Source organism: Dryobates pubescens, chromosome 31 (assembly GCF_014839835.1).
Source record: "Dryobates pubescens isolate bDryPub1 chromosome 31, bDryPub1.pri, whole genome shotgun sequence".
In the NCBI taxonomy this organism is placed as follows: Eukaryota; Metazoa; Chordata; class Aves; order Piciformes; family Picidae; genus Dryobates; species Dryobates pubescens.
Window position 1 is genome coordinate 1,110,626 of NC_071642.1, and position 263,182 is coordinate 1,373,807.

Below are 263,182 nucleotides of genomic sequence, written 5' to 3' on the forward strand. Positions count from 1 at the left end.
GAGAAAGGTCACCTGGGGGATGCTTTCCAGGGCTCCTGAGGCAGGTGCCTGTAAGGAAGCTCTGCCTGAGGTGAGGACACACTGCTCAAAGCAGGCAGGAAGCTCTCCTTGCCAATCTCACCTCCTGAGCTGCCAGCTGTGGGCAGGAAGTGTTTGTGAAGAGCTCAAATCCTCCTTCTGCAGTTTTATTTCCCCCTCCTGAGGAGGGTGAGGAGAGCTCCCCCCAGAGCAGCAGGGTGTGGAGATACTTACTGATGCTTTACATACAGAGTCAGCATGGAACCTGCTGAAGTTGCTTTTGTTGTACACAGGCAATCCTTTCAAGAAATCAGCCTGAAGGGAGACAGAATCCAGACACAACAAAACAGAACAGGAGGTGAGCAGAGAAGAAATGGAGCTTCTGGCTGCTGCTTGCTTCCTGATCCTCCCAAGGACTTGCCCAAGCCAGTGAAAGCTGCAGGAACTGAAGGATGCTGCCCAGGCCCCACCAGTGAGACTGAAACCTGCTCTGGAATGCCTTTGGCCCCAGCTTCTGCCTCTGGCTCCTGACACCCCTGGAGTCCAGGAAATCGTTTCTGAGGGCACCTGGGTGGTTAAAGAGTGGCTGAGTGTCCAGCTGGGGGAGTGCTGCCAGGAGGAAGATCTGCACCACACAAACACTGCTCCAAGCAGAGCAGAGCTCAGCACAAACCACAGCAGCACACCAGGAACTGCCCCCAGCTCCACTCAAGTCCTTGACTGTGACACAGATCAAAGCAGCTAACAGCCCAAGGCTAGCTGCAGCCAGTGATAAAAGCCCCAGCTGGCCTGGGGATGCTCAGTGCTTATCACTGCCTTATCAGCCTGCCCCAACTTCCCTCTGGTTCTGAAGGACCTGCAGGCATCAAGGCCACAGCAGCAAACAAGCCCAGGCTCTGCTGGGGGGGTTCAGTCACCACCCACAACAACACTCTTGCTCAGACACTCACAGGAAGGCAATTCCCAGCTCTCCAGCCGGGAATTTGGTCTGGCAGAGCAGCCTACATATCCCTGGAAAGAGGCTGGAGGAGCCCCTCAGATGGAGCTGCTGATGTGCCAGTCTGTGCCAGCCACTGGGCACCACTGGCAAGAGCCTGGTCCCAGCCTCCTGACACCCACCCTGGAAGTGTTATCAGCACTGCTGAGATCCACCCCCAGGCAGCTCTTTTCCACACTAAGCAGCCCAAATTCTCTCAGCCTTTCCCCATCAGAGATGTTCCAGTCCCCTCTCCAGCAAGTCCCTGTCCTTGGACTGGGGAGCCCACAACAGGACTCCAGATGTGCCCTCACCAGGGCAGATCAGCTCAGGCCCCACCAGCCATGCCCACTGCCCAGCTAGAGCACAACAGCAACACTAAACCAACAAGAAACAGAGACTCCTCCAGCCCAGGCTCCAGCCAGCACCTTAAGGACCCATCCCCAGTTCAGCCAGTGGCACACAGCATCCCTGCTGCCACAGGCACATTCCAGCTTCCACCTGGTCAGCAAGCACCCAGAAGGCCTCCTCAGGGGAACTGCCTGGAGTCCCAGTGCTGGCTACTGAAAATGAGACCCCACTCCCAGTGCAAGGATCCTGACCTGCCCCAAGGGCAGCAGGCAAATCAGCCCCAGCAGGGCCCTGCTGTGTTTGCACACCAAGTCACACCTCCTGGCCACTGGCACACGAAATGTCCTCTCTGGAGCCTCCTGCCACTCTTTAACCAAGGAAAGGCTCTCCCAGCCAAGCTGCAGTGGCCTGGGGGGCAGTGAGAAAGCAGCTCCTGAAGCCAGCAGCTGCCTCATGTCCTCTGTTGGGTGTTCTGCCTGGGGGGAAAGGCAAACTGGGGAAAGCCCAACAGCTCCAATGCAGTGATGCAAGCAGAGGAAACAGCCCTGGTTCCCTGGAAGGTTTAGGAAGTGAGGGGGAGAAGAGGCAGCCACTGTGTCAACAAGGGTGCTGAGCTCCCCAGGAAAGTGCCAGCCCTCACCTAAAGGCAGCAGGATGGGAGGGGAAGGAGGGGGTGGAAATCCACATCTTTAAGCACCCTGTTGTCAGCTTTTGGAAGGAAGAGCAGGAAGGAGGCTCAGGAAGACAAGGGCCAGCACACGGCTGGCTGAAGGCAGGGCTGTGCCCCAGCAGGAGGCACACACACGTGGACGTGGGTTAGAGGGAAACCACTAACACAGACTTGGGAACGGCCACCGAAAGCCTCAGCCCCGGCGGGGCTGCACCCGGAGACCGCAGGGCCACCGCTGCTCTTCCCGGGGGGGCAGAAGGAAACCCTCTCCCCTCAGGACTCGCGTCACTGCCGCGGGAGGGAGACTGCCTGGAAGCCTCTCGGCCATGGCAACCGCTGCCGAGCGCCCAGGCAGCAGCCCGAGCGCCTGTTGCTGCCTCTGGGGCACAGAAAGGATCCAACAAGCTCCAGCCCCTCAGCGCACGGCATCCCCGGGGACCCCCGCGCCTCGGTGCCCAGCTGCCCCCTCCTGCTCCCCAGCCTTGGCCCTGGGAATGGCTCTGCCGCTCCGGGCCCCGAGGGCGCGGGAGACCTCCCTGCCGAGGGAGAGCTTCACCCTTCGGCCGCGGCGAGGACCAGCCCCGACCCGGACGCAGCCTCTCCAAAGCACCGCCCAGGGGACCCCTGCCGCTGCCCCGATCCCCCCGCCCCAAGAGCAGGGCAGCAGCCCCAGCCCGGGGCGTCCCCACCCTCCTGCCCCCCCCCCGCCATCTTGGGGTGCTACAGCCCTCAGGGGCGGGGGCGCCCCCGGCTCTGCGCGCAGCGGCCCCCGCCACAGCCCCTGTCCCGGAGGGCAGGGTACCCCGCGCCTCGGCGTGCCCAGCCCCAGGCCCTCCCCGGCCCACCACCCTCCCGCCTCCGCCGAGGCCCTCCCTGGGTGTGAACGCCGGAGGGTGCGGGCCCCGGAGGGCCGCGGGCCCCCGTTCCCCGGGCTGGGTGGGGCAGCGGGCCGCCACCAGCTGCGGCAGCCGGGAAGGAGCACAGGCCGCGTTCCCGCCGCGGCGGCGGGCCCGGGGGTGCCGCCATTTCGGGTGGGGGGCACCTACCATCTTCACCGCCGCCAGCCGTGAGGAGCCGCGCCTCAGCCCGCCCACTGCCTCCGCTGCCCGCCCCGCCCCGCGCCCATTGGCCCGCACGGAGCCGCTCTCGTGTCTTATTGGGCGCCGCGTCCGTCACTCACAGCGGCGCTGGGAAGCGTAGGGTTAGGTTGACGCAGGAACTAGACAGGAAGGGGGGAGGGCGGGTGCAGCGCGGGGGGACCCGGATGTGGCGGCGGCCGCGGGGCATGCTGGGAGATGCGGTCCCAGCTCCCTGATGAAGGGGCTGATGACGGACGCTGTTAATTAGCAGCCCTGGCAGGACAGCAGCCAGGAGGAGGTGGTTCCTCCCCATTACCGCCTCTCCATCCTATCATCAGGCCAGGGCTGCAGCCGAGAGCCAGGCCCCAGGTACTGAAGCATCTTAGGAGGATGGGAGAGCAGGGAGAGACACTGCCAGCACGGTGGGTGCGAACTAAACCCAACCTTCTCTCCACCCCCGGGGCTCATCCCATGCTCCTTCCATCCTTCCAAAGTCCCCCTAGCAGCCACGACCCCACCTTCAGCTTTCCTTCCCTTCCTTGACTTTGACATTAACAACCACAGGAAGTTCAGGGCTTTAATTCCAGCTTGTGTTTTCACAAGTTCATCTTCACACCACGCCCAGCAAACAGCAATAGCTTTACAATGTGAAGAGCAGCCATTAAACAAAGCCCTCACAGGCCACCCTCAAGCCTCACGCTCTCCCAGCACAAGAGGAGCACTCTTCAGTCACAGCCTCCTCACGGCACAGCCACTCAGGCCAGGTCACTCCAAAGCCACCACAGCTGGAGGGCTCAGTCTGGGGCTTCTCAGCACAGCCCCAGGGGCAGGGCTGTCAGTGGGTCAGAGACTTCCTGCCCTTCAGCATGCGCCGCAGGATGACCTCGACGCCGCCCGGGGTGCTGATGCGCTTGAGCCAGCCGTGGGTGCGCTTCCGCTTCCGGTTGTTGGGCTGATACTCGTTGCCTCGAGCCTTGCCACGGACCTGCTGCAGGCTCCAGGGAGACGCCGGCGCGGGGCAGCCACCGGCGGGCTCCAAGGAAAGCCGGCTCCTGAAAGGCAGGTGCAGGGAAGAGGAGAGAATGGAGGCTGCTCGGAGCTGGAGAGGGCAGGAGGAGGCAGGCTGCAGCAGGAAAAGCCTTGGGGGAAAGGGTGAAGAGAAAAGAAGAAACAAAACAGAAAGTGAGAAGAGAGCCTGCAGGTGCTGCTGCTGGGGGGAAAAATCCAGGTGGGGGTTCCACAGTTATAGAGTCATGGAATCGTTTTGGTTGGAAAAGACCTTTACAATCGTCGAGTCCAACACTGCCAGGTCACCACTAACCCATGTCTCTCAGCACCACATCTCCATGGCTCTGAAACCCCTCCAGGGATGGGGACTCCACCACTGCAGTGCACAGTCTGGGCCAGGGCTTGGCAACCCTGGGGAAGAAACTGTTCCTCATGTCCAACCTAAACCTCCCCTGATGCAACGTGCCTCGGTCCCTTTTACTCCAGACTGTAAACAACCCCAGGTCCTTCATCTGCTCCTCACCAGCCTTCTTCTCCAGACCTGTCAATAGCTTCTTTGCCCTTTTCTGACCGCGCTCCTGCCCCTCAACGTCCTTATTAGAGTTAGGGGCCCAAAACTGAACCCAGGATTCAAGACGTGGCCTCCTCAGGGCCCGGTACAGGGGCAGTCATTTCCCTGCTCCGGCTGGACACACTATTCCTGATCCAGGCCAGGATGCTGTTGGCCTTCTTGGCCACCTGGGCACACTCTGGCTCATTTTCAGCTGCTGTCAACCAGCACCCCCAGGTCTTTTCCCACCGGGCACTTTCCAGCCACTCTCCGCCGGGTCGGTGCGCTGCGTGAGGGATAGGACCCTGCCGCGCCCCTCCCCGGGAAGGGACATGACACCGGCCCTCGCCACCCTCATCCCTCCCCGGGACAGCCAGCAGCCGCCCTTACCTGCCGCCGAGAGCCCTCGACCCGACGCGGCCTAGCGCCGCCATTGCCCTCCGCGCGTCCTGACCTCCCAACAACGCAGCCTCCTATTGGCTCTGGCGGCCAGCTCGGGGGGGGCGCATGCGCATGGCGGCGCAGACAGCGTGGCGCAAGGCACGATGGGATTTATGGTCCTGAAGCAGCGCCGCGCTGTTGCCATGGCAACGGCCGCGGGGCCGTCCCCGATGGGGTCTGCGGGCGCCGGGGAGGCTCAGCCCTGCCACAGCCAGCAGGGCTCCCGCTCGGGGGGACAACGGTGCTCCCAGTCTGGGGGCTGCCACTGCACCCAATGCTCCCGGTCCTGGGGGTCGCCACTGCTCCCGGCAGGGGGCTTGCTAGCGCACCCCAATGCTCTTGGCATGAGGTCCAACAGCACTCCCAGTATGGGCGTCGCTAGTGTGCCCAACGCACCCAGTATGGGGCTCAGCAGTGCTCCCGGCACAAGAGTTGTTGGTGTACCCCAATGCTCCCAGAACAGGGGGAGCTAATGCACCCAGTTGTCCCACCCTGGAGGTCACCAGTGGTCCCAGTATGGGAGTCACCAGCACACCCGTGCTCCCAGTCTAGGGGGGGGCACTGGACCTTCGCTCTCTGACCTATGTAGGTAGAGAGAGCAGCAGGTAGGATGTGCCAAGGGACTACAGCAGAGCAGCCTCTGCCTGCTCCTGAGCAGGAAAATGAGGTGCAAGAGGAAGAGGAGGAAAAGGATTAAGAGGAGGAGGAGGATGGAGAGGAGGAGGAGAAAGAAGAGGAGGAGCAGGAAGAAGAGGAGGAGGAGGAGGGCTGGCTGGGGGCTCAGAGGATCGGAGGAATCGCAGCCATCCTCTCTGCCTGCTGGGATCAAGGAGCAGATCCCTCAAGCTTGCGTTGCTGGAGGCAAGCCTGGCTGTGCTGCTGGGAGGCAGCACCAGCTGCGGGGGGGTTCTGCCCCAGTTTGCCCTGTTCTCACCAGAACCCAGCCAGGAAGTGGGGGGAGGGGGGGGGCGGGGAGGGAAGGTGGCTTCAGCTCTCCCAACCCCACAGCTGCGAAGAAAATCCCAGAGAGATAGTTGGAATTTTATGTTTGTCCTCCTGTCCCAGTCCCTGGGGGCCACAAGTTGACGTTTTGGGGTCACATCACCCACGCCGAGCTCACAGCACTGTCCTGTTTATGACCTTTGGGGAGCCACAAACACCAAAATGGGCAGGAAAGGGCTGAAAGGAAATAAAGGAATTTGGTCACTGATTCTCTGCTGGGAGAGGGGGAAAATCCCCCGGGCGAATCCTGCAGCCCCCCGTGGGCGGGCGCGGGGCTGCGCTGGGCTTGGCTTTGAGTGGCAAAGCTGCTTGTCCGTCACTGCCAGAGCCCTCCTCTTTAGGAGGGATTTCAGGGGCTTTCTATGGCTCGATACTACAAGGACAAATAGCCCCCCCCCCAACCCCCCTCCTCCCCTCCACCTTCCCCCCACCTTCCCCCAAACCCCAGAGCTTCAGTTATGAAGCTGCTGATGGGGAGAAGATGGCAGGAGGAGGCTGCGGGCTGAAGATGCGCTGAGCTGAAGGCATCATCCTCATCCTCCCCCCCCAGCCAGGCAGCAGCAACAAAAAAAATGTAATCGGAGGAGCTGGAAAAGCTGAGCCGCTTCCAGCGCTGGCATCCCGCATCCCACCCCGGCTCCCACCGCCTCGGCCATCGCTTCCTCTCCTCCTCCTGCACGATCGAAGCTTTTCCATCGCCACCTTGGAGCCCTGAGAAGCTCGGTCAATAAATGAGGTGAGCATCTTCTCCTGGCCCCCTCTCTTTGTCCTCCCCTGAGGTAGGACATGCGCCGAAGAGGGGGGGCTGGGGGGTGGGGGGAAGGTTCTGTGCGAAAGCGGGGAGCAAAATGGCCAAAAAACGTAAAACCACCGGGGGGAAAGGGAGGTTTGGAAGCTGCCAGCGGTGATTTGAGAGGTGTTAGGCAGGATTGCAGGGAGAGAAGGGGAGATGGCAGCCGGGCAGCTCGGCAGGGCATCGTTAACGCTTGATTGATTCACCCTGGGGGGGTAGGGGGGGGTTCAACCAACCTGCCTGGAGATGAAACTTCAAGGCTGGTGGCTTCTGCCGTGATGCAATTGCAGGAACCGATTGCTGGGCTGCCGCTCGGAGCCCTGCTGTTGCTATGTGCAGGGCTCAAATCTGCTTCGTTTTTTTTCCTTTGGGGGGGAAGGAGGGGGTTGGAGAGCCGTGGGGGGCACCTGCACGCATCGCTGCCCAGCGACGGGGGCAGGGTTTTCGCTGCTTCTCCTGCCTCCTTCCAATGGTTTCTTCCAGCTGGCTGCTGGAGGAATCCGACCGAGCTTTGCTTCGCTTCGCTTGCCGGCTGCTCTGCGGTGGGAGCCGGGGAGGTGATCCCCGAGCGGCTGCGAGGAGGTTTGGGGAGAAGGGGTTTGAAGTAGGATTTCGGTGCTGGAGGTCAGGCACAGGTTACTCCGCTGGGCATTGCATAATCTTTTGTTTCTCAAGGTCTTCTTCCTTCCTCAAGAGAGACAGACGTGTGGCAGGCAGCCAGCCAGGGGCTGCTGGGTGGCTTGCAGACGCTCTGCTTGCCCTGCCGTCCCCTTTCTTGACTCAACACAGTTTGGCAGCATCCCTCGGGGCCCTTGGTGAAGTCCTGGGGACCAGTTCTCCCCATCCTGGGAGGCTGCATCCCCAGGCTGAGGATTTCAGGGCTGCCTCTGCTGGTTTTCATTTGTGTGACTGCTAAAAGCTTTCCTGGCTGCTTCCTCCTGAGTGTCCTGGTAAAGCTGCTGGAATGGTGTCAGGATGGGGGAGCCAGGAGGGACAGAAGGGATCCAGGAGGGAGAGATGAAATCCAGATGTAACCACAAATGCAGGGTGGAAGAGAATAAATCAAGGTGGAACAGAAGAGATTGAGGTATGGCAGAATAAATCGAGGTGGAACAGAGTAAATCCAGGGGGGACAGGCTGAATTTAGGGGAAACAGAACAAAGTGAGGTTGAACAGAAGAAATCCAGGTGCAGCAGAAGGAATCCCTGGTACAGAACAGAACAAATGGAAGGATGATGGAGTAAGGCAAGGTTTGACAAGGTCAGGGGTAGCAGAAGAAGTCCAGGGGTAAGAGAGGAAGTCCAGGGGCAACAGAGTAAATCCAGGGGTAACAGAATAAATGGAGGTAAAGCAGAGTAAATCAAGGGTCAAGAGAATAAATCCAGGGGTGACTGAGGGAATGCAGCTGAAGTGGCTGCTCCCAGCCCCCTCCCCCCAGAGGGAAGTTCACTTTGCAGGGCTGAGCCTCCGCGGCAGAACCATTTCCTTGCCTGTAGCGGGATCGGTGCTTAACCAGCTGCTTTCCCTCCCCTGTTTTGCTCTGCTGAGAGGCAGCGGCTGGGGGAGGCTGGGAAGAGCATAACAACATTTGCCCGTTCCTCAGGAGGGTCGTGTGTCATCATTAATACTCCCCAGCCCCGCGGGGAAGGGATTAGAGCTGAACAAATGCTGATGGCAGGTTGGCTCCTGGCTGCGGCGCGGCTCAGGCCTCTCTCTGCCTCCTCTCCTTCAAGGATTTGCAAGGAATTAGCAGGCAGCAAGTCCCAGCTACTCCCTGCAAGGCTCCAGGGCTGTGTGCAGGGAGAGGGATGGGTGCTGAGTGCTGGTAGGACTGGCTGGGTGCTGAGGAGGTTTGTGGTTGGCAGCTCTGGAGCTGATCTCTGCTCCTGCTGCAGCCAGCGATGCTCTCTGCTTGTGTGTTGCAGCCAAATCTTTGCCAGGGACTTCTCTTGGCAGGGATCAGAGAATGGTTTGGGTTGGAGAAGCTCTCTAAGATCACCCAGTCCAACCCTCAACCCAGCCCCACCATGGCCACCAAACCATGGCCCCAAGTGCCATGGCCGCAGGTTTCTTGGACACCTCCAGGGCTGGGGACTCCACCACCTCCCTGGGCAGCCTGTGCCAGTCCCTGACCACTCTGGCAGTGCAGAATGAGCTGGGGGCTGCCACAGAGAAACATCCCAGCCCCTATGTCGAGGTCTTGCCAGCAGGAAAGGGACATGAGGAGGAGACTTTTGTCATTCCCTGGCTGTTGAGGACATCAGGGACAGGAGCAAGAGGCTGTGTAGGGACATCTCAGCTGGGCCATCCTGCTGTGGCTGTCAGTGTGCCCACACCCTGCTGGCACATCCTTGGGGTGGGTGTGGGGTGAGAGGTGCCCTGATACATCGCCCCAGGGGCTGTGCCTCAGCCCCACGGGCTCAGTGCCAGCCCTGCCTGGCTGCCTGGCACGTTCTCCCCCTGGACTCTGCAGCCTGCCCATCTCACCCCATTTTCCTCCAGCTGTGACACAGAGCTGTGGAGCTGCATCAAACCCGAGCTGCTGCAGCCCCAAGTAGGTCAGGAAGTTGTTATTTTGTCCCCAGCTGGGTTGTTCAGCACAGCACTGGGGAGGTGAAGCTGGAATATTCCTCATGGGCAGCTCCACATCTTCCTCCTGGATTCTCTGAGCCTCCTGCTCTCTGCTGGGAGCTGCTCTCTGGGGGCAGCTGTGATTTGGGGGGGCATCAACTCAGGGCTGCTGTGTGCCAGGCATTGTGAGGCTTTGCAGCTCCCTGACTTCACCTCTGCTGGATCAGCTCTGTCTGGGCCACATCCCTGCCACCAGCCTGGGGACATGGCCAGGGCCAGACACAGCTGGGAGCAGCGGGGCCAGGGGGCTGAGGAGGGCTGTGCCTTTGGGGAGCCCCACATTCACCCCCTGAGGCACCCCCAGAGGCACTTGCTGCCCTTGCTTGTGCTTTGCCCTGGGGCTGGCAGCAAAGCAGGAGGGCATGAGGCTGTCCCTGGCTCCCTGTGTGACAGCCAGGAGCCCCCACTGGGTGCTTGAGGTGTCCTCAGCCTCCTGGCACACAGGGATGCTGCTGGTGGGCTCCTGCTGGTGGCTCTCACCGCTCCTGACTCATTGTTGGGCCTGGCCTTATGTAAGCTGTGCTGAAATCTTGCTCTCTGCTGGGGTGGGGATGGAAGGGAGCTGGGATGGAAGTGGGGGGGGGAGGGGAGATGCAGCTCATTGCCATGGTTACCAGCATCCTTGCAAAGTTCTTTGCATCCATCTGGTTTCATCTTCAGTCCTTTTCATCTCCTGTGGAGGGAACATCCCTCGGCGTTCCTGGCTGCCGTGGCAGGCTGGAGGAGGGCTGTGGGAGGTGGCAGACAGAAGTGTTTTGGTACCCAGCCCCCCAGGCATCGACTTGCTTCACCTCCTGTCCTTCCATTCCCCACCAAACAGCTTGCCTGGAAGGTGCTCACTGCTGGGGGATTCACAGAATCCCAGCATGGGAGGGGCTGGGGGGGACCTCTGGAGATCATCCAGGCCAACCCCCCCTGCTCAGGCAGGGATGTCTGCAGCAGGTCACACAGGAACACAGCCAGGTGGGGTTTGAAAGACTCCAGAGCAGGAGACTCCACAGCCTCTCTGGGCAGCCTGCTCCAGGCCTCCAGCAGCCTCACACCAAGGAAGTTTCTCCTCCTGCTCAGCTGGAACCTCCTGGCTTCCAGACTGTGTCCACTGCATCCCAGTTTGGGGAGCCCAGCCCTGCCCTCTCTTGCAGCAGGATCTGGGCTCATCTCCAGAGCCCATGAGGCTGGAGGGTGGCTCCATGGCCTGAGCCTGGGCTCCTGGAGCTGCCTGCAGAGCTGCTCCCTGCCAGAGCCTTCCAGCAGATCAATTCTGGAAATGACCAGGAGGGGCTGATTGAGTTAATCCCCAGAAGCTAATCAATGCCGAGGTGGTTTGGCCACAAGTCCTGTTTCTAATCCACATGGAGATGATTAGTAGCTGCTGAAATGGAGGCTTGATGGACATCAGGGGCAGAACCACAGCCAGGTCCCACAGGCTGAGCCCTGGGGGAACCAAACCAAATGCAGGTGCAGGATGGGGCTGCCAGAGCTGCTGGAGAGCTGTGGTGCTGAGGGACCAGCACCAGAGCTGGATACTGGTTGGATCTGAAAGGGCTTTCCCAACCCATCCCATCCTGTGAGTCTCTGAGGGGTTGCTCTTGGAGCTCAGGGAGCTGCTCCTGGCAGCAGCTCTGGGATTTCCAGGTCAGTTCCCACCCTGGGGATGTTCTTTTCCTCCTCATCCCCTCCATGGAGCTCGTGGTGGGTACCCACAGTGCCATCCCCTTGGGCAGGGACAGCTCCTCAGCACGGTGCCCACTGCAGCTCCCTTTGCCTGTTGGCATCAATAATTCACCAGGTTTCACTTCATCAATAATAAATGGGCACCAGGCTGCCAGCCTGGGTGGGCAGGGACCTCCTCACCCACTACAGCATCACCAGGGTGGCATTAGGCTCCCCCCTGGGCACAGTGCCACCAGTCCTCCCTACCTGCATTGTCCTTGCTCAGGTCTGGCTTTGCTTTTGCCTGGGTTTGGTGGTGCCAGTGCCCACAGCCCTCCCCTGCAGCCACCCAGGAACATCTGGAAGAGCAAACATCAGGAACTGAGCCTTGGGGACAACACATCCCCCTCTGCCTCTGTGGTGCTGGGTGGGGAGGGGGTTTCCCACCCCTCAAAGTGGATATTGGGTCACTGCCTTCCCCCCTTCCCAGTTCTCTTGGGCTATTCTCAGCCTTTCTTTGTGGACTTCAATTCAAACCTCCACCTCCCAGCCCTGGAATTCCCACCTCTGGAATTCCCACCTCTGGCTGCTGCTGGTGCTTTGGAGCAGCCACATGGATCCATGTTTAATTGGGGTCAATAAAGCATTTCCATGGCTGAATCTTTCCCTTAGCTCCAGATTTGGGGGCAGAAAGAGGTTTTTTTCATCCCAAGCAGCCTTCTCTTTGCCTGCTCCTTCCCTCAGCCACAGCAGATCCCTCCTTGGAGGCCCACGGGTGCGTGCCAGGGACTGCAGAGCTCTGCAGCCACTCAGCTTCACCTCTGCTGGATCAGCTCTGTCTGGGCCACATCCCTGCCATCAGCCTGGGGACACGGCCAGGGCCAGACACAGCTGGGAGCACCGGGGCCAGGGGGCTGAGGAGGGCTGTGCCTTCGGGGAGCCCCACATTCACCCCCTGAGGCACCCCCAGAGGCACTTGCTGCCCTTGTTTGTGCTTTGCCCTGGGGCTGGCAGCAAAGCAGGAGGGCATGAGGCTGTCCCTGGCTCCCTGTGTGACAGCCAGGAGCCCCCACTGGGTGCTTGAGGTGTCCTCAGCCTCCTGGCACACAGGGATGCTGCTGGTGGGCTCCTGCTGGTGGCTCTCACCACTCCTGACTCGTTGTGCCTGGCCAGCATGGGGATGGAGCTGTCCCTAGTCCCCTGTGTCACAACCAGGACACTCTGCTGGGTGCTGGAGCTGCTCATTAACCCCTTCCTTTCTCCTGCCCCTCCTCCTCCTCCTCTCCTGCCTTGCTCCCAGGGACCATAATGCTGAACAGCATCACCGATGGGTTCCTGTGCTGCCTGATGGGCAAAGCGACCAACGCCGTGGGGCCGCTGGACAGCGTTGAGTCCACCAACGGCTACAGCTTCATGGAGGTGAAACCGGGGAGGATCCTGCGGATCAGGCACAGCGCACCCAGCCGCCCAGCCTGCGAGGGAGCCGAGGAGAGCCAGCCCGGGGGCCCGGGGCGGGGCACGGTGCACTGCAAGCGGAAGATCACCGTTTACCGCAACGGGCAGCTGGTGATCGAGAACCTGGGCGACGCCGTCCGCTCCGAGATCCTGCACTGCCACAGCGGCTCGGGGGAGCCCAACAGCACCGTGGAGCTGGAGCTGTCCGACGTGGCCGGGCAAAGCCCTGCCCAGGGCGCTGCCGGCACTCCGGGGTGCGGCGCCCGGGAAGCGGCGGCGGCGGCGGCCGGCGGCAGCGGCAAGCGCCGCAAGCGCAAGCCCAAGAAGGTCGTCAACATCGACTGCAAGAAGCAGATCACCAGCTGCAAAGGGACGCACAGCGACGTGGTCCTCTTCTTCATCCACGGCGTGGGGGGCTCGCTGGACATCTGGAAGGAGCAGTTGGACTTCTTCACCAAGCTGGGCTACGAGGTGGTGGCTCCCGACCTGGCCGGGCACGGCTGCAGCTCTGCTCCCCAGATCGCTGCTGCCTACACCTTCTACGCCCTGGCAGAGGACATGAGAGCTGTCTTCAAACGCTATGCCAAGAGGAGGAACATCCTGATAGGACACTCCTATGGGTGAGGAACACTCCCGGGGGGAAGGGACGCTCCTCGGGGGGGAGGGGCACTCCTGTGGGTAAGGGACACCCGTGTGGGTGAGGGATGCTCCTGTGGGTGAGGGATGCTCCTACAAGTGAGGCACCAGGAGGTCCCAGGAGCCAAGGGATGGATTCATCCCCTCCCTGTTCTCTCCCTGGTAGCAAATTCCCAACAAACCTTTCCCTTCAGGGCCTGAGGAGCAAGGGAGCTGCGTGGGGGTTTGGGTTTATCCCTCAGCTCTGATCTCCTACATCCTCTTGGTGTCCATTCCTGGGCCCAGCTAATCCCAGAGCCTGTCCTGCAGAGGGAAGCTGGCAGAGCACAGCCTATAAATAGAGTAAGCCCAAGAAAGTCAATTAGATGGAGACTAAGCAGGGCTGGGAGCAGAGGGAGCTGGAGACAGGCTCTGAGCTGGCCAGGATTAGATCTGAAGGACCAGGCTGGTCCAGGCTGGCAGCACCCACATGGGTCCCAGCACTCACAGGGGTCCCAGCCCCCTGCTTTGCTCTGTGCAGCAGTGGAACCCCAAGCTCAGCCTCTCTGCCTGGGGGCTGCCTGGTTTGGTATCCCTTGGAAAGGGCTTGGACAGGTCAGTGGAGAGGGTGGAGCACGGGCTGCAGCCACAGGCCTTTGGGATTTACCTTGGGAAGCAGCATCCTCCAGTGCCACGGGGTCAGAGCAGGGCCCCCACGTCTGTCTTCCCCTGCAGGGTGTCCTTCTGCACCTTCCTTGCCCACGAGTACCCAGACCTGGTGCACAAGGTGATCATGATCAACGGCGGGGGGCCGACGGCGCTGGAGCCCAGCCTCTGCTCCATCTTCAACATGCCCACCTGCGTGCTGCACTGCCTCTCCCCCTGCCTGGCATGGAGCTTCCTCAAGTGAGTGCCCAGCACGGCACCGTGGTGCTGGCAAGGGCTGCCCCTGGCCACCACAGCCAGCCACCACTGCAGGGACAGGTTCTGTGCTGTGAGGGTGCTGAGACCCCGGCGCAGGCTGCCCAGGGAGGCTGTGGCTGCCTCCTCCCTGGAGGTGTTCAGGGCCAGGCTGGATGAGGCCTGGAGCAAGTGGGCTGGGGGGAGGTGTCCCTGCCAACTGGATGATCTTGAAGGTCCCTTCCAAACCATTCTGTGCTTCTATGAATCTGTAATTTGGGTTGGAAGGGACCTCTCAAGGTCATCCAGCCCACCCCCCCTGCTAAGGGGGCAGAAGGCTGGATGAGGCCTGGAGCAGCCTGGGCTGGTGGGAGGTGTCCCTGCCCATGGAGGGGGTTGCAGGGGCTGATCTTGAAGGTCCCTTCGGAGCCAGCCCACTCTGTGACCCCACAGGGCTGGCTTTGCTCGCCAAGGTGCCAAAGAGAAGCAGCTGCTGAAGGAAGGCAATGCCTTCAACGTGTCCTCCTTCGTGCTCCGTGCCATGATGAGTGGCCAGTACTGGCCAGAGGGCGATGAGGTCTACCACGCCGAGCTGGCCGTGCCCGTGCTGCTGGTGCATGGCATGCATGACAAGTTTGTCCCAGTGGAGGAGGACCAGAGAATGGCTGAGGTATGGGACTGAGTGGGGCTGGATGAGGGCTGGGGGCTCCAGTACCTGAAGGGGCTTCAGGAGAGCTGGGGAGGGACCAGGGCTGGGAGGGACAGGACCAGGGACAATGGCTTTGAGCTGGGAGAAGGGAGACTGAGACTGGAGAGGAGGAAGAAATTCTTGAGAGTGAGGGTGGGGAGAGCCTGGCACAGGCTGCCCAGGGAGGCTGTGGATGTTCCCTCCCTGGAGGTGTTCCAGGCCAGGCTGGATGAGGCCCTGAGCAGCCTGGGCTGGTGGGAGGGGTCCCTGCCCAGGGCAGGGGGTTGGAGCTGGATGATCTTGGAAGGTCCCTTCCAACCCAACCCCTTCTGTGAGTCCATGACCCTGGCTCATCCTGACATTGTCTGCTGCCACCATCTCCCTCCAGATCCTGCTGATTGCCTTCCTGAAGGTGATTGATGAGGGCAGCCACATGGTGATGATGGAGTGCCCCGAGACGGTCAACACCCTGCTCCACGAGTTCGTCCTGTGGGAGCCCGAGACGCCAGCTGGGGACGGGCAGGAGGAGAAGAAATAAAGCAGCAGCAGGAGGTGGTGACTGGGCTGCTCTGATGGGAGAGATGTTCAGGAGCTCAGAAGGGTTTGTGAGGGCGGAGGGGGCACGCTGGAGGCTGCCCTCACCGGGAGCTCAGCTCAGTTTCTTTCCCGGCCGGATCGGAGGCCGGCGGAGGAGCGCGGAGGCTCCCCCCGGGCAGGGGTGCACGGGGCCAGCAGTGGGGACATGGCAGCCCTTGTCCCTGCCCCCTCGGGGAGGGCCTGGCAGCCGCTGGAGTGTCTTCATCCTGTCTCTTTGTAGTTTTCTTTTCCTCACGCAGCCGCCTGGAGGGGCCGGAGAGCAGGGGGCTGGGGGGAGTCTGGTGCCCCCCGCAGCAGAACGGAAGAACTGAGAGAGATTCCTCCAGGGAGAGGCCATCGGCCCCGGAGCCTTCCCGGCCAGCGAGGAGCTGAGCTGGGATTGCTTTCAGGGGAAGCCAAAGGCTCCTTGGCCTCAGCAGTGGATTTGCCTCGCTGGAGCTGTCTCTGTGGACAGGGCCACCGAGCGTGGCCAGCAGCCACCGAGCGTGGCCAGCAGCCGCCTCCAGCGGCCCCAGCCTGGCGCCGGTGAGGATCTGCTTTGCGCCGCTCGGCCCTGCCTGGCCAGGAGATGAGGCTGAGGAGGTGACCTGCCCCCCACGGGCACGGCCAGAAGGACCACGGTGGGACTGGCTGTGGTGGGGAGGATGAAGCCAGCCCCCAGCTGTCCCCGGCGCCACCGTCTGTGCAGTCCTGTCCCCAGCCACCCTCGCTTTAGGTGCCTCAGTGCCAGCTTCTGCCCCCCCTGCGCTTGCCCCCCGCTGCTCGGAGCCATCAGCACCACTCAGCACCTCCCACAGCTCCTCCTCCACTCACCCTTCCCAGCCTCCAGCTCCTCCAAGACTCCAGGACCTACCACTCGCTGCTGGACCCCATCCCTGCCGAGATGCCCCCCAGCCCTCCTGCACTGGGAGACCGCCAATGCATCTTCCCCTTCCCGGTGGTGATGGCTGTGTGGAGCTGTGAGCTCCTGGAGCGGCACAGGAGTGACCGAGCAAAGCCACAAGGGTCACAGCTCGTCGCCTGCTGACACCCTTCTGTGCAGAGCCCTCTGGTCACATCGTCTCCTGCCCTCTGGGCTTCACCCCCCACTGCCTGGAGCTGGGCAGGACCAAGAGGGTACCCGGGAAGTGTGGAGCAGGGTCCTGGGTGCTGGTGTGGGGTCCGTGGGCTCCCAGCTGCACCAGGAGGGGTGGGAGCCTGAGAGAGCTTGGAGGAGATGGCCCCAGCCTCCCCCTACCCCAACGAGTGAAGCCTCCCCCAACCTCTCCTCTCCCCTCCTCTTCTCTCCTCCCATCTAAACCAAAGAATCAGCCCCACGCCCACCCTGGGCCCACGACCCAGCCAGCCCTGCTGAGCCCCAAGGGGGCTGGCACTGTCCCTCTGGGACAAGCCAGGTTGGCTCCAGGGGCTCCTGGCTCAGTAGAGCTGCTCTGACCGGAGCTGGCACCCACCTGCAATGAGCCTTCCTCCAGGCTGAGCTCATCTTCCTCCCAAACTGAGTGATGAAGAGGGAGGATCCTTCAGAGGTGGCCCCAGCGTGATGGGGACCCCCACGTGAGGAGAGTCCCCAAGCAGCCTCCCCCTGCCCCTGCCCCCTGGAACCTGTCTCATAATGAGAATTTTAATGCCCCTGGATTCAGAAGGTCCCCAAGAGCCCCATCCCACCCCCCCTGCCCAGGGGGCAGCCCCATCCCACCCCCCCCCCCGCCCAGGGGACACCCCACAGTGCAGCCAGGATCTGCAGTGAGGGTCCCCCAAACACCACCCCCCCCCCAGCACATGGCTCTGCCCCTGCTGTGTCACCCTCCCCCCATCCTTAACCAGCTGCAGGCCACCCTGGGTGCCCAGCTGGTGACCACAGCTCTTCAACCTCTGTTTTGCCACCGAGTCTGTGCTGCTTGTGCCCATGCCGAGGCCACCCCCATGCCGTGCCCTGTGCCGTGCTAGTGCCACTTCAGCCAGTAAAGCCCTGGACCATTCTCAGCTGTGTCCTGACTTGATGCTGGGGAGAGACCACTGGGGACTGGGAGCATGGCAGAGTGGGGAGGGGAGGCCAGAAACCACCCACAGGCAGCACCCACAGCCCCGTGGTGGGGGGCTCAGCACCCACAGCCTGGAGGGACAGGGTCAAGACTCACAAGGCCACAGCCCCAGCTCCCCAGAAGCACCCACAGCTCCACGGGGACAGGCTCAGCACCCACAGCCCCCACTCCCAGCACCCACAGGTTGGATTTTGTAGCCAGGAAAGGGGAAAAAAGGAAAGCAATGAAGGATTTATTTCATCCCCCTGAGGGAGCTACAGAAACAGAGGAATCCTCACCAGTGTTCACGACATAAAACCTGCCCCCTGCAGCCACCTCCTGGCTGGGGCGCAGGCAGGGGTGGGGGTGCACCCCCTCATCATCCCCAGCACCCCAGGGCGCTCAGCACCCCCCCTGGATGTCCGCGGGTCGCAGCTGCCGCTCGCCCTCGGCCAGGAAGATCCTCATGGCCCTGTGCAGGAGGTGGACCCCCAGGCGCCGGCGCCGCTCCGCCGGCCAGCGAGCCGCAGCCCCATAGCTGTTCCCCTGCCGCTGGTTGGTGATGGTCTGCAGCCCTGTGGGGATGGGGTCAGCACCCACGGCCCCGTGGGGATGGGGTCAGCACCTTGCCCCCCAGCAGCACCCACTCCCAGGCAGCTTTTCCCGCAGGAGATGGTGCTGGGAGGGTGGCATCCAGACCCTGCACCGTGGACCCCGAGGTCCCCCGGGGCGGCCACTTGGTGTCCCCTCAGCTCCCTCAGAGAGGTGCAGGGAGCCCAAGCGGCAGCGGAGCCGATGGCAGGGGAGGGCTGGGCAGTACCCTGTGCCCACTCACCCAGAGCCTCCACGAGGCAGCTCTCCCGCGTGTAAGCCTCTGCCGGGATGCTGCTCTGGAAGCAGTGCAGGGAGACCACCCCCTGCCCGCTCGCCCAGATCTCCAGGATGCGCCGCACCTTGAGGCTGCCCTGGGGGACAGTGGGCACGGGCACCATGGCCTCAGGCCCCCAGCGCGGCCCCCCGTGCCCACCACCATGGCCCCCCAGCCCCTCATCTCGACCGTGACTGCCCAGCGCCCATCACTGTAGCCCCCAGCCCCTTTTGCTCATCACCACCACCTCAAGTCCCCCAGTGCAGCCCCCCCGTGCCCATCGCCATGGCTCCAAGCCCCTAGGTGCCACCCCCCTAGTGCCACCCCCCATGCCCATCACCATGGCTCCAAGCCCCTAGAGCAGCCCCCCGTGCCCATCACCATGCCCCCAGCCCCCCCCACCCTCTGCGTGCCGGCGCGGTGCTGGCTCAGTGCCTCGGTGAGGTGGCAGTAGGGCCTGGCACGAGTGCCCTTGCCCACGTAGAAGATGGCTTGGATGAAGGTCCTGAAGCACTCAGCTGGGCTCAGGCAGTGGGAGCGGAGTGGCAGGTTCTGGGTGGTCCTAGGGGTGCAGACCCCCGGCTTTAGGCCCCCCCCGCATTGGGACCCCCTGCAGCACAGGGGACACACAGGGAGGCGGCAGGGCCCTACCTGGGGTCCAGCAGGAGGTAGTTGAAGCTGGTCTTGGCCAGCCCTTCCCGCCAGTGCCAGCCGCGGCCGGGGTGGTCGAACTGCTGTGCCAGCACCAGCTCGTCCGGGGTGCAGTCGGGGACCTGCCCGGAGCTCAGCGCAGCCAGCAGCTCGGGGCTGTGCCCTGCCTGCGGTGTCCGTGCTGGCACCGGGGAGCACCATCAGCCCCACGCTGGCGCCCGCAGGCTGGCTAGGTGGGGTGGGGGATCCCCAGGACTCACCTGCGCGATGGCCCCGGGGTGCCCTCGCCAGCTCCTGCAGGCGCCGCAGGTACAGCCCCCGGGTGAGCTCCGTGATGGGACCTGGGCTGTCCCCCAGCGCCCGCAGCCGCCGCCGCAGGGCTGCGTCCGACAGACGCCCCCCGGGTGGCACCGGGCACGCCTGTCCGACCCGGGCTGGGGCATCCTTGGGGCTGGCGGCGGCCTCGGTGCCAGGGCGGTGCTGCTCGGCGGGTGCCTGTCCCTGCTCCTCATCCTTCAGGGGTTCCTCATCCTCCGGGGGCTCCTCGGAGCTGCCGCAGCTGGGGGGTGACAGCAGCCTGGCCGAACTCCCCGGCCCCACCGCGGGGCCGCCCAGCAGATGTGGGACCAAGAGGTGGCTGAACCTCGCACGGGGACACGGGGACGGCTGTGCCCCCAAGGGTGAGGGGTCCTGCCACCCAGAGCCACCGTCCAGCAGCCTGAGGCTGGCACTGCCAGCAGCATGGGAGGAGCCTGGAGCTTCTGACTGGGAGTCCTGGTCCCCAGGCAGCAGCAGGACTGTGGGGCTGGAGCTGTGGGAGCCCTGAGCATCTGATGTGGAGGTCTGGGGGTGCTGGTGGTCCCCAGGCAGCAGCAGCACTGTGGGGCTGGAGCTGTGGGAGCCCTGAGCATCTGATGTGGAGGTCTGGGGGTGCTGGTGGTCCCCAGGCAGCAGCAGCACTGTGGGGGTGGCAGAGCTGCTGGCCCCCGGGGGTGAGCTGGGCTGGCTGGGGGCTCTGGGGAGGATCTCGGTGTCATCCAATGCTGTCCCCTCTCCGTCCTCACCCTGCAGGGTGACACAGTGCCCCGAGGGGGTGGCAGGGCCCCTGGGGACACCCTGGGGTGCTCTGATCCTGGGGGGCCTCCGGGGCATCTCCAAGGTCTCATCAAAGAGGGAGGAAGAGGAGGAGCTGAAGCGCTGGGCGCAGGCCTGCAGGCGGCTCTTGGTGCGGGGGGTGACGTGGCGGTGCCCGGGGGACCCCTGGCCCTGGGGGGTGACATCCCCAGAGGCAAGGCTGAAGGAGCTGAGGGGTTCTGGGGTGCACGGGGAGCTGTCCTGGATGCTGCACCCCTGGAGCTGGGCAAGCAGCTTCCCTGTCTCACCTCCCCCTGAGCCCTGCCCACCGTGAGGGACCACCCTTGAGACCCTCCCCAAATCCTCACCCTGCCCCTGCTCCGAGTCTAGGGGGATGGCAGGGGGCAGCTCTCGGGGGGCAGCTCCCTTTGGGGAGGGGGTCCCCCCTGGCTGCAGCTCCCTGGATGCCCAGGGCTGGGGGGACCGCTGGTGCTGAGCCCCCTGGCACCCCCCAGCCTTGCTGGGCTCCAGGGTCTCCGTGGCGCTGACAAAGACCTCACTGTCCCCACTGCTGTCCCCAGAGCTGCTGTGGTCCCTGCCCCTGGCCCCCACCTCCAGCACGGGGGTCCCCAGGCCAGGGGCAGCCAGGGTGGCACTGCCCAGCCCTGCCCAGCCCATTGGTGGTCCCTGGGGGACACCAGGATGGTGCTGAGCCGCAGCACCCAGGCTGTCCCCATCCCTGGGGTGCTGGCATGGCACAGAGCAGCTGCTGAGGGCAGCTCGGCGGAGATGGGGAGCTCGGGGGGGCGTCCCCCCGTGCGCCCCCAGGACCCTGCCCCCATGCTGGGGATGTGCAGAGCCCAGGGACCCACCGGCACCAAACTCCTGCTGGGAGGAGGGGACAGGGCTGTCCCCAGCACAGGGCTCAGGGAAGGGCCAGGGGGGACCCCTCGTCCTTCCCCCCACCCTGCAGCTCTGGGGGGATTCCTCCCCAGGCCCAAGCAGCGTGCTGGAGGCGAGGGGCTGCGGGGGGCCCTCGGGGTCAGTGGGGGGCCATGGGGTGAAGGAAGGGATGGAGAGGGGTTGGGGATACCCCTGCCAGCGTGGAGGGTCCCCCAAACAGCAGCCACCCTCCAGCTCCTCCAGCAGGGACCTGCGGGTGCTGCTCAGGAGCCCATCCGTGGGGAAGATGCTGCCTCCGGAGCCATCCTCGGTCAGGAAGGACAGGGAGCACCTGGCCCCCCCCGGGTCTGGGGGCAGAGGTGGGTGTCAGTGTCACACCCAGACTGGGGGTCCTGCTCAGCCCCCTCGACACCCATCCTGGCCAAGGGAGCACCCTGGGGACCTCACCCTGCGTGAGAAGCCCATCCTGGGCACCATGTGAGTGCCACCTGTGGGTGCCCTGCTCCAGTGCCAGGTCCGCAGCTGGTTTCCCCTCCTGTGGGGAGATGTTGCTGCCACCATTGCTGAGGCCGTGGAGTGACGCAGCCCTGCCCGGTCCCCACGGTGGGGTCACACCGGGCCCCTGCCAGGGCCACCCCCCCAGTGACGAAGGTCCCAGTACAGCTCCACGGTGGAGTCTCTGTCCACACTGACCTGGTCCGGGAGCTCCGGGCGCCGCTGCTCCCTCAGCAGGAGCCGGAGGCACCTGAGGCACCCCCGGGATGCGGCGACGTGCAGCGGGGGCAGCTCCGCGGAGGACCTGGGGCGGGCAGCTGAGCTTCACCCCCAGCCACGCTCCAGCCAGGGGGCAGGGCCGGGGGCAGCAGCTGCCCCGGGGGTCACAGCAGTGCCACCTAGCACCGGGCTGTGCCCCAGCCTCTCGCCCCCGGGCGTCACCGCCCTGGCTCAGAGCCACGCAGCCGAGGCTCCCAAGCCGGGACCTCCCCGGTGCCCCGACGCCCCTGTGCCACCTGCAGTGCGCCCACCCCTGCCAGTGCCCACCCCGCGTGCCCGCCCTGCTCCGCCAGCGCTCCGCCTCCCCGGTGCGGTGTCCCCTCGGTGCAATGTCCCTTTCCCCGTTCCCCCTCCCCCCGGTGCCGGCGCCCCACTTCCCGGTGCAATGTCCCTGTGCAGCGTCCCCGCTGCCTCCCACCGCGGGACAAGTCCGCACCCCGGTGCAACGTCCCGGTTTGTCCCCTCGGTGCAATGTCCCTTTCCCCGTTCCCCTCCCCGTGCCCCCGGTGCCGGTGTCCCTCCCCGCGCTGGTAACCCCCTGCTGGGCGCAGCGCCCCCGTCCTCCCGCACCGGTGCAAGCCTACCCACCCCCGCTGCGATCTCCCTCTCCCGCGTCCCCAGCCCCGGACTCCCGGTGCCCGCTCCCCCTCCCGGTGCCCGCCCCTCGCCCGCCCCCCCGCCCGGTGCCCGCTCCCCCTCCCGGTCCCCGCCCGGTGCCCTTACGGCTCGCGCCGCCGCGCGCCGCTCATCGCGCGCCGCCCCTCTCGCCCCGCCCCGCCCGTTCGAATTCCCCCGCGCGCCGCCCGGCGCCACCTCATTGGCTGACGGAGCGACCAATAGGAAGCTGCGGAGTGGGGAAAGCAGCACCGCCGACCCCGCAGCGCCCCCCAGCGGCTTGCGCCTGAATCGCCCCAGTGCCGCCAGCAGCCGCCGCGGCGCTCCCCGGGCCCTACAGCAGCACCACCCAGCGCCTGCGGCTGCTCTGCAGCAGCTGCCCAGCGCCCCCCGCTGCCCTGCCCTGGCATTGCCCCCCAGGAGCCTGCACTGCTGAACAGCAACAGCAGCAGCCGTGCCCAGCGCCTCGCAGGAGCTGCCCACTGCCCTCATCCTCCCTCTGGGTGCCAGCAGCTGCAGGCTGAGCTTGGTGCCAGGGGCAAAGCTGCTGGGAGGGCCTCCCCCTCCCCCCACCCCCCAGGCCCTGGAGGAGGCTCCCTGAAGGACTGCTACTGAAACCAGGCTTTTTGACCTTTGTTTTGAAAGTTTATTGGATCATCTTGACACAAAATCATTACAGCAGCCTGTGGGAGGTTGTTGGTTTTTCTTTTCTCCTTTTTCTTTGTTGTGTGGGTTTTTTTTTTGTCTTTTTTTTTGTCTGTTTGTTTTTTTGTCTTTCAGGGAATGTTGATAGCAAATAAATCTGTGACTGGAACACAGCAGACAGCTTCCAGAGTCTGGACTCACTGCCCAGGCAGAGAGGCCTCTCCCTGCTGAAGGGACAGTTTTCATCCATGGATTTAAACAACAAAAATTAATAATAATTAACCAAAAAAAACCCCAAACCACTAACTGAGGAGCAGCAACCTCTGAGGCCAGGGAGTAGCTTCAGCTGTCCAACACACAGAGAGGCTAACCAAGGGAGGTCGACCACTACCAAACCCTACTCCCTCTGCCTCTGCCAGCCAACCCCTGCAGCACAGCAGTGGCCTCAGAGCACGAAGCTGAGCCCCCATGGAGAGCCTCTCAGGTGGGGAGGGAGTGAAGAGCTTAGAGGACAGGAGCCCCAGCTGAAGGGGAAGATGAAGGCTTCACTCTGCTCCCTGTCCAGGTGCTGACAGCTGGAGTGGTTGGTGGCAGTGCTGTGAGAGGTACAGATCAACCCAACCCCTCCCTGGGGACCCTTCCTGGAACAGCAACCTGCAGCTCCTGCCCTGTGCCTCGAGGCAAACCTGTCCAGGTGAGTGCTTAAGAGCAAGGAAGAGAAGTGTGCGTGGGGAGGAATAAATAAAACACTTGAAAGCAAGAGACTGTGGAGAGAACACCAAGGAAGCCTCTCTGAGAAGGACTTGGTGACATCCCACGCCAGCCAGGGACTCCACAAGGCTTCAAGAGTGCAGGGTGGACCTTCTCCCTCTCCCCTCTGAAGGAACCTGCTGCAGACAGCAGTCCACAGCTCCTCATCCTGCCAGCCAGGGGGGGAGAGCCCTGCTGCAGGGACCTGGCTACACCTCTGCTGCTGCACCTGCACCACTGCTGCCAGGGCAGGGCCAGGGGGCACGATGGGGACAACGGAGACAGCACAACACCTCTGACTTCACAGCACAGAAGGAGGGCTCAGGGCTGAACCTGCAACTGCTGGGAGCACAGGGGGGTGACACAGGTGGGGGCTTCACTAACCTGGGAGTGGTGAACCACCTCTGGTGAGCAAAGTGATCAAAGAGCAGGAGCAGACCCCCTTGGGATTTCCAGTTTCTAACCTCTCAGGAATGTGAAATTGAAGTGGACTCAGAAAACTTCTCAGCAGGGACTGCTGGAAGGGGGGAGGCCTGCAGCCTCCTTTTGCAGGGGGGGGTCAACAGGGGCAGAGAACCAACCAGCACCACACTTCCAGCCTGTCCCATGCACTCCCTCTCGACTCTTGCAGCTGTCACTAGGAGGTTAAGGCTCAAGGCAACTACTACAGACAGAAACTCACAACACCCCAGGGCTCACTGGGGCTAGCTCAAGGACAGGGAGGATGTTTATATGCTGATCACAATAGATCTTGAGATAATAACAATAATAACAATAAATCATATATATAAAAACCAAAACCAAATAATCCAAGAGGCCTTTAGGTCCAGCACCAGCCTCTGCTAGAAATATACATCACCTACAGCAGCCCTGAAGACACAATTCCATGGCTATGGATCACACATCAGCCTTCCCTGGCAGCAAGCACAAGCAGCAGGCTCTGTGCCACTGGTGCTGAGAGCCTGCTTCATCCACCAGCCCCCCACAGATGGGGAGGAGATGGCATCCCCAGGAGCTGCTGGACAGAGAGCTCCCACCCCTCCCTCCCCCCTCCCCCCCCTCCAGTCATGTCACCAGGATCTCTTTGGGCTTGGAAGGGTTAACACCACTGTTTGTAAAAAGGGCTGAACTCAACAAAAGAAACCAAAAGGGCAACATCCAGCCTTAGAATGTCTACAGGGCCAGGAATGGTGGAGGGAACTGCAAAGCAGCAGGTGCCCCAGGGGAGAACATGCGGACCAGGGAGAAACTTAACACTTGGGTCTGCTCATCTTTACATCTCAGGTGTGGGTCTTGGAGTATTGGAGAAGGAATATTCAGCACTTGGACAATGTCTCTTTCATCTCATCCAACAAGTTGCTAAGCAGGGTGGAATCATTGCATTTCCCATCTATGGATATGGAGCTCTCTCCCTTGGGAAGGAAAAGAGAAGGAGGAATCCATCAGCTCCACTGTCAAGCAGAGAATTTCACTCCCAGCTAAGCTGGGACCAAGGCCAGGCCTGAGGAAGCCATGGGTGCTGCTGCCACCTTCCAGGGATGGGATGAGTGACAGAAAGCCCCAGGGAGGTACAGGCTTGGCAGCAGCACAGTCACTAGTCCCAGCCCCCCCTGCCATGGACACCTCCCCCCAGCCCAGGCTGCTCAGGACCTCATCCAGCCTGGCCTTGAGCACCTCCAGGGAGGGAGCAGCCACAGCCCCCCTGGGCAGCCTGTGCCAGTGCCTCCCTACCCTCACTGTCAAGAACTTCTTCCTCATCTCCAGTCCAAATCCTCCCTCCTCAAGCTTCAATCCATTCCCTCTTGTCCTGTCACTAGGACTCAGCCCTGGTGTCCCTGGATGACTCAGACAGAAGATTTGCCTTGCTGAGCAGATCAAAAGGCTGCAGATCTGCCTTCTGGAAATGTAAGCTGGAAAAGGGGAGACTTAGACTGGGGATTAGGAAGAAGTTCTCTCCAGGGAGGGTGGGGAGGCCCTGGAACAGGTTGCCCACCTGGCTTGTGGCTGCCTCCTCCCTGGAGGTGTTCAGGGCCAGGTCAGATGAGGCCCTTGGCAAATGGTCTAACAGAAGGTGTCCCTGCCCATGATCCAGGAACTGGATCATCATGAAGCTCCCTTTCCACCCAAGGCATTCTGTGGTGCTGAGCCTCTGAGGGGTGCTGCAGGGGCAGGGCTCTCACCTTTTTGACCAGCAGGCAGACGTGGTGGCCCTGGATGGAGCGGCTGTACATGGAGGCGCAGGAGTCGACGCGCTCCACCACTGCAAGGCAAGCACAGCCCTCGGTCAGGGGGGCTCTGGGGGCACCTTTCAGCACAGCCTTTGCTCCCCAGGCAGAGGAGCAGCTGCTTGGCCTGGCCTGAAGGCTCAGAAGCTTCCACAGAGCGAGGGCAGGAGGAGGTCAGGGCTAAGATGATGCCTGGCTCCTCTCTGGGCTGTTTCACGACACTGAGGTCGATCATTTGTCTTCTGAGTGAGCTGCAAATGTTTTGTGGCCACAAAGCACCAAATGCAGATCTCTTGCCCAGAAATCCTTCCAGCCAGGCAATGCCTCATGCAGATAAGAGAGTCATGTGTTTGGCTTCAGCCAGTGCTTGTGTTTTAATGAAGGAATCCAAACTTGCTGAAGGAGAGCACCAGGGAGGGAGCCAGGCTGGAGGAACAAACACCCTCCCAGACTGCACCTGCAGCACCAGCTCCAAGCAAGCTGCCCCTGTGGTATCTGCCACATGCCCTGCTGGGCTGGAGGGAAGCCACAGGGACAGCAGAGTCCATTGTAAGGTAGTACAGAGCAGGGAGAGCCTCTCCCAGGCTGATTCAGTCTGGCCCTCAGCTGCTCCTGTTGCTGCTGAGGCCCTGGAGCATTGAGCTCGGCAAGCAGAGCAGGAGTGCCAGAGCAGAGCCTGCTGCAGAAGGCTCTGCCTCAGGGAAGACTCACCTGAAAAATGATGATGAAAACAGATCTTTGCCAGTAGATGCTGGAAGGAAATGCTAATTCCATCTACTTTAATGGAGCTCATGTGCAGATCTCCAGACTCGAGGAGCTTGGCAAAAGCATCGCTGCAGAGGAGGAAGGGATGAAAACAACATCCAAGTCAACATCTGTGCTGGGAAACTCCACTGAAACCTGCCCCATCAGCCCCATGCAGACCTTGAGAGACACCTCAGGATGCACTCAGGTGCTGCCAAGCTCCAGGAGGCTCCCTGGAGTACCTCCACCAGAGCTCCTTTCACAGCAGCCTGCAGAGCAGCCAGCTCCTCCCAGTCAGTCACTGGACGCTTTTCAGCAGCCAAACGCTCCCTGAGACAGCTCAGCTGTGACCAGCAGGGGCAGCCCACGTCAGAAGCATGCAGAGATGGCCTGCAGCCCAAGCTCAGCCTCCCACGGGCAGCAGAAGCCCCCAGAGCTGTGCTGCCCCCTGAGGCCACTTACCTATAGCAAGGCGTGGTGATCAAGTACGAGGCGCAGCTGAAGTGCAGTTTGAAGTCAAGTTTGTCATGGGTTGAACCTTCATCATTCTGCAACAGGTCAAAGGAAAGGAGATGAATGGCAGCCCTGAGGCAGCAAGAGAGGCACCACCCCCACCGACCAAACTTCAGGCTTCAGCTCCCTCTGACAGGCCCTGGCTGGGCCTGAGGGAGCCACTGAGGGGAGAGACCTGGGGCAGGCAGGTGGAGAGCTGCACCCAGAGCAGGGAAAGGACACAGCTGCAGGGGCTGGGCTGCATTTCTGACCACCCTCTGCTGAAAACTGAGCAGACTGGATTGGAACTCAGCTGGAAATGTGCTTCTGCACTCCCCTGTTTCCCAAGTGGAACAAGAAGAACCTGGGAGAGAATTCATTTAGGTACTGAAAGCAGCCCCAGGCTGCTGGGGGCTAGTACAAACCAGCCCCAGGCTGCTCTTTTCCTGGTACAAGCCAGCACCAGGGTAGTATTTTCAGTACAAAACTACACTGGGATGCTCTTTTTCAGTACAAACCAGCACCAGAACACTATTTTTAAGCTAATGGCTGACTCAGAAGTAGCCAAAGTGTCTCCATTCACTTGCCTCAAGCTGTTCCTGCAGCTCCTTCATGAATAACTTTCCCTTAAATGAGCTCAGGAAGCCACAGCCTTACACAGGTAGGTACCAAACACACACTCCCTCCAGCTAACCTCCCTCTCCTCCTGGCCTTCCAGCCTTATCTCCAATTCCTCTGTTTTCCCAGCCCTGCCCCATGCAGCAGTGTGCAGCTGGTGCCTGGAGGACCCAGCCCAGGAACAGCAGACCCTGGGTGGCCTCTCTCCTTCTCTCCAGCTGCACCTCTGCAGCAGATGCAGCCCTGCAGAGACTTTCTAGCTGAGTTTGCTCACACACTGCCAGTCTGGGACATGCTTAGGGACACTCTTTGCAGGAGATGTGATGTCAAAAAGGACAGAATGGGCTGGTGCAGCAGGTCCCCATCCCCAAAGCTCTGAAGCAGTGCTTCCCACCCCCTGGCAAGCTCCCTTGGGCAGCTGCAAAGGAAGCAGAGCAGAGTCTGAAGCTGCACTTACTTTGACTATAAAGGACAGGGTTCCTTTTAACTTCTGAGCCATAACAATACTCTGAAGTGTAAACACAAACTGGGCTTCATTAGAGATTCCTAGCATGAAGAGAGGAGAGGGAGAAGTCAGGTCAGGGAAATGGTTTCTGTAGCTAAGGAGCAGAAGGAAGCAGCCAGCAGCAGCTCAGCTTTGGGCAGTGACCATTTGGAGCCCAACTGGACATTTCCTGTGTGGTTGGAAGAGCTACAAACAAGTCCTCTTGTGGATGAAGAGTGGTGCAGCACTTGGGTCACTGCAAAGCAGCTTTTGGTGGAGGTTGTGGAGCAGGCCAGGGATATCCCAGTGCACTGCACTGAAGCAGAGAACATCCAGCTTGCCAAGGAGCTTCCCAAGCCAAGCTGATTTCTCATGCTTTGAGGTTTCCCTGTTAACAGACAGCTCTGTGCCAAGAACTGCCTCAAGATGTGTGCCCAAAACACTCCACCCCACTACTTTTCCTGGGGGGGGGGGATCAGGACCTTGAGCAACCTGCTCTAGTGAGAACAGGCTGCCCAGGGAGGCTGTGGATGCCCCTTCTCTGGAGGTGATCAAGGCCAGGCTGGATGAGGCCTTGAGCAAGCTGGGCTGGTGGGAGGTGTCCCTGCCCATGGCTGGGGGTTGGAGCTGGATGATCTTGAAAGCCCCTTCCAACCCAACCCATTCTGTGGATCTCCAAGCAGTTCAAGCAGCTCCTCCCACAGGAGGGCAGGGCAGGGCCAGCCATGCTCCCAGAGCCCTGCCGGGCAAAGTTCGTACCAGGGGGTAGCTGGAAGGGCACAGGTATCCCATCGTGGACTGATGATCCTTCAGGTCTGAGCATTTTAGTGTTGAGAGAGTCCAGGACATTGAGCTCCATGCTCTTGAGGAAGCTGGAGCTTTTGTTCTCAAAGATAACCGAGACAGTCACTTGGCTGTCCTGCTGCAGGTTCCCCTGGATGTCGTAGGTCTGCGACAGGGAGGGGAAAGAAAATCAGCCCAGGAACCCTCAAACAGCAAAGCACCACAGCAGAGCAGCAGCAGGCTGAAGCCAGCTCCAAGAAGAGGGCAGCTTGGTAATGAAAAGCAGGATGGGGATCAGCTCCACACTGCTGCTGAGTGCTGGGAGAAGAGCAGCTTCCAAACTTGCTGAAAGGGACACCCAAAGGGAGTCCCACTCAAAAGCTTTGGTGGATTTCTGCCTCCTGGGACTGAAGCAGTTGCTCAGCTAAAGGCTGTCCACATGAAGTCCCTACTCTACCCCCAAGGGAGCCCCTCTGCCCCCCCAGCACCCCAGAACTCACCATTTTGATGTATGGGTTCTCAGCCAGCAGGCGGTAGCTGGACATGGGCTGCAGCAGAGCAGAGAAACCCCAGTCAGGACACACACAACTGCCCTGAGAGCAGCTGCCAGCTCCACTCCTCGCTCCCACCCCAGCTCCTGCCTCTCCCCCCAGGCCAGGGCTGGCAGTGCACAGCTACTCACTGGCAGGGGCTCATCCTCCAGCGTCCCGTTCTGCACCGACCCCGCAGCCTCCTCCTCGCTCGGGGCACTTTTCTTCTTGGATTTCTTTTTATCCTTTGATTTCTCTTCCTTCTCCTTCTTGTGCTTTTTCTTCTTATGCTTGGAGGATTTCTGCCAAGAAGAACAAGCAACTGCAGCAAACCCTCCAGGAAGCCCTGGACTTCTGCAGTCATTACATGGCGAGTCCTCTACCAACCCTTCTGCTGCAGCCTCCCGGACGGAACAAAAGCTTCCTGCTGCTGCAGGAACCCAAACCAGAGCCTGAAACCCCAAGCCTCAGCCTGTGCTGAGCCCCAGTGAAGCCTTGCTCCCTGCTCAGCTGACAACAGCTGAACTCAAAGCACCCTGGGATCAGCAGGAGGCCAAACTTCTCCAGCTGTTTGGAAGCTCAGCTTGAACTGTTCCCTGAGCTCTGGGAACAGCCAAACCTCCCTGAGGCGCTCAGAGCCCCTCAAGGACCCCACATCCCACTGCTGCCTGGCTGCAGCAGGGCACTGCACTGAGCAGGGTGCTGCTGGGAATCCCTCTGTGCTGCTTTTGCAGGAATGCAGGACCAAGGGTGGCAGCAGCTTACAGCCCTTACCTTTCCTTCATCCTCCTCCTCCTCGTCTTGCTCTTCCCTTTCCTCCTTTCTCACCTCCTGAGGCTCAGCCACCACTGCAGCACTTGTTTCAGGCTCTCCCTGAGTGGATCAGCAGAAGGATTATGGTAAGGAATGCAGCTGAAACAACTGGATCCCACACCAAAAGGAATCTTAGGAGGGCCACTGCCCCCCTCCCACCCCAGCTGTGATTCCAAACAGGACAGCAGGCTGCCATGGCATCAAACCCAGCAAACATCAGCAGCACAAAAGAGATTTCCTCCAAGGAATCCAGGCCCCTGGGTCCCCTGTTTCTTCCTCTCAAACCTCTCATCAAAACTCAGGAGGCTTTTTCTCTCAGCCTGTGTCTCTCCCATCTATCAGCACTGCCAGTGTTGAGCTCACACCAGGAAATAAAGGCACACAAGAATTTTATTGCTGGGCTTTGCTGTATTAAAATCCACCCAGCCTGTAGCTGCAGCAGCTCTATCCCCATCCACTGATCACAGCAGAATGAGCCTGAGACCTCCTGTTATAGTGGCTGTGTCCTGGGGAGATAAGATGCCATTGCTCCAAGGCAGTAAGATGAGCTGAAGCCTCTCCTGCAGCATGCCAAAGCACCCTGAGCCCAGCACAGATGCATTCAGAAAGTCTCCTGGGCTGTGGTAAGGTCTTTACCTGTGGCTGGGTGCTGGAAGCAGGTGGTGGAGCAGTGGAGAGCCAGAAATCCAAATCTTCTCCCTGAATTGCAAGAGAAAACAGAACCACTGTGGCTGTGCTGCTGGCATCCTTTCAGTCAGTGCAAATGAGCTCCCTGGGAATGCACAGCTCCAGAACAGAGGCTGTCCCAAATGCAGGAGCTCAAGCAGCTCAACTGCAGCCTCTGAGTCCATTCCTACAGCTGGGCAGAGCTGACAGCAAGTGCAGGTTCCCCCTCGTGTCACAGGCAAAGGGAAACCACCACAGAACGGCTCAGGTGGGAAGGGACCTCAGAGACCATCCAGCTCCAACCTCCCCACCATGGGCAGGGACACCTCCCACCAGCCCAGGCTGCTCAAGGCCTAAGCCAGCCTGGCCTTGACCATCCACAGCCTCCCTGGGCAGCCTGCTCCCAGGTGCTGTGAGCATCACCTTTTTCTCCTCTTCTTCCTCCACCACCTTTTTCTCTTTCTCTTTCTTCTTTCCTTTGTCTTTTTCTCTCTCTTTTTCTTTGTGCTTCTTCTCCTTCTTTTTGGGTTTCTTGCTCTTCTTCTCTACCAGAGGAGCTTCTGAGTCTGGTGACTTCAGGGCCTCAACATTTCTGTGCCTCTGCACTGGCAGCTTCTCACTGTCTGCTAAGGGTCTTAAGAGAGAAGAGAGACCATGAGCCTCCTGCAAAGAGCCTGAAATCAACCAACCTGACAAAGGAGGTCAAGCACTCAGTGAGCAGCTCTTACCTGGAAGGCTTCCCTGAAACCAGACTGCATGTGAGCATGACACAGAGAGCAGTGCAAGCAGAGAGAGAGAGAGGACAGAGAGATGAGAAAATGTGAGAGAGAGCAGAGCCCCTCCTGTGAAATGGGGAGAGAATGGATGGCAACAACACCAAAGTCCAAAGATGCCTCCTGGAGCTCAGCAGCCAGAGCCTGCTCTGCAGGTCTGGAGTCAGAAACTGCCTTTTAAACCTTTGTGCCCTGCAGGCTGGGAGGAAGGTGAGCAGCCTGTGACAGGAGGAACCTTTCCAGCAGCTTCTTCCAATGCTGCACTGATAGGGAGAGGAAATGACCTCAAATTGCACCAGGGGAGGCTTAGGTTGGACATGAGAAGAAACTTCTTCACTGGAAGGGCTGTCAAGGCCTGCTCCAGGCTGCCCAGGGCAGGGGTGGAGTCCCCATCCTTGGAGGGATGGAGATGTGGTTTGGTGGTGCCCTGACAGCTGGCCTCAGACCTCAAAGGTCTCTTCTGCCCAAATGATTCTATCACTTCTTTTGCAGGGTACTGAGGGGCCAAAGCCCTGCAGATTTCAGAGCTGCAGAGACTTTACAGTGAAGTACCAGAAAGAGATCTTAAACACACAGAGGGGTGTCTGCAGAGCCTTCAGAACCTGACAGGAGGCACCCATGGATCAGTCACTGTCTGTAGCATGGTGATTTAAAACAATTAAAACAGCTCTTGATGTGCAGCACTTCACAGCCCACTGCCAATTATCACACAGCAGCAGGCAGGGTCTGCTGTGCTAAGCACTGGAAGCAGCTCCAGCAGCTGAACAGGGTCAGAGCTATGATCTGCAGGTCCCTTGCTGGTAGCAGAGACTTCAGCAGTGGAAGCACACAGTGCCCCCAGGCCAGTGGGGATGCTAGGAAGTGGCTGTCACTGCTCTCCTTGCAGAGCACACCTTGGCTCCAGCAGCTCTGGGATGGCCACAGCTGAGTGCAGGTCAGAGAGCCAACACAGGCTGGGGCAGAGAGCTGCTGGTGCACCACAACATCTGCCCCCAGCTGTGCTGCCTGCACTCTCAGGCTCCTTTCAGCCACACAAAACTATTCCCCTGCCCCCACCAACACCCCAGCAGCTTTGCTTTTATCAGTGCAAGGGGAGCCCAAGCCTGGATCATCAGCTAAGGTTACATCCAAGACGTGGGGAGAGCCTTCAATCTCTTCACCTCATCCACTGCAGGCAGAGCTTTTCCCTCTTCAGCCCCAGCCCTGCCCCTCTGCATGCTGGCAGCACTTCACTCAGTCCCCATCCCCAGGTGTCACTTACTTGTCCAGGTCTATGTCCAGTGCCTTGTAGGGATCATTGGGGTCTTTGTCATCCTCATCACTGGGCAGAGCATTCTGCAGGAGAGAGAAAAGAGAACATCCCCTGAAGCAGCAAACCAAAGGCAAACTCAAGCTTCACATCACCCAAAGCAAGCAGTTCTGGGGCCTGGTCAGCCCAGCCTGCAGGCAGAGGAAGTCACAGGGCCAGGATAAATCAAGACCAGCAAAATCCATTCTCCACAGACAGCAGCCTCTGAACTGCTGCAGCTGGGCTTTGATCAAAGGAACTGCTGGGAACCAACACAGGCTCCAGCATCAGCATGAACAACTAATTACAATCAGCTGCAAACCTGCTGACCAGGCAGCAAGTTCCTGGCAAAGGGAAGCAGCAGAGCTACTTGGGGCAGTGCTACTCAGACAGCAGGGATGGGTGGGGTTAGTCCTCTTGGTTTGGGTTTGGTTTTCTACAGCTTCAAGGCCATTTTTTGCCTTTTTAGGCACAAAAAGGACAACCATTTCCCTCCCTGCAAGGGACAGCCTAGGACCATCTCATCAAATCAGCTCTGCAGGAAATCAGAGCTCTTGAAGTGCACAACACAGACTGGCTGGGAAAGCCTGGGGGGATACTGAGAGGTTGAGGGGCTGGAGTGTGTCCAGAGAAGGGCAACCAAGCTAGGGAAGGGTCTGGAGCACAGCAGGCTGAGGGGAGAGCTCTCTGCTACCTACAGCTCCCTGAAAGGAGGTAGCAGTGAGGTGGAGGTTGGTCTCTCCTCCCTAGCCTCAGGTGACAGGAGAGGAAACGTCCTGAAGTTGTGCCAGGGGAGGGTTAGGCTGCAGATGAGGAACAGTTTCTTTGCTGCCAGAGTGGTCAGGGATTGGCAGAGGCTGCCCAGGGAGGTGGTGGAGTGCCCAGGCCTGGAGGTGTGCAAGCAGTGTGCAGCCATGGGAGCTGGGGCCACGGTTTGGCGGCCTTAGGTCAGCAGTTGGACTGGGTGAGCTTAGGGCTGCTCCCACCCAAAGCATGCTGTGATTCTTGAAGAGCCACAGCCCCGGGCTGCACCCAGGGCCCCAGCCCCAGGCCATGCCCAGGGCCCCCAGGCCCCAGCCCCACCTCCGGCATCTCCTCGGTGATGATGTCGACGCGGTGCGCGGGGGCGATGTCCTCCTCGCTCTCGGTCTGCAGGGAGTTGTGCCGATGCTGTTTGCCTCTCTTCTCCTTCTTCTGCTTTTTCTTCTTCTTGTCCTTCTCCAGCTTCTGCTTGTGCCTCCGCTCCTCCTCCAGCTTCACGTACTGGTCGGACATGGGCATGCCTGCGGGGAGGCCTGGCTGCCGTCAGGCTGCCGCGGTCAGGCTGCGGCCCGCGGCGGCACTGACCGCCCAAGGCTGACGGGAGGGGAGGACCCCGCAGGGAGCATCGGAAGCATCGACACCTCCCTGCTCCCACATCACCTCACACGCAGCTCCCCTCTCTCCAGGAGCAAGACAGAGCTCTGTCCTGCTCCCCTGTCCTTGTCCACATCACAAAGGTGTCCTGGGTTTGCTGGGACGGAGTCCCAGGCCTGCAGGCCGTGAGCAGTGTGGAGTCTGCCAGGGCAGGGGACCCAGGCTGGCTCCAGCTGTATCCTGGCTCAGACACATCCTGCTCAGTACACCAAGGGGGAAGGTGGCTGAGGAGAGAGGAACCTCCTGATTGGGCTTCCCCCTGGGGTCTCCTCCTGACCCTGCTCCTCTTCCTCCTCCTTCCTGCTCAGTGTGGCTGCTGCACCCTTGGCTGGGCTGAGGAAAACTTCACACCCCTGACCTTGGCATTGCCTCTGCTCTGCTGTTTCACCAAATCCATTTTCACTGCAGCCCTTAGGCCTCCTTCTCCCAAGCCCCTCCTCTGATGGGGAGGGGTCAGTGGGTGAGAGAGCAACTTCCCGAGTTCAGCCTGAGAGTCACTTAAAGATCAGCAGCACTTACCTGGGACTTTTAAGGGGACAGAGAGGTCGATCTGGACCACAGGGATGTGCTCCACGCCTGGAGTGTCTTGGTACCGCTGGGGGAATGAGAACTGGTTACATTCTGAGCACTGCCAGACACACATCTCAGGGAAAGCTCAAATCCAAGCAGTTTAAGCCTTTAAGTGAGGACAGTGCAGGGATGGAATAGCTCAGCATTAAATGCTGGCTGGTAGCAGAGTGGATTTTCAAGCCAGCTCATAACTATTATGAAGGGAGGTTGGAGCCAGGTTGGGGTTGGTCTCTTCTCACTAGGATCAAGGGAGAGGAGGAGAGGAAATGGCCTGAAATTGTGCCAGGGCAGGGTTAGGTTGGACATGAAGAACCAGAGTGGTCAGGGACTGGAACAGGCTGCCCAGGGAGGTGGTGGAGTCCCCATCCCTGGAGGTGCTCAGGAAACCTGCAGCCATGGAGGTGCTGGGTTGAGGGTGGGACTGGAGGATCCCTGAGAGCTTTTCTAACCCAAACAACTCTGATTCTATGGAAGACAAACACTGTGCTTTCCATGACAAGTTAACCCATGGTGTTCCAAAGCCCTCTGTGGTGGCAGCTGGCCAATCACCCCTTCCTTCAGCCAGCTGCCTGCTCCTGTGCCATCAGGTCACTTCCCAAGGCTCCCAAAAACCACCTGTAGCAACCCACTGCAGTCAGCACATAAACCAATCAGAACTGCAGTGGAAAGGATCAGAATGTCCCCAAGGGAGCTGCAGCAAAGCCTTCACCCCACGATGTGAGAGTCCCCAAGATGCTTTAGCTGGGAGTCACTCACCTTCTGTGGGGAGGGAGAGCTTTTGATGTAGAAGGGGTTGTTGGCCTGCTCCTGCTTCCGGGCTTCGCGGCGCTGTTGGGAGAAGGTTGGTTTGTGAGCAAAGGGAGACCGGAGGCACCAGCGTGTGGGGTGCAGCCTCCCCCACTTCTCACAGCAATACAGAGCTCCTTGCAAAACACCTACAGAAGAGTAGCTGGTGGATGAAGCAGCAGCTCTGAGTGACAGGATGAGGCCAGAGCTAGCAGCAGTGGTGCTGCTGTCACTGGTGCTCCCTAGAGCATCCTCCTGGCTTTCTAAGTGCAGCCTAGAGACAGCTTCCCAAAGCCCAGATTTTGATGGCAGCTCAAGTCACAGACACACAGAGTGGCTCCCTGGTTACACAGAGCACCCCCAACAGCTCCAGCTGCTTCAGGGGCTCCCACAGCACCCCTCCTCCATTACAAAGGCAGAAGTGTTTCAGCATTCACTCACTCTGGCCAGTTCCTCCTCATCTATCTCTGGCTGTCTGTGCCTGGAATGCCTCTGCTCCTCATCATGGAAGATTGTTTTGGGCTTTTCATCTTCAGACTCGCTGTCTGAAGGAGGTTCATTGATCCAGGCATCGAGGTCCAAGCTGGGAAGAAAGAATTGGAGCAAACAAAGAGCCTGGCTCAGTACCTCTGAGTATTGCAGCTTTAATATTCACAGAGCTGAGAAGTTTAAACAAGGCTTTGGGAGGGAGGAGGAACCTTACCCCTCTGGAACTGGGACTTTCTTCTGTGCTTTAGGAGCCACAGGGTTGAGCTCACCAGCAAACAGAGCTATGACTTCCTCAGCTACAGGGACTTCTTTGAGTTGTAGCTTCTGAATGTATTTGATTAGTTGCAAGATGCAAGAAGCCTAAAAAGCAATCCAGAAGTGACTTCAGAACTGAGACTAACAAATGGCACCAAAGGAGAAGAAGCAAAACCCAACAGCAGAGAAAGTCTGCAGAAGAAAGCTGCTCTGCAGGGTTAGAGCAAGAGTTAACACCTTAAACCCCTTCCAGGCTCTGTCCCTTTTGTGTCCTTATTCACAGAGTGGGCTGGAAGGGACCTCCAAGATCAGCCAGTTCCAACCCTCTGCCATGGGCAGGGACACCTCCCACCAGCCCAGCTTGCTCAAGGCCTCACCCAGCCTGGCCTTGAACACCTGCAGGGAGCAGGCATCCACAGCCTCCCTGGGCAGCCTGGTGCAGTCTCAGCAGCCTCCCTGAGGTGGGAGACTTTTGAAGTGAAGCTGTTTGGAGTGAAATTCCTGCAGGGGCTGCCTGGAACTGCAGTGAGATCAGGGCTCTGGCATTAAATGTCCCCACTCTTCCCACCCTGCTTCTAGAGCTCCTCTTCCCCTGAGTCACAGCAAGCAGAGAGCACACCAGAAATCCCATGCAAGCTCCAAAGCAAGAGAGAGACTGGGGATGGTCAGTTCCCAAGGAAATGTTCTCTTACCCTCTCCTGAACTTCCAGATCTGCACTCTGCACAAACTGAGGCAAGCGCTCGATCATCAGCTGGGTGATTTCCTGAGCGGCTTCCTTCTCCCCTGCCTGCTCCTTCTGCTGCAGGATGGAGGCATAGAGCTTCACCATGTTCTGGACATAAACTGCCTGGATGTGGCCTGGCAGAGTTGTCACTTTAGGCCTCAACATTGCTTCTAAGGTTTGGTTTGCTTCCTCGAGGTGCCTGTAAAGACAGCAATTGAGGACAGAGGAATGGCAGCAGCTGGGAAAGTTCAGCAGTCAGAGATCCACAGAATGGGCTGGGAGGGACCTTCAAAACCATCCAGTTCCAGCCCCCTGCCATGGGCAGGGACACCTCCCAGCAGCCCAGGCTGCTCAAAGCCTCATCCAGCCTGGCCTTCAACACTTCCATGGAGAGGGCATCCACAGCCTGCCCGGGCAGCTGTGCCAGAGTCTCCCCAGCCTCACTGTACGAACTCCTTCCTCATCTCCAGTCTCAATCTGCCCTCTCCCAGCTCAGAGCCCTCATCAAAAGCCTATTCCCAGCTCTCCTGTAGCACCCTTCAGGCTGCTCTAAGGTCTCCCTGGGGCCTTCCCTTCCCCAGGCTGAACAGCCCCAGCTCTCTCAGCCTGTCCCCAGAGGGGAGGCTCTCCAGCCCTGAACCCTCTTCCTGCTGCCCGGCAGCGAGCAAAGCCCCGGCGCAGACGCGGGCACCGGGGGGGGGGGGGGCCGGGAGCCGGGAGCGCGGCGGCGGGGGGGGAGCCGGGAGCCGGGAGCGCGGCGGCGGGGGGGGGGCCGGGAGCCGGGAGCGCGGCGGCGGGGGGGGGGCCGGGAGCCGGGAGCGCGGCGGCGGGGGGGGGCCGGGAGCCGGGAGCGCGGCGGCGGGGGGGGGCCGGGAGCCGGGAGCGCGGCGGCGGGGGGGGGCCGGGAGCCGGGAGCGCGGCGGCGGGGGGGGGGCCGGGAGCCGGGAGCGCGGCGGCGGGGGGGGGGCCGGGAGCGCCGGGGGCTCTGCCGGCACTTACTCGGAGAACTCGCCGCAGATCCAGGCGGCAGCGTAGAGCACCTCACAGATGCCGTTCCGCTGGGCGTTGCTGGCCAGCAGGTGGGCGTTGTCCAGCAGCGCGGCCATCTGCGAGACGGCGAACTTGCGGATGGCCTTGACGCGGATGGCCACGTCCAGCATCTGGGCGGCGATGAGGTGCCCGTGCCGCGTGCCCTCCAGCCGCGTCAGCTCCACCAGGATGCTGATGTACCTGCGGGGGGCACAGGGGGGCGCCCTCAGCACGGCGGCGGCGCCGGCGGCGGCGCGGGGGCTGGCGGGGGGGCAGCACTGACCACTCGAAGTTGGTGATGTATTGGTAGTTGGACTGGCTGCAGATGTCGATGATCTTGGTGAGCAGCTCGTCGCGGTACGTCGTGCCCTCCGCCTTGTCCACGTGGATCATCAGCTTCTTCACTATCTCCATCAGGTTCTTCTTGGAGACCTGGGAACAGGGTTGGCACAGGGCTGAGCCGCCCTGCAGCCACCTCCCACACTGCTGATTCACAGAGTGGGCTGGCTCGGAAGGGACCTGCAAAATCACCCAGTGCCGACCCCCTGCCACGGGCTGGGACAGCTCCCACCAGCCCAGGCTGCTCCAGGCCTCATCCAGCCTGGCCTGGAACCCCTCCAGGGCGGGGGCAGCCACAGCCTCCCTGGGCAGCCTGTGCCAGAGCCTCACCAAGCCAAGCCCTCCTGACTCCATTAAAGCAGCTGCCAGCTCTGTGTGTTAACAACAAACCAGAGAGACCTCTCCAGGCCCCAGCCTTGGCCACGACCACAACAGGAATCTGTTTGCTTCTTGTCACTGCTGCTGCTGAAGCAGAGCCAGCACCAGGCTGCTAACCACTCTGCATGGGGAAGGGGGTGGCACAGACTGGGGTGAAGGGCACTCTATAAATCACAGCCACAGCCCTTTTAGGGCCCCAATGTTTGCCCCTGTTGCACACTGGGCAGCTGCTGAATGTGTGCCCAAGACTGGCAGCTGAGGGAGAGCAGACACAGGGAGGCTCTGCAAACGTCACCAGGAGCCACAACAGATGTGCAGTGAGAGGCAACCTGGATGACAGAGCAGCTCCAAGCTGCCTTCTGCTGCTGTTTCCCAGGCTGCACAACTAACATCAGCCTGAGCTGTGGTGTGCTGCAGCATGGGCTGGGACTGGGAGCAGCACAGACCCCAGCAGCATGCCTGTGGCTGCTCCACTTTAAGCCTAGATGAAGGCTGGGGGGAACAGCCAAAGGCATTTAATCAGCAGCCTCCTGGGTGACTTCCACAGTGCCTGAACTCAGACACTCCTTGCACAGCCTGGATCCAAGCTTTTAGAGCTCTCTCATGCTGGGCCAGATCTCTCCCTTGCCACGTGTGCCAGAAAAGGCATCAGAGTTACCATCAGAAGGCTGCTGGGGAGAGGGGGCAGAGGGAGTTGAATGTTGCTGTTAAACATCAGCCTCCCAAAGGGTCAGGGGGAGGGAGAGGAGGGGGAAGAGCTGCAGACACACCATGCCATAGAGGAGATCCAGAGCTCTGAGCCGGATGGACTCATCTTTGTCATCCAGGCACTGCAGGATGAGGTCCTTGTGAGACTGCACTGACTTGGGATGTGTCTTCAGGATCTTGGACATAGCCAGCAGCCCCAGGTACTTCACTGTGAGAGACAAAACACAGCTTCTTGCCACATGGGAGCACTGCTTTGGGCTGAGCATGACAGCCTCATGCCAAGCACTCAGCACTTGAATAAAAACCAAAATCTGTCAGGAGGGAAAAGTTTGGAGCACATCACAGGTTTGGGCTGTGACCCCCCCCAGAGGCATGCACCCACACAGGGCACCTTCACCACCTTCTGCTGGCACTTCAAGATGTGTTATTGGTGGAAAAAATCTCTGTTTAAGGGATAGAAGCTATGGGTATTGAGTAGAGGCAGCCCAGGATGCAGGCAGCTTGCAAAGCTCTGAGCTTGGTGCCTTAAGCAGGAGCCCTGTTTGCAGGGTGAGACTCTCAGATGGCAAGAAAAAGGCTTGCACAAAGCAAGGATTTCCCAGAGCTCTTCCCAGGCACTAAAATAAGGAATTCCTGCATGCTGGTATCACACTTAGCCTGCCCAGCACCCTTCACTGCTGCCTGAGCAGCCAGCCTGGGGAAAGGCAAAGCCCAGCGTGTGGCAAGGGAACCGCTTCGGGTTTGCAACCGGCAGCAGCGAGCCAGAGGGCATGGGGCTGGAAGGGACCCCCCAGGGGCTGTGGGGTTGGAAGGGACCCTCAAAAGTCATCTTGTCCAACCCCCCTGCAGTCAGCAGGGACACCTCCAAGTAGATCAAGCAGGGCCACATCAAGTCTGACCTTGAATGCCTCCAGAGATGGGGTCTCAACCACAGCCCAGGACAGCCTGCAGCAGGATTTTACCACCCTCCTGCCCTCCTTTGCTTTCACCAAGCTTCTCATCAGGCAGCTCCCACTATCAAACCCTTTTCCACCTGAAAAAGCCCAGCAGGCACTACAGCACTGAAGCAGCTGCCTGCAGAACCAGCTGGCTGCTCTCAGGCTGCTGCAGCTTCTCCCCACTGGCTGCCTGCTAAAAGCTTCCATGAGGACAAGCACCACACTTACAGTTCTGGTCTGAGTCTTCTATCAGGATCCTTAACTTCTGGACACAAAGCTGGAACAAAGAGCAGGCCATGCTTATTCCAAGCCCTCATTAGAGTAACTCTTCATGAAGGTTGCCCAGGGCAGCAGTCTGACCCACACCTGGGGGCCAGGGGGGCTGCTTGCACTGATAGATTTCAAAGCAAAGGACAGGATTGGATTGGCAGCAGCTGAATGAGAGAGCAAGAAAAACTCTACAGGAGAGGAAGCTGCATCCTCATAGTCACAGAATGGTTTGGGAGGGGCCTTGAAGATCATCCAGCTCCAACCCCCTGCCATGGGCAGGGACCCCTCCCACCAGCCCAGCTTGCTTAAGGCCTCAGGGAGGGGACAGCCACAGCCTCCCTGGGCAAATGTTAGAGCAAAGGGAGTGGGAGAACTGCTCCAGGAAATGCTTCAGTCTGTAGCAGCACTTCAGGGGAGCTTTAACCCTTGGCAGAAGAGCACAACCCAGTTTCCCCAGGTGGTCTCAGCCAGCAGAGCAGCACAAATCCCCCCAGGCCCAGCACAGTACCTGGATGCTGGCGCTGTGGTTCGGCATCCCAGAGGACAGGGAGATCAACACTGCAACACAAGACAGAGTCAGCCACTGCTGTGCTCTGGAGGGCAACAGCACAGCCCCCAGGGGTCACCAGCTGGCTCAGCTCATGAGGGAAGCTCACTTTGGTTTGGTGTTTGCCTACTTGCACCTCTGAGGGTTCTGTGAGGAGGACTCACAGAATGGGTTGGGTTGGAAGGGACCTTCAAGATCATCCAGCTCCAACCCCCTGCCATGGGCAGGGACCCCTCCCACCAGCCCAGCTTGCTCAAGGCCTCATCCAGCCTGGCCTTGAGCACCCCCCCAGGCAGGAGGCAGCCACAGCCTCCCTGGGCAGCCTGTGCCAGACTCTCAGCAGCCTCACACTGAAGAACTTCCTCAGCTCCAGTCTAACCCAGCTCTACTTCAGCTTCAAACCCTTCCCCCTTGGCCTGGCTCTAGACCCCTCAGCAAAAGTCTCTCTGCAGCCTTCCTGCAGGATCCCTTCAGATAGGGGAAGGCAGCTCTGAGGTCCTCCTGGAGCCTTCTCCAGGCTGCACAGCCCCAGCTCCCTCAGCCTGTGCTCAGGGCAGAGCTGCTCCAGCCCTTGGAGCATCCTTGTGGCCTCCTCTGGCCTCACTCCAGCAGCTCTGTGTCCCTCTCACGCTGGGGACACCAGAATTGGAGTCATTATCACTCAGTGTAACAACAACTCACTGGAATAATCATCCCTCCCTGCCCACACTCCCTTAGGCCCTCACTGCCCATTCTTCTCTCATCCTCTACCAGCCCAACACAGCTGTAGCAACTCAGCCTCCCCCCTGCCAACCAAAGGCTTCCAGTTACAGCTACAGTAACACAGACCCAAGCTTGCCAGCAGCCTTATTGCAGTGAGAAAAGAGGAAGCTGAACAAAGGTTTGCAGCTGGTGTGAACTGCTGCCAAAGTTCATCAAGTGCTGGCTGTTCTCACCTGCTATGACTGTGTTCACACATTCATACAAGAGAGACATGGCTGAGGTGCTGAAACAGAAAGCAGAGATTTAAAATGAGGAATGAAAAGCAGCAGGCTTTGAAGAGCTGTCAGGGATATTCTGGAGCCAGTTAACACCTCCAGTCACACACAACCCCCCAGCTCCTCTGCTCCATCTTACTTTCAAATCAAATCAAGTGATTCTCACTTGAAAACTGGCTGAGGGGAAGGGCTGCAGACTCATTAAGGAAAAAAAGCCAACCTCTTGTTGGGGAAGCAGCAAAGCAGCAGCTCTGCAAGGCAGGGAACGAGGAAGGAAGAGGTTACTCAAACCCTCAGCACCAGTGCCAGAGCACTGAGGCAATCTTGTCCGAGGAGCAAAGGAATTCCTCTGGCCAAGGCCAAGACATTCCTGGGGAGCCCTGCAGGGGGGAGCCTGGAGTGTCCCCAGAGCTGAGCATTCTGAAGGCAGAGCTTTCACACACTCTCCATGGGCACCTCTGGCTTGGAGGGAGGGGAAGGCAAATTGCTTCTCTTTCAGGAATGCTTTGGAGAATTCCTGCTGAGTCAGACACCTGCAGAGGTGTTTTGCCTCACTCAGGCTTTTCAGCAGCAGTCCTGATGTGCCCATCTCCTGACCCCTGAAGCCACTCCATCTGCAGGCCCAGCTCCTGGCCTGCCCAGCAGACCCTCACCAGTGCTGGCTGAACCCCTGTGTTGTACTCACCTATGGATGAGGTTGGTCAGAGGCTCTATCAGTTTCTTCCCCAGTCTAGGTTCCAGTGGAGTGAGAGCACCAAACTAGTGAGGAAAGCAGTGCAGAGAAGAAACATTTCCCCCTTGGACCCTGCCCACAACCACCTGCAGGCAAGGCCAGCTCTCTAACCCTTGGCCTTCAAGAGCAGCTCTGGCTCCCAGCCAATCTGCTTTTGCTCCCAAGGCCCTGACCCTGCCCCAGCCCTCTGAAGGCAGTGCAGGATACTCACCAGCTTGATAATTTTGATGAGGACCCAGTTGTTGGTGGATGATGTCATCAGCTTGAAGAAGAGGGGCGCCAGGGACAGGTAGTTCTTGGGGTTGCGCCGCGCCAGCTCGCAGATGACGTTGACGGCGGCGGACTGCACGCCTGGGGTTGGGAAGGGGAAGCAGGGGGCTCAGCAGGGCCTGCTCAGCAGGGCCTCCTCTGCACCTCACCACCCCTGCCACAAAAAGCAGCTGAAGAGTCTGAGGGTGTGTGCAAGAGGAGCGGCTCAGCCTCCCTGCCCACCGTCAGGAGGCTTCGAACCCTTCCTGTCCTCAGGGAGAGTCCTGCCTGGAGGATGCCCTCAGCCACCGGCCCCCTGGAGCCTGCTCTGCTCCAGCTCAACAGCCCCAGCTCCCTCAGCCTGCCCTCAGGGCAGAGCTGCTCCAGCCCTTGGCACCCAGCTCCTGATGCCCCTCCACACCTGGAGCAGAGGTTGGGAGCAGAAGTTAAAACCTCCTCACCAGGATCTGGATCTTCAAGCTTCTCCTTCAGGCGAGGGAAGGCAGGGCGCAGGGACTCGGGGTACTTGAGGAACACCTTGTACATGATGAGCACTGCCTTCTTCCTGATGTAGGGCTTGGTGTGGGACATCTGGGGGCAACAACTGCACTCAGCCTCTTACAGTCACACTCCTGGGCTGGGCTCACAAGGGTGCTTTAAAGCTCATCCAGGCCAGCTCCCAGCCGGCAGGGACAGCCCCAGCCAGAGCAGGCTGCTCACAGCCCCCAAGGCATGGGGCAGCTGCCACCTCTCTGGCAGCCTGGGCCAGGCTCTCCCCACCCTCAGGGTCAGACATTTCTCCCTTCCCTCCAGGCTGAATCTCTTGGAGTTTCAACCCATCTGCCCCTGTCCTGTCACATCAGGCCCTGCTCAGAAGTCCGTCCCCAGATTTCTTTCAAGTCCTTGACGGGCACCAGGAGCTCTCCCTGGAGCCTTCTCCTCTCCAGGCTGCCCAAAGCCCAGCTCCCAGCCTGGCTTCCAGCCCTGCTGTGGCCTCCTCTGGCCCTCTGCTCCAGCAGGTCCCTGCCTGTGCTGAGGACTTCCAGAGCTGCCCCAGCCCTGCAGGGGAGGCCTGAGCAGAGCCCAGCAGAGGGGCAGAATCCCCTCCCTGCCCCTGCTGCCCACCCTGCTGGGGATCAGCCCAGGGCAGGGCTGGCTCTGGGCAATTTACCTAATCTGTGTTTCCAGAGCTCCTCCCAAGGACTTTTTGCCCATGTCTGCCTTGAAGTCTCTTTCTGGGAGACCAAATTGCTTTACACAACCTCAGCTGTGAGGGGAGAGCAAAAGCCTCCAGTTCATCACCAAGGCCAAGAGAAATCTTCAAGTTAATCCTCTTGAGCCCACCAAGGTGTAAGGACTCCCCCCAGGGCAGAGCACCAGCCAGCAGCTCTGAGTGTAACAGATATGTACTGGGTTGGAAGCATCTCATCCTTTATCCACTGCAGGGAACAAAAACCCCAAAGAGCTCTGGAGGGGCTCTCCACTCACCAGTGTCATGATGTCATTTGCCAAGTCCCTGGCAAGATCTGGAGTAACAAAACAGGACAAGCCAGTCAGTGCAACTCCAGTATCATACTGGTTAGGGCTACTCAGATCCTAGAAAAGGAAAAACAGGCTCAAAAATTTAAGATCACAGAAGGATGGTGAGAAACAATTTCTTCTCAGCCCAGCTTCCTTCACTCCCACAGAGAGGAAGCAGAACTGCTGCTCCAGGGGAGCACAGCAGCTACCCCCAGGAGAGGCCTCCAGCCCCTGTTGAAGAGCAGCCTGGGGCTTGCATGGGGGATCAGAGTGAAGTCACAGAGGAGTGAGTGGGGCACAAAGGCAGTGAGGAGCTGTGGTGGTGTTTCAGGCCTGGCCACTAAGTGCTGGCAGCTCAAGACAGGAGCACAAACCTTCCTAGGGGCCTGCAAAAGCTGCTGTGAAACATTAACCCTGCCCAGGCAGCCCCAGCTGGCAGCAGCCACCCTGCCTCAGCTCACCCTCCCCCAGAGCCTTCCTCCCAAGCTGCTGCCAGCACCACAGCTCTCCATCCACAAATCCTGGCAGGGGCCTCAGAGGTCATCCTCTCCAACCTCCCCACCTCTCAGCTAGAGATGCAGGACTCTGCCCTGGCTTCCACTGCCTTCCTCCCCAGGCCTGGCTGGTTGGCAGCACAGCCTCCAGCCCTTCCTCAGGAGCAGGAACCCTCTGCATTCAGTCTGGCTTCAATGCACCTAGAGAACTGACAGCCTCTTAAACCTGCTAGATGAGTGAAGGAGGAAAGCCCCACCTTGAGCTGTGCCTTGAGTGAAGGCCCAGGCAGGAAAGGCAAGGAGCAGCCCAGAGACTGCAGCTCAGGGGAGCAAAAGCTCCTGAGTAAAGCAGCTGGGTGGACATGATGCCAATGCTTCACTTGGCAGAGCAGCACAGCTTAAAAGATAAAGGGAAGAGCCCCAGCTCCTCAGGCTGGCTGCTGCCTAGCACCCCACTGAGCTTTTTTAAGCAAGTAAAAGACATTTTTACTCAGAGGGTAAAAATATAGGCACAGCTTGTACTGCAGCAGTCAGGTCTTAAAGCAGGGGGACTTCAAAATAGGAATTCAAGTGCAGAGCTTTAAAAATATCTCTGGGATCTGAAGAGTGGGAAAATAATCCTGCAAGGCAGCAGCTCTGGAAAAACCCTCAAGTGCTGAAGCTCCCTGGGAAGGAAGATGAGAGCCTTGGGTGCACCACCACTGAGCACAGCCTCACAGCACTCCTCACCACCTTTACACCATGAATAGGCCACACAAGCCCAGAGCCTGCTCTGCCATCAGCACAGCAGCTCCCTCAGCCCCTGCTCAGGGCAGAGCTGCTCCAGCCCCTGCAGCATCTCTGTGGCCTCCTCTGGGCTCTCTCCAGCAGCTCTGTGTCCTCCTTCTGCTGGGGACCCCAGAGCTGCAGGCAGGGCTGGAGGTGAGGTCTGAGCAGAGCAGAGCCCAGGGGCAGAATCCCCTCTGCTGCCCTGCTCTGGCTGCAGCCAGCACACAGCTGCCTGAGGGCTGCAGGAGGCACTGCTGGCTCCTGGGGAGCTGCTCCTCAACCAACATCTTCAGAGCTACTCTCAACCCACTCTGCACCCAGCCCTGATTTGTGCCTGGGCTTGGCCTGACCCAGAGGCAGGACCTTGCCCTTAAAGGTTACTGTGGTCACCATGCACTGAGAGGAAACCACACCAGGAGCTGCTGCAAGGCAGCACAAGGGAGCCTGAAGACAGCTCCTGGCCGTTTCACAATGCATCCTGCACCTGGAGTTGAGAGGAGCCCAGGCAAATGGAGCTCCAGACACCTCACACTGCCAGCAGAGCAACACTGAGCTCAGCTCTGAGAGACAAACAGGGAATGGGAATGCAGAAGTGCAAAGGCTTACCTTTCTGATCTGGTTGGTAGTCAGCATGATGACATCAGTGCCCTCATGGAAGCACTGAGAGGCAGCCAGGTACCCGATCCGCTGCGGGGGCAAGCAGGACAAAACCACCTGAGGGTTACACAGACCCTGCAAGGCTGAGGAGCCAGGGGCAGCAGCTGGGCAGCAGCTGGGCAGCAGCTCTGCTCAGAGCATGGCAGCAGGACAGAAACACCTGAGGGTTACACAGACCCTGCAAGGCTGAGGAGCCAGGGGCAGCAGCTGGGCAGCAGCTGGGCAGCAGCTCTGCTCAGAGCATGGCAGCAGGACAGAAACACCTGAGGGTTACACAGACCCTGCAAGGCTGAGGAGCCAGGGGCAGCAGCTGGGCAGCAGCTCTGCTCAGAGCATGGCAGCAGCACAGAAACACCTGAGGGTTACACAGACCCTGCAAGGCTGAGGAGCCAGGGGCAGCAGCTCTGCTCAGAGCATGGCAGCAGGACAAAACCACCTGAGGCAAGGAACATGCTGGGCATAAAAGATGTCTGTCCTCATCAGAGTAGCTTCACAGCAGCCCAGCAGGGAGGGGCTGGAAGGGACCTCTGGAGCTCCCCCAGCCCAAGGCCCTGCTCCAGCAGGGCAGCCACAGCAGCTTGCCCAGCAGCACAGTGCCCAGGGGGGGTTGGGAGCTCTGCACACCAGGAGACTCCACAGCCTCTCTGGGCAGCCTGCCCCAGGCCTCCAGCAGCCTCACACCAAACAACTTTCTGCTCCTGCTCAGGTGGAACCTCCTGGGCTCCACTTTGTGCCCCCTGCCCCTTGGCCTGTCCCTGGGCACCAGTGAGCAGAGTCTGGTCCCAGCCTCTTGCCCCCCCCAGCTCTCCTCCTGATCCAGCCCAGGGGTAGGCAGAGGGAGAACTCACCTTGAAGGTGAACTTGGAGGCACTCATGACTTCAATGATGTTGAAGGCAGCCCAGCTGATGTCATAGCCCAGCATCTGCAACTGTGAGCAGAGAAGCCAAGATAAACTTCTGAAATGAGAGACTCAGGTGAGCAGGTCACAGCTGAGCAGGGAGCAAGAGCTCAGCAGCAGTGCTCTGGAAGCTGGTGAGTAATGTTCCATTGAAAGCCACTTGGAGCAAGTCATGTCTTGAGCTGCAGCAGCAGGCCCAGAGCAGCACTCTGGAGGGCTTCCTCCTGGCTCTCCTTGCAAACCAGGCCCAGAGCAGAGCCACAGAGCTGACTCCTGCCCAGCACTTCCCCCTCTCCTCAGGGGCAGAACCAAAGCCCAGCTGCAAGTGTAACTGTGTGCTAAGACACAGCCCCATCAAGAGCTGGAGCTGCTCTGCATCACAGCATGCAGGGGCTGGAAGGGAGCTCTGGAGATCCCCTCTGGAGCCCAACCCCCTGCCAGGGCAGGTCCCACAGGGAGGTGAACTTCCTCACCCGCCCCAGGAGAGCAGAGCAGCAGCAGGCTGGGAACACAGCCTCTGGGGGCAGCAACAGGAGAGCACTGCCACCTCTCCTAGAGCAGGGGAAGAGCAGAGGCTGCTGAGAGCACAGCCCAGCCCTGGGCAGCAGGCAGGGCAGGCTGGGGGGCAGCAGGGGGGCACTCACGTAGGTGAGCTTGCAGACGGCGTTGGCCTTCACCGCGATGTTGTCCTGCTTCAGCTCCTGCTTGATCTCATCGATGCACTGCGAGATGTACTTGGCCTGGGGGACACAGGGGGCTGCCCTCAGGCTGGGGGAGGCACAGCAGCACCCCCAGCCCTGCCCCCCCCAGCACTGCACCGACACCAAGCTGCTCAGCACAGCCCTGCTGCGCCGAGAGCGGAGCGGCCAGCAGGGCCCAGCTGCTCCAGCCCCGGCCCGGGGCAGGGGGCAGCTCTCAGCCAGGCTCAGGGGCTCAGGGCCTGGCCTTCAGCACCCCCAGGCAGGAGGCAGCCACAGCCTCCCTGGGCAGCCTGGGCCAGAGCCTCCCCACCCTGGCACTGAAGAACTTCCTCAGCTCCAGCCCAACCCTGCTCTGCCTCAGCTCCAAACCACTGCCCCTGGCCTGCCTCAGACACCCCTGGGAGAAGCCTCTCTGCAGCCCTCCTGCAGGATCCCTCAGGCCCTGGGGATATTCCTGCAGTGTTTTCCCCTCCTCCCCCCTCTCAATCCTTCCTTTGATGAGAGTGCTTCAGATGCAGACCAGTCCCAGGGGAGGGCAGCCAGGGACCAGCCCAAAGCCCTCTGCCAGGAGCACAGAAAGGCTGCTCAGGGGTGCTGAAAGAACATCCTGCAGCAGCACCCAGCTGATCTCCAGACACATTGTGCCTGCCCCTGAATATTTCATGCACACAGCAGAGCAGGCAGCAACAGTGTCACAGAATCCTTGCCCCCTGTATCTCCTTGCCACCTCTTGGCCAGGCAGCTCAGCACTGCTCCTCAGGGCACAGCCCCAGGGGGTGCTCAGGCTCTGGGGCCAGAGCCTAGCTCCTGGCACCTACCCCAGCACTGCCAGGGCACCACCAGCCCTCAGCACCACATCTCCAGGGCTCTGAAACCCCTCTGGGGATGGAGACTCCACCACTGCCCTGGGCCAGGCCTGGACAACCCTTTGGGGGAAGAAATTGTTCCTCGTGGCCAACCCAAACCTCCCCTGGGGCAACCTGGGGCTGTTGCATCTTGTCCTGTCCCTTGGGAGCAGAGCCCAACCCCCCCTGGCTGCAGCCTCCTCTCAGGGAGCTGCAGAGGGCAGTGAGGTCTCCCTCAGCCTCCTCTTCTCCAGGCTGAGCAGCCCCAGCTCCCTCAGCTGCTCCTCCCCAGCCCTCTTCTCCAGCCCCTTTCCCCCAGCCCTATTGCCCTTTCCATGGTCTCCTTAAATGGTTTTGGTATCTCCTGGAGGAAGGAGCAGCAAAGGAGACCCCTTCCAAGTGCCTTTCTGCTGGCAGCCTGCATTTTACTCCCCCCTAAGCCCCCACTGACTCTGTGACACCGTCCCAGGGGCTCAGACACTTTGGCCACTGTGCCTTTAAGGAAGGGGCACACTGCCTAAACGAGTTTCATTGGCCAAGGATTGTGGGAGGTGAGGTTGGGCCCGGCACAGCTGGAACTTTCTCTCTGTCTTCCTTCCTTCGCTGTCCCTTTCGGCTGGATCTGCCTCTGGGCTTCTGGCCAAGAGGTAAGAACTACCTGAGTCCCTGTGCCAGGCCTGTCCGCTTCCCCCCCGTCCTGCTAACCATCCTCGTCTCTTTCTACCTCTCTGGGGGAGAAGGGAGGTAGGGGGTGAAGGGGGCACAGGGGGAAGCCCCCTCTGTGGGGGGTGTGGTTTCTGGTTGAGTTCATCTGCTGTACATTCCTGTACACACTGTCAAGTCCCTGTGTTTGCTGTCACACACAACCTGTTTCCTTGCAAAGTGCACTCTCCTTTCCCCGACCGGGGTTAGCTCTGCTCTCTTTCTCGGTGGGGCAGGGAAAGCAGAGCCTTTCCTCTCAAACCACCACAGCCACTCAGCCAAGCAGCACTTCCAAGTCACTCACAGCCCTTATGGAGCCCTGGACACTGCCAGCCAGCAGGAAGGCAACCAAGGGGCAGTGCTGTGCAGGAGAGCAGGCAGAGCCTGGAGCAGAGCCCGGGGCCAGGGCAGAGCCTGGAGCTGGGGCAGAGCCTGGAGCCGAGCCTGGAGCCGGGGCAGAGCCTGGAGCCGGGGCAGAGCCTGGAGCAGAGCCCAGGGCCAGGGCAGAGCCTGGAGCAGAGCCTGGGGCAGAGCCCGGGGCCAGGGCAGAGCCTGGAGCCGGGGCAGAGCCCGGGGCAGAGCCTGGAGCAGAGCCCAGGGCCAGGGCAGAGCCTGGAGCAGAGCCTGGAGCAGAGCCCGGAGCCAGGGCAGAGCCTGAAGCCAGGGCAGAGCCTGGAGCAGAGCCCGGGGCCAGGGCAGAGCCTGGAGCCAGGGCAGAGCCTGGAGCAGAGCCTGGGGCCAGGGCAGAGCCTGGAGCAGAGCCTGGAGCAGAGCCCGGGGCCAGGGCAGAGCCTGGAGCCAGGGCAGAGCCTGGAGCAGAGCCTGGAGCAGAGCCCGGGGCCAGGGCAGAGCCTGGAGCAGAGCCCGGGGCCAGGGCAGAGCCTGGAGCAGAGCCCGGGGCCAGGGCAGAGCCTGGAGCAGAGCCCGGGGCCAGGGCAGAGCCTGGAGCAGAGCCCGGGGCCAGGGCAGAGCCTGGAGCAGAGCCTGGAGCAGAGCCTGGAGCAGAGCCTGGAGCAGAGCCTGGAGCAGAGCCTGGAGCCAGGGCAGAGCCTGGAGCAGAGCCTGGGGCAGGCAGGGGCCGCAGGGCCATGCTGGGAGGCTGCAGCCCCTTCCAACCCAGCCCAGTCTGTGGATCCAGGGCCTGCAGCAGGGTTCTCCCTGCCAGACCCAGCTTTGACCCACTGGATCTGCTGCAGCAGGCTTGGGATCCACAGCTGCCCCCTCAGGCAGGAGCCCAGTGCCAGGGGCTGCTGCCCAAGGGCAGGCTGAGGCAGGGCAGCAGGCTCTGGCACCCAGAGCCAGCCTGCAGCGCACACAGCGCAGAGAGCTCCACCTCTGCCCCAGCACTGGAGGACTGCTCAGCTCCTGAGCACAGCACAGGCCTGGCTCACGTGGGAGCAGGCTGCCCCCTGCCCCAGCCCCCCAGCTGGGGGCTTCCCTGCCCCCTTTGCCTCTCCCTGCATCACCTGAAGGACAGCAGCTGCGGGGCCCCAGCCGCGGGACACTGCAGCCTGCCTCACCCCAAGGGAGGTCAGAGCAGGGCCACCCCGGGGAGGGGAAGCAGCTCTCCCATCTGCCTGTGCCTCAGGCAGCTCCTGCTGCAAGCACAGGGCAGGTCAGCTGCCACCTCCTGACTCTGCAGCGTGCCCAGGCAGGAGATGCCCCCAGCAGCTCCTGTGGGCACAGCAGCCCTGGGAACGGGGCCCGGGGCCACAGCTGGGATGTTGTGCCCGGCTCTGGGCCCCCAGCTCAAGAAGGGCCTCAGAGAGCTGCTTGGGACAGCACAGCACAGAGGCACAGAGCTGCTGCAGGCAGGGCAACAGCTCCTGGGAGCAGCTGAGGGCAGAGAGCTGGAAGCCAAGGAGCCTGTGGGGTGAAGCATGGAACAGGATCAACCAGGTTGGAAAAGGCCTTGGAGGTCATCCAGCCCAACCTCCCCCCAGCACCACCTCAGCCATGGCACCAAGGGCCTCATCCAGCCCAACCTCCCCCCAGCACCACCTCAGCCATGGCACCAAGGGCCTCATCCAGCCCAACCTCCCCCCAGCACCACTTCAGCCATGGCACCAAGGGCCTCATCCAGCCCAACCTCCCCCCAGCACCACTTCAGCCATGGCACCAAGGGCCTCATCCAGGCTCTTCCTGAACACCTCCAGGGATGGGGACTCCAGCACCTCCCTGGGCAGCACATCCCAGTGGCCAATCTCTCTTGCTCACCTCCAGCCTACACCTCCCCTGGCACAGCTTGAGGCTGTGCCCTCTTGTTCTGGTGCTGGCTGCCTGGGAGAAGAGCCCAACCCCCAGCTGGCTACAACCTCCCTGCAGGGAGCTGTAGCTGTGCAGGGCTGGAGCCAGGCTCTGCCCAGGGATGGCCTAGCACAGCACAAGGGGCACTGGGGGCAAGCTGGAGCAGAGGAGGTGCCAGGGGAACAGGAGGCTGCTGGAGGCCTGGGGCAGGCTGCCCAGAGAGGCTGTGGAGCTCCCAACCCCCCCTGGGCACTGTGCCCCTGGGCAGGCTGCTGTGGGAGCCCTGCTGGGGCAGGGGCTTGGGCTGGGGGAGCTCCAGAGCTCCCTTCCAGCCCCTCCATTCCATGTCAGTTAAGATTCTCCCCTGAGCCTGCCCCACAGCTGCTCAAAGAGCCAGCCCCAAGGCACAGGCTGCTGCTCTCTGAAGCCACACAGCAGGGCAGGGCCCAGGAGCAGCAGCAGCCCCCAGGGCATGGGGCAGAGCCAGCACAGAGCTCAGCCTTGGTACAACTGGCAGGGCACTGAGCAGCCAGGCTTGGCCCTGCCTCAGCTGCTGCCTACCAGAGCTGCTGGGCCAGTCCTAACCTGTCCTGGCCACCAAGCTTTCCAGGGATTTACTCCCTCAGCCTGTAGGTAGCCTGGAGAGCCAAGAGCAAGGTAATCATTCTGCTGGGCAGTGAGCAGCACAGGAGGGAGCCCTGGGGCTGAGAGCCTGGACAAGAGCAGCCCAGAGGGGAGCTGGGGCTCTCTAGCAAGAGCTAAAGGAGCTGTGGGGGCAAGAGGCTGCTCAGTGGGGCCCAGGCACAGGGGGCACAAAGTGGAGCCCAGGAGGTTCCCCCTGAGCAGGAGCTTTGCTGTGAGGCTGCTGGAGGCCTGCAGCAGGCTGCCCAGAGAGGCTGTGCAGAGCTCCCAACCCCCCCTGGGCACTGTGCCCCTGGGGGTGCCCAGAGGCTCCCTCCAAGCCCTGCCACGCTGTGACAGCAACCCCCAGAGCAGCCCAACACAAACCAACCCCCAGCAAAGCCCCAGAGCAGCCTGCCCAGCAGCAGCCTCCCCTCTGACCCCCCAGGGGCCTGTGCTGCCCCCACCAGCCCCAGGCAGGCAGCTCTGGAGAGCAGGGAGCTGCCTGAGGGGGAAGTGCTCCTCCCTGCCAGCCCAAGGCCTGCTGCCTTTTGCCTTCTTGGGCTCCTTTCACATTACCATGCAACAAAAACCCCTCTGCAAACTCTCCCAGCAGAGCTGACCTGCCCCAGCCCTGCTGGGTGGTGGAGGAGCTGAGGGGAGCTGGCCCAGCAGCCTGCCCAGCAGAGGGGACCCCAGGGGGGAGGTTCCAGGGCCCACCCAGGGGGAAACCTTCCCTTCTGCACTCCCAGCAGCATCTTGTCCCCCCCAGCCCCTGGCTGTGCCAGGGGGCTCCTTGTCCCCATGCTGTGCTGCTGTGTGGGGCCCAGCTGGGTGGAAGCAGTTCAGAGGCAAACTTCACAACAGCAGATGAAGGAAGAGGCTCAAGCCCCACACAAATGATGGGCAGAAAGGCAAACAGGAGGCTGAGGAGAGACCTTCCTGCTCCTGAGGAGCCCCTGACAGGCTTGGAGGGAGGGAGGGGCTGGGCTCTTCCCCCAGGTGACAGGAGAGGAGTTGGCCTGAAACTGGGCCAGGGGAGGGGGAGCCTGGAGAGGAGGAACAATTTCCTTGCTGCCAGAGTGGTCAGGGACTGGCACAGGCTGCCCAGGGAGGTGGTGGAGTCCCCATGCCTGGAGGGGTTGGGCTGCTGGCTGCCCTGGGTGGTCTCAGAGGGCTTCCCCCAGCCCTGTGACTCAGCAGCACTCCCCTGCTGCCTCCAGCCCTGCTCTGCACCCCCTGCCTCCCTCCAACACCTTCCCTCTCCCTTCCACCTGGGCTCAAGCAAAGTCCCCTGCAGGGCCTGAAGCACTCCTGGCTTCCAGCAGGAGGGCTCAGGAGGCTTCCCCTAAGCTAAGGAGCACAGCTGGCTCTGGGGCTGCCCCCAGGGCTTGGCCTTCCTGCTGCATGGCACCCAGGGCTCCACTGCTGCTCCTCACAGCACACCAGCAGCAGGACTCAGCACCAGAGGAAGCTCCCAGGGGAGCAAGCTGGAGGTGCTCTTTGTACCCAGTTCTATTCCCTAACCCAGGGGGCAGAGGAGGAGGTTTTCCAGAGCCTTCCTGTGGGCACAGGAGAGGAAATCACCAAAGGTTCACTCAGCAGCAGGGCAGAGAGAGCTGCAGCCAAGCAGCAGCCCTCTGAGGATGGCCACACAACAAAGCTGTGGCCAATACCTTCATTCTCCTTTGCCTTTCCTGGCTCCTCACAGGGGGGCAGTGGATGAACCTCTCCAGCTCTCAGGATGAGGCAGCAGAGCTCTTCCTCCCCCCTGGGCCTGCCTGGGCAGAGTTGTTGCTCAGCCCCTCACAGCTTGCATGGGGTTGGAAGGGACCCTCAGAGCTGACCTTGTCCAGCCCCCTGCAGCCAGCAGGGACACCTCCAACTGGATCAAGCTGCCCAGGACCACACTGAGGCTGACCTTGCATGTCCCCTCTCAGAAAGCCACTTGGCTGCACCCTTTCAACCCCCAGCAGAGGAGGCAGGAAAGGATCTGGCCTGGCACACAGCTTTAGCCCCACTAATGCCACAGTCAATTAAGGAATGTTTAGCAGAGGGGAAAGCAAGAAGCTAATGCAAGGCAGCACTAATGCAAAGCCTCAGCTGCTCTGGCTGTGACCAGCCACATCTTGGCTCCTGCCCCACAGGCCCTTCATCTTCTGTGACACAGCAGGCAGGGACACTGTGGCACTGCCACCTGAGAGGCCACTCCTGCTCTCTTTCACCTCCCTGGGTGAGGTCCTCATCCAAGCCTCTGCTGAGCAGGGCTCCTGCTGCCGGCTTCCTCATTCACAGCCTCCAAGAATGAACAATGGCAGCTCCAGAGCCACTTGACAGGGGGTGGAATAATGAGGTCCCCTCAGATATGAACACATCTGACAAGCAGGAACTGATCAGCAGGGACTGAAGGAGCTGCTTCCCATCAGTGAGGGATCCTCCACCCCCGAGGGGGTCTGGAGCCAGGCCAAGGGGGAACGGTTGGGAGCTGAGGCACAGCAGGGCTGGACTGGGGCTGAGGAAGAAGTTCTTCAGTGTGAGGGTGGTGAGAGCCTGGCCCAGGCTGCCAGGGAGGCTCAAGGCCAGGCTGGAAGAGACCTCCCTTGCCCTGCTGGCCACCCTGCCCTCAGTCCCCATTACTGCCCAGCTCCATCTGACAGCTCAGCGTGGCAGGGCTCCCACAGCACCTTCCTGAGCACCAATTACTGCACCCACACTCATTTCCTCACCACATGCCTCTAGTAAAAGGGAGGTCACCAGGCCAAGACAGCCAACTGCTCCCTGCCTGCAGCGGCTCTGAGGATGCATTTCAGCCGGGGGTGCCACAGGAGCACCGGGAAAGCCGACCGAGGCCTGAGCTCAGCTTTCCTGGGCGCCTTTATGGTGAGGAACACGCAGAGGGGACTGCAGCAGCGCAAGCAGGGAGGAATGCCTCCGTTTTCCACACCTATGCACACCACCTAAGCGAGAAGAGGCAGCAGCCGCCCTGAGCCCTCCCGGTCCTCCTTTTCCGCCCCTTGCTCCCCTAACCCTTCCCTGGCCTCCCGCAGCCCTTCCCTCCCGGCCCACACCCCAGCGACATCTTCCTCCTCGGGATTCCCGCTTCCCCCTTCCCCGGGCCGGCCGGGAGGAGGCTGCGGCGGGGCCCGGCGCAGCGGGCAGGCACATCCCCCCCCGCCGCCGGAGCGGGCGGCCCCGGGGGGCGGCAGCCCGGCCCCGAGCCACGGGGCAGGCCGAGGGCAGCCCCCGCGCTCACCTCATCCTCCTTGTGGTTGCGGATTCCGCGCACCAGGTCCTGCAGGTTCTTGTCGAACATTCGGTCGATGCTGCCCTTCACCATCTTCAGCGCCATGGCGGCGGCGGGGCCGGGCCGCGGGGCCTGCGCTCGGGGCCGGGCCCAGCCGGGGGGGACACCGCCGCGGCCGCTGCTACCGTTAGAGCCGGGGCAGAGCGAGCGGGACCGGGCCGCTCACATGCCGGGCGGGGCCGGGCGGGGCGGGGCGGGGGGAGTGCCGGCGGCGCTGGCCCCCGGGGCGGCGGGGGGCAGGCGGGGGCAGCCCAGCGGCCGCCAGCTCCTGCCTGCGCTCGGGCTCCCAGCGCCTGACAAAATGGCGGCCGGTCAGCTGAGGGCCCGGCCCCGCCCCGCCCCGGCCGGCCCCGCCCCGCCCCGGCCGGCTCCGCCCGCGGGCCGCCCCCTGCGCGCACGCCGCGCCGCGGCCGCGCCCACTCACCCCTCCGGACCACGCCCACTCGTGCTCTAGTCACGCCTCCCACGAGTCAGACCCCGCCCAGTCCCCGCCTAATCCCCGCCCGCGTCACTGCTGTCTTTGACTCCGCCCCCTGAAGTCCCGCCCCCGCGGCGCGTGGCCCCGCCCCAGCCGGGCGCTCCCGCAGCTCCCACGTGGCGGGGGGAGCGCGGGCACGGGCGGCGGGGACGCGGGTGGGGCCGAGGTCTGTCCTCACAGGGAGCCGGGGTCCCTCCGCGGGGCCGGCAGCTCCCGTGGGCAGCTTTAATGTCTGGCGATCGATGAAGCCCAGCTGTGGACGTGTCCGCCGTGGGCGCGGGGCTCCAGGCACCCACCCTGCCCAGGAGATCCTTTTTGACAGGCTCGCAGAATGGTTTGGGCCGGAGAAGCCCTCAGAGGTCACCCAGCACCACCATGGCCACCAAACCCCGGCCCCAGGTGCCACGGCCCCAGGTTTCCTGAGCACCTCCAGGGCTGGGGACTCCACCACCTCCCCGGGCGGCCTGTGCCAGTCCCTGACCGCCCTGGCAGCGAAGAAATACTTCCTAAATCCAACCTAACCCTCCCCTGGCACAATGCGAGGCCTCTCCTGAAATCCTCTCCTTCTGTCACCTGATCCTGGGCAGAGAGACCAACCCCCACCTCAGCTGACCTTAAACACCCACAGGTATCGCCCCCAGCCCTGCCAGTTCCCCCCTCGCTGTCTCCTCTGGCCCCAGCAGCTCCCAAGCGACCAAACCGAAGGGCGCCACCTGCTGGTGCTCCCGCGGCCGTGCCACAGGTGGCTTTCCCTATCCCTACGGAATGCCGCACCACGGGAGAGCTCCGGAAGCGGCCCGCGTTTGGATGCCCGTGCTGGGGCGCCCCACACTTGGGTAGGACACTTTAGGGTGCCCATGTCGGGGTCCGCCGCCTCCCCAACTCCCGCGATCCCGGTCCCGCTCCTCCTCCTGCCGCTCGGTCCCCGCCAGATGGCGCCCGCGGCCCGGGAGAGGCGGAGAGGGGGGACAGGCGTGGGACACGGACACAGGCGTGGGACACGGACACAGGCGTGGGACACGGACACAGGCGTGGGACACGGACACGGAGGAACCCGCCGGGAAGAGGGACAGGGACCTATGTATGGTGCTCCGAGTCGGGGGGGGGGAGCAGACAGTGCCCCACCTTTGGGTGATGGGCACCCAAAGGTCACACATTTGGTGTGGGAGTGAGGGGTGCCCTGTGCTCTGGTAATGGGTGCCCTGTGATTAGGTGGAGCTGATGGGTGCTCTGTGTTTGGGGGTGGGTGAGCCTTGTCTGGGTGAGGGCAATGGGTGCCCCATGTTTGGGTGGATGTGGAGGGTGCTCACGTTTGGGTAACGAGTGCCCCATGGTTGGGCAACGAGTGCCCCATGGTTGGGCAATGGGTGCCTCACATTTGGGATGCCCGTGCTAGGGTGTGGGTGATGGGTGCCCCGTGTTTGGGTGCAGGGGCAGCTGGTGTCCCCATGGGCCAGACACAGAGCAGGGCACTGGGCCAGCTGGTACTGTGGGTACAAGGGACTCATTCAGGCCTGTGCCATGGCTGCCTTTGGCTGGTCCAGGCCCTGTGGTGGGTGACTTGGGTCTGGTACCACACTGCATGTGCAGCTGGCACAACCCCCCTGCCCCTCAACCTCCCAGCCCCCATGATCCCCTCTGAAATTGGGGTACAGAGCTGGATGCTGCAGGGATGGTGCCACCCTGGGGCAGGGATGGTGCCACCCTGGGGCGGGGATGGAGCCAGAGGATGAAACACCACAGCACAAAAATGCCACCTCTGAGTCCTCACTGGAAACTGCTTGCAGATGATGCCAGGCTGGCGTGGGCACAGCCTGGTGAGCTAGAGGCTGGAGAGAGCCTGACAGAGCCTGTGGAACGCTCAGTGCTGGGTGCCCCCAGCCAGCCTTCCCTGGAGCAGGGAGGGAGGGCAGGGGGTGCTGGCCCTGGCCAAGGGATGTGTGGATGGTTGGACTTGGTGATCTTGGAGGTCTTTTCTGGTGGGGACAGAAGGTGCCCAGCTTGGGCCAGCTCCAAGCTTGCAGACCCCAAGAGCTGGGGGCAAAAAAGGGTGACTGAGGTGGGAGCCAACTGCAGAGCCCCCAAACGTGGGTGGGCTGCACGTGCTGGAGCATCCTGGGCTGGAGGGGCGGGGGGGGGGTGTGAGAGCCACCGCTTGTGCCTGCACATTTCCCTTCGGAGCCAGGGAAACCCCTCGGGGGTTTCAGCTCCAGCTCAGCTGGGTTTGGGCTTTCCCAGGCCAGGACCCTGCTGCTGCTGGGGTAATCCTCCACCCACACAGGGCAGCAGCCACTGGAGCCACTCTTGCCCCCACGTCCCACCACGGCCTGGCTCCTGGCCAGGTCTGGGTGCTGCCAAGCGGTGAGTCATGGCACACAGGCAAGCTCACATGGCTGGCAGCAGCCCACGGCACAGAGCCAGGGCAGTTCCGAGGCACCTTCCTTTGGGCTGCCTCATCCAGCCCGGCCTTGAACACCTCCAGGTAGGGGGCATCCACAGTCTCCCTGGGCAGCCTGTGCCAGTGTCCCACTGCCCTCGCTGGCAAGAGTTTCTTCCTCCAGTCTCCATCTGCCCTCTCCCAGCCCCTCCCCCCACCCCCCATCACTCCAAGCCCTTGTAAAAAGTCCCGGTGAAAAGGGACTTTAACAGCCCTTGTGGAAAGTGCCCCTCGTGCAGGAGGTCCCAGCAGAGGCAGCCACCCCTCGGTGTGGGGCAAGGCCCCCAGGTTTGTCTCAGACAAAGCAGTTTCCAGGACCAGACAGGGAACATTCGTGACCAAAAATGGCTTTATCCCACCCAGACCTCCGCCAGCAGCAGCGCGGCCGTGGTGCCTCCTGCTCACCACAGTCCCTGGCGTTACCACCTCTGCATCCTGAGAGGGAACCGTTGCATCATTTGGTTGTTGTGGCAACTGCAGCTGGAGCATCCCTGGAGAGGTTTGGCCCAGGGAGCCGCTGGCACGGATGGAAAGGACAGATGCTGCTGCTGCTCCATCATGTGGAAGGGAACTCCCCAGCACGAAGGGGCAGGATTGACCCCAGGGAATTAAAACGGGGCTTGGAGCCACCTTGTGAGGAGGGGAAGGGAGGCTCCGAGCCGCCAGGGCTGTCAAAGGTCCGTCGCGGGGCCGCTGGAAGGCAAAGGAGGAGCTGAGCCCCGCGGTTCCAGCCGGGGTTGAGCAGCTCAGCTGCTCCGGGACAGGAGCTCTGCAGAGGAGCTGAGCCCAAGCTTTGTTGGTCCTGAGGCAGACAGTGAACAGAGCTTGGCTGTGCCCCAAACCTCAGGGGGAGAGAAGGAAAACCCACCAAGGGCACCAGCACCACCCCCAGAGGACCCCAACTGGTGAACAGCAAGATCTGAGCACCCAGAGTGAGGGGAGGCTTTGACAGGGCTGGGGTGTCAAAGTGGGGTGCTGGTGGTAGAGTAGGGTGCTGCTCCCTCCCAGTCCCATGGAGCTGAGGACCAGCAGCGTCCTGCCCCATCATTATGTGGTCAATGCCCAGAGCTCTGCCTGGAATGTTTCATCAGAGGGCAGATCGAGACTGGAGAGGAGGAAGAAATCCTTGACAGTGAGGGTGGGGAGGCACTGGCACAGGCTGCCCAGCGAGGCTGTGGCTGCCTCCTCCCTGGAGGTGCTTAAGGCCAGGCTGGATGAGGCCTTGAGCAAGCTGGGCTGGTGGGAGGTGTCCCTGCCCATGGCTGGGGGGTGGCACTGGCTGATCTTGAAGGTCCCTTGCAGCCCAAACCATCCCACGAGTCTCCGATGGGAGCAGGCTTGCCTGCGCTCCCCTGCCTCGTGACCTGACTTGTTATTGTCGACTAAACTGGGTCAGTACCCGAGATGAGACTTGGCTTTAAAAGGCAGGGTCCTGGAGAAGCCAACACTTGTGCAGGGTGCGCTCAGGGCATCGCTTGGGCAAGACATCCTCGGTGCATCAACGCCCACCCTGTGCCCCCCACGCCCTCGGGAGCCAGGACGCCTGCTCCACTCGCTGCCTGCCCCCTGAAGGGTCCCTGCCCGGGGATCCAGGCTGCTGTGTGTGTGGGACGCAGGAGCCGTGGCGCAGGAGGAGCTGCTGGCCAGCTGCCCACGTGCCTCCGCAGGGCTGGGCATCACTCGTATGGCGTAGCTGGCACCTGCCAGGGAAACCTCCCTTCTCCAGTGCCCCAGAACCGCAGCCACGTGCAGGCAGCCGCACAGCGCTTCCCATTCCTCCCCCAGTCCGCCTCCAGGGACGGGGACTCCGCCACCTCCCTGGACAGCCTGTTCCAACCCCTGACCACTTCTCACAGGCGAGAAATTGTTCCTCGTGCCAAGGAGTGCCCAAGAGCCGTGTGGCCGTGGCACCTGGGGCCACGCTCTGGTGGCCAGGGTGGTGTTGGCTTGCCGGTTGGACTGGGTGATCTCAGAGGGCTTTTCCAACCCAAACCATTCTCTGTGAGGAGAGGTCTCCCGGCCAGGGCGTGCGCTTCAGACACGACCTGCCCGCAGCCACCAGCGCCGGTACCGGAGCGCTGCCCAGCGGCAGCCAGCCGGGCCCGGGCCGGAGCCGCCCCGGCAAAGCCTGGGAGCCTCTCTATCAGCAGCCCGCTTGGCCCACACAAGGACTTGGCTGCCAAAGTGATTAAAGGGCAACCTAAGGAACTCAAAGAGAATTCTTGACACGGAGCCTGCTGCGCCTGGGAGGGCTCCTGCCATGTCTGTTGATTTAAATTTAATGGAATTTCGGTGGTGAGCTAATTAAAGAGGAATTGATTAGTTAAGAGGCAGTCAGAGCAGTTTAACCGCCGCAGACTTGATGACTTTCGGTGTTCTCTTTAGCAAAACCTTTCCCAGTTCTGGAGCTTTCTGCACGTAGAGACGGCGAAGGGGAGGGGGGGAACGAACCAGGAGAGCAGCCAAGCAGGACCCGGCCGCGGAGGCGTTGCTGGAGGAGGGGACAGGAGGGGGACACCTCCCAGGCCGAGGGCTCCGCCGGGCTCAGCTGAAGGCAGAGACCTGCCCCGAAGCCAAGGTGTGAACTGCAGCGAGCCAGCTGCGCCGGGGAGGGCCCGGAGAGGGGCAGCAAAGCTGGGGAAGGGTCTGGAGAACAGGGCTGGGGAGGAGCGGCTGGGGCCCCGTGTTACAGCCAAGGGCTGATGGGGACAAGATACTGCTGGGAGCTTCCGGGGGGACTCCAGAAGGGAAGGCTTCCCCTTGAGGACAGGTGGGCACTGGAACCACCTCCCAAGGGCAGCAGTGGAGTCCCCTCCGCTGGGCAGGATGAAGGGTGCTGGGCCAGCTCCCCCCAGCCCCTCCATCACCCAGCAGGGATGGCCCAGATGGTCCTTGGGGTGCCTCACAACCTGGCACTGAGTGAACTGGGCACAGGCTGTGTCACACAGTGGGTACCGACCATGCAGAGACACCTGAGTGCTGTGTGCCAGCCTTGTGCCATCACACAGGGGGCAGCCACCATGCAGAGACACCTGAGTGCTGTGTGCCAGCCCTGTGCCATCACACAGGGGGCAGCCACCATGCAGAGACACCTGAGTGCTGTGTGCCAGCCTTGTGCCATCACACAGGGGGCAGCCACCATGCACAGACACCTGAGTGCTGTGTGCCAGCCCTGTGCCATCACACAGGGGGCAGCCACCATGCACAGACACCTGAGTGCTGTGTGCCAGCCTTGTGCCATCACACAGGGGGCAGCCACCATGCACAGGCACCTGAGTGCTGTGTGCCAGCCTTGTGCCATCACACAGGGGGCAGCCACCATGCAGAGACACCTGAGTGCTGTGTGCCAGCCTTGTGCCATCACACAGTGGGCAGCCACCATGCAGAGACACCTGAGTGCTGTGTGCCAGCCTTGCTCTGTCACACAGAGGGCTCCAGTCTTCAGCCATCACATGAGGTGCTGCAGCTGCTGTCACTGGGGTGCCCCAGCCCCTGTCACTGCCACACTGGGTGCCAGTGCCCCTGGGTGCCCTATCCCCTGTCACTGCCACACTGGGTGCCGGTGCCCCTGGGTGCCCTATCCCCTGTCACTGCCACACTGGGTGCCGGTGCCCCTGGGTGCCCTATCCCCTGTCACTGCCACACTGGGTGCCGGTGCCCCTGGGTGCCCTATCCCCTGTCACTGCCACACTGGGTGCCCTATCCCCTGTCACTGCCACACTGGGTGCCCTATCCCCTGTCACTGCCACACTGGGTGCCAGTGCCCCTGGGTGCCCTATCCCCTGTCACTGCCACACTGGGTGCCCTATCCCCTGTCACTGCCACACTGGGTGCCGGTGCCCCTGGGTGCCCTATCCCCTGTCACTGCCACACTGGGTGCCGGTGCCCCTGGGTGCCCTATCCCCTGTCACTGCCACACTGGGTGCCGGTGCCCCTGGGTGCCCTATCCCCTGTCACTGCCACACTGGGTGCCGGTGCCCCTGGGTGCCCTATCCCCTGTCACTGCCACACTGGGTGCCGGTGCCCCTGGGTGCCCTATCCCCTGTCACTGCCACACTGGGTGCCGGTGCCCCTGGGTGCCCTATCCCCTGTCACTGCCACACTGGGTGCCGGTGCCCCTGGGTGCCCTATCCCCTGTCACTGCCACACTGGGTGCCGGTGCCCCTGGGTGCCCCAGCCCCTGTCACTGCCACACTGGGTGCCGGTGCCCCTGGGTGCCCTATCCCCTGTCACTGCCACACTGGGTGCCGGTGCCCCTGGGTGCCCTATCCCCTGTCACTGCCACACTGGGTGCCGATGCCCCTGGGTGCCCCAGCCCCTGTCACTGCCACACTGGGTGCCGGTGTCCCTGCCGCTGCCATTGGCTGCTCGGTGCCCTCGCACGCGCGTGTCACCGCCGCCTCGTGCCGCGGCCCGCGTGACCTCCGGCCTGCCTCGCGCTGCACCCCCCCCCCCGCGGCCCCCCCCACATCCCCCCCCCCGCCTCACGCCCCCCTCCGGTGCGCAGCGCGAGCGCGCGCGGGGGCGGCGGCGCGCAGAGCCGGGGGCGCGCACGGGGAGGGCAGCTGAGGACAGGGGGGAGGGAGCGCGAGGCCGCGCCCGCCTCCGCCCCCCCGCGTCTGGCGCGTCGGTCGGGCCCGGCCCGGCCCGGCCCCGGCGCCTCATTGTGCTTCGCCTCACGCCGGCCCAAGATGGCGGCGGCGCCGGAGAGCCCCGCGAGCCGCTAACGACAATAGAGGGAGGCTGAGGGGAGCGGGCGCCCCCGCCGGCACCGGCCTGCCCTCCCCGCCTCTCCCGCCGCTCCCCCCCCCCCCTCCCCTCCCGCCGCCGCCGCCGCACCTCGCACACGCCCCCGGCCGGGCCTGGCCGCCACACCCCACCCCGGCCGGCCCCTCTAGCATGGTGCGGGGCCGCCGCCGCCTCCTTCTCCGGCTGCCGACATGGGCGAGAGGCTGGAGCTCCGGCTGAAGTCGCCCGTGGGAGCCGAGCCCGCCGTCTACCCCTGGCCGCTGCCCGTCTACGTGAGTATGGCCCCGGCCCGGCACCTGCCCCGCTCCCTGTCAGCGCCGCCCGCTCCCCGGGCCCGGCCGCCCCGCTCAGCCCCGCCGGCCGCGGCTGGCCTCCCTCGGCTGCTGCCCCCCGCCCCGGCCGCTCTCTGTCACTTGTTAGTCGCCGCGTTCGTGGGAGCCGGGGGCGCTCCGGAGCCGGCAGCGCTGCCCCGGCGGGGCCGGGGGGTGAAGGGGCCGGCGGCTCCCCCAGCCCCGGGTGCCGCTGCTCTCGCCGGGAAGTCAGATCCCCAATTTCTTATGGTAATTGGTTGACTAAACTGAAGGGCGGGGAGGAGGAGGACTGCTTAATGAAAAGTTTCGGTGTTTTCCCCGGCTCGGGCTCGTGGAACCGGCTCAGCACCGCAGCCGTCCCCGGCGCCCTGACGCCGGGAGGAGGTTGTTCCCCCCCCGCCTCGCCGGCGTTACCGATGGCTTCGGGTGGTCCCCGCAAACCGGTGGCAGGAATGGAAATAAAGAGGGGAGAAGCCTTGCTCGTGGGGCAGGGGAGCCGGGGGGGGGGGGGTTGTTCGCCGTGGGTAGGTGCCGGTGGGCTCGGCGGGGCCGGTGGGCTCGGCGGGGCCGTCGGCTGCGCTCCCCTGGAGCCGGGGGTGCCCTTGGAGCCGAGCAGCAGCCGAGCCAGGTCTGGCAGTTGATGGCAGCCGTAGTCCGCATGCTTTCAAATGAAATGTCACTTGTCCCTGCTCGGCTCCGTCAGCGGCAGGGCTGGGTCTCCTTTCCATTCCTTTCCCCTCCCCAACTTGCCTGACTTTTCCCAGCCTCTCCTGAGCCCCGAGTGAGATCTGTGACCTTGATAGCAGTGTCCCTGCTCAGATTGGTGACAGCCTCAACAGAGGCGAACGGCTGGAGGGGTGGTGGTGGGGAGGGGGGGGGTTGGTGTGTGTGTGTGTGCAGGGTTCCTGCCAATCCCTGAAGGGATTTTCACCCTTTTGAGAGCAGCTTCTAAAAGGAAGAATCTCCCCCCCGCCCCCTTCCCTATTTTACTCGGCTGAGCGTTCCTTGTGTTCCAGGCTTTGCTCTGGTTAGGTGTGCAGGGAGAACATGCTGGGACACAAGCTGGGGCAGCTGATCTCGCTGGCATGGCCACGGTGACGTGTTTGTGTGTGCGAATGATTGGAAATGCCTCGCTTGTGGCAGGGCAGATGACTCTGCCCTCCCTATCTGCGTCCTGCCTGCGGGGGCTGCCGGGGCAGATGACTCTGCCCTCCCTATCTGCGTCCTGCCTGCCTGCGGGGGCTGCCGGGGCAGATGACTCTGCCCTCCCTATCTGCGTCCTGCCTGCCTGCGGGGGCTGCCGGGGCAGATGACTCTGCCCTCCCTATCTGCAGCCTGCCTTTGGGGCTGCCGGGGCAGATGACTCTGCCCTCCCTCTCTGCAGGCTGCCCGCCTGCGGGGGCTGCCGGGGCCGTGTCTGTGGTTCGCAGGCAGCCCTCCTGCGCGGTGCCGCCGGCAGCGCGGAGCCGCCGGCGGGGCCGGGGGGCTGCGGCGTGCGGGGGCAGCGCGGCCGCTCCTGCCCGGGCAGCTCTCTCCCTCGGTTGTGTTTTTGTTCGTTCGTTCCCGGGCGCGCGCTCTCGCTTAAATTTTTTTGCAGAAACTGAAAGTAGAGCGATGACCAATTCCAGTTCCCTTCCTGTCACCCAGCGCTTCTAGCTCCTGCCTCCGAGCAGGTTGGGCGTGAAGCCGGAGGTTAAAGGGGACGCGGCTTTAGGGGGTTCGCCTGCCGCCGTTCCTAAGGGTTTTATGCAGAGGCACAAAACTTCCTCCCGTCCTACAACCCCCCCAAATCGCAACCTTTAGCCTTCCCCCACCCCTTTATGTACAGTCATAAAGACTCCTGCAGGCTTAAATCCGCCCCAAGTCACAACCTTCCCCCCTCCCACCCCCCAAATCACCACCTCCAACCCACACCCCCCTTTTAGAGGTATTCCTGCGGGCTTAAAAACACCCAAACAAATCACACCCTCTAACCTCCTACCCCTGTATGTACTGCCACAAAACTCCCTACAGGCTTCAACCCCCCCAGATCCCAACCTCCCCCCAGATCCCAACCTCCCCTCCCCCTTGGAGATATTGACCAAAATTCCTACAGAGCTTCAAAGCAACCCAAACAAATCACAACCTCCAACCCTCCCTCCTCCTCCCCTTCCCGAGTGTTTGTTTTCATGCTGTTTGCGGCATGGGAAGGAAGGATTTGGGTTAATTTTAGGCAAACTCCAGCAGCTGGTTCTGAAAATGGCAGAGAAAACAACATTTATTTTTTTCCCCCCTTCTTTCCCTGCCTGCTCACAAGTGCAGAGGAGCTGCCCCCCTGCCTCGCCCCCCGCAAGCCCCAACCGCGCTGCCGTCCCACCAGCTCCTTGCTTTAGGGCTGCAGGTCGTTTCCAGGGGGCTGCGTGGGACACACACACACGCACACAGAAGCGGCTCTGTGGTTCCTCCGGAGCCTATCAGTGTGCCAGGCTGCAGCTCCGGGGAGGGCAGGATCACGCCGCATGTTCCCGGGGCGTGCGCTTGCGTCCGTGGGCTCCCCTGCGGGCACGCAGGCACCGTGGGTTCCCCTGCAGGCACGCGTGCTTCGTGGGCTGTCCTGCGGGCACGCAGGCGCCGTGGGCTCACACACAGGCGCCGTGGGCTGTCCTGCGGGCACACAGGCGCCGTGAACTCACACACAGGCGCCGTGGGCTCTCCTGCAAGCTCCCACACGCACCCCGTGGGCTCCCAGCGGCGCCGCTGGCCGCTCTGCCCTCTGCGGCGGCGCCTGGGCTCCGGAGCCGTGCGGAGGGACCTCGCTGCTGGCTCCTCCGGGGCCCTGCCGCCGCCGTGCTCCGCTGAGCCGCAGGCTGCCGTCGGCGGCCGGCAGAGCCCTGCGCTGGCGGCAGAGCCCTGCGCTGGCAGCAGGGTCCCTGTGCCGCGGTGCTTTGAGCTCAGCTTTGTCTGACGTAAGCAGAACATTTCTTAGTTTCACCTCTCTCTGCTGCTCGCTTCCCTGGCAGCGAGCTGGGGCACCTGGGCCGATCGATGCCCTCCCCGCAGGTTTATTTAGCGCTGTTCTCGCTGCTCCCCGCTGTGTCCTCCGAGGATCTCTTTTTCCCGAGGGAGCTGGGGGGGGAAGGGGAGTGGAGACTCTCAGCCCTTGCCGATGGTGCTCGGTGAGGATGGCAGCGATGGCAGCGGCTCGGCAGCAGCGATGGCAGCGATGGCAGCGGCTCGGCAGCAGCTCTGCCAGCGGCAGAGGCTCAGCGGCACTGCAGCCCTGCTGCTCGCCGTGATGCAACCTCCCCTTGAGTAACTTGGCTATTTTTGTGCTCTTACTACACCTTAAATTAGCAGCACGGCTGAGGCTGAGGGCTAATCCCTGCCCTTAATGGGTGCCTGCATCGATAACCTCTCCGTTTATTGCAGGCCTGCTGCTTGCGGAGCAGCCGGGGGGGGGGGTCTGGGGGTGTCCTCTTCGCCTCTTCAGCCGCATCGCAGCTCAGCTGGCAGTGCCGCTCGCTGGGCAGGCCGGAGGAGCCGGGGAGGGTGATGTGAAACATCAATTTCCCTGGCGGGTGTCATGAGGGCCGTGGGAGGGGAGAGCCGAGCGGCGGCGGTGCAGCTCCAGCCTCCCCCTGGCTGAGACGCAAACCCCGGAGCCTGGCTCCGGCTCCCGGCAGAGGCCGCGGGGTCGCCGGCGGAGCCCAGGGGTGAGCGGTCGTGTCCGGAGCAGGCTGTGATGAGTAAGTGGAGTGAGTGCAGGGTGAGTAATCTCTCCTCATGACTCACCCAAAGATTCTTTTTCTGATGTTGACCTCTGGGGGTTTTCTGCTGCGTGCTCGGCTGCGGCAGAGCCGGAGGGAGTTGATTGCTTTTGTGTGCCGCTCAACTTCCTGGCTCCCACCTACCTGCCCTGTTTTTAGCCGGCTCGAGGTTGTCACAGACCAGCAGTGCTGCCTTAGGACTTCTAATTTTGGTGCTGGGTGAGCTTCAGGCGTGGATACAGGAAGGCTGTTGTGTGCTCACGCTGGGGCGGGAGCAGCGTGGATGGATTTAGGTTCATGATTCACGGAGCCATCGAATGGCTCAGGTTGAGAGGGAACTTCAAGATCCTCCGGCTCCAACCCCCCTGCCACGGGCAGGGACACCTCCCACCAGCCCAGGTTGCTCAAGGCCTCCTCCAGCCTGGCCTTGAACACCTCCAGGGAGGAGGAGGAATCCACAGCCCCCCTGGGCAGCCTGTGCCAGAGCCTCCCCACCCTCCCAGCAAAGAATTTCTTCCTAGATCTCCAGTCTCAGTGTCCCCTCCCCAAGCTTCAGTCCATCCGCTCTTGTCCTGTCACTCCCAGCCCTTGTCAGAAGCTCCTCCCCAGCTTTCCTGTAGCCCCTTCGGCTCCTGGAAGGCAGCTCCGAGGTCTCCCCGGAGCCGCTGGTGGTCTGCAATAGGCCAGCGCCCGCGGGGGATGGCATTTGTAGGCAGATTTGACCATTGACATGCACAGCTTGGTGCTTAGAGGCAGATCAGGGGGACACAAAGGGTGAGGTCCCCCTGGCAGCTCCAGGCCTGGCAGGTATTTAGGTTTGTTGCGGAGAGCTGTCCTTAGCTTGGTTCATTCTCTTGTCTCTGCCTTTGGCTGTGAATATTTATTAGCTCTGCACAGGGGAGAGGTTGTTTTTCATACCCTGACAAGTTCTGCCTAATCTGTGAGGTGTCTGAGGTTGTACTTTGAACTCCTCTTGACAGCAGTTCCTGCTGAAGCTGTCCCAGCCCCCCCTGCCTGTGTGGGGAGAGGTGTGGGGGGGAGTGGGGTGGGGTGGGGGTTTTTGTGTGTGTGTTTTCAGTCTGGATCTGTTCCACGATCGGGTCTGGCACAGTTCTGCTGGCACAGCTCTGGCACCAGGGAGGGATTGCTTGCATACAGATCAGAGCAACAGGAGGCTTCAGAGCTGCTGGAGCCCGATTGTCACCAAACTCTGCACTGTGTGGAAGTCTGTTCCTGCCAGCACCTGCCTCAGCTCCAGGACACTGCTGCAGTTATCTCCTCTCCTCCAGGCTTGCACCCAGAGGGCTCTTGCAGCCTGATCAAAGTCAGTGTGGGTGCTGCCAGAGAGGGGCACAGCCCGGGGGCTGGCACTGGTGCTGCCTTTGGGTGGCTCAGGCTGGCACTGTGGCTGCAGGTGGCTGGCTGAGCTGCTGAGGGCTGTGCAAGGCCTTGCAAGTTTCAGAGCCCAGCCTCTGCCTGCCTTGCTCTTGTCTCCTGGCAGACCCTCCCTGGGGTGCTCAGTGGCAGAAGGTAACTGCAGCCCTCCCTGCCTGCCAGGTTTCTGTGTGGTGTGTTGCCCCCCAGCCAGTTTGACCCCTGAGGGCTGGGCACCGGTGTGGCAGTGCCTGGGAGCTGCTCCTGCGGCCCAGGCTGCTGCAGGCAACTGGAGCCCAGCAGGGTTCTGCTCTGGGTGTCACAGGGTTGGAAAAGATCATCGAATCCAACCAGCAACCCGACACCACCACGGCCCCAAGGGCCATGGCTACACCTCCAGGGCTGGGGCTGCACCTCCTCCCTGGGCAGCCTGTGCCAAGCCCTGGCCACTCTGGCAGCAAAGGAATTGTTCCTCGTGTCCACCCTAAGCCTCCCCTGGCACAGCTTCAGGCCATTTCCTTCTCACCCCTGATCCTAGGGGGCAGAGACCAACCCCCACCTCACTCCAACCTCCTTTCAGGTTCTTCTACCACTTCAGTTCCTGTTGTCCAGCCTGGGAATGTCAGCCCCTTGCCTCTGCCCCAAGTGCTGGTTGTGCCCATCCTGCCGGGCTGAGGCATCCCTGCCCCGAGCTGCAGCCTCCAAATTAGCAACTGGGATGTTAAGTCTGGCTTGAATAATTCATGGCTGTCCCCCTGCTCCTCCTCCTTGCTGCTTTGCCACCCAGCTCTCACGGTAAACATCTCTCCCTGCCTGGCTGAGCGGTGTGGAGCCAGCACCCCGCAGCTGCTGGGCAGCACCTGGGGTAGGAGCTGCCGGCAGTGGACTTTGTGCAGGTGGAAAGGTGCAGAGTGTGGGCTGGGGCTCTTCTCTTTCCTCCCCCATGATGTGTGAGAAGGCTGAGAGCCCTTTGTCTTCCTCCCCACCCCGGACCTTAACCCCTTCCCGAAGCTGTGCACCCCAGGGGCAGGCAGCGACCAGGAGAACCCCAGGGAGAGTCGGTTGGGAGCTGCAGGGCAGAGCTGAGCCCCAAAGCCTGTCCTGCACTTCAGTGCTTTCCGTGCGTGTCGCTCAGCTTCGCCTCCCTTCGGCTGCCCCGGCAGGGGGGTCGGGGTGGGAGCTGCTGCCGAGGTGCCCCAGCGGGGCAGGAGCAGCGCAGGAGGGTCCTGAGCTGGCCCTGGAGCTGCCCTGCCGGGGCTGCTGCCGGGGGTGGTCCTGAGCCTCTGGCTGGCCCCCGGCCAGCAGCCCTCGCAGCCTCCCCGCACAGCCTCAGCCCTTCCTCTCCCGGGGCCCTGCCGGGAGCCAGCCTCACGTCCTTCACGTGCTGCTGGGCTGCCTCTGGGGGGGCTGTGCCGGAGGGGGCAGGGGGGCAGCCGGGACAGGGCTGCCTGAGCCGCGGTGCGGAGCCCGCCGGCAGGGGCTGTGCCGGTGCTGCCGGGGGCTGCGTGTGGGGCAGGCAGCTCTCACCTCGGACGGCTCCAAATAGCTGAGCTGGGGAACAACAACTGTCCCGGCGTGCTCGGAGCCTCCCCCCCGCCCCGGGCCGCGGTCTGACTCACGCCGCTTCCCAGGGCAGCCCTGCCGCACGCAGGAGGGGGTGGCGGAGCAGAGGAAGCTGCTGAGCTGACTCTGCCAGGCCCCCACCGCCCCCAAAAACCCCCAAGCCTCCTCGGCCCCTGAGTAATCGTCCTGCGAGCCGGCTGGGCTCGGCGGGGTTCGGCAGCGCTCGGCGGGGTTCGGCGGGGCTCGGCAGCAGTCGGCTGGGCTCGGCAGGGCTCGGCGGGGCTGGCAGGGCTCGGCAGGGCTGGCAGGGCTGGCAGGGCTCGGCGGGGCTGGCAGGGCTCGGCAGGGCTGGCAGGGCTGGCAGGGCTCGGCGGGGCTGGCAGGGCTGGCAGGGCTGGCAGGGCTCGGCAGGGCTCGGCAGGGCTGGCAGGGCTGGCAGGGCTCGGCGGGGCTGGCAGGGCTGGCAGGGCTGGCAGGGCTCGGCAGGGCTCGGCAGGGCTGGCAGGGCTGGCAGGGCTCGGCGGGGCTGGCAGGGCTGGCTGGGCTCGGCTAGGCTCGGCGGGGCTCGGCGGGGTTCGGCAGCGCTCGGCGGGGTTCGGCAGCGCTCGGCGGGGCTCGGCAGCAGTCGGCAGGGCTGGCAGCGCTCGGACGGGCTCGGCAGGGCTCGGCAGGGCTGGCAGGGCTCGGCAGGGCTCGGCAGGGCTCGGCAGGGCTGCGCTGGCGCCGCGCTCGCTGCCGCCCGGGCTGCCTGTGGGGAGAGCTTTGCGGAGGTGACTCAGGGCTGAGAGGAACTTCCCTGCCCAAGAGAAAGGCAACTTCAGCAGGCTTCCGATTCCTCACCACCCCCTGCCCTCCCCGGGTCTGCAGCGCAGGGGGGGGGCGTGGGGGGGGTGGGGAGGACCGGGAGCGGTGTAAGGCTGGGGCGCGACTGAGTCACTTCCAGGGCGCTCGGGCTGGCAGCAGGCAGCAGCGAAGGGCAGGGCTGGCACGGTGCCATCGCGGGCCGAGGGCAGCGCTGGCACGGTGCCATCGCGGGCCGAGGGCAGCCCGGCACGGTGACATCGCGGGCCGAGGGCAGGGCTGGCACGGTGACATCGCGGGCCGAGGGCAGAGCTGGCACGGTGCCATCGCGGGCCGAGGGCAGCCCGGCACGGTGACATCGCGGGCCGAGGGCAGCGCTGGCACGGTGACATCGCGGGCCGAGGGCAGAGCCGGCACGGTGACACCGCGGGCACAGGGCAGAGCTGGCACGGTGACATTGCGGGCACAGGGCAGAGCTGGCACGGTGACATCGCGGGCCGAGGGCAGAGCTGGCACGGTGACATCGCGGGCCGAGGGCAGAGCTGGCACGGTGACATCGCGGGCACAGGGCAGCCCGGCACGGTGACATCGCGGGCCGAGGGCAGGGCTGGCACGGTGACACCGCGGGCACAGGGCAGAGCTGGCACGGTGACATCGCGGGCCGAGGGCAGCCCGGCACGGTGACATCGCGGGCGCAGGGCAGCCCGGCACGGTGACATCGCGGGCACAGGGCAGCCCGGCACGGTGACATCGCGGGCACAGGGCAGCCCGGCACGGTGACACCGCGGGCACACGGCAGCCCGGCACGGTGCCGCGGGGGGCGGGCAGGCAGCCTGGGCTTGTGCAGCACGTGGGCTTGGCGGTGGCCGAGCAGCGGCAGCCTTCTCCTGGCCTTCAGCCTGCGAGTGGAGCTGGCCACCAGTGACAATCGCTGCTTGTTCAGCTCTCAGGCTGCCTTTTGTTCCAGGCTCTGCCCCCTTGGTACAACAAAAATCATCAGTTGGGTTCATTGATGCCTCCCTCCCCCCTCCCCTCCCCTCCCCTTGGTATTTCTGGATGAAAAGCAGAAGTTGTTCCCTGGTGTTGTGCCTTGAGAGCACAGCAGCCCTGATTTGATTCATATGAACCAAGTGATCTGAAGGGTAACTCGGAAGAGAAGAGGAGCTGCTCCAGATTGCTGCCTTGTACCCCCCTGGAATGGCTCAGGGGGGAAGGGAGCTCAGAGCTCCTCTCCTCCAACCTCCCCTGCCATGGGCAGGGACAGCTCTCAGCTACTCAGCTGCTCAGGGCCTCATCCAGCCTGGCCTTGAGCACCCCCAGGCAGGAGGCAGCCACAGCCTCCCTGGGCAGCTTGTGCCAGGCTCTCAGCAGCCTCACACTGAAGAACTTCTGCCTCAGCTCCACTCTAACCCTGCTCTGCCTCAGCTCCAAACCCTTCCCCCTGGGCCTGGCTCCAGACCCCCTCTGCAGCCTCCCTGCAGGATCCCTTCAGGCCCTGGCAGGCAGCTCTGAGGAGCCCCTGGAGCCTTCTCCTGCCCAGGCTGCACAACCCCAGCTCCCTCAGCCTGTGCTCAGAGCTGCTCCAGCCCTGGCAGCATCTCTGTGGCCTCCTCTGGCCTCACTCCTCAGCTCTGTGTCCTTCTCCTGCTGGGGACAGCAGAGCTGAAGGCAGGGTTGGAGGTGAGGGCTCAGCAGAGCAGAGCCCAGGGGCAGAATCCCCTCTCTTGATGAATGTTCTTGTCCTGGCCAGAGTTCCAGCTCAGGCAGCTCCAATTTGTCAGCCTCAGCCTCAGCCAGCACAGGGAGCTGAAAGCTTGCAGTGTGCCAGGGGCAGGCCCTGCCACCACAGCAGCCCCAGCCCTTGTCCTCCATGGCAGCTGCAATATCTATGGAGCTGATTCTCCTTTCAGGTCTCACAGACAGCTCTGAGTTGTGCTCCCCCTGGGAGTTTCAGCAGCATCTCTTACCTCTTGGTGTGCAGGATTTATGGCAGGTTTAATCTCCCTGCTCCCCAGACAGCCATATGTCTGTTCTGGGCTCTTCCTCCTTGCTCTCTGCCTTCCCTCTCTGCCTTGCTGCTTTCCTTCCTGCTTTGAGTTAACCTCTGGCTGCCTGCTTAAAGCTTTGGCACAAGGGCCAGAGGTGAGCTGTTGGCTTCCCTTCCCCCCTCACCATGAGGAGAGAGTTGCTTGGTGTGAGGGTGCTGGGGCCTGGGGCAGGCTGCCCAGAGAGGTTGTGGAGTCTCCTGGGCTGCCTCCAGAGCAGGGTGACCAGCAGCACAGGGAGGGGATTCTGCCCTGCTGGGGCCCCACCTGCAGCACTGCCTCCAGCCCTGGTGCCCCCAGCACAAGAAGGACCTGGAGCTGCTGGGGAGGGTCCAGAGGAGGCCACCAAGGTGATCAGGGGGTTACAGGAGAGCTGGGGAGGGAGTGTGGCACAGGCTTGGAGTGTCAGGGCAAGGGACAGATTGAGGGCAGGGAGAGGGCAGATTGAGACTGGAGATGAGGAAGGAATTGTTGAGAGTGAGGATGCTGAGGCTCTGGCACAGGCTGCCCAGGGAGGCTGTGGCTGCCCCCTCCCTGGAGGGGTTCAGGGCCAGGCTGGATGAGGCCTGGAGCAGCCTGGGCTGCTGGGGGTGTCCCTGCCCAGGGCTGGAGCTGGATGAGCTGGGAGGTCCCTTCCAGCCTGAGCCCTTCTCTGGCTCTAGGAATCTCCTCTGGAGGCTTGCAGCCCCCCCTGGCTGTGCTGCTGGGTGAGCTGCCCTGAGTGGTGCTGCTCTGGCAGCCTGGGCTGGAGCTGTGGATGGTGTCCAGAGAGCCCTCCCAGCCCCTGCCTCGCTGGGATGCTTCTCCCACACCACCACAGAGTGTCTCAGGGGGTTCCCAGCAGCTCACACTCCTTCTCTGCTGCCTGCCAGCAGGCTCCACAGCAGCAGCAGCTGATGCTGGGCCTCAGGAAGATCACATTTGCTGCCTGGGAATGATTAAAGCTGAGCCAAAACTGCCTGTGAGGAGGCAGGAGGGATCCAAGTGAGTGCCTGCTGCTGCCCACGTGCTGCTGCAGCTCTGGAGCACAGCAGCCTCTATTTTTAGAGCAGAGGAAGAGAGGGAGGATGTTTTACAGCAGGAAGTGATGGCTTCAGAGATAGCACAGCTCTGAGTAACAGCACAGCTCCTGCTCAGAGCCTGCTTGCAGGGCAGGAGTGAATGAGAGTTCCCTGAGCAGCTCCAGTGAAAGAGCTCTCCAGTGGCAGATGACAGCAAGCCAGGAGGTGCTGAGTGCAGGGAAAGGAAGCTCTGGGAGCTTCAGGAGGAGCTCAAACCAAGGCTGCCAAGCCCAGCACTGAGCCATGTCCCTCAGTGGCACTCAGCATCAGAGCACTTGGGGAGGCTGCAGGGGGTTTGGTGCTGCCTCTGTGACGGAGAAGCAGAGAGCCCTGGAGTGGCTCAGGCTGGGAGGGACCTCAGGGAGCATCTGCTCCAAGCCCCCTGCCAGGGGCAGGGGCAGCTCCAGGTGTCTGCAGGGGTGCTGAGCAAACAGGATGGGCAGGGTTGGGCTGGAAGGGACCTGCAAGCTCATCCAGTCCCAGCCCCTGCCTCGGGCAGGGACTCCCCCAGCAGCTCCAGGCCTCCCCCAGCCTGGCCCTGAGCACCTCCAGGGAGGGCACAGCCACAGCTCCCTGGGCAGCCTGTGCCAGGGGCTCCCCAGCCTCATCCTGCAGAGCTTCTTCCTGACCTGCAGTCAGCTGCAGCAGCTCACAGGAGCTCTCCTGGTGCTGGAGAGATGCTTCTCACCCTCCACAGCTGGGGGGATCCTGGGGGCCAGTGAAGAGCTGCTTGTCCCCCAGCCTGCTGCAGGGCTGATTGGCTTCTCCTGAGCCTGCCTCTTGGTCTGTGCTGAGCAGCCAGGCTCCAGCTGGAGCATCCTCTGCTTTGGCTCTGGGGGGCAGTGCCTGGGCTGGGGGCTGCCCCTGCAGGCACCAAGGTGTTCTCCAAGCCAGGGGCTAGGGGAGAGACCTCCTTTGTTCTGTGCCTTCAACAGACAATGTGTGGAGCAGATCCAAATGGGTTCTGTTCCTGCAGCAGTGGAGCCAGGGTGGAAGCTTTGGGAGGGGGCTGGGGCCTGGAGGCAGTCATGGAAAGGTCCCTGGGGGTGGGCTCTGATTTCTTTGCAATGAGCTCTGAAGGGGCTGGGTTCAGCAGGGGGACACTGAAAGAGGAGAGCTCCCTTTTTGTTCTGAGTGTTTGGAATGGGCTGGAAGGGACCTCTGGAGATCAGCCAGGCCAGGCCCTGCCAGGGCAGCATCACCCAGGTCAGGTTGCACAGGAAAGTGCCCAGGGGGGGTTGGGAGCTCTGCACACAAGGAGACTCCACAGCCTCTCTGGGCAGCCTGCTGCAGGCCTCCAGCAGCCTCACACCAAAGCTTTGTCCTGCTCAGGTGGAACCTCCTGGGGTTCAGTTTGTGCCTCTTGTGCTGTCCCTGGGCACCCCTGAGCAGAGCCTGGCCCCAGCCTCCTGCCCCCCAGCCTTCAGCTCTCACTGAGCTCTGCTCAGCTGCCCTCTGGGGCTGCTCCTCTCCAGGCTCTCAGCCCCAGGGCTCTCAGCCTCTGCTCACAGCAGAGAGCTTCCAGGCCCTCCATCAGCCTCCCAGCCTGGCCTGGACTCCCTCCAGCAGTTCCCTCTCTCTCTCGAGCTGGGGAGCCCAGAATGGGGCCCAGAACTCCAGGTGTGGTCTCACCTGGGCAGGGCAGAGGGGGCAGAGACTCTGCCTCCACCTCCTGTTCACACTTCTGCTGCAGCTCTGCTGTGCTCTCTGCCCACAGCTTGCAGCTCTGCAGGGCTGCCCTGGGCACTGCCCTGGGCACTGCCCTGGTGTGGGGGCAGGCTCTGAGGGGGCTCTGCAGAAGAGCTGAGGCTGGGGCAGTCCAAGCTGCCCCCAGCCATGGTCCTGTCTGGGGACCTCACTGAAGGCTCTCAGAGCTCTGTGTGGTGCTTGGAGAGCTGCTGGCTGGGGCTGGGGCTGGGGGGGAGCTGCAGCTCTGTGCTCTCAGCGTTGCAGGGTTGGGTTTCTTGCTCCCTTCACTCTGCTGCAGTGTGTGGCCAGCTCAGGCCTCAGCAGGACCCCACTCTGCAGGGGGAGGTGAGGCTGAGCAGAGCAGGATGTGCCTCTCCAAGCCCCAGGCACGCTCCTGGCTCGAGTGGCTGTGCCCAGCACCCCGAGGGAGCTTCTCCTCCCTCCCCAGGCCCCCCCTGCAGGGCTGGGTGCAGGGCTGGGCTCCTCTCAATCCCTTGCTGCAGAGGCCATGGAGCTGCTGGGGGGCCTGGAGCACCTCTGGGGGCAGGAGAGGCTGAGAGCCCAGGGGCTGCTGAGCCTGGGGAGCTGTTCCCTGCTGCCTTCCCCAGAGCCCTGCCTGCTCCTGCAGGCCCTCTGCAGAGCTCTGCTTGCTCTCCAGGTGTTGTTGCAGGGCAGTGTTTTGGCAGGAGGCTGGCTCTGGGCTTTGCCCCTCTGCAGCTCACCTTTCAAGCTGAGACTGAACATGCAGGTGGCAAACAGAACTCTCTCTTCTGAGGCTCAGCTGGAGGAGAAGCAGCTCCCAATGTCTGCCTGGGGGGGTTGTGAGGTGGTTGTGAGCAGCTCTGGGCACTGGCAGGGGTTTCATAGCAGCTGGCTCTGCCTCTTCTGCCTTCAAGCACCCAGTGCAGAGAGCACAGCAGGCAGCCAGGGCCCTGTCTCCTGGAGCAGCTTCGTTTGCTGGGGCTGGGAGGGTTCCAGGGGCCTCTCAGCCCTCATAACTCTGAGGAGGCTGCAGCAGAACAGCAGCAGCACGTAGCCTGCTGGGGAGCAGGCAGGGAGCAGAGCCTGGGGCAGGGCTGGGGGCTGGCTGGAGCTGCTCTGCGTGACACACTGCACAGCAGGGCACAGCAGAGCTGCTGCCTGAGCCCCAGCCAGGAGGCTCCTGCAGAGGGGGTGCAGGAGTGAGGCCAGGCTGCTGCAGCAGGCTCCCCAGCCTGTGCTGCTGGCAGCACTCTCAGAGCAGCTCCAGATGCAGCTGAGCTGCTCCAGGCCAGGGAATCAGAGCAGCAGGGCTGGGAAGGGAGCTCTGGAGGTGCAGTCCAGGATCACCCAAGGGCAGCTCACACAGGAATGAGCCAGAAGGCTCTTGAAACTACCCAGAGAAGGAAACCTCCTTCCTCCAGCCCCTGAGCACCCTTGCAGCAGGGAGGCTGCTCCTGACCCCCAGCCCCTGGGGTGCTGCTGCAGTCCCTGAGCACCCTTGCAGCAGGGAGGCTGCTCCTGACCCCCAGCCCCTGGGGTGCTGCTCCAGCCCCTGAGCACCCTTGCAGCAGGGAGGCTGCTCCTGACCCCCAGCCCCTGGGCTGCTGCTCCAGCCCCTGAGCACCCTTGCAGCAGGGAGGCTGCTCCTGACCCCCAGCCCCTGGGGTGCTGCTCCAGCCCCTGAGCACCCTTGCAGCAGGGAGGCTGCTCCTGACCCCCAGCCCCTGGGGTGCTGCTGCAGTCCCTGAGCACCCTTGCAGCAGGGAGGCTGCTCCTGACCCCCAGCCCCTGGGCTGCTGCTGCAGCTCCTGAGCACCCTTGCAGCAGGGAGGCTGCTCCTGACCCCCAGCCCCTGGGCTGCTGCTCCAGCTCCTGAGCACCCTTGCAGCAGGGAGGCTGCTCCTGACCCCCAGCCCCTGGGCTGCTGCTGCAGCCCCTGAGCACCCTTGCAGCAGGGAGGCTGCTCCTGACCCCCAGCCTCCCCCTCCCCTGGCACAGCTTCAGCCCCTTCCCAGCTGGCAGTGTGGCGCTGGCCCCCGGCCCCTTGGCAGATGCATTCCTGGTGCCCTGGCCTGCTGAGGGCTGCCCTGGGGGTGTGCTGGGGGCAGCCAGCCCTGCTGCTGGCTCTGTGCAAGCCTCTCTCTGCTCTCCCTGCAGGACAAGCACCACGATGCTGCCCACGAGATCATCGAGACCATCCGGTGAGTGCTGCGAGGGCGCCGAGGCCAGCCCTGAGCCCAGGGCAGGCTCAGGAGCCTCTGCTCCAGAGGGGAGAGGCAGAGCTGTCTGCCCTGGCAGAGGCCTTCCAGACCCTCAGCCCAGCTCTGCCAGGGCACCTCATGGCCCTCAGCACCACATCTCCGTGGCCCTGGACCCCCTTCAGCCATGGGGACTCCACCACTGCCCTGGGCAGCCTGGGCCAGGCCTGGCTGCAGGGGGGGCAGAGCTTGGTGGCCTTGCTTGGGGTACTGCAGGAAGAGTCTTCTCCACATTCAGCTCTGTCAGAGCTCCTCTCAGAATGCTTTGCAGCCTTGCCCTGTGCCTTGCATTTCATGCAAGACAGCTTCAGGCAGGGCTCTGAGTGCAGTCTTCACCTTGGCTTGGAGCTGTGCCACTGCCAGGCTCTGGGGGCACCTTGCTGTGTGCTCAGCACCACTGCAGCCTGCTGCAGCTTTCCACTGAGCTGCTGCCTGCCTTGCCCTGACCTGTGCCAGGACCTGAGGAGGGCCTTCCAGGGAGCCAGGAGGGGACTTTTGACAAGGGCATGGAGTGCCAGGAGGAGAGGGAATGGACTGGAGCTGGAGGAGGGCAGGTGGAGACTGGGGATGAGGAAGAAGTTCTTGCCAGGGAGGCTGGGGAGGCTCTGGCCCAGGCTGCCCAGGGGGGCTGTGGCTGCCCCCTGCCTGGGCAGTGCCAGCCTGGGCTGGGCCTCCCCCAGCTGCTCTGGAGCTGCTTTTCCTGATGACTGCCTCTCTCCTAGGTGGGTCTGTGAAGAAATCCCAGATCTCAAGCTTGCCATGGAAAACTATGTTTTAATTGACTATGACACCAAAAGGTGAGAGGAGCACTTCTGGTCCCCCTGCAGGCAGCCCAGGCCAGCCCCACCGAGTCACTGTGGCTATTCTTAGCCACTGCAGGCTGCAGCTCCCCCAGAGCTGGCTCCAGGCTGTGCAGCTACTCTGGTGGGAAGTGTGGAACAGCAACATTGGCAAAGGCTCTGGGACTGAGGACAGGATTGGAAACTCCACTCAGCAGAGAGCTGAGCTCTGGGATTGCTCAGCCCCAAACAATGCTCAGTATCTGCCTGCCTGGAGCCAGGCCAGCCCCAGGCAGCTGGATGGCACAGGCAGCTCTCTGCTGCAGCAGTGCCTGCTTGGAGTGTGCCCCCCCAGCCCTCCCCCAGCCCTGCTCAGTGCAGCTGGGGCTGGGGGGCTCAGAGGGTCCCCAGCACTGCTCTGGGCCCTGGGGAGGCACTGGGGGGGCCTGGGGAGGGGCAGGCCACAGGCAGCTGCAAGTGGCTGTGCAGGCTGGGGGAGGCAGGGCCTGCCCCTGGGCTGGCTGTGGAGCTTGTGCTGCAGCCTGAGGCCACCTCTCCTGTCAGCTGCTCCCTGGGAGCAGAGCCCAACCCCACCTGGCTGCAGCCTCCCTTCCTGGGGCTGCAGAGAGCAGTGGGGGCTGCCAGCCTCCTTTTCTGCAGGCTGAGCACCCCCAGCTCCCTCAGCCCTGCTCTCCAGACCCTTCCCCAGCTCTGTTGCCCTTCCCTGGGCCTGCTCCAGCCCCTCAGTGTCCTCCTTGGAGCGAGGGCCCTGAAGCCAGGCCCAGTGTTGGAGGTGCAGGCTGCCCAGGGGCCCTGCCCTGCTGGCCACACCACTGCTGAGCCAGGCCAGGCTGCTGGGGGCCTCCCTGGGCACGGGGAGGGGGTGGCCTGGCCTGGGTGCCCTTGCTGCTGTGACTCCCTGGGCTGCTTTCTGGCTGCTGCTGGGGGCCTGCTTGTGTAACAGATGATGCTCCTGGCTGGAGCTTTCCTTCCCTGGCCTGGCATGAGTTTATTTAATCCTCTCAGCTTCTGTCCCTGAGGCTTCTGCCCTGCCTGGCTGCCAGTAATCCCCAGCAGCCCTGCAGCACTCCCTGGGCCTGCCTGAGGAGGTGAAGCTTTGGGCTGTGCCCTGGCTCTGCAGCAGTGGCAGCCCCAGAGCTAATGGTTTCTAGGAGGATCTACTCTGAGGCTCTGAGAGGGGCTGGGGGGGAGCTGGGGGGAGCTGGGGGGGAGCTTACAGCTCTCCTGCACTGCTGGGAGCATGGCAGGGCAGCAGGGAGCTCGGGGAGGCAGAGCCTCCTGCTGAGCCATCCTGGGGGTGGAAGGGGCCTCTGGGGATCAGCCAGTCCAAGCCTGCTGCACCAGCAGGGTCACCTGGCAGCAGGTGGGGACAGCAGAGGCACGAGGCTGGAGCTTGCTGACCCTGTGCAGCTCTGTGCCTGCCCTGTGCAGCTCTGTGCCTGCCCTGTGCAGCTCTGTGCCTGCCCTGTGCAGCTCTGTGACCCTGTGCTCTGCTTCCCCCCAGCTTTGAGAGCATGCAGAGGCTCTGTGACAAGTACAACCGTGCCATCGACAGCATCCACCAGCTGGTATGTACCCAGCGGGGCCCCTGGGGCTGCCTGGAACCCCCCTCCAGCTGCCTGAACCCCCTGGGGCTGCCTGGATCCCCCTGGGGCTGCCTGAACCCCCTGGGGCTGCCTGGACCCCCCTGGGGCTGCCTGGATCCCCCTGGGGCTGCCTGGATCCCCCTGGGGCTGCCTGAACCCCCTGGGGCTGCCTGGAACCCCTGGGGCTGCCTGGAACCCCTGGGGCTGCCTGAACCCCCTGGGGCTGCCTGGAACCCCCTGGGGCTGCCTGGAACCCCCTGGGGCTGCCTGGATCCCCCTGGGGCTGCCTGGAACCCCTGGGGCTGCCTGAACCCCCTGGGGCTGCCTGGAACCCCTGGGGCTGCCTGAACCCCCTGGGGCTGCCTGAACCCCCTGGGGCTGCCTGGATCCCCTGGGGCTGCCTGGACCCCCCTGGGGCTGCCTGAACCCCCTGGGGCTGCCTGGATCCCCCTCCAGCTGCCTGGAACCCCCTGGGGCTGCCTGAACCCCCTGGGGCTGCCTGGACCCCCTGGGGCTGCCTGAACCCCCTGGGGCTGCCTGGATCCCCCTGGGGCTGCCTGGATCCCCCTCCAGCTGCCTGGATCCCCCTCCAGCTGCCTGGATCCCCCTCCAGCTGCCTGGATCCCCCTGGGGCTGCCTGGGCCTCACAGAATGGGTTGGGTTGGGAGGGACCTGCAGGAAGGTGCAGAGGGGATGCTGGAGCCTCAGAGGTGCTCAGGGGACAGCAGTGTGGTGCTGTGGTGCTCCCAGCATCCCAGGAAGGGAGCTTGAGGATGCCCCAGCTGCAGCCCCCCTGCTCTGTGCTGCTGGGGCTGGGCTGAGGCCTGGCTCTGCTCTTGGCCCTGCAGTGGAAGGGAACCACCCAGCCCCTGAAGCTCAACACCAGGCCCTCCACCGGGCTGCTGCGCCACATCCTGCAGCAGGTCTACAACCACTCCGTCACCGACCCCGAGAAGCTCAACAACTATGAACCCTTCTCCCCAGAGGTCTATGGGGAGACCTCCTTCGACCTGGTGGCCCAGATGATAGATGAGATTAAGATGACAGAGGATGATTTGTTTGTTGACCTGGGCAGTGGTAAGTGGCTGCTCCCTTCGGGGCAGCTGGCCTGGGGGTTCCTCCCCCCCCTCCCCTCTGGGCCTTCCTTTAAAGCAAACAAAGCAACAACCCACAGCAGAGCAGAAGGGAAGCTGCTGCTTGGGAAGTGAGGCAGGGCTGGGGGCTGTGCTACAGCCCAGGCACCTTCCCTGGGTGACCCCCAGTGCATCCCCTGCTCTGCTCACAAGGTCAGCCAGAGCAGGCAGAGCTCCCAGCCCTCCCCTGGCACTGCTGGGCAGATGTCAGCCTGCTGCAGCAGCTCTGCCCTCAGCACAGGCTGAGGCAGCTGGGGCTGTGCAGCCTGGGCAGGAGAAGGCTCCAGGGGCACCTCAGAGCTGCCCTCCAGGGCCTGAAGGGATCCTGCAGGAAGGCTGCAGAGGGAGTTGTGCTGAGGGGGTCTGAGCCAGGCCAAGGGGCAATGGTTTGGAGCTGAGGCAGAGCAGGGTTAGAGTGGAGCTGAGGAAGAAGTTCCTCAGTGTGAGGGTGCTGAGAGCCTGGCACAGGCTGCCCAGGGAGGCTGTGGCTGCCCTCTCCTTGGAGGTGTTCAGGGCCAGGCTGGATGAGGCCCTGAGCAGCTGAGCCCAGCTGAGAGCTGCCCCTGCCCACGGCAGGAGGCTTGCAGGAGATGAGCTCTGAGCTCCCTCCCAGCCTGAGCCCTCCCAAGGGCTCTCTGCCCCAGGGCAGCATCTCCCTGACCACCACTTCAGCTTTTGTCCTCCCTGCTCCTCAGAAGTGAGGAGCAGAGGGCAGCTCTGCTCAGGCCTTTGGCTGTCCCTGCTCCTGCAGTGCTTGCCCTGCTGCAGCCTGTCCTCAGCTTTGTGTTCTGCCCTCCCTGCAGGTGTGGGCCAGGTGGTGCTTCAAGTGGCTGCAGCCACCAACTGCAAACATCACTATGGGGTGGAGAAAGCTGACATCCCAGCCAAGTATGCTGAGGTGAGGGGGAGGCTGTGCAGGGGGCAGGCTGTGGCTGCTCTCTGGGAAGGCTCCCCTGGGGGCTGCCTTACTGCTGAGTGCTGTGCAGCCAGGAAGCAGTTTCAGTGCCACTGCCTTGGCCCCTTGGGTCAGGGGGAGGGGATGAAGGGTCTGAAACTGGAGCAGGGCAGACTGGGGTTGGACATCAGGAGGAAGTTCTGCACAGTGAGGCTGGGAAACTCTGGCCCAGGCTGCCCAGGGAGGCTGTGGCTGCCTCCAGCCAGGCTGGGTGAGGCCCTGAGCAGCAGAGGCCAGCTGAGAGCTGGCCCTGCCCACAGCAGGGCTTGGAGCAGCTGAGCTCTGAGCTCCTTCCCACCTGAGCCACTCCAGGGCTCAGCTGCAGAGGCTCAGCTCCTGGGACTGCTGCCTGGCTGCTCTGCTGCATTCTGGTGGCAGTGAGCACTGCCAGAGCTGCAGCTCCTGCCCTGCCATGGCCCTTGGAGCACAGATGCTCTAACAGCTGCTTTTGTCTCTCCTCCCTCCTGCAGACCATGGACAGAGAGTTCAGGAAGTGGATGAAATGGTATGGGAAAAAACATGCAGAATACACAGTGAGTGCCTTCAGCTCAGACCTTTGTCATCCCCTGGGTGTGCAGAGCTTGCCCAGCCCTCTGCAGCAGCCTGAGCCCCACAGCTGCTGCCTGGCTTCTCCCTTCCTCCTGAGGGTGCTCCTGCCCAAGACCCCCTCCCAGGCTCCTCTCCTGGTCTTGCTCCCCCTGTGCTGTGCTGTTACTGGCAGCACTTCCAGGGCTTCAGGAGCTCTGAAAGCTTCACCCCTCTGCAGTGCTGGCTGGGGCTGCCATGTGCCTTCTGCTTGCATTCAGCCTCCTGTTACCCCTTCCCCCCTCCTCTGTCTCTGGGCTGTGGGGGTGCTGCTGGGCAGCAGGGGGGCAGCAGGGGGGCAGCAGGGGGGGAGCAGGGGGCAGCAGGGGGGCAGCAGGGGGCAGCAGGGGGGCAGCAGGGGGCAGCAGGGGGCAGCAGGGGGGCAGCAGGGGGCAGCAGGGGGCAGCAGGGGGCAGCAGGGAGCAGCAGGGGGGAGCAGGGGGCAGCAGGGGGGCAGCAGGGGGGCAGCAGGGGGGCAGCAGGGGGCACTTGGCTCTCTGCTGGCATCCTTCAGAGGCCTTCACCTGGTGAGGGGCAGGCTCCAGCTGGGCCCCTGGGGGGCAGGCTGCAGGAGGTGGCTGTGCCAGCCCTGGGCCAGCTGCCTTTGCTGCTGGGAGCTTGCTGCCCAGGGCTGGGGGCCCAGGGGCTGGGGGCCCAGGGGCTGGGGGCCCAGGGGCTGGGGGCACAGGGGCTGGGCCTGGCCTGCAGCAGGCCTGACAGGAGGCTGCTAACTCTCTCCTGCTGTGGCAGCCCTCTGAATGCTTCACTTCCCCAGTGGCCATGTGGCAGCTCTCCATTGTGTCACCCAGCTGGCACTGCATGAGAGGAGCTGCTGCTGAGGGTGCTCTGAGCTCTGCCATCTAAAGAGCAGGGAGAGGAGCCTGGGGTGCAGGATTGGAAGCAGATTGCTGGCTGCAGGCAGAGAGCTCTTCCAGCCCCTGCATTCCAGGGGCCTGGGGCTGCTCCCCCAGTGGAGCAGGGCTGGGGATCTACCACCCCACTTCTGCTGCTGCCTCCTCTGCTTCCTGCTGAGTGTGGGGAGGGCAATGGCCCTTGGGGCCTGCAGCCTGCCCTGCTGGGGGGAGCTGAGCCCTTGCAGCCCTCTGCTCTGGGGGGGGTTGGCTTCCTCCCCCCTGGCTGTGAGGCCTGCAGATTCATTGCCTCTCCCTGGTGCTTGGCATGCCTGGGGAGGGCCTGGGGTGGCAGCAGGAGAGGGAGCTGGGGCTGCCTCCTGCCTGGGGGTGCTGAAGGCCAGGCTGGGCTGGGGGCAGGTGTCCCTGGCAGGGGGGTGCCCCTGGGTGCCCCTGAGGGTCCCCTCCAACCCACTCTGTGCTCCTCCTTCCCTTCCTGAGGAGCAGCTGAGGGGAGGGCAGGCAGCTGCTGGCCCTGCAGCCCCCCAGGGCCCTCCTGCAGCAGCGAGCTGCAGGCTGTGGGCTTTGGAAGGGCCTCCCCAGCTCCCTGGGGCCTGGACACGGTGCCAGGCTCTGGAGGCTTGGATTCCTGCCCCCAGTTATTTTGTGCAGGGAACAGGAGCCTAAAAATAACCCAAAGTGTACTTTGGGAGGCAGGAGGGAGGGGGGGCTGGGAGCCAGGAGCCTGCTGGAGGCTGCTGCAGGGAGCCCCAGCCTGGGAACTGCTCTGTGGGGCTGGGCAGGCAGAGCCTCACCACAGACACCCCAGCCCTGCTCTGGGGGGGAGCTCTGGGGGGGCAGGGAAGCTCTGGGGGGGCAGGGAAGCTCTGGGGGCGGAGGGGAGCTCTCTGGGGGCAGAGGGAAGCTCTCTGGGGGGGCAGAGGGAAGCTCTCTGGGGGCAGAGGGAAGCTCTCTGGGGGGGCAGAGGGAAGCTCTCTGGGGGGGCAGAGGGAAGCTCTCTGGGGGCAGAGGGAAGCTCTCTGGGGGGGCAGAGGGAAGCTCTCTGGGGGCAGAGGGAAGCTCTCTGGGGGGAGAGGGAAGCTCTCTGGGGGGGCAGAGGGAAGCTCTGCTGCACCACCCTGGGCCTTGACCTCCCTCAGCTGTTGCTCTGCAGCCTGCTGGAGGTTAGCTCAGGTTGCTTCCCCCAGGCTGTGAGCTGCCCTGTGCCAGGGCTCAGGTGCCAGGGCTCAGGTGCCAGGGCTCAGGTGCCAGGGCTCAGGTGCCAGGGAGCTGCTTTTCCCCTGCAGCCTCTGTGGGGCAAGTGTCTCTGTTAAGAGCACAGCAGGCCCAGCCCAGACACACCACCAAGCAGCCCAACCTCCCCCCAGAGCCTGGCTCTGGGCCCCTGGCTGGGCTCAGCAGCAGGGCAAGCTGGCAGCTCCCAGCCCCAGCTGATTCTCCTGCTGGCCACAGCAGAGCTGCCCAGAGGGAAATGGCTGCACTGCAGGTGGGCTCTGAGCACTGAGGAGGTGGCACAGGGAGAGCAGAGAGGAGGCAGGAGGGGGTGGGGGACACCGATGGGGAGAGACTGAGTGCACAGAGTCCCAGCATGGGCTGGGGTGGAAGGGACCTCCAAAGGTCACCCAGCCCCTGCAGGCAGCAGGGACATCCCCCCTGGAGCAGCTTGCTCAGAGCCCTCTGCAGCTTCCCCTGGAGCACCTCCAGCCCCCACAGCACCTCTGCTCCTGCCACACCACGCTGGGACAGGGGCCTGCTGCTGGCTGAGTGCTGCAGCCCATGGCAGCAGCTCCCCTGGGGGGTGCAGGGCAGGCCTGGGTGGGTGCTGGGGTGATGGCTGGCTGGCTGCAGTGCAGGGGCAGGGGCAGGTTCAGGGGGCAGGGGCAGGGGGCAGGGGGCAGGGGACAGGGGCAGGGGGCAGTGGTAACCTCGGTGCCTCTCTGCTCTCCCCCAGCTGGAGCGAGGAGACTTCCTCTCCGAGGAGTGGAGGGAGAGGATTGCAAACACCAGGTAGGGTCCAGCAGCTCTCTGCTCTCTGGGCTGCATGCTGGGGAGGCCTGAGCCTGGGAGCCCCTGGCAGCAGTCTGGGAGCCCCTGGCAGCAGCCTGAGAGCCCCCAGCAGGAGCCTGGGAGCCCCTGGCAGGAGCCTGGGAGCCCCCAGCAGGAGCCTGGGAGCCCCCAGCAGGAGCCTGGGAGCCCCTGGCAGCAGCCTGGGAGCCCCTGGCAGCAGCCTGGGAGCCCCTGGCAGCAGCCTGGGAGCCCCTGGCAGCAGCCTGGCCAGCTTGCTGGGGAGAGTTTCCACTGCAAACAGCCAGAGCCAGCTGCCAGCCTCTCTCCTTGGCCTCTCTGCCTGCTGCTCTCCGGCTGCAGGCCGGTGGCAGAGCGCAGCCCCTGGCGCTGCAGCCGGGGCTGGGGCCGAGGGACAGACCCTGGGGGTGTGCAGGGCCAGGAGGAGGCTGTGCCTGTGCTGCATGGCCTGCAGCTGGTGGCTGGGAGCCTGCCAGGCCCCTGCTTGCCTTGGCTGGCAGTGCAGGCAGCCAGCAGCTTCCCTCCCAGCGCAGAGGAGAGGGCAGCAGACCCAAGTGAGTCCCTGCCAGGGGCAGCTGCCTGCAGCTGCCTGCCCTGGGGCCTCCTTGCTGTGGAGGTCTCTGCAGAGGCTCTCAGTTCTCTCAGATCCTGCAGAGGGCTTTGACTTCTGTTCTATTAAGACCCCAGGGCAGGGCAGGTGTCCCAGGGGGGGTCCCAGGCTCAGGGGGGGTGTCCCAGGCTCAGGGGGTGTCCCTGGCTCAGGGGGGGGTCCCAGGCTCAGGGGGGGTGTCCCAGGGGTGGTGTTCCAGGCTCGGGGGGTGTCCCTGGTTCAGGGGGGGTGTCCCTGGTTCAGGGGGGGTGTCCCTGGTTCAGGGGGGGTGTCCCTGGTTCAGGGGGGGTGTCCCAGGCTCAGGGGGGGTGTCCCAGGCTAAGGGGGGGTGTCCCTGGTTCAGGGGGGGTGTCCCTGGTTCAGGGGGGGTGTCCCTGGTTCAGGGGGGGTGTCCCAGGCTCGGGGGGGGGTGTCCCAGGCTCGGGGGGGGTGTCCCAGGCTCGGGGGGGGTCCCAGGCCTGGGGGGGTTCAGGGCAGGGCTGGATGAGCAGCTGAGTCCAGCTGGGAGCTGCCCCTGCCCCGAGCTCCCTGCCAGCCTGAGCCATGCCAGGGCTGCTGGGGAGGGCCCTGCCTGCAAGGCTTCCTCAGCCTGTCTGCAGGCTCCTCAGGGCAGCCTGGGCTGGGGCAGGGGTCCCTGCCCACAGCAGGGGCTTGCAGCCAGCTGAGCTGGAGGGTCCCTCCCAGCCCCAGCCCTGCCCCCTGCCCCCCCTCACTCCCTGCCCTTCCCTTGCAGTGTGATTTTTGTCAACAACTTTGCCTTTGGGCCCGAGGTGGATCACCAGCTGAAGGAGAGATTTGCAAACATGAAGGAAGGTAACAAACTCAGCTCCAGGCCTTGCCCCAGGGCTCTGTGCTGCTGGCAGGGAGCTTGGTTCAGCCCAGAGCAGGCAGAGCAGATTCTCTCTGGGGGCTTCTGCTTCCCTGCCTGAGGTCTGCCCTGGGCAGCCCCAGCACCTGGAGCTGGCTCTGCTGGGGAGGGAGGAGCTCAGTGCCTTGCCCTGGGACAAGAGCTGATGGCTTCAGAGGAGAGGCTCAGAGCTGGGGAGGAAATGTTTGGCACTGAGGGTGGGGAAGTTCCTCAGGGGGAGGCTGGGGAGGCTCTGGCACAGGCTGTGGCTGCCCCCTGCCTGGGGGGGTTCCAGGCCGGGCTGGGTGAGGCCTGGAGCAGCCTGGGGCTGGTGGAGGAGTCCTGGCCCACGGCTGGGGGATCTCTGAGGTCTCTTCCAACCTGAGCCAGCCTGGGAGCTGCTCCTGGAGCTGCCCTGGGTGGGTGCTGGCTCTCTGGGGCTCCTTCTCGAGGTCAGCTCCAACTTTGCCTTTCTTTTGTCTTTCTTCTTTCTCCCTTTTTCTCCACCCCCCCCTTCTGCCCCCCCTTTTTCCCAGGAGGGAGGATTGTGTCCTCAAAGCCTTTTGCACCTCTGAATTTCAGGATCAACAGTCGGAACTTGAGCGGTAGGCTTCCCCCGGCAGCGACCCCCTGGGCTGCTGCTCCCTGAGCAGGGCTGGGCAGCAGCAGCTGAGGGGCCTGGGGTTGTGCAGCCTGCAGCACAGCAGCCTGAGGGAGGCCTCACTGCTCTCTGCAGCTCCCTGAGAGGAGGCTGCAGCCAGCCCAGGGTTGGGCTCTGCTCCCAAGGGCCAGGAGGAGAGGCAGTGGCCTCAGGCTGCCCCAGGGGAGGTTCAGGTTGGCCATGAGGAGAAACTTCCTCCCTGGAAGGCTTCTCACAGCCTGGCCCAGGCTGCCCAGGGGGGAGGCTGAATCCCCAGCCCTGGAGGGGTCTCAGAGCCCCAGGGCTGTGGTGCTGAGGGCCAGGGCTCAGCCCCAGCCTGGGCAGAGTCAGAGACTGGTTGGGCTGGAGGAGCTGGAAGGGCTTCTCCACCCCAAGCCCTTCAGGACTCTGCTACCTTGCAGAGGCAGAGGAGAGGCTTTCCCTTTGCCCCCCCAGCTTCATGCTGCTGCCCTGCAGGCTTTTCCATTTCCTGAGGGGGGCTTTGATGCCTGAGCATGAGCCAGGTCCCCCTGCTGCCTCTCCTGCTGCTGCTTTCATCTCAGCTATGAGCAGCTGAATCCTTTGCAGAGCCCAGGGGCAGAGGGAGGGCTGGGAGAAGCAGGCAGCCTCTGGCTGGATTTGAATCCTGAGCAGTTCCATCTGGAGAAGGAGCTGGAGATGAGGAAGGAGTGGGGCCAAGGCAAAGCAGAGCATGGAGATGTGCTTCAGGCAGGGGTGGAAGCTGCTGGGTCCTGACCCTGGCTGCTTGCTCTCTTCTGGGGTGATGTCTATGTTCAGTCAGCCCTGGGCCATCAGTTCCTCTGCAGTCACCCTGCTGGCTCAGGGGCTGGGTGCTGCTGATGCCACACAGCCTCTCAAAGGGAGGCAAGAAAGCCAAGCCAAGCCAAGCCTGGCCCCAGTGCAGCTCCAGCCTGCATGGCTTGGCTCTGCTGGTGCCCTGGGCCTGCTGCCTGCTGCCCTCCTGCCCCCTGCTGCAGCTGTGGTGCTGCTGGGGTCCTGCTGAAGGTTGCTGAGGCACAGCTAAGTTGGCAGAGGCTGCCCAGGGGGGTGGTGGAGTCCCCAGCCCTGGGGGGGGCTCAGGACACCTGGGGCCACGGTTTGGTGGCCAGGGGGGGTTGGGCTGGGTGATCCTGGAGGGCTTTTCCAGCCCCAAGTGCTCTGATTGTGTGAGAGCTGAGGCCTGGAGCAGCCTGGGCTGGGGGAGGTGTCCCTGCCCGAGGCAGGGGCTGGAGCTGCATGGCCCCGGGGAGCCCACAGTGCTGCCCCTGCTCTGCTCCCTCTGCTGCTGCTGCCTGGGCAGAGCTCTGTGCCCCTGACTGTGCCTCCCCTCCTGCAGACATTGGCACTATAATGAGGGTTGTGGAGCTGTCCCCACTGAAGGGCTCCGTGTCCTGGACCGGGAAGCCAGTCTCGTACTACCTGCACACTATCGACCGAACCATAGTGAGTACCGGGGGGCAGGGCCCTGCCTGCCCTCCTGCTCTGGGCCCAGCCTGCCAGCTGCAGCTCCCTGCCACACACCTGAGCCTCCCCTGAGCTCTGCAGCCTGGGGGCAGCTCCTGCTGCGTGCCTGAGCCTCCCCTGCTGCCCTCACGCAGCCTCTGCCTGCGGGCTGCGCTCTGGCGCTTGGTTAATCCCTGGCACAAGGAGGACCTGGAGCTGCTGGAGTGGCTCCAGGAGAGGCTCCAGAGGTGATCAGAGGGCTGGAGAACCTCCCCTGTGGGGTCAGGCTGAGAGAGTTGGGGTGGTGGAGAAGAGAAGGCTCCAGGGAGAGCTTCGAGCTGCCTTCCAGTGCCTGAAGAGGCTGCAGGAGAGCTGGGGAGGGGCTGCTCAGAAGGGCCTTAAAGCAGGGGTCAGGGGGGGTGATCAAACCTTGCTGCAGAGGCTTGGCTTGTGCTGCACAGCCAGGAGAGGAGGGGAAGGCTTCCTGATGGAGCTGCAGCCAGGACTGCTGCAGCTGGCATTGCCTCCAGCTGGCTCTTTGCTGTGCTCAGCTGGCCTGGCCTCACACTCCCTCTCTTCTCTTTCTCTTTGCAGCTTGAAAACTATTTTTCTAGTCTCAAAAATCCAAAACTCAGGGTAAGTCTGACCCCCTGGGCTGGGCAGAGAGCCCCAGGGCAGGGCTGGGCAGAGAGCCCCAGGGCAGGGCTGGGCAGAGAGCCCCTGGGCAGGGCAGAGAGCCCCTGGGCAGGGCAGAGAGCCCCAGGGCAGGGCTGGGCAGAGAGCCCCTGGGCAGGGCAGGGCAGAGAGTCCCTGGGCAGGGCATAGAGCCCCAGGGCAGGGCAGAGAGCCCCAGGGCAGGGCAGAGAGCCCCTGGGCAGGGCAGAGAGCCCCTGGGCAGGGCAGGGCAGAGAGCCCCAGGGCAGGGCAGAGAGCCCCTGGGCAGGGCAGAGAGCCCCTGGGCAGCCCTGGGCACAGCTGCTGGGAGGGGGCAGGGGGTGCAGCTGGGAGGATCTCTGAGCTCCCTCCCAGCCCATTCCATGAGTCTGAGGGACCTGGAGCAGGGTAAGGGAAGGGGCTGGGAGGTGATCTCCTCTTGCCCTCTGGCTGACTGGTTGCAGCCCTTTGCAGAGGGCCAGAGGAGGATTTGCACCCAACTGGCCCCCTGGATTTGCTCCCTTGGCCCCCTGGGTGTTGCCTGGGCCAGGGGAGGTTGCCCTGGCTGGTGGCAGCAGCTTGGGTGCTCCCAGCTGGGCACTGTGTGGTGAGGGGGCCCAGAGATGAGGGAGGAGGGCACTGGGAGCTCTCTGATGGGGAAGGGCTGAGAGCTGGGGCTTCTGAGGCTGGGGGAGAGCAGCCTGAGGGGGGAGTTCAGCACTGCTGAGCAGCACTTGGAGGGTGGGGGTCAGGAGGGTGGGAGCAGGCCCTGTTCAGTGGTGCCCAGGGGCAGCACAAGGGGTAATGGGCACTGGCTTGGCCATAAGTTCCACCTGCACCTGATTGAAGGGTGCTGGAGCCCTGGGCAGGCTGCGTCCCTGCAGGTGTCCCTCTGTGCCCTGCCGGGGCAGGGGGCTGGGCTGGGCGGCCTGCAGGGGTCCTGCCAAGCCCTCCCGAGCTGGGGCTGTGGGATGAGGCTGTCTCAGGTGTGAGGGGGGGAAGGCAGTGATCTGCCCTGCAGTGGGGCTGAGCTCTGCCAACCTCTCCCCAGGAGGAACAAGAGGCAGCTAGGAGGCGTCAGCAGAGGGAGAGCAAGAGCAACACCACCACCCCAACCAAGGTGCAAGAGAGCAAGGTGAGCCCCCTCTGCCCCCTGCCTTGGCTGCCCCTCTCACACCCTGTGGCAGCAGGCTCTGCCTGGGGGCCACAGGCCCTGTTCTGAGCCTGGGAGGTGGTTGAGGTGTGGTGGAGCCAAGGGGAGCTGCACTTGGTGCCTGCACCACCACGTCTGGACGCAGCCTGAGGGGCAGCAGGAGTGCAGCAGCTGGCTGCCCCCTGGCTCACCTGCAGCACCACCCTGCAGAGCTCTGTCCCTCATCCTGACCCCCTGAGTGCAGGGCAGAGGGTGCTGAGTCCCTGTTGTAAGAGAGGGAGGAGTGCAAGGGCTGCTCCTGCCCCAGCCAGAGAGCACTGCAGGAGCTTTGCTGTGGGAGAGCAGTGGGGACCAAATGCTGGCAGTGAGGCTGGGGAGAGCCTGGCACAGGCTGCCCAGGGAGGCTCTGGCTGCCTCCTCCCTGGAGGGGTTCAAGGCCAGGCTGGATGAGGCCCTGAGCAGCCTGGGCTGGGGGAGGGGTCCCTGCCTGTGGCAGGGAGGTTGGCACTGGGGACAGCTCCCTGGGGCTGGGGACAGCTCTCTGGGGCTGGGGACATCTGGGGCTGGGGACAGCTCCCTGGGGCTGGGGACAGCTCCTGGGGGCTGGGGACAGCTCCTTAGGGCTGGGGACAGTTCCTGAGGCTGGGGACAGCTCCTGGGGGCTGGGGACAGCTCCTTAGGGCTGGGGACAGCTCCTTAGGGCTGGGGACAGCTCCCTGGGGCTGGGGACAGCTCCTGAGGCTGGGGACAGCTCCTGGGGGCTGGGGACAGCTCCTTAGGGCTGGGGACAGCTCCCGGGGGCTGGGGACAGCTCCTGAGGCTGGGGACAGCTCCTGGGGCTGGGGACAGCTCCTGGGGGCTGGGGACAGCTCCTGGGGCTGGGGACAGCTCCTGGGGGCTGGGGACAGCTCCTTAGGGCTGGGGACAGCTCCTGAGGCTGGGGACAGCTCCCTGGGGCTGGGGACAGCTCCTGAGGCTGGGGACAGCTCCTGGGGCTGGGGACAGCTCCTGGGGGCTGGGGACAGCTCCTGGGGGCTGGGGACAGCTCCTGAGGCTGGGGACAGCTCCTGGGGCTGGGGACAGCTCCTTAGGGCTGGGGACAGCTCCTGGGGCTGGGGACAGCTTCCTCCCCCAAGCAAGTTTGCTTCCCTGGGAAGTGAACCCCAAGGCTTCAGTTTCCTTCCCTGGAAGCCTCCGGGGTCTGCCTCCTGGCTGTAAGGGAAAGCTTCCCTGCAGCTGGGAATAACTCAGGAGCTTCCTGGCTTCTCCAGGATTCTGGTGCTGAAGAGGAGAAGGCTGCAGCAAGTGCTGTGAAGAAGCCATCCCCCTCCAAAGCCAGGAAGAAGAAGCTGAGCAAGAAGGGCAGGAAGCTGGCGGGCAGGAAGCGAGGCCGGCCCAAGAAGATGAACCCTGCCGGCCCCGAGCGCAAGACCAAGAAGAGCCAAACGGCCCTGGAGCTGCTGCATGCCCAGACTGTGTCCCAGACAGCTTCATCCTCTCCTCAGGGTGAGCTCAGGGCTGCCAGGGGCAGGGGACTGCCCTCCAGAAGCGGCTGAGGGCCTAATGTGGGCAGCAGGGCCCAGGGCAGGGGTTGGCCCCAGCCGAGGCCATGCCCTGAGTGCTGCCTTCGGTCTGGGGCTCCCTGCCCCAAGAAGGACTCTGAGGGGCTGGGGCAGGGCCAGGGAAGGGCAATGGAGCTGGGGAAGGGTCTGCAGAGCAGGGCTGGGGAGGAGCAGCTGGGGGAGCTCTGGGGGTGGTTAGTGTGGAGAGGAGGAGGCTGAGGGAGACCTCACTGCTCCCTGCAGCTCCCTGGGAGGAGGCTGCAGCCAGGGGGGGTTGGGCTCTGCTCCCTGGGGTCAGGGGGTGGAAGGAGAGGAACTGGCCTGAAAGTGTGCCAGGGGAGGCTTGGGCTGGACCTGAGGAACAATTTCTTTGCTGCAGGAGTGGTCAGGGCCTGGCAGAGGCTGCCCAGGGAGGTGGTGGAGTCCCCTTGCCTGGAGGGGTTAAGCAGGGGGTGCCCATGGTGGGCTGGGGTTGCTGGTTGGACTGGGTGAGCTTGGAGGCCTCTTCCAGCCCAAACCATTCTCTGCTCCTGTCTCTGCTGCTGGGCTTAGCCTCTGTGGCTTTGTGCCATGGCCTCTGCCTGGCCAGCAGAGCTGAGTGCCCCTGCTGGGGGCTGAAGCTGCCTGGGGGCACCTGGCCAGCACCGGGCTGCAGCTGGGGGCTTTGGCTCTGCTGCTGCAAGGAGGAGTTGGAGATGTGCTTGCAGAGGGCTTGCTGCTGCAGCTCAGAGCTCAGCCTGGCCATCAGGAGGCTGCTTTGCAGTGGCAGAGCTGCTGGCAGCAGGCTGCAGAGCCTGAAGGCTGTCTCTGTGTCCCTGCAGATGCCTACAAGTCACCTCACAGCCCCTTCTACCAACTACCTCCCAAGGTGCAGCGGCACTCCCCCACCCAGCTGCTGGTGACACCCACCCCTCCTGCACTACAGAAGCTGCTAGGTAAGGCCCTCCTGTGCCCTCCTGTCCCCTCCTGTCCCCTCCTGTCCCCTCCTGTCCCTCCTTGTGCCCCTCCTGTGCCTCCTGTGCCTCTTTGTGCCCCTCCTGTGCCTCCTTGTGCCCCTCCTGTGCCTCCTGTGCCTCCTGTGCCCTCTGCTTGCAGGCTCCTGAGCAGATCAAAGGCCTGCTGAGAGTCAGCCCCAGGGGAAAGCTGTTGCTGAACAACTTCCTTCCCCACTGCCTCTGGCATCTCCCTGAGGGGCTTCTCTTGCTTCCTGCTGCTGCCTTGCTCCTGTGTTTAGCTTTTGGCATCGTTTCAGCTCTCTCTTGGCACTGAGGGAGACAACCAGGACCCCAGAGGAGCTGGGGGTGGAGAGGGCAGGTCAGGAGTGAGTGGCTGTGGGGTGAAGCCCTCTGCTGCTCTGCAGTGGGGCAGCCCTGGGCAGCTCCTTTCCCTCTGCAGAGCTTGCAGCAGTCAGCCAGGTGCTGCCTGAGCTGTGGGGGCCACAGAGGTGTGCTTGGGAAGTGTGCTGCAGGTGATCTCAGGAAGGACTTGGGGGGTGGCTTCTTGGCTCTTCTGCCTCATCCCTGCCAGCCCTGGCCCTGGGCACTGGGCATGTGCCAGCCTGGAATCATCTCTGTGGTGGCCTCAGCTCTGCCCTCTGGCTGTGCTGCCTCACAGTTGTGGCTGGGGAGGAGGGGAGGAGAGCTTTGCAGTGCCTCTGTCCCCTGGGGAGGGTGGCACAGGGGGAGCCTGGCTGCCCAGGCCTCTGTGCCAGCATCCTGTGCAGGCTTGGGCTGCCTGTGGCTGCAGCAGGCTGGAAGGGCTCCAGGGGTGAGGGCTGGGCAGGAGGGAGGATCATTGCCTAGCAGGGGATGAGAGAGGAGATGGAAGGACTCTGAGGGGGAAATGCTCCCTGGAGGGCAGAGGAAGTGTGGGGGCAGAGCTTGGCAGCTGTCTGCTGGCAGGAGTGCAGCAGGCCCTGGCTTGTGAGCTGGGAGGGGTGCTGAGGGCTGGGCCAGCTCCTCTCTTGTCTCTCCTCACAAGGGCATTAAAAGCCCTTCCTGCAGCTCCTCTTTCTACCCTGCAGCCCCCAGCAGCTTCCTCTGTGCAGTGCAGGATTCCCCTGGGCTGCCTGTGGTGAGGAGCTGATGGATCCAGGAGCTCAGCTTGCCCCACAGGATGGATTCTCCTGCTCCCAACTGATCTCCAGGGGCTTCCAGAGCACATCACGAGAGAGAGCCAAGGGGGAGGGGTGCCAGGGGACACAGAGAGGGGCCCCTGGCCTCAGCCTGCCCTGTCCTTTGTTCTGCAGACTCTTTCAAGATCCAGTACCTGCAGTTCATGGCTTACATGAAAACTCCTCAGTACAAAGCAAGCCTGCAGCAGCTGCTGGAGCAGGAGAAGGTAGAGTCTGCTGTGAGCTGTGGGCCCCAGCCTGCCTGAGATGTGGGGATGGGAGCTGGCTACCCCTGCCCCCAGTGCTGCTCCAGGCCAGCTGGGAGAGGCTCTTCCAGAGCAGTCTGAGCCTGGCTGGCTGCACCAGGAGGGTTTCAGTGCCCCCTCAGGCACTTTCCCATCTGCCAACTGGGCAGAGGCACCTCCCCTGCTGCCCCTGCTGCCCCTCACCTGGCCAGGCTCCTTTCAGCCTTTCTGGCATCTCCCCTTCGTGCTGAGCACCAGGCTGAGTGTCCCTGGGCAGGAGGCTGCTGTCCTGAGCCCTGCTCTGTTCCCCCACCTGGGGCTGCCAGCTGCCTTTCCCCTCTGAGTGGCTGCTGGCTCTCAGGGGCAGGAGGTGCTGCTGGTCAGCCTCCTCCAGCAGCTCTCCCAGAGTGGCTCAGGGGGGAAGGGAGCTCAGAGCTCATCTACTCCAAGCTCCTGCCAGGGGCAGGGACACCTCCAGCAGCCCAGGCTGCTCAGGGCCTCATCCAGCCTGCTCTGGAACAGCTCCAGGCAGGAGGCAGCCACAGCCTCCCTGGGCAGCCTGTGCCAGAGCTGTCACCACCGACTCAAGAGCCTGAGTGAAGCACCCTGCACCCTGCTGGTGTCCAGGGTGGCCTGGGGGGCAGAGGGTGAGGTGAGCAAGTCCTTGGCTGGAAGGGATGGGAAGGTGAAGAGCCTGCAGCTGGGAGGTGTGGGGTTGGCCTCTGCTATGGAGCCCTGTCCCCAGCAGAGGGAGGAGAAGCCCCAGCTGAAGAGCTTCCCTGCCTGCCTCACCTCAGCTGGGAGGAGCTGAATGGCTTCCTGAGTCAGCCCTGCTGAGAGCCTGCCTGAGGCAGAGCAACCTTCCCCCCGAGCCCAGCGAGGCCTTGTGGCCACTCCCAGCTGCTGGGAGCCCGGTGGCAGCCTGCCTTGGCTCTCTGGGCAGTGGCAGCACGAAGCCAGGCTTGGCTGGGGAGGTCTGCATAGGCTCACAGAATGGTTTGGGAGGGACCTTAGAGAGCAGCCAGTGCCAGCCTGCCCAGGCAGAGCACCTCTCAGCCAGCCCAGCCTGCCCAGGGCCTCATCCAGCCTGGCCCTGAGCACCCCCAGGCAGGAGGCAGCCTGGGCCAGAGGCTCAGGCTGAAGAACTTCTCCCTCAGCCCTGCTCTGCCTCAGCTCCAAACCCTTCCCCCTGGGCCTGGCCCCAGACCCCCTCAGGAGAAGTCTCTCTGCAGCCTTCCTGCAGGCTCCCTCCAGGCCCTGGCAGCAGCTCTGAGGTCACAGACTCAAGGAAGGGATTGAGTTGGAAGGAACCTTAAAGGTCATCCAGTGCCAACCACCCCCCACCAGAGCAGGGCTCCCCTGGAGTCTTCTCCAGGCTCACAGAAGAGGTTCAGAGCTCTTCTCAGCTTGCTTCACCAGCTGCTGCCCCCAGGCTGAGGCTCCCAGAGGCAGAGCTTGGTTCCCTCCCAGCCTGCTCAGAGGTTCCTGAGGCTGATGCTCAAGGTGTGTTTGCTCTTCTGCCCTCTCCCAGGAGAAGAATGCTCAGCTGCTGGGCACAGCACAGCAGCTCTTCACCCACTGCCAGGCCCAGAAAGAGGAGATCAAAAGGCTTTTCCAGCAGAAGCTTGATGAGGTAACCCTGCTGGGGGGCAGGGGCTGCTTGTGCTCATCTGTGTGCAGAGGGTGGGGAGGGAAGCAGGAGCAGAGCAGCTGCAGGCCTGCAGCCTCTGCCCTGGGGCTGACCAAGTCAAACAGTGACCTCCTGCCCTTCATCCTGCAGCTGGGAGTTAAAGCTCTGACCTACAACGACCTGATCCAGGCTCAGAAGGAGATCTCTGCTCACAACCAGCAGCTGAAGGAGCAAACCAAGCAGCTGGAGAAGGACAACAGTGAACTCAGGAAGCAGAGCTTGCAGCTGGTGTGTGCCAGCCCAGCTGGGCAGGGCAGGAGCTGGGGGCTGCCCCTGGCCCCCAGGTGTCTGAGGGAAGGAGAAGCCCTCCTGCTGCTCTGCCTCCTCTGTCCCAGGGGTGGGGAAGGCAGGCAGGGGTGCTGAGGTGCCAGCTGCCTCTGGCCTCACCTCTGTCCTTAGAGCAGCCTGAAGGGCTCCAGGAGAGCTGGGGAGGGGCCTGGGACAGGGGCTGGGAGTGCCAGGGTGAGGAACAATGGCTTTGAGCTGGGAGAGGGGAGGCTGAGACTGGAGAGGAGGGAGGAATTGTTGGCAGTGAGGCTGGGGAGCCTCTGGCACAGGCTGCCCAGGGAGGTTGGGGCTGCCTCCTGCCTGGAGGTGCTCAGGACCAGGCTGGATGAGGCCTGGAGCAGCCTGGGCTGCTGGAGGTGTCCCTGCCCAGGGCAGGGGGCTGGAGCTGGGGGATCCTGAAGGTCCCTTCCAGCCCATGCTGGGATTCTGTGGTTTGTAGCCTGAACTCTTGAGTTCAGCTTAGGAACTCAGAGCTGTTAAGGCAGGTGAGGAGGAGGTCTGGATGTGGCTGGGGTTAGGGAGGGAGGCTGACAGCTCTGCCCTTAGCAGGACCCAGGCCACCTCTTGGGGGGACCTCAGGAGCATTTTGGGGGCATTTGGTTTAAGCTGAGAGGAGCTTTGGGTGGACCAAGAAGCTTCTTGGCATATGCCCAGCTGGAAGGTGTGTGGGGTGCAGCTTGGCACCTGGGGTGGGGTGAGGGTGTCTGGAAGGTGCTTCTTGACCTTCTCTGGTGTCCTTGCAGCTGAAGGCCAGGTGTGAGGAGCTGAAGCTGGACTGGTCAACACTGTCCCTGGAGAACCTGCTGAAGGAGAAGCAGGCCCTGAAGAATCAGATCTCTGAGAAGCAAAAGCACTGCTTGGAACTGCAGGTAGAGAGCAAGGAACAAAGGGGCAGGCAGCAGCCCTGTGGGGCAGGCAGCAGCCCTGGGGGGCAGGCAGCAGCCCTGGGGCAGCCCTTGGGCAGTGGGCAGTGGAGGGGCTGTGACTGATGTTGAAGGCTGAGCCAGGCTGGTCCTTGTCTTGGCTTTTTCCCCCTTCTTTCCCCCCCCAAGATGAAGCTCAGAGGGTTTTAGGAGACTTGAAGGCCAGGCTGTGGCTGCCCTCAGAGGAGCCAGCTGCCAGCACCTGAAGGGATCCTTGGCAGTGCTGTGCAGAGGGAATCCTTCTCCCCTCCTGACCTGGTGCAGAGGGAGCCCTGCTGCTTTGCCTGTGTGCTCTGGTGTCCTGGGTCAGCCTCCAGCTCCCACCCCATGTCCCTTGCCCCCAGTCACCAGCCTGAGCCTCCTGGGCCCAAGGAGCTCTGCCCCCCCCGGCCGCTGCTGCCCTGGCAGGGGGCTGGGGCTGGACGAGCCCCAGAGGCCCCTTCCAAGCCCTGCCCCTCCCTGAGCCTATGGCCAGTGTGGGTTTTAACCCTCCTCTTCCTCTGCAGATCAGCATCGTGGAGCTTGAGAAGAGCCAGAGGCAGCAGGAGCTGCTGCAGCTGAAGTCCTACACCCCCCCTGAGGAGTCCCTGGCGGCGCAGCTGCGCAGCAAGCCCGAGCCCGAGCACGGCAGGTTCCAGCTGGAGCTGGACTGCTCCAAGTTTCCCATGCCCCACATCAATGGCATGAGCCCTGAGCTCTCCATCAACGGCCATGCTGCTCCCTATGAGATCCACCAGGGCTTCAGCAGGCCCTCCTCCAAGCAGAACACCCCCCAGTACCCCAGCTCCCACCTGGAGCAGGAGATCGTCCCCTGCACCCCCAGCCACGGCAGCAGGCAGAAGGCAGAGAGGATGAGCAGCTTGGCCCTGCCTGACTACACCAGGTTCTCCCCAGCTAAAATAGCCCTGAGGAGACATCTCAACCAGGACCATGGAGTCAATGGGAAAGCAACCACCAGCGAGATTCAGAGGTGAGAGAACTGGAGGGGGCAGGGATGGAAGCCTGGGGAGGGCAGGTGGAGACTGGAGCCGGTGGGAGAAGTCCTTGAGAGTGAGGATGCTGGCACAGGCTGCCCAGGCCGTGGCTGCCTCCTCCCTGGGGGTGCTGAAGGCCAGGCTGGATGAGGCCTTGAGCAGCCTGGGCTGGGGGGAGCTGTCCCTGCCCGTGGCAGGGGGCTGGCACTGCCTGATCTGTGAGGTCCCTTCCAACCCATCCTGTGAGAGGGGAGGGCTGAGGCTTGGTTTGATAGCAGAGGTTTAGTTGGGTTGTGGAGAAGTCTTCTAAAGAGTGGAGGTTTATAGGACCATGGAATCATGAAGGTTGGAGAAGCCTTCTAAGGTCACCCAGCCCAACCCTCAGCCCAACACCTCCTTGGCCACCAAACCCTGGCCCCAGCTGCCATGGCCACAGGTTTCTTGCACACCTCCAGGCCTGGGGACTCCACCACCTCCCTGGGCAGCCTGTGCCAGTCCCTGACCACTCTGGCAGCAAAGAAATTGTTCCTCACCTCCAACTTAAGCCTCCCCTGGTGCAACTTGAGGCCATCTCCCCTTGTCCTGTGGGTAGTTACCTGGGAGGAGCTGCCAGGGCACGCTTGGAGCAGCTCTGTTCCTGCAGCAGCCTCCACATCTCTCTGCCCCTGCTTGGGCAGCGCTCAGAGCTTGGCTGTTGGAAGCCAAGCAGCAGTGGTGGCACAGGGATGGCCTCCAGGGGAGGAGCAATTAACCTGTGTGTGCTGATGAGTGTGCTTCTGTGTTGCAGAGCTGAGCATGCCAAGGAGAATGGCCTCCCATACCCCAGCCCTGCTCTGTCCAATGGCATAAAGCTGAGTCCTCAGGAAGCTCGGCCCTCCTCCCCCACAGCCTTGCCCTCTGCAGCCGAGAAGGTAAGAGAGGAGCCCTGCTCTGCCCAGCTGCACACATCTGGCACCCAGCAGCTCAAAGAGCTTCCTTGGCCCAGGCAGGGAATGCAGCCTTGCCCCTCCCTGTGCCCTGCTTGCCATGGGGGGCACCACAGAATGCATCAGGTTGGGAGGCACCCTCCAAGCTCACCCTCGGAGCTCATCCTGTCCAAGCCCCTGCACTCAGCAGGGACACCTCCAGCTAGGGCAGGCTGCTCAGGGCCACACCAGGTCTGACCTTGACTGTCTGCTCCACATCTTTGGGTAACCTCCAGCCAGGGCAGGCTGCTCAGGGCCACACCAGGTCTGACCTTGACTGTCTGCTCCACATCTTTGGGTAACCTGTTGCAGTATTTTACCACCCTCATGGTGAAGAACTTCCTCCTGATGTCCAACCTGCCTCTGCCTTGCTGCACTTGAGTGTCATCCTGGACAGCCTGTTCTGGGTGACTGCTCTGGCAGGGGGGCTGGAGGCTGGTGTTGGCCTCTTCTCTGAGGTAACTGAGGACAGAAGAGGAAATGGCCTCAAGCTGCACCAGAGGAGGTTTAGGTTGGACATTAGGAAGCATTTCTTCCCTGGAAGAGTGGCCAGGGCTTGGCACAGGGAGGTGGTGGAGTCCCCAGCCCTGGAGGTGCTCGGGAAATGAGTAGATGTGGCACTTGGGGACATGGTTCAGTGGTCAAGGAGGTGTGGGGTAGAAGGCTGGAGCTGATGAGCTTAGTGGCAGGAGCACAGCAGCAGGGGGATTCTGTGACTGCAGTCACCACTCAGTGATGGAATTGCTCAGGAGAAGGAGAGGGAGCACAGAGCAGGAAGGAGCTGTGGGTTAGCAACACCTCTGAGCTGCAAAGGTCTTCCCTGTGCTTAAGAATTGCACTTTCTCTCTTTTGATTTGCAGGTTTTGAGAGAGAGAACCTCTGTGAGTAATGGAGAAACCATCACCAGCCTCCCCATCAGCATTCCTCTCAGCACAGTGCAGCCCAATAAGCTCCCTGTTAGTATCCCTCTGGCCAGCGTGGTGCTCCCTAGCCGTGTGGAGAAGGTGGTGAGTAAGGGATTGTCAACACTTCCCATCCCTCCCTCCCAATCGCTCTGGGCACTGGGGGGTGCTCCAGAACCCTTCCTGGGCTGCTCATCTTCACTGATGCCTCAGGGGGAGGCTGCTGGTGGGCTGTAGGTGACCTGTGGGGTGGGGGGTGGGGGTCTGAGCCAGAAAGGAGAGCCAAGGAGCTGCCTCAAGGGTGTTCAGCAGCTGCCTGGGTGGGAGAGATGCAGAGGCTGAGAGCTTGTGGCAGTGAAGGGAGAGGGTCAGACCTCAGTCAGTTTGTTCCTTGCATGCCCTTGAGAGAGGCAAATCCTTGTGCCTCAGCTTGCTCACCTCAGAGGTGTCCAGCACCTCTGTGTGGGATGAGCCCAAACAGATCCTTCAGGCTGTGGCACCTGCTCTGTGCTCCACTGCTCTGCAGCAGCACACAGCAACTGCAGCATGCTGGGGCCAGCCCTTTGTGCCCCAGGCTGCTCTGCAGCAGCACACAGCAACTGCAGCATGCTGGGGCCAGCCCTTTGTGCCCCACTGCTCTGCAGCAGCACACAGCAACTGCAGCATGCTGGGGGCCAGCCCTTTGTGCCCCAGGCTGCTCTGCAGCAGCACACAGCAACTGCAGCATGCTGGGGCCAGCCCTTTGTGCCCCACTGCTCTGCAGCAGCACACAGCAACTGCAGCATGCTGGGGCCAGCCCTTTGTGCCCCACTGCTCTGCAGCAGCACACAGCAACTGCAGCATGCTGGGGCCAGCCCTTTGTGCCCCACTGCTCTGCAGCAGCACACAGCAACTGCAGCATGCTGGGGCCAGCCCTTTGTGCCCCACTGCTCTGCAGCAGCACACAGCAACTGCAGCATGCTGGGGCCAGCCCTTTGTGCCCCACTGCTCTGCAGCAGCACACAGCAACTGCAGCATGCTGGGGCCAGCCCTTTGTGCCCCAGGCTGCTCTCAGGGCCAGGGGAGTGCCAGAGAAAGCTTGGCCCAGTTTCTCACTGAGCTTTGTCCCCAAAGCAGAGACCTCAGCAGCTTTCACCTGAGAGCTGTCAGTTTAGAGGCCATCCCCAGGTGCTTGTCTCAAACCCTGTGTTTGGGAAGCTGGAGTTGTCTCCTGGTGTGGAGTCCAGGATCTGTTCCCAGCTGTGGGCTTTGGCCTGGGCAGAGCTGGCAGGAAGAGCTGTGTGCCTCTGCTGGGCTCTGCTGTGGGCAGTGCTGCTGTTGTCCCCTGCCAGCCTGAGCTGGGCTTTGCTCAGAGCAAGCAGAGCCTAGGGACACTGAGGCAGCAGAGCCACCTCCCCTGCTGCATTTCCTCTGCTGCCTGTGGCTCCTGGCTCAGCTGCTGCCTTCCTGTACTGAAGTGCCTGTTGCTCTCTCCACAGAGAAGCACACCCAGCCCAGTTCATCAGAGCAGAGACTCCTCCACACTTGACAAGCAGATTGGTGCTAGTTCTCATAATGGTGTAAGCAATGCTGCTGGAAACAAGCCACTGGCTCTGGCTACCTCAGGTAACAGCCTCCTCCAAGCTGCCATCTCCTGACAGCACCCAAAGGGCAGGTGTCAGAGCTCTCCAAGCACTCCCTGGCAGCTCCTTCAGGCCTAGGTCAAGGAGTGTTTTGTTAGGAGACCAAAGAGCCGTGGATGGTGGTGAGCTGAGACAGCCTGGCTTGCATCCTGGCCTGCAGTCTTGCTCTGCTGTGCCTTCAGCTGCACTGCAGCACCTTGCAGGGACAAGCAGCAGCTGCTTTGGTTCAGTTTGCTCTCTGGATTAAGACTTTCCTGCCTCCCCAGCCTGGCACACCAGCAGAGTGCTGCACAGTAATGCTGTGAGCTGGCAGTGTTGTATTTGGCAGGCTGGGGGGAGTGTTTTTAACAGCAACATTAACTTCTTGATGCAGGTCACAGTGGCCCATCAGGAGCAGCTGTAAAGCCACAGGTATCTGGGTAGGCAGAAAGGTCAACTGGGAGCAGGGAGGGACAGCTCTGAGTGCAGACACTGGCTCTGGACTTGGCCATCTGTTGAAGTTGTGGCCTTTAGCTGCTCAGGACATGGAAATGCTGTGGCCCAGGCAAAGCAGGTTCCAGCTCCAGGAGCTGTGCTCTGTGCTCACCACCTGGGGGTTGTGCTGCTCCTGGCAAAGGCCTTGGCTGAAGTCTTCTGTCAAACCAATCAAGTGTCAGACCCCTGGGTGTAAAGCAAACCCCTGCTCCCCTCCCCCCTGCCATTCTGAGAGCCCAGAGACAAGGCCTCAAGAGAGGACTGAAGCCACTCCCAGGCAGGGAATTCACCTGGAGAACATCAGGAGGAAATCTTTGACAGTGAGGCTGGGGGGAGCCTGGCACAGGCTGCCCAGGGAGGCTGTGGAGGTGTTCAGGGCCAGGCTGGATGAGGCCTGGAGCAGCCTGGGCTGGTGGGAGGTGTCCCTGCCCCTGGCAGGGGGTTGGGGCTGGGGGATCTTCAGCCCCCAGCCCTGCCAGCCCTGCCAGCCCTGCCAGCCCCCAGCCCTGCCAGCCCTGCCAGCCCTGCCAGCCCCCAGCCCTGCCAGCCCCCAGCCCTGCCAGCCCCCAGCACTGTGCCTTCTCCCTCAGCAGGAGCAATGATTTATGGCTTTCCCTTCCAACAGGTTTTTCTTACTCCTCTGGCTCCGTGGCACTCAATGGAAACCTTACAAACAGCCCAGCCCATCTTAACCATAGTGTTGACCAGGCAGCTCTGGAGGACTCTGGGAGTCTCTTTAACTCAGTGGGGTCTCGGAGTGCCACTCCACAGCACCCTTTGCTCATGATGCAGTCGAGGAACTCTGGGCAAAGCTCCCCTGCTCCCCAGCACTCCAGCAGCCCCAGGTTAAACGGCACAGCCCAGAGCCTGGCAGGGGTGCTGCAGTACGCCGACGCTCAGAAGATGTTTGCCGAAGGATCGAAGGGGGACCCGCAGCCCGAGGCAGCGTTTGCAGATCCCGAGAGCGAGGCCAAGAGAAGAATCATCTTCACAATCTCTCCTAATGCAGGACATGTGAAACAGTCCCCTCCCAGCAAGCACAGCCCCCTGCCCGCGGGCGCTCGGCTGGAGGCGGGGCAGGCGCCGGCGCCGGACGGCAAGAAGCGAGGCCGGCGGAAGAGATCCTCGGCCGGGGCCCCGGGCGGCGCCCCCGGCGTCTCCCCCAAGCGCAAGCCCCTGCCCGCCGGCTCGGGGCTCTTCGCCCAGCCCTCGGGCTCCCCCCTCAACATCAGCTCCATGGTGAGGGCCACGAGGGGCAGCAGAGGGCCTGGGGAGGCTGCTCTGCGGCGGGGGAGAGCAGACAGGCGTCAGGAGGGGCAGGGCTGGGGGCGAGGGAGGGTTTGGCTGCTGCAGGAGTGCTCGGGTCCAGGGAGGTGGTGGAGTCACCAGGCCTGGAGGTGTTGCAGGCAGGGTTGGATGAGCCCTGGAGCAGCCTGGGCCGGTGGGAGGTGTTGCAGCCTGGGTTGGATGAGCCCTGGAGCAGCCTGGGCCGGTGGGAGGTGTTGCAGGCTGGGTTGGATGAGCCCTGGAGCAGCCTGGGCCGGTGGGAGGTGTTGCAGCCTGGGTTGGATGAGCCCTGGAGCAGCCTGGGCCGGTGGGAGGTGTTGCAGCCTGGGTTGGATGAGCCCTGGAGCAGCCTGGGCCGGTGGGAGGTGTCCCTGCCCGGGGCAGGGGGTTGGGGCCGGGTGATCTTTAAGGTCACTTTCAGCCCAACCCACTCTGTGCAGTGGAGTGGAACATCCCTGTGAGGACAGGCTGGGGGAGCTGGGGCTTCAGCTTGGAGCAGAGGAGCCTGAGGGGGCCCTCATTCATGCTGGTAAAAGGTGTGAAGGGCAGGAGCCAGGCTCTGCTCAGTGATGTCCGGGGACAGGACAAGGGGCACAAACTGGAGCCCAGGAGGAGTTTGGTGTGAGGGTGCTGGGGGCCTGGAGCAGGCTGCCCAGAGAGGTTGTGGAGTCTCCTTCTCTGGAGACTTTCCAAACCCCCTTGGATGCATCCCTGTGTGACTTGCCCTGGGTGATGCTGCTCTGGCAGGGAGGTTGGACTGGGTGATCCCCAGGGGTCCCCTCCAAGCCCTCCCATTCTGCTTTGATCTGTGAAGCTAAGGCTGCTGCTGAGGGGATCCTCTCACCTGTAACTGCTCTCTTTCCTTCTTGCCCAGGTCAATAACATTAACCAGCCTTTAGAAATAACAGCCATTTCCTCTCCTGAAAACTCCCTGAAGAACTCTCCTGTTCCTTACCAGGACAATGACCAACCCCCAGTACTGAAGAAGGAGAAGCCTCTCCTGCAGACCAACGGAGTCCACTACTCCCCACTCACCTCTGATGAAGAGCAGGGCTCTGAAGATGAGCACAACAGCAGCAGGTGAGGGCCTGACCCAGGGCTCAGCTGTCCCTGGGAGCTGCCAACACTGCTCCGTGCTGCACAGGTGTCTTAAACCTTCTTTGTTCCCTTCACAGTAGGCCAAGCATCTTAATGTGGCTGAAGGGGGAGGAGGGAAGGTTTAGGAAGTTGTGGGCAGCAGGGCAGGAGAGGGGATTCTGCCCCTTGAGACTGCTCTGCTCAGACCTCACCTCCAGTCCTGCCTCCAGCTCTGATGTCCCCAGCAGGAGAAGGACACAGAGCTGCTGGAGTGAGGCCAGAGGAGGCCACAAAGATGCTCCAAGGGCTGGGGCAGCTCTGCTGTGAGCACAGGCTGAGGGAGCTGGGGCTGTGCAGCCTGGAGAAGGCTCCAGGGGGACCTCAGAGCTGCTGCCAGGACCTGAAGGGATCCTGCAGGAAGGCTGCAGAGAGACTTTTGCTGAGGGGGTCTGGAGACAGGCCCAGGGGGAAGGGTTTGGAGCTGAGGGGCAGCAGGGTTGGACTGGAGCAGAGGAAGAAGTTCCTCAGTGTGAGGGTGGTGAGAGCCTGGCCCAGGCTGCCCAGGGGGGTTATGGATGCTGGGTAGTGAGGGTCAGTGTGCCACAGGTCTGCCATCAGGGCTCCCTAACCTTTTTCTTCTCACACTAGAATCGAGAGGAAAATTGCCACCATATCCTTGGAGAGCAAATCCCCACAGAAGACTGTTGAGAACGGTAGGTGTGAGGGCCTTGGGCACTGGCTGCACTGGGGCCTGGGGGTGGCTCTCTGCCACTGCCTGAAGCTGTTGGTCACTGGGAGGCTGTTAGCAGCTGCTGAGCACAGCAGAGCTCTGCTGGCAGAAATGCTTTAGAGTGAGGGTGGGGAGACCCCGGCACAGGCTGCCCAGGGAGGCTGTGGCTGCCTCCAGCCTGGAGGTGTTCAGGGCCAGGCTGGATGAGGCCCTGAGCAAGCTGGGCTGGTGGGAGGCCTCCCTGCCCACGGCAGGGGGTTGGAGCTGGGGGATCTTGAAGGTCCCTTCCAGCCCAGCCCAGTCCATGAGCCCTGCGGAGCAGCTCCAGTCAGGGCTGGGGTTTGACACAGGCATTCTCTTCCACACCAGGGGGCAGCCTGACCGGGAGGAAGCCGGCGCCAGGCGGCGAGGGCATGAACAGCAGCAAGTGGAAGTCAACCTTCTCACCAATCTCCGACATCAACCTGACCAAACCCACGGAGAGCTCCCTGCAGGCAGCCTCGGCTCTGGGCCAGGGCTCTCTCTTCGCCTTCCGGCCGCCCCCCGAGGACAGCCTGGCCCACGCCAGGAAGAGCCTGGCCCTGGCCTCCTCCGGGGCGGATGGGCTCAGCCCCGGCACGAACTCCACCAACGGCTTCAGCTACGCCGGGGGGCTCCCGGCCGAGGGGGCGCTGCACGGCTTCGTGGACGCGGCCTCCCTGCCGCACAAGGCTGCCGAGGCGGCGCCGGCCGGCTGCCCCCTGCCCTTCCAGTCGCAGCGGGGCAAAGACGTGGGGATGGCCGAGCCCAACCCCTTCCTGAGCAAGAGGCAGCTGGAGGGGCTGAGCAGCGCCAAAGGAGAGGAGCTGAGCCGGGCAGGGGGCAAAGGCAAGGAGCCGAGCGACGGCGGCGGCCGCGCCGCGGCCTGCCCGGAGAAGGGCTCCGCGCAGCACAACGGAAAGCTCGGCAAGGGCAGGGACCGGGAGGTGGAGTTCAAGAACGGCCACAACCTCTTCATCTCTGCTGCTGTCTCCTCCGGTGGCCTTCTGAACGGCAAAAGCCTTCCTCCTGCCGGCCCTGCGGCAGGCGGCCCAGCATCTTCCGTGCAGCCGCACCACCCCTTCCTGAACACTCTGAGCACTGGATCGCAGTTCCCCCTGGGCTCCATGGCCCTGCAAGCCAACCTCAACTCGGTGACAAACTCCTCAGTCTTGCAGTCCCTATTTAACTCAATGCCAGCTGCTGCCAGTCTGGTCCACGTGTCATCAGCTGCAACCAGACTGACTAATTCTCACACTATGGGGAACTTCTCACCTGGGGTTACAGGTGGAACAGTTGGAGGTAGGCAGAACTCTTTCTCTGGTCTAAGACAGGGCCTGAAGGAAAGTCTGACGCTGCCTCTCCAGGGCTGAAAGCCTCTTTGGTTGCTGCAGGATGCGAAGCAGATCTGTCCCACATAACCAATCTCCTCTCTCTCTCTTTCTCTCTCTCTCTCTTGGAAATGCTAGGATGAGTTCAGTTCCCCACAGGGAGATCTCTTGAGCTTTGTCTGCTAGCTGAGCTTGTTCTCACCTCCCTGAGAGAATGCACCCAGGCTTTGTGATTGCCTAAGGTTTGCTTGGTCAGAGGTTGGCTGTGTTGGAACCAACTTAGGTCTGCCTGCAGGTAAAGGGTTTGAACTGGTACCGAGTGAAGGATCTCTTAACTTGTCAGCTTGAGTCAAGGTTGAGATTAGGCCTTGAATGGATTTAGCAGGATCCAGGAAGGACATCAGAGCCTCTGCAGAGCAGAGGGTGTTGGGGATTGGGTAGCATTCTGGCTCTTGACTGGACTTTGCTTTGCCAGGAAGGGCAATGCCATATGCACCTTGCACCTCTGGGATCCTGCAGGGCTTGGCTTCTGTGGCCCAAGCTGGAGACGAGCTGGCAGCACTAGAAGATAGCCTGACCCTGCTCAGTGGCCACGGCAGGTTTTGTCCTTGCCTGTCCATAACCACTCAGGCACCACGTGTGGAAATCCTAACTCTCACATCTCTCAGCACTTAGATGGGCTGGAAATGCAGACTCTCCCCTCTGCTGCCCTGTAAGTGGGGAAGCAGGAGGGTGGCAAGAGCAGCACTTTGACTCTTCAGCTAAAACAACTCTAGAGACCACCCAGCCTCCTCCCAGGCCTGCCTGTGTGCTCTAGAACTGCCAGTTCTTGGGCCTGGCCATTTGGAGGTTGGCAGTAGGCAAGGTAAGTGTGAAACCTTCTGTCCCTCCTGGCCTGCACCATTCTCTCTTCATTGCTTGCTGCCTTCTCATGCTGCATAGTTTTGTCTGGGGCTGTAACTTACCATTTGGCTGTTGTTTTGTCCTTGGTTTGGTTTGTTTGGTTTTGCTTTCTTTTGGTTTGTTTCTCTTGTCACTGTTGGGACTGTGCAAGGCCACCTGCTGAAGCTGAGTTTTTCTCTCCTGTTTGCAGGTATTTTTAACCATGCGGTGCCTTCTGCCTCCTCTGCTCATCAGTTTGGAGCCACTTTCAGCAGCAGTGCTGTCTCTAGCAGCACAGTGCTGAGCTTAAACCCTCTGCAGGCTGCTGCCAGCACCTCATCCTCATCCTTCCCCCCCCCTTCCTCTCATCCGGTCTCATCTAGCGAGAGCAGACCGGCGCAGCCCCCCGGCCGGGCTCCGCAGTCTGTCTTCCATCCCCCTCCTAACGTCTCCCTGCCTCCCCCTCCCCCCTTGCTCGCTCCTAACCCCGAGCCCGCCCTGCTGCAGGGCCTCCCCTCCCTGCCGCCCGCCGAGGCCTTCTTGCCGCCCTCCTCCGCCGCTCCCGGCCAGCCTGCTAACGCTTCTTTGTCTCTCAAGCTAGCTTCTCTCCAGCACAAAGCCTCTCGCCCCTCCTTTACAGTCCATCACCCTCCCCTGCCCCGCCTGGCGCTGGCACAGGCGGCGCCCGACGCCGCTGGCACCTCGGCCGTGTGGGTGGCCCTTGGCATGCAGCCTCCTTACGCTCCGCACCTTTCGGGGGTTAAGCCGCGCTAAGGAGCTTGCTTAGCTAACAGTTCTTGTGCTGGAAGGTAAGGCCAGAGCGCCCCCCGCAGCGCCCGGGGCGCCAGGTGCTGACTGACCTGCTTGCTTTGCAGAGGGAGCCTGGGGATGGGCTCCCTGCCGCTGCAGGAGGGCACCGCAGGCTGCAGAGCCTCGGTGCTGCCTGCTGCGGCACTCAGGACCTCTGCCGGCAGAGCCTGGGTGCTGCCTGCTGTGGGAGTCAGGACCTCTGCCGGCAGAGCCTCGGTGCTGCCTGCTGTGGGAGTCAGGACCTCTGCCGGCAGAGCCTTGGTGCCTGCTGTGGCACTCAGGGCCTCTGATGGCAGAGCCTTGGTGCTTCCTGCTGTGGGAGTCAGGATCCTTGGTGGCAGAGGCTGGACAGCCTTGGTGCCTGCTGTGGCACTCAGGGTCTCTGGTGGCAGAGCCTTGGTGCCTGCTGTGGCACTCAGGGTCTCTGGTGGCAGAGCCTTGGTGCCCGCTGTGGCACACAGGGTCTCTGGTGGCAGAGCCTTGGTGCCTGCTGTGGCACTCAGGGTCTCTGGTGGCAGAGCCTTGGTGCCTGCTGTGGCACTCAGGGTCTCAAGGGCTGCTCTCTGGGTGGCTCTGGCTCAGCTGGCAGGAAGGTTGTGCTCAGGGTGAGGTCACTTTGTTCATTGCTGCAGAAATGTCTGCTTTCCAGGTGTGCTTTTCTGCAGCTCCTGGCAGTGATGGTTTCCTACTGCTGAGTTCCTCTTCCCCTCCCCTTGCCCCCCGACAGAGACTGTTGCCCCTCCACAAGCCCCCCGGGTGTCAGGCTGTGTGCTGGTGCTGCTCTGTGCCTGCACCTGGCAGGGGTGGCCTTGGCTTTGCTGTCAGCCCACAGCAGCTGCTCCACACAGCCAGGGAGTCAAAACTCTTGCAGCTTCCAAGCTGCAGCTGTGTCCTGCAGGGCAGAGGCAGGCTGCTCCTGCACTGCAGCTGATGTGCCTCCTGCAGCAGAGAACCAGAGAAGGTCTCCTCAGCTCCAGGTGGAACTTCTGGGTTCCAGCTTGTGCCTCTTGTTCCTTGTCCTGTCACTGGGCACCACTGAGCAGAGCCTGGCACCATCTTCTTGACCCCCACCCCTCAGATATTTATAGACATTGATCAGGTCACCTCTCAGCCTTCTCTTCTCCAGGCTCAGCAGCCCCAGGGCTCTCAGCCTTTCCTCACAGCAGAGAGCTTCCAGTCCCTTCATCATCCTCCCAGCCTCCACTGGACTCTCCAGCAGTTCCCTGTCTCTCTTGACCTGGGGAGCCCCAAACTGGACCCAGCATTCCAGGTGTGGTCTCACCAGGGCAGAGCAGAGCAGGAGGAGACCCTCCTAAGCCCTCCCTGGAGAAGGCAACCCCAGGCAGCAGAGCAGGGCTGGGGTCTGCTCTGTGCACTGAAGCTTTGCTGGACCTGCCTGCTGGGGCTGGCAGCAACAGAGCCCCCCCCCAGATGCTGGCTGGATGCTCCCCTGCCCCTCACTGGCTTTGCTGGGCAGGCTGGGAGTGGGCACACAGGCAGTCTGCAGGCTGAGCTGGTCCATGCTTCACACAGAGCCTGGAGCAGCTATCTCAGTGTCTTCAGAGCACCTCCAGAGCCAAGTGTGCCACCGTGGAGCTGGGGACTCTTGTTGATGCCAGTGCTCTGCTGGCATCCTGCTGTACCAACCTCTTGCTTGCAAAGCTCAACCAGTCTGTGAGGCCCCAGAGCTCCCTCCCTGCTTCTCCTGGGGGTCTGTGATGTTGTTGCTGTTCACTGCTCCTGCAGCTGTGTACAGAATGTGGTTGAATGCTCTTTGCTGCTTATAAAACATGACTCAATTACAACCTACCTGAGAGCTTCTCTTGACTCTGCATTCTCTGTGGTGTCTTCATCAGCAAATTGCTCCACAGCCACCCACAGAGCCTCAGCAGGGCTTTTGTGAGCCACCTAAGTACCACCTGCATCCTTCTGCACGTGAAAGAGAGGCTGAGGAGGAGCTTGGAGTGCTGTGTGCCAGCAGAGAGCTGCTGTGATGTGCTGATAGAATGGGCTGGAAATGAACCAGATAGGGGAGAAGGAGTGAGGAGGGTCAGGCTGGGGTTTGGTACCTGTGAGTGACTCAAGAACAGCCTGGAAGCCTTCTGCTGCCTGCCCTGGGACTGAGGGCATCTCGGGCTGGACTCTGGCTCTCAGCTGTGGTGTAACAGAAAGGGTCTGAGCAGGACTGAGGGCATCTTGGGTTGGATTCTGAAGCCTCAGCTCTGATGGTACCCAAAAGGTTCTGAGCAGAACAGGAGAGGCACAGAAGTGACAGGAGAGCAGTAGCTGGATGGCAGAGCTGGGTTGTGGAGCAGAAATGCTGCTGGCAGCAGGTGGTGTCTGGCAGAGGGACCCCAGTGGGGGCCCTGCTGCCTGTGACTGCTGGGCACAGGGCAGGTGGCTGAGTGCTGGCACTGGCTGCTCTGGGCACCTGCACCTGGAGCCTGGCCGGAGCCAAGGCTGAGAGCTGGATCTGGGGGTGAAACAAACCTGCTCTGCTTGTCAGGAGGGCAGGGCTGGAGTGGAGATGAGGAAGGAATTGTGGACAGTGAGGCTGGGGAGGCTCTGGCACAGGCTGCCCAGGGAGGCTGTGGCTGCCTTCTGCCTGGAGGTGTTCAGGGCCAGGCTGGATGAGGCCTTGAGCAAGCTGTGCCGGTGGGAGGTTGGCAGGGGGGTTGGAACTGGCTGAGCTTTGAGGTCCCTTCCAACCCAACCCATTCCATGGGTCTATGAACAGTGCTCCCTCAGGCTGCTCTGAGCTCCAAGCAGCTCAGTGTGTGCTGGGGAAAGGTGAAGCACTGAGCTGGGGACCACTTCTCCCCCCCAGCCCAGGCCTGGCACAGGGCTCCAGGTGGTGCCAGTGTCAGAAGGCAGCCAGGGTGGGGGCTGCCTGCCTGCCCCTCTTGGCAGCATCCTTTGTGATTGCACTTGGGTGAAGAGCTGCTGCTGCTGCTCCTCCTTTTGCTGGCTGAGGAGGAGGTCTTGGAGCAGGGTAGAGATGCCCCTGGGAGCTTTCTGCCTTTGATTGAGATGAGTCTCTTCCTCTCCTCCTGTCGTGCAGGTAACTAAAGGATTTCTACCTCAACCCAATGTGACCTATGCAAGGACAACGTGGACCAACTTCACTCAGCTTCCACTGAAAGGTGCTCACCTGGCCTGTGCAGGGGTTTCTACTCTCTTACTACTACTGGACACACACAAAATAAAACAAAACAACAACAACAACAACAACAATTAATTCAAAGACCTAAACCACAGAGCAAAAAGTTTGGGGTTTGGTTTTGGTTGTTGGGGTTTGGTTGGGGGCTTTTTAATTTGTTTTTGGGGTTGTTTTTACTGTGAATCTGAGTGAGGAGAAGGAAAAAGAAAAGAGATGAAAAGGAAAAGGAAAATGAGATAAAAAGAAAGAGATAAAAAGGAGAAGGAAAAAAAAAAAAGAGAGAAAAAGATTTAAAAAAAAAAAAAGGAGAAAAGGCAAAAAAAAAAAAAGAGAAGGAAAAAAAGAGAAGAAAAAAAATGGAAAAAAAAAAAGAAGGAAAAAAAAAGAGAAAAAGGCCAAGAAAAAAGAGAAAAGGGCAAAAAAAAAAAGAGGAAAATGTAAAAAAAAAAAGAGAGAGAAAAGGGTAAAAAAAAAAAAGGCAAAAAAACAAAAGAGAAAAGGGTAAAAAAAAAAGAGAAAAAAAAAGGAAAAAAAAAGAGAAAAAGGCAAAAAAAAAGGAGAAAAAGGCAAAAAAGAAAGAGAAAAAGGCCAAAATAAAGAGAGAAAAGGGCAAAAAAAGGAGAAAAAGGCCAAAAAAAAAGAGAAAAGGCCAAAAAAAAGAGAAAAGGGCAAAAAAAAAGGAGAAAAAGGCAAAAAAAAAAAAAAGATAAAAAGGACCCCCAAAAAAAGAGAAAAAAAAAAAAAAGATAAAAAGGGCAAAAAAATAAAAAGAAAAAAAAAAGAGAGAGAAAAAGGTAAAAATAAAGAAGGAAAAAAGAGAGAGAGAAAAAGGCCAAAAAGGCCAGAAGAGGATTAAAAACCAAAAGGCAGAAGCCAGGCTTGCAGCTGCAGTTTGTGCCGGTGATGGTTCAGCCATTTCTCTTCCCCTTCCCCGTGCAAGCTGCTGGCTGGGGCTGGGCCTTGGCCCTTCCCTGCCGGCCGAGGGGAGCGAGGAGCAGCTCCTGGCTGCCCGAAGGCCTTGGGCGCCACCAGCAGAGGTGGGGGAAGGGCCTCCCCCCGGTGCTATCTCACCCCTCCGAAACTGTGCCTCGAAGTTTGAACCCTTGGTGCTGCATTGTGCAGGGCTGGCCAATGCCAAACCCACTCCCCAGACACCTCTGCAGTTTATTTATTGCTCTCTTCCCCCCCCTCCTCCTCCTCCCTGCTCTGTTCACCTCCCAACCCTCCCCCCCCCGACCTGAGAGGGCTGAACCTGTCCCTGGCATGGCCAGGCTGCTGCTCTGGGGCTGCCTGGGCTGAGCTCTGTGACCTGGGTGGGGTTGAGAGCTCAGCCCCCAGCCCTGGAGCAGCCCCCGGGGGTCTCTGGGGTGGCCCCAGGCCAGCTCAGTGCGGTTTGAAGAGGAGAGGCTCCAAGCCGTGCCCCGCTGGGGGCTGCTGGCCCTGCAGGCACTGTGAATGCTGGCAGCTGCCCCTGGGGTGCCCTTGGCCGGTGGACAGGGGGTGCAGGCGCTGGGCCTGGGCAGGCCCTGCTGTGCCAGCGCTGGGGGGAGGCTGAACTGCTGCTTTGCTGCTGGCCCCGGTGCAGGCGGCAGGAGGTGCTCAGCTGCCTGGGTTCGGGGCAGCCAGGGGGTGGCTGCTGGGCTGAGGCCTGGCTCAGCTCTGTGCATTGATGGACAAAGTGCAGTTTGCTTCTCTGTTTCTTTGCTCTTTTGCTGTGGTGGTTGCTTTGCTTTGATGGTGAGGTAGATCTGAACGGTGGTTCACAAAAACACCTCCAGCTGAGCCCCCCAGGCTGCCACACTGCTGCAGTGAACCCTCCCGGTGCTGTGTGTGCTGCCCCCAGCAGCTTGCTGGGGTGCACAGAGCGACATCTCCGTGGCCCTGGGGGGGTTGCTGTGGCGTGCTTTGGGGTTTCTTTGAGGGTGTTGAAGGCACAGGAGACTTGTAAAGACCTTTTTTTTTATTATGAGTATTTTATTTATTTATTGGAGTGCACAGAAGGGAGAGGAAAGATGGATCCAGGAAGTGGAAACGGGGCTGGGCCGGAGGGCAGGCTGGAGCCAGCTGCAAGGGAAGGAGGCTGCAGGCAGAGAAGAGCAATTGCAGCAGCAGAAGGAGCAGGAGCAGGACACTGGAGGGCTTTGAGAGCCTCCCTGGTGCTCTGAGGGCAGCAGGGGCCTCTTGCTGTCCTCAAATCCTTTCTAGGTCACTTGGTGCTCCCTCACCCATCTCCCCCCTCCAGCAAGGGGGCAGCCCCTGGGCTGAGCCCTGCCTGACAGGCACAGAGCTGGGCTGAACCCAGCAGCTGTTGGGCTCCTGCTTGAAGCAGGCAAGGAGGCTCTGCCCTGTGTGGCTCCAGCAGGAGTGGTGCTGAGCCACGCTGGGGGCAGCAGTGGGGCTGAGCTTCCTTGGCAGCCTCAGCAGAGGTTTAGGCCCAAGTGCAGTTCTTTTGGTGCTCCCCAGGTTGTGCCTCCCACAGGAGCCTCTGTGTGCAGAAAGCTGTTCTGGCCCTGTGCTGGGGAGGGAGGGGAAGGGGTTTGATGCCCTGGGAATGAGGGGCAGCCTGGATCTGTCCTGTGCTCTGCCTGTGGGAGAGGACTTGGCAGCCCTGTGCCCTGCTGAGCTACAACAGCAAGGTGAAAAGCCTGGGAGAGGGCAGCGGTGCCCCGAGGGGGAGAGCTGAGGACCATCCAGTAGCTTCTAGAGTAGCTTCTAGTGGAAGCTGTACAGAGTATGTCCTGGAATCCAGGAGGTCAGTGTAGCCCAGATGTTCTGTGGCTGGCAGTTGGGCAGCTCCAGCTTCTTCCAGACCCTTGGGTGCCTGGAAGGGGCCAAGCTGCTGTGGCTGTACCTTGGAGAGCTGTGCCTGAGCAGCTGCTGGAGGAGCAGCAGCTGCAGTTGCATCTCCCCCACCCTGTGCTTGGTGTCCCCCAGGAGCCTTGGCCGCCCAGGGCCTCGTCCGGCCTGGCCTTGCCGTCACCTGGGGCAGGTTCCCCTTGCTTCTGCTCTTGCCTGGGGCTGTGCTCACCTGGCTGTGGGGTGGCCTGAAGGAAGAGCTTTGGGATGCTGAGATCTGATCCATCTGGCTGCAAGCAGCAGCCCCTGCTGACCCTGCTGGAGGAATGCTGGGGCAGGGGTCTGAAACCTGTTTCCAATAACTGAAGCTCCTTTGGAGTGGTGGAAGCCAAGCAGCCAGTTCCAGAGAGGCATTCCTGCTGCCTGAGCACATCCTGCCTGCGGCTCTCACCCTCCTTCCCTCTCCTCCACACCACTGCTGCCAGCCAGGGCACTTGTCAGGAAGCTGAAGGACATCTTGGAGCACAGAGCCTGCCAAAAAAAGATGGAACTTCCTGAGCAGTGCTGAGCAGAGGCTGTGGCCCCACTGCAGCCCTCAGCCTTGAGCAGCAGCCTCACTCTTCCTTTTTTGGTGCTTTGCTTCCTCTGGCTGGAGCTGGCTGGGCTGAGTCCTCTGAGACCCCAGCAGGCTCAGGAGCTGGGAGAGCTCCAGCAGCACTCAGCCTCAGCCCTGTCCCTGGCTGGGGATGAGTCACTCAGCAGCAATTCTTCCATCAGCTGCAGGGTGGGGGGCACCCAGAAGATTTTCTTGTGTGGCTGAGGGAGAAAGTGAGAAAGCCTTGCTGGAGGCCCCAGAGGCCCAGATGGAGCTGGTGTGAAGAGGAGGAGGAGGAGGAGGCCCTGCATCCTGTGCTGCAGGTGTGGCAGTGCCCTCTGGGAAGGTGTGGAGCAGTCTGGACATCCCCCAGGGGATGGGAAGCAGCTTCAGCTCTTAGCTGAGGTTGTGGCTGCAGTGGCAGAGGTGAAGGGGAAGCTGCCAGCAGGGAGTGAGGTCCCTGCCACCTGGGGCTGCTCTGGGTACCTTGCTGGCCCTGGGTGCTCCCCAGGAGGGTTGTGGCTGTGGGCAGCAGGTTGGCTCCCTGCAGATGGCAGCTCAGGGCTGCTGCCCTGCTCCAGCTTTGCCTCCTTGCTGGCAGAGGGGGGGCCAGGCTGGGAGCTGCTCTCCCAGCTGCTGATCCTGACTCCCCCTCCTGGCTCAGGCTGCCCTGTGGCCACTGGGGAGGGTGCTGAGCCCTCTGAGCACTGACAGCAACCACTCAGCTCCCAGCCTGGAGTCACCCCCTGCTCCAGAGCCCTTCCAGCACCCACCCTGGGTGCTGCTGGCTCAAGAGCCACAGGTTAGGGCTTGGTGGCTTTGTCCTGGTGCCCTTGGGAGGTGTCTTTGGGGGATCAAATCCTTCTGCTTTGTGATGAGATTGGTTCCTTGCACTGCAGGGGCTGGAGAGCTGCAGAGCAGCCAGGAGGGGGATTTGGGTTTTTTCCTGCCCCAACTCCACTCACTTGAAACATTTCTGCCTTGAGCCAAAAGCCTGGGGGGGGACAGCAGCCCTGGGAGCTGCCAGGCTGAGTCCTGCAGGCTCAGCAGCAGAGGCTGGGGGAGAAGCCACCAGGCAGTGTTTTTGTGAACTATCTTTGCAGCCCTGGGGGAAGAGAACTTGGGGAAGTGTGGGAAGCAGAGCTGGCAGTCAGCATCCCAGTGCCTGCTGGTGTGTGGCTCTGCAGAGGTGCTGGTGTGTGGCTCTCTCTTCCTCTCCTTTGTGACTCTTTCTGCAGTGGCTTTGTAGGCTGCCTGCCAGGGAGAGGTGGAGCAGCAGCTCCAGAGGTGCTTGTGCCATACTTGAGCTCTCCTTTTGCATTGTCAGTGTAGGAAATGATCACTGCAGGGGGAGGCAGGAGCTGATGGCTGTTGGCTTCAGGGCTTGCCAAGGCCAGGAGGCTTCAGCACATTTGCTGGGCAGAGGTTCCCAGGGTGGGTTGGGTCGGAAGGGACCTTCAGGGCCATCCACTTCCAACCCCTGCCACGGGCAGGGACCCCTCCCACCAGCCCAGGCTGCTCCAGACCTCATCCAGCCTGGCCTGGAACACCTCCAGGCAGAGGACTTCCTCCTCAGGAGGTTTTAGAGTTCCAGAAGCCAAATCCAGGCTCCAAGTGGCCAGGTTGGAACTCTGCTAACCCTGAAGCTCTCAACTTGGGATCCTTCTGGCTTCCTCAAGCCCCACCCTGGTTGCTTCTCTTGGTGCAGTCAGAAGCCTCTTGGGAGCGAAGGAGAAGGAGCCCCTGGCTCTCCCCATCCTGTGTGGCTGTGTGGTGGTTAACCTCCTGGAGGTGCTCCAAGGACACCAACCTTCACTTCTCCAGGGGCTCTCTTCCACTCCCACCACTTACTTCTTCCTTTCTTCAGGAGGGTGAGAGCCTTGCCCTGGCTGAGTGGGCCTCGGGCTGGGGGAGCAGGAGAGGGTGAGGTTGCTGTTGCTCAGGAATTGATTAGTGACCTTCTAACTACTAATGGAAATCCATTTCCCAATGGATTTGTTTCCTTCCCCCCTCCCCTTTATGATTTGTTTAAGCCCTTCCTCCCCTGTGCCCTTAGCACACTCAGAGCTTTCTGCCCTCTCCTCCCCCTAGGGAATGAATTGATCCAATTTAGCCTTTTATTTTTGGGGGGGGTTTCAGCTGAATTATTTAAAATCCAAATTTTCCCCTAATTTATCTTTGGTTGGTTTGGTTTGGCTTCGATTTTGTTTTCCTTTGGGGTTGTTTCCTTTCACCTCCTGGTAAGTTTCCCTCTCCTTCCCTCCCCTCCTTCCCCCCCAGCCCAGTGTGAATTCTGCTCTGTACATATGTATGTATAATATATATATTCCCACCCTGCCTTTCTGATTCTCCACACTGTAAGAGTTAAGAGGTTGATTTTGGGGGGGGGGGGGGGGGAGGGCTTGGGGCTTGTTTGGTTTGTTGGTTGTTTGGTTTTCTCCCCTCCCCTTCCCCTCCTCCCACTTAATTTCTTGTGGCTTTTGTTCACCCCCCCTCTCCCCCCCCTTGATTTGTAACTGATGCTTTGGAGGGGTTTGTCTTTATATTAAAGTGTCTGTATTTTAATACACAGCTGCTGCTCTGGGCTCTCCCTGCTGCTCCGAGCTCTCACTGCTGCTCCGGGCTCTCCCTGCTGCTCTGGGCTCCCACTGCTGCTCCGGGCTCCCACTGCTGCTCCGGGCTCTCCCTGCTGCTCCGGGCTCCCACTGCTGCTCCGGGCTCTCCCTGCTGCTCCGGGCTCTCCCTGCTGCTCCGGGCTCCCACTGCTGCTCCGGGCTCCCACTGCTGCTCCGGGCTCTCCCTGCTGCTCCGGGCTCCCACTGCTGCTCTGGGCTCCCACTGCTGCTCTGAGCTCTCCCTGCTGCTCCGGGCTCTCCCTGCTGCTCCGGGCTCCCACTGCTGCTCTGAGCTCTCACTGCTGCTCCGGGCTCCCACTGCTGCTCCGGGCTCCCACTGCTGCTCCGGGCTCCCACTGCTGCTCCGAGCTCTCACTACTGCTCTGGGCTCTCCCTGCTGCTCCGGGCTCTCCCTGCTGCTCCGGGCTCCCACTGCTGCTCCGGGCTCTCCCTGCTGCTCTGGGCTCCCACTGCTGCTCCGGGCTCTCCCTGCTGCTCCGGGCTCTCCCTGCTGCTCCGGGCTCTCCCTGCTGCTCCGGGCTCCCACTGCTGCTCCGGGCTCCCACTGCTGCTCCGGGCTCCCACTGCTGCTCCGGGCTCCCACTGCTGCTCCGGGCTCTCCCTGCTGCTCCGGGCTCTCCCTGCTGCTCCGGGCTCTCACTGCTGCTCCGGGCTCCCACTGCTGCTCCGGGCTCCCACTGCTGCTCCGGGCTCCCACTGCTGCTCCGGGCTCTCACTGCTGCTCCGGGCTCCCACTGCTGCTCCGGGCTCCCACTGCTGCTCCGGGCTCTCCCTGCTGCTCCGGGCTCCCACTGCTGCTCCGGGCTCTCCCTGCTGCTCCGGGCTCTCACTGCTGCTCCGGGCTCCCACTGCTGCTCCGGGCTCTCCCTGCTGCTCCGGGCTCCCACTGCTGCTCCGGGCTCCCCCTGCTGCTCCGGGCTCTCCCTGCTGCTCCGGGCTCTCCCTGCTGCTCCGAGCTCTCCCTGCTGCTCCGGGCTCTCCCTGCTGCTCCGAGCTCTCCCTGCTGCTCCGGGCTCTCCCTGCTGCTCTGGGCTCTCCCTGCTGCTCCGGGCTCTCCCTGCTGCTCCGGGCTCCCACTGCTGCTCCGGGCTCTCACTGCTGCTCCGGGCTCCCACTGCTGCTCCGGGCTCCCACTGCTGCTCCGGGCTCTCCCTGCTGCTCCGGGCTCCCACTGCTGCTCCGGGCTCCCACTGCTGCTCCGGGCTCCCACTGCTGCTCCGGGCTCTCACTGCTGCTCCGGGCTCTCACTGCTCCCCCGGGCTCTCACTGCTCCCCCAGGGCAGGGCTGGGCCAGGAGGGCAGAGCCTGCAGTGCTGGGGGCCCTCGGCACAGGCCCCAGGGAGCTGCTGGAGCAGGGGGCCAGAGGAGGCCACGGCAGGGCTGGAAGCCCTCTGCTGGGAGCCAGGCTGAGAGCTGGGCTTGGGCAGCCCGGAGAGGGCTCCAGGGAGAGCTCCTGCTGGCCTTGCAGTGCTTCCAGGGCTGAGCAGAAAGCTGGGGACAGACTTTGAGCAGGGCCTCTTGGGACAGGACAAGGGGGGATGGGCTGCAACTCAAAGAGGGAGATTGAGGGTGGGGAGAAGGGAGAAATGTTTGCCCCTGAGGGAGGGGAGAGCCTGGCCCAGGCTGCCCAGGGAGCTGGGAGCTGCCCCATGGCTGGAGCCAGCCCAGCTCAGGTGGTTTGGGGCTGTCCCTGCTGGCTGCAGGGGGCTGCACTGGGTGAGCTCTGAAGGTCCCTTCCCACCCAGTCCAGCTGTGGGTCCCAGTGTTGGAGCTCTGGGCACAGGCTGCCAAACACTCAGCAGTCATCTCCTGGAGCCAGCCAGAGCAGGAGCCTCACCTCCAGCTGCCTCCCTGCTCAGGGGATGAAGGCTCTCCAGCCCCTCGGCTGCAGCTGCTCCCTGGGAGCTCCTGCTGTGATCCTGGGCCCAGGCTGCCCCCAGGCCAGGCCCAGGCTGCCCCCAGGCCAGGCCCAGGCTGCCCCCAGGCCAGGCCCAGGCTGCCCCCCTCTGAGCCCAGGCTGCCCCCAGCCCCAGCCGTTGGTCTCAGGGAGGACTCTCCTGGCACAGAGCTGAGCATTGGAGTTTATTGGAAAGGTTTCTGTACAAGTCACAGCCTGAGGCCCTGCCAGGGTCCCTGCACACAGCACCCCTGGCACAGGGCCCTGCAGCACAGCAGCAGAGTGAGAACCAGGCAGGGAGGCAGTGCCAGGAGCACCTCCTGCCCCCTGCCCTGGGACCACTGGGCAGAGTGAGGGTAGGGAGAGCCTGGCACAGGCTGCCCAGGGAGACTGTGGCTGTCCCCTCCCTGGAGGTGTTCAGGGCCAGGCTGGATGAGGCCTGGAGCAGCCTGGGCTGCTGGGGGTGTCCCTGCCCAGGGCAGGGGGTGGGAACTGGCTGATCCTTGAGGCCCCTTCCCCCCCATCCCCTTCTGGGATTCTCTGAGCCCTCCCCCAGTGCTCCTCTGGAGCCAGACCTAAGCCAGGCCCAGGGCCTGCTGCTGGCCTCTGAACTCTTCACAGCATTTGTCTTACATTCAGTTAGGAAATGTCCTCCCTGCCCCTTCAGGCAGGGTGGGGTCACCCCTCCCCTGCCCCCCTGTAGCACCCCAGCAATGGTGCCCAGGGCAGGTGGCAGTGCCAGCTCTGCCTGAGGAGGATGCTGGCACTGGGCTGAAGGCAGCAGCTTGAGGCTTGGTGGCTGCAGAGCCAGGGAAGCCTCAGCTCAGCTCCAGGGCTGCTGGCAGAGGCCCTGGGGCTGTCTCCCAGGGCTGACTCTGCACACTGGAGGAGTCACCAAGGCTGAAGCCAGGGGAGCTGCCCCTGGGCATGGAGCTGGCAGCTGCTGCAGGGCTGTGATGCAGGACCCCTGCCCCCCCATGCACCTCTGCCCTGCCCCAGCCCAGCCCTGGCTGTGCTGCCCCAGAGCCTGCAGTGCCTCTGACCCTGCTGAGGAGCAGCCAAAGCTCTTCCTCACAGCAGGTGAAGCTGCTGCCTGCCCCAGCAGGGTGCCAGGGCCATGCCCTTGCCCTGAGGGAGGATTAAACCGAAGTCAGCTGAGGACACCAATCCCTAAAGCCCCCAAGCCCTCCTCTGGGCCTGGCTTTAATCCCTCACTGCTGCTTCCCCTGCAGCTGCCATCTGTCTCCTGACCCTCCTGTGCCCTGCTTCCACCTTGTCCTCAGCTTATCCCTGCAGGGCAGCTGTGCCCTCTGCTGCCTTTGGTAACCTCTGGAGCAAGCACCTGGAGCCACAGAGGGCCAAGGGAGCAGCTGAGGGGAGGGGAAGGGAAGGGGGAAAAAGAGATCTTGGCTTTGAGGGTCAAAGTAAAGCATCAGTGGCAGCTGCCAAGCTCCTGCTGCCCAGCAGTGTGGGTACAGAGGGCCAGGCAGGGCAGCTTGCAAGAGAGGCCAGAGACCCAAATCCTCCCCCAGCCCCTGGAGCTGGAAGCTGCTCTGCAGCCTTCCAGAGGGCCAGGGGGGAACAGAGCTCAGAGCCAAGCCCCCAGGCTGCACTGACCTGCCCCAGCCACGAGCCAAGCCCCTTCCCCTCTGCCAGTGTCACCTGAGGCCCTCCCAGAGGCCTCCCCTGCAGGCTTCCCTGCTCTGGCTCTGGAGAGCTGCTGCAGGGGTCAGGAAGCTGTGGGTGCAGGGGGGGTGCTGCAGTCCCAACCCTCAGCTCTGGGCAGTCAGTGCAGCCAGAGCCAGGGCTGAGGGTGTGGAGCCTTGAGGAGAGCTGTTCCTGAGCCCCAGGGAGGCAGCTCCCTGCTCCCTGGCAGCTCCCTGCTCCCTGGCAGCTCCCTGGCAGAGTTTTGTGGTCTCTGGGCCAGGGAAGGGGAAGCAAAGCTGCAGCAGGGGCTCAGGGAGCGAAGGCTTCTTGCCCAGCTCTGCCCTGCTGCACAGCCTGCAGCTGAAGCAGAGCAGCTCCAGCACCCCCCAGACCTCTGCAGCTGGACCCTCCCAGCCTGGCACAGCCTGGCACAGCCTGGCACAGCCTGGCTCCTCCCCAGCTGGGGCAGGGACTGGGCCACAGATTCCCTGGACAAAAATCATACAAAATAATAAATAAAAAAGCAAAAGAGAAGTCACTTGGTCACTGCAGGGCTGCTGCTGGCCCTGGGGAGGGGGCTGCAAGGCTGACCCTCTGCAGGGAGCCCAGGGCCAGCCCCCAGCCCAGGGCCAGCCCCCAGCCCAGGCTCACTGCTGGGGTGGCCCCAGCTGGAAGCGAGCTTCCTCCGAGATCCCAAACTGCTCCAGGGGGTCCTGCAGCAAGGAAGAGCACAGGGAGGGATCTGAGCCAGCCCCAGCCTGGGGGGGCAGGGGCAGGATCTCAGAGCCAGCCCCAGCCTGGGGGGGCAGGGGCAGGATCTCAGAGCCAGCCCCAGCTGGGGGGGGGCAGGGGCAGGATCTCAGAGCCAGCCCCAGCTGGGGGGGGGGCAGGGGCAGGGACCTCTGGAGCTCAGCCAGGCCAAGCCCCCTGCCAGAGCAGCATCCCCCAGGGCAGGGCACACAGAGCACAGCCAGGTGAGGCTTGGGAAGGCTCCAGAGATGGAAACTGCACAGCCTCAGCCTCGAGCAGCCTGAGCTGGTGGGAGGGGTCCCTGCCCCTGGCAGGGGGCTGGAGCTGGAGGATCCTCAGGGTCCCTTCCCCAAGGCTGTGCCCCTGGCACTCACCTTCCCTGTCAGCTTCTGGATCTCGTTGCGGTAGAAGATCAAAGTCCTCCTCATGAACTCATAGCTGGAAGACAGGGGCAGGGGGCTGGGCAGGGGGGCTGGGCAGGGGGCTGGGCAGGGGGGCTGGGCAGGGGGGCTGGGCAGGGGCCTGCTTTTGTTCCTGCAGTCCCAGCCCCAGCCAGGGATCCCCCTCAGGCCTTCCCCTCCCCCAGCCCAGGCCCAGCCTTGGGGCCCTGCGTTCATTTTGCTCATGGCTTTGCTATGTTGGCCACAGAACCTCTTTGGGGAGCCAGCAGTGAGGAAAAGGCTGCTGCAGGAGCAGCCCAAGCAGGGAAGCCTCACTGGGGAGGGGCTTCTGACAAGGGCTGGCAGTGGCAGGATGCAGGCCAGGGGCTTTGAGCTGGGAGAGGGCAGATTGAGGCTGGAGATGGGGCAGAAACTGTTGAGTGAGGCTGGGGAGGCTCTGGCACAGGCTGCCCAGGGAGGCTGTGGCTGCCTCCTGCCTGGGGGTGCTCAAGGCCAGGCTGGATGAGACCCTGAGCAGCCTGGGCTGGTGGAGGAGTCCCTGCCCATGGCAGGGGACTGGAGCTGGATGAGCTTCCAGCCCAGTCTCAGGGTCTGTGTCATGACCTCTCCCTCCCCAGCTTCCCCCCAGCAGCCCAGGGCAGAGCTGGCAGCAGGGCTCAGTACCTGGCTCTCTTGAGGGCCTCAATCCACTCCTGGCACTGCTCCTCACTGGCACACTCAAAGCAGTATTTCCTCTCTGGCTCCTCCACGAAACCTGGCAGGGGAAAGGCTTCAACAGGGAGGTCCTGGCACAGCTGCCTCTGCCCCCAGCTTCCTTCCCCAGGACCCTTGGGGTCCCTTCCAAGCTGGCACTGAGAGTCTGAAATTCTGGGTTCCAGAAAGTCTGACTGGGGAGCAGAGAGCTGGAGCAGCCCTGAGCACAGGCTGAGGGAGCTGGGGCTGTGCACCCTGCAGAGAAGGCTCCAGGGGGAGCTCAGAGCTGCTGCCAGGGCCTGGAGGCATCCTGCGGGAAGGCTGCAGAGAGACTTTCCTGAGGGGGTCTGAGCCAGGCCAAGGGGGAAGGGTTTGGAGCTGAGGCAGAGCAGGGTTAGAGTGGAGCTGAGGAAGAAGTTGTTCAGTACCAGGGTGGTGAGAGCCTGGCACAGGCTGCCCAGGGAGGCTGTGGCTGCCTCCTGCCTGGGGGTGCTCAAGGCCAGGCTGGATGAGGCCCTGAGCAGCTGAGCCTAGCTGAGAGCTGTCCCTGCCCATGGAGGGGAGGTTGGAGGAGATGAGCTCTGAGCTCCCTTCCCACCTGAGCCACTCTGGGATTCTATGTCCAGGCTGTCTGAGGGCCCTGTGGAGGCAGCTACCTCTCCTGGCTGAGACAGGAGGAGGCTGAGCCCAGACAAGCAGCTGTGGCCAACAGCCAGGCCAAAAGATATGGAGATGGCCTTGGACACACATCCTGTTGTGCTGGCCACATACCTCTGGCACAGAGCTCAGCTGCTCACACAGGACAGCACAGCAGCAGCCAGCTGCAGCCCTGGCTACCAACACAAGGACACTGAGGCTGGGGGGAGGACAGGGCTGGAGCAGCCCTGCAGATGGTTTAGCTGAGGAGCACTTGGTGGGGATGAGAGGCAGCAGCAAGCTGGCAGCAGCTCAGCAGCCTGCAGAGGGATTTCCACCAGCAGCAAGCCCTGCTCTGGCTCCTGTCACAGCTCCTGGCCTCATGTGCCACTGCTTCAGCCAGTGAGGAATCCTCTGGGCACAGGGCATGGCCAGGCCAGGCAGCAAGTGGCAGCTGAGGGGCACAAGGGCCGAGGAGCACTGACCCCAGGGGGCAGGAGCAAGGCTGAGGGGCACTGACTCCCCTGTTAGCACAAAGCCAGAGGCAAAAGCAGGCAGTGAGCAGTGAGCTCTCTCCTCTCAGGCAGCTCTGTGTGCCCCAAGGAGGGTGCAGGGCCTGCAGCACTCACTGATGGAGAAGACATTTTCCTCCTCTTTGGTGATCCTGCAGTGCTCCAGCAGCAGAGCTCCAATGGGCTGCAAGAGACCCAGAGAGAGAGAGGATTTAACCACCCCCCCCAGTGGCTGGAACCCCCAGAGGCTGCCTAGAGCCCCTGGAGCAAGCTTAACCTTGTCCCTTGTCCTGGCACCCCCAGCCCTTGTCACAAGCCCCTCCCCAGCTCCCCTGGAGCTCCTTCAGGCACTGGGAGGCTGCTCTAAGGTTTCCTGGAGCCTTCTCCAGGCTGAACAGCCCCAGCTCTCCCAGCCTGGCCCCACAGGGGAGGCTCCCTCCAGCCCTCTGCTCATCTTCCTGGCCTCCTCTGGCCCCTCTCCAGCAGCTCCAGGTCCTCCTTGTGCTGGAGGCCTCAGAGCTGGCTGCAGTGTGACAGATTTGTTGTGAGCTGAGAGCAGAAGCAGAGAGCTGTGGTCAGACTCCAGCCCTGCCTCTCCCCCTGAGGGGCTGGGAAGGGAACCTGGGGGCTCTGTCCTGGCTCCAGCAGCCTGGTCCTGTGCCCCTGGGCAAGGCTCACACTACCAATTCCCAGAGAAGGGAGAGAGGAGGGGGGGAAGGGCTCCATACCTCAGCTTCATCGGTCCTGAAGTAGAAGAGAAAGTTGACAACCAGCTTCACCAGACGCTTCTTCAGCACTGCCAAGGAGAGGAGGCTTGAGGGAAGCCTCAACCCCACCCAAGCCCTCCTGCACCTCAGATCTCTGCCCCCAGGTGAGCTCATGACAGCCACCCTGCGAGGGAAGGGCATCCCCTGCACACCCACCCTGCTGGGGAGTCCCAGCACCGAGGGCTTGGCAGGGAGCTCTGGAGCTCCCCCAGCCCCAGCAGGGCTCCCACAGCAGCCTGCCCAGGAGCACAGTGCCCGGGGGGGGTTGCAGAGCAGGAGACTCCACAGCCTCTCTGGGCAGCCTGCTGCGGGCCGCCAGCAGCCTGGCGTCTGCCAGCCCTGACTGCCTCCAGCCCTGCTCCCCCGGCAGGCGCCCAGCGCTCCCCAGCCCCGCGGCAGCCCTGCCCCGCTCCTGCTCCGGACCTTGCCCCAGCCGCAGCTCCGGGGCTGCGGCACCCCCAGCTCCTGTCCCCAGCGCTCCCACTCCCTCCCTCCCTCCCTATCCCTCCCGCCCTGCATCCCCGCTCCCGTCCCTCCAGCTTCCCCCAGCCTCTCCCCGGTGCGGCTCCCCGGTCCCTCCTCCCGGTGCCCCCCGGTGCCCCCCGCCGCCGCCCCCCGGTGCGGCTCCCCGGTCCCTCCCCCCGGTGCCCCCCGGTGCCGCTCCCCGGTGCGGCTCCCCGGTGCCCCCCCCCGGTGCCGCCCCCCGGTGCGGCTCCCCGGTCCCTCCCCCCGCCGCCGCTCCCCGCCGCCCCCCTCCCCCCCCCCCGCTCACCGCTGCCCTTCCGGGGCAGCCGCATCAGGATCTCCGCCGCCTTCTCCGCGGGCTGCCGCGCGAGGCAGAGCAGCTCGCGCTCGTTGTACCGCATGGCCGGGCCGGCCCCGCCCCGCTACCGACCCCCCATGCCCGCGCGCGCCCCGGAAGCGCCCCCCCGCGCGCCGGAAGTGCGCTCTGCAAACCGGAAGCTCTCTCCCCGGCAGCCGGAAGTCCCTCGGCGCGGGGCGCATGCGCGGGGCCGGGGCGCGCGGAGCCCGGTACGGAGCCCGGTACGGAGCCCGGTACGGAGCGGCGAGGGGCGCTTGGGACTGTCCCGGGGGGGCTTTGGCCCTCGCTAGGGGCTGGGGAGGAGCTTTAGGTCTTGCTGCGGGGCCCAGGGGGTGCTCGGGGAGGCCGCACCGCTGCCGAGGGGCTGCGGGTGTTGTGGGGCGGGGGGGACTGCAGAGGTGTTGAGCGGGGCCCTTGAGCCTCGCTGGAGGGCTGCGGGTGTTGTGGGGCGGGGGGGACTGCAGAGGTGTTGAGCCGGGGCCCTTGAGCCTCGCTGGAGGGCTGCAGGTGTTGTGGGGCGGGGGGGACTGCAGAGGTGTTGAGCGGGGCCCTTGAGCCTCGCTGGAGGGCTGCAGGTGTTGTGGGGCGGGGGGGACTGCAGAGGTGTTGAGCCGGGGCCCTTGAGCCTCGCTGGAGGGCTGCGGGTGCTTGGGCAGGGGGCGTTCAGCCGCTGCTGAGGGGCCGCACAGCGCTGCCAGCCCCAGGTTACCGACCGCCCCTGTTGCTTCTCCTCTTTCCCAGACTCTTCTGTTCTCTGCGCGTAGCTGAAGCACAGAAGGCCCCAGGATGGATTTCCAGCATCGCCCTGGAGGTAAAACTGGAAGCGGAGGCGTGGCCTCTGCCTCCGAGAGCAACCGGGACCGCAGGGAGAGGCTGAGGCAGCTGGCCCTGGAAACCATCGACATCAACAAGGTGAGGCCTGGAGGGGGCAGCCCGGCAGCTCCTGGGCTGCAGGATGCTCTGGGCACAGCTGTAGAGTTGGCTGAGTGAAAGGGGTTGGAGGGAGTGAGGTTGAGTGAGGAGCTGTGGCTGGAATGAAGTGAGAAACATTTCAGAGTCACAGAATGGGTTGGGAGGGACCTTAGACCCCAGCCAGGCTGTGCTCAGCTGGCTGTCCCTGCAGGAGTTCAGACCTCTTGCCCTGCTTCCTGTCCTGCTGCAGTGCCTCTCCCTTCTTGTAGCCCTGAGGCAGTGTGGGGCTGCTAGTGTGGGGCTGTGAGCTCAGCTCCTGCAGTGCAGCAGGCTCTGGGCAGGGTTTGGGTTGTTCAGCTCTTTTGCCACAAGCTTTGTTGGTGACTTTGGGGCAATTCTCCTCCCAGGACCCTTACTTCATGAAAAACCACCTGGGCTCCTATGAGTGCAAGCTCTGCCTGACCCTGCACAACAATGAGGTGAGTTGGATGCTTCCTGGCCTTGACCTCAGCAGCAGCCTCAAGTGCAGGACCCTTGGGGCATCGCCTGGGGGTTGGCATTGAAGAGGTGATGTGTGGGGAGTGCCTTGGGGGTGTGCCCCCCTCTCTGGGCAGCCTGGGCCAGGCTCTCCCCACCCTCAGCATCCACAGTTTCTCTCTTCTCTCTGCTCTGAGTCTCCCTCTTTGAGTTTCAGCCCACCTGCCCTTGTCCTGGCACCACAGGCCCTGCTCAAAACTCTGTCCCCAGCTTTCTGCTCAGCCCTTGAAGCACTGCAAGGTCACCAGGAGGTCTCCCTGGAGCCTTTGCCAGGCTGAACAGCCCCAAGCCTCCCAGCCTGGCCTCCCAGCAGAGGGCTTCCAACCCTCCCATCACTGCTGTGGCCTTGCTGCAGCAGTGTCTCTGCTGGGCTGCTGCTTGCTGCCTTCCTCATTTTCCTCTGCTTTGTGTTTTATTTCAGGGCAGTTACTTAGCTCATACCCAGGGCAAGAAGCACCAAACCAACCTGTAAGTTGTTTTCCTCTCTAGCTCTGCTCTCCTTTACCTGAGCAACCTGATGCTCATCTGCCTCTCTAGACCCTGAGCTCCATTAGCAGTAGCTTGAGCTTCCCCTCACTGTGTTTGCTGCCTGGTGAACAGCCTGGGATTAGCCAGGAGGGGCAGCCCAGGGCTGTCCCAAGGCTCCATTTTGAGCTGGAAGTCCTAAGCCAAGCTGTGGGACTGCTGAAGGGAGGGAAGAGCTTTCAGAGCCAGGTGGGGCTGGTTGAGAGGAGCAGGGGTTGTGCATGTGGGCTGGGAGGGGGTTCTGAGCTCTGCTGTAGGCAACCCACTTTGCTTTGGAGGAGACAGGGCCCAGGCCCCCCTGCAGGGCCCAAATCCAATCCCTCAGGCTAACCAAGAAGCAAAGCTCAGGCCTGTGCTGGGGGAGGGGCAGCAGGGGGGGCTGGGCTGAGAGCCTCCCCCAGCCTGCTTAACCTTCCCCTGGCACCCAGGGCCCGGAGAGCTGCCAAGGAGGCCAAGGAGGCTCCTGCCCAGCCTGCCCCCGAGAAGGTCAAGGTGGAGGTGAAGAAGTTTGTGAAGATTGGCCGCCCAGGCTACAAGGGTGAGGCTGGGGGAGGGGCTGCCAGGGCGGGGGGAGGGGCTGCCAGGGCAGGGGGAGGGGCTGCCAGGGCGGGGGGAGGGGCTGCCACTGCCCAGCCCTGCCAGAGCCTGCCTGGCAGTGACTCAGGAGAGCCAGGAGCTCCTCAGGGCTGTCCAGGGTGCTCCTGAGGGCTGCCTGGCAGTGCTTCAGGAGGCTTTTGAGCAGCTCTGCCCATGACTAAGAGTTGGTTTATCTCCTGATGTCCTTCAGGGGCTGTATCCCCCCTGGGCCAGCTCCTCAGTGCTGCCCTGGCAATCTCAGCTGGGTATCTGCCAGGCTGGCAGCCCTGCAGCAGGTGCTGACATTGTTTCAGTCCCTCCTTGCCTGGTGCTGTGCCACCTCTGCCTGGTGCTCATCAATCACTCAGCTCAAGCTTCTGCTCTCAATTCCTCATTGTTTCCTTGTGACCTTCAGTGCACAACTTGAGTCCTTTATCTCCCAGCCCTCATTCCTGGGGAGCAGAGCCCAACCCCCACCTGGCTGCAGCCTCCTCCCAGGGAGCTGCAGGGAGCAGTGAGGTCTCCCTCAGCCTCCTCCTCTCCACACTAACCACCCCCAGCCCCCTCAGCTGCTCCTCCCCAGCCCTGCTCTCCAGACCCTTCCCCAGCTCCATTGCCCTTCTCTGGACCTGCTGCAGCCCCAAAATGTCCTTGCAGTGAGGGGCCAGAACTGAGCTTTGGTTAAAGCCAGCCTGGCTTCCTGTGTGATGAGTGGGAGAGGGCTCCTGTGACCCTTCCCTGGTGGCAGCTCTGTGTCCTGCTGCTGCCCCCCTGCTGTGTGCTGCACTCAGCTTGCTTGGGTTTGCCTTGCAGTGACCAAACAGAGAGATCCTGAGACAGGCCAGCAGAGCCTCCTCTTCCAGGTAAGGGCCCTGGTGCAGTCCTTGGTGTCTGGCTTAGCCCAGGTGCTGCTGAGTGAGGCAGCTCACAGCAGGCCTGGCCCTGCTCCTCCCCTGCTGGGCGCAGCCGGGGGCTGGGGGGCACCGAAGCGCCCTGCTCAGATCTGATTCCTGGTGTGCTGCTTAGCTGAGGGCTTTGCTTGGGGGGGGGGAGTGAGGAGGGGGTGCTCTCCTGAGCAGCTGCCCTGCCCACCCCCTGCAGATTGACTACCCAGAGATAGCAGAGAGCATCATGCCCAGGCACCGCTTCATGTCTGCCTACGAGCAGCGCATCGAGCCGCCGGACCGGCGCTGGCAGTACCTGCTGATGGCAGCTGAGCCCTACGAGACCATCGCCTTCAAGGTGAGCCTGGGGCTGGGGGCAGCTCCCTCACCACCCCCCCCCAGCACCAAGGCACCTCTGCAGCTCACCCACTGCAGCCCCCCTGCCCCAGCAGGGCTCCCACAGCAGCTTGCCCAGGGGCACAGTGCCCAGGGGGGGTTGGGAGCTCTGCACACAAGGAGACTCCAAACCTCTCTGGGCAGCCTGCCCCAGGCCTCCAGCAGCCTCACACCAAAGCTTTGTCCTGCTCAGATGGAACCTCCTGGGCTCCAGTTTGTGCCTCCTGTCCCTTGTGCTGTCCCTGGGCACCACTGAGCAGGGCCTGGCCCCAGCCTCTTGCCCCCCACAACTCCTTTAGCTCTTGCTGAGCATTGCTCAGCTCCCCTCTGGGGCTGCTCTGCTGCAGGCTCTCAGCCCCAGGGCTCTCAGCTGCTCCTCCCAGAGCTGCTCCAGGCCCCTCAGCAGCTTCCCAGCCTCCCCTGGGCTCTCTCCAGTGGTTCCCAATCTCTCTTGAACTGGGGAGCCCAGGACTGGCCTCAGCAGGGCAGAGTAGAGAGGGAGGAGAACCTCTCTTGACCTTCTGGCCACACTCTCCTTCATGCCCTCCAGGAGAACCCTGTCCATGTTTTCCAGCACAGAATTCCCAGTGAGCCTTCCTCCACACTTCCTCTTCTGCCCTTCAGGGGTTAATGGAGTGGGAGAGGGCTGGAGAGGCTGCCTGGAAGTCATTAAAGCCCAGTGAGGATCTGTGGAGGACTCTGGCAGGAAAACCTGGCTGTGTGCAGAGCTCTGGGGAGCCACTGAAATTCTTGGTGTCTGGCACAGAAAAGAACCTTCTGGGCTCTGCTCCTCAGCCCCTGTGCAGATGTTGAGGGAGGGTTTTCTGCCAGCACCTCTGTCCTTGACTGATAGGGAAGCAGCTTCATTCCCTGTGCTGCCCCCACCTCTGGCTAGCCACAGCTGAGAGCAGCACAGCTCAGGGGCCTGCAGCAGCTCTGCTTATCTTGAAGGCTCTGCTGCTAAAAAAGGGCCTTTGAGCTCCCTGCTGAGGCTAATAATAGCTCTGTGTTCCTCCTGCTGCAGGTGCCCAGCAGGGAGATCGACAAAGCAGAAGGCAAGTTTTGGACCCACTGGAACAGGGAAACCAAACAGGTACCTGGAGCAGCACAGCATGGCCTGGGGGCTGGAAGGGGAGCAGGAGGGCAGAGCAGCCTGGGGGAAAGGAAAGGCAGCACAGGAAGAGTGCTCCCCGGGGTGCTCCCCAGGATGCTCCCCAGGGTGCTCCCCAGGGTGCTCCCCAGGGCTGCCCCAGGGTGCTCGCTCCCCAGGGTGCTCCCCAGGGTGCTCCCCAGGGCTGCCCCAGGGTGCTCCCCAGGGTGTTCCTCAGGGCTGCCCCGGGGTGCTCCCCAGGGTGCTCCCCAGGGGTGCTCCTCAGGGCTGCCCCAAGGTGCTCCTCAGGGCTCCCCAGGGCTGCCCCAGGGTGCTCCTCAGGGCTGCCCCGGGATGCTCCTCAGGGCTCCCCAGGGCTGCCCCAGGGTGCCTGAATGTGGCCTCCCCAGGGCTCCTTGCTGTGTCTCCTGCACACAGCGTGGAGCAGAGAGCTGAGCCCCTGGGGCAGGCCGCGGGGGGGGGGGGAAGGTGCTGGGCCAGGCCTGGTGGCAGCCTGGGGGCAGCTGTGACGCGGGGGGTGGCAGCTCAGGAGAGGGCTCAGCTGGAGCGCGGTGTGTGGCGGCACAGCCTTGTGCTGAGGCCTCCCTGCCGCCCGCTCTCCTCCGCAGTTCTTCCTGCAGTTCCACTTCAAGATGGAGAAGCCTCCGGCGCCGCCGAACCTGCCGCCGGGGCCGCCCGCGGTCAAGCGCCCTCCGCCGCCGCCGCTGCTCAACGGCCTGCCGCCGCGGCCGCCGCTGCCGGACTCCCTGCCGCCGCCTCCCCCCGGAGGCATGGCCCTGCCTCCTATGCCTCCCTCGGGCCCGGTGCCGCCGCCCCCGGTGCCGCCCCAGCTGCCGCCGGCCCCCGGCGTGCCGCCGCCCGCGCCGCTGCCGCCCATGCTGAGGCCTCCGCTGCCCGCGGAGGGCCCGGGCACCATCCCCCCTCCTCCTCCCTCCAACTGAAGCCCCTCCTGGACTTGCTCCTGCTGGGCTCCTCCAGCTCCCAGCTTTTTCTATGCACTCAGAGCAATGTTGCTGTTTTCTAGGTGAATTCAACCCAGTCCTCTAGGTCCATTAAAAGACTTCCATCCCCTCGCCCTGTGCTCTGCTGCTGCCCTGTGCTCTGCTGCTGCCCTGTGCCCAGGGATTGGCCACCTGAGCTGGGCACTGCTGAGGCCTCACCCTAGGTACTGGACCTAGTTTTGGGCTCCTCACTCCAAGAAGGACACTGAGGGGCTGGAGAAGGTCCAGAGAAGGGCAACGAAGCTGGGGAAGGGTCTGGAGAGCAGGGCTGGGGAGGAGCAGCTGGGGGGGTTCAGCCTGGAGAAGAGGCTGAGGGAGACCTCATTGCTGTCTGGAAGGTGAAGGTGGCTCTGGGGCAGGGTGCTCTGGGGCAGGGTGCTCTGGGGCAGGGTGCTCTGTGGGTGGAGGCATTGCTTGGGCCAGGCTGCCCAAGCTGGGCTTGCTCTCGGCTGGTGCCTCTCCCTGCACAGCCCCTCCTGGGCTTCCCTGCTGCATGCTTGCAGCTGAGTGCCTTTGGTGCAGGAATCCAAGCCTCAAGAAGCTCTCCCAGCTCTGAGTGTTGGCATCTCCTGGAGGGAAAAGCCCTCACAATGTGCTGTGAACCTTTCCAAGTCACCTCTGAAGTGCTCAAAGCCATCCTGCTGCTGCTGCTGCACCTGGTGAGGTTCTCCCTCACAGCTCCAAGCAGCCTGGAGCTCAGGAGCTGTGCCAGAGAGGCCTCTCCAAGCTGCAGGTGCCAGCTGAGGGGTTCCCACTGGAGTCAGGAGCAGCTTCCCGTGCAGTTGCTGATTGCTGCCCATTTTCTGCCCTATCTCCCTCCTCCTGCTCTGCCTCACTCTTCCCTCCTGGTGTTCCAGTACGTGCCAGGCCCCATGAAGACCCAGGTCTAGACCTTCATCCTCCTTGGAGCAAACATCTGAAGTCAAGGACAGACATCTCCAACACTGGATGCAAACCCAAAAATAGAACAAGAAATGTTTCTGTGCAGCCTCCCTCCCTCCCTCCCCTGCGGCAGGACAGCCCCGGGGAGCTCCTCCGGGGAGGTGTTGTGCATTGTCAACTCAAGGCCACCGGTGTTTCAAAAGGAGACTTCATCCTCCCCTTGCCCCCAGGCGCTCCTGAGACGCTTCCGAGCGGCTCCGAGGGGAGCAGCTGCGGTGGGAAGATGAAGGCTGCCCTGGGGCTGCTCCTGCCCTGCTTGCTGCTGTCGGTGCCCTCGGCGGCGATTCCGCGGAAGGGGAGCGCTGGCGCAGGGTTGGAGCCGGGGCTGCAGGAGGAGCTGGGCCTCGGAGCAGAGCGGAGCAAGGAGGACAACTCCAGCTCGCAGGGAGCCGGCGCGGCGGCGGCGAGGTCCGGGCGGGAGGCTCCGGCTCGCCCCTTGCCGCAGCGGGAGCCAGGGGCCAGGTGCCCCCGGGGGGTAGCCGAGGATGGAGCCATCGGCTGGGCCGGCTCCAGCCTGCTGCCCTGGCCGCTGGGTGGGCTGGAAGGACCTGTGTGCAGGGTGCGAATGGAGCAGGACAGGCTGAGCTCCAAGCACCTGGAAGTCGTGGGGGTGCTCACCCAGTACGAGAGTGGCTTCATCAAGCTGCTGAGCCAAGGCACCGCCTGGGATGGAAGCTCCCTGGAGACCTTTGGGCTCTGCCCGGCCGGGCCGGGAGCTGCTGCTCTCCAGCCCCTGAAGCTCCTCCACGCACACGTGGTGGAGCCGGGGCAGGACCGTGTCCTTGTGCTGCACCTGGAGGAAGGTTGGTGAGAGGCCCCTGTGCCAACACGGAGCAGGGGGAGCCCGGGGCTCGGGGTGCCCACTTCACCCCCTGCCCATTTTCTGCTTCGCAGTGAAGTGGGAGGCCCAGGTGAAGCTGTGGTTCAAGCTGGTTTTCCAGGCAGAGGTGGGACAGTCGCTGGGAGAGCTGCAGGGGGCCCTGCTGCTCTTCTACCTGGGCAGCAGAGAAGGGCCAGGAGCTGGGCACCCAGAGGAGCTGCTGGCCGCGGGCACGGGGCTGGCACGGCAGCAGGTGGGTGGCCAGGGCTGGTGGGGGGCCAGTTCTGGGTGGAGGGAAGGTGAGAAGAGGGAGACTTGGTTTTGCTGGCCCAGCACCTTTGCCACCCTTCCCAGTCCCTTTGCCACCCTTCCCAGTCCCTTTGCCACCCCTCTCTCAGTCCCTTTGCCCTCCCTCTCTCAGTCCCTTTTCCCTCCCTCTCTCAGTCCCTTTGCCACCCCTCTCTCAGTCCCTTTGCCCTCCCTCTCTCAGTCCCTTTTCCCTCCCTTCTCAACTCCTTTGCCATCCTCTCCCAGTCTCTCCCCTACCTTTTCCCAGCATCGCTGCCCGCCGCTACCCTCCCGCTGCCCGAGCAGTGCCTGCAGATGGTGCTGTTACCCTGTCCCCAGCTCCCGGCACGGCCAGAGGGCACAGCCCGCGGTGCCCGGCTCAGTTTAGAGGGGTCCTGGCCCCGACCCCGCCGCTCTCCAGCCTGGCCGGGGGGCATCAGCTGCAGCATCGCTTCCAGCCCCATCCTGGGGCTGGGTGGTGAAGCCTCTCTGCTCCCCTCCCATTTCACTGCTCCCTGGCTCCCTGGTGGTGATGCCCAGGATGGGGGTGGCAAGCTGGGGACTCCCTTCAGTGTCCCCACCCCGTGATGCCTCACCCACATCCCTGCTGCTCCTGTGTCTTTTGCCTCCCTGCAGATCCTCTGCCTGTCCAGGGCCACCCAGTACCTGGTCCTGGCAGCTGCTGTGGCATCCATCACCCGCACCGGGGAGCAGCTCAGCTTCCAGGCTTCCCTGGACATCAGGCGTGGCAGAGAGGGAGGTAGGGACGTGGGACAGCTGTGTCCATGCCCTCTGGGTCTTGACTTGGCCATCTGGGAGCCTCCCAAGCCTGCCTGTAACAAGGGGCTGTGGGGACACACGTGGGAGACCCCAGCCCACCCTCCTCACTGCTTCTCTCTAGGTGCCACCCTGACCCCCATGGAGACCCAGCAGCTGCTCTTTGGCTCTGATGACAAATGCTTCACCAGGATGACCCCCGTGCTGCTGCTGCTGGCCAAGTCACAGCAGGAGGAGGTGGCCTTGGCCCCTTCTTCCTACCTCTCTGCTGATGGGGTGGTGGACATGGTTCCCTACCCACAGCTCAGGTCTGTGGCCCTCTCCACAGCCAGGGAGAGACGGGGCAGGGGGGCAGGGAGGCAGGGTGGGAAGAGAGGTCCTTTTGCTGTGGGGTTGGGGTGGGACAGGGTGGGACAGGGCCTGGTGGGACCCCCGGGCTACAGGGAGACGCTGTGACTCTGCCTGTGTTCTCCTGACAGCCCACCGCAGGCTGGGACGGAGCAGCTGCCACCCCCCACTGCCACAAGCCAAGCCAACAGCTCCTCCCCAGCAGCCGACGGCAGCAGCCTGTTCCTGGGCGTCCTGACCCGCTTCATCCAGCAGGTGCTGAGCACCCCCAGCGAGCCACCCACCCAGCCCAGCTCCCACCACTGGCTGGACTTCCAGGTGATGGAGACCCTCCCTCACCAGCTGCTCAACCTGTCGGAGGAGGCGGCCCTGGAGCGCTTGGTGCAGTCGGAGGAGCCCTCGGTGCTGCTCTTCCCCCAGGACAGCGGAGCGGCGCTGGAGCAGCACCTGGGCGCCTGGCAGCCGGAGGGCTCCGTGCTGCAGCTGCTGACGGGCAAGCTGCAGGCGCTCATCCAGGAGCTGAGGGCCATCCCTGCCGTCCAGGCCAACACGGGGCTGCTCCAGCAGCTCCTCCGCTTCTGCTACTTCCCGGCGGGGCCGGCGGAGGAGGCTGCGGCGCCGGCGCTGCCCACGGGCTCCGGGAAGCTGCACACCCTGCTGCTGCTGAAGGCGCTGCAGACGGTGCGGGCTCGCTGGCAGGAGCGGGGCAGGGTCCTGCGGCAGAACCGCAGCGCTCGGCACCAGGCGCACTGCCGCCTGCAGGAGCTGACCATCGACCTGCGCGACCGCAACTTCATCGTCATGCCCACGGTCTACGCCGCCAACAACTGCGACGGGCCCTGCAGGCTGCCCCTCTCCACGCGTGTGCCAGGCTACTACTCGCACACGGTGCTGCTGCTGGGCATGCAGGAGCGGGGCTCGCCCCTGCGCCGCCCCCCGTGCTGCGTGCCCGTCCGCTACTCCGACCAGCTCATCATCAGCCTCTCGGCCCAGGGGCTGGAGGTCCGCAAGTTCCCCAACATGGTGGCAGAGGAGTGTGGCTGTCGGTAGGGAGGTGCCCGGCTCCCTGCTCGGCCCCCCTCAGCCTGCTCTCCTGCCCGGTTTGCCCTCGCAGCTCTCGGGAGCTGTTCGCCCCGCCGGGAGCTGTCCTCCCGCCCCCCGCCCCGCCGTGCCCTTCCCCCCCACCCCCCAAGGTTTGCTCTGGTCCTGGGGTCCTCTGTAGCTCTGCTGGGCCCTGGGGGCTGCTCTGCAGCCTGGTGTTTGCCTGTGCCCAGTCCTCAGGCTGGGGATGCCTGAAGGGTGCTGCAGCCTGGCTCTGAGCCCACGGTGGGGTTTGGGCTGGCTGTGGGCACCGTGGGGGGCATCAGAGGAGGCCAAGGCTTGGCAGATCCAGCCAGGACCAGGCTTGCTTATCCCTCACCTTCTGTTCCTTGAATGACGTTGGTTGGAAGAGACCTCTAAGCTCATCGAGTCCAACCCTTAACCCAGCACTGCCAGGGCACCACTAAACCGTGTCTGAGGCTCTTGCTTCCTCCAATGCCCCCCACTCACAGCATCCTCTGGCTGTCTGCCAGCCCATGCCCATCAGCAAGCCCCTGCCAGCCACGCAGCTCCCCCTGCAACAGCAGAACAGGAGGCAAAATCCCCTCCTGCAGCCTTGAGCTGGGGACCCCTCCCCATGGGGGCCAGCGCCCAGGCTGCTGGCTGCGGGCTGGGGCGATTTGCTGGGTCACGTCTGTGTCACCCCGCACTGACCTCGCTCCCAGGACACTGCCAGGGGCGAGGGGAGGGAGGGAGGGAGAGCTGAGCAAGGGCAGCGATCCTGTTACTGCCCCCGGGCTGCGGGCACGGTTCAGAGAGGCTGCTGCCAGGGCACCTGCTCCGCGGCCCCGCTGGCGTCAGCGCCGAGCCCGGCTGCCCCCAGATCATCTTCCCAGCTCCACCCAGCCCCAAACCAGGCTCCGAACCCACGGAAAAAAGGCTCCTGGGCTCACCTCGGCTGCAGCCGCAGCAGCGCTGGAACCATCCCTGAGGCTTCGCTGTGTCCCCGGGGGGCTGGCACACACCGTCCCCATGCCACAGCCCGGGTGGGGAGCTCGGTCAGCAGGGGCACATCGCGGGTCGGGGGTGGCACAGAAGACACGCAAACATAACCAGGGCCAAGAGCTTTTCTGGCGGCTGGGTTGTTCTTGTTCAAACATTCAGTTTAACACCTTATTAAAAATGGAAACAGTTTCTTTCGGCCGGCAGCGATTTAGCCAACACTGAGACCCGCGGGGGGCTGGGGCCGGGGGCTGGGGCCGGGGCTGGGGGGGTGTCTGCTGCAGCTGCTACAGCACTGGGTCAGAATTCACTCCCGGGTCCTTGCTGAAAGCAACTCTCTGAAGGCAAAGCCTGAAGAGTTCTGGGGTGCTGGGCTCTCTCCAGCCCTCATTCGTGACCAGCAAAGCTTCATCCACCCTGCAGCGACGGCAGCAGGGCCTGGCGAGGTCCAACAGCCCTCTGAGTGGGGGCTGCCTGCTGAGGCTGCATCCTGGCTTCCTTACACCCCAGCCCCCCCCCCCAGCACACCTCCTTCCTCCTCTCGTGGTTTGCTTTGGATAAATCCCTTGGCTAAATGGAGAGCAAGAGGCTGCAGACAAACTCTGTGTGCTGGGCTCCTTGTGCCCCCTGAGCCGCCCCACGAGTGGCAATGAGCTGCAAGAGAGATGGCAGTGGGGGGTGGGGAAACAGAATGAGGGAGTGCCAGGTTGGAAGGGACCCCGAGGATCATCTGCTCCAACCTTGCTGGGTGATGGAGGAGGTGAGAGGAGCTGGCCCAGCACCCTGCCAAGCTGAGTCTTCAGCCTGTCCAGCGGAGGGGACCCCACTGCTGCCCCTGGGAGGTGGCTCCAAGCTAGCAAAGCCCAGAGGAAGAGAAGCTCTTCCCCCCCGCGGCCTTCGTGCATCTAATCCAGGGGGAGCCCAAAGAGGCTTGTGCCAGGCTCCCAGGCTCAGCGATCCTGTGCTGCCCACGCTGCCAGCCCGGGGCTGTCTGTGGCAAGCAGGCAAAGTGGCCTTGCCGGGGGTGGTGGCGGGGTTGGACCTCCCCCCGCATTCAGCCCCTCGGTCACCCCAGCCTCAGTCGCGCCTCTTGCCCTCCCGGGGCCGGGCAGGGTCCTTGCCCAGGCTGGCTGCCGGCTCCCAGGGCTTCCTGCTGCCCTTCTGCTGCCGCCAGTCCCGCTTGGAGCTCTCCCTGCCCGCCTCGGCCCGGCCCGGGCGGCCCTTCCCCGCCTCCCTCCTGGGCTCAGCCCGCTCCCGGCGGCTCTCCCTCCTCTCCCTGCCTCGCTTCTTCTGCGGCTCCGGCTCCCGGGGGGCCCTGGGGGCTCTGCCGGCTCTGTCCCTCTGCGTCTTGTCCTTGGCTGCTGCCTGCCGCCGGCCGCTGCGCTCCGCCTGCGCTGCGCGGCGCTCCCGGACCCTCTCCACCTTCCTCTCCACCTTCTTCTCCACCTTCACCTTCTCCCTGCTTTTCTTCACCTCTCTTGCAGCTGGTGGTGCTTCGGGGACATCTGTGGGTTCTTCATCTTCGTCCTCGGGCTCTTCCTCCTCGGGCTCTTCCTCCTCGGGCTCTTCCTCCTCAGACTCTTTCTCCGCAGGTTCTTCACCTGCAGGTTCCTCATCTGTAGGCTCTTCCTCTGTGGGCTCTTTGGCCGTGGGTTCTTCATCTGTGGACTCTTCATCCCCGGGCTTTTCATCTTCAGCCTCCTCATCCACAGGCTCCTTGTCCACAGCCTCCTCATCCTCATCCTCATCCTCTGGTGCCGAGCGGCCAAACCACTTCTTGAAGATCCAGGGCTCCGCCTGGGGGGGGAATGGAGGGCACCAGGCACTGGTGATGAAGCCCAGGGGGCTTCCCTCTCTACCCCTCCTCTCTGGACACACAGGAGGTGCCCTGAAGGTGCAGGTTCTCCCCCCCTCCCTCTGCCCCCCAGGCCTGTACCAAGTTGCTGTCAGCAACTCTGTCATCATCGCTGTCATCTTCATCATCATCATCATCATCATCACCGTCCTGGAGTGTGCTGCTGGCTGGCTGGGCAGGCTGAGCAGTCACCACTTCTTGGACCACCTCCTTCTCCTTGGCAATGACCACCTCTGGGAGGGGAGAGGGCCAGGTCACCACCAAGCTGTGATGCCCCAGGGGTGGGGGACTCAAGGCCACCCCCACCCTGGGCCATGCCCTGGCTCAGGCTGGATCCAGGGGACCAGGGGCAGCCTGGAGCATTCAAACCCACCGTGCAGGGGAGGTGCTGGAGGGTCCTGCCTGCCACGGCTGACTGCTTCCCTGGAGCATGGTGCTGGAAGAGAGGAGAGGACAGGAAGCAGGAGGTGGCAGCAGGGCCTGGCCACCCCCTCCCCTCTGCCCAGCCCCCAGCTCACCTTGGAGCACCTGGAAGGTGACACTGAGCAGGGCAACGATGGAGGCCACCAGGATGCACTTGTTGAGGGTGAGCCCTTCCCAGAGGAGTGGCTCCTCTGCGGGGTCCAGGCTGGGGGGCTCCACCTTCCTCTGCACCGGGAGGCTCTTGGGGACTGGGGACCCCCGAGGAAAAGAGAGTTACTGGGGGAACTGGGAGGTGGCAAAGGGCTCTGAGGTGGGGGTGGAAGGGCTCCCAAGATCCTCCTGAACAGCACATCCAGGGCAGGGGCAGGAGTGTGCAGCACAGGGGAGGGCAAAAGAGTGTCCTGGGGGCGCAGTCCGAGGTGTTTGTGCCTCGATGGTGTCAGAGCATCTTGGAGCTCAAGTGGGGGAAAATCTCTGCCTGTGCTCCTGGCTCTGCTGCTCCCCTCCAGCAGCAGCAGCTCTGGGCAGGGTGGAGAAGAAGAGGAGCAGGATTTGGCCCCATCTCCATGAGGACTGTGGAGAGCAGAGCTCATCCCCACATGGCTGCTCTGTGGCCAGGTGGTGCCTGCTGGACTGGCCAGGGATGCAGGCCGAGGTCTACACCTCTGTGGCCACCTGTGGCCAGCCTGCGGTGGCCATCTGGGGGCAGAGGAGGGCTTCCTGCACACCCACCTGGAGGCCCAGCAGTGCTGCCCTTGGCTGCCACCTTCTCCACTCTTTTCTTCTCCGCTGCTCTCTTGTCCCCGCCGAGCGGCGCTGGCTCTGGCATGCTCAGCTCGGGCTCGGCCGGATCCTGCTCGCAGCTGCCAAGCCAGGTCCCTGCCTCCTCCTGCAGGGAGCGGTGCAAACCCGGTTGGGGCTGCAGGAGCATCGCATGGCCCCGGGCTGGGAGTGTGTCAGGAAGCCAGCAGCGTGGCTGGGGGGCATGGAGCACAGCTCTGCCCCCTCCCAGCACAGCCTCTGGACCAGGTTGCCCAGGGAGGTGGTGAGGTTCAAGGTCTGCCTTGATGTGGCCCTGGGCAGCCTGCTCTGGTCGGAGTTGTCCCTGCTGACTGCAGGGGGCTTGGACAAGAGGAGCTGGGGGGGGGGGGTCCTTTGCAACCTGATCTGGGGCTGCCTGAGCTGCTGCTGCCAGCCCTGAGTGGTGGGGGCCAGGCTGGCCGCTGGCTCCCCGAGCTCCTGAGCCCAGCCTGGGGCTTTGCCTCGCAGCCCTCACACCACGCTGGGGCTGGGGATTTCAGCACTGGCTGGCTCCGTGCTGCAGAGCAGGAGCCTGGCTGGGGCCCCAGCACACACGGGTGGGCTGCTGGCTGCTGACCCCTCGAGGGAGCCCACCCCAGAGTAGCCTTCGGGCTTGGGTCAGCCCCAGCCTGGCTGAGCACGGAGCCCGCCGAGGGCAGCAGGCTGGATTCAGGACAGGCTTGCTGGTGGGGTGCCCATGCCAGGAGGAGCACACAGCAGGCTGGGGGCTGAGCTCACTGCTGCTGGGGGTGGGGGATCTGGTGGCAGGGCTGGCTGCTGGCTCGGTGTCAGTGGCAGAGCTGCCCCCTGGCACGGATCAGTGACAGCAACAGCTGAGGGCCTTCAGCTGCCCTGGGCTGGACTCACTGCAACACCTCCCAGAACCTTCCTGGGCTGTGGGGCAGCCCTTGACCCGGGCACCAGGGACCCTCTTGCTCAGCTCCCTGCCCTGGCACAGGGACCCCCCCCCGGCAGTGCCCCACACTCACATGGGCTCCGTGGCTCTGCCCCTGGCTGCTCACCGGCGCCTCGGCATCTGCTGAGGACAAAGCACAGTTGGTGAGCTCAGGAGGTGGCAATCGCCGAGGGCTGGTGGGGGGCAGTGTGGCTGTCCCCCTGCCACCTCCCCAGCCTGCAGAGTGGGGACATCAGGGTCACTTCTGCCCTGCCAGGGCACTCCTGGAGAGAGGTTTCAGGAGCCAGGCAAAAAGCCACCCCCAGCCCCCAGGGCAAGGCTGGGCTGGAAGGGCAGGTCTGGGGCTGCTGAGCCCCAGGTGGTCACCATCCTGGCTGTCCCCCGTGGAGCTGTGGCCGAGGGGCACAGTGACCTCCCTGCCAAGGCACAGGATGGGAGGAAGAGCCCTCAGCAGGAGGAGGAACTTTTTGCCTGCTCTGAGCCAGGTTTGGTTCTTTTCCCTCCCGTGGAAGAGCCAGGAAAAAGCAGCAGGATGAAACCTAAGCCATGAGCCTGGAAGCAAAGCAGCTGAATGAGAAGGAGATTCGTGGCTGAGGAGCTGCTGCCTGCAAGGTCTTCGCTTGCCAAGAGCAAACCAAACCCAGTCTCTGGGTTTGTTTCAGTGATGATGACTCTGAGCCTTCCTCTGCTGTCCTGCTGGCCTGGGGTGTGCCCAGCCCCAAGGAAAGCACAGAGCTGGAGGATTCTTCCTCAAAGAGATCCCCTCCCGAGTGCTCCTCTGCCTGCAAGCTCCACAGCTGTTCCCACCCTGAGCCAAGACAACCACCGGGAAGAGGGAGGAAGGCTCCAGCCTGAGCCTCTTCACCCTGCCCGTGGTGGAGTCAGCACCCTGTGGGTGCTCCCTGAGGCCACCTCCTGACTTGATGGTGCTGCAAAGAGCAATCTCTGCCAGGCTGAGCCCTCTCCTCTGGGACCTCCAGCAGCTCAGCAGTGGCACCAGCAGGGCCACCCCAGCAGCTCCTGGGCAGCGCCTCACAAGGTACCTTCTGTCCTGGCCTTCCTCAGCTGCCTCCGGGCACTCCCTGCCCACCCGGGCAGCTGGTCGGTGGCCTCAGGGCATCCCAAGGCTTTGTCCAACACCTCACAGGCATCTGCTGCCATGGCACCTCCAGGGGCTCTCACTAAACCGAGAGGGATAGAAGAGATGCCAGGCGGGCAGCGGTGCCCGCGCCGGGCAGCAGGCAGCTGCCCCACCACGTCCTGTCCATGGGCCCCAGTCCTCAGCTGAGCTCAGCCCCCTGGGGAGGGCTGCAGGGTGCTTCCCACACCTCCAGCCTTTGGGCTGTGCCCAAACCACCTCCAGCCCCTGGGTGCATTCCCAGGCTTTGCCATGCAGCCACCCTCCCCCTGTGCCAAGCACCCCGTGGGTGCCACAGCTGAGCAGAGCCACGGCTGAGGCTGCTCCCCTCCGGGTGGGAGATGAGGGTCTGCATCCCAGCAGCAGGTGGATGACTTCTGGGGCTCTACAGCCCAGGTGGTGACCTGCAGGAACAGCCTTCCCGGGGCTGGTTCCCACTGGACCAGCACCCAAGGGCCAAGCACACAGCCTCTGCCCAGGCCACAGGGCAGGGACAGCCTCCAGCTCCAGGGACACTTTGCCCATGCTCATTCACAGCCCCAGAGCCCAGCTCCAGCCCTTGGCTCACAGCAGCTCCTGCACAGGAGCCATCCATCCATCCCTCCATCCATCCATCCCTCCCTCCCCTCCCTGGCACTGCCTGTGCCCTGCTCCCTCGGGCACCATCTCCACACACCAGGTCCCCTCTCATGGGCACAGAGCTGCAGCCACTCGAGGAGGAGCCAGCTCTGCTCTGCTCTGCCGTGGCTGGGACCTTCCCCGCAGCAGCTCCCGAGGTGGCCTCCACTGAGGCTGACTCACATCAAAGAAACTTCCTAAAATAGCCTCGGAGCCTGCCCTGCTCCCCCCTGGCCACCGCAGCCCCCCAGCCCCGCGCCCCCCAGCCCGCGGCCGGTGGGCAGCAGGCTGAGGGCCGCCCCGAGGGTTGTGCCCCGTGGGGTGCCCCACACCTCACTGAAAGGGTTAAAAAGGCACCGAAAGAAATCATACCTGGGGCTGCTCCAGCACCAGCACCGCTGCCTCGCCTCCAGCCCCCCGCCTGGCTCCGGCTCTCCAGGGTAACTTACAGCAACAGCTGCCGACCCGCCGAGCAAAATAGCACCCAATAGGCACCGGCAGCCGGGCACCCGCGCCCCGGCCCCTCCAAAGGCAGCTCGGCCCCGGGCAGCCTCGGCGGGAGCCGAGCGAGGTGCCCGCGGGGCTCTCGGGGGCACCTGCCCTGAGGTTGGTCCCTCCCTGAGCACCGGGAGAAGGGCACCGGGAGCTGCCTGCGCCCCGCGGGCGCTGGGCGTGCGGCTCCGCAACCTGCCAGGCTGGGGAGGAGGTGAAAGGAGAGGGGAGCAAGCCCCTGGCAGCGGCGGGGCGAGGCGCTGCAGGGCAGGGCCATTGTCCTCGGAAGAGGAGGCTGAGGGGAGGCCGCATCGCCCTCTACAGCTGCCCCAAAGGAGGCTGGAGCCGGGTGCGGGTTGGTCTCTTCTCACAGGCAACGAGGCACAGGAACAAGAGGAAGCAGCCTCAGGCTGTGCCAGGGGAGCTCAGGAACAGATTCTTCACCGAGAGAACCTCCCAGAGCCAGGCTTCTGCCTTGCCCTCAGGCTGCTGGAGGGCACCAGGCTCTGGGGTGAGGTTAGCTCAGCGTGGGGGGCACCACAGTCAGGCTGAGGCCAGGAGGAGAGAAAGCCACTGGGGAGGGCAATCAAGCAGGGAGCTGCCCAGGGGCCTGGCTGCACACAGACCCAGACTAAGTCTGGACTCTGTGGCTCTGGCTTGGCAGCACCACTCTGCCTCTGTCCACACTGCAGCCTGGCACTGCCCTCTGGCCACCCCTGAGGCTCTGCCACGGGCTTGGTGGTCCTGATGGACCTAGCTGAGCTGCAGCATCCCCTGGGCACCATGGCAACACTCATCCATCCTCCCACCAGGACTTCAGCTTCTTTCTTCTCAGCTTTAATAACCTGCAGTTAAGAGGCAATCATAAAGCCATAAAATTAGTCACTGATTATTTTTGGCACAGGTTGGTTCTGGGATTCATTTTCCTTCTCTCCTCTTCCCCAAGCTCCCCCCCTGCTACAGCAGCCTCAGTCCAGCTCCCATCTCCACCTGCCACAGGTCCAAGAGGTGCCAGGTTCTGGAGCTGGTTGCCCAGGTGGGGGTCTCCTGCTGCCCCAGCTTGCAGCCCACACCTCCTGGCTCACTGGCTGCAGGGCTTCCCTCTGGGGCTTCAATCCTGGTTCCATCAGGCCTGGGAACAGAGAGAGCCCTTCCAGCCCTGCAGCCAGAGCAGGCTGCTGGCACCAAATGCCTGCTAGAGATGCCCCTGGCACTCGGGCCAGGTGCTGCAGGGGCTTGGTGTGGGTGCTTCATGACTCAGAGCCCCTCTCCTGGCTGTGGCTGGGCTAGCGTGGGTGGGGGGCAGGAGGGCTGGTGGCTGGAAGAGAGGAGCTCAGGGAGATGATTTCTGAGGGAGAGCAGGAGAGAGCATCCTGCTTCCTGCCACCAGCTCCAGGCAGCAGTGTCCCCAGAGCAACCTGGCCACAGCCCAGCACAGGCAGCAGCAGCCTGCTGACCCCAAACTCCTCCTGCAGCTGGATCGAGCACACAGCAGCTCTGCCCCTGCTGCAGGGCTGTGCAATGCCTGTGCTGAGGCACAGCTGCTGCCTCCTCACCCTGAGCTAGCAGCGCAGCACCAGGGGAGAGGGTTTCCCTGTGTGGCTACAGACCCCACAGCCCTCTAGGAGCTCCGGAGCTGTCCAGAAGCTCTCAGGAAGTTACAGGAAGAGAAGAGAGCTCTCCTGTGTGCCAGCTGTGCAGCCAGCCCCTGTCAGCAGGGCACACTGCAGACTGTGGAGCTGAGCACCTCCCTTCGGGAGCAGCAGCTGCTCCAGAGCCTGGAGCCGCTCGGAAGCTGCAGGCTGCTGTGACTTCATCCCCCCAGGCACTGCAGGGCTGCTGGGGAGCAGTGCCCTTGCTGGAGGGAGTCAGCAGGAGCTGAGCCTCCTCCCAGCTGCCCAGCTCCGGGTCCCACTGCTCCACACAGCAGCTGGGCTCAGGCATGGGTGGGTGACACCCGGGTCCCAGCAGGCTGCTGGCAGCCAGCACAGGGCACAGCTGTGCCATGGCAGGGAGGACCTTGCCCTGGGCTCACCCAGGCCTCTGATGCAGAGGTGCTCAGAGCTGCTCCACATGGAAGCCAACCTGGGCACACTGCAGTCCACGTGAGACCCAAATACTCAACTCACAAATCTCCAAGGGCTTTGCTCCCTTTGCCTGCCAGAAGGAGAAACATCCAGGTCAGCAGGAACAGGAGATGCTGGATCCCATTAGAGGCTGCTTGGGGTCCTGGCTGCTCTCTCATTGTTCCCTGATCTCTTTGCTCAGGGCTCAGCATTCTTGGAAGATTTACAGCTGCTGTCCCCCAGCACCACAGCTCTGAAACCCCTCTAGGGATGGAGACTGCACCACTGCCCTGGGCAGCCTGGGCCAGGCCTTGACAGCCCTCAAGGGGAAGAAATTGTTCCTCATGTCCAACCTAAGCCTCCCCCAGTGCACCCTGAGGCCATCTCCTCCTGTCCTGATGCTTGTTCCTGGGGGGAAGAGCCCAACCCCACCTGGCTCCAGCCTCCTTTGGGGGAGGCCTCGAGAGCAAGGAGGTCTCCCCTCAGCCTCCTCTGCTCCAGGCTCAACACCCCCAGCTCCCTCAGCTGCTCCTCCCCAGCCCTGTTCTCCAGACCCTTCCCCAGCTTGGTTGCCCTTCTCTGGACACACTCCAGCAAAGGACAGACAGACAGAGACAGAAGCCAGCCCCCTGGCCACCCCACCAAGCACCCTGAGCAGAAGAATCCAGCACCCCAGCGTGCTTTGGGCTCTGATGGTCAGCAGCCAAGCCCTTAAGCTCCCCCTGCAGCCCGTGGCACAGACACAAAAGCATCTCCCTGCAGCCGGCAGCCGGCCCGGGACCCACCCGTGCGGCACTAAGGAGGAGCTGCTGCCCGCTGCCTGCCAGGGCTTTGCTCGGCTGCCCCTCCGTGCTCCTGCCTTGGCTCCCAGCAGCGCTCTGGCACGGGCTGAGCCGGTTCCCATGATCGCCTACGACAGCAGTCTGGTATTGCTTGGCACAGAGCTCGGGGTGAGGAGCTGTGCCCCGGGACGGGGCAGGTAGGTGCAGGGGAAGCGGCACCGCGCCGGCGGCTGCAGCCGGCCAGCACCTGGGGCAGCAGCCTGCGGGCTCTGGGCAGCAGCAGCTCCCGAGAGTGATGATGGAATGGTGGAGAAGTGGCAGCACTGCTGCAGGAGGGGGCAGAGGAGCAGGGGGTGAGCTGCTGCACAGCCTTCTCCCGGCAGCAAGGTGCTCAGCAGCCAGGCTCTGGTGTAGGATCCCAGAGTGGCTCAGGGGGGAAGGGAGCTCAGAGATCATCTCCTGCAGCCCCTGCCATGGGCAGGGACAGCTCTCAGCTGGACTCAGCTGCTCAAGGCCTCATCCAGCCTGGCTTTGGACACTGCAGGAGGCAGCCACAGCCTCCCTGGGCAGCCTGTGCCAGAGTCTCAGCAGCCTTCTCCCTCAGCTCCACTCTAACCCTGCTCTGCCTCAGCTCCAAACCATTCCCCCTTGGCCTGGCTCCAGACCCCCTCAGGAGAAGTCTCTCTGCAGCCTTCCTGCAGGATCCCTTCAGGTCCTGGCAGGCAGCTCTGAGGTCCCCCTGGAGCCTTCTCTTCTGCCCTCACATCTCCTCTCTAGGGCTTCCTTAAGTGATCACTGGAGGATTTGTGACATCCCAGCTAGAGGACCAGGGACCTGTGTCCAGCTGTAGGCTCCATCCTGGGAAGACCAACCCCCCCCAAACTGCTCTGTGGTCACCACTGAGCTCTTCTGTCCTGCAGTGCCCAGGCCCAGAGGCAGAAGCTGTGGTGGCTCAGCAGGTGATGAGCAGGAGAATGAGGAAGAGACCTGGAGAAACCAATCAGACCAAGCCAGGATCCCACTGGGAGCGTTTGGCTCCTGCTCTGGGAGGTGAATGACCTCATCAGAGAAGCATCAAAGGCAGCAAAGCCTTTCTGCAGGTGAATGAACAACAGAGCCAGGCTGAGAGCCAGGGGACAAGCTGGGACAGGTCCCAGCAGCAGGCAGAGCCAGGCTTTGGCCCTGGGGAGGATCCAGACTCTCGCCTGCCTCGTGGGAACCTCTGTCAAAGCCAGGCTGGGGAGGAGTGTTGGTGAGTAACTGCTCCAGAGCAGGTCCAAGGAGTGAATAATCCTCCAAGAATAAAGGTTACAAGGCTCAGGGCTCCAGTGAAAGCAGCTCTATAAATAGGAGTGAGTGGGCAGAGCAGTGGCAGCCACAGGCAGGACAGCCTGGGCGGGAGGAGGGCTGGCAAGGACCCCACAGCCTTGGTGGGCTTGGACCTGTGCTGGCCTCTGCCAAGCAGAGGTTCCCCACGGGGGTTCCACAGAGCAGTTCTGCTTGGAGAAGAGCTTTAAGGTCATCAAATCCCAGCCCTTAACCCAGCACTGCCAGGGCACCGTGACACCTGGCAGGGCTTAAAAACAGGGCCTGATGTTAGACTTGAGAGCCCAAGCTGAGCCTCCAGAGCCCAAGCTGAGCCTCCAGAGCCCAAGCTGAGCCTCCAGAGCCCAAGCAGAGACTCCAATGACCAAGCTGAGCCTCCAGAGCCCAAGCTCAGCCTCCAGAGCCCAAGCTGAGCCTCCAGAGCCCAAGCAGAGACTCCAATGACCAAGCTCAGCCTCCAGAGCCCAAGCTGAGCCTCCAGAGCCCAAGCTGAGCCTCCAGAGCCCAAGCTCAGCCTCCAGAGCCCAAGCTCAGCCTCCAGAGCCCAAGCTCAGCCTCCAGAGCCCAAGCTCAGCCTCCAGAGCCCAAGCTCAGCAAGCTGCTGGCCACAGCACTGAGGAGCAGCTCAGCCTGGCTGCAACCCCTGACTTGCAGACCCAAACCCAGCAGCCTCAGAGGCTCCAGAGCAGCTGTGCAAGGTGAGGGCAGGGCTGAGCTCTGCACATTTCCCATCAGTTACTGCAGGAGGGCTCTGCAGGGAAGGTTCCCAGCGTGCAGGGTGATTCATGAGGAACCTGTGATGCTTAATTAAAGGGGAGAAACTGATCCTGCTGGGAAGAGCTTCCAGAGCCCAGTGCCAAGCTCATCACTGCCCTGATTCACAGGACACAGGCCAGGGAATGGTGTGAGGGGGAAAGAGGAGTGACTGCTGGCAGGGTGGGAGGGGGATTCACACCCTGAGAGGGCCAGGTTGGAGCTCCTGGGGCACAGCAGCCCCCCCAAGGCTGCAGGCTTGGGGCAGAGTGGCTGCAGAGCTGCCCTGCAGGAAGAGGACCTCGGGGTGCCCAGGTGGGCAGGAAGGGCACCAGCAGCCTGGCCTGGATCAGCAGCAGTGTGGCCAGCAGGGCTTGTCCCCCCGTGCTGGGCACTGCTGGGGCTGCACCTCGAATCCTGGGGTCAGTTTTGAGGCCCTCACTCCAAGAAGGACACTGAGAGGCTGGAGTGGGTGCAGAGAAGGGCAAGAGAGCTGGGGAAGGGTCTGGGGAGGAGCAGCTGAGGGGGGAGAGGAGGCTGAGGGGAGACCCTCTGGCTCTCTCCAGCTTTTTGCCCTGGGGGTGCCATGCCCATGCTGGAGGTGCAACCTGCACCCAGAAAGGGCTGCTCAGGATTATTCACATGGAAAAAATGCTGTGGGCTTTGCTTGCCTCCACGTAACCAACTGCTCCCATGACCTCACTGCCATCAGCCCTCAGCTCTGACTGAACTCATCCCCAGCAGAAGGAAGGGAGAGGCTGCTGGGTTTGTGGGGAAGGCAGCAGGGAGGCTGCAGGCAGCAGCTGCTTGCAGAGGAGTCCAGCTTGGGAGCCACACCTCAGCTGAGCCTGGCTCCAGCCCTGCCTCCCCACACCACCTTCCTGCTGCCTCTCCAGCAGCCAGGAGCAGCTCAGGGATCTGGGAGCCAAGGGCCCCAGGGACCTGCTGCTGGGGACAGCTTTGCCTAGGTGCTCACCAGGCCCTAAATATGAGCAGCTGTCCCCAAAAGAGGGACAGGAGGAACTCAAGAGGGGGCAGGAGGGCACTTCAGGGCCAGCAAAGTGCAGCTGCAGTTTCCTTCATGCTGCCCTGGCCAGGCTGGGGGCATGGCAAAGGAAGCTGAAAGCAGCAGCTCTGAGCCCCCAGGGCAGGTGCCCTCAGCTCCCTGCTCCCTACAAGAGTGTTTCAGAGCTGCTCAAGCACAGGAGAGAGTCCTGGAGTCATGGAATTGTTTGGCTGGAAGAGACCTCTAAGGTCCTCCAGTCCAACTTCAACCCAACCCCTCCCTGGCCACCAAACCCTGTCCCCAGCTGCCATGGCCACAGGGTCCTTGAGCCCCTCCAGGGCTGGGGACTCCACCACCTCCCTGGGCAGCCTGTGCCAACCCCTGACCACTCTTGCAGCAAGGAAATTGTTCCTCATCTCCAACCTAAGCCTCCCCTGGCACAACTTCAGGCCCTTTCCTCTCCTCCTCTCCCCTGCTCCTGGACAGAAGAGCCCAACCCCCACCCAGCTGCAGCCTCCTTTCGGGGAGCTGCAGAGAGCAAGGAGGTCTCCCCCCAGCCCCTCCTCCTGGCCAAGCACCCCCAGAGTGAGCAGGAGGAATTTTCCACGGGTGCAGGGCACAGGGCACAGCTGAGCATGGTTAAAATGCTTCCCTGCAGCACTTTGAGCTCCTCCAGCAGCCAGGGCTGAGCTGCATGCAGAGACCAGTTCAGTCCTGCTGCAGCCGCCGGTGCTGAGCAGCCGAGCTGCAGGGTGCTGGGGAGGAGGAGCAGGGGAGATGCTAACACCACGAGGTGGGACCTGCTCCAGGTCCTCTCCCTGCTTGGGCAGGGGCTGGCTGAAGCCAGGGCTGAGTCACCCTGGGCCAGCCCCAGCTGGGCCCGGGGTACCTGGGGCTGCTGTGGGGAGGGGAGAGGGCATGGGGGGGGCTTTGGCACAGAGGAACCCGAGTGTGGGGCTGGAGGGGGGAGCAGCACTCAGGGCTGCTGCTGGGGTTCCATCATCTCTCCTGGGGCAGGAGGGAGGCCCAGGAGGCTTTGCAGCAGTCCATGCTTCAGCATCGTGCTGCTGGCTCAGCTTCTCCTGGCATCCAGCTCCCCCTCCCCCCCTGCAGACACAGGAGACCTTCCCCACACACCAGCGGCAGCAGCAGGGTTCCCTGTGAGAAGGGTGCTGAGGACAGGTGCTGGTCCCACATTCACCCTGAGCAGGGTGTCAGGGACACCCTCAGCACCACCTCACAGCCCAGGGGGGGGTGGAGGCATCTGGCTGGGGAGTGGAGCCCAAGCCCTGAAGCAGAGCAGACTGATCCCCAAGCCCAGCAAAGCCTCCCCACAGCCCTTGCCCCTCCTGGTCCTCCACTCCCTTCCTATCCCCACTCCATTCAGAGGCCACTTCAGCCCCTGCTCAGCTCTGAGCATCACCCACAGCTACCCCAGGAGGAAGGAGGATGAGCTCTGAGCCCTCAGACATCCCCTGCCCAGGGGTCAAACCTACACACAGCCATGCAAAGCACAGCTGGGGGGGGGGTGGGGGTGGGTTTAGAGCACAGATCTGCCCAAAACAAGAGCCCAGGCAGGCAGAAGAGCCTGGAAATGTCCATCCCCAGGAGCTGCAGCACAGCAGGGCTGCAGCTCTGTGGCTGGCAGCTCCTCTCCCTCTCCTCCATCAGGTCACAGCATCAGTTCTTTTGGCCTCTCTTCCCTGAGTGGGTCCTGCTCAAACCCAAACAACTCCATCAAAGTCACAGCCCCCCAAGGGAGCTGCAAGTGGAAGCTGAAACATCTAAACCAAGGCTTCTCTTTCCCCTGACCAACCACCAGCAGTGGTCACAGCGATGGTGCAGGCTCTGCTCTCTGCAGGGTTGGCTTTCCAGGTGCTTCCTCCAGCCCAGGAGTGGATTCAGGCCAGCTCCAGAGCTGCTGCTCCCTGCACATTGTCCTGACAGCAGCTCAGGACCGACCTGCTGGCTCCCATTGCTTCCTGTCACATCCTGTTCCTTGAAGGAGAGCTGGTGATGGATGGTGCCCTCCCTAACGAGCTCGATGAGGCTGAGGACAGACTGAGGCTGCCCCACTGGATCCAGCCCAGGAGCTTTGGCTTCCACTGCTGCCTGATGGTTGGCAGCCAGCGATGCAGGATAAACAATCATGGAACTGTTTGGGCTGCAAAAGACCTTTAGGATCACCAAGCACAATCATTAACCCAGCACTGCCAGGTCCACTGCCAGCTCTGCCCCTCACACATCTGCTGCCCCAGGCTGCCCAGAGAGGCTGGGAGCTGCCCCATCCCTGGCACCCTCCCAGCTCAGGCTGTCTGGGGCTGTGAGCAGCCTGCTCTGGCTGGGGATGTCCCTGCTGGCTGCAGGGGGGGTTGGACTGGGTGACCTTTGCAGGTCCCAGCCCAGGCTGGGATGTGGTGACTCGAGGGTGGCACTGCAGTGCCCTGCACCAGCTCACACCTCCCCAGCAGGGCAAGCAGTGAACCCTTCAGAGCTCAGCTGCTCCTGGAGTTAATAGCAAACAGGAGGCAGAGGGAGTTAATTTGTACCTAGAATAGCTCCAGAAATGGAAACCTTCAGGGGAACTGGAAAATTCTGGCACTGAAGGAGAGCTTAAAGCCTCCACCCCGAAGTGGGTTGGTAACCTGCTGGCTTTGTCTGGTAGCAGTTTGCTGTCAGCCCCTTAGAAACCTCAGCACAGCACTGCCACAGACCCCCAGCAGGGAGGGCCTGGAAGGGACCTCTGGAGCTCATCCCCAACCCCCTGCTCCAGCAGGGCTCCCACAGCAGCCTGCCCAGGGGCACAGTGCCCAGGGGGGGTTGGGAGCTCTGCACACCAGGAGACTCCACAGCCTCTCTGGGCAGCCTGCCCCAGGCCTCCAGCAGCCTCACTCCAAAGGAGTTTCTCCTCCTGCTCAGATGGAGCCTCCTGGGTTGCAGTTTGTGCCCCTTGCTCCTTGCCCTGTCCCTGGGCACCACTGAGCAGGGCCTGGCCCCAGCCCCTTGCCCCCCACAGCTCCTTCAGCTCTTGCTGAGCATTGCTCAGCTCCCCTCTGGGGCTGCTCTGCTGCAGGCTCTCAGCCCCGGGAAGGTCTCCTCTGAACAGCTGTTCAGACCTGGGCAGGATCCTCTCCATCAGGAACCAGTTGGGTTTCTGCCTGCCCAAACATTTCCCCCAGCAGCTCATTAAAGTGGATGTGTTGAAGGGAGGCTTTCCCACCCCCCCTCCAGCCCCCTCTCTGCCCCCCCTCAGATCATTCCTGTGATAAGAGCATTACCAGGCATATTTTCCCACAAATAAAAGGCAGGAGCCCTGAGGGCAGGGCAGGTTGGTTTTAGCCCTGTGATAAGTGAGATCCCACCTTGGTCTGTGGGGAGTTTGTGGGCACAGGGAACCAGCTCAGCCCTTTGCTGGGACTGGGAGTGGGGCTGGGAATGGCCTCTGGCAGCAGGGCTGCAGGGTGGGATTGCTTCCAGCTGCAGGTTCGGGCTGCATGCTGCTTTATTTTGGGGATAATCCCTGGGGATTTGGTGCTGAAGGGCCTGGGGAAGGCAAGAGGCTGGGGCCAGGCTCTGCTCAGTGGTGCCCAGGGACAGGGCAAGGGGCACAAACTGCAACCCAGGAGGCTGCATCTGAGCAGGAGGAGAAACCTTCGGTGTGAGGCTGCTGGGGGCCTGCAGCAGGCTGCCCAGAGAGGCTGTGGAGTCTCCTGGTGTGCTCCCAACCCCCCCTGGGCACTGTGCTCCTGGGCAAGCTGCTGTGGGAGCCCTGCTGGGGCAGGGGGGGTTGGAGTGGGTGAGCTCCAGAGGTTCCCTTCCAGCCCCTCCGTGCTGGGATTCCACAATCTGCTCTCCCAGCTGAACTCCTCCCTGTGGTCCTGCACCCACTGCAAGAAGCAAACCTTCATCATCTCTGCTGGAGTCAGGGAGGGCAGCAGGGGGAGAGGGGGGGAGGGAGCTGTGAGCTGGCCCAGCCCTACCAGACCAGAAACCAGGCTGGGGGAGGATGTTGCAATCTGTGTTTTGCAACCACCTCTGAGCTCCTCCAGACCATCTTGCTCATAACTGGCAGCAGCAGCACCAGCAGCAGCCAGGGGAAGATCAATACAAACAAAATCAAGCTTGGGGAACATCACTGCTCAGGTACAGACCTGGGAGGAGAAACTGCTGCAGCAGACCTCCTCCCCTGGAGCGCTGAGGTGCCAGCCCCGGTGCCAGCTCCCCTCTGGCTCTGTGCTGAGCCCCTCTCCAGCTGCCTCCATTTCCTCTGCTGGCTTCAAGCCTCACCCCCTGGGCTGTTTTTCCTGTGGAAGCTGAGCTGCAGGCTTCACTCAGCCCTCACCAGGTCCCCAGCACGATGCTGGATGCCACCCCTGCAGCAGACAATGAGACCTGAAAGCATTTCAGGCATCTGTGCCCCATCTGCAGTCAATATTTAGCCCTCTCCACACCAGCTGGCTGCAAGTGAGAAAGCAGAGACCCAAAGTTTCTTTGGTCCAGATGTTGGCTGGCCTGATGGCTGAGCTTGGAAGGGACCTTCAAGACCATCCAGTTCCACCCCCCTGCCATGGGCAGGGACACCTCCTGCTAGAGCAGGTTGCTCAAGGTCCCATCCAACCTGGTTTGCAACACTTCCAGGCTTGGAGCTTCCCTGGGCAGCCTGTTCCAGTGCCTCAGCACCCTCAGGAGGAAGAGTTTCCTCCTCATGTCTCATCTAAATCGAGCTCCTTCCAGGCTGAAGCCATCACCCCTGGTCCTGTCTCTCCATGCACTGGTACAAAGTCTCTCTCCAGCTCTCCTGCAGCCCCTTCAGGCACTGGAAGGCTGCTCCAAGGTCTCCCTGGAGCCTTCTCTTCCCCCAGCTCTCCCAGCTTGACCTCCCAGCAGAGGGCTTCCAGCCCTGCCAGCACTGCTGTGACCTCCTCTGCCTGGTCTCCAGCAGGTCCCTGTCTGTGCTGAGGGCTGCAGAGCTGCCCCAGCCCTGCAGGGGAGGTCTGAGCAGAGCCCAGCAGAGGGGCAGAATCCCCCCCCTGCCCCCCACCCTGCTGGGGATCAGCCCAGGGCAGGCTTGGGGCTGGGCTGCAAGTGCAGGTTGTTGCCTCCTGTTGAGCTCCTCCTCAGCCAGCACCCCCCAAGCCTCAGGACTGCTCTCTGTCCTCACAAAGACCTTGGAAAAGAAATCTGGAGTGGGAAACACTGGGGAAAAAAGTTCCTAGCTTCATCTGGCACAAGTGGGGCTGGCAAGAAACCTGACCTCCAAATCGAGTCCCCCTCCCGGGGGGGACAAAGGCAAGCAGGAGAGCTGAGCCAGCTGGGGACAAAGCAAAAGTGTTCTAATTACATGGCCCACAAAGATCAGAATAGATTCTCAGGCACCAAGGAGAGGATTTCAGCGGGGGGAGGGCTCAGAGTTGGACACCTGGTGGTTAACTCTTACCTGGAAGGAAAGGAACCTGGAGTTCTTTAAGGGTAGACTTCAGAGCCCCCTGCTTTGGAAGGGTTGTGAATGAATGAGGTTCAGAAGTGACACTGGGCAGAGGGGGGAAGAAAGAATCACAACTGAAGGACTCTGCCTCTTCCCTCTGTGTGCCACAGGAGCAGACCTGGGCAAGGAGAAATGGATGCCCAACGCTGCTGGGCTTCCCTACCCACTTTACCCAACATACCAGGGGCTGAACTCGCTGTGCCAAGCCAGGGCTGCAGCTGGAGCAACTGAGACATGGACACAGAGTCACTTTCTGCCTGCTCTGCCCAGGGTCATCATGGCACAAAAGCCCAACAGCCACCACCCAGCCCAGCTGGGGATGGCAGCATCACAAAGTGCCTCAGCTGTAATCCTGAAATCTGAGTCAGAGGCAGCGCTGGGAGGATTTATGAATCACTGCCACTGCTAAACTGGAGCCAGGCTGCCTCAGCAAATCTGCAGCTGGAACTAATCCCACACCACAACCCCCCCCAGACAGGTTGCTTGGGCTCTCTGCAGCCTGCAAGAGCAGCAGCAGCAGCAGCAGAGCCTTTCTCCAGAGGTCACTCAGCTGTAAAATGGAAGGCTGGCCCCATCCAGGTGCCAGGGATCCAAAGGGGCAAAGCTGCTTCCAAAGTGCCTGAGGAAAGAGGGAAGGCAGCTGCAGAGCTGCTGTGGTGTGCCACGGTGCCATTAGCAGGCATTACAGTTGGCTTGCTGCATAAATAATAAATGCCATTAGGGAGGGATAATGAAACCTCTCACCAAATGCTAATGAAAGCCTCCCCCCAGCAGCAGCAAAAAAAAAAAACCCTTTCTAAGGCAACACACAGCACATGAATTGCTCAAATCTTCTCTGATGTGCTTCATTTGCTCCAGGGATTCCTGAATTGCAGCTATCCCATTGTGTGGAGCTGCTCTCTGGGTAATGCAGCACTCAGCTGCCCCTCCATCCACCAGCAGCCGAAGCCAAACAGAGGGAGAGAGGTAAGAGCAGGCACCGAGGGCCTGGTGGTGTCGTGGGGGCTCTGTGCAGCTCTGTGGGGACTCAGCTGCAGCAGCAAAAGGGATTTGCATGCAACCCCAGAACGGTTCGGGGTGGAAGGGAGCTCAGAGATCATCTGCTGCAACCCTCCTGCCATGGGCAAGGGACAGCTCTCAGCTTGGCTGCTCAAAGCCTCATCCAGCCTGGCCCTGAGCACCCCCAGGCAGGAGGCAGCCACAGCCTCCCTGGGCAGCCTGGGCCAGAGTCTCAGCAGCCTCACACTGAGGAACTTCTTCCTCAGCTCCAGTCTAACCCTGCTCTGCCTCAGCTCCAAACCCTTCCCCCTGGGCCTGGCTCCAGACCCCCTCAGCAAAAGCCTCTCTGCAGCCTTCCTGCAGGATCCCTTCAGGTCCTGGCAGGCAGCTCTGAGGTCCCCCTGGAGCCTTCTCTGCAGGCTGCACAGCCCCAGCTCCCTCAGCCTGTGCTCACAGCAGAGCTGCTCCAGCCCTTGGAGCATCCTTGTGGCCTCCTCTGGGCTCTCTCCACAGCTCTGTGTCCTCCTGCTGGGGACAGCAGAGCTGGAGGCAGTTTGCTCGTAGAAAAGCATCAGTTTGATCATCTTTGCTGCCAGAGCAGTCAGGGACTGGCACAGGCTGCCCAGGGAGGTGGTGCAGTCCCCATCCCTGGAAGGTGCTCAGGGAACCTGTGGCCATGGTGCCTGTGGCCATGGTTTGGTGGCCATGGAGGGGTTGGGTTGTGCTGGATGACCTCCGAGGGCTTTGCCAACCCAAACCATTCAGCGATTTTCTCATGCTCATCCTTTCCTCCAGACCTTGCTCTTGCCGTGGGGCTGCAGAGGGACCCAACCACATCCCCCAAGGTTCAGACTTCCAAACTCCATGGAGGGGATGAAAAGCAGAGCCCTGGGCCGTCCGGGACTGTTCCTGGCTGGCTGTTAGTGGGCTGCAGCTCAGCTGCTGCCGTCTGCACCACCAGGAGTCGTTCGGGACCTCGCCCCGGTGCAGCTCAGAGCTGTGTCCCAGTTAAGAGGTCACCCCCAGCCGTTCCCCAGGCAAGCACAGCTATAAAGCACTGCACACGAGAGGGAATTGAAATGAGGGGAAACTGGGAGCCCAGGGGAAACTGAAAGGTGAGGGAAGCTCAGCGCCAAGGCAAGCAGGGGACGAGGGCAACGCTGGGGGACGACAAAGGCAAAGCTCGGGGGCAAGGAGGGCAGGGCTCGGGGGGGACAGGGGCGAGGGGCTCGGGAGATGAATGCAAAAGGTGGGACGAGGGAAAAGGAGGGAGCACAGCCCCAGCCCCAAACCGGGTCACGACCTCAGCCCCATCCCCCCAGGGACCCTTAGCACCGAGCCGGCAAATGGCTTTGGTGACAACCCAAAGGATGCTGACGCCGCCGCCCTCCGGTGCAGGGCTCCCCATAGGAGACCCCGCGGCCGCCCCTCCGCTGCCCCCAGCAGTGCCCAGCCCGTACCGAGCCCCCGACCCCTCCGCGCCCCGCACGGCCGCGCGCCCCTCGCCGCCCCGCTCCTCCCCTCGCGCGGCGCATGCGCGAAGCCGGGCTTGGCCCCTCCCCTGCGCCGCAGTTTACCTCAGCCAGGCGGGGCCGCGGACACGGGACTCGAACCGGCGGCTCTAAAGGGAGTGAGCGCTGAGGAACGGCGCCGAAGCCTCCCGGCCGAACCCCGCCAGGCCCCGCCCATGTTCAGCGCAAGTAGCCAATCAGAAGCCTCTATTTTCTCCATCCTCGTCTCTATGCTCTTCTAACCAATACTGAACCCTCTCACCCTGGCAGCCAATAGGGATCTAGCTTGGCGTTCCGCCTCCCGCTCTCCTTTCAGCCAATGGAAAGCGAAACTTTTCTAAGTGACAAGCGGGCCGCTCGGCCTGTGCCGGCTTGGGGCGGGGGCTGCTCGGCGGGGCGGGGCCCGTGCTGGGAGGCGTGGCCGGAGAGGGTATATAAGGACCCACGGCGGCCGCGGTGCCATTTTGTGTAGCAGCGCCTGGAGAGCGGCCGGCGGGAGGCGGCGGAGGGTTTCGGGGTTCGGACCAGAGCGGCCGGATGGTGAAATCCTCCCTGCAGCGGATACTCAACAGTCACTGCTTCGCTAGAGAGAAAGAGGGGAATAAAAGCACCATCATGCCCGCTGTGCTGAGCCTCAGTACCGGACAGAGCAGGTGAGGGGCCGGGGCCTCCCTCAGCCTTCGCACCGCTGGGCGCTTGCCGCTTCCTCCTTCCCCCTCACGGGCCCCGTCCCGGTCCTCCTCTTCCTCATCCTCCTGGTCCCTCCAGCGCCGGCCGCCTCCCCCGCGGCCAGGGGGAGGGGAGCTCCGTGGCGGGTGGAGGAGGGGCGGCCGCGCCTCCTCCTCGGCGCTGGGCGCTGCGGCCTGGCCGCCTCCTCCCCCCCCGCTGCGGCCTGCGCTTGGCCCCCGCAGATGCGAGGGGGAGGGGAGGAGGGGCGGGGGGGGCACAGGAGGGTTGTTTTTTAACCTACCTGCCGGTTGTAGCGCTGGTTGCACCCCCATCCCCTCCGTACGACCCCCACCCTCCTCCCGGGGCGAGCGGCCACCCCCCGGGGTCGCCTCACACCCCCGCCCCCCCCCCCCCCCTTGCCACGTTAGCTGCCGCCTGCCCCCCCGGGCGCCGCCGCCTCTGGGGGTGTCAGGACCGTGGGAGGAAGCCCCCGGCCCGGGGGCCGCGCTGGAGGGGCCCTGGAGACAAAAGCCGGGCTGGAAGCAGGGCCTGCAGCTACCTTTCTGCCTGCCAGGAGAATGAAAAAAACACTACCCCGAACCCAGAGCAGCGCCCAGGCGGCAGGCAGGCGAAGATGGCAGCGGATTGCAGGGTGTTATCGCCTTATGTAATCGCAGATAGCCTCGAAAGCTGCCGGAGGGTGCAGCGGAACGCGGGGGGGGTGCTGGGAGAGCTCGGCCAAACGATCAAACAGCCCTGGGAGGGGAGGGGGGGGAAGTACCGGCATCGGGGTGTGAGGTGATGGATGCTGAGGAGATCGTCCTGCTGCGTGTGAAGGAAGCCAGGAGCAGAGCTCAGAGCTGTGTGCAGCATCCTGCTGGCTGGCTGCTGCTGCAAGGCTGGGTGTTGACCCCCCCCTCCCCTCCAGAGTAGATGCACACACACACACACACATCGCCCTGCTCAGGTTTGGTTTCCCGCTGCCTTTTCCTTGAGGAAAAGGAGGCAATGGAAAGGGTTGATTGCTGTGCAGGCTCGGGGCTGTTAATTGTGGGGGTGGTGAGGGAGCGCTCAGCTCCGAGAGAGGAGCAGCAGCCCTCGGCTCTCATCCTCAGAGCCTCAAAGGGGAGCTTGGCCCCTCGGGGAATGCGGAGTGCCCTCGTTTAAAACCTTTTCTCCCCAGCCTTTGCCCACCTCAGCCCTTCCAAGGCAGAGTATCTCACCTGTGAGGTGGTTTTCAGCCCCAATCTGCAAGCTCATTGAAACAAACAAACAACAAAGGGGGGGAGGGAAGGGGGGGGAAGGGCAAACCACCCCCAAAAGCCAGGGCAGAGCTGGCAGGGCCCGTGGCAGGATGGTGCTGGGGTTTGCCCCCTGTTTGTCGGGATTTGGGGGGCGGGGGGAGGGGGGTGGCTGTTTTTCGTTGCAAATGGCTGCTGGCTGGAGGCAGGCCGGGGTTGTGAAAGCCTCCCCGAGGGCCTGGGTTGCTGCATCTGCTGAGATGACGCAAGGAGGAGTGAGCCTGCAGGGTGAAGGATGGTGCAGAGGGAGGGGCCAGGCTGCTCCCAGCCCAGGGCAGCCCTCGCTTCTCAGCAGGGCTGGAGGGGGCAGGGAAAAACTTTCCTGCAAGAAATTGGATTCTTTTGTGGTTGATTTCCTTGGGGTTTGTTGTTATTCCCTCCCCCCTCTTCCATCTTCAAATCCCCTGAGGGGAGCTGAGCCCTGGGGGAGCAGCAGCAGAAGGGGCTGGGGGAGATGTCTCTTCCCCCAGCCCCTAAGAGTTCCTTCTCTGAGGTCCCTTCCAACCTAAACCGTTCTGTTACTGCCCTCAGCCCCTCCCTTCAGGCCAAACCCAATCTCTTCCTATTGTTTTTGCCTTCTTGAGTGTGGTGAAAAGTCAGAGGGGTGGCTTGGGTTGGAAGGGACCTCAGGGACCAGCTCCTCCGTGCTGGTAGGGATGGCTGGGGGGCTGCCCCCTGGCATCTGCTGACCTCCTGCAGCCACCAGTGCTGATGGGGGAGGCCTGAGGCAGCTAAGGGCCATTGGTCACAGGCAGGAAAGTGACCCCTGGGTGGCTCTGCTGCTGCTGACTGAAGCACAGGGTGGGCAGAAAGTGGCATCCTGCCCCTGGGAGGCCGGGGGGGGGGTAGGCCTGAGATCAGCCCAGGCCCCGGGGGGGTGCTGAGCTGGGGGTGCTGAGCCGGAGCCCTGAGCGGTTCTCCCCTGCCCAGCTCCAGTCTTGCCCTCCAGGGCCAGCAGCAGCTGGCTGAGCCGGGGGGGGGGGGGCTGGGCACAGGGCACTGCTCCTGGGCCGGGCTGCAGGGGGAGGGGCTGCAGGGGAGGGGCTGCAGCCTCGGGGTGGTTCTGTTCCCTCCCTGCCTCCTGCCGGCCGCTGTTTCCCCCGGGGCCGCCCCTGGGCCTCTCTGACTCTGCCTCTCTCCAGTTCCAGGGTTCCCTTCAATTGCTGTAGTAACCTGGGTCCGGGGCCTCGGTGGTGCTCCTGATGTCCCTCACCCACCCCTGAAGATCCCAGGTGGGCGAGGGAATAGTCAGAGGGATCACAATCTTTCAGCTAATTTATTTTACTCGGTGAGTATGGAGCAGCAGGCAGCAGCTGCCTGCCCCGGGGGGCTGCCTGGGCCCCCTGCCTGCCTGCAGAGGCAGTGACCGAGGCTCTGCCCCCCGCTGCAGGATAATCGGCTGAATGTAACAGAGGAACTCACATCCAACAGCAGGACCAGAGTCCTGCACGTCCAGTCCAGGCTCACAGATGCCAAACACATCAGCTGGAGAGCAGTGCTGAACAACAACAACCTCTACATCGAAATCCCCAGTGGTGCTCTGCCTGAAGGGAGCAAGGACAGGTGGGTGCAGGGCAGCTCAGGAGCCCGCAGGGGCTCACCCACTCCAACCCCCCCTGCCCCAGCAGGGCTCCCACAGCAGCCTGCCCAGCAGCACAGTGCCCAGGGGGGGTTGGGAGCTCTGCAGAGAAGGAGACTCCACAACCTCCCTGGGCAGCCTGCCTCAGGCCTCCAGCAGCCTCACACCAAAGGAGTTTCTCCTCCTGCTCAGGTGGAGCCTCCTGGGCTGCAGTTTGTGCCCTTGCAGGACAGCAGTGAGCAGAGCCTGGCCCCTGCTGCCTGCCCCCCACCCTTCAGATACTTCTAACCATTGGCAAGGCCTCCTCCAGGCCAAGCAGCCCCAGGTCTCTCAGCCCTCCACCTCGAGGGCCTGGCAGTGGTGGGGGCACTGCTGGTGCTGATGTTTGCTGCCATGGCTCTGGGAGCTGCAGTTGGTGCTTGGTGCTGCCCTGGGCTGCAGCTGAGTGCCCCTGGCTGGAGGCTGCCTCTCCCTCTTTGGCCATGCAGGAGGTCTGCTGCAGGCTGGGTGGCTGCTTCAGTGCACTGAAAGCACCCAGCTGGCTCAGGCTGCCTCTGCAGCTCTGCCCTGGGCTGCAGCAGAAGGCATCCAGGGGTTCTCTATTGCCTCTGTTCATGGAGTGGGGTGGGAGGGATCAGTTCCAGCCCCTGCCATGGGCAGGGACCCCTCCCACCAGCCCAGGCTGCTCCAGGCCTCATCCAGGCAGGGGACACCACAGCCTCCCTGGGCAGCCTGTGCCACAGCCTCCCCGCAGAGAATTTCTTCCTCCTCTCCAGTCTCAATCTCCTCTCTCCCAGCTCCAAGGCATTGCCCCTGCTCCTGTCACCCCCAGCCCTTGTGCAGAGCCCCTGCCCAGCTCTCCTGGAGCCCCTTCAGGTGCTGGAAGCTGCTCTAAGGTCTCCCTGGGGCCTTCTCCAGGCTGAACAGCCCCAGCTCTCCCAGCCTGGCCCCACAGGGGAGAATCCCAGAGCTGTCAGGGTTGGAAGGGACCTCAAGGGTCATCCAACCCCTGCCATGGGCTGGGACCCCTCCAGCCTGGCTCACAGCCACCTCCAGCCTGGCTGCAGGAACCGCTGGGGCTGGGGGTCCTGGGCCCGGGGGATCAGCTGTCTGGTTCAAGCCTCTCCCCAGTGCCCTCCTGGGCCCCCAGGTGCACCTGCAGGGGGGCTGCCTGCAGGGGGGCTGCCTGCAGGGGGGCTGCCTGCAGGGGGGCTGCCTGGCCCTGCCCTGCTCACCCTGCTCCCTCCCCTGCCAGCTTTGCAGTTCTTCTGGAGTTTGCTGAGGAGCAGCTCCGAGTCGAGCACGTCTTCATTTGTTTCCACAAGAACAGGGATGACAGAGGTAGGTTCCCCCCAGCCCTGGGCTGCTGCTGGCTGCCCTGCAGCCCCCCCCAGCCAGCAGCTGACCCCCCCTGGGGCTCCCCTCTTGTTTTGCAGCTGCATTGCTCCGGACTTTCAGCTTTTTGGGCTTTGAGATTGTGAGACCAGGGCATCCCCTTGTCCCCAAGAGACCAGATGCTTGCTTCATGGCCTACACGTTTGAGAGGGACTCAGCAGAAGAAGACTGAACTGCAATGTTTGCCTCTCTAGAGCTTTCTTGGTGTCTTATCAAAGAGTTTGTCAACATCCACCCCAGTCTCTAGCTTCACTCTATCAAACCCTTCTGCCCCAGCTGCTCTGCTGATGAGGTGTTGAAAAAGTTCACTTTCCACATCTTTAGTTTCCCCTTTTCTGCCCTCCCTTGCCCCCTGCCTCCCTTTCTGCCCTCCCTTGCCCCCTGCCTCCCTTTCTGCCCTCCCTTGCCCCCTGCCTCCCTTTCTGCCCTCCCTTGCCCCCTGCCTCCCTTTCTGCCCTCCCTTGCCCCCTTTCTGCCCTCCCTTGCCCCCTTTCTGCCCTCCCTTGCCCCCTTTCTGCCCTCCCTTGCCCCCTTTCTGCCCTCCCTTGCCCCCTTTCTGCCCTCCCTTGCCCCCTTTCTGCCCTCCCTTGCCCCCTTTCTGCCCTCCCTTGCCCCCTCCCTCCCTTTCTGCCCCCCCTTGCCCCCTCCCTTTTTGCCCCCCCCTTGCCCCCTTCCCTCCCCTCCCCCTCCTTTTCTCCCCCTTTTTTTTCTGCCCCCCTCCCCTCTGGATTTTTTGTGCTCATGTTTGTGGTTGTGCAAATAAATTTCTCTTCCCTCCCAAGCTCCAGCAGTTACATTTCTTGAGGTTTAATATTGTGTTTGTGATACTGAAGTTATTTGCTTTGAATTCTAAATAAAAAGAAAAATTTATAGTTTACTTTTTTTGGCTGCTTTGAAGCAACCCCAAAGCTCAGTGGGGTTTGGAAGGAGGTTGGAGCTGGAGCTGCTCTGCCCCCAGCCCCATTACAGGCTGCAGGTGGGGAAGGGGTTGCTGATGCTCTGCTTGCTGCTGGAGCTCTCTGCCAGGGCCTGGAGCTGCCTGCAGCAGTGCTGGGAGAGCCTCCCCGGGCTGGGGGGAGGAGCAGGACCCTGCAGTGCCAGCAGGGAGGGGGGGTCCCTGCATCCCCCCCACCCCCCTGCATCCCCCCCACCCCCCTGCATCCCCCCCACCCCCCTGCATCTCTTCTTCCTTCCCCCCCCCCCCCCCCCCCCCCGCATCTCTCCCCCCCGGCATCTCCCCCCCCCCTCCATTTCCCACCTCCATTTCCCCCCCCCCCCCCCCCATTTCCCCCCTCCATTCTCCCCCCCCCCTCCATTTCCCACCTCCATTCCCCCCTCCCCCCCGGTCCCAGGCTGCTGAGTGCCTGTGTGGTAGAGGCTGGAAGGGACCTCTGGAGCTCTCCCACTCCACCCCCCCTGCCCCAGCAGCCTGCCCAGGGGCACAGTGCCCGGGGGGGGTTGGCAGCCCTGCACAGAAGGAGGCTCCACAGCCTCTCTGGGCTGCAGAAGGCAGCCTGGGGCTCTGTGCTCCCAAAGGTTGTGATGGATTCATCCAGCACCAGCCCCCTGCCATGGGCAGGGACCCCTCCCACCAGCACAGGCTGCTCAGGGCCTCATCCAGCCTGGTCTGGAACAGCTCCAGGGAGGAGGCAGCCACAGCCTCCCTGGGCAGCCTGTGCCAGGCTCTCCCCAGCCTCCCTGGCAGGAATTTCTTCCTCCTCTCCAGTCTCAGTCTCTCTTCTCCCAGCTCCAAGCCGTTGCCCCAGGTCCTGGCACTCCCAGCCCTTGTCCAAAGCCCTTCCCCAGCTCCCCTGGAGCCCTTCAGGCACTGGGAGCTGCTCTAAGGTCTCCCTGGAGCCTCCTCCAGGCTGTGACCCAGAAGGTCATCCCCACATCAACTCTCCACGGGGACCTGGGGGGATGGAGACCTTCCTGCTCCTGCCCCGGGGGGCACAGTCCCTGCTAGATGCTTCACTGCCCTTGGGTGCTGCGGGCTGCTCCTGGCTGGAGAGGAGGAGGCCACCCAAGGTGGAAAGCAGACTGAGGGCTGCAGGGGGTGCTCGGGGGTGCCTGGCTGGGGGCTGGGCGCCGGCAGCAGCTGGGTTTGTGTCCTTTGTTTCTGCAGGACCTGGCGCCCAAGGTGGCCTCGGGTGAGCTGCTGCCGTGCCAGGGCTTCTGCTGCCATCTGGTAGTCGCTCCAGATACTACAGGAGGGGTGGAGAGCCTACAGGAGGGGTGGAGGGCAGGGCTGGAGCTCAGCAGGGGCAGCCAACCCCTCCTGGGTGCGTTTTGCCCCCCGGCCCCGGCTGAAGGTGGAGCAGCGCTGCTGTGGAGTGTGGCTGTGCCTGGCTGCGACCTCCTCCGGGGGCGGGTGGCCCAGGAGCTTGCTTGGTCCTGGCCACTGCCTCTGGTGCTTCCCTGTGTGCCGCTGCCTGTGTCCTTTGAGGGGTCCCTTGGGGTGGGCTGAGCTCCAGCTTGCCTTCAGGGAGTGTAGAGGGCCTGGGTGGCTTGGTAGAGGCTGTGCTCAGTGACCTCCTTGAAGTACTGGCAGCAGAGCCACTCCTCCAGGCCAGGGCTGCCCTCCCCTCCCGCTGCCTTCTCCGCCAGCTGCAGCAGCAGCAGAGCTCTCTTCGCCTGCACCCAGCTCTGGAGCAGCCTGAGGGTCTTCTTGCTCCTGGCAAAGAGCTCCTGGCGAGGTCCCCAGAGCAGCACCTGCAGGATGCTCCTGGCCTGCTGCACGGAGAGCCTCCGGCAGGGGTCTGCGCGGAGCAGCAGCCCGGCCAGGCGCCGCAGCCCGCTGGAGTAGATGGACAGGGAGGGGATTGCGGGGAGCCTGCTGCTTCTGGAGCCCAAGGCAGTGCCCAGGGAGATGTCCACATGCAGCAGCTGGTAGATCAGCATGCCCAGGCTCAGCTCATCCGCCGGCAGGCAGCCCCCAGCCCAGCCCCGCTCCCGGCTGCCGGAGAGCTCGCCTCGGACCGTGAGGAAGCTGCTGATGAGCAGCCTCGGGAGGGACAGCCCCAGGGGTACCTCCTTGCCCTGCTGGCTCGGGGCAGGACGTGGGCACTGCACCAGCAGCAGGTTCTCAGGGCACAGGTCCCCTTGCACCGCGTCCTGCAGCCGGAGGTGCTCCAGCCCCAGGCAGACCTGCAGCAGGAGGAGGCAGACCAGGCGCTCGTAGTGCCCGGGGCTGGTCCTGTGCAGGCTGTGGGAGCCCTGCACGAAGCCTGCCAGGGTCTGGTAAGGAACCTCAGGAGAAAGGAGGACCTGCAGGGCAGGCTGGGTGGCCTGCAGGGCAGGCTGGGTGGCCTGCAGGGCAGGCTGGGTGGCCTGCAGGGCTGGCTGGGTGGCCTGCAGGGCTGGCTGGGTGGCCTGCAGGGCTGGCTGGGCCCCGGGAGGGGCTTGGCTGTGCCGCCCAGGGCCGCCCGGCAGCAGCAGCTGCGGAGGGAGGGGGGCGGTGAAGAGGCCGACCCGGCGCTGGATGCTGCAGTGCACCCCCAGGGAGCTCTGCACCCCCAGGCTGCTGCAGCACGGCTTGGGCACCTGTGGGGACAGACAGGACATGGCCAGGTGCCTGGGGATGGAGCCTTGGGTGCCTTGTCCCGGGCCAGGACCACCAGCCCTGCTCTAACCCACGCATGGTGCCGGGCTCCTCACACCCCCTCCAAACCCCCTGGAGTGGGAAAGGGGAAGGAAGGTGGAACCCAGAAGTGAGCTTCAGAGCTGCTTTGAAGGTCTCAGCCTGCGTTTGCTGAGGAGCCAGCTCTGCTCCAGCCTCTGCTCTGCTTCTGCTGGCTCCATCTCACCCAAAGGAGTCAGCCTCCTTGGAGTGTTCTTTGGACCTCTTGGAGCTGTTCTGCTCCTCTCCCTGCTCCTCCTCTCCCTGCTCCTCTCCCTTCCCCTCCTCTCCCTTCCCCTCCTCTCCCTGCCCCTCCTCTCCCTTCCCCTCAACTCCCTTCCCCTCAACTCCCTTCCCCTCCTCTCCCTTCCCCTCCTCTCCCTGTCCCTCCTCTCCCTGCCCCTTGTCTCTCCCTGCCCCTTGTCTCTCCCTGCCCCTTGTCTCCCCTGCCCTCCTCCTCCCAGCCCAGCCCCACCTCACTCCCCAGCTGCAGGAGCAGGGCAGCAAGGGGAAGCTCTGGCATGCCAGAAGAGCCACAGCTCCCCCTTCCTGCCTGCCCTGCTCCCCCTTCCTGCCTGCCCTGCTCCCCCAGTGCCCTCTGCAGCCCCCGGGGCACGTCCCCCAGTGCCCAGCTCACCTTGGCTGCCAGCACCAGCTGGCTGTGCCCCAGAGGGAAGCCCACGGGGAAGTACCAGGCGTCGGCAGTCTCGCAGCAGGGCTGTGGCTGCAGGATGCTGAGGGCTGCCCAGCTCTTCCCTGCCAGCTCTGCCTCCAGCAGCTGCTGCTGCTCCTCCTGCCCCACCAGCTGCTCCAGGAGGCGAGCCGAGAGCCGCCCCAGGGCGGCCTCCTGGCACCCCAACACCACCCCGCACACCCCGGCCGTGCCCTCCAGGAGCTGCCCCAGCTCCCCGTCTGCCATCCCGAACCCTGCGGCGCCGGCTGCCGGGCAGCTCCAGCCCCGAGGCTCCCCCAGGCTGTGGGACTTGGTCAGGAGCCTCTTGGGTCCCCGGGCGAGGCCGGAGCTGGGACCCCCCTCCTGCTGCCGCTGCAGTGCCACAGCGCAGGGGGTGCTGCGCGGCGCAGAGTCCCCGGCGCAGGGCTGGGCTGCTCCCGGCTCCGGCAGGGACTCCGCTCTCTGGAGCTGCTTCTTGGGCAGCGGAGGGGGGTCCTGGGCAGGGCGAGGGGAGGGTCTCCCAGCTCCTTCCCCTCGGCTGGCCTTGGGGGGGACGAGGTGGGCTCGCAGCTCTCCTGGGGGGAGAGGAACAGGGCAGGGCTGAGACTCCCCCAGGGAGGGGAGGAAGTGGAGCTGCAGCGGGCTGGGGGCAGGAGCACCTCGGTCCTCTGCCCCAGGGCCAGCTTCCAGCCCCAGAGGCGGGGGAGGATGGGGACAGCAGTGAGGTTTGTCCCCCCCTGCCCGTGCTGCCACCTCCCCCAGGGGACAGGGCTGGGCTGTCACTCACCCACGTTGCTGTAGATCAGGGCTGAGCTGGGGCAGCCCCCCGGCGTGGCCGGCATGGGGGCAGGGGGCCCAGAGGCACCCAGGTCCAGGCTGGCACAGCGCCCACGCACCCCCTGCGCCTGCATGAGGGCCCTGGATGGAGCCAGGAGTCAGTGCTCACCCCCCCGGGGGGGCTGACTCCTTCTGGTGCTGCCTCAGGGGAAGGATACAGAGAAAAGGGAAGTGGTGGCTTGGGGAGCCCTGGCCGAGAGGGTCTGGGGGGGAGGAGAGGGAGCTTGGGGGCACAGGGACTCCAGTTCTGGCACTGAGGGGGGGGGCTAGGGGTGACCCTAAGGGGTGGGAGCTGCTTTGGGGGTTCACAGGCACAGGGGTGCAGGGACAGGGCTGAGCACACATGGGGCATGGCTGGCCTGTGGGCCCTGGTGGGGGGCGGCAAGGGGGGCACAGAGCTGTGGGATAAGAGCAGCAGCTGCCTCTGAGAGCCCAGGGCCAGGTCTGGGGGGCAGGACAGGAGGTCTGTTCGGGGGGAGGGAAGAGCAGAGAGCCTGCCCGGGGGGGAGCAGCAGGAAGGAGCTGCCACAGCCACACTTGGGCTTTCGTTTCCCCATCCTGGCCCCAAGCTCAGTGCAGCTCTGACCCTGCTGCCACCGCGGCTCTGCTCGCTGCTGGGGACATCCCCCCCTGCGCCAGGTCCCCCTCTGCCCCTCCTTGGCCCGGCTCAGTCCCACCCCGGGCAGCCTGCCCCCTGCCTCGGCACCGGGCTGCAGCATCTGCTGCGACGCTGCTGGGAAGCCCTTCGGGACCCCAGCGGTTACCTCGGAGCTTTCCCTGGCGGCGGTGGGGAAGCCTCCAGCTCCAGCTCCCAGCTCGACAGCAGCTCCTGCTCCCCACCCTGGGCTCCCCCAGCAGAGGCCATGGCACTGCTGGCAGTGGCCTTGCACAACCGGCTGCAGGCAGGGGGAGGCTCTTTCAAAACCTGCTTCTTGCGAGGCTAAAAGGAAGCTGCAGGCTTGGCCTCGCTCCCCGGCGCTGCTGCAGGGCCACACAGCCTCCTGCTGCGGCTGCAGCCATCACTGCACCTCCAGGGTGACCTGAGGCACCTCCAGGGTGACCTGGGGCACTGGGCTGGCTTCCTCCAAGCTCTTGTGGAGCCTTCCCATTCCTTCAGCCTTTCTGGATGGCAGCTGCTGATGGCTGCAGCCCCCAGCCCCAGAACCCCAGCACGGAGGGGCTGGAAGGGAACCTCTGGAGGCTCATCCAGCCCAGCCCACAGCAGCTTGCCCCAGAACACGATGGCCAGGGGGGGTTGGAAGCTCTCCCCAGGAGACCCCACAATCTCTGTGGGCAGAGCCCAGGCTCCTCCATGGTCTCCTCAGGGTGGTTTTTCAGTCCTCATTTCCCAACCAGCCCTGAGCCCACTGCTGGCTTGGTGTCTGCTGGCCCAGGAGGAGCTGCTGCCTCATGCTGGAGATGATGGAAGCCCCTCCTGGGGCTGACTCATGCTGGAATCCAGCACCACCCTCCTGGGGAGGATGTGCAAGACTCTGGGAGGTGACAGCCTGCCTCGGTGCCCCCCACACACCCCCCTCCCACCCTGCTGCCAGCTCTGCTGCCAGAGCTGCTGCTCTGTGCCCCAAGCTCAGCACAGCCCCTGCCCAGCAGAGCCTGGCTGGGCTCAGTGGGGCTCCTTCAGCACCTCAGCCACAGCTCTGATGGTCTTACAGGTTCTAAATCAGGGACTTGCAGCCAGCCTGCACTCAGCAGGGACATCCCCACCCCCAAACCACCTGAGCTGGGATGGTGCCAGGGATGGGGCAGCTGCCACCTCTCTGGGCAGCCTGGGCCAGAGCAGGCTCTCAGCACCCTCAGGGTGCAAAATGCTTCCCCTAAATGTCCCTCTTCCAGTTCCCCTCTGGGGGTGGTGATGGCAGCTGGGCTAAGGAGCAGGAACACCCTTGCAGGGGGGACCAGGGTGTCCCCTGGGGCTGGTGGAATGGGACAGGGTCCAAGAGGGTCCAGGCTCTGGAGCACTGCCCCTGCCCCTTGGTTCTGCTGCAGTGCTGCTCCATGCCTCAGTTTCCCCAAGCAGAGCCTCAGTGCCTCCATTCCCAGGCTGCTCAGAGGGCTCTCAGCATCCCCCAGCTCCCCAGCAAGCAGGGGGTGAGGAGCTTGGCTCTGCACCCTCCAGCCTCAGGGCACCCTTGTGAACACCCTATCAATAATTAATAAGCAATTAATAGCAGTGGCAGCTTGGCACCACCTGCTCATCAATCATTGATTAGTGATCAGCAGGGACCTCGGTGCCCACTGAAGGCTTCAGCATAGTCTGCTGAGGCTTCTGCAGGGCTGGTGCCCAGCTGAGGGGCTGCAAACCCCAGCAGAACTCGGGGGGGGGGGGAGGGGGGGTCAGCATCTGCCTGGACCCCAGGACTGCCTGGGGCTGGAAGCAGGTCTGGAGAGGACAAATCCTGCACCTGGGGCAAGCAGCTCCAGCCACCCCCTGGCAGGTCCTGCCCAGCTCCATGCTCACCCTCAGCCCTGCTTGGGCCCTGCCTGCTGAATTTGGCTCTCTCTAGCTGAGGCACAGGGAGGACAAAAGGGAAGGGGGAAAAAAGCCACCAACAAAGTAGCCCCAGAAACCTCCTTGTTTGTTTTCCTCCCCCCCAGCAAATACATTTCACATGCTTGGTACATAGAAAACGGTGCCAGGCCTGCAGTGCCCAAACCTGCCTCTGCTCCTGGCTGTCAGGGTCTCTGCCCCACCCCCTCCCCACCCTCCCACCACCCCCTGCTAAAAAACCTCCCCCCCAGACACCGACCAAGGGCACAGGGGTGAGGCCGGGGGGACCCCAGCAGGACACAGCATGCACGGCTTGGGGAGGGGGCCCAGGGCATGCAGAGACACCACTGCACCCCTGGGGCAGGGGAGGGGGAGATGGGGAGCACCCCCCAGGCTGGGGAGCATCCCCCAGGCCGGAGGCCAGACCCTGGCAGTGACTGACTGCAGCCCAGGCAGCTGGCACCAGCCTGGGGAGCACTTTGGAGAGAAGGGCTGGGTGCTGAGCCCCTTGGGTGCTGAGCCCCTTGGGTGCTGAGCCCCTTGGGCACTAAGCCCACGAGGTGCTAAACTCCTTGGGTGCTGAGCTCACTGGGTGCTGAGCTCACTGAGTGCTGAGCCCCTTGGGTGCTGAGCCCACTGGGTGCTGAGCCCCCCTCGGGGGGGGGCCCAGCCTCTCATGGCCCTGGAAGACTTCTCCCTTGGAAATTGATTGAAAGGAGAGGAAAAGAAGAGAAGATTTGACCCAAACAACTCAGCCACAAGAAAAGAGAAGCAGCAGGACCCAGCTCCAGGACCCAGCTCCAGGACCCAACTCCAGGACCCAGCTCCAGGACCCAGCTCCAGAGAGGTTTTTCCAGAGTCTCTTAAAAAAAGGAAGGGAAGGGAAAGGGAGACCCCAGGAAGCAGTTTTTTTTGTGGGGTTTGGTCTTTCCCCAGGCCCCAAGGCTGCTGATCTCTTGGCTGCTTGCATAGTTGGTGGCTACACAGGGAGCTCCTGGAGCTGGGACAGCCTCTGAGGCATCCCAAGGGCTCACCATGGAGCTGGGACAGCCTCTGAGGCATCCCAAGGGCTCACCATGGAGCTGGGACAGCCGTGGTCATCCCTCCCTCCCTCCCTCCCTCCCCCTGCAGTCCAGGCGGTGCTGACTCTGCTGACCTCCAGCCTTGTCCGCGGCCACATCCCAGCCCCGAGACGCTGCCCAGGGCTGGCTGCCAGCCTCCTGCCACAGCCATGCCCGGGGCCGGGCAGCAGGCAGGCGGCAGGCAGCAGCTTCCCCTCCGCGGAGGGAGGCTCAGATCATCTTCATGTTGAACTTCCTGGCCCCCCCCTGGCCGGCGGTGGCCGCGGGTCCATCCACCTTGCGGAAGGAGTACTCCACCGAGAAGTTGTTCTTGTGCTGCCCCCGGCCCCGGCTCCAGACGAAGAGGAGGAGGAAGCAGAAGAGCACCACCCCCAGGAAGGTGATGCAGCCCATGGCGGTGGACACCAGGATGGTCTTGAGGTCCAGGGTGAACTTGAGCAGCACCTGGGTGTCGTTGTGGGCGGTGTCGTTGAAGTCGGCGGGGTCCAGGCTGCGGTTGGCAGCCCGGGGGCCGCCGGCCGGGCGCCCCTGCACGGTCAGGGTGGCGAAGTAGGTGTCGTTGCCCCCCGCGTTGCTGGCCACGCAGACGTAGGTGCCGCTGTCCTGCACCTGGGCGAAGCGGATCTCCAGCGTGCCCCCGGGCAGCACGGTGGCCCTGCCGGTGCTGCGGGCGGTGATCAGGCGGTGCTGGGGGGACACCCAGGAGATGGAGGGGTCGGGCTCGCCCTCGGCGCGGCACAGGAAGCTGACGGCCTGGCCCTCCCGCGCCGTGACGTGCTGCAGCCGCCGGTCCCGGATCCGCGGCCGCCGGCAGGTGAAGAACTCGAAGAGCACCGAGTCCGGCAGGTCCCGCAGGGCGCCGCCGCGCAGCTGCGGCGGGGAGGAGCAGACCGGCTGCTGCCCGTCGAAGTTGAGGGTCTTGCGGCGCTGCAGGACCCACAGCAGGCGGCAGTCGCAGGCCAGGGGGTTCCTGTCCACCCGCAGCGTCTCCAGGGTGTTGACCGAGTGGAAGGTGCTCTCCTCCAGCGTGGACAGCAGGTTGCCCGAGAGGTTGAGCAGCCGGATCTGCCGCAGGCCCCAGAAGGCTTGGGGCTCCACGGAGGCCAGCAGGGCGCCGGCGATGTGCAGCTCCTGCAGCCGCACCAGGTCCCTGAAGGAGCCGCGGGGCAGGGCGCTGATGGGGTTGAAGGAGAGGTTCAGGTAGCGCAGGTAGGGCAGGTTGCGCAGCGCGGCGGCGGGCACGGCCGTCAGGTTGGTGTAGGTGATGGAGAGCCAGGTGAGGTTGAGCCCCTGGAAGCTGGTGGGGGAGACGTCCTCCAGCAGGGGCCAGTTGTCGATCTCCAGCTGCAGGAGGTTGGGCAGGCGCCGGAAGTTCTGCTCCTCCAGCGCCGCGATGCTGAGGTGCCGCAGCCGCAGCACCTCCAGGTTCTGCAGGTGGGAGAGGGACTCGGCCGAGAGCGAGGTCAGGTTGCACCTCTCGATGGTCAGCTGCTCCAGCCCCAGCAGCCCCGAGAAGGCCCTCTGGGAGATGTACACCAGGTCGTTGTCACCCACCTCCAGGCTCTTCAGGTTCCTCAGGTCCTGGAACATGTAGTCCAGCAGGATGACCAACTTGTTCTCGCTCAGGTCCAGCAGGGTCAGGTTGCTCAGCTTGGTGAAGACCCCCGGGGGGATCAGCTTGAGCTGGTTGCCCCTCAGGCGCAGGGTCTGCAGGTGGAAGAGGTTGCCGAAGGCGCCGGGCTCCACGTTGGAGATGATGTTCTCGCTGAAGTCCAGCTCCTCCAGCAGGGGGTAGGGGGACAGGTCCCCCGGGTTCAGGCAGCGGATGCGGTTCTTGCTGAGCTCCAGGATCTTGGTCTCGCTGGGGATGCCCTCGGGGATGGAGGTCAGCCTCTTGCGGTGGCACACCACGGACCGCAGCTGGGGGGCGCACTCGCAGCGGGCGGGGCAGGAGGCCACCCGCGGGGGGCGCGGGAGGAGCAGCTGGAGGAGCAGCACCGGGAGCCAGCATCTCATGGTGCAGGGCATGGTCCTAGGGGCTCACTACCATGCTGCCGTGCGCCTGGGGGGGACAGACACCGAGTCAGAGGGCGGGGCGGGGCGGGGCGGGCTGGCAAGGCGCCACCCGGCCCCGGGTCACCGGCCCCGGGAAACGCTCCCGGAACCAGCAGCCAAGGTGCTGGTGGGGTCCCGGCGCCCCCAGGGAGCTCTCTGTGCCTCTTCCTAAGCATCTAAGACCCCCCCCAGTGAGGCCACATCTGGCGTCCTGGGTCCAGCTCCGGGCTCCCCAGCTCAGGAGAGGCTGGGAAGTGCTGGAGAGAGTCCAGCAGAGGCTGCAAAGGTGCTGAGGGGCCTGAGGGGCCTGGCTTCCGCTCACCCTGTTGCCCACCTGGACCCCCAGATCCCTTCCCACTCCCACAGCTCAGCCCCCAGCCCGCACTGGTCCCTGGGGCTGGCCCTCCCCAGCTGCAGGACTCCACACCTGCCCTTGTTGGATTTCTCCCTGCTCCACAGCCAGAGCAGGGCAGCCCCCACCCTTGGGTGCACTGATGGAGCTGGGCACGGCCCTGCCACCCTCAGCACACCCCAGGGAGGAGGGGGGGGATCAGTGGGTGCTGGGTGAGTCCTCTCCCAGCAAACCCAGACAGGAGCTCTGGAGCAAGCAGCTGAGATGGGCTCTGCTCCTGGGGCTCCCTGCCTGCTCCAGGACATCCTGCAGCAGCCACCCCGGCTGTGAGCACCTTGAGTGCCCTGCAGGGCCCCCCCGTGCCCAGCTGGGCCGGGGAGCAGGCACAGGAGCAGGGAGCTGAGCCAGGCCGAGCTGTGCTGGTTATTAATAGCTCCTTGCTGCCCCGGGGAGCCAGGCCAGGGAGGGCTCCACTCCAAGCCTCTTCTGCACACTTAATTTACTGTTAAAAATAACAGGCTGCTGGGGAAGGCAGCCAGGCAAGCCCTGTGGCACCACGGGGGGTGCAGGCCACCCTTGGCCACTCCTGAGCCCCCAGGAGCAGCCTCCTTCCTTCTCTCCATCCCTCCCCACTGGGATGTGTGGCTCCCAAACCTGTTTTGTGCCAGCCCCCAGCAGCAGGGTGGTGCTCAGCCCTTGCCTGACCCAGCTCCCAGCTGGGGTTTCTGCTCCCTCACACCACCACTCCTTAGAGAAGGGCACCACTGGCCCCAGCCCCCTGCCCCCCACAGCTCCTTCAGCTCCTGCTGAGCATTGCTCAGCTCCCCTCTGGGGCTGCTCTGCTCCAGGCTCAGCCCCAGGGCTCTCAGCTGCTCCTCCCAGAGCTGCTCCAGGCCCCTCAGCAGCTTTGCAGCCCCCCTGGGCTCTCTCCAGCAGTTCTCTGTCCCTCTGGAACTGGGGAGCCCAGGACTGGACCCAGCACTGCAGCTGTGACCTCCCTAGGGCAGGGTAGAGGGGGAGGAGAACCTCCCTTGACCTGCTGCCCACAGTCGTCTTCATGCCCCCCCGGAGCCCCTTTGGCTTCTTGGCCTCAGGAGCACACTGCTGGCTTGCAGGATGTGAAGTGGTGCTGCTGAGCCCTTCCCCACCCCTGCTGAGCCCTTCCCCACCCCTGCTGAGCCCTTCCCTACCCCTGCTGAGCCCTTCCCCACTGCTGCTTGAGGCCAAGCCTGTGCCACCCCTCCTTGGTGCCCAGCAGCACCCAGGGGAGGTGCTGGGCAGACCCCCAGGTAGAGAGGGAGCAAAGAGGACAGAAGGTGGTGCTGGGACCCTCACTTTGCCAAGGCACAGCCTTTGGGGGGGCCAATATCAGCACCCCAAAGGAGAGGGGACAGGGAGGTGGCAGTGCCAGCCGCTCGTGCCAGCAGGTGCCAGGCTGGGCACGAGAGAGGACACAGCTCCAGCAAACACCAGCAGTGGCCAAACGCTGCTGGAATCACCCTGAGTGATGCCTGCTGGCTGCTGCCTGCCTGTTCCATGGCACTCAGCCCTGTCCTGGCACAGAGCTGTCCCAGCTGCCTGCCCACAGCCACCCTGCCCCCCGTGCCAAGCTCCGTGCCAACGTCTCCAGGACAGGCAGCTCCCCCCAGGGCTCTGCCACACAGACAGGGGCACTGCCCAGCTCACTGGGGGCTGTGCCAGGGTCCTGGCAGACACCACTGTGCCATGCAGCCCTGGATGGAGCATCCTGTGCCAGAGCAGGGCCACTTCCCTCAGCTCATTGCCAGCTTGCCAGGGCTGCCCAGGGAAGTGCCAGGCTCTCCATCAGCACAAGCTCCAAGTGCCCCTCCATCCTGGGGCATCAGCTGGGTGAGATCTAGATTGGCAGGGAGAGGAATTCATCCTGGGATCATGGAGCTGGGCTGGCTGGAAGAGACCTTCCAGACCCTCATGAGCCCAGCACTGCCAGGGCACCACCAACCCCTGGCCCCCAGCACCACAGCTCCACGGCTTTGAAGCACCTCCAGGCTGCCCTGGGCAGCCTGGGCCAGGCCTTGGCACCCCTCAAGGAGAAGAAATTGTTCCTCATGTCCAACCTAAACCTCCCCTGGGGCAACTCTTGTCCTGCTACTTGAGCCCTGGGGGAAGAGACCAACTCCCACCTGGCTCCAGCCTCCTCAAGCAGCCTTGAAGGCTCAGCTGGGGCTAGAACCACCCAGAACTGCTGGCATGGGCTTGGGGCAGGGGTTGGGCACCCTGGATGCAGATGCAAACAGCTCTGCCTGCTCCCCAGGGCACTGGGGCCAGCTCTGTTCAGGATCTTATCAGGGAGCTGGACCAGGGGTCAAGGCTCCATCAGGAAGTTTGCTGATGCCACCAAGTTAGGTGGCAGTGTTGATCTCCTTGAGGGCAGGGAGGCTCTGCAGAGGGACCTGGCCAGGCTGGATCCATGGCTGAGGCCAAGGGGATGAGCCAAGGCCAAGGGCTGAGTCCTGCACCTGGGTCACAGCAACCCCAAGAAGGCTCCAGGCTTGGGGCAGAGTGGCTGCAAACTGCCTGCTGGGAAAGGCCCTGGTGGGGGTGATGGGGATGGAGAGGAGCTGCAGGAGCATCCCTAGGACCTTCCCTGGCTGTGGCAGTGACACCTGCAGGGCTGCTCCTCTGCTTAGGGCAGCAGAAACAGCTCAGCTTACAGCGGGGAGCAGAGGAGATCGATCTGGAGCTGAGGCATAAGCAAAGAGGCAGGGAAGAGGAGGGTCAGAGCAGGCCAGGGCTGTCCCCATGCCTTGCTCTGACCAGGCTCCACTGATGAGGCAATTAGCAAACCAAGCATGAGGACAATGCAGCTGAAACAGGCAGGAGGAGGAGGAGGAGAGAGCTGGAGGGGGTCATGAGGAAGGAAAATCAATCAGCAGCCCTAATGGAGAATTATCCAGCAGAGAGTTGCTCCTAATCCCATCGGATTGTTTGGCTGGGAAACAAATTCTGCTGGCTCTGCCAGGCTGCAGGCACCCAGGGCAGGCTTTTCTGGGTCAGCAGAGCTGGGGCAGGCAGGAGGGCAGAGCTGCAGGAGTGGAGGGCAGAAGCAAGCAGCAGGAGGGCATCCAGCAGGCTGTCCCCTCGCACCACGCTGCCTCACCCCTCCAGGACCTGCCCCCAGGACCCCCCCGGGCAGCAGGCTGCACCCCCAGGCACAGCAGAGCCCAGCAGCAGTGCTGGATCCCCCCAAGGCACAGCAGAGCCCAGCAGCAGTGCTGGATCCCCCCCAGGCAGCAGGCTGCACCCCCAGGCACAGCAGAGCCCAGCAGCAGTGCTGGATCCCCCCCAGGCACAGCAGAGCCCAGCAGCAGTGCTGGATCCCCCCCAGGCACAGCAGAGCCCAGCAGCAGTGCTGGATCCCCCCCAGGCACAGCAGAGCCCAGCAGCAGTGCTGGGACCGCTGCTGCTCCTGCTGCTCATCCCCCCCCGGGTCCCTCTGGAGGGGTCTCACACAGGAGCTGTTCCTGAGGACTTGCAGGAGCAGGGAGGGAAAGCCTGGAAGGGGAAGGCTCCGTGTGAGGAGCAGCCTGCTGCTGGGGCACCGCAGGGAATGCCCCAGGCAGGGCCTGGAGGGGCTGCTGCCCACCCGGGAAGCCCTCCCAGGGCAGGGATATTTTGGTGCCTGGCAGCTGCTGCGCCTCAGGCACCTCCTGCTGCTCAACAGCCCCGGGTCCTGGGGCCAGCTGAGAGGATGCTGGAGCAGCAAGGCTGAGCCAGCTGCCAGCAGAGGCAGGAGTTGGCCTTTCCACCCAGCAGGAGCCAGGCCTGACCCCCCCTGTGGTCCCAGCCCGGGGCCTCAGCATCCACAGCGCTCTCCACTCTGCCTCCCACGTGGGAACTCCCAGGCCTGGCAGGAGCTGATGGAACCCAGAAAGGAGGATTCCCTAATGAGCTGAGACACCAAGGAGACAACTCCAAAGGAGCCACCACTTATTTTTAGAGGCAGCCTTCTGATTCCTCCAGCACGTGGCCCTGGCAGTGCTGTGCAGGGCTGCCACAGATTGGCTGCAATCTGCTCTCCCTCTTGACAGACAGCCTGTCTGAGTCTCTATCTCCACAAGATGCTCCCAGGAGAGCAGACATTTAGCCAGGACCACGATGTACAACACCTCTGAAAGGTCACTGCCTCTGCTAGGGAACGAGGTGCAGAAGCCACTTAGCAGCACCGGGGGCCCTGGGGAAGGCTTTTAGGATTCCAGCAGCATCTTCATTTCTCCCCCGAGGTGAGGAACTCCTCTGGAACTCGGCAAGGGGGAAGGAGGGCAAGTGGCTGCCACCCAGCTGCAGCCACCAGCCAGCTCCAGGTCCCAGCTGCTGGGAACCATGGGCAGGGACACCTCCCACCAGCACAGGCTGCTCAAAGCCTCATCCAGCCTGGCCTGGAAGCCCTGCAGGGAGGAGGCAGCCACAGCCTCCCTGGGCAGCCTGTGCCAGAGCCTCCCACCCTCACTGTCCAGACTTTCTTCCTCCTCTCCAGTCTCGATCTGCCCTCTCCCAGCTTCAATCCATGCCCAGGCAGAGCACTGTCCCCCAAGGCTGGAAGCATCCCTGTCCTGCAGATACATCACCCCAGGAGGCTCCCAAGGAGCAGCAGGGAGAAGATGCCACCTGGCCACACCTGCAGCTGGGCAGCTGGGTGCCAGATGAAGGGCAGGAGCAGGCTGCTGACGGAGCCCAGGCTGTCCTGAGCCACCTTTCAGCAAGCTGATTGCTGCTGCTCAGGGGTGTGCAGAGCCCCAGGGCTGGCACACACACAGCCACCCCCTGCCCAGCCCCACTGCCAGCTGCTGCCCCACAGGCTCTGCCCCAGCACAGCAGCCCCTGGGAGATTTGGTTGCTCTTCAAGCTCTGTGATGCTGCTCTGAGCTCCTCGGGGGGCTGGCACACAAACCACACCAGGATCAGTGTCTCCAGGTGCCAGCACTGGGATCTCTGATGGCAAAGTCTATTCTTAACCCCTTACCTGGGTCGTGGAGGCACCTAAGAGCCTGGTCAGCAGCAGCACTGTGGTGCCAGGCGTGGTCCCAGCAGTCCTGGCCAGCTCCTGAGGGCTCCCAGATAGAACAACTCTCTCCAGGCTGGAGCCTCAGAACAGCCTCTGCTCCTGCTGCCTTCAGCCATGGGGAGGGCTGCAGGGTGAGATGGGAGCTCAGCTTCCCCCCAGAGCAGCAGCCTGCAGCCCTGGGGCCAGCTGGTGCCAGCCCACGGGCACCACATCACTCAGAGGCTTTAGTTCGCCCAGAGCCGTGGGCAGGGGCAGCAGACTGACAGAGCAGACTGACAGACAGATGTCTGCTGTGAGGAGAGGCAGCCCTGGGTGGAGAACAACCCAGTCCCAGCCTTCCCTGCACCTTCCAGCTCTGCTCAGCACCAAGCCCCAGCCAGGTGTGCTCTGCTCACAGAGAGGTTTGGGCTGGAGAAGCTCCCTGAGAGCCTCCAGTCCAGCCACAGCCCAAAGCCCTCTGAGAGCCTCCAGTCCAGCCACAGCCCAAACCCCCCTGAGAGCCTCCAGTCCAACCACAGCCCAAAGCCCTCTGAGAGCCTCCAGTCCAACCACAGCCCAAAGCCCTCTGAGAGCCTCCAGTCCAGCCACAGCCCAAAGCCCTGAGAGCCTCCAGTCCAACCACAGCCCAAAGCCCTCTGAGAGCCTCCAGTCCAGCCACAGCCCAAAGCCCTCTGAGAGCCTCCAGTCCAACCACAGCCCAAAGCCCTGAGAGCCTCCAGTCCAGCCACAGCCCAAAGCCCTCTGAGAGCCTCCAGTCCAGCCACAGCCCAAACCCCCCTGAGAGCCTCCAGTCCAACCACAGCCCAAAGCCCTCTGAGAGCCTCCAGTCCAGCCACAGCCCAAAGCCCCCTGGGGTCTCCCAGCCCAGCAGCAACCCAACCCCACCCTGGCCACCAAACCATGGCCCCAGGTGCCACAGCCACAGGTTTCCTGAACCCCTCCAGGGCTGGGGACTCCACCACCCTCCTGGGCAGCCTGTGCCAGCCCCTGACCACTTCTTCCCATGAAGAATGTTCTCCTCAGCTCCAACCTGACCCTCCCCTGGCACAATTTCAGGCCATTTCCTCTCCTCCTATCCCCCAGGTCCCACACAACCTCCTGGAATCTGCTGGGAGCATCAGGATCCCGCAAGAGGACAGGGCTCAGAGGTGCCCGAGGTGGTGAGAGGGACCACGATGGTTTCAGAGGTTTCTTTGATCCTTATCCTATTAAACATTTTCCCTTCCCCAGAACCTCCTTCAGCTCTCCCAGCTCCCCTCCAGCAGCAGGATCTGGGAGGAGCAATGAATATTTAATAGGAGGGGGTGGTGGGGAGAGGGAGACCCTGAGGCTAAGGGATAAAACATTGATCTGTTAACTACCTCCCATCAGCACAAACTCACAGCTCAGAGGGAGGAGACCACCCCAGGGACCACACAGCACCGAGTAGGGACCGATGGTGCCAAGACCAGCTCCCACTCAGGCTCACAGCTTCCCCTTTCCTTCCCGACGTGGTGGGGCAGGATGGGTGCTGAGCACCAGCAAGCTGCAGATGGGGTGGGTCCTGTTCGGGGGGAGGCTTCCCTGGCCGTGCCACACTCACCAGGCCATGGCTGAGGTGGGTCTGGCCAGGCAAGACCCCACAGAGGCCACCGCACAGGCAAGGGGAACCCTGCAGCCCTCCCCCCTGCACCACCACAGGTTGTCCCTCTGCAGCATCTCACAGCTGAGCCTGGTCCCCTGCATCCCCTCGAATCCTCCCTGGGCTTGCAGGGCTGGGGCTGAGGATGCCCAGCTCTGCTCCTGGCCCTGCCTCCCCGGCACACAGCTCAGCCTAAATATAGCCCCTGGTGCTCCTTCCTTGCAGACAGAGCCAGAGCTGCAGGGCAAAGTCCTTTCCCATGAACTCACTGCTGCTTAATAAAGCACAAAGCCTGTGAGACCTCACTGCTGGGAGCTGTCATGTTCAGCCTCAGTGGCACTTGTGCCTCGCTGCTGCTGCTGCTGCTGCTGCTCCTCTGCCTGGCTCCTCACGAACCCAACCACCAGCCCTGCTGCTCCAGCTCTGAGCTGGGACACAGCTTTCCAAACCCATCTGAGGGATGGGGGCTGCAAAGTGCAAGCCAAGCTCAGGGTGGCATGGCAATATAAAGTAAAACCGAGGGGAGGAAGGCAGGGAAGCAAGGAGAGAGCTGGGCAGAGCCAGCTGGTGCTGGAAGGAGGAGGAGGAGGGCAAGGGCTGGGGTCACAGCTGGCTTCACCACTTGGCATCAAGCTGCTTGGGTCAGATGGATGCTGCCCCTGCTCCCCAGCCTGGTACCCGGGGTGGGGGAGAAGCTCAGGGATGGCCTCACTTGGCCCTCAGGTCCCTTCAGTCCCAGCTGTGGGATTTGGTGCCTGAGGAGCTGCTGGTAGTGGCAGCATCCCACGGGGGCTGCCCACGCCGCAGCCAGCCGGCGGCAGGGGAATTACTGCTGCCCACACATGCCCACTGCCATCCCCAGGGCCGTGCCAGCAGCTTGCTGCCAGCCCGGGGGCTGCCAGGGCTCCTAACTCCTGCAGCAGCCCGGGTCCTCCTCCAGCTGCCTGCTCAGGGCAGCTTTGGCTCTCCCTGAGCAGCGAGAAGCAGCTCCCCGGCGGGGGAGAAGCAAACGGCAGAGGAGCAGCAGAGAGCCGGCAGCCAGAAGTTGCAAAAATCGATTCCAGCCACATCCATTTAAGGCTTTTAAACTGTGGCTGCAAACAGGAGCCCCTCTGGAGCGCGGGGCTCCAGGTCTGAGGGACCCCTGGGGCCGTGCTGATGCTGGGAGGCACAGCCCAGTGCTGCGGCTTGGGCCCGGGAGCGAGGAGTGAGTTGTCTGTGCTGCAGGGCTGCCACAGCTAACCAACCCAGACACTCCCGAGCAGAAACCCACCAAAACCAGGGGAAAGAGAGCCCCTGGCCCTGCAGGGAGAGAGCAGCAGCAGCAGCACATCCCCTGGAAGGTCTGAGCCTGGCAGCAGTGGGAAGTGGTGCAGGATCTGGCCGTGCCTGGGACACCTCCTGGCTCGGCCACCACTGAGTGCCACACTCAGCTGCTTCCCACCCCAGGCATCGATGCCAAGGGGCAGCCCAAGAGGGGTGAAGCACAACCCAGACCCAGCTCCCTCTTCCCAGTGGGGAAGGATAACACTGAACTCTGCTGGGTTTTAAGCCAGGGCCCCCCAGCTTTTCATGAAGCTGCTTCCCCATGCTGCTGGGGGGAGGTCTGCCCCCTGCTCTCGGGGTCCTCCAGCTGCTCTGCAGGCTGGGCATGGGAGAGCTGCACTGGGAGAGCATCTTCCTCTGAGCTCAGCTCAGCTGAGGACCTGGGGAAAGGCTGCAGACTCCAAATGGGACTCTTGCAACCTCTGAAAACCATGACAGACGTGGCAGGGGTCAGAAGCCTTCCCCTGCTGCTCCAGCTGAGACTTCCCCCCGGCCCTACCAGGCCCCCAGCAGCAAGAGGCAGCAGCTCTGCTCCCTGCCCTCCACAGGAACACCAGCACTGAAAACCTGAGCTCAGAGTGACCTGGATCAGTCACAGGCTGGCAGCTCCCCAGCACACCCTGCATGGTTCTGCCCCATGCAGGACAGGTGCCGCTGTCACACCTAGAGGGTGCAGGGAGCTGCCCCCCAGCCACCCTCCTGCAGCCTAAGGGATGCTGAAGGGCAGAGCTTTGGGGTGCAAAGCCCCAAGGCCTCCTCCTTTACCCAAGAGGTTAGTGTGGGGTTCACCACCTGCATTTTTCAGGCCAGCAGCAGAACCTGGCCCTGGGTTTAAAGGCCCAAAGGGCTGTGTGGCACCAGGCAGCCACCTGGCTTGCTGGCAGCTGTTGGACGACTCAAGAATCAGAGTTTTGAGGGGGTTTAATTCCTTGTGGTCTGCTGCAGAGAGGATTGCAGGAGTTTGCCCTCTCTGGATGTAGCTTTCCTCCTGGGGTCTCCCCAGCAGCGGGGCTGGGCCTGGCTAAACCACTGGGGTGGTCTGCTGGAGGCAGGGCAGGCAGCACACCCCAGGGGGGGGCGAGAGCTGGCAGCACCACATTGGCAGCACCATGCTGGCAGCCAGGACCAAGCCACAACACTAAGCAGCAAGTGGGAGCTCTTTGCAAGGCCCAGGCTGCTCCTCACCGAGCAGCCCCCAGCCCTGCTCCATCCCCTGGGGGTGCAGCCTGCAGCAGACGCCCTTTGTTCTGGCTCCAAAGGCACACTCCGGGCGCTGCCAGGCTGCAGATCCTCGCTCTGAGCTGCTCCCAGCCCATTCTGCAGGAGCTCTGCCTGCTCCTGCTATCCTCTCTCCTCCTGTTTGCTCTTCTCTCCTTCCCAAACCCCTCGTCTCAGGGCAAGGCTGGGCAGGAATTTAACGAGCAGCTGCTCTGCAATCGCTGCCGTGCGCGGGCGCCGTGGGAACTGGAGCACCTTTTGTCGGGTTTTAGCTCGATCCAGCTTTGCAAGTGGATTAAGAAACTGGCACGAAAGTCCCCGGGATCGGGAGCAGGAAGAGCCAGGCTGCCGCTGCCGAAGGGCGACAGGAGCCGTGCCTGCTGCCCGCTCCGTTTCCCCCGGGGCACGTTCGCATCGAACCCAAACCTGTGGTTTCTGGCAGGAAAATTCGCCGCGGCCGAAGCCCGGGAGGGATGCTGAAGGCAAGGGGCAGGCAGGACCCCCCTGGGGTGTGAGCAGCGAGAACCTGCAGCGCTGGGAGGGGGGAGAACAGGAGCGAGGAGGGCTGGGAGCAGACCCTTGCTGATGCCCGGCGATGCTCAGACCCGCTCGGGGCTGCCAGGGAAAAGCTTCGGCGGCGACACTGCGGAGCCCGGAGCCCCGGGGCCGAGGGCAGAGCGCTGGAGGATGGTGCTGGGCAGGTCCAGCCTGGACCTCCCGGTGCAGCTCTCCGCCTGCTTGAGGCCATTGAAACCCCGGCACCGCCGAGCCCCCGGTAGGGAACGGAGAGGCCTTTGCAGCCCCGGGCTGCAGACCCCCGGCCGGGCAGACCCCAGGGGCAGCTGAGAGAAGGCGGCCCCGGGGGACAGCGGCGGCTCCGCAGCCACCCCCCGCACCCACGTGTGTGCCCCGCCGGGCTGGCCGGCTGGCTCCGGTTCGACCCGCTTCGGCCCGGTACGGCACAACCCGGCAGCGTCCAACCCCCCCTCCGTTCCCCGGGACCCCGCACTCACCGCTCAGCTCCGGCTCCCGGGCTGCTCATGTGGCGGCGGCGGGGACAGAGCCGCAGCCCCGGGGGCGGTGCGGCGGCAGCGGCGGCTCCGGACAGACCCCAACGGCTCCAGAAGGATCCTGGACAGACCCCGGCCCCGGCGGAAGGACCCCGGGCCGCCGGCGGCGGTGCCGGCCGTGCCGGTGCCTCTCCGCCGCTGCCCGCCCCGCCTTGGCCGTGCGGCGGCGGCAGCGGAGAGGGGGCTAGAGCCGCCCCCCGCGCCCCCCGCCGGGCCCGGCCGCGCCGCCCCGGGAGCGCGGAGGAGGGACGGGAAATGGGGACGGGGACGATGCGCGGCCCCGGGCTGCGCTTGCGGGCGGCTGGGAAGTGGGCAGAGCCCGCGGGGAAACGCAGCGATAGGGCACGGGGGGTCCCCTCCCCGCTTTGCTGTGCCCAAAGGGGAGGGGGTCCCCTCCCCCCCACACAGACAGCCTGGCTTCCACCAGCCCAGGGTACCCTGCGTGGGGACCCCATCCCCACACCGGCACCACCAGCACCCTGTCTGGGTGCACACCAGCACGACTGGGGACCCCGACCCCGCGGCAGCATGACCAAATACCCTGCTGAGGACCCCAACCTCACACCAGTGTGCACAGGTACCCCCCAGCACCCTGCCTGAGCTCCCTCAATCCCATGCCAGGTACCCCCACACCACCCTTCCTGGGGTCCCCCAGCCCCACACCAGTCTTCTTGCATCGCCCCCAGCCCCATGCCACCCTGCCTTGGGAGGGGGTCCAGGTGCCCACCTCCCTGTGAGCAACTCTCTGCCCTAGAGGCTTACTCCATGGAGCTGGTTCTGGACCAGCACAGCCTTTCCCCCCCCACATCCCCGATCCAGCAGGGAAATTGGGACAAACAGGGCACAGGCAGCACCGTGGCCCCAGCAACATCCCCCAGCCGCGGCCAGGCTTCGTGCCCCCACGGTGGGCTGCTGCTGCTGTCCCTCGTGGCGGTGCCAAGCTCACAGACAGGGCCCTGAAGGTGCCATGCTCACAGGAGAGTAACTGCACCCCACCCCCACCCCACATGGAGACGTTGCTCACCATCAGCCATTCCTCCTTGGAGCTCTTCCTGCTCCAGCTCAAGCCTCCCACAAACGCAGCTGATTTGGTTAATTAGGCTTTGGGGATGAGCCAGGCCAAGTCCTGCTTCCTTCCAGGGCAGAGCTGTTGCTCTTCTCCGTTCAGGGCTGCTTGGTCCAGACTGGCATCACCCTCCTGGGCACAGGGGCTGCCGAAGCAGGGCGTCCTGCACCCTTCCCTGTGGTGTGACAGCCAAAGGGCATCACCTGAGCGATGCCATCACACCCTCTGCATCTGGCAGTGGCTCTCCAGCAGGGCTTGGCAGCCTCTCCTCCATCTCATGGCTGGGGAAACGGAGGGAAGGCTGCAGGGGGCAGCGGCAGGGGGCAGCGGCAGGGGGCAGCGGCGGGGGGCAGCGGCGGGGGGCAGCGGCAGGGGGCAGCGGCAGGGGGCAGCGGCAGGGGGCAGCGGCAGGGGGCAGCGGCGGGGGGCAGCGGCGGGGGGCAGGGGGCAGCGGGCAGCGGCAGGGACTCCTCGGCCGCCTCAGGCGATGTGCTGGCCTGGATCAGCTCCCTCTGGGCAGGATGCTGCCAGGGGAAATGCCACCAGCCTGGGTGCCTTCTCCCTTCCACTTGCAACTTCCATCCCTTGCTGCAGCCCAGCTCCTGCGCTGCTGGAGATTTCTGGCTGCCTCCTGCTGCTGCTTTTGCTCCGGGATGTGGATTTATCTTTTCATGGCAGGCTCAGGCACCTCAGCCTTTCCCATTGGACTCCCATCCCTCATCCCCGGAGCTGCAGCTAAGACCCAGGACGCTGACACGGCTGTGAAGGAATTTCAGCGCTGCTTTAACCGCTAATCATCGATCTGCTTAATGAGAGCTGAACGCATCCCAGCGTGAGCGTTGCCACTGCTGCAGCTGATGTATTTTTAAGAGGCTGGGGAGGAGGAGGGGGCAGGGGGGGGAGCAGCAGCCCACGTTTCACTTCAGTTCCCCAGGATGAAAAGGTGTTTCTGGCTAATTTGAAGCGAGTCACTAAGCTGCTGTTTCGAAAACACAGAGGCAATTAAGCAGCGCCGCCCCCTCGCCCCCCCGGCCGCGGCTCCGCGGGGCGCTCTCATTGAGCAGGGGAGAGGAGGAACTGCCTCAGCCCCGCCGTGCCCTGCCCGCCGCCGGCAGCCAGGAGCTGAGCTGATGTGTTCTGATGGGAGATGCTTTCCCTGCCTGCCGGCCAGGGTCGGGGTGGCTTTGGGAGGGCAGAGAGCTGGCAGTGCAGTGGGGAAGCTGCGGGGGGAGCCCAGGCTGGAGAGGGTCACCTCGCTCTCGGCCCTCCCCCGAGCCTCTCAGCAGGGACCCGAGCTGCCACCGTGTCCCCTTCATAGCCAGTGTGCCACTCTGGGGGGAAGCAAGGCACAGAGGAGCTGTGCCCAGCACAAGGGAAAGAGCAGCTGTGGGAAGAGGCTGTGATGTGAGCTTCAGCTCAGCACCATTCCCCTTCCAGGACCACCCCAGTCAGCTGTGATGCGCCTTGAGCATCACTCTGGGCTGCCACAAATGAGCAGGACAGAGGTGGGGAGCAAGGAGAAACTCCTTTGGTGTGAGGCTGCTGGGGGCCTGCAGCAGGCTGCCCAGAGAGGTTGTGGAGTCTCCTCCTTTGCAGAGCTTCCAACCCCCCCTGGGCACTGTGCCCCTGGGCAGGCTGCTGTGGGAGCCCTGCTGGGGCAGGGGCTTGGGGATGAGCTCCAGAGGTCCCTTCCAGCCCCTCCATGCTGAGATTCTGGGAGAGGCACCAGGCTGAGGTTGCCTTCTCTGATTCCCTGAGCTGGAGCCCCACAGCCCTGTGCTGGCCATGGGGCCAAGTCCCCCAGGTCTTGCTCAGATTGGCCTCAGTCTGAGCATTAATTAAGAAGGACCTCACACCAGAGAGGTTCTCTGTCCTCAGTGCACCCAGAGCCTGCTCCCTGCCAGGAGCTGTGGCATTTGGGGTGCTGAGATGGGACCTGGTGCCTTCCTTTGCTTCCCTGGGCTTTACCCCCACCTGCCACCCCTCAGCCTGAGCCAGCACAGTGCAGTCCCCCTCCAAAATGATGATGAGGATCCACAAACCACATTGCTTCCAGCTCTGCTTCTTCCTCAAGGCCAGGAGCGGGGATGCAGCAGGGTCACCTCTGTCCCCTGGGCACAGAGGGGAGCACCAATGTCACCTCCTGCCTGTGGGGGTGTCCCTGTCCCCCTGCCCCGGGGCTGTCAGGGTGCAGTGCTTTGGGGTGGGTGTCTCTGCCTTTGGAGGAGCTGTTGTGGGGTGAGCTGGGAGCATCTTGTCAAGTGTGCTGCTTTCTGGAGCATTTTCACACAGACTCAGCAAAATGAGTTAAAAAAAACCCAACCCTTGCAACAAGAGTGAGAGGAATGAGAAAGAAAGGGGAAAAAAAACCTCACAGCTGCTCTGGCTCACACCCAAGAGCCCAAAGAGTTTGTGGCTGAAACGTGCCCAGGGAAAGCAAACAAATCCCAAGAGGCAGGGAGGGGAAGCTGCCTTTGCCCCCCAGCTGGCCCTGCCCTGCTGGGGCACAGGAGCTTGCCCTGCAGCACACAGGGCCAGGGCCTCTCCCTGCCCCAGCCCCCAGCGCTGCTGGCCGTGCTGGTCCCCTGCCAGCTGAAATGCAGCACTCCAGCAGCGCTCTGCTGACAGCCAACCCCCTGCAAGGATGCAGCAGTGGGAGCCCTGGGATGACTCTGGACTTTTGGTGGCTCCTGAGGGCACCTCAAATAACTCCTGGAAGGAGCCAGCCCCATGGGCCCCAGACCACATGGTGGGTGCAGAGGGAATCAGTGTTTGACCCTGCAGCGACTGGGGAGCTCAGGGAGCACCCCTTTGGCACTGGGCTGATGCTCTAAGGGCTTGGAGGTGCCTGGCAGTCAGTCCTTGCTTGGTGGGGTGCCAACCCCAGGCCATGGCTGGAGGGCACCCTCCTCCCCCCCAGGTAAACAGCCTCTACAACAGAGCCAGCAGAACCACAGGGCCTGGGGACAGCACTGTCCCCAGCCCTTGTGCCCCTGGGGTGGACCTGGCTAGAGCTGAGCCCTGTCCTGGGTGCCTGATGTCTCCTGGGGCACACGGGGGGGTTGTTCCCTGGCTGGTGGCTCTGCAGCCTCCCAAAGAGGAGTGCAGAGTGACCCTGCATGGCCAGGGGACACCAGCCCAAGCTGTCCTCTCCTCTGGCTGGCAGGGCAGGAGGAGTGAGCTCCATCCACAGGTTCCCAGCCTGCAGGGACCCTCTCCCAGGGACCCTGCACTGTCTGGCTGCAAGGTCAGGTCCCCCCTTGGCACCCCAAAGTGCAGCTTCTCCCCACCTGTATCACCCTGGCATGACTCCAGCATGCAGAGGGGCACACCACACTGTCCCCACTCCGGCAGCAGTGACACTGTGGGGCTGGAGGAGTCCCTGGGCAGTGGCTCTGAGCTGGGAGAGGGGAGATTGAGACTGGAGATTAGGAAGAAAACCTTTCCAGTGGGGGCTGGGGAGGCTCTGGCACAGGCTGCCCAGGGAGGCTGTGGCTGTCCCCTCTCTGGAGGTGTTCAAGGCCGGGCTGGATGTGGCCCTGAGCAGCCTGGGCTGATGATGGAGGTGTCCCTGCCTGGATGATCTCTGAGGTCCCTTCCGAGCCAACCCTTTCTGCGCCTCCATGCCGGAGCCGTGCCCGGCCGGATCCCAGCGCTCCCGGCACGGGAGAGCCGGGGGCGGCCGCTCGCTGCCTGCTGGCTGCCTGCTGGCTGCCTGCTGGCTGCCTGCTCGCTGGGAAGCTGCTCCTGCTGCAGGCAGCCCCCACATTTCCCTGGGCTCAGCTGCGGCGTGCGGAGCGCTGCCCGCCCCTGCCGCCCGCCCCCGCCGCCCTCCCTGCCTGCGTCCCAGCGGAGCCCTCCCGGCAGCTCCGAGCGCCTTGCCAAAGCTCTCTGGAGATGCGTTGCTGGCAGTCAGGGCTCCAAAGAAGAGCAACCGAGGTGGGGAAGGGTCTTGGACACAAAGGGCTGTGAGGAGGGGCTGAGGAGCTGGGCTTGGGCCCCGGCTTGCACCAGGAGTGAGGCCAGCAGGGTGTAGGGATGTGAGTGTCCTACTCTGCTTGGTGAGGTCACCCCCGGAGTACTGGGGTCAGGTTTGGGCCCCTCACTCCAAGGACATTGAGAGGCTGGAGAAGGGGAAGGGTCTGGAGAGCAGGGCTGGGGAGGAGCAGCTGAGGGAGCTGGGGCTGCTCAGCCTGGAGAAGAGGAGGCTGAGGGAGACCTCAGTGCTCTCTGCAGCTCCCTGAGGGGAGGCTGCAGCCAGCTGGGGGTTGGGCTCTTCTCACCTGCACCAAGTGCCAGGGCAAGAGGAAACAGCCTCGAGTTGCCCCAGGGGAGGCTCAGGTTGGACATTAGGAACAATTCCTTCCCAGGAAGGGCTCAAGGCACTGGCTCAAGCTGTCCAGGGAGGTGATGGAGCCCCCAGCCCTGGAGGGGTGAGGGATGTGGCTCAGTGGCAGTGGTGGGAGGGGGGAGCTGTGGGTGAGCAGCTGCTGGGGGTCTGGCTGGGAGGGAGGCTGTGGGAGCAGTGTGAGGAGAGGAGAGCTGGAGGTGAGAAGTGCTGCTGCAGCTGGCAGCTGGCCAGGGACATTATTGTCACAGTTTGCAGGAAACAAATCCACCCCCGGCCTCGGAGGAAGGGAAACAGTGGCTGGAAGCAAACCCTGTACCTGGCACAGGGCTGCAGAGATGTTTGTCACCCTCTGCCTCCCTGCCTGCAGGCAGCTTGACCTGCAGCACTCAGCTCCCTCTGCCGTGCCAGGGCCAGGAGAGAGGCAGCTGAGCCCCGGGCAGCACAGAGCCACCAGGAGCCTCCTCTCCCCTTCCCTGCTCCCTCGCTGCAGCACTGCACAGGTGAGCAGGGCAAGGACCAAAGAGGTGTTGGGGTTAGAAAAGCCCTCTGAGACCTTCCCCTCCAACCAGCCACCCCACAGCACCCTGGGCCCAGGCTTCTTGAGCCCCTCCAGAGGCAGGCAGCTGCCCCCAGCCCTGCAGCAGTGCTCCTGCTGTGATCAATCATCCTGGAGAGACAAGGCACAAGGGGGCTTTTAATTATAGAAACAATTAGCAAGGATTAATGACAGCAGTGCTGGGATGGATCATTGTTATTCCCAACCTTGAGTAAAGCTTTCCCAGGTCCTCTCAGGCATGGAGAGCAGGGAGGGGAAGCTGCCTTGGGGGCTTGCTCAAGCTGGAGCACAGCTCTGCTCCTCCTCTGTCCTGCACCCAGGAGGCAGCTCTGGGGACTTCCAGCACCTGCAGGAGCTTGAGGGGAGGGATGAAGCCTCTGGGACATCCATCAGAGAAGGGTCTGGGCTGGAGAAGCCCTCTGAGGGCATCAAGTCCAACCCTCCACCCAACACCACCCTGGCCCCAGCTCTGTGGTTCTCTGACACCTGCACCTGGCTCCTTGCCCTGAGCTCCCAGCCTCTGATCTTCAAGTGAGCTGCAGCCAGGGGCACAAGAGCAGCAGGAGAGAGAGGCCACACTCAGCTGTGGCTCTCCTGCAGGGGCTGGGGGCTCTGTCTTTGCAGCCCAACCCCCGGTGGAAGCTCTTGCAGACAAGGAGCTGGGCAGTGGAGCGTGCTGGGAGTGCTGGAGCTGCACATCCAGGAGGTTGTGTGACTCACACCGGGAGGGAGAGGAATCTTCAGCTCCCATTAGCTTCACCCAGGCGCTCCCCAAACCTCCCTGCGTTGGTTCAGCACTCGGTGGAGAGGCTGCAAGAGCTCAGCTTGGGGGAAATGGGAGGCGATAGGGACAAGGACAGCTCCCAGCACGACCCCTTGGAGGTAAGGGGGAGGCCCTCGGCAGCCAGGGGATCTTCCAACCAAGGACAGCTCCCAGCCCAGCCTCACGGAGGCAAGGAGCAGGCTCCGGGCAGCCAAGTGCTGGCCCCGGGATGGTGGCACAGAGAAGCCAGGGCTGTACCAGTCACAGAAGTGTTTCTGTTGGCAAAGCCTTCTGCCCTCACCCAGTCCAACCACCGAGCCCTAAACCGTGCCCCCAAGTGCCCTCTCCACAAGTTCCTTCCCTGAGGGAAGCAGAACCAAGCACCAGTCCCTGCCTGCAAGCCCCCAGGTGCAGCTGGGGCCACAGGCAAGGCACAAACCCATTCCCCAGGCTCCTCCTGCAGAGCTTTGAGAGAGGAGCAGACAGCAGGAGGAGAGCAAAGCCAAGGGCCTTGTTTGTCCCCTGCCCATGCAGAGCTGCAGCCCCAGCTGGCAGAGCTGCCCGGTCCAGGGCAGCTGCAGCACTTCAGCACTGGCTGCTTGCACGGCAGAGGAGAGCCAGATCCTCCCTGCAGGCCCTTCCCAGCACCTGGAGCTTGCACACAGATCCCCAGGGACACATCAAAGCCTCCCTTGCTCCTGCTGCTTGTCACAGCGTGAAGATAAAGCAGAGATTATCACTGGGAGCTGGCAGCAGCGGCAGGCAGGAGCCTCAGGAGGGTGGCAGCAGGGAGGAGGCTTCTCCATGGGCAGAGGCAGCTCCTGAACTCGTGAAGGGACCTTCAGAGCTCATCCCCACTCCAGCCCCCTGCAGCCAGCAGGGACAGCCCCAAACCACCTGAGCTGGGCTGGCTCCAGCCATGGGGCAGCTGCCACCTCTCTGGGCAGCCTGGGCCAGGCTCTCCCCACCCTCAGGGTCAAACTTTCCTCCCCTCTCTCCACTCTGAATCTCCTTCTATCAGTTTCAAGCCATCCCTCCTTGTCCCATCAGAGCAGGCCCTGCTCAGAAGTCTGTCCCCAGCTTTCTGATCTCCCCTTTGAGCACTGCAAGGCCACCAGAAGGTCTCCCTGGAGCCTTCTCTTCCCCAGGCTGAACAGCCCCAACTCCCAGGGTCCTTGAGCAGCCTGGGCTGGAGGTGCCCCTGCCCAGGGCTGGCACTGGATGAGCTTTAAGGTCCCTTCCAACCCAAACCATTCTATGCATTTTTCTCTGCTTCCCACAGAAAAGAGCAGAAGGCTTCTTCCAGCCCTGGAGCAAGGTTGGAAGAGGGTTTGTGACCTTCTCTAGCAGCAGCTTTCAAGAGCTGATGGTGAAGGAGCTCCCTGGGAAGCTGCATGGCAGGAGGTGATGGCAGTGACCCTGGCAGCACCGTGCCACCGCCTCCCCCCTGCCTGGCACAGCTGCCAAAGCCATTTCCCCCTCCCAATCAGGCCTGGCCCAGGGCTCAGAGCCAGCAGCCCGAGGAGGAGAGGATGCCAATGAGCACCAAGCCCAGGGGGAGCACCCCCTGCCCTCCATTGCCTGCCCCAGCCCTGGGGGTGCTCCTGCAGCCCCCCACACTCCCAAGGACAAGCCCAAGGTAACCATCCCAGGGCTCCTAATTGGATTTGCTCATCCTAATTAGGCAGATTTTTGCCTCAATTAAGCCATTTGTTTGCCATGCAGCTGCCTCAGCAGAGCTCTAGCAGGGAGCCCCTTGCAGGCTGCTTGCTCCACACAGCCCTCTAGACCCCCCCAGCTGGGAGGGTCACCTTTGCTTACCCCACAAAGCCCCCCCCAGGGTCATGTTTGTCTCTCCATCCCCCTACCACCCCATGAACCCCTTCCCCCCTCTCCCCCTCCTTCCCCATCCTTCTCTTTCCCCCCTGACTGCTCTTTTGCTGGCCCTGGTGACACCTGCAAAGCCACCGAGGCCAAGGGATCCCTGGGGCTGTGGGGGACTTGGAGTTAGAGGAGGGCTGGGTTGGAGGATCTTAAGTGGTCCTGGCTGGCAGCCCCCATGGCAGCCCTCACCTCAAGCCTTCCACTGCAGCCCTGCTCCTCTCTGTGGCCACCACCTCTGCCCAGTTCCCAGCACCGAGGAGAAGAAATTGTTCCTCATGCCCAACCTAACCCTCCCTCCCCCCTGCCCCCTTTGCAGCTTGAGGCCATTTCCTCTGGTGCTGTCCCTTGGGAGCAGAGCCCAACCCCCAGCCTCCTCCCAGGGAGCTGCAGAGAGCAGTGAGGTCTCCCTCAGCCTCCTCTTCTCCATGCTGACCACCCCCAGCTCCCTCAGCTGCCCCTCCCCAGCCCTGCTCTCCAGCCCCTGTCCCCTCCTCATCCTCCCTCAGCTGGCTGCAGCCCAGATTCAAACAGGTCTTTGGAGCAGGTTGCTCACAGCCCATTGCCCCCAGCAGGGGGACAGCCCTCAGGCCACCAGCAGCTGCTGCCAGGCCCTGGCAGCTCCCAGGCAGTGCACTGCCTCTGTGCCAGGCTGGCAGCAGCAGCTCCATCAGCTTCCTCCTTCCCCCCCTGCCTTGCTGACAGCACAAACAGGCACCACCTACTTACTTGGGCTGGAGGCAAGGTGATGACCTTGGGATAAAGCAGCTCTGCAGGCAGGTCTCTACCCCAGCAAGCCATTTGCTTCATCTGAGGGGGGCTCCTCTTCCTCAGGCAGGCCTGGGGAGCTCTCGTGGCAGGTGCTTGTGTGCACAGAATTCATCTGCAGGTGAGCTCAGAGAGCCTCCTTGGATGCCAGCTGCTTCCTCACCACGTTGCAAGGCAGCAGCACCCAGAGGCCCCTCCTCATCTCCACAGGCTGGGGAGGCAGCAGCAGAAGCCCTCCCCCAGCTCCATGCCGCCAAAGGCTGTTTGGTTCATCCCTGCTTGGGAAGGGCTGGCTGCAGGGGCTGGGGGGAGCCACCAGACCCAAACTGGGAGCAGCTGGAGTGATGCCCAGCCCAGGCCTGTCCCCTCCTCGAGCAGGCTGAAGGGAGAACCTTGCTGGGATGAGCCCAGTGCTGGTGTGGCTGCAGACAGGGCCGGGGGGAGGCAGACCTGCGTTTAAAGAGCCATTGGCAGAGGGAAGCTTGAGGAGCAGCTCCAGGACTCCAGCTGAGGTTGGCTTATCCCCAGGGTGCAGCACAGGGTCCTGAGGCACTCATCCTGCTCTTCTGCAGCCAGCCAGCCCAGGGCCAGCTGGGGACCGCTCAGCTTGGCCACCACCAAGTTCTGCCCCATGGAAGCCCAGCTGCACTCAGCCCAAGCCCCTCCACCCCCCTCCTTCCCATCACATGCCAGCATTTCCAGCCAGCAACCCCCCAGGGGCTCCAGGGCCCCACTGGCAGCTGCAGACCCTGCTCCCCCCAGCAGCAGCAGGTCTGTGCCAGCTGGTGCCCAGGCAGGACCTGGCAGCTCCAAGCCAACTGCACCAACTCTGGTGAAAAAAAGAGAGGAGTTTATTACAAAGTTCCAAAGCTACAAACAGAGCAGGGCTGGGGACCCCTCCCTCAGGGCTGGGGACCCCTCCCTCAGGGCCGGGGACCCCTCCCTCCAGGGCCGGGGACCCCCTCCCTCCAGGGCCGGGGACCCCCTCAGGGAGCCAAGCAGCTTGCAGCCACAGCAGAGGTCCAGGGCCGTGGGCTCAGGGTTCCTGCTCATCCTGGAGAGATGAAGAAGCTTTAGGCAGAGCTCTGGGCACCCCCCCTGCCACACCACCCCCCCCGTGGCCCCCATGTGCCCCCAGCTGCAGGAGCAGCCGAGGCCAAGCCTGCAGCAGCCTGGGGCTCACTCACCTGGGGGGCTGGCAGCTCCTGCACCCCGTGGAGCTCAGCCTGCGCCTGGAGCTCCAGGTCGGTGTCGTTCTGGGACCTGTACTCCTCACTGCTGGTTTCCACCTCTGAGGGCTGAGGAGGAAAGGGAGAGGCTGAGGAAGGGCACTCCAGGCACATGCCCAGTGCCACTGGGGGCCCAGGGTGGCACAGAAGCTGCTTTGCAGTTGTGGCTGCCCCCTCCCTGGGGCCAGGCTGGATGAGGCCCTGAGCAGCCTGGGCTGGGGGGAGGGGTCCCTGCCCGTGGCAGGGGCTGGCACTGGCTGATCTGTGAGGTCCCTTGCAGCCCAACCCAAGCTGTGGTGCCCTGGCATCGGCCAGAGGGAAGCTCCAGTGCCAAGGGCTGGGGGCACACACAGCTCTCAGACACTGAGGAAGGAAACCTCCTCGCAGGAGCCTGCCCTGCCTGCTCTGCAGTGACCCTCCCAGGCCAGCAGCAGACAGAGGCTAAGCAACCCTCTCCAAGCTCCTCAGCCAGGAGCTCCTACCTCATAGGTGGTATCTTCAGAGTCAGAGCTCTCCTGGGACAGGTCCCTCTCCAGCAGCAGCAGCCAGGTCTCCCTCTCCTCCTGAGCTACATCATCTCTGTTCCTCTTGTTCCCTCTGCTGCCTGGCTCGAGGGCAGCTTCCTGGGGCTCTGCAGGGGGTTGTGGGAGGCACAATCACAACCCCCCCAGACCAAGCACCTGGGGGCTCCCCTGCTCACCACCCAGCACAGCAGCTCCAGACCTGGAGGTGTTCAAGACCAGGCTGGATGAGGCCTTGAGCAGCCTGGGCTGGTGGAGGGGTCCCTGCCCACGGCAGGGGGCTGGAGCTGGATGATCTCTGAGGTCCCTTCCAGCCCAACCCCTTCTGTGACCCAGCAGGTTTTGATGTCCTGCTCTGTGCTGCTTGGCTGCACAGCCCCCCAGGGGGGCACAGCTCTTACCCTTGGGCACATTGCTCTGGTCCCAGACTGCTGGCAGGTAGTGGCCCAGGATGCTCTGGATCCTGGTGGGGACAATGGAGAGGACAATGGAGAGCACAAAGCTCTTTAGTCCCTGCTGATGCTGGCTGAGCCTGGTGGGAGGCTGCCTGGAGACAACTCTGCTCAGAATGGCTTCCAGAGGGGCCTCAAGTCCAACCCAGGCTGATGCCTTCTGAAGAACCTTCAGCTGCAAGCAAGAGAGGCACTTGAGCTCCTGGAGGCCTCCCAGCTGTCTGAAGTCCTCAGAGAAACTCAAACCCTGCCCTGTGCCAGCCTGGAGCTGAGGCTGGGACCAGCTGCAGCCAGGTGAAACAGGAGCCCTTAGCTGACCTCAGCCCAGGGAGCTCCTTCCCCCCTGGCCCAAAGCAGGGCAGAAACAGGAATGCTGCAGCAGCCATCAGCAGAGGGGGAGCAAGGCAAGAGCAAAGCAGGGGGCAAGCTGGGGTGGGGAGGACAGGGCAGGGGACAAGCAGGCACTGAGGAGGATAGGGCAGGGGGAACAGGCTGGGAGGAGAGAGGACATCTGGCAGAGGAGGAGCTGCTCTCAAGGTTTCCTCATCCCCTTGCCCTCAAGCTCCTCCAGCAGCAGCAGCATCACCTACCAGGTACTTGACAGGAGCCAGCTGGAGGAGCTGGCACAGGAACCTTCTGGAGAAGGACTCATTGCAGGCAACCAACCCCCCCTAGGCAGAGAGAGAGAGAGGTCAGACACCCTCCAGGCAGCTCTGCCCAGCAGAAGCAGCCCCTCTGGGACCTGCAGCAGCTCTACCTGCCCTGGGCTGCTCACTGGCCTCAACTGCTGCTCCATCAGACCAGACAGAAGACCACCTCGGGCCCCCTGCAGCCCTCAGGCTCTTTGTAGCTGCTGGGCCAGGTGCTGCTGATGGCAGTGATGAGCTGCTGGCCACACCAATCAGAGGGGCAGCCCAGGGACTGGGGATAGGGGAAGCACAGGGCAGGGGAGCACAGGGCTGGGGAGCACAGGGCAGGGGATCAGAGTGCTGGGAGCACAGGGCAGGGGATCAGAGTGCTGGGAGCACAGGGCAGGGGAACAGAGTGCTGGGAGCACAGGGCAGGGAAGTGCAGGGCTGGGAGCACAGGGATGCAGGAGAAATGAGGCAGCACAGCCCTGGTGAGAGCAGAGGAGGCTCCTGGGGCCCCGTGGTGGCTGCTGGCTCTGGGTAGCTGTGTGAGCCATGAGGGAGGTGCTGCCAGCAGGGTCTTGCCAGACAGAGCTGGAGTGGTTTTCCTCTCCCACTCCCTGTGTTTTTGTCTCCCATCCTTGCTTTTGTCTCCCACTCCCAGCCCCTTCTGCTCGGCTCCACCTGGTGCCCACGGCTGGTGACTCACATCCTGCCCAGGCCAGCAGAGCTCCTCTGGCTCCCTCCCAGCCTGGGAGCTGCAGCCCCAGCTCACGATGCTCACCCAGCCGCTGGGAGCTGGCAGCCCTGAGCAGGAGCAGGGCTGGGGACTGCTGACTCCTCCCCTGGCCTCCTCCATCCCTCACAGCCACCCTGGGGATGGGTCCCAGCTCTGGGGTGGGAGGCTGGCAGCTGCCAGGGTCTTCTCCCCCAGCCTCTGGACCTCTGCTTTCAAGTCCTGAACTAGTTCACAGAATGGGTTGGGTTGGAAGGGACCTCAGAGATCATCCAGCTCCAAGCCCCTGCCATGGGCAGGGACAGCTCCCAGCAGCCCAGGCTGCTCAAGGCCTCATCCAGCCTGGCCCTGAACACCTCCAGGCAGGGGACAGCCACAGCCTCCCTGGGCAGCCTGTGCCAGCCTCTCACACAGAGTTACCCCACAGCAGCCCAGCTGCCAACCTCTGTGCCAAAGCCCCTTGCAGGCTCTCAGCCACGCTCACCTCAGCTGCTGGTGGCTTGCACTGAGCAGCAGAACCTGCAGGGCCAGGGTGTCCCTGGGGCTGTGGGGCTAATGGAGCAGACCCTCCCGGGCCAGCAGGGTTGGGCTGCTGCCATCTGCACTCTCAGGGGCGAGATCTCCCCCTGGGAGCACCATGCCCCTGAGATTGGCAGGATGTCCTTGCCCTGCACACAGGGAGGAGGCTCTGAGGGAGGACATCGCTGAGGTGAAGAGCTGTGAGCAGCCACTGCTCATCCTGCCTGGCCCTGGGGCCTTCTGCTTAACTGCTGCTTGTCTCTGACTCACAGCTCTGCTCCAGCCTCCTGCAGGTACAGGCAGCAGAAAGCTGGGGGCTGGTTTCCCACTCCTGCTCCCACCTGCAGTGGCTGCAGCAGCAGGAACCAGGCTTGGCTGCGAGGAGGCTGGAGCAGAACAGCCACAGCTGATGGGCACCGGGCCCTGGGCAGCAGCAGGAGCCCAGGGGGACTCAAACAGGGAGAGGAGAGGAGGCTGCAGCACCTCTGCTGTGGGGACAGGCTGGGAGGGTTGGGGCTGTGCAGCCTGGAGAGGAGAAGGCTCCAGGGAGGCCTCAGAGCTGCACTTCGGTGTCTGGAGGAGCCCTGCAGGAGAGCTGGGGAGGGGCTGCTCAGGAGGGGCTGTGGGGACAGGAGGAGGGACAATGGTTTGGAACTGGAGCAGGGGAGATTCAGGTCGGACATCAGGAGGAAGTTCTGCACTGTGAGGGTGGTGAGAGCCTGGGACAGGCTGCCCAGGGCGGTGGTTGAGCTCCCAGCCCTGGGGACATTCAAGAGCAGGCTCGCTGTGGCCCTGGGCAGCCTGCTCTGGCTGGAGCTGTCCCTGCTGCCTGCGGGGGGGTTGGACGAGATGCCCTTGGAGGGTCCCCGGCGGGCTGCTGCTGTGTGCGCCCCGCTGCCTGCGCGGCTCCGCTGCGCGGCTCCGCTGCGCGGCTCCAGGCGGCCGCGCCGGGACCGCCGCCGAGGATCCCGCAGGCAGCGCCCGCGGCTGCGGGGGGCCAGGAGCCCCTCCTGCGCTGCTCAGCCAATTGCTGCTGCAAAGGTCAGGCTGTGGCTTTGAGGCAGTCTGCGGCAGCCAGGACCTCGGGAAGCAGGCAGGGCTGGGCACAGGGATGCCCTCCCTTAGCGGGGGTGATGGAGACCCTCTGAGCCCACACCTTGAGTGCTGGGGTCAGGTTCGGGCTTCTCACTCCAAGAAGGGAGGCTGGGGAAGGTCCAGAGAAGGGCAAGAAAGCTGGGGAGGGGTCTGAAGAACAGGGCTGGGGAGGATCTGGGGGGGTTCAGTGTGGAGGAGGCTGAGGGAGACCTCATTGCTCTCTGCAGCTCCCTGAGAGGAGGCTGCAGCCAGGTGGGGTTGGGGTCTTCTCACATGCAACAAGTACCAGGGTGAGAGGAAATGGCCTCAAGCTGCCCCAGGGGAGGTTCAGGTTGGACATGAGGAACAATTTCTTCCCAGGAAGGGCTCTCAGGCCCTGGCCCAGGCTGCCCAGGGAGGTGGTGGAGTCCCCAGCCCTGGAGGGGTTTCAAAGCCACCTGGCTGTGGTGCTGAGGGAGGTGGTGGCTGAGCAGCAGTGGTGGCATTGGGAGGGGTTGCACTTGGTGATCTCCAGGCTCTCTTCCAGCCTCACCACTTCTGCCATCCTCCTCCTCTCCACCCTGCTGACCCCCCCTGAGGTGTGCTCCAGCAGCTTCTGTGCTCTCACCTCCCCCCACGGCTCTGCAGGCTTCAGCGGTGCCTGGGTGCACAACAGCTCCTGCAGGGTCGGGTTTCAGCTGCCCAGCTGCCAGGCTGTTTGTGCCCAGGTAGCTCTGGTGGAGCTGCTATTGCCATCTGCTCCCCCAGTGGCTTTGTTTGCTCCTCTCCATCACGGCTGACAGCACAGCTGTGGTCCTGAGCTGTGCACAGAGCAGGGAAAAGGCTCAGAGCTGCTGCAGGGAAGAGCCTTGGGAGCCTCTGCAAGGGGCCCCTGGCAGCAGCTGCTCCCTGCTCAGCTGTGCTTGCACCATAAAACCACTTTCCCATCCAGCCTGGCACAGCAGGAGGACCTCTGTCCCCAGCTCTGTAGTGCAGCCAGGGCCTGGCTCTCCCTTGCTCTTCTTGCTATGATTCTGACTCCCTTCAGATGCCTCCAGCCAGCCCCAGTGAGCCTGAGCCACCCCTGAGGAGATCCTGGCTGTGCCCCCTCCCTGGGGTCAGCCTGAAACCCCTGATGGGAGAGTTGTCATGGTCCTAACACTGCTGAACCCCAGCTGGGGTGAGGCAGAAATTCCACTGAGGGTGAGGAGGCTCTGGAGCAGGCTGCCCAGGGAGGCTGTGGCTGCCTCCTCCCTGGAGCTGTCCAGGGCCAGGCTGGATGAGGCCTGGAGCAGCCTGGGCTGGTGGGAGGGGTCCACGGCAGGGGGGTTGGGGCTGGATGATCTTGAAGGTCCCTTCCAACCCAACCCATTCCTTGCATCTGTGCCCCCTGGGTTACTGCAGCACAGGGAAGGCTTCTGCAGGGATGGCTCCAGCTTGGAGAGCAGGGCAGAGCCAGGGAAGCTTTTCTTCCCCTCTCCTTTCTGCTAATTGTCTGTGGAAATGAAACAAGCTGTGAGAGTTGGGAAGCAAATGAATTTTCTGCCAGGCTCTGCCTTCACAGCTCCCAGGATCCAGCCCCAGCCAGCAGCAGGGAGAGCTTGGCTCATTTGTGGCTCTCCTGCTGCCTCTCCTGCCCAGGAGCGGGTTCACAAGCCAGGGGCTGCTGCTGTGCCCACCCCTGGGGAGCCCAGCACCTGCAAGGAGTTTTCCCAGGCTTGGGCTTGTTGCTTTCCCAGCCTGGAAGGGTCTCAGAGCAGAGGCAACCACGCTGGGAGAGCCTCTCCTTGTGTAGGGACCCCCAGGTCTTGCAGGAGCACCAACCACAGCACCATGGAATGGGTTGGGTTGGAAGGGACCTTCCAGATCATCCTGTTCCAAGCCCCTGCCAGGGACACCTCCACCAGCCCCAGGTTGCTCAGGGCCTCATCCAGCCTGGCCTTGAGCACCTCCAGGGAGGAGGCAGCCAGAGCCTCCCTGGGCAGCCTGTGCCAGGCTCTCCCCAGCCTCACTGCCAGGAATTTCTTCCTCCTCTCCAGCCCCAATCTCCCCTCCTCAAGGTTCAAGCCCTTGCCCCTGTGCTGCCACCCATGAAGAAGGGGCTGAGGTAGAAGATGAGGAGCTGGTACCTGGGGAAGCCTGATTCAGCCTTTCTGATGGAGAGCTCTGCAGTGCCCATGGCAGGGGGGCTGGAACTGGGTGATCTTTAGGGTCCCTTCCATCCCTCCCTGGGAGGCAGTGAAGCTCTGGGGGGCAGCCAAAGCAGTGCTGCTTCCCCCAGCAGGGGCCTGGGCTGGTGTAATTTTCCAGAGCTCCAAGGTTCAGCTCTGTGTCTGCTGCCAGCTAATTGCTTCCAAGAGCCCAGGCCCAAAGGCAGCAGATTCATTAAGTGTCTTTAATTGCCCTCAGGGCTGGGTGTGCTGCAGGCAGGATTTCATTTAGCTACGAGCTGATTGTCATTAGGGGGAAGAGAGGAAAACTTGGCTCAACAACTTTGTGACAGCTTCTGGCAGCGCTGGCAGGGGCTGACCCCCCCTGCAGCCCAGCTCCCTGCTCCCCTTAGCTCCAGAAGCACAGAGGGGCTTGGCTGGGAAGGGAGCTCAGAGCTCACCAGCACCAAGCCCCCTGCCAGGGGCAGCTCTCAGCTGGACTCAGCTGCTCAAGGCTTGAGCAGCCCCAGGGAGGGGACAGCCACAGCCTCCCTGGGCAGCCTGTGCCAGGCTCTCACCACTGAAGGGCTTCTCCCTGAGCCCCAGGCTGGCCCTGCTCTGGGTCTCACCACCCCCAGCCTGGGCTGAACCTCCTGAGGTTCTCCTGGCTTCACCTCTGCAGCCTGCCTGGGTCCCTCTGGAGCATCAGGGGTGGCCCAGATGGGAGTGCAGAGGAAGGCTCTTTGCCTGCCCAGTTCATGAGATGAGGCCCATTGATTTTTTCTGGGGGGAGGTTTGCTGGCTGGAGCTGAGGCCTTGGCTACTGCACCTGCTGGCTGGTGGCCAGGTGATGCAGCAGCACCTAGGATCTGGCCCTTATCTATCACAGCCACTGCAGGGATCCACTCCACTCAGTGCTGCTGGTCCCAGCACCATCTGGAGGGGGTTTTATTGCTGTTGGTTCAGGCACAGTGCCCAAGAGGGCCCAGGGTAATGAAGAGTGAGGAGGGAACCCGGGGGCCAGGGCAGCTGCCAGCTCGCTCTGCTGGGCAGCCAGGTGGAACTGCTGAGTCCTGAGCTGCACTTGGGAGCTGCTGCCAGCATGCTGGGGCTGGAAGGGCCCTCTGGAGCTCACCCAGTCCAAGCCCCTGCTCCAGCAGGGCTCCCACAGCAGCCTGCCCAGGAGCACAGTGCCCCTTGGCCCTTGGCCTGTCCCTGGGCACCACTGAGCAGGGCCTGGCCCCAGCCCCCTGCCCCCCACAGCTCCTTCAGCTCCTGCTGAGCATTGCTCAGCTCCCCTCTGGGGCTGCTCTGCTGCAGGCTCTCAGCCCCAGGGCTCTCAGCTGCTCCCCACAGAGCTGCTCCAGGCCCCTCAGCAGCCCTGCAGCCTCCCCTGGGCTCCCTCCAGCAGCTCCCTGTCCCTCCTGAGCTGGGGAGCCCAGGACTGGCCCCAGGCCTCCAGCTGTGGCCTCCTTAGGGCAAAGCAGAGGGGGATGAGAACTGCTCCCAGCCCTGGAGGCTGCAGAGGCCAGCAGGGGGTCAGAGCCCCACGTCCTGGCAGCACAGGGGCAGTGCCTGGCCAGCAGGAGGAAGCTGTCCCCCAGAGCCCAGGTCTCCTGCTGGCCTCACTGCAGCTGTCTGCAAGGAGGTGGAACCAGCAGCAGCTGACTCGAGGAGCCTGGGGCAGAGGTGCCCTCCTCTGCCAGAAGTGCTGACCGAGGCAGGACGCTGCCTGCAGCCTGCCTGCAGTCCCCTTTGTCCTGCTGAGTCCCAACAGAGAGCTGCCAGAGCCCAGGGCAAGGCCAGGCAGGGCACAAGGCAGCAACCCCCAGGGGCTGCTCTGCTCCCTCCTGCCGGCAGCTCCACTCAGCCTTTTGTCCAGGGACAGCAGCGAGATGAGAGCTGACCTCCGGGGGGACCTCCAGACCCGGCCCAGCCCACAGCCTGGCTGCTTGCTGCAGAGTCCCTGGGCAGGAGAGCAGCAGAGGGGTGCTGGGGGGGGAGGAGGAGGTGAAAGGCAGAGCTTAGGAGCAGGAAAGAGCTGCAGTGCTCCTGGGGGAGCAGAGGAGGTGAAGGGGAGAGGAGGGGGTCAGGAAAGCAGGGAGAGGAGGATGTGGTGAGGAGCAGTGGGGGGCACAGCCAGGGCACAGCACAGCCTTGGCACCAGGGATGAAAAAGACCTCCAAGACCATCAGGGCACAGCTCTGGAACATGAAAGAGGCAATGAAGAGGCTCTGAGACATCCAATTTATTACTGGGTGGTGGCTGCTGGGGAGCTGAGCAAACCCCAGCCCTCAGCCAGCAGCAGGGCAGGGTTGGTCAGCAAGCTGCTGGGCCTGGGCCTCAGCAGGGCCTGGGCAGGGGGTGGAGGCAGGACCACAAGGGCAGTCCCAGCCCCACAGCACGTGGCCAGAGCCTCCCCCCAAGCCCCTGTCTGTGGTCACCCCAGAGAAGTGGGATCTGAGCCCCTCAGAGGGGACAGGAGGCATCTGGAGCCAGGGAGGTGGTGGAAGAGCCCACACAGGGGGGATCTGAGCCCCTCAGAGGGCTCATTGGACACCCAGGGTCAGGGAAGTGGAACCCACAGCGGGGGGATCTGAGCCCCACAGCACCAGGGAGGTGGTGGGAGGTGCCCCCATGGCACAGAGTGGTGCTGAGGGAAGGGAGGCTCTGCAGTGCCTGGTTTGCTGTGGGAGGGTCAGTGAGTCCCAGCCCCTGGCCCAGGCACCATCAGTGTGGGGCTGAGGGCAGAATGGAGACCTCCACCCTCCTGGCCAGGCCCAGTAGCTCCAAACACATTCCAGGTGCAGGGCTGGGCCTGGCTGGAAGCTGGGGCTGGGCACAGCCAGCCCAGGACAGTGCCAGGCAGCAGTGATGTGAAGTCCTGTGAGGAGCTGTCAGGCTTCTGTCTGCTGGTGGTGCTTCAGCTGCTGGGGGGTGGCTGCACTCCCCCAGGCTGGGCAGGTGAAGGGCTCCAGATGGTCTGCAGACCCTGAGGGCTTTGATGCCAGCTCCATGTGGGGCTCTGGAGAGCATCTGCTGCCAGCTGGGGCTGGGGCCAGCCCTGTGCTCCGAGCTCTGGCCTGGCCTGGCGGCTCCTCAGTCACTGCTGCTGTCCTCACTGTCTGAATATGCCCCCAGCAAGCCCAGGGAGGAGGAGGAGGTGCTGGTGGTGCCTGTGGGGAAGGAGCCTGGAAGAGAGCAACACCACCAGTCAGGAGCCCTCCCCACTGCCAGCCAAGCCTGCTGGGGACACACAGCCCTGAGGCTCCCAGGGCCTGAGCTCCAGCAGAGCCTCCACTGCCAGCCTGCACTTGGTGGCCAAGGAGCTCCTGTGCTCAGCTGCAGCAAGGGTGGCCCTGCCACTGTCCCCAAGGCCTGGGCTCCCCACCAAGGGCAGGGAGGGAGATCTCCATCAGCACATCTCCCAGACACAGGGCCAGGCCCCAGCTCCCACAGGGCCTGACAACAACAGCAGGGCCTGAGAGGCTCTGGGGCAGAGCCAACCACCCCCTGGGTGCTGCCAGCCCCCTCCCCATGGCCCAGCCCACCCCCAGAGGGGCAGTTACCAGTGCTGGCTGTGGTGCTCTGCTTCCCTGTGCCATTGGGCAGGGCAGGGCCTGGCTTTGGCCTCTTCACTGCCACCAGCCCTGCCAGCTGGGCCTTGCTGCTCAGCTTGCCCACACTGCGCTCCCAGCTCTCCGTCTTCAGCTTCTTACTCTGGGGCTGAGGCTCCTGCAGAGGAGAGCAGGAGGTGTGAGGCTGCTCTGGCCTTGGGGGGCAGAAGGAGGAGAGGGAAAGCACACAGGGAGCAAGAGACAGCAGGGCAGCTGCTGGGAGCAGCCAAGGGGAGCTGCTCTCCACCCCTGCAGAGGCTGCAGCAGGCTGGGGGGCTGTGGGCAGCCTCAGCTCTCCTCACTCACCTCCTGCAGGATGTCTGTAGGTTTAGTTTTGCCCACAGGCCTCAGGTGTGACCTTGCAGGCTCCTCATCAGAGTCAGAGTCCACCAGCAGCCTCCTGTTCTGGGCCTGCTCCAGCATGGCTCTGGGAGGAGAGGCCACACAGAGGGTTAGAGGTGGCCTCTGCCACAGCCAGCAGGGCTGCCTGGGCACCACCCTGTGCTGCCTGCTGGGAGGGCAGCTGGGGGGCAGCAGCACTGCAGCAGCACTGCAGCAGCACTGCAGCTTCTCAGGAGCTCCAGGAGAGGTCATGGCCAGGCAGTGCTCAAGGGCTGAGGCCTGCAGCCTCAGCCAGCTGCTGCTGCTCTCTCCACAGGACACTTCTCAGCTGGGCCAGTGGTCCCCAAATGCCCTCCAGCTCCACCTCCCTGAGCACAAACTGTCCTCAGAGCCTGCTTAAGACCACCTCCCACCCAGCTCCCCTGACCTCAGGGCCCTGGGGCAGGACACTGCTGGGGTGCTGAGCAGCAGGTGAGATGCAGCCCAGCCTGGACACATCCCCCCTGGCTGCTGCCACAGGGACCCTCCCAACCCACTCACCTCAGCTCCTCCTCATCCTCCTGCTGCTCCCTGAGCCTCTGCTCCTCCTCATGCTCCTGGTACTGCCTCAGCATGGCCTCAAAGTCCACATTTGCCTGGCGCTGGTTGAGCTCCTTCAGCTCCTGCAGGTTCTCCAGGACCTCCATCTCCAGCTTGGAGTCCTTGGTTCTGTTCTCCAGCACCTGGGTGGCCAGAGGGGGAGTTGGGCTTGTGTGAGGGAGCAGAGCTGGCCAGCCACCTCCAGCACCACCTCCCCAGGCACCACAGGGCAGGAAGCACTAAGAAGATCATCACCACCATCATCATCATCACTGTGGGGTCTGGACAGGACAGCAACACCTGGGGCAAGATGCAGCCTGTCACAAGCTGCAGCACAGGAGGAAACCTCCTGGGAGCAGAGAGCTCTCTGCTGCCTGCCCTGGGAGCCTGCAGAACTCAGTCAATGGCCACCAAGCCACCTGCTGCCAGGGCAGCAGAGGAGTTTGCCCTCTGCAGGGAACCACAGGACCTAGAATGGTTGGAAGCTCAGCCAGTCCAACCCCCTGCCCCAGGGGGGCAGCCACAGCAGCTTGCCCAGGAGCACAGTGCTCAGGGGGGGTTGGGAGCTCTGCACTCAAGGAGACTCCACAGCCTCTCTGGGCAGCCTGCCCCAGGCCTCCAGCAGCCTCACACCAAACAACTTTCTCCTCCTGCTCAGGTGGAACCTCCTGGGCTCCACTTTGTGCCCCCTGCCCCTTGGCCTGTCCCTGGGCACCCCTGAGCAGAGCCTGGCTCCATCTTTGCAGCCTCCCCTGGGCTCCCTCCAGGACTTCCCTGCCCTCTCGAACTGGGGAGCCCAGAATGGACACAGCACTGCAGATGTGAGCTCACTGAGGCAGAGAAGAGGGGCAGGAGAAGCTCATGTCTCACACCTTCATGGGATTGTTGAGCTCTTCCTCTTCCCTCTCCTTCTGCATCCTCTTCTCCTCTTCCTCCAGGAGCTTCTCCGCCTGGAAGTTGCGGGTGGCGCCGTGCTCCATGGTGTAGTCTGTGTTCTCTGGGTCTGTCTGGGGGAAGCAGGCAGCAAACCCACTGCAGCAGGGCAGCCCTGCTGCAGCCACTGCCTCAGCCACTGCCACTGCCTCAGCCACACACACAGCCACTGCCACAGCCACACACAGCAGGACAATCCCCCCCAGCCCCCCTGCCCTGCCACAGCCACACAGCCACAGGACAATCCCCCCCAGCCCCCTGCCCTGCCACAGCCACACACAGCAGGACAATCCCCCCCAGCCCCCTGCCCTGCCACAGCCACACACAGCAGGACAATCCCCCCCAGCCCCCCTGCCCTGCCACAGCCACACAGACACAGGACAATCCCCCCCAGCCCCCTGCCCTGCCACAGCCACACACAGCAGGACAATCCCCCCCAGCCCCCCTGCCCTGCCACAGCCACACACAGCAGGACAATCCCCCCCAGCCCCCCAGCCCTGCTCCAGCCACAGCCACACAGACACAGGACAATCCCCCCCAGCCCCCCAGCCCTGCTCCAGCAACAAGAAGATGCAGCAACAAGCAACAGGCCCAGGCTCAGGCCCTGCTGGGAGAGCCTTTCCAGGCGGGATTCAGCCCCCAGGGACTGCAAGAACCTGCCCTAGGGAGGCAGAGGCCTGACCTTGAAGGTGATCTCTGCCAGGCAGCGAGTGCACTTGATGTAGAAGCGGAAGATGGGGAGCCCCAGGTAGACCTCGTTCTGCACTGTCTCCTTCCGGGCATTGAACTTCTTCCCCTTGTAGATGTACTCCCCACAGGTCTTGCAGCTGGGGAAGCAGCAGGGCAAGCCCATAGCAACAAGCAGACCAAGAACCCCCCCCAAGGGATTGCTCAGTCCCTGTCAGCCCAGGCTCTGATGGAGGCTTCCTCCCTCTGGGTGGCTCTGCTGCGGGGAGCTCTGGCCAGGCTGAGGAGATTCAACCAGGCCCAGTGCTGAGTGCTGCCCTTGGGCCACAGCGACCCCATGAGTGCTACAGGCCTGGAGCAGAGTGGCTGAAGAGCTGCTGGGTGGAGAAGGAGCTGGAGGGTGCTGATTGATGGCTGCCACTGAGAGCTCAGGTGGCCAAGAGGCCAAAGGCATCCTGGCTGGCACCAGGAGGCCAGCAGGAGTGTGGTTGTCCCCCTCAGGGAATGGGGCTGCTTCATCTGGAGCAGAGGAGGCTGAGGCAGACCTCATTGCTCTCTGCAGCTCCCTGAGAGGAGGCTGGAGCCAGCTGGGGGCTGGGCTCTTCTCACATGCAGCAAGTGACAGGGTGAGAGAAAACAGCACCAGGTTGTGCCAGGGGAGCTTCAGGTTGGGCATCAGGAAAGGGTTCTCAGGCACTGGCCCAGGCAGCTGGTGGAGTCCCCCTCCCTGGGGGTGGATGTGGTGCTGAGGGACACGGCTTGGTGGCAGCAGCTTAGCAGCAGTGGTGGCACTGTGAGCTCCAGATGAGGGGCTGGACTTGATGACCTCCAAGGTCTCTTCCACCCTCCCCACTCCCAGCATTCCACAATGCCACCCTCAGCATCTCTTCCCTCTCCCTCAGCCCTCCTCCTCTGCTCTGGGTCACCCTTGATGGCTGCTGGCAGCAGCTCCCCTGCAGGCCCGGGGCGAGCTGCCCCTCCCCCAGCGCTCTCACCGCATGTTGAAGGGGGCCATGAGCCGCACCACATACTGCCGATCCTTGGGGAGCTTGAGCTTGGGGATCTTAGCTGGGTCGAAGTCTGGAGGGTAGTATTTCTAGAGAGACAGAGCAGAGGTGGCTGTGTGCTGGCTCTGGGGTCACTCAGAGGGGTGTCAGCAGCGTCCCAGCTGCCATACCTAAGGGATCAGCTTCCCACAGCACGGCCCAGCGTGCCCCCCAGTGTCCACCACCCCCTGCCAGAGCCACGCGCTGGAGGGTGCCTGTCTGTCTGTCCACCCTCGGACCCAGCCCACCCCAACCCTTGCATGATTTTAGGGCCTCTCGCCCCTGCCAGCCCCCTCAAGCACTGCTGGGTGTTCCCAGCCTGGCGATCCCCAACCCAAGCGCCCCACTCCCAGCCTGAGGGTCGTCTCAGGGTTCCCTCTCCACCTCAGGACCCCTTTTCCACCTCAGTACCCTCAAACCGACCGGGGCCTCCCAAGCCCCGCCGCTCTCAAGTGCTGCTGGCTGCCCCCAGCTTGCAGATCCTAACCACCCCCTCCCAGCCCGCGGCTCCAGAGCCCCCTCTGCACCTCAGCAACACCCAACCGATCGAGGACCTCCCTCCGCGACCAGAGCCCCCTCCCCAGACCCAGCGCGGCCTGGGGACCCCCTCAAACTCACGTTCAACACTTTCCGCTCCGACATGGCTGCAACCTTCCCCGGCCACCGGCGCTTCCCACCGACAGCCCCCGCGCCGCCAGGCACTTCCCGGAACGCGGCCCCGCCTCCCTCCGCCGCTCATTGGCGAGACCAGCCAGTTCTCGATTCCTATTGGCTAATTTCGCTGCCTGTCAGGGAGCTCCGCCCGCTGCCACCGCCCCGCCGCTAAGGGTCCGTCGGTGCGCCCGGGGCCCCACAGAAAGGTTCCGCTGGCTCTGCCCTGCCAGGCACTTCGGGGTCGGTTTTCTGGGTAGGAGAACGTTAAATGAACTGTCCCTAATTTAGCTAATTAGCGCTGTCGGGGAGGGGAGGAGGAGATCTTGTTGGCGAGTGCTCTGCTGCCCTCCCAAGTGAAGAGGAAACTCGCTAAGCGTTTCCTGCTTTAGTGTTTCATGCTCAAAGCTGAGGATCCAGGCTCCTCCGCGCATGGTTTCCTGTCCTGGGGTCGTGGCTGGTCCTTCCCTGCTCAGAAGTTAGTTTATTGCTGTGTTTTGTTTAAAAAAAAAAAAGAGAAAAGACAACAGAAAAGAGCCAAAAGTAAAGGCTGTGAGAGCGTCCTGCAGGGCTGTCCTGGAGGGCAGGAAGGAGTGGTGAAATTGGTTTTTTTCCTCTCAAATACCAGCGCTGAATCCTGCCCTGGAGGAAGAAGCAGCAGGAGGCTGGAAACTCCTTAATTTCTTGCCCCCTGCCAGGCAGGAGCTGATGCTACAACTGCCAGAGAGGAGGTCAGAGCCGGGGGGGAGTTGGTCTCTTCTCCCCTCAGCAAGCGACAGGATAAGAGGAAATGGCCTCAGGGTCAGGTTGGATACCCCAAGAAATGTATTCCCTGGAAGGGTTCTCCAAGCCTGGCCCAGGCTGCCCAGGGGGGTGGCTGAATCCCCATCCCTGGAGGGGTTTAAAATCCGCAGAGCTGTGGCGCTGAGCTGTGCTGAGCACCAGGCTCGGTGGAGTCCGGGAACGGTCGGCTTGGGTGATCTGAAAGGTCCTTTCCAACCGAAACCATTCCGTGATGCGATGCCCGTGACCGAGGAAGAGCCTTGAAGGCCCTGAAGGAGCTGGACCCTCAGCCTAACTGCTCCTGCCTCCCTTGGGGCAGCCTGTAAGGACAGGGCGCACTAAGCTCCTTCCCCAAGCCGGTACCAGCTCCTCACGGCTCCCCTAGTCGGTAGCAACCCCTCACAGCCGGTAACGGCCCCTCAAGGTGGTACCGGCCCCTCAAGGTGGTACCAGCCGCTCCTGCCGGTACCGGCCCCTCAAGGTGGCACCAGCCGCTCCAGCCGGTACCGGCCCCTCAAGGTGGCACCAGCCGCTCCTGCCGGCACCAGCCGCTCCAGCCGGTACCGGCCCCTCAAGGTGGCACCAGCCGCTCCTGCCGGCACCAGCCGCTCTAGCCGGTACCGGCCCCTCAAGGTGGTACCAGCCGCTCCAGCCGGTACCGGCCCCTCAAGGTGGCACCAGCCGCTCTAGCCGGTACCGGCCCCTCAAGGTGGCACCAGCCGCTCCAGCCGGTACCGGCCCCTCAAGGTGGCACCAGCCGCTCTAGCCGGTACCGGCCCCTCAAGGTGGTACCAGCCGCTCCTGCCGGCACCAGCCGCTCTAGCCGGTACCGGCCCCTCAAGGTGGTACCAGCCGCTCCTGCCGGCACCAGCCGCTCCTGCCGGTACCGGCCCCTCTCAGCCAGTATCGCCCCCCCCCGGGGACCCCTCAGGCCGCGGCTTTCCCGCCCGCGGCGCGCGGGAAGCGCGGCCCGGCAGTGCGCCTGCGCGGCGCGGTCCCGGCATGCCCCGCGCGGCGCTCGGGGCGGGCTCGGCTCACACAAAGGCGCAGCGCTGGGAAGATGGCGGCGACGGCGGCGGTAGCGGCGGCCATGGAAAATGCCGGCGTCAAAATGGAGGAACCGGCGGCGGCTCCGCCCACGGTGGTGGTTCCGCCACCGCCTAACGGGGCCGGCGGTGCCGGGGATCAGCCTCCCAAGAGGTAGGGTGGCCGCGGTGAGGTCGCGCCGCCGCCGGGGCCTGCCGCGCCGCATGCGGCCTGCGCGCCGCGGGCCCGGCCTGAGCCCGGCCGGGGAGGGGAGGCCGGGACCGGGGCCGCCGCGCACGGAGGAGCTGTTGGTGGGAGCCGGGGTTGAGGCCGGGGCCGTTAGTACGGCGCGGGCCGCTGCTCGCCGCGGGAATCTGGGCGCGGCCTGCCCGCTGTGGGCGCGGAGCCGCCCCGGGAGGCGAATCCCCAAGCTCCCGCCCGCAGAGATTGGAGCGGGGAAGGAGCCGGTCCCGGGGCCTGGGGGCCTGCGGTACGGCAGCCAGGGAGATCCTGAGGAGTTCTGTCTTTATCGGTGAAGAAATATTTCTGCAGAGCCTTAGTGGACGACCTAGAGCCTTCCCTAAAGCTACATCCTGTGCCAGAGGGCTGAAATTAATTAATTCCCTTTTCCCCCCTCACTCTTATTAAGGGCAGAGTGTAATAGCAAAGCCCTTCTTGGGCAGTCATCTTCCCTGCCCATGGAGGAGGGTTGGAACTCGATTTTTAAAGCCCTTTCCAATCCAAACTGTTCTGTTATCTGTGCTTCTCTATGGTGGTTGATGGTCCACTTGTGGAGTGGGCTAGGAGCACGAGAGAGATTGGAGTAGGTTGCCCAGGGAGGTTGTGGATGCTCTTTCCCTGGGGATGTTCAAGGCCAGGCTGGATGAGGCCTGGAGCAGCCTGGGCTGGTGGGAGATGTCCCTGCCCATGGCAGGGGGTTGGAGCTGGATGCTCTTGAAGGTCCCTTCCAACCCGATCCGTTGTATGAATCTTTGAGGTAAGTGCTTGGAGAGGGAGAGTTTGGAGGTGATGCCAGGCACTGCCTGAGGGTTGTGTGGCTGCCAATAGAACGTTACAGAAACGGAAAGGAAAGCAACAGAGGTTACAGTGCCTGGCCTGTAGGTGTGGGGATGATGAGCAGGAGAAGCTTGAGCTGCTTGCGAGTTCCCTGTGCTAATGCCAACCTGGCTTTGGAAGAGCTCATAGCTAGCAAAGCCTTTTCAATGTGAAACGAGGGCAGCATTTTCCTCAGTCCATTTTTGGCCCCAGGCATCCAACGCTGTGGCTGATAAGCATCAGCGTTTTGAACCTGCTGTTCTGTGAGTGAGGTTTCAGACCTGAGGTCAGATTGCTGTATCTGCTCCTCCTGCGGTGTGCTCCGGCGCTGCCTTGCTTGGGCTGTGGTTGTCCCCGCCCAGAAGCTGCCGGCTCTGAATCACCCAGGCTGGCTGCACGCTCTGTACTTAACTGGAGGCAGAATGGTTTGATGAGGTGAGGATGGGCTGTCTCAATTGGAGAAGGGATCCACAGTTTCCTCTGCTTCCCGGGGGGGTTTGTAATGCTGAGGGCGATAAGGAGCCTTGAGTGGAAGGTGCTGTGGCTTGGCTGAATTCTTTACGTGTGTATCAATGCTTGAGGGGATTTGAAGTTGACTTGGGAGCCTGAAATGCAAACAATGCTAAATATGACCCAGTGTGTGCCCAGGGGGCCAAGAAGGCCCCCAGCAGCCTGGCTTGGATCAGCAGTAGTGTGACCAGCAGGACCAGAGCAGGGATTGCTCCCCTGTACTGGGCTCTAGTGAGGCCACACTGAGTACAGAGCTCAGTTTTGGAGGCCTCATTCCAAGGAGGACACTGAGGGGCTGGAGCAGGCCCAGAGAAGGGCAACCAAGCTGGGGAAGGGTCTGGAGAACAGGGCTGGGGAGGGGCAGCTGAGGGAGCTGGGGGTGTACAGCCTGGAGCAGAGGAGGCTGAGAGGAGACCTCCTTGCTCTCTGCAGGTCCCTGAGAGGAGGCTGGAGCCAGGTAGGGGTTGGGCTCTTCTCATTTGGAGATGCCCCAACCCCTCAGCATCTTTGCAGCTGGACACTCTCCAGTAGTTGCTTTCTCCTTTGGCCTGGGGAGCTCAGAACTGGACCCAGTGTTGCAGATGTGCATTTAGCTGATGTATTCTCCTGAATTCTTCCTAAAGCTGTGCTGGCAAATCTTCTCAACCAGCACAAAGGCTTCTAATTGGATTAGTTAAGGAAGTCCTGTCAGGCTGAAGCTGCAGTGTTTTGCTGTCCTGCTGTTTTAAATGCTGCTCTTCAGGGGCAGTTGCCTCTTGGCCAGACCTGATCTGGGTTGAGAAATCATCTTCCTGACTGTCAACTTACTGACCTGTTAGGGCTGTGGTTCTGAAATGGTTACAAGAACTTGGGCTGCTCAGAGGCTTTGATTTTCTGCTTTGCACAACCTCAGTTAATTGGAGGAGGGATTTAGGGAAAAGAGTGGTTAGGAAGGAGTCCTTGAGCTGTAGGAGTCGCTGCCCTGGCTGTGCAGTTTGGTGCAGGATTAGCTTTTGTTAGAGTTCCTCCAGTGGAGGATTAGAAGTGTGGTGGGTTGAGGAGTTCTGGGAGTTTAAGGTGTTTAAGGGGAAAATGAATAGGGTGGCCATCTGGTCTGGAGTAGGATCATGAGGAGACTGATCAAGGCTTGGGAGGTATTAGAGATTCAGTAAGGGTGGTGAGATGCCAGAACAGGCTGCCCAGGGAGGCTGTGGCTGGCCCCTGCCTGGGGGTGTTCAGGGCCAGGGCTGGATGAGGCCTTGAGCAAGCTGGGCTGGTGGGAGCTGTCCCTGCCCATGGCAGGGGGGTTGGAACTGGATGGTCTTTAAAGTCCCTTCCAACCCAAGCCACTCTGTGGGTTTTGTGACATCAGCCACTTCAGTGTTGGAGAAGGGTGGAGGAAGATGCAGGCTGTTCCCGAGCCCAGGTGGCTGCTGGCAGGAAGACTTCGTTGCCGCGCAGCCTGTGGCGCCGGTCCCGCCTGCCTGGCTCTGGCTGGAAGGTGTCCAGTCTCGCCAGCAGCCTGAGCAGGGGAGTTATGCAAGCTTTGCTGGGGCTCTGGGCGTGCAGGCAGCGCTCCTGGCGGGGCTGGCGTGGCAGGGGCGGGCGGGCAGCGCGGCTCACCTCTGCGACTGTCTCTCTGCCTGCAGCGACAGCGACCGGCCGAGCCAGAACGAGAAAAGGAAAGAGAAAAGCGTCAAGAGAGGAGGAAATCGCTTTGAGCCCTATGCCAACCCTGCCAAGAGATACCGAGCCTTTATCACTAACATCCCCTTTGATGTCAAGTGGCAGTCCCTGAAAGACCTGGTCAAAGAGAAAGGTAATGTGCAGCTCAGGAGGCCGAGGGCCGGCTGCCGGCCGGCGCGTGGCTCGCTGCGTGGCTCGTCCTGCGAGAGCTGCCAGCTCTGGGTGGACTCCGCTGACACGAGCTCTGGAAAGAGGTGGTCTTGAAGCCTTTTTGGGTGCTGCAGAGCATCTGCTCCCCGGCAGCCTTCCAGATGGCTTTGTTCTCTAGAGGCATGCTGGCATAGTGCTTCAGTGGAGAGCTGAGAGGACTTTTTTTAGAGGGCATGAACTGAGCCTTTGGTCAGGTTTTAGCCTTGACATGCAGCACAGCTTTGTGAAGCATTTGAATGCCTTTAGGGTGAGGGAGGTAGGTGGTTACTGCAGATCTGGGGCGTGTGTGTATCTGGCTGTGTCCCCACACCGTGCAGTGACCTGTGCTTAGCTAAAGATCCCTGCTGCTGTTTGACAGCAGTGAAATGTATTCAACCAGAAACATCAGGTTTGTGCTTTGGCATCTGCTGCAACCCAGTCAGGGCTCTGGAAATCCTCTTCCTGGTGTTCCCTCTCTCCTCACTTCTACTCATCTGACCCATGTGAATGGGAGCTGCCTCAGTGTTGCTGACCTTAGTGTTTTCATCTCTTGGAGAAGATGAAGTGGAGCCAGCCACCCTCAGGTGGTGACGTGTCTAAATGTAGAGTTATCTCTTTAAGCTGCTGAGTTTTCAAGTCACCTTGGCAATGCAGTGGAGTGGCAAGGCAGTGCTTGGCTTCTCCATCCTTAAAATGTCTCCAGAGCACTTCAGAGTACCCAAGAGAACCATTCCTCTTGTGGGTCACTTCTAAAATCCACTTCAGCAGTCACCAGGGTCTCAGTGTTCACTTGTGTTTGAGCTAGGTGAGGAAAGAGAGTTCATGTCTGCACCAGGGGTGGCCTAACCAATGGGGAACCAAACCTCCAAAGGGTATGAAAGTGTTTTGTCTTTGGAGGCCAAGTGGGACTTGGCATAACGAGCTGCAGGCCTCTGAGCCCTGGGAAGCTTCCTCACGAGAGGCTGTGGAACGTCGATGCTTGGAGGTTCAGCAGTGGCTTTCTGTAATGTGAAGAGTTGCAGGCTGCAGAGCTGCTTGAGCAGGCCCTGATTATGAACAGCCCCTTGCCTGGAACTCTGCTTTCCCTTTGCTGCCCCAGCCCCACGGGTCCCAGGTGCCTCTCTGTGTGTTGGATGTCTGTAATTACTTTTAAGCACTGTGTTGAATTCCCTTCCAAGTGTCTTGTGGTTTCTCTCCAGTTCACGTGGATGGAAAGAGTCCGGGGTGAGATTGTTTCCTGCCTTGCTGTTCAGCTGCTCATTCCAGCAGATAACTCCTAGGGGAACGTTGCAACCTCCTCCCTTCTGTCCTCAGGGCTTTGTTATGCTAACCCTGGTGCAGCCTTGCTGGTGGTTTTTTGGGCCTGCTGGTTCCCCGTTGCCAGCGGTGTCGATTTGCTGCGTGGTTGTGAGTCACTCCGAATGAGCCACCCACTCCTAACCCAGCTGCTGCTCTGGTGCTGTGCTTGGCCTCCCTCCCATCGGTACTTTTGGTAGTTCCAAGAACCAGGAATGTGACTGTGGCAAAAGCTGAACGTTGGAATTCTTTTGGCTTGCAAGAATCGGGGTCTGGAAGCACTTCCAGGCCGAGCCTCGCCGAGGCGTTTGGCAGCCCGAAGGGTTAACCATAGGTGGTCCGTGGCTGCTCCAGGGCTTGGCAGCCCAAAGGGTTAACCATAGGTGGTCCGTGGCTGCTCCAGGGCTTGGCAGCAGTGAAGACTCTCCTTTATTTAAGCTGTTAGCAGCAGGTTGCTGGAAGGAGGAGGAGTTCCCTCCCTCGGCTGGTTGGTGGCAGTAAGTATTGGGTTAGGAGCCCACGAGCTCGGAGGTCTGGCTCGTGTTTTCTGCAACCTGGTTCTCCTCAGGTGCTTTTACAGTCTGAAAAGGTGATGCCTCTCCAAGAGGAACTTCCCTTGGTTCAGCCATTCCAGTGTGTTTGGTGGTGACACTCAAATTACAGGTATGCAGTAGGGTGGAGGTTTAATTAATGCCATGAACAGATGTTCTTGTTTCCAACTCCCTTGTCTTGGCTGGCAAGCCCCAAGGGCCCTGCTGCAAGCGAGGTGGTTGAGCTGCATTGCTAACTGGCAGTTGGTGAATGGCTTCAGGAGGAGGCAGCAGTTCTGCAGCAGCTAAGTGGACTCTTAAAATGATGGAATGTTAAGTAGCTGTCTTAACCTGTCCCCCCCCCCATCCAAAACGGCTCTGCCTTGAAGGAAAAGGGTTGTGCTTCACAGCAGCTGGCAGTGGTGAGGTGAGACCCACCTCATAAACAAGAGCTTGAGAGATTCTCCTTTGGGTAATCCAGCACTTAGTGTTTTAAGCCCTCTTGCCTGCCCAGAGCAGCAGGGTGACAAGGAGAAAGCTGTCAAAGGAGGCAGTAACTGTACAGCAGTCAATGCCAGGCTCATGTCACATTCACAGACCCCAGGGAGAGTTTGTTTTCACCTGGCTGTGCCCACATTGACATAGGGCAGTGCTGTGGCACAGAGTAGGGTGTGTTGACCTCTTCCTATCAAAACCTGAACATGTGAATGGATGGGAGGAAAAGCAGCCAGAAAGCTCTCCCAGCCTAAACTCTCTGAAGAGCAGCAGCTGCTCAACTTGATGTGCTGCCTTCTCTCTTGCTCCAGCCCCAGAAATGTTTGAAGCTTTTGTGGCCTCCTAAAGATGCTCCTCATGCCCTCTTGCTGCTGTTCTCCATCCCAGATGTTAGTTGAGCACTTCTGTCACTCCAGTGCTAACAGCTCTTCCTCCAGTACCCCAAGACAGCTGCTGCTGCAGAGGCCCCTGGGGCCTGGTGCTGATGATTCTGTCACAGTGTGGCCTGCAGGCTGAAGTTTTAGGTGGACAAAGAGAAGGATGATAAAGCAGAATGGAAGTGCAGTGCCACATCTGACTTGTGCCCCTTATTTCAGTGGATACTCTGTTTTCCTTGACCTTCAAGGAGGCACTGACCTTCCTCATGGCTGCAATAAACTTCTCTTCCTCTTTAGTGCTTACCTTTGACCCTGTAGGCCAAAGTAGTAATTCATAGAATTCCAGATGGGTTTGGAATCTCTCCAGAGGAGACTCCCAAGGTCTCTGGGCAGCCTGCTGCAGGCCTGCAGCACCCTCACACCAATGTTTCTCTTCCTGTTCAGGTGGAACTTCCTGGGTTCCAGTTTGTGCCCATTGCCCCATGTCCTGTCCCTGGGGACCACTGAGCAGAGTCTGGCCCAATCCTCTTACCCCCTTAGACCTTTAGCTCTTGCTGAACATTGCTCAGCTCCCCTCTGGGGCTGCTCTTCTGCAGGCTCTCAGCCCCAGGGCTCTCAGCCTTTGCTCCTCACAGAGCTGCTCCAGGCCCCTCAGCAGCTCTGTAGCCAACTAACTTTGGAATGAAGCTTCCCCCCCTCTGTTTCTGTGCCCCTCCTCCTGCTGAGACTTGCCTCTGCCCCTTCACACCTTTCAGAGCTGCTTGGTTTGCTGCTAACGATTAGAATCATGTTGCCAGGCTTTGGAATCTTCCAAGCTGACATTGTGTCTGAGCTTGTTGTTCAGTCACTTCCCAGACATGGCTTCAGGGCTGGGCGAGTCCATCTGAGCCATGCCTCAGGTCACCACAGGGCTGTTCTTATCCCAGCTGCCTGGGCAGTCAGTTGGAGAGTTCTGACAGCCCAGCCTGACTTGCACACCTTAAATTTCTGTGCAGATAAACTCTGGGAGTCCCAGCACACAGTGGGTTGGAAGGAGCCTCTGGAGCTCACCCACTCCAACCTCCCTCTTCCACTAGGGCACCCACAGCAGCTTGCCCAGGAGCACAATGGCCAGGTGGGGCTGGAAGCTGTGCAGAGGAGATTCCACAACCTCTCTGGGCAGCCTGCTCCAGGCCTCCAGCAGCCTCACACCAGAGGAGTTTCTCCTCATGGTCAGGTGAAAGCTCCTATTTATTTTCTGCAAGTTTTATCTCTCTTTGGAGGCTGGAACAGTAAGAAACTTGAGTTCCTTAAGTAGGAGTCTCTTGTGCTTGAGTGGAATTTCTTCTCTTGTGGTTACAGGATCAGTTTCCTGACCCAAACCAACTTCTCCAGCAGGAAGAAGAGCTGCCTGGATCACTGTGAGGTGCCCTCTGGAGCAGGTTCATTGCTGTTGGTACTTTTCCATGGCTAATTGCCTCTGCAACTGTCTTAGGCTGCCCTTGGCTGCTCCTCTGCTTTATCCCAGGGCCTGATCTTCTGATGCAATGTGGGCTGGCATCTAGAAAAAAGCCAAGTAAACATTACCCAGCTTAAAGTTTCCTTTGCCAGCCTCAAACCATCTCCTGGAAGAAGCATTGAGTTGGTTTAGGTGATTTTTTTTCAAGGCATTTTAACTGGGGGTGTTGTACTCTGGACTTGCTGTCTTGGTTACTGAGCTGTTAAAACTATTTGTGTTATTCCCTTCCCCCTTGCTTCTTAAAATGTGGCTGGGTTAGGAGGTTCAGGTGTCCTGAGAAGGAGTACAGCCACCTCAGGATGGATATTTAGCCTTTAACAGAGGTGTCTCTGAGGCTTGACTGTGAAGCACTGAGCACAGCTGGCACGCAGCAGGCATTTCCAAGTGACAACCAATGGCTGCTGGGACAGACTCCTGGAAATCTCAAGGTTCAGAGAGTCCTCTCCACAAGGCAATGTTAACTTCTCTTGAATGCCTTGCATTCAAGCTTGGCAGACTCCTTAGGAAGGGTTTGTGTGGATCTGAAGTAGCAATTGGAGCTGAATTGGTTGGCAGAGGAGAGCCCTCGGTCTCGGGGCTCAGGAGCGTTACTAGGAGCAGAGTCAGACTTCTGCCCTGTGACTTTCTGGCCTCTGTGCCATGCAGTGGGTTTGTGCTGTAGGGAGCTGGGGGAACTTGTTGTCTTCCTACCTAAACTGTTGGCTGACATTTACATTCTTGCTCCCAGCTGGCTTGGAGTGGCTGCTGCCGTTGATGGATGGCTTCAGAACAGCTTAGTGGGTGCCGAACGTTTGGCCTGGGGACAGCCACTGAGGAGCAGGCCAGGAGGGCTTTTTGCAGTGCAGTCCCTATTGCTACACAAACAATTCCATGTGCACTCAACCCTGCTCAGACTGCAGGATGGGGCTCACTTTGTTAGGCTTTAATTTAAGAGAGATTGTTTAGCTGCCTCACTAATCAGTGGTGAGCACTCTGCCCTGTCCTTTTTAAAGGGACTTGCTCCTGAGCCTCTCCCAGTCCCAAACACCACCCTCATTAAAAACACAAATGGATCCAAGTTGATTTATTCTTTGCCTGGAATGCTGAGACTGCTAAAGTATTCTTCTAACTAAGAAATAGAGGTATTTCTTTCTTTTTAAGTAGAGATGGGGCTCTCGAGTGTGAGGCTCCAGTTCCATGCTCAGAGTGTGCTGTCAGTGTCCAGGCTGGCTCAAGCTTTCCCACACGGGCTGCTTTCTACCTTGCAGATCAATGCCACTTGGAATCCTTCTGGCTTCACCTTCAAAACTTGAGACTTCTAACCCAAACAGAAGAGTCAGAAATGGTCATTTTTGATTCTTCTGCATGCCAGGCACTTCAAAGGCAGCAGCCACTTCAGCAGTTGTATGCTGGAGGTCCATGGTTGTGTGGTCATCAAGAGGCAATCCTGATTTTGTGAGGAAAGGTGCAGGTGTACTTTTCCAGCCCTTTTGTCATGAGAGCAAACCCTGGCAGCCTTCAAAAACAACTTCTTGAAGCTTTCAGAAGAAACAAACCCAACTTTTCTTTGCTGGTGGCTTCACAAAAGGCTGAAAACCTGCTGAGGTAAATGGTAGGCAGTGAGTGATCTCTTGGTGCAGGCTGGTTCCCTGTTTGGGAGTTGAAACGCAGAGGGAAGCTACTAACTGGTTAGGTTCTGGAAGTTGAAACCCAGAGGAGAGGAAGTAACTATTTCTGTTTGGAAGTTGAAATCCAGAGGGGAAGCAACTAACTGATTAGGTACTGGAAGTTGACATCCAGAGGAGAGGAAGTAACTATTTCTGTTGGGAAGCTGAAATCCAGAGGGGAAGCAACTAACTGTTTGTTTAGGTTCTGGAAGTTGAAATCCAGAGGGAAGGAAGTAACTGTTTTGGTTCTGGAAGTTGAAATCCAGAGCAGAGGAAGGAAGTATTTCTGTTTGGAAGTTGAAATCCAGAGGGGAAGCAACTAACTGTTGAAGTTCTGGGCAGCAGAGAAGCGAAGGCAGCTTGCTCTCGCAGACTTCCCCATGGAGTGGGATCGCCTCCAGCCAAGAGCAGGCATTAAGCCTAGGGACGCCGCAGTGGTGGCAATAGCTGGCTTTGGAAGTGGAGGAGAATCAAGAACATGCCTGAACTGTTTGAAGCCTTTACTGCATACCTGTAATTGCCCAGTTTTGTGGTCTGGAGAGAGCAGGGAGTGTTTCTGGGCTTTCTTTTAAGGCAGAGGCTCCATGCACGGTCGTTGATTGTTCTAAATTCCCATTGTTTTCTTGGCTTTTCTCCCTTGGTATCTGTGTCGTCTGGAATCTGATTTGTAGTTGGTGAGGTAACATACGTGGAGCTCTTAATGGACGCTGAAGGAAAGTCAAGGGTAAGTGTCTGAGAGCTTTCTTCTGTGGATTTTCTACATGACAAATGTAACTTGTGCACGGTGGCCTGGAACCAAAGCCAGTCAGGAGAGGCAGGCAGGCGTCCAGCGCCTGGCGGTTAGAGCCCGGGCGTGCTCAGAGCTGCCGCTGGGGAGGGGAGGAGGTGGGCTGGGGCCTCGGAAGCGGCGTCAGCCAGGGTGGTCTTCCACTGCGTTCAGTTGGTGTTGGCTGTTTGAACGAGCCAGGGACCCTAGCAGCACGTGCAGAGTGGTCATGGCAGAAGTCCTCCTGGTGCTTTGGAGAACGTCACTGGAGCGGTTCGCTGGCTTGTGGTTAAGGCCAGGGCGCAAGCAGCAGGTTCTGTACACCCCCCCGTGCCAGGCGCCCCCCGGCCGGCCCCACGCCTGCACCATTGCCTTCAGAGGGAGCCAGGGCCTTTAGTCAGCATCGTAGCAGGGAGGAGAAAAGCAGGAGCCACGCTTAACTGTCCTGGAGGAGATGGCTGTAGGGTGAGAGCTCATGGGCAGGGCTTTGCTGTGTGACACAGGAGGGCAGGTCCCCTGCAGCGTGTGGCTAGGGCTTTTTTTTGGCTGGAGGATCTGGACGTAGCTCTCTCTGTGGTACAGGAGTGGCAGCTTGCTCCTGTGCCAGGGCAGGCAGCTCTTCAAGGCTCTATTGGCTAAGGCTTGCAGGTATTGTCACTGGTAGGGCTCACCAATGTGATCTGGCCTTTTTAAAAGGCCAACAGCAAATCTCTGTTTTGGTGTGGTGTTGGGGGTTTTTGGGTGTGCTTTTTTACTCACTTTATTTCTCCTTTTCTTCCCTCCTCTCCTCCCTGTTCCCTCGCCCGGGACTCCGTCTCGCCAGGGATGCGCGTAAGTTGACTTCTGAATTCCTAGCAAAGAAAAGAGGAGGCCCTCCAGAAGTGGAGCAGTGTTCTTAGGTGTCTTGTTGTCCCCACAGTGTTGTTGAGTTCAAGATGGAAGAGAGCATGAAAAAGGCTGCAGAGGTTTTGAACAAGCATAGCCTTGGTGGAAGACCTTTGAAAGTGAAAGAAGTAAGACGTGCATCTGTTCTTTCAGTATGTTGAGTCTCGAAGGTGAAGGGGGCTTCTGGCTTGTGATTTATGGCTGCCTTAGGGTATCTGACTCAAGAGTGGGCAAAAAAGGGTTAAAGAAATGCTCAAGCTTTTGGTTTTTGGCTGTTGTTTTTTTTTAACCATCAGCACCTTCTGCTGAACTGGAGTTTGAGTGTGATGGACAAATCCCTTCCAGCCAGGGTGGTGAGACACTGGGACAGGCTGCCCAGGGAGGTTGTGGATTCCTCCTCCCTGGAGGTGTTCAAGGCCAGGTTGGATGAGGCCCTGAGCAACCTGAGCTAGTGGAAGGTGTCTTCTAAAATTAAACCCAGAGTGGCACTGGAGAGATCAGAGTTTGGGACAGGTGTGACTGAGGCTCAGTGTTGGTTTATGCTGAAGACTTTAATTTGTGAACTCGGAGTGGTTACAAGAAACCAAAGAAGCGGCTGGCAGCGATGCAGGAAGTAGTTGGCTGGAGATGTGTTTGGAGCAGGTAGCCCTGGGTCAGAGGAAAGCCTCTCTGTTTTGGGATGGATTTAGCCATGCCCCTAATGCCCGCAGGTGGAGCCCAGAGGGAGCTGAGGTTGTCCTTTCTGTCCCTGCAGGACCCCGATGGCGAGCACGCCCGCAGAGCCATGCAGAAGGTGATGGCAGCTGCTGGTGGGATGGGCATTGGGCCAGGCCCCGGCGGCCCCGGCATGATCAATATCCCACCCAGTATCCTGAACAACCCCAACATTCCCAACGAGATCATTCATGCCCTGCAGGCAGGCAGGCTGGGGAGCACTGTCTTTGTTGCAAATGTAAGTGCTGTGTGATCCAGGAACCACGCCTGGCTCCGAGCTGGGAAACGAGCCTGTGGCTGAGCTTGCTGAGCCTCTGTGCTGCTGAAGTCTCCTTTCTGTGTCTGTCCGTTTGTGTTCATGAGCAAAGCAAAGAACCCTGCATTTAGCTCAGCAGCATTCTGACCCAGTAGGGCCACATCTGCACTACTGGGTCCAGTTCTGGGCCTCCTCAGTTGGAGAGAGACAGGGAACTGCTGGAGAGAGTCTAGCAGAGGCTACGAAGTTGCTGAAGAACCTGAAGCAGCTCTGTGAGGAGAGGCTGAGAGCCTGGAGAAGAGCAGCCCCAGCAAGAGCTGAAGGGTGGGGGACAAGAGGCTGGGGCCAGACTCTCAGTGGTGCCCAGGGACAGGACAAGGGGCAGTGAGCACAAACTGGAACCCAGGAGGTTCTTTCTTAACAGGAGGTGAAACTTGTTAGGTGTGTTGCTGCTGGAGGCCTGGAGCAGGCTGCCCAGAGAGGTTGTGGAGAGTCCTTCTGTGGAGAGCTCCCAACCCCATCTGGCCCTTGTGCTCCTGGGCAAGCTGCTGTGGGTGCCCTGCTTTAGGAGTGGGGTTGGAGCTCCAGAGGTCCCTTCCAACCCCAGCATGCTTGGATTCTGGGATTCTCTGTGCTGGTTGAGTTTTAGCCTTTGTGTTTCTGGGGATTGCTGATCCTAAGAAATGAAACATAACACCACTAGAGCTGGTCTGGGGAGGAACTCTTCCTCAGGGCAGGAACTCTTCCTCATGGGAGGTGGTGGAAGCCTCATCCTTGGAGGTGTTTGCAGCCAGGCTGGATGTGACTGCGAGCAACCTGCCGCGGTGTGAGGTGTCCCTGCCCATGGCAGGGGGATTGGATCTAGATGATCCTTGAGGTCCCTTCCAACCCTAACAGTTCTGTGATTCCATGATTCATGCTCCCACTCTGACTTGTCTTGCAGCTGGATTACAAGGTTGGCTGGAAGAAGCTGAAGGAGGTGTTCAGCATGGCTGGCGTGGTGGTCCGGGCGGACATCCTGGAGGACAAGGACGGCAAGAGCCGCGGCATCGGCACCGTCACTTTCGAGCAGGCCATCGAGGCTGTCCAGGCCATCTGTATCCTTGGGGAGTGGGGAAGCAGGCAGAGAAGCTGGTGAACAGGAGAACTGAAATGGAAATAGAAGTGCTGCAAGTGGGCGATGTTGCTGTGTCACACAGAGTCAGATCAGCGTGGTGGAAAGCAGGAGGGAAGCTGCAGCTGTCCAGCTTCAGAGGGTTGGTGCTGTTGGCTCTACCTGAGCAGATTCTCTTCCACCCCTGGAGAGAGATTTTTAGCCCACACAGTAAACTCCTAGGTTGTAGCTAGTACTAAAATACAATTCCTGAGAGATTTCATGGATTCAGAGAATGGTTTGGGTTGGAAGAGATCTTAAAGCTCATCCAGTTCCAACCCCTGCCATGGGCAGGGACACCTCCCACCAGCCCAGCTTGCTCAGGGCCTCATCCAGCCTGGCCTTGAACACCTCCAGGGAGGGGACAGCCATGACTTTACTGGGCAATCTGTTCCAGTGTCTCTCCACACTGACTGTCAAGAATTTCTTCCTAATCTCTGTAATGGAGGAGTGCACCAAGCCCACCTATAGTGCAAGGTGGTTTCACCAGTCTGGTCCTCTGCTCCCTTGTGCTCTGCAAGCCAAGGTTGGCTACATCAGGCTAGAAAAACCCAGCCCAGACAGCAAGCAAGTGCTGAGCCTTGTATGTGCATGACCTGAGCTTGTGGCTGTGATATGGAAAAGGAGGGAAATATTTCCCTCTTCCCAGCCCAGTTTGTGTATTTGAATGGCAGCTCCCCTGAGCACCTGCTGAGCCTTGGGCTTTAACACAAATTCCACCCAGCTCCCTCCTGGCATGCAACAGGATTTGATTATCTGTTGGGTTGGAAGTGTTCAGAGCTTTTGCCTGGTTCAAATGGCTCCAAGCTCCCTGGTGAAACATTTAAGCACCAAGGATGGTTTGGAGTTCACCTTGGTGGATTTGCTCTGAACCAGAAGAGGCTTTTTAACTCACCTTTGGGGTTTCAAAAGCCTTTCTTTGCCTCTTCAGTTATTTGGCTCTCAAAGGCTTTTTAGTTCTGGAGAGGGCAGAGGGGCTTTTGGTAAGCCCTGGATGATGGCTGGGGGAGAGGAGGTTTTTCTGACTCTCTTCTGTTCCAGAGAGCACTTCAAGCTTTAAGGCTTTGTGTGGTTCTAGCTCCTCAGTGGTGGTCCTTAACAAATCCAAAGCAATGTTCAATGGGCAGCTGCTGTTTGACAGACCCATGCATGTGAAAATGGTGAGTAGCTTCCAGCTGGCTGCTTTGGGGCTGCCTTTGGGTGATGTCTGGATTCCAGGTGGGGTTGAAATATGGGAGGGAGATGGGGGGGGGGGGGGCTTGCCTGATTCCCTGGTGAGCTCAGCTCAAACCACACCTTGAGTACTGGGCTCACTTTTGGGCCGCTCGCTCCAAGAAGGACATGGAGGGGCTGGAGCAGGGCCAGAGAAGGGCAGTGAAGCTGGGAAAGGATCTAGAGAACAGGGCTGGGGAGTAGCAGCTGAGGGAACTGAGGTTGTCTAGCCTGGGAAAAGGGAGGCTCAGGGCAGACCTTGTGTCTTCCAACAGCTCCCTTTAAGGAGGCTGGAGCCAGGTGGGAGCTGCTCTCTCTTCCCAAGGAACAAGTGATAGGATGAGACCAAATACCCTCAAGTTGCAGCAGGGAAGGTTTAAGTTGGCCATTAGAAGAAACTTCACTGAAAGGGCTGTGAGGGACTGGCCCAGGCTGCCCAGGGAGGTGCTTTAATTCCCATCCCTGGAGGTGTTGCAGAGCTGTGGTGCTGAGAGCCATGGCTGAGCCCCAGCCTCGGCAGCGTCGCAGCGTGGTTGAACTGCGTGATCTGAGAGCTCTTCTCCACTCACAGCCACTCTGTGATTCGATGAAGCTGATGAAATCTTCACTGTCCTTTAAGTTTGTGTTTTAATAATGCAAAAAAAGCCAAAGGCAAGAAGCATTTCCTCTTCTCACAACCTCTCCTGCATTGAATCCTTCAGGATGAAAGAGCCTTTCCCAAAGGAGATTTCTTCCCTCCTGAGAGACCCCAACAGCTCCCTCGTAAGTCTCTCCTCCATGCCTCACCAGCTTCTCTCTGTCTTTTTGTTTTGCTGTTCAGCAGCTGGGGCCTAAAGCCCAGCCCCAGTAAAGCTGGGATGCAGATGGTTGAGTAATGTCCCAGGGGAAAGAGCAAAGAGCAGCTCTCAGGCCTGGGGTGTTTTGGATACTTCTTGCAGCACCTAGCTAGAAGCTTGTCTTAAACCAGCACCATTCACCTTCTCAAGCCTTCCACATCTCTCAATTGCAAGTCAGAGGCCCCAGTGCCTTGTGAAAAACACTGCTAATAGGAACCTAATTAATCAGTAGGGCAGAGTGTGCCTCCTCCTGCACAGAGCTGTTCTGGTTTGCCTTTCATTGAAAGGCCTCAGTTGAGCACCTGAGAATCTTCCAGGCCTTCAGGATTCTTATCATGAGGGGAGAGTATAAAGAGAGGGCCAGGCTGCTCTTGTGGTGCCCAGTGCCAGAGGCAGCAAACCAACCCCAGGAGATTCCTTCATGTGAGGAATCCTCAGGTTGCCTGTGGAGCCTCTGTCCATGGAGATGCTCTAAAGCTGCCTGGACGTGGTCCTGGGTAGCCCTGCTTGAGCCAGTGAGGTTGGAGCAGGTATCTCCAGAGGTCCCCTCCAACCTCAACCATCCTGTGATAAGCTACTGAAAGAACTGAACAGAGGAGGAGTCTGAGGTTGGAAGGAAGGAGCTGGAGGTGGGGAGGACACAAGCTTGGTGTCTTCAAACACAGCAACACCCTGAGCTGTGGCTGGAAACTGATGCTCTTCCTGATGCCATTTGCTGGTTCCTTAGGTGTGGGAACCAAACCTGCTGGGTGCTGAGGCTGCACAGTCTGGGGGTCACCAGTCAGCCCCTCTATCCCAGTCTGGGGGTCACCAACCAATCTATCCTTTAATTAGTTCAGTTTTCTGTCTCTCTGTCAAAGCCTTGAGCAGCAGCAGCAGCATTGTTGGTGATCTTACTGCTGCCTTGGCTTTCTCTAACAGTCTCTTCCTCTTCCAAGAGGAAGTTGTTGGGCTCCAGCTGGCTCTCCTCCTCTGGAAGGCCCACAGTGACCAGCACGTGCCTGTTTCTTGGCCTTTCCTGGGCTGGGGCTGGGGATCCTGTGTTTTAAAACAAGATTCAATGCTTCCTGTGGTGCTCCTGCTGAGCTGTAAATGAGGAAGTCCTCTTCTGCTAGGCAGAGAATGCTGCTGAGCTGTTTGATGTGCAAGCAGAGAACTCTCTTCCTCCTGACTGCAAGAAAACATGAGGGCTTTGTTCTTCTTTCTGCTGGGCTGGGGGGGGAGTCCTGGATGCATTTGGCTACAGGAAGATTCCAAGTTCTGCCTGGGGCTTGACCTGTTGTGATGCCAGTGCTGCTGTGCTCAGAGAAGAGGCTGGCTGTGTGCTCTGAACTCTACAGGTGGCTGTCAGGTTGAACTCTGTGGTGAAATTCTTTGCCTCCATGGGAAGAACTTTGACAAGGGTGGACACAAAGCCACTTGGCAGTCAAGGGTGATGCTGGTCAAAGGGTTAGAAGCTCTCTCTACTGAATTGCCCACTCTCTGCTCCTTAGACCTGAGGAGCTGCACAAAGCAGTGTTCTAGCCAGTTGATTTCTCAGGAGTCAGTTTCAAACCAACTTTTCCCATCCCTGGAAGATTTTAAGGCCAGGCTGGCTGTGGCTCTGGGCAGCCTGATCTAGTAGAAAGTGTCCCTGCCCATGGCAGGGGGTGGGGGTTGGAACTTAAGATGATCCTTGAGGTCCCTTCCAACCCTGACAATTCTGTGAAAGTGGAGGGTGAGGAAAAGAAAAGAAAGCAGTGAACTACTTGAGAGAGGTTTTTAGTCTGTTTGAAGAGCTCTGCTCTGGGTTTACTCTGCACTTGGCTGCTTTAATTCCCCCACCCCAGCTGGGGCCACAGCAAGCTTTTTGGAGGCTGGAAGTCACTAACTGTGAAGAGTAAAAGTTGCTGTTGTGTCAGACTATGGAAAGAAGGCTTTTTTGATATCTGAATATTTTCTTCAGATGGTCTTGGTGGTATTGGAATGGGATTAGGACCTGGAGGTCAACCTATTGATGCAAATCATTTAAACAAAGGCATGGGAATGGGCAACATGGGACCTGGAGGTAAGAAGATTACTCCTATGCTTCTGTTTCATGAGAGCTTTAAGCTGTGTAGAAGGTTAGCTTAGCTTTGTTTTGCCTACACTACCACAACAAGCAGCTTGGAAGTGTCTCAGGAGTGTTTAAAAACCCCAACTGAGTTTGACTTAAGGGAAACTTGAACTTAACCAACTGCTCCAGTTTCAGCCTTCCTGTTGTCATTTGTCTCTTGACCTTCTGGTGTATTTTTTACTGCTCTCCCCCTGTGGCCAAGGCACAAGCTCTCCTTTCCTGACTCATGAGCAGCAGACACTGCAAAGCAGCCATGCCACTGAGAGAGGAAGGGAGGAAGCAAGCCAAAGGCAAACCAAACCAAACCACCTCTCACTGTTCAAACACCTGGCATTTAGTGGGCTTGCAAATCTTCTTCTTCCTTAGGCCATATTTGAGCAGCACAACCTTTCAAGAGCCACCTAAAAAGTAGCACACATTCAGCTTTCAGTTCCTAAAAGCTTGATGGCTTGGTTGGGCTTAGTCATTTTTTCCCCCTCCCCCTTTTGGTGTTGTTTTTGTTTTTGCTGCTTTGCTGCCAACCCCTCAGAGGTAGCCCAGGGCAGATCTCCAGTCCAAGCACTGGGCATGGTCTGTGGGCTCTGTTTCTGCAGCCAGTCTCAAATGGCTGCATTGGGATGATCTTCAGTTGATCTCTTTTTGGGGGGGCAGAATTACAATCTGCTGCATAAAAGCTTTCTCTTTTATTTTGAGGAATGGGAATGGAAGGCATGGGCTTTGGAATGAATAAGATGGGAGGTAAGCAGAGTTCTGTCACCTGTCTGTAGCTGGGGCTCCCTGAAGGTCTCAGGCACTTGGCTGTGTGGCCAGCAGGGCTGCTTTGTGTCCCTTCAAAACCTCACCCATTTACTGCTGACTTGTTCCTTCCTCAGCATCACTGCTGCTGTAGGTGAAGGGGGAAGGGTCAGTATCTCATGGAAACACCTAGGAGTGTTGGTTGGCTCAGGTGGCCAAGAAGGCAAACCACATCCTGGCCTGGATCAGCAATGGTGTGGCCAGCAGGGAAGTGATGGTGCCCCTGTGCTCAGCACTGAGGAGGCCTCACCTTGAATGCTGGGGTCAGGTTTGGGGCTTCTCACTCCAAGAAAGACATTGAGGAGCTGCAGCAGGTCCAGAGAAGGGCAACAAGGCTGGGGAAGGGTCTGGAGAGCAGGGCTGGGGAGGGGAAGCTGAGAGAGCTGGGGGTGTTGGGGCTGGAGAAGAGGAGGCTGAGGGAGACCTCACTGCTCTCTACAGCTCCCTGAGAGGAGGCTGCAGCCAGGTGGGGTTGGGCTCTGCTCCCAAGGAACAAATGAGACAAGGAGAAACACCTTCAGCTCACCTCACAGGAGGTTTAGGTTGCACATTGGAAGAAACTTCTTGACTGAAAGGATTCTCAACTGCTGGCCCAGGCTGCCCAGGGGGGTGGCCGAGTCCCCAGCCCTGGAGGGGGTCCAGAGCCCCAGAGCTGTGGTGCTGAGGGCCACGGCTCAGCCCCAGCCTTGGCAGAGTTAGAGAGTGGTTGGAGTGGATGGCATGAAAGGCCTTCCCCAACCAGCCCAGTTTTGTGCTTCTGTGCCAAGCTGTGGCCAGTGTTGGGCTGGGGGTTTGTGGTGGTCTTAGCATCCGATCTCCGCTGCCCTTGGAGCTCTGCTGGGACCGACGGCAGACCCCCAGCTGGGGTTTGTCAGCCTGGGCTGCAGGGTTAACCTTGCCAAGCTGTGTGGAAGCAGCTGGTGTGGGTGGAGTGTGGCCTGAAGCTGAAGAATGCCTGAAATGATCTTTCCCTTCTAGGAATGGAAGGTCCCTTTGGTGGCATGGAGAACATTGGCCGCTTCCCAGCGGGGATGAACATGGGTCGAATGAGTGGTAGGCGTGAGTTGTTTTAATGTATTCTCCTCCTGACTCCTGTGCTCTGGAAGGGAAGCACTGAAGAGGCTCTCAGCTGAGTGATTCTCCTGAGCTTTGGTTGGAAAAGCTCAAAGCTTAAGAGCTGGTGTGGTGTCTGCAGGTTGGTCGCAGCCTCTGGGCTGTGGAAAAGGAGGGTTGCCTTCAGGTTGCCTTGAGGGGATGGCTTTGAAGGAGAGCAGGCTGTGCCTTGGCTCTTCACCCCCAGGAGCTGCCTCCACCCTTGTCCCTCTTGAGCCAGGTCCTGCTTTTTGTTGGGTTTTTGGTCTCGAGGGGACGTGAGAGGGAGCTGAGGTTCCTCAGCCTGGAGCAGAGGAGGCTGAGGGGAGACCACCCTGCTCTCCACAGCTCCCTGGAAGGAGTTTGGAGCCAGGTGGGGATTGGCTTCCTCTCCCAAGGAACAAGTGAAGGGATAAGAGGAGACAGCCTCAAGTTGCCCCAGGAGAGGTTTAGATTGGACACAAGGAACAATTTCTTCCCCAAACAAGTTGCCAAGCCCTGGCCCAGGCTGCCCAGGACAGTGGTGGAGTTCCCATCCCTGGAGGGATTTCCAGGCCATGGAGATGTGGTGCTGAGGGCCATGGTTTAGTGGTGCCCTGGCAGTGCTGGGGTAAGGGTTGAGCTCCATGATCATAAAGGTCTCTTCCAACCCAACCCATTCTGAGATCAAACAGTCAGTGGAACCTTTTGGGAGCTGCTTGTAGAGACCCTGCAGAACCTCGAGCTGCATCTTCTCAGAGATGGACTGTGCCATGGGTGGAGGTTTTGAGAGAGAATTGGGAAGAGATGAGATGGGAATGACCTTGGAGAGAGGAGTAGGGAGGGACATGAAGCTGAGCACTCCTGCTTGCTGCATTTTGTAACTCAACATGAGTTATTTTTACACTGCTGAAGTGATTTGGTAGCTGAAATCCTTCATAAAACAGCAAAATGCCCCAAAATATGGGGAAGGAACTCAAGGAGCCTGTGGCAGAGTCAGGAGAGCTCAGGCCAGGGATGTTCTGTCACAGACACAAACCTCCTCTTGTGTTTTGTGGCACAGGCAACCTCTTGCTCTTTCTTCCCATGCTGAGAGAGCTCATCCTGCTGTGGTTCTGGTGTGGAGCTTGGGTTCTTTTTCCTTGGAGCTGCAGCAAGAAGAGCTCTCAGGTTTGGGCTTTTCTTGTCAAAGCCTCTCCCTCCCTCCCTGGGCAGCAGCAGTCTGAGTTGATGTGGCAAGGAGGATGTGATTTCATTCCTCTGCCAAGCAATCTGGGCTGTCATTTCAGCTCCTAAATTACTGCTCCTGCTGTGTAATCCCCAGTGTGCTGCCCAGGACAGCTAGCAGCTAAGATTAGATTAAAGATGCTCCTTTGGCCACCTTCTCCCAGCTCTGCAGCTGCCCTCAGAGGAGAAGAGCTGGAGTTCTGGGGGGGGGTGGGTTTGGAAGGCTTTCTTGGTGTGAGCAGAAGTCCAGCTCCTTAGTGAAGGGATGAACTTCTCTCCATCCCAGCTGCAGCCTGTGGGCTGACTGCTCCCCTAAGTCAGCTCTTGCAGTCAGGGTGGTTCATGTCATCAACCACAGGACTCTTGGGCTTCATATTCTGCAGCAACAAAGCATGCAGCAGATCTTCTGAGCGGCCTGATGCTGCCCCAGGGAAGGTTGAGATTGGAGATTAGGAACAGTTTCTTCCCTGCAAGAGTGGTCAGGGATTGGCACAGGGAGGTGGTGGAGTCACCATCCTTGGAGGTGTTAGAGAAACCTGTAGCCATGGCACTTGGGGACAGGGTTCAGTAGCCATGGTGGTCCTAGGTCAAGAGTTGGACTCAATCTTGGAGGTCTTCTCCAACCAAAACAATTCTATGATTCATTCAGGCAGGGTCCAGCAGTCTCCAAGCAGCTCCAGCTCAGAGCCCAGAGGTTCTACCCAGTTCCCTTTGAGCCAGCAGCTTCAAGTGCAGAGGATCACCAAACTCTGCAGGCTGTGTGGGTGTCACAGGGCTTGTTTCCAGGCTTCAGCCTGGGAGCATGGAGTGTTTGATGGCAGCACCGTTCAGGACGTGGTGGTCTTAGGTTCATAGACTCCCAGAGCAGGTTGGGTTGGAAGGGACCTGCCAGATCACCCAGTCCTAACCCCCTGCCATGGGCCAGGGCACCTCCACCAGCCCAGCTTGCTCAAGGCCTCACCCACCCTGGCCTTGAGCACCTCCGGGGAGGAGGCAGCCACGGCCTCCATGAGCAGCCTGTGCCAGAGCCTCCCCACGTAGCTCTGAGAGGACATCTCCAGGCAGAGCAATCCCTGCTGGAGCTGCAGGCAGCTGCTGCCCCCTGCCCTGGCTGAGCGCCGCGTGTTGCGTTGCAGGTGGCGGGAACGCCAGCATCCCGGGCATCGAGCGCATGGCACCGGGCATCGAGCGCATGGGCGCGGGGCTGGAGAGGATCCCCTCGGGCATGGGCCACGGCATGGAGAGAGTAGGGTCAGAGATAGACAGGATGGGGCTGGTGCTGGACCGGATGAGCTCCAACGTGGAGAGGATGGGGTCGGGCATCGAGCGCATGGCCCCGCTGGGCATCGACCACATCGCCCCCAACATCGAGAGGATGGGCCCGGCCATCGAGAGGATGGGCACCGGCATCGAGAGGATGGGCACCGGCATCGGCTTCGGCATCGAGAGGATGGGCGCCGCCATCGACCGCGTGGGCACCACCATGGACAGGATGGGCTCGGGCGTGGAGCGCATGGGCTCCGGCATGGAGCGCATGGGCATCGGCATGGAGAGGATGGTGCCTGCCGGCATGGGCACGGGCATGGGGCAGGTGATAGAGAGGATGCCGGCCGGCTTGGATCGTATAGGTGCCACCCCCATGGAGAGGATAGGGATAGAGAGGATGGGCGCCGCCGGCATGGAGAGGATGGGCCTGGAGCGCATCGGAGCCACCAACATGGAGCGCATGGGCCCGGCCATGGGGCAGGGCATGGGAGCCGGCATCGAGCGCATGGGACTGGCCATGGGCAGCAACTTCGAGAGGACCATGGACATGGAGAGAGGCAACTTTGCAGGCAACTTCGCAGGCTCCCTCGGAGGGACCGCGGGCCCTGCCGCCGGGGTGGCCAGGAAAGCCTGCCAGATCTTCGTGAGGAATGTGAGTAGCCTCCTGCCTGCCGGCTCCGGGCCTCTGCGGGCCTCTGCGGGCCTCTGCCGGGCTCTGCCGGGCTCTGCCGGGCTCTGCCGGCCTCTGCCGGGCTCTGCCGGCCTCTGCCGGCCTCTGCCGGCCTCTGCCGGGCTCGCTTGGCTTCAGTCTCGGTGTCTGAGGTGGGGAGCTGCCAGGGGCTGGGGTGTGCTCTGTGGGTGGAAGCCGCCTCCTCGGCAGCACAGCAGCTCGCTGCGCGTGAGGGTGCCGACGGGTGGCTGTCCCAGGGAGGGGTGTTTGGAAGAGCTTGGAGGTGCTTGCAGGCTGCCACCAGCTCCTCAGTAACCATCTGCTCTCCTCCTTTTCACAGCTGCCTTTTGATTTCACATGGAAGATGCTGAAGGATAAATTTAACGAGTGTGGTAAGTTAATCACTGCTGATTACCTGGACAATGAAAGGGTTGAACACTAACTCCTGGCTGTGTGTCCCTGACACCAGTGTCTTGCGAGGGCTGGTAGTGATGGGATGAGAGGGAATGGATTGAAGAGGGAGGAGATTTGGAATGGAGATTAGGAAGAAATACTTGAGAGTGAGGGTGGGGAGTCAGGGGAGAAGGCTGCCCCGGGAGGTTGTGGAGGTGGAGAGAACCATGCAGGGATAGGCTGAGAGCTGGGGTTCTGCAGCCTGGTCCAGGGGGACCTTAGACTACCTGCAGGGACCCTGCAGGAAGGCAGCAGAGGGACTTTTCCTGAGGGTGTCTGAGGCAGGCCAAGGGGGAATGGTTTGATGCTGGGGCAGGGCAGGATTGGACTGGAGCTGAGGAAGCTCTTCAGTGTGAGGGCAGTGAGACTCTGGCACAGCCTGCCCGGGGGGGGAGCCTGGGGCTGCTCTAGACCAGGCTGGGACGAGGCCCCGTGCAGCCGCGTCGAGAGGCTCTCCCAGCCCCGGCCGCCCCCTCCAGGCCTTCCCTTTGCCTTTGCAGGCCACGTGCTGTACGCCGACATCAAGATGGAGAACGGGAAGTCGAAGGGCTGCGGGGTGGTGCGGTTCGAGTCGCCGGAGGTGGCGGAGCGAGCCTGCCGCATGATGAACGGCATCCAGCTGCGCGGCAGGGAGATCGACGTCCGGATCGACCGCAACGCCTGAGCCGGCCCACCCCCTGCCCGCCCCCTGCCCGCCCCCTGCCTCCCGCCCGGGGCTCCTCTTTCTTTCTTCTCATTTGATTTGGGGTGGGGTTGGTTTTTTTATTGTTGTTGTTATTATTATTATTATTTGGGGGTGGGTTGGTTTGTTTCCTTCCCCTCCCCCACCCCCTCCACCTTCCCCTCCCTCCCTTCTTAAACCCCTTTTAATTTGCCTGGATGTCAAAGTGGTTCTCCCTCCCCCCCCCCAAGGAAATTCAGTTGCTTTCCATGGAGTCATTTTAATTACTTTTTTAACAGCAAAATGGATTATTTTTTCTTCACCCCCCCCCCCCCCCCCCTTTTTTCTTTTTTTGGCCATTTTACTGGGGTTTGGGTCTTTTTTTTTTGGCATTGAAAACTGCAACTGTGCACAATCTTCTTTTGTAGTTGTGGCACCTCCTTGTCATTACAGATGTAAACAGTATGACTTTGATAATAAATGCCAGTCAAAGAGCCCAGGCACTGCATCCATTACTGGCAGCCCCCCCTGGAAAAGCAGCTCAGGGAAGGGGAGTTGCTGTTGGCAAGTGGGGGGAGAGAGCCTCCCACCTTCCTCCTCTCCATGGGTCTTACAAATGATGCTTTCACGCAGCTGGGTTGGTGCTGGAATGGTTTTGGGGGTGCTGAGGATGTCCCTTCCTTGGGCTGGGCCTCACTGAAGATATCCTTCGCAGGTAGCTTCATTTTTCTCCAGGGGCACTGCTGATTTTAAAAGGAATAATAAAGGAAATACCTTCTGCCTTCACCTGTGTCACTGCCATTCTCAAGGCCTGAACGGAGAAGGGATCAAAAATCCTCCACCCAGCCTGCTCCAGCAGGGCTCCCACAGCAGCTTGCCTGGAGGGGTTGGAAGTTCTGCACACAAGGAGACTCCACAGCCTCTCTGGGCAGCCTGCTCCAGGCCTCCAGCAGCCTCACACCAAAGGAGTTTCTCCTCCTGTTCAGGTGGAACCTTCTGGCTGCCAGTTTATGCCCCTTGTCCTGTCCCTGGGCACTGCTGACACCCATCCAGGAGGAGCCGGGGGAGCAGGATCTTCACCGTGTGGTTTTATACTCTGGGGGAGGGAACCCAACCCTGAACTCTGCATAATCTTGCATCGCAAGGGAAAAAAAAGTTAATGTTTGAAGGGGAGAGCCCTGAAGGGCAGAGCCCCAGGGCTGTGCTCCCTGAGCGGGGCTTTGCCGCCAGGCTCCTGCCCGCCGGTCGGACCCCCTACCCCGACCCCTACCCGGCGCTCCCGGCCCGACCCGTCCCAGCGCGCCCGGTTTAGGCTGCCGGCCCCCCGCCGCCGCTGCCGCCCCCCCGCCGCCGCTGCCGGAAGCTGCGCGGCCACGTGGCGGCGCACGGCGGTGACGTCATCGGGCGGCGCCGCGCGAAGGTCACGAGCGGCGCGGGGAAGATGGCGGCGGCGGCCGGCGGCTGCCGGGTGAGTGCGGAGCGGCCTGCGGCGCCGCGGCCTCCCCCCGGCGCCTCCCCCCGGGCCGGGCTGCTTCCGCGGGGCCGCCGTGAGGCTGCCGGGGAGGCTCCGGCGGGGCGGCGTGAGGGGGAGCGCCGGGGCCGAGCGCCGTGGCGGGGCCGGGGTGGCCCAGCCGCCGCTTCCCTTCTCTTCCTTTCTCGCTCCTCACCCGGCGGCACCGGGGCCGTGGGAGCAGAGGCTGCGAGGCGGCGGAGCTCCGCGGTACCGGAGCCGCTGCGCCTGCCCTCAGGCCTGCGGGGAGGGCGTCTGAGGCAGCGGGAAGCTCCTCGCCCGGTGCCCTGCCTGCTCCACCAGCTCGGCACAGCCCCGCTCGGCCTGGGAGCACCCAGAGGGTGGCACAACAGCGACAGCAGCCCAGCGGGGAGGGGCTGGAAGGGACCTCTGCAGCTCACCCAGCCCAAGGCCCTGCCCCAGCAGGGCTCCCACAGCAGCTTGCCCAGGGGCACAGTGCCCGGGGGGGGTTGGGAGCTCTGCACACCAGGAGACTCCACAGCCTCTCTGGGCAGCCTGCCCCAGGCCTCCAGCAGCCTCACACCAAAGGAGTTTCTCCTCCTGCTCAGGTGGCGCCTCCTGGGTTCCACTTTGTGCCCCTTGGTCCTTGTGCTGTCCCTGGGACCAGCAGAAACGTGGGAGAGCAGAGCTGGCTGCTGGCTGAAGGAGCTTTGGGAGGGCATAAAGGCAAAGCTCTCCAGCTGTGCATGGGGTGAGGGCTGGGTGCCCTGGGGCCAGGATTTGCAGCTTGTCATCCTTCCTGTTCTGTGACTTGAGGCAGAAACTGTCTGCCTCTGACTGCAGGCAGCACAGAGGTACAGAGCAGGGTCCTGGCTTCCTGCCCCACCTGGGAGAAAGTTCTCTTTGGGGCCAGTTCTGGGACAAGTTGCTGACTCTTCTCACCACTCAGGGCTGGAGTCACTCAGGGTTGGCTTTGCCACTGCCTGGGGCTTTGGATGACCTCAGGTTCCTGTTTGACCCCAGTGAGCTTGGAGGTGGCTGTGGAGCAGCTCAGCCACAGGGAGGGCACTTCCCAGAGCACCTCCAGTGGTTCTCAGGATGTGTGCCCAGCCTGCTGCCTTCTGCCTTCTTTCCTTTCTTCTCTCCAAGGCTCCTCTGCTGTCCTGTGCTCACCTGACCTTCCCTTTGCCTTGCAGAAATGTCTCCTCACTGGCATCTGGCTGATCTCCAGGAGATACCCAGGCCCTTCCCTCCCCAGGGGCACAGTGTATGGAATCAGCAGGCCTGGGCTGGAGCTCCAGCAGGTTGGTTAATGGCTGAGAGGTTCTGTTCCAGGCTGCCCATGAGGGGAGATCTGCTGGAGGGGGTGGCTTTGAGAAGCCCATTCTGGGGTGAAAGCTTCCACTTGTGACCACAGATCTGATGAACCCTGCTGAGGTGGGGGGTGGCCTTCTGGGCAGCAGCTGAGGGACCTGGGCTTGCTCAGCCTGCATAAAAAGGCTGAGGAGAGAGCAACCCCAGCTGGCTCCAACCTCCTTCCATGGAGCTGGACAGAGCCATGAGGTCTCTCCAGCTCCATCCAAGCAGGTTGGAGCCAGCTGGGGTTGGCCTCTTCTCCCTGGGAACAAGAGACAGGATGAAAGGAAACTGCTTCAAGCTGCCCCAGGGGAGGCTTGGGTTGGGCTTGAGAAGAAAGTTCTTCCCTGGAAGGGTTCTCACAGCCTGGCCCAGGCTGCCCAGGGGGGGGCTGAATCCCTAGCCCTGGAGGGGTTGCAGAGCCTCAGAGCTGTGGTGCTGAGGGCCAGGGCTCAGCCCCAGCCTTGCTAGGCACTGGGCTGCTCTGAGGGGCAGCTGCTGCTCTTGTGAGGCTCTGGAGAGTTTCCACCACAGCTTCAATACTTCAGGAGTGCTCTGAGGGAGGGAAATGAAGCCCTGCTGGCTGCTATGCTGCTGGCTGCTGTGCTGCTGCTGTGCTGCTGCTGTGCTGCTGCTGTGCTGCTGCTGTGCTGCTGGCTGCTGCTGTGCTGCTGCTGTGCTGCTGCTGTGCTGCTGCTGGCTGCTGCTGTGCTGCTGCTGTGCTGCTGCTGTGCTGCTGCTGGCTGCTGCTGTGCTGCTGGCTGCTGTGCTGCTGCTGGCTGCTGCTGTGCTGCTGCTGTGCTGCTGCTGTGCTGCTGCTGTGCTGCTGCTGGCTCTGCTGTGCTGCTGGCTGCTGCTGTGCTGCTGCCTGCTGCTGCTGCTGGCTGCTGCTGTGCTGCTGCTGTGCTGCTGCTGGCTGCTGTGCTGCTGTGCTGCTCCTGTGCTGCTGCTGTGCTGCTGCTGTGCTGCTGTGCTGCTGGCTGCTGCTGTGCTGCTGCTGGCTGCTGCTGGCTGCTGCTGTGCTGCTGGCTGCTGCTGTGCTGCTGCTGTGCTGCTGCTGGCTGCTGCTGCTGTGCTGCTGCTGGCTGCTGCTGCTGTGCTGCTGGCTGCTGCTGCTGTGCTGCTGCTGTGCTGCTGCTGTGCTGCTGCTGGCTGCTGCTGGCTGCTGCTGCTCTGCTGCTGCTCTGCTGCTGCTGGCTCTGCTGTGCTGCTGCTGTGCTGCTGGCTGCTGTGCTGCTGGCTGCTGTGCTGCTGCTGTGCTGCTGTGCTGCTGGCTGCTGTGCTGCTGCTGTGCTGCTGCTGGCTGCTGCTGTGCTGCTGCTGTGCTGCTGCTGTGCTGCTGGCTGCTGTGCTGCTGGCTGCTGTGCTGCTGCTGTGCTGCTGCTGGCTGCTGCTGTGCTGCTGCTGCTGCTGTGCTGCTGCTGGCTGCTGCTGTGCTGCTGGCTGCTGTGCTGCTGCTGTGCTGCTGCTGTGCTGCTGCTGTGCTGCTGCTGTGCTGCTGGCTGCTGGCTGCTGCTGTGCTGCTGCTGTGCTGCTGCTGTGCTGCTGCTGTGCTGCTGCTGTGCTGCTGCTGGCTGCTGCTGTGCTGCTGCTGTGCTGCTGCTGTGCTGCTGCTGGCTGCTGCTGCTGCTGGCTGCTGCTGCTGCTGGCTGCTGTGCTGCTGCTGGCTGCTGCTGCTGCTGGCTGCTGCTGTGCTGCTGCTGCTGTGCTGCTGCTGGCTGCTGTGCTGCTGCTGGCTGCTGCTGCTGCTGTGCTGCTGCTGCTGCTGGCTGCTGCTGCTGCTGGCTGCTGCTGCTGCTGGCTGCTGCTGCTGCTGGCTGCTGCTGCTGCTGCTGCTGTGCTGCTGGCTGCTGCTGTGCTGCTGTGCTGCTGCTGCTGTGCTGCTGCTGCTGGCTGCTGCTCTCAGTTCCTGGCTCTTTGCATTCTCCAGCAGCTTGGTGATGACTTTCTGTCTCTTCAGTCCAGATGCTATGCCTCAGGAGGGAGGAAAGGTTTCATCTCAGGCTTTGTGGAGAACATCAAACAGGAGCTGGCCAAGAACAAAGAGATGAAGGAAAGCATCAAGAAGTTCCGGGCCGAGGCCAGGAGGCTGGAGGAGTCTGATGCCCTCCAGGAGGCCAGGAGGAAATATGTGAGTCCTGCTGGGGGCTGCCACTGCTGCCCACTGCCTGCCCACTGCCTGCCCACTGCCTGCCCACTGCCTGCCCACTGCTGCCCACTGCCTGCCCACTGCCTGCCCACTGCTGCCCACTGCCTGCCCACTGCCTGCCCACTGCTGCCCACTGCCTGCCCACTGGCAGGGGGAAGCCTGCTGCAGCTGACCCCCTGTTCAGCTGGGAAAAGGATGTCCAAGAGCAGCGTGGAGCTGCTGGAGGGCTCCAGACCAGGCCACCAAAGCTGATCAGAGAGGTGGAGAACCTCCACATGGGGACAGGCTGGGAGGGCTGGGGTGGTTCAGCCTGGAGAAGGCTCCAGGGAGACCTTAGGGCAGCCTTCCAGTGCCTGAAGGGGCTGCAGGAGAGCTGGGCAGGGATTTGTGACGAGGGCTGGGGGTGAGAGGAGCTGGGGCAGTGGCTTGGAGCTGGCAGGGGGCAGGCTGAGCCTGGAGAGGAGGAAGAGAGTTGTTCTGTTTCCTTCCCACAGAAAACCATCGAGTCTGAAACAGTGAAAACCTCAGAGGTGATCAAGAAGAAGCTGGAAGAAATCACTGGCACAGTGAAAGAGGTGAAGGGCAGCTGGGGGAGGAGCTGTCCCAGGCTGGGAGGTTCTCTCTCGCTGCCAGGAGCTGGCACCAGGCTGGAGGGGTTGGAAGGGACCTCTGGAGCTCCTCCAGCCCAACCCCCTGCTAAGGCAGGGCCCCCACAGCAGCTTGCCCAGAGGAGGGCTGCTGGTGGTGTCTGCCCCCCTGACTCCCAGCCCCCTGGGTCTGGCCTTCAGTGCAGCAATGAGCAGCAGTGAGTGGCAGCCTGCTGCTGCTTCTCCTCAAGCCTTCCTGCAGCAGCTTACAGCTGGGAGCTGCTGCCTGGAGATCTTGGAGCATTTCAAGGATCTCCTCAGCATCTGTGGAGCTCCACTGGACTCTCCAGGGGTTCCCTGTCCCTCTGGAGCTGGGGAGCCCAGAGCTGAAGGCAGCACTGCAGATGTGGTCTCCCTAGGGCAGAGCAGAGAGGGAGCAAAACCTTCCTTGACCTGCTGGCCTCGCTCTCCAGGCCCCCCAGGAGCCCCTTGGCCATGGGGGCACATTGCTGGCTCATGGGCACCTTGCTGCCCCCAGCACTTCCAGGTCCTTCTCCATGCAGCTGCAGCTGTCCTGGTGCAGGGAACTCATCCTGCCCAGGGGCTGGAGCCTGCACTTGCCCTGCTTGGACCTCCTGAGGGAGCTCTGGGTGGCCAGCAGTGATCTCAGGAGGGTTTTGCCCCTCCTGAGGGAGCTCTGAGTGGCCAGCAGTGATCTCAGGAGGGTTTTGCCCCTCCTGAGGGAGCTCTGGGTGGCCAGCAGTGATCTCAGGAGGGTTTTGCCCCTCCTGAGGGAGCTCTGAGTAGCCAGCAGTGATCTCAGGAGGGTTTTGCCCCTCCTGAGGGAGCTCTGGGTGGCCAGCAGTGATCTCAGGAGGGTTTTGCCCCTCCTGAGGGAGCTCTGAGTAGCCAGCAGTGATCTCAGGAGGGTTTTGCCCCTCCTGAGGGAGCTCTGAGTAGCCAGCAGTGATCTCAGGAGGGTTTTGCCCCTCCTGAGGGAGCTCTGGGTGGCCAGCAGTGATCTCAGGAGGGTTTTGCCCCTCCTGAGGGAGCTCTGGGTGGCCAGCAGTGATCTCCAGGGGAGGGCTGGAGGCCTCTCGGTGCCTGGCTGCTGTGTCCTGCTGAGTGTCCCCTGTGCCCTGCAGCTGTGGTCCCCTCAGCCCTGCTGGGTGTGCCTGAGGGGATCCTCAGCAGGACAGGCTGGGGGAAGCCTTCCCTGGGGCTGGCCCTCAGCTTTGCTGTGCTCCTGCAGAGCCTGGATGAAGTCAGCAGGAGCGACCTGGGCCGGAAGATAAAGGAGGGGGTGGAGGAGGCAGCAAAGACAGCAAAGCAGTCTGCAGAGTCTGTGACCAAGGGAGGGGAGAAGCTGGGCAAGACAGCAGCCTTCAAAGCCATCTCTCAGGTACCTGAGCCCTGCCCCTGGGAGGCCCCAGCGTGGGGGGCACAGCTCCTGGAAGTCAGAGCTGCACAGAAGGGGTTGGGTTGGAAGGGACCTTGAAGGGCATCCAGCTGCAGCTCCCCTGCCAGGGTGGAGGCCAGGAGTGGTTGGACCTCTGCCCTGTCCCTGGCTCCCTGGGGGCAGAGCCCAACCCCCCCTGGCTGCAGCCTCCTCTCAGGGAGCTGCAGAGAGCAGTGAGGTCTCCCTCAGCCTCCTCTGCTCCAGGCTGAGCACCCCCAGCCCCCTCAGCTGCTCCTCCCCAGCCCTGCTCCCCAGGGCCTGGCTCTGTGGCCCTCCTCTGGGCCTGCTGCAGCTCCTCAGTGTCCTTGGGGTGAGAAGGCCAAAGCTGACCCCAGCACTCAAGGGGTGGCCTCCCCAGGGGCACCATCCCTGCCCTGCTCCTGGCCACACCATTGCTGATCCAGGCCAGCCTGCTGGTGGCCAGCACACACTGGGCTGTCAGCCAAGACCCCCAGGTCTCTCTCTGGGGTTCCTAAGCCCTCCCCATGCCCCTGCAGCAGCTGCAGGCCCAGGAGGAGCTCAGGCAGCAGGAAGTGGCTGAGGTGCTGCAGGGACTGCGGCAGCCGAGGCTGGGCTCTTGGTTTGGGGGGGGTCTGCTTTGATCAAATCCATTTCCAGGGGCTGGAAAAGGGTGGAGAGGGGTGGGCAAAAATGCCCTGAGTGGGGTCTTCTCCTTTGCCAGGGAGTAGAAAGTGTGAGGAAGGAGCTGGATGAAAGTGTCCTGGGGCAGAGTGCTCCTTACCGGCGGCCGCCGCGGCTGCGCAAGAGGACGGAGTACTCAGGGGACAGCACCAAGGAGCAGAGAGTCTTTGAGGCTAATGAGTGAGTCCTGGGGCTCAGCTGGGCTGGCTCTGCCTCTCTCTGCTCTAATTAACAGCTTCATTACAGGGCTGGGGGGGGGGGTGAAATGCAAGTGCTGGAGGGAGGCTGTGGGGTGAGGGACGATGCCCCTGGGGGCGAGAGGGAAGCCTCAGCCTGGGTCCCACGGAGCTGAGGCTGCTGGGGGTGGAACTGAGCCCTTGGGTCAGCCCCTGGGGCCCTTGGGTCAGCCCCTGGGGCCCTTGCATCATCCAGCAGGGACAGCAGCACCTCAGGTGGCTTCCTGACTTGCCCATGGGTTGTGCTCTCTCCTCTCATTGCTGCCAGGCTCAGGCAGGGCTCAGCCTCAGCTCCTTTGCTCTCTCTGCTGCCTTCTCCCCTCAGTCCTCTCCCAGTTGTGTGCTGCAGCAGCCTCTGACACTGCTGGGGAGGCTCTTCAGGATGTCCTTGTCCCTCCTTCATGGTTCTCTCCCCTGCCTTCTGTGCTTCCCAGGGAGGCCATGGGGGTGGTGCTGCACAAGGACTCCAAGTGGTACCAGCAGTGGAAGGACTTCAAGGACAACAATGTGGTCTTCAACAGTGAGTGTGGCACAGGCAGGGCAGCAGCACACCACTGCCCCTGCCCTGCTGCTGCCTCTGATGGAGCTCACCTCAGCACAGGAGGCAAATGCAGCTGCTGGAGCAGGCCCAGAGGAGGCCACCAAGCTGCTCAGAGGGCTGCAGAACCTCTGTGTGGGGCCAGGCTGGGAGGGTTGGGGCTGTTCAGCCTGGAGAGGGCTCCAGGGAGACCTCAGAGCAGCCTCCCAGTGCCTGAAGGGCTCCAGAGGAGCTGGGGAGGGACTTGTGACAAGGGCTGGGGGTGCCAGGATGAGAAGCAGTGGCTGTGAGCTGGGAGTGGGGAGACTGAGACTGGGGAGGAGGAAGACAGTGTTTAGAGTGAGGGTGAGGAGACTGGCACAGGGTTGGGGGTTAAGGGTTGGGAGTTAGGGGCAGGAGTGAGGTTAGAGTTAGGGGGAAGGGTTGAAGGAAGAGAAAGCATCCTCCTGGTGGCAGGGAGCCCCAGGGAGCACCCTCCTGGTGGCAGGGGGCCCCAGGGAGCACCCTCCTGGTGGCAGGGAGCCCCAGGGAGCACCCTCCTGGTGGCAGGGAGCCCCAGGGAGCACCCTCCTGGTGCCAGGGGGCCCCGGGGAGCACCCTCCTGGTGGCAGGGGGCCCCAGGGAGCACCCTCCTGGTGGCAGGGGGCCCCAGGGAGCACCCTCCTGGTGGCAGGGGGCCCCAGGGAGCACCTTCCTGGTGGCAGTTGCTGCCGAGGAGCTGGGGAGGGGCAAGCAGCTGCCTGTGGAAGCCGAAGCTTGGATGCCCAGGGAGGGAGGGCAGAGCCCGGCAGGGATGGCCCCGGGGCAGGGCTGCGCCCCCTGCCGGGCTGCGCTGGGAGGGCGCCGCCGGCTCCCTGCCGGCTCCCAGCCCCCTGCCGGCTCCCTGCCGCGCCGCGGGCTGACCGCTCCGTGCCGCAGGGTTCTTTGCGATGAAGATGCGCTACGACGAGAGCGACCACGCCCTCATCCGGGCCTCCCGAGCCCTCACCGACAGGGTCTCTGACCTCCTGGGTAAGGGCCCCTGCTGCCCTGCTGCCCTGCCCCTGCTGCCCTGCTGCCCTGCTGCCCTGCTGCCCTGCTGCCCTGCTGCCCTGCTGCCCTGCTGCCCCCCTGCCCCTGCTGCCCCCCTGCCCTGCCCCCCTGCCCTGCTGCCCTGCCCCTGCTGCCCTGCCCCTGCTGCCCCTGCTGCCCCCCTGCCCCTCCTGCTGCCCTGCCCCTCCTGCCCTGCCCCTCCTGCCCTGCCCCTCCTGCCCTGCCCCCAGCCTCCTGGGCCCCCTCTGGGCCTGCTCCTGGCTGCAGTTCTGCCTCCATGCACTGCAGAGAGCTCTTGGGTGCTGTGGTTGCAGCCTCTGGGAGTGAGCTGGGCTGCAGAGGGAGGGCAGCAGGAGGCACTTGGAGCACCCTGGCCTTGGTCTCTGCAGTGGGCTTGGGGCAGGGAAGTTCTCCAGGCCCCAGGGAGCTGACAGCTGCAGTTCTGGGCAGAGTTTCAGGGGGGTTAGGAGTTCCTGAGGGGGAGGCAGGGGAGGCACTGGAGCAGGCTGCCCAGGGAGGCCGTGGAGGCCTCCTGCCTGGGGCTGGAGAGAGCTCTGGCTTGCTGCAGTGTGCCAGGGACAGCCTGAGGGAGCTGGGGGGGGGAAATTTCAACCCACCACAGGTTCTTCAGCCTGGAGATGACCCCAGGGGGACCTTGGGTCCTTCCCAGCCCCCTGTGCGGCTCTCCTGGCTCAGGGTGGAGGGAGCTGCAGCCTGCCCTGCAGCGCTCCCAGCCGCCTGCTCCTTCCCTCTGCTCCCCCACCAAGGGCTCTTCCTGCTGGCTGCTGCCTGCTGTGGCAGCAGGCCCTGACTGAGCTGTCTCCCCAGGGGGGCTGTTCTCCAAGACAGAGATGTCTGAGGTGCTGACAGAGATCCTCAGGGTGGATCCCTCCTTCGACAAGGATCGCTTCCTGCGGCAGTGCGAGAGGGACATCATCCCCAACGTGCTGGAGGTGAGGCAGGGCAGCAGCCACCTCCCCAGCCTCCCTCTGGGGCTCTTGGAGAGCATTCTTCTGCCAGGCCTCTGGTGCTGGGCCCAGCCTTTGCTCCTCCAGCATCCAGCTCTGCACCCAGCCTGAGCTGACCCTGGCCAAGGGGAGGTTGGGTCCCAGCCGGCCCTGGGGCTGGAAGCCTTCCCTCTCCCAGCAGGCAGCTCAAGGGGCTTGGTGGCCTTGAAAGCAAGCAACCAACCCTGCTCTGCCATGGCCTCCATGGGGACAGGCTGGGGGAGCTGGGGCTGTGCAGCCTGCAGAGGAGAAGGCTCCAGGGAGACCTCAGAGCTGCCTGCCAGGAGCTGAAGGGCTCCAGGAGAGCTGGGGAGGGACTTGGGACAGGGGCTGGGAGGGACAGGACAAGGGACAACAGCTTTGAGCTGGGAGAGGAGAGACTGAGGCTGGAGAGGAGGAAGAAACTCTCTCCAGTGAGGCTGGGGAGGCTCTGGCACAGGCTGCCCAGGGAGGCTGTGGCTGCCTCCTCCCTGGAGGTGCTCAGGGCCAGGCTGGGTGAGGCCTGCAGCAGCTGAGGCCAGCTGAGAGCTGTCCCTGCCTGTGGCAGAGGGGTTGATGATCTCTGAGGTCCCCTCCAGCCTGAGGCATTCTGATCCACTCTGCTGCTGGCCCTGAGCTCAGTTTGCAATCAGCCTCTGCACTTGGGAGTCCTGGGGTGGGTTGGAAGGGACCTTAAAGATCACCCAGCTCCAGCCAGGACCTCTCCCCATCAGCTTCTCCCAGCTAGGAGCAGCTCCTGGCTGAGCAGAGCTCACTGAGCAGAGTCTGAGCTGGGAAGTCAAACCCCTGCCCAGACTTAGCTCTGCACTGCCTGCAGGCAGGCCCTGGGTCAGCCCCTGGCTGTAGAGCCAGGCTCCCCCTGCTCCTTCCCCAGGCTGTCCCAGCAGGGAGGAGGTCAGTTTGCTGCTGCAGGTGCTGAGCATCTCAGCTCCTCTGCTGCAGGAGCTGTCATGGAATGGCCAATTGTGTTCCCTTCCTCTCTCCCAGGCTCTGATTGCTGGGGAGCTGGAGATCCTCAAGGACTGGTGCTATGAAGCAGTGAGTGGAGCTGCTGGGGGGCTGCTGGGGGGGGTGGGGAGCTGCTGGGGGGGGCTGGGATGCTGCTGGGGGGGCTGGGGAGCTGCTGGGGGGGCTGGGGAGCTGCTGGGGGGGGTGGGGAGCTGCTGGGGGGGGGCTGGGGAGCTGCTGGGGAGCTGCTGGGGGGGGCTGGGGAGCTGCTGGGGGGACTGGGGAGCTGCTGGGGAGGGCTGGGGGGGGTTGGGGAGGTGCCAAAGGGTGGGGAGGGAGAGAATAAATGGAACTGACTCAGTCCAGCTCCCTGAACAGGCTGGGGGCAGGAAGAGCTTCTTCAGAGTCTGGAGTGGCTCAGGGGGGAAGGGAGCTCAGAGCTCAGCTGCTCCAAGCCCCAGCCATGGGCAAGGACAGCTCTCAGCTGCCCCAGGCCTCATCCAGCCTGGCCCTGAGCACCCCCAGGCAGGAGGCAGCCACAGCCTCCCTGGGCAGCCTGGGCCAGGCTCTCACCACCCTCACACTGAGGAACTTCTTCCTCAGCTCCACTCTAACCCTGCTCTGCCTCAGCTCCAAACCCTTCCCCCTGGGCCTGGCTCCAGACCCCCTCAGGAAAGTCTCTCTGCAGCCTTCCTGCAGGATGCCTCCAGGCCCTGGCAGCAGCTCTGAGCTCCCCCTGGAGCCTTCTCCTCCAGGCTGCACAGCCCCAGCTCCCTCAGCCTGTGCTCAGAGCTGCTCCAGCCCTGGGCTCACCTCTGTGACTGAGAGGCCTTGAGCCTCCTGGGCTGGTGGAGGTGTCCCTGGGCATGGCAGAGGGGCTGGGACTGGGTGGGCTTGGAGGTGCTCCCAGCCCAAGGCCTTCTCTGGGTGCTCTCCTTGGTGCCCACCAGCAGAGGGCTGGGAGAGGCAGTGCCTGGTGCTCAACTTCTCCCCAGCAACACTGCAGCAGGGAGGAGGGAGGCAAAGCAGCCTGCAAGTCAAGAAAGTTCTTCCATTGGTTCAGGCAGCCTTTGAAGTGACCCTGCAGAGTTCCTCCCTGGTCTCTGGAGGGGAGCAGCAGCTTCAGCTGGGTTTGGAAAGCAGAGAGCAAACCCTGCTCAGCTCCTGCTGCTTGCCAATGAAGCTCCTCAGTCAGAAACTCAGCTGCAAGGTGAAGGCAGGGGGGGAGCTGAGAGCCCTGTGATGTGAATCCAGGAGGTGAAGGCTCTGGAGCAGCCTCAGAGCCCAGAGTGGCAGCCTGGAGGGGCTGGAAGGCAGCTCTGGAGCTCAGCCCAAGCCCCCTGCCCCAGCAGGGCTCCCACAGCAGCCTGCCCAGGGCCACAGTGCCCAGGGGGGGTTGGGAGCTCTGCAGGGAAGGAGACTCCAAACCTCTCTGGGCAGCCTGCCCCAGGCCTCCAGCAGCCTCACACCAAAGCTTTCTCCTCCTTCCCTGCTGGCTGCCTCTGAGCAGCCCAAAGCCTTCTCTCTGCTCCTTTGTGACAGAGCAAACCCAGAGCTGTAACCCAAGCCTGTTGCTCCCTCTAGACCTACAGCCAGCTTGCTCACCCAATCCAGCAGGCCAAGGCCATGGGGCTGCAGTTCCACTCCAGGATCCTGGACATTGACAACCTGGATGTGAGTCCCCCCCTGCCCCACCTGGGGGGGCTGAGTGGGCAGCAGCCTCCCAGAGGGCTCTGGGTGGGAAGGGACCTCCAAGGGTCACTCAGTCAGCAGGGAGGTGGTTGGGGCCTTCCCCCCTGGGGGTGTTCCAGGTGGGGCTCCAGAGGGCTCTGGGCATCCTGCTCTGGCTGAGTGCAGGGGGCCTGGGGCTGGGTGACCTTTGGAGGTCCCCTTCCAGCCCAAACCCTTGTGGGCTCTGCAGGCAGAGCAGGCTGCTCAGAGCCCCAGGCAGCTCTGGGGCCAGGGCTGGGGCAGCTGCAGCCTCTCTGGGCCAGGCTCTCCCCACCCTCAGCAGCACACAGCTGGCCTGAGCTGCCCTGGCCCCTTGGAAGCCTCCAAAGGATGGAGTCTGAGGGGATGGAGGTCCCACAGCAGCAGGACCTGGGAGCAGCCTGCTGTGGCTTTGGGGGTGCCAAAGGCTGGGTGCAGGAGCTGGGACTGCTTCAGCCTGGGGCCCTGCAGCACATTTGAGCTGCCCACTGCCTTGTGAGCCCCCTCTGGGGAGTGGAGGGAGTGGAGCTGCAGCCAGGAGCACGGACATGGAGGTGTCACCATCCATGGAACCTGCCCAGAACCACTGCAGTCAGCCTGGGGAGGGGCTGGGGGGAGGCTGGGGAGGGGTTGGGGTGGGGGCTGGGGAGGTTGTTGCCCTCTCAGGCCCTGCCAGCTGTGTGGGATCCTTGCTCTGCTTCTCCCTGAAGCTTTGCTAACAGCAGCTCCTCTCCTGCAGCTGGCCATGGGGAAGATGATGGAGCAGGGACCAGTGCTGATCATCACCTTCCAGGCCCAGGTGGTGATGGTGATTAAGAACCAGAGTGGGGAGGTGGTGGAAGGAGATCCTGTAAGTGCTGCTGGTGGCTGTGAGTGGTTTGTGCCTCCCCAGGGCAGCTGGCAGCACCTCAGCCTCTGAATTCCAGGCAGCAGCTCCCAGAGCCACTTGTGGCAAATGCTGGAGGCCACCCAGGCTGCTGCTGGGGCTGGGAGCCTCCAGCTGGGAGCCTCTGGCAGCTGAGGACCTCTGCCAGGGGCTGCTCTGAGCAGCAGCTCTCTCTGGGTGTCCTCCCCTGGGGCCCAGCTCTGGACACAAGGAGCCCAGCCTGAGGGAGGGAGCCCAGCTGAGCCTGCCCAGGCCCAGCACAGAGGCTCTCCCTGCCCAGAGCTGGTGGCCCAGCAGTGTTTGCTGGCAGGTTTGGGTCCTCCTCACCCAGGCAGCCCCAGGGGAGGCAGCCTGGTGCTGTCTGGGGGGAGCTGCCTGGAGCTGGCCACTGCTGGCAGCTTTGCCTTGGGGGTGGGAGAGGCATTGAAGAGCTTTTGGCAGCTCTGCTCTTGGGCCCAGCTTGGAAACTTGCAGGGAGTGGGGGGGAGGATAAAAAGGTAACCCAAGGCCTGGTTCTGCTGCTGGAGCCCCACCTGGAGCTGACTGACAGCCTGTCAGGGTGGCTGCAGGGGAGGCCCAGCTGAGGGAGGGATTTCTTGCTCTCAGTGACTGCATTCCCAGCAGCCAGAGATTGATGTGGTAATTACTGAGCAGGATATCAAAGTCTGTTTGCTGTCTGCTCCCTCTGGAGCAGCCATGAATCAGGGAGATGCATGCAAGTCCCCCAGGGGGAAGCAGACCTCAGCTCTAATCAAAGGGCAGAGGCAGGCTGGGAGCTGTGCTGGGCACTGCTGAGCTGCCCCTGCAGAGTGCTGGGGGGGGTGGTGGGCCAGGGAGAGGGAGCCTCACATCCTGCCCTGGTGGAGTCCTGCAGGCTGCAAAGGACCTTTCCAGATCAGCCCAAGGCCAACCATTGGCCCAGCAGTGCCACAGCCCCCTGGGCTGTGACCCCCTCAGGGATGGAGACTGCACCACTGCCCTGGGGCAGCCTGGGCCAGGCCTGGGCAGCCCTCAAGGGGAAGAAATTGTTCCTCATGGCCAGCCCAGACCTCCCCTGGGGCAGCTTGGGGCCATTGCCTCTTGTCCTCATTCCTGGGGAGCAGAGCCCAACCCCAGCTGGCTGCAGCCTCCTCTCAGGGAGCTGCAGAGGGCAGTGAGGTCTCCCTCAGCCTCCTCTGCTCCATACTAACCACCCCCAGCTCCCACCCTCCCCAGCCCTGCCCCCAGACCCTTCCCCAGCTCCATTGCCCTTCTCTGGCCTGGCTGCAGCCTCCTCTCAGGGAGCTGCAGAGGGCAATGAGGTCTCCCTCAGCCTCCTCTGCTCCATACTAACCACCCCCAGCTCCCACCCTCCCCAGCCCTGCCCCCCAGACCCTTCCCCAGCTCCATTGCCCTTCTCTGGCCTGGCTGCAGCCTCCTCTCAGGGAGCTGCAGAGTTCCACAGGTCAAGGTCTGTCCCCCAGAGACCCCTGGAAGGCCTCCTCCTGGCTCTGGGACCCAAGGGTTTCTCCCTCCCTGCCTGTGCTGAGCTCCCAGCCACAACCCAGCAGCTGCTGCTGGAGCTCTGTGCTTGGGAGCAAGCTGCAGGGCAGTGTCTGGGGGGGTGGAGCAGGTGCCCCTCAGCCCTGGCAGGGGGCAGGGGGCAGGGGCCAGGCTCTGACAGCTCTCTCCCTGCAGGACAAGGTGCTGAGGATGCTCTACGTGTGGGCACTGTGCAGGGACCAGCAGGAGCTCAACCCCTATGCTGCCTGGAGGCTCTTGGACATTTCCTCCTCCAGCACTGAGCAGGTGCTCTGAGAGCTGCCCCCAGGCCTTCCTGCAGCTCCCTGCCCACCCTGCCACCTCTGGACTTGCACCTCCCTGGTGGCCTGTGGGGGAAGGAGGCTTGGGCTGGTTCCTGGCAGCAGCAGAGGCTGTGGCTGTGCCCTCGTTGCACCACTCTGAGCAGCCTGCCCTCTGCTCTGCTGTGCCCTGGCAGCCCAGGGCTGGCTGCTGGGGGCCAGCTGGGGTGCTCTGAGCCCCCAGCAGCTGCTCTTGGCTCCTCCTTTCCTTCTGCCTGAAGGAGGCTGCTTGGCTGCTGTCTGTTGCCCAGTGCTGCCAGAGGTGGCTGTGGGAGAGCTGAGATGTGCCAGCTCCAGCTGCCAGCCTCCATCATCCTTTGGTAGCCTCCAGCCAGCCCTGAGGAGTCCCTGGAGGTGCTCTGGGGGCACAGTGGTCTTAGCTGCATCTCCTCTGGGGCTACACCAAGGAGCCTCTGGCACTGCAGTGTCTTGCACCTGGCTCTGGGGTGGTCTGGGGCTGTTGGCATCACCAGGCAGCTGCTGGAGCCTGGTTGCAGGGCTGGAGGTTGCTGCCGGGGGGGGGTGGGCACACTGCTGCTGCCTGGGGGGGTCCTGGGGGTGCCTGCTGCTCCCTGCCCCTTGGATCTCTGCTGGGGAGGAGGAGCTGGGCTGGGCCTGGCCTGGAGGGGGCACACAGAGGGTGAGCAGTGGGCAGGGATGGAGCAGCAGAGCAGTCAGTGAAGAGCAGCCCCAGGGGGAGAGCAGCTGCAGCCCAGGCAGAGCTGCAGCTCCCACTGGGGGAGGTCCAGTCCCAGCCTGGCTCTCTGCTCCTGGGGGCCTGAGCCTCAGGAGGGCACAGAGCTGGCCCAGGGCCTCCAGGCAGCACTGGAGGGAGGGAGAGGCTGAGCTCCTGGCACACTGACCTGGACCCTGGGCTGCTGCTGGAGGCTGTGCTTGGGAGCTGTGGCCTGGGGGCAGTCACCAGCTCCTGCTGCAGAGTGAGGTGGGGAGGGCAGGGGGCAAGGAGAGGACTCTGCTCTGCTCTGCTCTGCTCCAGGCAGGGCCCTGCCTTCATTAAAGACTTTGGTTGCCAGCTCTTGCTTCTCCTCTGTGTGCAGAGCCCTTCCTTTGGGTGGCTCCCACAGCCCTGGCTGAGGCCTTGGCCTGCAGGGGCTGTGGGGGCAGGGGGGGGTGAGTGAAGCAAATCCCCCCCAGGAGATGAGGCACAAGAGGGAAGGCCTCAGGCTGCCCCAGGGGAGGCTCAGCTTGGCCATGGGGAGCAGTTTCTTCCCAGCAAGGGTGCTCTGGCTCTGGCCCAGGCTGCCCAGGGAGGTTGGAGCTGCCCCAGGGCTGCAGCCAGCCCAGGTGAGGTTGGTTGGGGCTGTGAGCAGCCAGCTCTGGTTGGGGGTCAGCAGTTAGGGAGTGGTTAAGAGCTGTGGCCGTGGTCTGGGGGCCAGGGTGGTGCTGAGCTGCTGCCTGGACTGGATGAGCCCAGAGGGCTTCTCCAAGCCAGCCCTCTCCATGCTGCTCAGCTCCCTGCTGCCAGCAGGGGCTTGGGCTGGGTGCACCTTTCCCTTCAGCCCAAACCATTCCATGCTTCCAGGAGGTCCTCTTGTCCCTCTCCCCAGCTCTGGTTGCTCTGTGCCTTGCTCAGAGGCTCGGGCAGTGCTGCTTTTCCCCTTGGCTGGCTGCTGCAGGCACATTTCCACCACCTGCAGTGGGCTGCTCCTGCCTGGGAGCAGAGCCTGGGCAGTGCTCAGCGCCAGCTGTGCTGGAGCTGGCTCCTTGCTGCTCCTCCAGCTTGAGGAGCTGGAGATAGCTCAGTAGCTGCCTGAAACCTCCTGTCCTCAGCTGCTATTTCTGTGCTGGTGGGGAAGTGGTGCTGGTGGAGACAGATTTAGCCCTGGGCACCTTGTGCCAGCACGTGAGGGAGGGCTGATGCCAGCAGCTGCTCTCCCCCCTGCCCCTGGGCAGGGAGGCAACAGCCCTGCAGCTGCTGAGCTTGGGGGAGACCTTGCAGACCACCCAGGCCAAGCCCTCACCCACAGCTCCCAGTCCTCCAACCACCTCCCCCAGCTGAGGGAGGCCACCAGGGCTGGGGGGGAGTGGTGGAAAGGGGAGGAGGAGGCCCCAGGAGCCAGGCTGGATGTGTGAAGCAGCTGCTGGTGGAAGCAGCTCCTGGAGCTCCCAGCAGCAGTGGGAGGAAGGGGGGGAGGTGCTGGGTGCCCCCAGCCCCTGGTGCTGTGCCTCAGGGGGTTGCCATGGGGATGGTGACTCAGGGCTCTGCCAGCAGTTGCCTGCTGAAAACCTGCTCCATGGGCTGGGGGCTGGGGGCCCTGGGGCTGCCTCCTGGCATGGGCTGGGGGTGCCTCTGGGCCTGGAAGCTGAGGGTCAGTTGGGTTGGAAAAGACCTCTCAGAGCACCCAGCCCAACCCTGCCAGGGCACTGCCAGGCCCTGGCCCTCAGCTCCACATCTCCACAGCTCTGAGGCCCCCCCAGGGATGGGGACTCCAGCACTGCCCTGAGCAGCCTGGGCCAGCTCTGGACAACCCTTCTGGGAGGAGGAATTGTCCCTGGGCATCAGCTGGGGGTTCTGCTGGGCAGGGGCTTGGTGGCCCCCAGCTGGGTCTGCACCATGCCCTCCCCCCTCCCTGAGCTGTGAGCAGGAGAGGAGCATTGAGAAGCTCTCCAGAGGCTCCCAGGGGGCTCTGCTGGCTCTGAGGGGCAGCCTTGGCCTCGAGGCCATTTCTGCCCTGCAAAGAAACTCAGCTGAAGGAGCTCCAGGCAGCAGAGCAAGGCTGGGGGTGGCCTCTTCTCCCCAGGAGCAAGGGAAAGGAAATGGCCTCAGGCTGCCCCAGGGGAGGTTGAGGTTGGACTTGAGAAGAAAGTTCTTCCCTGGAAGGGTTCTCACAGCCTGGCCCAGGCTGCCCAGGGGGGTGGCTGAATGCCCACCCCTGGAGGTGGTTGGAAGCCCCAGAGCTGTGGTGCTGAGGGCCATGGCTCAGCCCCAGCCCTGGCAGAGGCAGAGGGTGGTTGGAGGAGCTGGGAGCTCTTGTCCAGCCAGAGCAGTGGCCCTCAGCACCACATCCTTACAAGACCATCTCCTTGCAGCCCCCCTGCCCTGGACAGGGACACCTTCCACTGGAGCAGGTTGCTCCAGGCCCCTTCCAACCTGGGAGCATCTCCCAGCCTCTCTGAGCAGCCTCTGCCAGTGTCTCACCACGCTCCCAGGGAAGAATCTAACCCCAGCTCCCCTTCCTTTCAGCCTGGAATCTTCCCCCCCAGGCCACCGCTGGGTCTCTGGAGCTTGGCAGTGCTGAGCAGTGGAGCCTGAGGCTCACATCTGAGGGGGGCTGAGGAGGCTTCCTCCCTGTGGGAGCTGGGAGCCAGGGGGCAGTGGTGACCTGGGCAGCCCTGGCTGGGCTCAGGAGCAGCTCCTCCCCGTGCTGCTGAGGCCACTCCAGCCAGGAGGCTTCCCTGCTGCAGGGAGCTGTGGCAGTGATGGATGGTGCTGAGCTCCCCAGCCTCCCTCCCCAGCTGCCTGCAGAGCGGCTTCGCCTCGGGGGGGCGGTGGGAAGGAGGGCTGGGGGCAGCCAGCAGGCTCAGAGCACACAGCCAGGGGGGTGGGGGAGCGGCAGGGAGCCCCCCTGCAGCCCACAGCTGCTGGGGCTGGCTCCATGCAGTGCCTGCAGCCCAGGTCCCTCTCGCTGCAGCTTTGCTTTGGCGTTTCCGAGGCTGCTGCTCGCTCTGGATGGAGTCTGCTGAGCAGCACAGCCCTGGAGCCTGGCCCCACCGAGCCCTTGGTGCCCTCTGCTCCTCTGTCCCTCCACCAAGGGGCACCTCCCAGGGCCTCAGCCCATGCTGCCAGGTGGAGCTGTCCTCCCTGGGCCACTTTCTGGCCCTGGGTTGCTTCTTTCCAGCCTGGAGCCCAGGAAGTGCTCCCTGCCAGCAGCCTCCCAGCCCCGAGGAGAGCTCTGTGCCAAGCCTGCTGCTTGCACCTCCCTCCGGAGCAGCTCCTCAGGGCTGAAGCTTTCCTTGAACGAGGCTTTTCTGTCATCTCAGGAACCTTCCTGCTGGCCCAGGGACAGCTCCCAGCACAGAGCCGCTCGGTGCTGCCTCTCCAGACGCTCATCTCCGCTGCCAAAGCCTCTCAGCTGGGCTCCTTTCTGCAGTGGATGGCTCCAGAGTGCTGCTGCTCCTTCATTAAATCAGCCCCGAAGTGCTGCGAGCTTCTCCCCGGGTGGCTGCTGGAGGCACCTGGGGTGGCTTCAGCTGAGCTGCTTGGAGGAATCAGTTAGCAGGAGCTGTGTGGGTGGGGGGAAAGCTTCCTCCTGCCATGAGGAGGTGGTGGTGTGGGGAGGGGAAGGACATCTTGAGGAGGGATGGAGTGAGATGGTTCCTGGTGCTCCAGGGGAGGGCTTTGAAATCGTGGTGGCCCCCAGGTGGCTTCAGCAGAGGGCTTGGGAGCTCCACCAAGCCCAGGGAGGGACACCAGCAGCAAAGTCAGCCCAGCCCAGGCCCCTGGCAGCTCTGAGCTGGGCAGCAGCTGCAGATGCCATCAGCAATTTGCTCTGCAGAGGGAAAGTGCTCAGCACCTCCAACCACCTCGAGGTGTGGTGCCCAAGCTCAGAGCATGGAGCTGGACCTGCCCCAGCCAGGGCCTGGCAGCAGCAGGACACAAAGCAGCTGGAAGGCCACGCTGGGAGGACTCCCAGGGATGTCCTGGGGGGGGAGAGGAAGGTGGGAAGAGGCTTGGGGCTGCCCTTCAGGGCTGTGTGAGCCCCTGGAAGCCATCAGAGCTCCCTGCAGCTGTGCTGCTGCTGTGGCAGAGCTCCAGCAGTGCCCTGGGGGAAGGGCAGAGGGGACCCTGGGCCAGTTCCTGGGGGTACCAAAAGGGGAGGAGTGGCTGAGACCCCTCAGGCTGTGCTGCCAGGCAGTGAGAGCTGGGCAGGCTGCAGGGCTGGGGGGAGGGAACCTCATGAAGTTCAACCAGGGTCCTGCAGCCGGGGAGGAAGAAGTCCCAGCCCCAGGAGAGCTGAGGGGGGACCTGCTGGGAGCAGCTCTGAGCTCTGAGGTTGGAAGGGACCTCTGGAGGTGAGCCAGGTCCGAGCCCTCTGCTCACACAGCCACTGCTGCTGGATCCAGCCCCTGCCAGGCTGCCCAGGGAGGTGGTGCAAGCCTCAGCCCTGCAGCTTCCCAGGGCCAGGCTGGAGGTGGCTGTGAGGAGTCCCTGCCCGCGGCAGGGGCTGGGGGATCCCACGGCAGGCTGCAGCAGGTCCCTGAGGGCAGGGCAGGAGCAGCTCTCCCAGCTCCTTCCAGAGGACTCCTGCCCAGCACCTGTGGCACAGGCTGGCACCAGCCCTGCCCTGCCCACCTCACTCCACCCCTGGGTTGCTTTCTTCCCCCCCTGCCTGGGCTCTGCTTTCCCTCCCCGTGGCTGGCTGCTGCGTGGCTCTGCCCCGGCGGAGGATGAGCTGCGGTGCTCCCTGCCGGCCGATCGCCCTGGTAACGTCTGGCATCTCCTGCCGCCCCCTCCTGTAACCATGGGGACAGCGAAGCTGTGCAGGGCAGCCCTGCCCCGCGCCCCTCGGGCTGCTCGCAGGGGGTTGTGTCCCCCCCCCGGCTGCTGTCGTCCTCCTCAGGAGCAGGGCTGGGGCTGAAAACCTGAGAGCAAAGCACACAGCAGAGCCCTGGGAGGGCTCCGGCCGGGAGGGAGCTCAGAGATCCGCTCCAGCCTCTGCCGTGGGCAGGGACAGCTCTCAGCTTGGCTGCTCCAAGCCTCACCCAGCCTGGCCCTGGACACCCCCAGGCCGGAGGCAGCCACAGCAGAGGCTCAGCAGCCTCACACTGAGGAACTTCTGCCTCAGCTCCACTCCAGCCCTGCTCTGCCTCAGCTCCAAACCCTTCCCCCTGGGCCTGGCTCCAGACCCCCTGATGAAAATTCCCTCTGCAGCCTTCCTGCAGGATCCCCTCCGGCCCTGGCAGCAGCTCTGAGCTGCCCCTGGAGCCTTCTCCTCCGCAGGCTGCACAGCCCCAGCTCCCTCAGCCTGTGCTCAGAGCAGCTCCAGCCCTGGGCTCTCCTCTGTGCCTCCTCTGGGCTCTGTCCTTCTCCTGCTGGGGACACCAGAACTGGACCACTTCAGCCTGCAGTGCTGTTTGGAGCACCCTACCAAAGCTGCTCTCTGACCACCTCACTGCCCAGCACCTGAAGGTCTCTGTCCCACCTGTGGGCAGGGCCTGAGCACCACCTGTGGCCCCATCCTGCCCCAGCACCAGCTCTGAGCACCCTCCCAGTCCATTTCCCACTCTGTAGGTCTGCTCTGAACCATTCCAGGGACATCTTCCAGCCTGGGAAGGTGCTGGGACAGGAGATGGGAGGCTGCTGGGGGAGGCTCAGGAGCTCCAAGCCCCCTTGGAAAGAGAGGAAGGGGAGCAGGGCCCCCCCCTGCCTGTGCCCTGCTCCGGGGCTGGAGCAGGAAGGCAGAGCTGGTGCAGAGCCCAGGAGGGATGGATCCAGCCAGGGCTGGCTGCGGTGCTGAGCTTGGCTGCAGGCTGAGGGTGTGCTGGGGAGCACCAGCAGCTCCCTCACTGCTCTCCTGGCACCTGCAGCTGGCCCTGCAGGGGCCCTGCTGATGCCCCAGCAGGACAGGGGAGCTCTGCTGGGCTTGGGCAGCACAGTGCATGCCCAGTGCCAGCTGGTGCTGAGCAGGAGCAGCAGCACTGCTCTGATCCCAGCCTGGCATCTGGCAGGGATCTCATCCTGACCAAAAGATCCACAGGGCTTGAGCCTGGATCCTTCTGCCTGCCCCAGCAAGTGCCAGGCTGTGCCCCCTGCCCTGGCATCCCCTCGGCTGTGCCTCCTCCCTTGCTGCTCTGCTGCCCACAGCTGCCCACCCCCCACGCCCCTGCTCTGACCTCTGCCACCACTGTCACCTCCTTTTGGTGCCACAAGTACCCCTGGGGCCCTCCTCTGTGGCTCCCATGCCCTCTCCCCCTGCACAGCCTCCCCCTCCCCACGGGCACCCCGCAGCCCTGCATCCCCCCTGCCACCCCCAAGGCCCTGCCTGCCTCCACTGCCCATGGCACTGCCACCCCCCCAGGCCACCCCCACCTTGCCCACCCCCTGCAGCCCTTCCCCCCACCTCCCCCAGTCCTGCCCTGCCCACCACAGCCCCCAGCCCCCTGCAGTCCCCAGAGCATCCCCACAGCCTGGGGGGGGCCACCACACCCCCTGCAACCCCCCTGCACCCCCCCCACATTCCCTCCCCCCTCATCCCCCTGCACCCCCCCAACCCCCCAGCCCCTCCCTTGCGTCTCCCAGCTGCCACATGCCCCCGCGCCCCCCTTCCCCCCCTTCCCGCCCCCTTCCTGCATCCCTGCGTTGTCCCACCCCCGACCCCTCCCCTGCATCCCCACCTTACCTCCCCCCCCCCGCGGTTATCCATCCCCCGCATCCCCACACCCCCCTCACCCCCTCCTGCCTCCTCCCAGCCTTGCGGCCCCCCCCCAGCTACCACCCCCCCCCACCCCTCCCCTCCCCGCATCCCCTCCCCGCATCCCCACCCCCCCCAGCCCATCCCGGGCCCCACCCCAGCCGTTCCCACCCCCCACCCCCCCTTCCTCAGCCCAATCAGGGCGGCTTGGGCGAATTCAAACCCAGCCCCGCAAGACCGGCGGCGGCTCCGCTGCCTTCCCTTCCCTTCCCGTGCGGGCGGAGGATGCGCCGGTGAGGAGCGGGGGGCCGGGAACGGGGCGGCCGGGGGGGCCGCCTCGGATGGGCTCGGGGAGCTGCGGGGTGGGCACGGCCCCATCCTGCCCACCCGGAGAGGAGGTGAGCGAGGGAGGGAGGGAGGGGAGGGCGGGGGGGGGGACCGGGAACCGGAGGCAACCGGGAAAGTTTGATGGCAGCATCCGCGGGGCGGCGGCCGAGCCGAGCCCCCGGGGCTGCACCGGCAGCTGCAGGGGCGGGGAGGGGGGTTCGGGGGGGGGGGATTGGAGGGGTTTGTGGTTTGAGGGGGGAGGGAATTGAGCTGCTCGCTGCTCCCCGTCTCGGTGTCCCGCCAGCAGCAAGGCCGGGGCGGGAGCGGGGAGCCCAGGGGCGGCTTGGGGGTCCCTGGGGAGGGGCTGTGCGAGTCGTGGGGGTGCGGACTGCCCCCCCCGGGAGAAGGAGAGGGCGGGGGGCGGCTGTGGGCAGGCGGCTCGGCGGCAGCCGCTGGCCGGAGCGGGGAGGGGACGGAAGCAGCCTGGGCGTTTTGGGGCAGATTCGGCGGAATCCAGGAAATTTCTGCAGCTGCTGCAAACCTGCTGCTGGGAGAGGAGTCCTGGCTGGAAGCGATGCCTGGGAACGACCCTCGGAAGGAGGTGGGGAGGGGTCCGGGGGGGGGAATGCTTGCTAGGTGCCCACCCCTCAGCCCCTTCCTTGCGGCTGGATGGGAGAAACTTTCGGCTGCAATGGAGGCGATTCCTCCCCCCTGGAGCTGCAGGTCTGCTGGGGCGGGGAGGGAGGGGGGGACGACACTGCTCGGAGCCTGGGGAGGAAGGAATGAGGCACAGCAGCCCCCCCGAGGAGCTGGGGGAATCGGAACCGTCCCCCCCCGAGCCCAGCACCACCGCCCTCGGGAGGGGTGGGAGCCGTGGGGATGCTCCACGCCGCGCTGCGAGTGCTGGGCAGCCCTGCCCGAGGCTGTGGGCATGGAGCACCGGCAGGGAAGGGCTGGCTGGAGGCAGCTTTGGTGCAGAGCCTCCTCCTAACCGTGAGGAAAAGAGCTGCTGGCAGCGGGAGCTGGGGGTGGGGTGGGGAGAGGAGGAGGATGATGATGATGGGTTTAGGAGCTTCACCTCCCCCCCATCCTGTCATTCCCAGCGAGGTTCTGCTTCCTCCCAGCTCTTGTTAGCTGCCATAGATCCACCCAGGAGCAGGGACAAAACATGCAGCAGGTTTGTGGCTGCTGGGGGAGAGCCACCCAGAGCCCTCGGTGGCTCCTGGGGAAGCAGCACTCCGGTGCCACCCAGCTGTGCCCAGCCCCACAAGTGCCCCTGGGCACCCTGAGCTGGGCTGAGCTCAGCTGGCTCCCAGCAGAGCTCTGGAGGCCTCCCAGCAGTTCAGCTCCTGCCAGCCTGGGGCGTGGATGTGGAGCTGAGCAGAGCCACTGCACCCTGCTCAGGAACCTGTTGGTCACCCAGCCTGGGGCTGCACCCAACCAGCACAGCTCCTTTGTCACGACCCTGGGGGCTCTGCACACCCCTGAGGAGGAGGAGGATGTAATTGACATCTCAGCAGTCCCTCCAGCAGCTCTTTTCACCCCAAATCAAAGCCCCTCGAGGGCTTCTCCATCCTTCTGTGCCCCTCTCCCCCCTGCCACAAGTGCAGCCAGATCCTTCAAGCCCAGACGGCCCCCAGGCCCCTGGAAGATGAAGAAATCCTTCTGCTGGTGTTCCCTCCCTGCTGAGGAGGGTGCTGGCCCCCCCAGGTCGGGGCTGGGAGGTGGCAGAGTGGCCAACAGGGACAGTCCAGGGCTGGTTCTGGTGGCCTCAGCCAGGCTGGTGCCCGGGAGGGGGCACAGGGAAGGTCCTGGCTGGGTGCAAACTGTTTGTGTCTTGCTGCACAGCCCCAGCCTGCAGGCACAAACTGCAGCCCAGGAGGCTCCACCTGAGCAGGAGGAGAAACTCCTTTGGTGTGAGGCTGCTGGAGGCCTGGGGCAGGCTGCCCAGGGAGGTTGTGGAGTCTCCTGGTGTGCAGAGCTTCCAACCCCCCCTGGGCACTGTGCCCCTGGGCAGGCTGCTGTGGGAGCCCTGCTGGGGCAGGGGCTTGGGCTGGGGGAGCTGCAGAGGTCCCTTCCAGCCCCTCCAGGCTGGGGCTGTGAGTGCAGGAGGGGCAGAGGGCTGTGGCAGCAGACTGTTCCCTCAGCCCTGTGGCTCCTCCGTGGCTGAGGGGAGCTGGTGACATCCTCCGGCCCCTGGCTCGGAGCTGCCTCCTGTTGCCAGCAAACCTCTGCCGCTGCTCTCTGAGCAGCTGCTCCTCGGAGGAGAGCACTGCCAGGCCCCGGGGCTGCTCTGCTCCCGCTGCAGAACCTCCTCTCCGAAGCCAAAGTGCTGATGGCTCTGAACCTGATACTCCAAAGGGAACTTAATGGCCATTAGGCAGCTCCCCGGGCAGGGCTGCAAGGGATGAAGGCATCAAGGCTGCCAGATGGGGGGAGGGAGGCAGGGAGGCAGGGGCTGGTTCCTCCAGGACCAAGGCAGAGAGCAGCAGGAGCTGAGGGAGGCTGCTGGGAGGTCTGTGGCAGGAGGAGCTGTGGAAGGAGGTGAGGAACAATTCCCTCTCCTGGCACAGGCTGCCCAGGGAGGTGGTGGAGTCCCCAGCCCTGGAGGGGCTGAGGAAACCTCTGGAGATGGCTCCTGGGGCCATGGTTTGGTGGGCAGGGAGGTGCTGGGCTGCTGGTTGGACTGGAGGGTCTCAGAGGGCTTCTCCAACCCAAACCATTCCATGATTCCACAGGGAGGAGCTGCTACCTGTGGTGGCCCAAAGAAGGGGTCTGGAGTACCCAAACCTCCAGGGCTCAGCACCCCTGAGGTCCCCACCCTGGCTCTGCTCCCTGCAGTGTTCTGCAGCTCTCAAAGCCCTCTGTGGGCCAAGGGCTGCCCTTGCTGGGAGAGCCTCTCCTCTGCCTTCCTGGCAGGCCAGGCCAGAGGTTTCTGCCAGCTCCCAGAAGTGCTGCAGGGACCTTTGGGACCCCTGGGCCTGGGGGGCTGGATGGAATCATTCCAGCAACAGGTGATGCTGGCTCCCCAACAGCTCTACCCTCTGCTGGATCTGCCTTCCCCCAGGTCTGTGCAGAAGACCTCTGGGCACACCTTGGACATCCTGGGTGAGGGATTTGTGAGACCCTTCTGCAGCTGCCTTGTGGCACAGCTGGGAAGTTTCTGTGGTGTGGGGAGGAGGAAGGATGCTGGTGTGAAGCTGGGAGCTGGCTGAGTGGTGGTCTGGAGGCTGGGAAGCTGCCAGGATCCATCAGGACAGATGCAGCCACGGATGCTGATGGCCTCTCAAACCCTTGCTTGCTCCTCTCCTGCTGTCCTGGCAGGGCTTGGTGCTCCTGGGTCTCTCCAAGGCAGACACCGAGGCAGAGCCTCCTCTGGGGAGGACTTCTGCACTCTATTTGGGAGCAGATTTTGCTGCTTGGATTACTCAGGGGTTAAGAGCAGAAGGACTTTGAGCTGAGCTCACTGTGCCCCTGTGCCCAAGTGGTCACTTGAGCCCCTGGACAGCTCCTGAGAGCTCCAAACCAGGCAGGACCTCCCTGATGGAGCTCCTCCTCCAGCCTGCTCTGTGCTCTGTAGCACCAAACACCTCTGAGCAGCAGGCTGTGGAGCAGCAGCAAACCAAGCTCTGCTCTCCTCCCACCTCCCAGAGGGGTCACAGCTCACCTGCAGGGGCCCTGGCAGAAGGGAGATGCTTGGGGTGCTGGGTGGTGCTGGCCTGCAGTGCTGAGGGTGCAGTCAGCTGCCTGCAGCTCCCCCTGGAAGGGTTTGGGGTTGGAGAAGACCTTCCAGAGCCTCCAGCACAACCAGTCTCTGACTCTGCCCAGGCTGGGGCTGAGCCATGGCCCTCAGCACCACAGCTCTGAGGCTCTGAAACCCCTCCAGGGAGGAGGATTCAGCCTCCCCCCTGGGCAGCCTGGGCCAGGCTGTGCTGGTCAGAGCCTGTCCTGCCCGCGGGGGGCTGGGAGGTGCTGCCCACGCACTCCCAGGCTGGCATCTGCCACGGGTGGCTGCACACCTCGGTGCCAGCCTTGCAAGGGAGAAGGGCACAAGCAACAGGACCTGGATCTCCCCATCTGGCCTCCAGGCTGGAGGTGCTGGAGGTGCCAGCTCTCCTGTGATGCTCATCCTGGGCGTGGGCTGTGCTGATCTCATCTTCAGGAGCAGCCTCCAGACAGAGCTCTGCTTGGGGAGGAGCAAACTTGGCTTAGGCTGAGAGTGTGGAGTTCCCAGGAGGGACTGCAGAGCCTGGGGGCTGGTGGTCAGCAGCCCCTTCCCAGGGCCAAGTCCCTGCAGGAGTGTCTCACCCTGGCACAGGAATAGGCTGCTGAGGCAGTGCCGGCAGGGCCCCTGGGTGCCATCCCCAGGGGCATTCTGTTTCTGGGCTGACACCTGGCAGCAGTAGCCCTTGGGCAGCTGGACCAGGGCTGCAGACAGGGGCTTGTGAGCTGTGCCCACCTGGTGGGGCACCGCCAGGCCCTGGCAGCACTGCAGGGAGGGCATCGGTGGCCGCGGTGCAGGGGCTCAGCTCGGCAGGGCTCAGGCAGTGCAGAGAGGAGCTCCGGGGACCCTCCGTGGTGCAGCCAGGCTGCATTGCAGCTCTGGGAGTTTAATTGTGTGCTAACGAGGGGATTAAGGCCTGGGAGGGTGATGCTGGCCAGCTCCTGCTCTCCTCTTCCAAGGGCTTGGTAATCTTCTCCCTCTCTCCCTCCCTCCTCCCTGGCCTCTTCCTGGAGCAGCCTTTTGGGTTTCCCTCCCCCACCGGAATCCAGAAGGGGTTGGAGGAGCTTTAAAGGCTCCTCCTGAGCTCCTCATTGCAGGTCAGGAGTGCATGGCACACGACCAAGGCTTGGGAGGGGGTTTGGCTCCCCCAGTACCCCCCCGGGGGTGGCTGGTGGCTGAGAGCTGCTGCCTCGGGCAG

At 62.6% G+C, this 263,182-nt stretch overlaps 16 protein-coding genes across 24 annotated transcripts in view; 8 read left to right on the forward strand and 8 right to left on the reverse strand.

Annotated features, from left to right (window-relative positions):
• Nucleotides 1-3,910: 3,910 nt before the first annotated feature.
• On the reverse strand, nt 3,911-5,104 carry MRPL34 (mitochondrial ribosomal protein L34). The gene is made up of 2 exons (XM_054175115.1): nt 5,043-5,104; nt 3,911-4,233 (listed from the first exon to the last, which is right to left on the reverse strand). Exons 1-2 carry the CDS (start codon nt 5,084-5,086, stop codon nt 3,930-3,932), a joined length of 348 nt encoding a protein of 115 aa, XP_054031090.1. The 5' UTR covers nt 5,087-5,104; the 3' UTR covers nt 3,911-3,929.
• A 1,374-nt stretch (nt 5,105-6,478) lies between these two features.
• ABHD8 (abhydrolase domain containing 8) lies at nt 6,479-15,384 on the forward strand. Its single transcript, XM_054175109.1, has 5 exons — nt 6,479-6,831; nt 12,473-13,247; nt 13,978-14,148; nt 14,596-14,812; nt 15,219-15,384. The coding sequence occupies exons 2-5, from the start codon at nt 12,481-12,483 to the stop codon at nt 15,366-15,368; spliced, it is 1,305 nt and encodes a 434-aa protein (XP_054031084.1). The 5' UTR covers nt 6,479-6,831; nt 12,473-12,480; the 3' UTR covers nt 15,369-15,384.
• Nucleotides 15,385-17,850: 2,466 nt separating this feature from the next.
• Nucleotides 17,851-21,409, reverse strand: ANKLE1 (ankyrin repeat and LEM domain containing 1). Its single transcript, XM_054175430.1, has 8 exons — nt 21,397-21,409; nt 21,172-21,291; nt 20,032-20,280; nt 19,228-19,764; nt 18,968-19,148; nt 18,719-18,878; nt 18,284-18,413; nt 17,851-18,023 (listed from the first exon to the last, which is right to left on the reverse strand). Exons 1-8 carry the CDS (start codon nt 21,407-21,409, stop codon nt 17,851-17,853), a joined length of 1,563 nt encoding a protein of 520 aa, XP_054031405.1.
• Nucleotides 21,410-24,777: 3,368 nt separating this feature from the next.
• Nucleotides 24,778-56,391, reverse strand: AP3D1 (adaptor related protein complex 3 subunit delta 1). 2 transcript variants are annotated; one of them, XM_054175118.1, is made up of 33 exons: nt 56,262-56,391; nt 48,537-48,632; nt 47,842-47,922; nt 46,943-47,023; nt 45,042-45,149; nt 44,015-44,144; nt 43,516-43,655; nt 43,257-43,330; nt 42,530-42,579; nt 41,556-41,605; nt 41,006-41,054; nt 39,902-40,047; nt 38,698-38,846; nt 38,385-38,615; nt 37,353-37,584; nt 36,620-36,765; nt 36,358-36,499; nt 35,887-35,958; nt 35,080-35,155; nt 34,228-34,427; nt 33,118-33,191; nt 31,812-31,835; nt 31,507-31,717; nt 31,054-31,116; nt 30,379-30,477; nt 29,757-29,906; nt 29,575-29,622; nt 29,051-29,240; nt 28,265-28,353; nt 27,160-27,245; nt 26,665-26,786; nt 25,909-25,988; nt 24,778-25,140 (listed from the first exon to the last, which is right to left on the reverse strand). In XM_054175118.1, exons 1-33 carry the CDS (start codon nt 56,355-56,357, stop codon nt 25,045-25,047), a joined length of 3,681 nt encoding a protein of 1,226 aa, XP_054031093.1. In that variant the 5' UTR covers nt 56,358-56,391; the 3' UTR covers nt 24,778-25,044. The 2 variants fall into 2 exon arrangements, with proteins under 2 accessions (XP_054031093.1, XP_054031094.1); XM_054175119.1 differs by lacking the exon at nt 31,812-31,835.
• A 7,644-nt stretch (nt 56,392-64,035) lies between these two features.
• Nucleotides 64,036-113,405, forward strand: DOT1L (DOT1 like histone lysine methyltransferase). The gene is made up of 29 exons (XM_054175117.1): nt 64,036-64,248; nt 78,706-78,749; nt 79,529-79,603; nt 81,111-81,174; nt 82,041-82,269; nt 83,129-83,223; nt 83,751-83,813; nt 86,689-86,744; nt 88,106-88,185; nt 88,756-88,824; nt 90,217-90,323; nt 90,918-90,959; nt 92,029-92,112; nt 93,402-93,636; nt 94,514-94,627; nt 95,941-96,032; nt 97,582-97,683; nt 97,831-97,968; nt 98,772-98,897; nt 99,458-99,921; nt 100,713-100,836; nt 101,751-101,897; nt 103,271-103,397; nt 104,514-105,127; nt 106,050-106,255; nt 106,901-106,965; nt 107,352-108,302; nt 109,425-110,022; nt 113,085-113,405. The coding sequence occupies exons 1-28, from the start codon at nt 64,168-64,170 to the stop codon at nt 109,985-109,987; spliced, it is 5,157 nt and encodes a 1,718-aa protein (XP_054031092.1). The 5' UTR covers nt 64,036-64,167; the 3' UTR covers nt 109,988-110,022; nt 113,085-113,405.
• Nucleotides 113,406-123,207: 9,802 nt separating this feature from the next.
• On the reverse strand, nt 123,208-127,382 carry PLEKHJ1 (pleckstrin homology domain containing J1). Its single transcript, XM_054175116.1, has 6 exons — nt 127,286-127,382; nt 126,475-126,542; nt 125,864-125,930; nt 124,569-124,659; nt 123,879-123,942; nt 123,208-123,467 (listed from the first exon to the last, which is right to left on the reverse strand). Exons 1-6 carry the CDS (start codon nt 127,377-127,379, stop codon nt 123,402-123,404), a joined length of 450 nt encoding a protein of 149 aa, XP_054031091.1. The 5' UTR covers nt 127,380-127,382; the 3' UTR covers nt 123,208-123,401.
• Nucleotides 127,383-128,047: 665 nt separating this feature from the next.
• Nucleotides 128,048-133,239, forward strand: SF3A2 (splicing factor 3a subunit 2). Its single transcript, XM_054175124.1, has 8 exons — nt 128,048-128,248; nt 128,656-128,727; nt 129,207-129,253; nt 129,739-129,848; nt 130,700-130,749; nt 130,988-131,128; nt 132,191-132,259; nt 132,886-133,239. The coding sequence occupies exons 1-8, from the start codon at nt 128,123-128,125 to the stop codon at nt 133,216-133,218; spliced, it is 948 nt and encodes a 315-aa protein (XP_054031099.1). The 5' UTR covers nt 128,048-128,122; the 3' UTR covers nt 133,219-133,239.
• Nucleotides 133,240-134,321: 1,082 nt separating this feature from the next.
• Nucleotides 134,322-137,626, forward strand: AMH (anti-Mullerian hormone). The gene is made up of 5 exons (XM_054175121.1): nt 134,322-135,023; nt 135,115-135,293; nt 135,965-136,088; nt 136,230-136,413; nt 136,585-137,626. The coding sequence occupies exons 1-5, from the start codon at nt 134,444-134,446 to the stop codon at nt 137,501-137,503; spliced, it is 1,986 nt and encodes a 661-aa protein (XP_054031096.1). The 5' UTR covers nt 134,322-134,443; the 3' UTR covers nt 137,504-137,626.
• A 1,947-nt stretch (nt 137,627-139,573) lies between these two features.
• Nucleotides 139,574-141,718, reverse strand: JSRP1 (junctional sarcoplasmic reticulum protein 1). Its single transcript, XM_054175431.1, has 5 exons — nt 141,507-141,718; nt 140,870-141,022; nt 140,725-140,787; nt 140,433-140,584; nt 139,574-140,293 (listed from the first exon to the last, which is right to left on the reverse strand). The coding sequence occupies exons 1-5, from the start codon at nt 141,703-141,705 to the stop codon at nt 139,574-139,576; spliced, it is 1,287 nt and encodes a 428-aa protein (XP_054031406.1). The 5' UTR covers nt 141,706-141,718.
• Nucleotides 141,719-159,143: 17,425 nt separating this feature from the next.
• Nucleotides 159,144-164,101, forward strand: OAZ1 (ornithine decarboxylase antizyme 1). Its single transcript, XM_054175112.1, is given in 6 exon segments — nt 159,144-159,320; nt 161,780-161,837; nt 161,839-161,925; nt 162,028-162,200; nt 163,472-163,557; nt 163,653-164,101. Coding segments are annotated over 6 exon segments (651 nt in total). The 5' UTR covers nt 159,144-159,204; the 3' UTR covers nt 163,784-164,101.
• A 1,823-nt stretch (nt 164,102-165,924) lies between these two features.
• On the reverse strand, nt 165,925-166,512 carry PEAK3 (PEAK family member 3). Its single transcript, XM_054175432.1, has one exon. The coding sequence runs from the start codon at nt 166,510-166,512 to the stop codon at nt 166,093-166,095; it is 420 nt and encodes a 139-aa protein (XP_054031407.1). The 3' UTR covers nt 165,925-166,092.
• Nucleotides 166,513-172,490: 5,978 nt separating this feature from the next.
• Nucleotides 172,491-186,297, reverse strand: LINGO3 (leucine rich repeat and Ig domain containing 3). 4 transcript variants are annotated; one of them, XM_054175100.1, is made up of 3 exons: nt 186,042-186,297; nt 179,741-179,906; nt 172,491-174,393 (listed from the first exon to the last, which is right to left on the reverse strand). In XM_054175100.1, the coding sequence occupies exon 3, from the start codon at nt 174,357-174,359 to the stop codon at nt 172,542-172,544; it is 1,818 nt and encodes a 605-aa protein (XP_054031075.1). In that variant the 5' UTR covers nt 174,360-174,393; nt 179,741-179,906; nt 186,042-186,297; the 3' UTR covers nt 172,491-172,541. The 4 variants fall into 4 exon arrangements, with proteins under 4 accessions (XP_054031075.1, XP_054031074.1, XP_054031076.1 ...); XM_054175099.1 differs by lacking the exon at nt 186,042-186,297 and adding an exon at nt 184,961-185,274; XM_054175101.1 differs by lacking the exon at nt 179,741-179,906.
• An 18,055-nt stretch (nt 186,298-204,352) lies between these two features.
• Nucleotides 204,353-209,589, reverse strand: YJU2 (YJU2 splicing factor homolog). Its single transcript, XM_009901050.2, has 8 exons — nt 209,535-209,589; nt 208,866-208,966; nt 207,866-208,010; nt 207,123-207,257; nt 206,212-206,393; nt 205,636-205,756; nt 205,282-205,447; nt 204,353-204,903 (listed from the first exon to the last, which is right to left on the reverse strand). Exons 1-8 carry the CDS (start codon nt 209,556-209,558, stop codon nt 204,812-204,814), a joined length of 966 nt encoding a protein of 321 aa, XP_009899352.1. The 5' UTR covers nt 209,559-209,589; the 3' UTR covers nt 204,353-204,811.
• Nucleotides 209,590-211,402: 1,813 nt separating this feature from the next.
• Nucleotides 211,403-250,658, forward strand: TIMM44 (translocase of inner mitochondrial membrane 44). The gene is made up of 14 exons (XM_054174807.1): nt 211,403-211,412; nt 236,145-236,166; nt 237,366-237,473; nt 239,486-239,656; nt 240,169-240,249; nt 241,514-241,663; nt 242,403-242,542; nt 243,033-243,118; nt 244,055-244,147; nt 244,997-245,121; nt 246,163-246,213; nt 247,708-247,797; nt 248,573-248,683; nt 250,397-250,658. Coding segments are annotated over exons 1-14 (1,350 nt in total). The 5' UTR covers nt 211,403-211,410; the 3' UTR covers nt 250,517-250,658.
• HNRNPM (heterogeneous nuclear ribonucleoprotein M) lies at nt 222,106-234,708 on the forward strand. Of its 4 annotated transcripts, none has more exons than XM_054174804.1 (12): nt 222,106-222,235; nt 222,324-222,441; nt 223,044-223,241; nt 224,203-224,356; nt 225,523-225,572; nt 226,326-226,386; nt 228,406-228,507; nt 229,249-229,293; nt 230,329-230,409; nt 232,785-233,566; nt 233,925-233,976; nt 234,538-234,708. In XM_054174804.1, exons 2-12 carry the CDS (start codon nt 222,340-222,342, stop codon nt 234,699-234,701), a joined length of 1,791 nt encoding a protein of 596 aa, XP_054030779.1. In that variant the 5' UTR covers nt 222,106-222,235; nt 222,324-222,339; the 3' UTR covers nt 234,702-234,708. The 4 variants fall into 4 exon arrangements, with proteins under 4 accessions (XP_054030779.1, XP_054030781.1, XP_054030778.1 ...); XM_054174806.1 differs by having other exon boundaries at nt 222,324-222,417; XM_054174803.1 differs by having other exon boundaries at nt 222,131-222,235; nt 230,329-230,403.
• Nucleotides 250,659-258,221: 7,563 nt separating the features above from the next.
• Nucleotides 258,222-263,182, forward strand: part of CTXN1 (cortexin 1) — a 24,470-nt gene continuing 19,509 nt past the window's right edge. The window contains exon 1 of one of the 2 annotated variants that reach the window (XM_054175184.1): nt 258,222-258,331. The gene's annotated coding sequence lies outside the window, so the exon portion shown is untranslated. Of the gene's footprint in view, nt 258,332-258,757; nt 258,862-263,182 lie in introns of those variants that run through there. The other variant, XM_054175185.1, reaches the window with a different exon arrangement.

What these genes read in the sequence shown, in the direction of transcription:
- MRPL34 (XM_054175115.1), bottom strand. Translation starts at nt 5,086, where the DNA reads ATGGCGGCGCTAGGCCGCGTCGGGTCGAGGGCTCTCGGCGGCAG. An exon ending in TCGAGGGCTCTCGGCGGCAG is followed by an intron (nt 4,234 to 5,042) that starts GTAAGGGCGGCT and finishes CTTTCCCCCAAG; the next exon opens with GCTTTTCCTGCTGCAGCCTG.
- ABHD8 (XM_054175109.1), top strand. Translation starts at nt 12,481, where the DNA reads ATGCTGAACAGCATCACCGATGGGTTCCTGTGCTGCCTGATGGGCAAA. An exon ending in CTGATAGGACACTCCTATGG is followed by an intron (nt 13,248 to 13,977) that starts GTGAGGAACACT and finishes CTTCCCCTGCAG; the next exon opens with GGTGTCCTTCTGCACCTTCC. An exon ending in CTGGCATGGAGCTTCCTCAA is followed by an intron (nt 14,149 to 14,595) that starts GTGAGTGCCCAG and finishes GTGACCCCACAG; the next exon opens with GGCTGGCTTTGCTCGCCAAG.
- ANKLE1 (XM_054175430.1), bottom strand. An exon ending in ACCCCGGGGCCATCGCGCAG is followed by an intron (nt 19,149 to 19,227) that starts GTGAGTCCTGGG and finishes CCCCGGTGCCAG; the next exon opens with CACGGACACCGCAGGCAGGG. An exon ending in ACCGCGCCGGCACGCAGAGG is followed by an intron (nt 18,414 to 18,718) that starts GTGGGGGGGGCT and finishes ACTGTCCCCCAG; the next exon opens with GGCAGCCTCAAGGTGCGGCG.
- AP3D1 (XM_054175118.1), bottom strand. Translation starts at nt 56,357, where the DNA reads ATGGCGCTGAAGATGGTGAAGGGCAGCATCGACCGAATGTTCGACAAG. An exon ending in CTGACCAACCTCATCCATAG is followed by an intron (nt 42,580 to 43,256) that starts GTGAGTACAACA and finishes TTTCTGTTTCAG; the next exon opens with CACCTCAGCCATGTCTCTCT. An exon ending in ACCACAGCGCCAGCATCCAG is followed by an intron (nt 41,055 to 41,555) that starts GTACTGTGCTGG and finishes TCTTTGTTCCAG; the next exon opens with CTTTGTGTCCAGAAGTTAAG.
- DOT1L (XM_054175117.1), top strand. Translation starts at nt 64,168, where the DNA reads ATGGGCGAGAGGCTGGAGCTCCGGCTGAAGTCGCCCGTGGGAGCCGAG. An exon ending in TCGACAGCATCCACCAGCTG is followed by an intron (nt 81,175 to 82,040) that starts GTATGTACCCAG and finishes TTGGCCCTGCAG; the next exon opens with TGGAAGGGAACCACCCAGCC. An exon ending in TCCAGCAGAAGCTTGATGAG is followed by an intron (nt 97,684 to 97,830) that starts GTAACCCTGCTG and finishes TTCATCCTGCAG; the next exon opens with CTGGGAGTTAAAGCTCTGAC.
- PLEKHJ1 (XM_054175116.1), bottom strand. Translation starts at nt 127,379, where the DNA reads ATGCGGTACAACGAGCGCGAGCTGCTCTGCCTCGCGCGGCAGCCCGCG. An exon ending in GCTGCCCCGGAAGGGCAGCG is followed by an intron (nt 126,543 to 127,285) that starts GTGAGCGGGGGG and finishes TCTCCTTGGCAG; the next exon opens with TGCTGAAGAAGCGTCTGGTG. An exon ending in TCCAGAAGCTGACAGGGAAG is followed by an intron (nt 123,468 to 123,878) that starts GTGAGTGCCAGG and finishes TCCTTGCTGCAG; the next exon opens with GACCCCCTGGAGCAGTTTGG.
- SF3A2 (XM_054175124.1), top strand. Translation starts at nt 128,123, where the DNA reads ATGGATTTCCAGCATCGCCCTGGAGGTAAAACTGGAAGCGGAGGCGTG. An exon ending in AAACCATCGACATCAACAAG is followed by an intron (nt 128,249 to 128,655) that starts GTGAGGCCTGGA and finishes TTCTCCTCCCAG; the next exon opens with GACCCTTACTTCATGAAAAA. An exon ending in GGAACAGGGAAACCAAACAG is followed by an intron (nt 132,260 to 132,885) that starts GTACCTGGAGCA and finishes TCTCCTCCGCAG; the next exon opens with TTCTTCCTGCAGTTCCACTT.
- AMH (XM_054175121.1), top strand. Translation starts at nt 134,444, where the DNA reads ATGAAGGCTGCCCTGGGGCTGCTCCTGCCCTGCTTGCTGCTGTCGGTG. An exon ending in TGTGCTGCACCTGGAGGAAG is followed by an intron (nt 135,024 to 135,114) that starts GTTGGTGAGAGG and finishes TCTGCTTCGCAG; the next exon opens with TGAAGTGGGAGGCCCAGGTG. An exon ending in CAGGCGTGGCAGAGAGGGAG is followed by an intron (nt 136,089 to 136,229) that starts GTAGGGACGTGG and finishes GCTTCTCTCTAG; the next exon opens with GTGCCACCCTGACCCCCATG.
- JSRP1 (XM_054175431.1), bottom strand. Translation starts at nt 141,705, where the DNA reads ATGCTCCTGCAGCCCCAACCGGGTTTGCACCGCTCCCTGCAGGAGGAG. An exon ending in TCCAGCACCTCCCCTGCACG is followed by an intron (nt 140,585 to 140,724) that starts GTGGGTTTGAAT and finishes CTCCCCTCCCAG; the next exon opens with AGGTGGTCATTGCCAAGGAG. An exon ending in GAGTTGCTGACAGCAACTTG is followed by an intron (nt 140,294 to 140,432) that starts GTACAGGCCTGG and finishes TTCCCCCCCCAG; the next exon opens with GCGGAGCCCTGGATCTTCAA.
- PEAK3 (XM_054175432.1), bottom strand. Translation starts at nt 166,512, where the DNA reads ATGCTGATCTACCAGCTGCTGCATGTGGACATCTCCCTGGGCACTGCC.
- LINGO3 (XM_054175101.1), bottom strand. Translation starts at nt 174,359, where the DNA reads ATGCCCTGCACCATGAGATGCTGGCTCCCGGTGCTGCTCCTCCAGCTG.
- YJU2 (XM_009901050.2), bottom strand. Translation starts at nt 209,558, where the DNA reads ATGTCGGAGCGGAAAGTGTTGAAC. An exon ending in ATGGCCCCCTTCAACATGCG is followed by an intron (nt 208,011 to 208,865) that starts GTGAGAGCGCTG and finishes CTGCTTCCCCAG; the next exon opens with CTGCAAGACCTGTGGGGAGT. An exon ending in GAGCACCACAGCCAGCACTG is followed by an intron (nt 204,904 to 205,281) that starts GTAACTGCCCCT and finishes GCTCTCTTCCAG; the next exon opens with GCTCCTTCCCCACAGGCACC.
- TIMM44 (XM_054174807.1), top strand. An exon ending in AGGAGGCCAGGAGGAAATAT is followed by an intron (nt 239,657 to 240,168) that starts GTGAGTCCTGCT and finishes TCCTTCCCACAG; the next exon opens with AAAACCATCGAGTCTGAAAC. An exon ending in CCTTCAAAGCCATCTCTCAG is followed by an intron (nt 241,664 to 242,402) that starts GTACCTGAGCCC and finishes CTCCTTTGCCAG; the next exon opens with GGAGTAGAAAGTGTGAGGAA.
- HNRNPM (XM_009901061.2), top strand. Translation starts at nt 222,340, where the DNA reads ATGGAAGAGAGCATGAAAAAGGCTGCAGAGGTTTTGAACAAGCATAGC. An exon ending in GAGACCCCAACAGCTCCCTC is followed by an intron (nt 226,387 to 228,405) that starts GTAAGTCTCTCC and finishes TATTTTCTTCAG; the next exon opens with ATGGTCTTGGTGGTATTGGA. An exon ending in GGATAAATTTAACGAGTGTG is followed by an intron (nt 233,977 to 234,537) that starts GTAAGTTAATCA and finishes TTGCCTTTGCAG; the next exon opens with GCCACGTGCTGTACGCCGAC.